The 243,793-nt window shown below is 47.6% G+C and overlaps 4 protein-coding genes and 1 long non-coding RNA gene across 46 annotated transcripts; 2 read left to right on the top strand and 3 right to left on the bottom strand.

Annotated features, from left to right (window-relative positions):
• Positions 1–400: 400 nt before the first annotated feature.
• Afap1l2 (actin filament associated protein 1-like 2) lies at positions 401–96,984 on the top strand. 10 transcript variants are annotated; one of them, XM_063282799.1, is made up of 21 exons: positions 401–832; positions 6,534–6,572; positions 60,176–60,304; positions 65,737–65,811; positions 66,999–67,096; positions 73,102–73,192; positions 76,426–76,509; positions 79,395–79,600; positions 81,220–81,399; positions 84,249–84,338; positions 85,733–85,817; positions 86,558–86,662; positions 88,800–89,011; positions 91,169–91,314; positions 92,047–92,179; positions 92,681–92,947; positions 93,032–93,212; positions 93,493–93,648; positions 94,740–94,933; positions 95,092–95,220; positions 95,919–96,984. In XM_063282799.1, exons 1-21 carry the CDS (start codon positions 817–819, stop codon positions 95,943–95,945), a joined length of 2,643 nt encoding a protein of 880 aa, XP_063138869.1. In that variant the 5' UTR covers positions 401–816; the 3' UTR covers positions 95,946–96,984. The 10 variants fall into 10 exon arrangements, with proteins under 10 accessions (XP_063138869.1, XP_008758802.1, XP_017444350.1 ...); XM_008760580.4 differs by having other exon boundaries at positions 6,529–6,582; XM_017588861.3 differs by having other exon boundaries at positions 402–832; positions 6,529–6,582; positions 92,068–92,179.
• A 317-nt stretch (positions 96,985–97,301) lies between these two features.
• Vwa2 (von Willebrand factor A domain containing 2) lies at positions 97,302–138,926 on the bottom strand. Its single transcript, XM_003749146.6, has 14 exons — positions 137,339–138,926; positions 131,035–131,096; positions 126,423–126,497; positions 124,430–124,563; positions 119,055–119,164; positions 111,345–111,536; positions 107,802–107,935; positions 107,065–107,197; positions 106,062–106,117; positions 104,104–104,211; positions 102,670–103,242; positions 99,992–100,543; positions 99,574–99,699; positions 97,302–98,772 (listed from the first exon to the last, which is right to left on the bottom strand). The coding sequence occupies exons 1-14, from the start codon at positions 137,353–137,355 to the stop codon at positions 98,666–98,668; spliced, it is 2,379 nt and encodes a 792-aa protein (XP_003749194.3). The 5' UTR covers positions 137,356–138,926; the 3' UTR covers positions 97,302–98,665.
• Positions 138,927–141,994: 3,068 nt separating this feature from the next.
• On the bottom strand, positions 141,995–189,494 carry Tdrd1 (tudor domain containing 1). Of its 16 annotated transcripts, XM_039103224.2 has the most exons (28): positions 189,138–189,494; positions 187,134–187,261; positions 186,461–186,761; positions 180,417–180,749; positions 177,372–177,427; positions 173,826–173,970; positions 172,567–172,672; positions 169,958–170,021; positions 168,983–169,090; positions 168,583–168,765; positions 168,006–168,149; positions 167,410–167,581; positions 166,395–166,481; positions 163,423–163,590; positions 163,201–163,308; positions 162,252–162,422; positions 160,840–161,082; positions 160,391–160,528; positions 157,335–157,445; positions 156,627–156,797; positions 153,502–153,774; positions 151,637–151,756; positions 150,255–150,371; positions 147,512–147,679; positions 146,080–146,307; positions 145,515–145,561; positions 145,346–145,438; positions 141,995–143,234 (listed from the first exon to the last, which is right to left on the bottom strand). In XM_039103224.2, exons 4-27 carry the CDS (start codon positions 180,718–180,720, stop codon positions 145,346–145,348), a joined length of 3,525 nt encoding a protein of 1,174 aa, XP_038959152.1. In that variant the 5' UTR covers positions 180,721–180,749; positions 186,461–186,761; positions 187,134–187,261; positions 189,138–189,494; the 3' UTR covers positions 141,995–143,234. The 16 variants fall into 16 exon arrangements, with proteins under 16 accessions (XP_038959152.1, XP_038959168.1, XP_038959137.1 ...); XM_039103240.2 differs by lacking the exons at positions 186,461–186,761; positions 187,134–187,261; positions 189,138–189,494 and adding exons at positions 182,442–182,504; positions 185,348–185,510 and having other exon boundaries at positions 147,512–147,610; XM_039103209.2 differs by lacking the exons at positions 186,461–186,761; positions 187,134–187,261; positions 189,138–189,494 and adding exons at positions 182,442–182,504; positions 185,348–185,509.
• Ccdc186 (coiled-coil domain containing 186) lies at positions 188,270–225,923 on the top strand. 18 transcript variants are annotated; one of them, XM_063268801.1, is made up of 18 exons: positions 189,550–189,683; positions 190,547–190,776; positions 197,704–198,413; positions 201,142–201,268; positions 202,192–202,320; positions 203,255–203,467; positions 204,343–204,462; positions 209,541–209,645; positions 210,440–210,538; positions 210,691–210,777; positions 211,508–211,650; positions 212,980–213,235; positions 214,366–214,555; positions 216,088–216,168; positions 217,607–217,817; positions 218,936–219,155; positions 219,836–219,959; positions 223,014–225,923. In XM_063268801.1, exons 3-17 carry the CDS (start codon positions 197,710–197,712, stop codon positions 219,917–219,919), a joined length of 2,769 nt encoding a protein of 922 aa, XP_063124871.1. In that variant the 5' UTR covers positions 189,550–189,683; positions 190,547–190,776; positions 197,704–197,709; the 3' UTR covers positions 219,920–219,959; positions 223,014–225,923. The 18 variants fall into 18 exon arrangements, 17 of the variants coding, with proteins under 17 accessions (XP_063124858.1, XP_038957379.1, NP_001414678.1 ...); XM_063268797.1 differs by having other exon boundaries at positions 190,547–190,819; XM_039101451.2 differs by lacking the exons at positions 189,550–189,683; positions 223,014–225,923 and adding an exon at positions 189,221–189,432 and having other exon boundaries at positions 219,836–221,620.
• An 11,506-nt stretch (positions 225,924–237,429) lies between these two features.
• LOC102547814 (uncharacterized) lies at positions 237,430–241,047 on the bottom strand. The gene is made up of 3 exons (XR_005499767.2): positions 240,216–241,047; positions 238,056–238,254; positions 237,430–237,763 (listed from the first exon to the last, which is right to left on the bottom strand). It is a non-coding gene; the product is annotated as an uncharacterized LOC102547814 (long non-coding RNA).
• Between the last annotated feature and the right edge of the window lie 2,746 nt (positions 241,048–243,793).

Raw genomic sequence — 243,793 nt, 5'->3', positions numbered from 1 at the left:
GGTGGAAATACCACCGAGTAGACAGACAGACTCATCTACCTCACGACAGGTGCCATCTTTCCCGGAAGACCAGGCTTGATGAGGAGACTCCAGACACTATAATCCTCCCCAGGAAAGCCTAGGCTACAGACGCCCATAAAATCTGGGATCAGGGAGCAGGCTGCAAGTAGGAGTCTTCCTGTGCTCTAAAGTGAGCGTGATCTACAGGTGCCAGGAAAGGTGGACTGAGAGCTGGTGGCCATCGGTGGCGAGGGCTAGACTTCTTAGTTGAAGTGCATCCGGGAGACCCCAGAATACGGGCGCACTGGCTTGAGTAGTCAAGCAGGAGGCGCTCTAGGCCCATCTCCACCTCTCAGTTGGCCCTCAGTCTCCTCCTCCCGGCATTGGGTTCGCAGTCCCAGTACTGGAGAAAACAGATCTTAGTGGAGACCTATGGGAGCTTGCTGGTCCCGGAGTCTCCCCCGGGCTTTAAGAACGTCCCAGGCTCTTTTTTCCTCCGCGGCCGCCCTCGGGCCGACTTGGAGGAAGTGATCTGCGTTCCGGGCGGGGAGCCCAGTGTGGGGTGCGCGAAGACCGGAGCGCCGACTGTCCTGACAAGCTGCGGAGATTCCTGGCGGGGTCCAGGACAGCTCGCCCGGGTGGAGTCAGGATCCGAGGACTAGGGGCGCGGCGGCCACTCCGGGAGGTCGGGAGGCGAGCGTGACCTCACTGGGAGGGGCCAGCGCGCAGCCAGGGCTCGGAGCCCAGCGCGGAGCCCTGCGCGGAGAACTCAGCGCGGAGCAGATAGCAGTGCCGAGAGCGCACACCGCGCCGGCGATGGAGCGCTACAAAGGTGAGGGCGCAGGGCGCACCTACTTGCTCCGGGTCTCCGGGATTCAGGTGACCAGCACGGACTGTCTACGCCCAAGGGACTTCAGCCCTAGAGAGGGCGACCGAGGCGCTACGGTGGGCTTTCTAGGCAAAGAATGCGATCCGTGCTGTTTGATATTCCTGGGCACCTAGGGCAGAGGTTTCTGCCTGGAGATCAAAGTGAGGCTTCTCACCTGTTGGAGAACCGAGGGTGTGTCCCGAGCCATCCGGTCACCCTCAGCTTTCCTCGGGGAAAAGATGTCTACTACCGCTGAGGGGGGCCAAAGTAAGGTCTCAACAGTAAGGAGCTGCTAGGGGCAAAGGGGCGAGTTGTAGGGTCCTTTCGAGGGATGCTACCATGTAGAGAGGTTTCTTGCAGATTCCCAGAAAAGCCTTGTCCGGTGGCAAGAAAAATCCCTAATCTGGTGGGGTGGCATGGTAGTCTGTTCTTGGCTCGGTCCGGCTCTCCCCCACTTTGTAGCCGTGCCTCCCCATGCCCTTTGCGGACCCTGCACTCCAAAGCTGCGTGGGGGTGTGGGTTAGCAGCCCAATGGGCTGCCCAGCAGGTGGAGCGCCTGTAGGCGTCCTGGCAGTTGAACGAGCTTGGATTTGGCTCTATCCAGGGATCTTGGCCAAACCATGGTGGGAGGGCCGGTCCGGATATGCCCGAAGGGTTTTGGAGCCTCGAGGCTGGAGTCCAGAAGCCTGGGATAGTAGGTCTTTTGAAAAGGGGGTTCAAGGTGCTGCCCCTGAAACGGATATTTCGGCGCGCCTCTACATGCTTCCTTCTGGGAAAAGCCTCTTGTACTCACTTCTTTTCAGGGATTGTCTAAGCTAAACCTGCGAGAGGAACTTCTGCTTCTGTATTTGTTTTCCCATGGGAGTGTGATTAAGGCGAACGCTCTGATTGCCAAGGAATCTCGCCCTCCCTCTATGGTTTCTTATTTATTTATGGAACTCACATAAGGGACTTGTGCAGACAGGCTTTAGTTCCCTAAAGTAGTAAGTCTTTCGACTTTTGCGTTTTTCTTCTCCTCAGGATCTTTAGCCACGAGTGACTCACCTGTAAATGCAAGGTCTAGGCACTGAAGTCAGCGGGGTGGGGGAGGGGTGCCAGAGGAAATCACTTCTGTTCCTTTCAGTGGCTAACCAGGTCTTATCTTAGTTCTGATGGAATCTGGTCAGTTTGTGAGGGGAAAGGCTGAAGTTGCCCTCATGCAATCTCAAACACTGGCAGCCACAGCACCTCTCTTGGTAGAAGGGGTAACATGTTGCTCCACCCTGGGCCTCCACACTGAAGGAGGGAATCTGGGACAAGGGAGGGGACGGATTGGGGCCTTGGGTGTCCCCTCACTGAAAATACAGACTCCAAGATCGCTTCAGCTCTTTGGATTGTGAAACTGAAGCAGAAGTTGCCCCCCCAAACTTCTTTGCCCAAGCAGCGAACTGGTTCAAGCTAGAGAACAGGCAGCAGGTAGGCTGCTGTGCACCCAGAGTTTGGGAGCAGGTGTTTTGGGTAAATAGTTTTTGAATTGGCTCGTGACAGGATGAAGTTTGCTCAGTTTATCTTTCTCTCCTGGGAGCTGATAATCTTCCTCTACCGGGATCCCAGCTAAACGAAGGGGACTTGGTTTCAGGTCAGGGTGCTTGTGTTTTGGAAAAGATGCATGCCTTGGAGATGAATGAGTGCATAGGCTTGAGAATCACCTGGATTGCAGAAGAGAATACACGTGGCCTTCTTCACTTCCACTCTGGGGAAACATGACTTCAAGTCTCACATGATGTCATGCTGTTAATATCTGCTAATTTTTTTCTGGGAAGAATGTATGTGTGTGGGGGGGGTGGAGGTTCCATTCTCTGTTCTCAGGAGAGGCAGATGAGTTGCGCCTTGGAAACTCATAGCCAATGCCAACTCTCTCATCTGTGTAAAAGCCCAGGGTTAGAGAACTTGCCTGGCATGTGCGAGAGCCTGGGTTTTAGTTTCAGTGCACACCCACCCCAATATTTTTAAGGTAGGACTGAATAGTTGCAGAATAAGTAGGTGTGGTGGTTTCAGTGGTAATGTTGAACAGGAAAACAAGATTTATCTAGGCTCTTGTAAAAATGACCAAAGAGAATTCTCATGGCGTCTGCCATAGTTTTAAACTTAAACACTTTGATATTTCCAATTTTAAGCTCTCTTCCCCTACATGGCTAGAGTTGCTCATTCTTCAGAGTCCAAGAGCACTGTCTCTGACTTGAAAGACTTAGAAAGCTACTATGGTGGGACAGCATGCCTTCTGTGCCCACGGCTTCCCTGTTATCCACTCTCAATCCTCCCCTTGGTAGGCCATGTTTTTAGCCTCTGGGAGTTGAAGGTTGGCTGAAACAGCTAGTACTGAAAACCAGCCAGACATTTCTCCCAGTCCTCTCCAACCCCCTTTGCTAGACCACCATGGCTTTCTCCATGAAAACCAAAAGGATGTGGGGAGTACATGAGGGTCCCTTCCCAGAGGGATGGAGTTCTGCTGAAAATTGCTATAAAGTGTTGGTAACGTTGTTACTATGCCTTGCATGTGAATATCTTTGGCATTGTATCAACAGTAAGACCACTACAAGTGTCCAGGATTCTGTGCCAAGTCCTACAGGGTGACTTGAAAAGATTCCCATCCTTGAGTGTTTATATATTTATGGCTCTCCTAAGAGCATCCCGTATCGCTGTGCATGCGCATGAGCCCATTGGCTGACCTCATCCCATGCAGTCAAGGATCCTGGTTCCTATTGCTCTCCCAGCTGGTGAGTGGGTCCAGCGCCAAGTGGCTGACCTACTGTCTCTGGATTACACTTGGAGCATCATGCTGAAGCTTCCTGAAGTTGCATCATGCTTGGATCCTAACTGGACTGGATGAAATATACAGACTTCATTTTAGATAGGTGACATGGGTAGATCCTTCTCCTGTAGCCTTTGGTTATTCATAAAGCCACTGCTTCCTTGGGTGGCTTTATGGTTTAGGAGGGGAGAGTGGTGAGATATTGTCCAGAAAACAACACGGTCAGGGAAGGAATCTTGTCGGGTTAAGAGCTGTGGTCAGGGAAGGTCTAAAAAAGAAAAGACAAATAATTTAGGGAAACAAAGCAGAGGGAAAACTTAATCATGTCCCTTTAGGAATTTTCTTTCTCCATGCCTAAGATCTCAGTCATTTACCTGTTGGTGTCTGACCCTGAGGCAGTGGACCTAACCTCAGCTGTCTGTGGAACCACATATGTGTGTGTCGCAGGAAGACAGGGATGTTCAGACCGACCGGACATTCCCATTTAAACATATAGAGTGCAGGTCAGGCACTGCAGTTTCCCAAGGTCTTTAGGTGACTATAATGTGATCTGAGTTTGAGAAGCACATTTACTTTAAAACAATGGAACATCAAAAAGGAAAACTAGAGGAGTAGACTGAGGCTGGGGGGATGACTCAGTTGGTAAGTGCTTGTCGTGCAAGCATGAGGACCTAAGTTCAAGACCCCAGCACCCGTGCAAAAAGCCAGATATGGCAGTATGTGCTGGCTAGCCAGTGTAGTGGGGTTGGCAAGGTCCAAATCCCCATGGACACATTTCTAATTTCCAAAACTATAAGGTGGAGAGCAATTGAAGAAGATTACCTGACAGCCTTTGGTTTGGTGTGTGCAAACATGAAGTCTGTTTCCTCCTCAGAAGAACCACTTTTAGGGGTGCCAAGGTCTGATGGTGCTCAAGTCCTTAAAGTGGTGTAGGATTTGAGTGTGGGGCACAATGTCTTCCCAACTGCTTTACCTCAGGTCTAGATGACAGTGTGTGCAGTTGTTGTATTGTAATGCTTATGGAACAATGGCAAAGAATTCAGCACACATTTAATGTCATTGCAACTTCTGCAGGCTGAACTTGATACTACACACCACCAGTAGCATAGCATTCCCTTACGTTACCCCCCATATTGTGGATCTACAGTTGGCTAACTCTTAAGGCTTCAGAACCTATGGCTGTGGAAGGCCAACCAGAATTCAAATACACATCCTCAACCTGAAGAAAACACAAGCAAGGACGGAGAGAACTTCTGTGCATGCTCTCTTGTCAAGTCCGCTGCATCTTGCGATACCTGCAGAAATCCGGTGCGATTCACTTTTGACTATTGTAGGCTTTGAACAGATGTGTGAGAGCGCTCTTCTCAAACAACTGCGGAGTCTCCGTGCTTCTCGAGCCCCAGAGCTCCGAGTTTGCTCATTGTGCTTGACCCTGGGCACGACTGACTTTGAAGTTCTTTGTGTGGGAAGCCTGGCAGCGAAATGGTTCAAAGCAGAAAAAAACATGGGAGAGGTCGAGTTGGCCTGCAGAAGAGCAGGAGCCAGGACTTCTGCTTTGGGCCCTTCCTCTCTCCTGATGGGGTGAAAGCTCTGGGAACTGGGCTGCTTCCAGCACAATTAAAGGGCCAGGCAGGGACAGGGAGCTTCAAAGCTGAGAAAGCAGTCGTCTCCAAACCCCTTTAATGACGGGAAATGCTCCTCCAAAGGAAATGCTCCCCTGTCCTTCAAGGGAGGGAGACTCCTCCCAAGTTAGGGAAAAGAGCACTTTGGCTGCCACCAGAGGGGAAGGGATAATGGCAGAAGACAGAAGCCCAGTAACCGAGAACCCACATGCCGTCCCTCCAGGGGCACTGAACTTTATAGGCCTCAGTTTCCCCACATACAAGACAGCTGTCATGTGTCCCTTCTGTGGCCTTTCAACCACTCGCCTTGGTCTTGGCTCACTTCTTCGTGGTCACTGAGGACTCTTCAGCTGGAGAATGTGTTTGGGAAGAGAGCAGGGTGTGGGGGGATGGGGCCGCCAGCAAAGGTCAGTTTAGGATTGCGATTCTTATAAATAAAACCGGTTTCCTGTGGAGAGATGGGGAGCCACAGACTTGGTGGGAACGAGAATGCTATCAAGTATGGAAGGAATTCATTTTTTGAAGGACTTGAATGTCATTATGTCTCCAAAGATTGTTAAGGCCAGTGCCAGGGTCTGAAATAGGAGATGAATCAGACCCGTTTGAGAGCCAGGGCAACTGAGGCCAAAGAGGGCAAGCAACCGTTCATAGGGTTGGCGACAGGATGTGGAGAGCTGGGTTTTTAAAAGGTGAATTCCTGCTGAAGAATCTATCTAGAAAAAAAAAATTCCTGGAAGTAATGTCCTAGTCTTGTCAGTGTCTTCATGTCAGGGAGGGGTTAGCTACTGAGTGAAACTCCCTCCTCCTCAGGACCCAGCCCTGTGTCTGCCTTCCAGAAGCCACCATAACTTCCCCAGTCCCTTACTACTTTAGGTAGGGGCATCATCAATACATGGCATGCAGTAGACATGCAACAATTGTCCTGAATTAATGTCACTCGGTCTTACAATTAGATCCAGATTTATCATCCATGCCAGGATATACTCTGTCAAGATAGTGGCTTTGTGTCTGCCTTCAGAGTGACCAGCCCTTGGCCCCTTACCAGGCATGCAGTCGGGACAAATGAACTGTCTCATGAGTACCCTGTAGGGAGCACATACTGCTTCGTGCCCTGCTTCTCAAGAGCAGACCTTGCTCACAAAGGAAACGAGGCAAAAACCTTTGAGCTCGGTTCTAGAAGTGAGGCAGGAAGAGCCCCCGGCTGCCCCCGGCTGCAGCATCTTGAGTGCTCTCTCTGTCTGTTCCAGCACAGGGCTGTTGCTGTCTGGTGGTGCAGAGAAGAATCCTGCAGGTCTCTGCTTGTGAGTATGAGCCTGTCTGTGCCCTCTGCAGCAGCTCACCTGGCCTCCAGGATCCCCTGGGTACAGACCTGGCTCAGCCTATGCTGTGGATGGAAGGGTTAGGGGGATACCATGGAGCCAGCCTCCAGCCTGGGCACACAGGGGCTGGAGCTTCTAATATACCTTTTGCTACTAACATGCTGTGCGACCTTGGGCAAGTCAATTAATCTCTCTGGGCCTTGTCTCTGTATGAGTAAGCTACTGGTCACTAACTCACTCCCGGGGACCCTGGCGGAATAACCCAGGAATCACTGGTAAATACTTTGCCAAGGGCGATGCTGAGTTTGGTCAGGGGGACAGATACCACCGTGACTGCGATGAGGTTCTGCCCTGGGGGTGTGTGTGTGTGAGTCCGCCATTGATTTAGGCTCTGGCTGTGTGCATCCTTTGGAAGGTTTCAGAGTTAGGAGTACTCAGGCAAAGTGCTTACTTCCCAAGGCACCATATGTCTCGTCTATGCCAGCTGGAAAGACAGACAGGACTTGCTGGCTTGGCCTTGACCCTGGTCCTTCTGATTCTCTCTGATAACTCAGTAAGTTTATGTAGGAACTTTGAGCCCTTTGCTGATGTGCTGTCCCTGGGGTTCTCATTCTCTCCCCATGTAACCTACAAATGAACCAAGCGCAAACTCCACCAATGGAATGTGTGGAGAGCAATGTGCAAACCTGGGTAAGGGGCTGGCCTCACCCTGCATGCATTGCTCAGGACAGGGGTGGACAGAGTAACACGGGGGCACCCAGTGTCAGAGGTCTCACTGGGACCTAAGTAGGGGCAGGGCAACAGAAGTTCTCTACCCCTCCCCTCCTTAAAGTCTCTGAGGTACTCCAGGCCAGCTGAGGGTCTGGTGGAGAGACTGGAGCTTACAGGGAATATCAGCCCCAGCAGACTGCAACAGAGCCTTCTGCTCAGGATTAAACCAAGGGAACAGAACTGGCTGTTAACTGGAGAGCGTATGCAGCTATGTCACCCAAGGAATCCCATGGGGCAATGGGGCAAGCTACCCTCGGAAGTGGCTTTCCCCGAGTCAAACAACCAGCCATTCTGGTTTGCCTGAGATTTCTTGGTCTTGCTTCCTGGAGGGAAGCTACCTCTCAGGAAACCCTGTATCCCTGGGAAAACTGAGGCAGGCTCACCCTCTTCTCAGACCTCAGCTCTGGCGGCCTCTCTGAATCATCCCGACAAAGGCGAGCCAGTGTTTAGTTTCTGTAGTTAGGTAATGAAAGGCTGAGACCGAAGTGGTTGTAACTGTCCTCTGATGGTTTGCAAGATGCTAAGAGAAAGGTGGCCTCTGGAGCCTACACATTCACTTTGCTCACACAGTCTTCTAGAAAAGGCCAGGCTGCCTACGGAGAAAGTGAATAAGTTCAGTGGGTACCAGTGATGTTCTGGGGATGAGGTGGTTCACCATAGGACAGGAAGTAATAGGCGTTACAGAATGGTAGAAATGGCTAACCTCTTTATGTGATTGAACAGCTCTGTATACCTTCCAGGGCAGGTTTGTTTTCCTCTGTGTATAAGTTATACCTTAGTAAAACTCCTTTTAGAAATACTCTGCAGGCCCTCGAGTGCCTTCACGTGTGGCCCACTGTCTTGTCTGTCTGTCTTGGCAGTGCATCCCTCTATGATGTTTTCTATTACTTTGCTCCAAATCAATTTTCTGCTTTTGTGAACAACGTCACACCGACGGCCCCTTGCAGACCGTGCTGATGCCTTGTGAGCCAGAGGCTACCCTGAACACATTGAGCCATTTCAGGCCTTCAGTCAGAACTGGGTCTTGGTTTGCTGCTGGAGCTAGAACAGAATTGGGGTTTGAAGTAAAAAAGACTCAACATTGACTGCATCCTAAGAGGTGGAGACTTCTAGAAAACATCGGATGGTGCAAATTTTCTTCTCATTAGGAAGTCAGCAGTCCTCCTAAATGCCAAACAGCAGGTGAGCCCAAGAGGACCCTGGGTAAGGAAGCCCTGGTCATCCACCCTTCATGCTCGGCTACTAGCCACATGTGGCTTCACCATGGTGACTTTGGCAATACGACTTTGCACTGAGAAGGCTATTGATTTGGAATGGCCTGTCCAGGCTGCACCATGGTCCAGTCTTTGTTGACTTTCTGGCATTGGTGGTTCTGCTGGCAAGTATTAGACCAGGATTTATTTGAAAGAAGAGGAAGCTATAGCATGGCAAAATAGCAGGACAGAGCCTTGGGATGCTGACCACAGCTCAGTCCCAGGTCATGTAAAGGATTTCGCCAGGCAGGGCATAGTCGTGTGATGCAGGGGAATCATATCTGGCTGTTTCCCTTTATAAATCAAGCATGTTGAATTGGTCTGGTTTTTTTGGGGGGGGGTGGATTTCATTGGTTCTACGCCCTAGCTGGCTGAGGCCAGTTTTTACACCTTCATTAAGTATAATGGGTTGGACATCCATGAGACATCTATCCAGAAGATCATGTGGACAAGATCATGTTCAACTGTGAGTAACACCGGGAATTTCACACGGTATCTCTTCTTCAACACTGGTGTGTTCAAACCACCAGACACCCCCCAAATGCAGTTCTGGTCCACCCGCTGGCCATTCTAGCAGACTTAGACAATAGAAGACAATATTCCTCCTTGACTTTGTTGTCCGGGTTGGGGTTGCCATGACACAGCAAAAGTTTTGGACCTGTTCCTGGTGAGACTTCCCTGGAAGCAGATCAGGTCTGGCTGGGCCTTGTTCCCTGAGAAAGATCAAGTTTTGGGAAGCCCTGGAGTCCATGTCTGGTTTGTACAAAACCTGGAGGGTTGCCATGTAGAAAGGGGTGCCTGGGAGAACACAGGCAAGGAGACTCCAGGTAGTGCTTCATCCGCCTGCAGGTTAGGGCCACACTCTCAGGGCTATCCGCTCACACTGACATCCTTTGGGTTTGGGGAACCGTCAGCCATCCTTCCTGGTAGACTAGCAAGCTGGCCTTTTGCCATTTCCTCCCATCTCACCCCCTTCGTGTCCCCCCACACCCCAGTCCTTATACAACGGGATTTATTCATGTTAACTGTATTCAAGTTCCAGATGGGGGCAGAGAAAGAGATTGGGTTGAATGAACTTATTGTTTGGAGGTCTCACTGGCTTCTTTTATTTAATACCCACAGTCCTAGAACATATTGAGCGGATTTACTGAATTTCAAATGCTGTCTTTTGGAAAGGGACCCTGCTAGAGCGCTCGGCATCCATGGCTGCAGGGCCAGGAAATGTTAGGTGGCAAAGCTTGCCTGGGGCATCTCCACTTCATCCTTATGGCCTCTGTTCTCCCCGAGGCAAACATTCTCAGTCAGAATCCCAGACTCTGCAAAGGAGACAGTCACTTTCCATCAGTCCTTTGCTCCTTTGCATTGTGAAGAGTTTTGTGGCATTCCTAAATGCTGTGTTTTGAGAGAGGGGAGGGGGAGGGGGAGAGGGAGAGGGAGGGGGAGAGGGAGAGGGAGAGGGAGAGGGAGAGGGAGAGGGAGAGGGAGAGGATGAACACAGGGTCTTCTGCTTAGCTGTTGTGTGTTAGTTTTTAACTGTCTACATGGCACAACCTAGTCACTTGGGTAGAGGTAACATCCATTGGGTTGTTTAGATCGAATTGGCCTGCAGCCATGTCTGTGTCTTTGTTAATGATTGACGGGCAAGGGCCCAGCCAATGGTGGACGGCACCATCCCTAGGTGTATGAACCTAGGCTGTGTAAAAAGTACAGCTGAGAATGGGCAGGTGAGGGAGACAGCATCTAGTGCTTCTCCGTGCTTCCTGCCCTGACACCTCTCAGTGATGAGCAGTGTGTACAAATAAGGGTTTAGGGTGCTCCAGGGGGGTCTGTTAGGGGAACGGAAGCCCAAACTGTCTTTGGCAGCTCCCCCTGTCTCTTCTCAACTTACATTTTCTTACTCTTCCCTGTGTACTGTCCCCTCACTTCCCTTCTCTTTTCTTTAAATAATTTTACTTAATAAATAATAATATAATAAATAAAAATAGACTTATTATTATTGAGAGAGAGGCAGAGGTAGAGAAACACACAGAGACACAGAGAGAAATAGAGACATATGAGGAGATGGGGTACACGCATGCCACAGTACATATATGGAGGTCAGAGGACAGCTTTGTGGATTTGGGTCTTTCCTTCCACCTCCGCATGTGTCCCGCCTGGGGATAGAACTTAGGTTCTCAGGCTTGCCCGGTGGGTACCTTTGCCTGACCCACCTGCGTGCGTGTTCTCTCTCTCTCTCTCTCTCTCTCTCTCTCTCTCTCTCTCTCTCTCTGTCTCTCTCTCTCTGTCTCTCTTTTTACCAGCTTTATTCAGAGATAGAACTTAAGTTCAGAGAGTGCATTTCCCTCTGAGCAGCTAAAACCAAAAAGACCCAGAGAAGAGGCAACTCTCTACCTTCTGTTCCCGAATCTCTGCTAACTACAGTTTCTCCTTTGGAGTAGCCATGGCTAGAGTTTCAGGCTTCTACAGAGAAAACTGGTAACCACAGGCAGAGGACCAGGGCTTAATCTCAGCATTTCCCTCTTGGGAAATGGAGGAGCAAAGGAAAAGACAGCAGCCTCTCAACTCTGGGAATATTCTACTTACTAACTGAACAAAACTCCATCTGGCTTACCATGGGTTAGTGCATCAAGACTAGCAGTGTCCTGTCTCTGCCCCTCCCTGCCCCTGCCCCTGCCCCTCCTTCCTCCTCCCCACTTTAGTAGCAGTGTGACTTGCAGGCCATAGCCCAGGGTAGGATTGCAGTCTCAGCCTGTGCACAGCCCCTCCTACCACCCCCACCCCCCAGTGAGTGTCAGAGGGGGGAGTGGGCACACGGCGGGGGAGGGGGAGCATGAGAACGCCGCATTGTTTGGATAAAAGTTCCAAACATGAAGGCTCAACAGAGACTAAAATAATTTTTCCCATTGACCTCCTGACTTCCTAGCAGGCAAGCGCCCATCTCTGTCACGTGATGCCGGTTTGGTGTGTGTAACTGTAAACACCACCAGGATCAGATCTCTGAGAGTTATGGGATCCAGGTGTCGCCTGGCTGCCGCCTAGCTGCCTCTCTTAAGAGAGGGGAAGCCGCTCTGCTCTCCGAGGGAGAATCTAAGCTGCTGCCTTGAAATGGAATCTTCCAGAAGCATCTCCTCTCCTTGCACAGCCCATGCTTACTTGCTGGTTTCACTGACATGTGAATGACGTCTAGTACTAGGTTCTGAGCATGTGGGGCTTGCTTCTCTGAGGCCAGGCAAGGTTGTGGAATACCTGTGCTCAAAGTGCAAGAAGGAGAAGGGAGTGGGAGCCCACTCTCTCTGCTGCAGCCCATGGGTCCAGCTAATTGGAGCAAGGGTGTGCGTCAGTCCTGTTCACCCTGATTCGAACATTGGTATCATGTAACAGTGGGCCTTTGTCCTAAAGAGGAAGCCCCAAGAATGCAGGTGGCCTTGGAGAAAGTTGATGACCTTCTTGTCCTTAGCAATAGGGCTGGGGTTGTTTCAGTGAAATGATGTACGGATTGGGTCGTCAACGGGTTTGGAGGGTGGAGAGATGTGGGGAGTCTAGCTGCCTCCTCCTCTCTTTGTGGACCTAAACCTTTACAGATATTAGGCATGGCGTGTGGGTGCGTGTGAGTGCATGGATATACATACGTGTTGGAAGAGGAGAGATGTCTTTGCCCCCTCCCCATTTTCTTGAGCCATCTATCTAATACTCTGAAAGCAGAAACTTGTTGACCAGAGGATGGTTTTCCTGGGGAGGGAAGGCTGAAGCGACTTGAAGGAGAGAGGGAGAGAATGCCGGGTGGCCTGGCTCTGATGTCTTCATCCTCTGCTGCTGGATGTCCACAGATGCATTTCTTCCCTGGTTGGAGAAAAAGCAAAGGCAGTTACATAGCTTGGAGCAGAACATTCTCTACACGTGACTTCTAAAAGATTGTCATAGAGCGTGACGATGGTTAGGATAGAGGAGGAGCCAGCCGGTGGGCTCAGAGTAAGATTGCATGGTGTCACTCACGACTTTATGCTGAACATTTCTTTTTTTTTTTTTTTTTTTTGTTCTTTTTTTCTGAGCTGGGGACCGAACCCAGGGCCTTGCGCTTCCTAGGTAAGCGCTCTACCACTGAGCTAAATCCCCAGCCCCTATGCTGAACATTTCTAACACAAGTACTTTTAGCAGTTGGGGAAGTGGCCGAGAACGAAAAGCACAAAGGAAATCCTTTGGTTTCTTTCAGAGTAGTCTAGACCTCCGTGAATGTCTCTTACCCCCAAGGGATCCACAGGAACCCTTGTTTTTCTCATATTTCTTGTCTATGGGTTTCTCAGAGACACAAACACTGTATTAATTATATTACATTATATTTAAATAACTTAATTATTATAACTAAGACAAACCCAGATTTCTTCAGGCACCTAACCATACTTCCTCCTGGGATATAGAAGATGCCTGTGGTAATTTTCCAAAGGAAAGCAGGGAGACGTTGGCCCCTGTCCTGCACTAAAGATATACTTGGCTTCTTTGATACGTGGAGCTCTTCCTGTGTGCCCAGCTTCTGCAGTCATTCCTGAGGCCACTCTGGGCTGTAGGCATACTAGACCCTGTGTAGCCATCTACGGTAGACTTTTGCAAGTGCTTGACTTGGGCTGAAATGTTCTTCCCTCGGGACTGTCGTCTGGCAAGCTCATTGACCAGAGTTCACTCAGTCTGGATGCCTTGACAGTTGCTCCTCCCAACAGGCATGTGTGCACACCCATGCCTCTTAGCCCTCAGTGTACCTTGTGCAGTGCTCAATGGCCGTAGCTGCTGTGCTCATGCTGTAATGAATGGACAGTTTACATATAACTCCGTGAGGGTTAAAGGTCTCATTCCTTCGGTCCCTAGCACCTTAGTGCCCCTGTCATGCTCAGAACATAGAATTTGGATGATGGAGAAACTCCTGTTGCCCTATATTTTCTTCAAGTTGAGTTTCATCGAAGTTAGAATTTCCATCACCTGCAGATACCCTGAGATGGTTGATAGACAGTTGGCAGAAAGGGAGGGGTATAGTTATAACATTGAAAACAGCAGTTCTCAACCGTGGGGCGTGACCCCTTTGGGGGTCGAATGACTCTTTCATAGCAGCCACATATCAGATACCCTGCATATCGGATATCAATATTATGATTTGTAACAGTAGCAAAAGCATATTTATGAAGTAGCAACAAAAAGAATTTCGTGGATGGGGATCACTACAACGTGGGGAACTGTATTACAGGGTCACAGGATTAGAAAGGTTGAGAACCACTGATCTAAACTTTCAAGGGATTGGCATTTAAGGTTTATAAGGCATTGCCACAAGACAGAGCATATGAATAGGAATTTACAGGTAGAGTGGCCACTGGCAACCTAACAAAGTATTTAAAGAGATGTTGAGATTCCTGTAGCCCTTGTTGACAACCCAGCCAGTACACTGCCCAGGAGGTTAACAGTTAAAAGCTACCCATGCCAAGTATTTGTAGGGAATGTCACCCCTCAGCCTTTAGGCCTGGCCGAAGGAGTGCCAGACCATGTAGTAAGACAGGAGAATATTCAGGCATGTCTTGGTTGCATTGAATATAATACACATTATATGACATAGAGATTACCAGCTCTACCAGGGGCAGAGTTGAGAATGATCTACCTAGCATTATCTGTTGCGGTCAGGAGTGAGAAACAGCCTCCCTGTGACTGAAGGGAGGGTCAGGAGAACTGGTGGGCACATGGGAAGGATTCTTTAGTAGCCAAGCCAATGGGTCAGGTGTCTGTGCGGCAACCTGGGTGGATCTTTAAGACTCGGTGCTGACTGAGGGCACAGACCTTTGGCAGTAGCATTTCTAGTCATTAAAAATGAAACAGTGCATGGCAAGCAGAACACATATCAAAAGTGCCTATTTGAAAGGGCACGGGGGCTGGGAAGAAGGGAAATTATATATCATAGTCTACCCATGCTACCAGAAGCTGACACGTAATTGTAACTCAAAGCAGACTTAGGCAGAGGAGGGCACCATGAGACACTGAAGCAGTGTGCTGTGAGAACAGGGGAAGAGGATCTTCTGCTCTGTGCCTGCCCCAGGAATTGGTGGCCTGTCCAAGGCCCTTTTCCCAGGAGGCTGTGAGAAGAGACCATTCTTCTACTAGGCCCTAAAGTTCACATATAGCTATCAGAGCTGTAGTGGAGGTAAGGGGGTTTCACCATCCCATGTCCTCACAGAGGGGAGGACAGTCCTGACAGTCCTTTTCTTATGCCTGGCATGGTCAGGCTGGCCTTTGATAGTTGTATATCTTTCTGTTGGAGCGGCCACCATGGATGCCTTTCTCTTAGTCATCTTTGGGTCTGTGTTACTAAGTACAGGTCATGGCCAACAGCCAACATCCAAATTCTGTCAGATTGATTCGGGCATTTCCAGCCCTTGACTGGACATAAGATCACTAGACAGTAATCCAGGGGCCCATTCTGCACCCTCCCGTCTGGCATACGTGAAATAGGCGTATTTAAATACTCCTATTCTGAGTCTGTCCAACCTGGAGAAAGTTGACTACTGATTTTTTTAAAAAAATGTTCCACAGTCTCTATTCCCACTTGAATTCAAAGTTGTTTTTCTGTGTATTCTTTTAACCCCTGAGATACAAAGGTATGTGTGTGCACAGGACCAGGACATGTGGTGCCTCATTTGCTATACCCAATGCTGTGCAGGAGGCAGAGCCTGCACACACTGGGGCTGTTAAATATAGGCAAAAGTTTATCTGCTGGCGTGTGGGATGGTTAGTGGACAGAAAAATTGACCTTCATTTCAAGCTGGGGACTAAAGCTCAGTGTTTCCAGGAAACAGGAGCTCCCCGAGGTTGACTTTGGTGGTTGTTTCCCCCTGTTCTCTCTCAGAGCTAAGGGTAGGTGATGTATAGTTCATTCTTCTAGCTCCACTGCCTGTGGCCCAGCACTGGCTGACAGTTCACCTCTGCTCTACATCTCTGGGCCTGGATGCTACACTCATAACCACATTTTCTGAATCCTCGAACAGCACAACAGTAAAGATCTTTTGCATGATTCTCCTAATCTTGTTTTCTGAAGTTCACATGTCCACCCCTCAAGGCCATACCTGGCCTTTCTGAGTCAGAGGACTTTCGATGTCATCACGACCTTACAGTAGTCTTTACACAGCTCCTTGCTTCCAAGTGTTTCCAAGTGTTCATGCAGTAGACACTCTGGGGCTTTGCTATGTAAAGCCTTGTTTGGGTCCTGCTGTGGTAGCCAGGCATGATGTAGGTGGATCTAAACCAGCCAGCAGTCCTACAGGAGAGGTTCAAACAGTGCTGTAGGTCAGGTGAGAGAAAGCAACCCCAGAGTACTTTGTTGGTGTTAACGTCAGCCAGTGTGGCCAGAGAGTCTCTAGGAGGTGACATTTGAGTTGGGACTTGAGTTGGAAGGAGAAGCTTTACAGAGAGGCCCAGGCAGAAGGATCAAGTCCAGAAGCTCAAGGCTGCCATGTATTAGAGTGGTGCATGTTAGAAGGAGAGGGAGCAGAGAGAACGTGGGCATTCTTGGGAGTTTGTGTCTCATTCTGAGAAACTTGGCAGAGTGAGATTTAGTTGTTGACACACCTACTGCCTCCTCCAAATGGCTAGGCCACCACTAGGTAGACTATTCTGAAATCACCCCACTGGGAAACCTCAAAAGAATACACTTTCATACTTTCCAAAGAAGTCATTTTATCAAGGGAGGTTGGAAGAGAGCTAGGAAGAGGCACAGTGGTTCCCGGGTCATTGTTCCCAAGGATCTTCCAAAGATGGTCCACATTCTTCCCACAAGGGTGAAGAGTGGTTACCTCTTTGACCCACCCCCCAACATCATCTTCCTGTTATTTCTTCTCTTTTTAAAAATATTTTTATGTATGTGAGTACACTGTCGCTGTCTCAGACACACCAGAAGAGGGCATCGGGTCCCCATTACAGATGGTTGTGAGCCACCATGTGGTGCTGGGAATTGAACTCAGGACCTCTGGAAGAGCAGTCAGTGCTCTAACCCCTGAGCCATCTCTCCAGCCCCCAATGTTTCTTCTTAAGCATCAGGTGTTTCTTCGCCTGCTGCTCAGTGTCTGGGGTCTGTATTTTGCTGTGGGAAAGAAAATGATGTTCAAAACAGTGGAGTTTGTGGGTTCACGTCAACATACTTCCTGTGAGTGCCGACTTGTAGGATGGGACAGTTACACTTTGAGCCTTAGCTTCTTTGTCAGGAAGGGACTGATGCTATGGGAGCTGTAAGAACTGAATGAGATTGATCTGTCTGTCTGTCTCTGTCTGTTTCTCTGTCTCTGTCTCTCTGTCTTTCTCTCTCTCTCTGTGTCTGTCTCTATCTCTGTCTCTCTGTGTCTCTCTGTCTCTGTCTCTGTCTCTCTGTCTCTCTCTCTGTGTGTTTGTGTGTGTCTTTCTCTGTCTCTTTTGTTTTTGAGGCAGGGTTTCTCTGTGTACCCTGGCTTTCCTAGAACTCTCTCTGTAGACCATGCTGGCTTTGAACTCGGAGATCCACCCACCTCTGTCTCTCAAGTTAGGGATTAAAAGCACGTGCCACCACAACCATCTTGGATTGAATAAGATTTTGTTGATAGAGAACATGGTTGTATGTTGAACTCCTGGGTTGAGCCCCTGAGTAGTAATGTTTGGTGGGTAGTAGGAAAACCAGACTGAGGACTGAGCCTGCTCTGGACTGCCGTGTTTATTCTGGCGCCTACAGTCTCTGCTCTCTGAAGTGCCACCCTTGAGCTATGGGTTGGGAGAGGATGCAAGCTCATCGCGAAGAGTTGGTTTTGAACCTGTTCATATGAAGGTTGTGTGTCTTTGTTGATCCTTATTGCTGCCTCTCAGTTTTCCCCATCACTGTTCAATACCTGATGAAAGAAACTATGTACAAAATTGTTTCAAAAAGAGAAAACACTGAACATAAATAATAAAGGGGACTCTTGTAGCCTTATAGGGCAGCGTGCATGCTAAGAGAAGTCTACGGAGCCATGGTGGCCATGGTAACCAAGGCCAGTCTGCTCCTGATACAGCCTCAGTAGCTATGGGTGGCGGCAAACTCTCCTAGTCACGGAGACCCAGGGGATGGTGGACTCTCTTTTTGAGGTTGGAAAGGGGCAGGGAGAGGGTCAGGTTAGTGGTGAGCATCTCATCCCTGCAGACAGCAGAGCATCCGTGCCAGCATGTACGACCATGCCAGCACGCCCACTGGAAGCCTGAGCGCCTTCACTTGGCATAGAGCAGAGAAGGGAAAAGTGCTTCACAATCACAAGAGCAGTGGCCATGGAGTGGGCACACTCATGGAACTTCAGACAGATCTTTGCTTGGGGACACTCTGTGTCAGGTGGTCATGCTTGATCAACCCCCAGCTCGTTTTCTTGGTGCAGCCATGGGTTGTCACTGGGCCTGGAGAACCAGTGTGCCTCCTGTCTGCAGGGGCAGGCTCAGTACTAGCTACTCCTACATGGAGCTGGCTTCCTGAGGACACAGTCACCTAGTTGCTCCCCAGCCACAGGACGAACCCTGACTATTAGCCTTGACTCTCATCCTTCTACTCCATGGCGATGCAGCCTTCTGACATTGAGCAAAGATAACCGATTTTAAGAGTATCAGTGTGTCTTATTTCGAACAACATCCCATCAAGGTCCTTCGTGAACATCTCAGGGAGTCTTCTTCCATGGGGTGACCAGGACCAGAGGCTTGACTGTAGCTGTCCTAAAGCCATTGCAGCACTGGAAGGCGTGCACAAGCCTTACTGCACACACCTGACAGCAAGCACAGTCTCTGACTCATCCCTCCCAACCCCCACCCCCAGTTTCTGTCTATTATCTTGGTTAATCCCTGGAGACTCCTGAGAGGTGGTGGGAAGATCTCAAAGTATTCCATAATACTCCTCCCCATTTCACAAGGTCTCTGTACCATACAGGGGTGGCTAGGCAGAGTTCCCATTGGGAAAGCATCTCGGAGCCTTTCATTGGCATTTTTGGCATCTCTTTGCTCAGGGCGACGTCTCCTGGAATGCGGGGCTGGCTGTCTGAACTCGGCTGAGCTAGGAATGTTAATAAAAGGCTTCCCCCGAACTTTTCTATCAGTTCTTTCATCTAATTCCAAGCCAGCAAAATCAGACCTGGGTGTAGGGTGGGGAGGGAAGGCAAGGGTCCAGCAGTTAACATTGCTGACTTTAGTGTGAGGACAAAGAGATTGGAGGCCAGAGACAATGTGAGTAAAAAGCTCACAGATAGCCCAGCAGCAACCGGACTCTAGCAGTCTGCTGCCTGGGCTAACCTGGTCAACCTTAGCATCACCATACTCCTTAGAAGGCTTCAAACCTTACTCACAGCTAGGGTTAGATTTGCCATTGTTGGGGTAGCAAGTCGTCGGTGGCCATGGTGCAGGCATGTTGGTGTTCCCTTTAGAATGAGGCAAGATGACCTTGTTTTGCTCAGCTGAACCTGGCCCAGTGAGAGAGTGATCCCCAGAGGATGTTCTTCATGCAGTGCCTGGATTTCAGGTGTCCTGTCTGTCAGCAAGCTCACCCAGATCCTTCTGTGTCTCCTGACAGGGAGCACGCTCCCAGTTATCTACCACATCTTCCTTTCTCCTAGAAGCCCGAGTAAAATCTGATCTCAGGGGCTAGACTCCGCACTTCACTACCTGCTGATAGGCGGGTGGGCTTCTGTTCCCAGTGCTTTACCGCTTCTAAAATGTGCATCAGCAGGGTGCCGGTCACACGTAAGTATTCACTTTGCCCTTTGCCACTTCTAGAAGTTTCTGCAAAGTTCTCCATGCGCCTCTTCTAGCCAGACTTGGAGCTTTTGTGGGGCCCTTCCGAGCATGGAGGCCCAGCCCTGCTGTGGGCACATGAAGGGGAGAAGGGAAGGCATGGTCTTTGACTGTGGTTGACACAGCTCACCAGTGGCAGTGGATTGGGTTGTTACCTAGGGTCCTTTCTTTGGGACAAGAGGTAGTTATGAAGTGGGGGCTGGTTTGTCCCTGGGACACCTCATGCAATACATGGTTAGTGAGTGGCCATGGACTCTGTCTTAGCTGGGGATGGTGAGCACCCCATCCCCACCCCCATGTTCACAGAATCTGGAAGAAACGGTGTTCCCACTTAGAAAATAGACGTCACCAAAGACAATGGGTAGCCACATGTCATCAGAGCCCAGTAGCTGTCTCTTCTTTGTTGGCAAGTGTCCAGGGTAGTGAATGTCCCTCGTCCTCGCTCACAGCTGGCCTAGATGGAGGAACAATGGTGCTTCTCAGAGAGCCCTCAGCAGACATTCCCAATGAAGTTGGTTCATCACTTGGAGCAGGACTGAGACCACAAACATGGGGCCATTGATTGAGCAAGGAAGGCTCAAGCAGCCACAGAGTGGCAAGGTCCCCGGAGTGTGGGGGCTGGCGAGGAGGCCCTAAATCCTTCCAGAACCTGCCCCACAGCATGAGGGCTAATCCTGGGGACATAGTTTCCAGGCCCTCCACATTCACCTGACCCTAGGTCTTGGAGGGTTTGTTCTTCCAGGGCAGCCCATGCTACCGGCAACTTGCATTGTGGTTGAGTGAAGGGGCAGGCACATTGGAACTGACAGACAGAACAGGCCTGGGCCCTGGCTCCCTCCCGTCCTCTTCCTTCTTCCTACAGCTTGGCCAGACGAGCAGGGGACTGAAGAAGACCAGAGCTGAGGGTTCCTCTAGCCTTCCACCTGTCCACAGCTGGAAGCAGGTATCCCAGCTAGGAGTGGCAGCCCTCAACCCTCAGGTTCTGCTTCCTTTCCCTCTAGGAAGGAAGCTCCTCTCCTGCCAGCCAGGGAAGAGAGTCCGATTTCCAAGCTGGCCGGGCCCAGCCAAAAAATTCCAGCTTCCATTCTCCTTTTCTTTCTGTTATTTTTTTTTTCTTTTTCTTCAGCTGGAGTTCCTTCAAATGTCTTAAAATAGTGTAAACAATATTTCAGAAAGCCCTGCCCTCCTTTGAAGAATTCGGAGTCGTAGTTTCAGCGTTTGTGTTTTTTATGCCATGCACATACCTCCCCACTGGGCTTTAAGCAAGTCTCATGCTTGTTACAGATTATGTGTGAACCACAGGAGCTTGCAGGCAGGAACACAAAATCCCTCACTTTCTACGCTCAGTGATGATGTGTCAAGGATACACTTAACCCTCCAGATACTTTCCTGGCTCTGTAATAATCCTAATGGTTGCTACATCCAACCCCTCTGTTCCTCCCCACCACCAACCCTGGCTGTCCCCCTCTCCTTCCCTTGGTGTCCCTTCCCCACCCTCTCCTCCCACCCCCATCCCCCTGCCCCAATCCCCCCCCCCCCCCGTGTCCTCTTCTCTTGCTGTCCCCTCCCCCAGCTCCTCTACTCTCACTCCCTCCCCCACTCCATCCTCTCCTTCCGCCCCATACCCTGCCCCCTCTCCCCCCTTATTCCCTCACACCCCACACACACACCCTACCCCATTTCTTTCTTCCCTCACTCTTCCCTTCTTTCCCTTTTCCTTCCACTCCTGTCTACTTTCTTTGGTATAAGGGTTTTAGAAAGTCAAAGGGTACAATAGAAATGAAGCCCCCAGGAGAACCCTGTTTATTCACGTCCCCTTGTCCCACCCAGTCTTTGAATATCGACATCCACCATGCCCAGGTCTCCCCTTTCCTCTAAGCTGGAGAGGCTGAGAATGTATCCTAGCTCCTCCCCCACAGAGCAGAGCAGTTGGGCTCCTCACATGGTTTCATTGCTTGATGACATTGTTAACATCTATTTTTGTGTGTGCTTAGAATTTGTACAGAATTGGCCAAATCGTTCTCATAGGAGGTTGGGAGTGAGCTGTCTTTTTGTGGGGAGAGGGGTGTCTCACTATGTTGTCCAAGCTAGTCTTGAATTGCCAGGATCTGGCCATCCTCTTGCCTCGGCCTTCTAAGTAGTTTGGACTACATATGTGTTTTGCCATATCTGGCTGGCTGTGTCTCTGTTTAGTCCCATTAGCTAGTGCCAGCTTCCTCAAACCTTCATTAGCAGAGAACCAGATTCTGTTACCCCCCTCCCTACCCCCAGACTGTCTATGCAGTGTCTTTGCAGGTTAAACTTGGGTTTCCTGTCACTCTTAGTGATATTGAACATCCTTTCCTATGTTTCGGTACATGGGTACATGTGTGCTTTCTCTGTTCATACATATTTATTCATTTATGTTTTGGCCAGATAATCTTGTGTTAGTGTGATTTTAAAAGTGCTAATTTTTCTTTATCCTGACTAGCTCCCAAATGAACGAGGCAGAGAGTATAAGATTTATTTAATCAAGCTTTATCGCACAATAACTGAGCAGTATTAATCTATTCTAATCCTCTAAACTAATCTGGCTACCTCCCAGCCAAAATCGCCGTGATCCTTGTATTTTAATATTGATTTGGCTCTCTCTGCTCCAGGTGTGTTCTCATGGAGTCTCCTTGACTCTCTCCTTAAGGCAAATTCCTTCTTCCCCCCTTTCTGTCCACATCCACTGGTTGGGATCAGAAGTCCAGCCCTATTCTCTCCTCTGCTCAGCCATTGGCTGATCAGCTTTTATTGACAAATCACAGAATAAATGGGGAGCAATGTTTACCCAACAGTGAGGCAGGAGATTAGAATGCTTAGTCTAGACTAAGACTGAGACTTAGACTAAGCATTGTAATGCCATGTCCTGATTGCAACCAGACACGGGGACAGAGAAACCAGCATTTGAATAATACAAGGATGATCTTTACACAGTGTACACAGTAACATTCTGCCTACATCTTGTATTTTATACTGAATTGTTTTTCTTTCAAAATTATTTTTGTAGAAATGTTTTATAGAAACTAAAGAACCCCTTTGGTCCTGCTCCATACCTCTGACTTTAAGTCTTGCTTTTTTACTTATTTTTTGTAAGGTCAACTTTTCCCTAATGTCTTAAAAATTAAGCGTATTTCCTTTTGTGCCTTTGGGATTTAATTACACTTAGAAAGTCTTCCTCTGCAGTGTGATGTTTAAAGTGCCCCATGTTTCCCTTTTCTTTAAAGAACAGGTTTATTGTTATCAGTCACACTTTATCATTTAAAGTGCTCAGGGGCCAGAGAGACCACACACTCCTGTTGGGAAGGACCTGAGTTCTGTTCCCAGAACCCATGTCAGGCAGCTCACAATTGCCTGTAGCTCCAGTTTCAAGGGATCTGCCACCTTCTTCTGGACCTTGTGGGCCTCTGTACTTACACGTGCAGAGACCTACACTGCACAAAACATTTAAAAACAAACCCTGCAAAGCCGTTACACTGTCAAATCTAGAACATTCTTATCTCTTCAAGAAGGAACCCTAAACCTTTTCATCTCGCCTCAACCCACCCTGCCTCTAAACAAGTAGATTTCCATGTATGACTAGGACCACACACTCAGGTGCATATACACCTGCACATACCAGCGCGCACACACAGAAAGAGAGGCAGAGAGAGACAGAGAGATAGAGAGGCAGAGAGAAACTAAAACAACAAATGCAGCTGAAAAGGAACCCTTCCCACCATGTCCCAGCAAGGGCTGTGATTTTAGCACGTGGTTTGCCAGCTCCAACATGGCTCCAGGGATGGATCTGACTCAGAAGGCAAGGAAATGAAGGAAAGACAGACACACAGAAAGCTGAGTTGGGGTGGATTGGGCTTTCTGATGGAGAAACTGCAGCATACAGGAAGCTCAGTATGTTTCCTATGAGCTAAACCAAAAGGTGAGGGTGTCGCTTACAGCTGAATGAGAAGGTGGCCTTATTCCATCCAGATAAACAAGCAGGCGGGGGTTTTAAATACAATTCACTAAGGAGGCAGGTGTAGCTTATCTTGGTGTGAGCAGTCTCTGAAGGGGAGCTGTCTTTACAACCTAAATATCGATGGAGGAGAAAGCTGTGGGGGACATTACTATCTGCACCCACTATCAGCATCCTCACACAGACCAGAGGAAGCCTTTGCTGTTTTCCCATGGGTCCAAGGCTATGGTCGTGGCATGTCAGTACCCGTACACTCGGCATGTCAGGTCTTGTACACAGTCTTCTCTCCCCACCTGTTTTCAACCTTCTCCAGATTCCATCCAGGAATACTGGAGTCAACCGGAAAAGGTAAACATAGTACGGGCACAATCTTCAGCAGCTGAGACAGAACTGGGTTCATTCCCCGTGTCTGGACCGAGCTAATGTTTGTTTTAGAAACATTCCTAGGATTGAAGTGAAGAGGAGTTGTCGGTGTCTGCCTCACGGCTTCCACGAAGACTGCATCTCCAGGTCTACTGTGAGCAGAGCGAGCCATTTGCACCTCTACTCTGCAGAACTTTCCCTGACTAGTGCTCCCTTTGCTGCTCTCCTGCTTGCCGAAGAGGCTCCCTGGCAGATGGGGGCCTGGCACACTGTCGCTAGCACGTGGGAAATCTCAGAAAACCCATGTTCCTGTTTCTCGAAAAGTGCCATGAAGACGTGTAGACAGAAAACATAGGCGAGCCCTGTGCAGAGTCCGAGAGGCACACAAAGGACTCTGTTTGACATGGATCCATCAACGCCATGACCCCTCTTAAGCCTCTCTGACCATTGGCCCTCATCCTTCCTCACGTGTCCCAAGCCCGGGGCTCATACCTGTCTTACTGAATTAAGATTGAGACACCCGGAGTAGCGATGCATCTTACAGAAGAGGACTGTAGGGCTCAGCTCAGCGTTCTTGCTGGGGAAACCATTTTCCACACCGAGGAAAAGCAGCAGCCCCATTCCATACCATGGCCGCTCTGCTAAGGACTTGGTTTTCTTAGCCAGATTGCTCAGAGGTGTGGAAGTTACACTCCCTTGATTAAATATGCACGTGTAATAAAATCTGAGCAACACATTCCGTCAAGGCAGGCAAGGAAGGCACAGGGCAGGAGCCGGAGGCTGGCTAGACATTCCATCATGGAGGGAAGGCAAGGAAGCAGGAGGGAGAGGCTGTCCCGTCACATTGTATTTGCCATCAGGAGGCAGAGTGAACAGGAAGTGGGGCAGGGCTTTAAAACTTCATAGGCCTCCAAGCAGTGACCCACTTCCACCAGCTAAGACTCCATCCTCAAGGTTCTTCAGTCGCTCAAACAGCAGCACCAGGTGAGAACCAAGTGTTCAAATGCACACAGCATGAAAGCCAGTGGGAAATACTTAACATTGGACTCACAACAGAGGTATTTTTGGGTTGGGGAACTCTGAGAGTAGGAAGGGGCAGGGTAGGTATGAGTTAGCAAACTGCAGGGGAGAGATGTTTGGTAGCTATGATATGGTATGACCTGGTCTCGGATGATACCTCCCGGTGATATTTGTAAACACCACGTTGAGTGCCCTTTAATCTTGCACCGTGTTGGGTAGGCAGGCGAAAGATCAGCCAAGCCCAGTCCACCGGGACCATCTTCTGGCCCCCAGCTCTGTGGGTGGTGACTTGCAGGGAGGCCTGAAGCTCCAACAGTTTCTTGATCTCTAGCTGGTTCTGCCTGGGTGGTCCATTATTCCTTCCCGGCTTTTCTGGTCTTCTGTGTTAAGCGCTTTCTATGCCTCGGATGGTGAGAATGCTCTCATGTGTGTTTTTAATTGAGTGTTGACAGTTCTGGATCTAACAAGTGTGCTGGCTGCCTTATCGGGATCTTCATCTGCAGTGTCCTGTCAGCCCCTGGGATGGTGTAGGCAGAAAACCCTCCTTTGTGGTTTTGAGTTAGGTAACCACTGAGGTCTGATTCCAGGGGGTAGCAAGGATCACAGAGGTTCTTTGCTTCTGAGGAACAGGGCTGAACGCCCTCTACCTTAGGTTAAGAAAAAAATGTGTTTACAGGATTGAATGACGAGGGACGCTAGTTCGATGCTACCCAATGCCACTTGCTTAGTAGCACCAGACTCCAGCCTCATTTCTCCCTTTCTGCTCTTCTAAGGCATTGCCTATAGACAGGGCTTCTTAGGCCTCTGTATTATACTTGACAGCCCTACCCTTCCTCCATCCGTGCTCAGCAGGATTTATTTAGCAACTGCATCAGCCATGAGGCTCCATGTATTTAGGCTGATGCATGAGCTGGTGCTGACAAAGCACTGAATAGGAATGGCCCTTCCCCTGGAGAGCCCAGGATCCCTGCAATAGAGTCAATGTGCTGGTTAGCCTCCCTTGAATGGGTAGCTTTGAGGTAGGCCGGAGAAAACCATACAACTGTCTATATCAAATTAAAAATTTTAAATACGTCTTAATAGTTACACTGGCAGGGAACTGAAATACAAAATCTTAAAATCACAGCCAACTTCCTTCTTGTCTCACAATAAGAGTTGGCAACCAATGGCCCACTGGCTAAGGATCTTCAGCTAACAATGTTTTGTCTTGTTTTTAACAAATAAACATTTGTAATTGATTTGATGATTGGGATACTAACTTTTAATTCCAACTTAGAAAAATGTTATGTTAAAAAAAAGAGTGTTCTATTCTTTCTACCATTGGGAAGGAGAGGTAGAAGGACTGTATGCTTAAGGCTAGCCTGAGGTTTTTGATGAGTTCCAGGCCAGTCTGGGATACATAGTAAATAGTAATACTCTGTTTCAAATAATAGTCATACCAAACACTGTACAGATAGATTGTAACATTTTTAATTTCGCTGGTAAGTCTGCAGAGGTTCATCTTACTGTGGTCCAGCCATGACTCCACAGTGCCCTGAGTGTTGCTTTACTTGCTCTGGAGTAGGGGACCAACCACTGCCTTCTCTGTAAAGCACAGGCCAGGTGGCAACTATGTTAGGATTTGTGGCCTTTCGGTGTCTAAGCAGCCATAGGTGCGGAAGCAAATGGGCAGTCCATGTTCCAATAAAACTTTATTTAGAGACAATGTAGCATCTTTATGTATACAATATACACGAAATATCATTCTCTTTATTTTTCCCACCATGCAACAACATTGTAAAAACAATTCACATGGCTACCTACCGAGGACCTCTCCTACCCCTAACCCCAGCCAATGCCTTTCATGACTATGTTAGCTCAGGCACTCTGGTGAACCTGAGGAATGTGTGGGTAATGCCTGGACTAGTGACAAATTCACCGCAGCCATCTTCCTTCCCTTAAGCCCAGCACTTGGGCCTCACTCCTGCCTCTCCCGCTCCACAGGCTTGGTTAGCTCCATCTGTCTAGGAAAGAGTTTCTTCAGGGCAGCATCATCCCTGGGCTCCTTCCAGCTCTTTCCAAGGAAAGACACTAAAACTGCTGCCTCCACCCAGACCCCACCCCCTTCTAGAATCATCCAACTCGGGTGAGTTCAGGACTCAGAAAGCTCCTGTGTAAATGCCAAGCAGTTAAGGCAGAATAAATCTAGGGCAAACGCTGCTGTTTCCAAAGCAGTGAGAATGGTTTCCTCCAAACCAGGTCTTCAGGCAGCTGCTGTTGTTTTAAGTCGGGGGCAGAGAGACTTGGAGATTCAGTAAGACCTTTTCTTGTTCAGCTGAGTGTCCAGGAAGACCCTCCAGGGAAGAGTGTAGAGCATATTAGGGACCCCGCTACCCTGCTGCCCCACTGCCCTGCTGCCTCACTGCCCCTGCCTTGTCTGTTCTTTGCCAGAAGCTTAGACAGCTGTGCTATTTGTCTCACTGAGAAAGTTTCCAGAAACAGATTTTCCCTTTCTGCCTGAATGACCACGTTTCAGAAATATCCAAAGATAATGCACAGGCACTTCCAATCTGCAGTCCAGCTATGATGTTTAGGGTCCCGTTGCCTGGGAGATTTGTGGGATGAGCGGGTTAAGGTCTACCGATAACACAGAGGCTTCCCAAGCCCAGACCACAGAAGCAACAGGGGAGGGAGGCTGGATCATCAAGGTAGGACCCTGTGTGAGACAGGTAATGGCTGGAGCTGTCCTGCTCCTGGGCACTGCACTCCTTGAGGTTAGGGGTCCAACAAACACTAAGCAGGCTGTAGTCTTGGGAACTTGGTGGTTGTCAACACATGCTGTCACTGTGCACCAGGCCTCAGGGGCAAGCTTACACTGGAGCTAGGAGTTGACTGGTAGGAAGCAATATTTAGCAAGTAACCATGACTTGTGAGGACTAGAGATGGCCAAGATAGAGACAAGGAAGTGTCTGTTAGTAAGCAAGTGAGTGAGTACCCAGGGTAAACATCAGAAAGCTAAGCAGTAAAGTGCTAAAATTAAATATGTTTTAAAGGATTTGGACATGGGTCAATGGGAAAAGTTCTTGCTACACAAATAGAATCTGAGCTTAGATCCTCACGACCCAGGCAAAGTTGGGTATAGCAGTGTATGGCTGTGACCCTAGTGCTGGGGGCTCTCACATTGGCCAGTCCAGGATCAATGAAGAGACCCTGTTGCAAGAAAATAAGTAAAGATGAAATTGAAGTGGAGAGAAAGAAAGTCAAGATGCCAGGAATAAATCTGTGTTCCACACAAATTCTTTCACACACAGGTACACACACACACACACACACACAAACACACACACACACACGCCATTTTAAAAAGGAGAAAAGAGGATTTCCCTCATTAATCTGAATTTCTTGTAAAATAAAATTTCCAAAATGATAACATATAATCATAATGATAGAATTCTCTAAGCAAAAAGTAATACCCTTTACTCAAAGGGTATTAGCAAGTAAAAGTAGCAGAGTGCTATGTATAGTGTGTGCCTATTTTTAGCAAGGGCTTTATCTGCATTTTTCTATTGTTATATATAGAATATCATGCATGAGAAATTACTGGAAATGTATATACAATCCAATAATAGGAGCTGCTAAGAAAGGGGTTAAAGGACTGGGGGGCTCTCAGTTGGAAGGGAAACTTTTCAATTGTCTGTATTTATTCTGCCACATCATTCATACATATATGCATGCATACATACATACATATATACATACATACATGAATACATACATACATATTTACATACTTACATGCATACTTACATATATACATACTTATATACATACATACATACATACATACTTACATACATATGTGCAAAATGTGTGTGTGTTTCCACCATGTACACACCTTCCATTTTCCCAACAAAACTTTAAATTCACAAACAGACAAAAACACACAAAAGAAGTCATTGTAAAAGTATTTGGCATCTTTTAAAGCTTCCGGAGCTGGCCTCTCTAGGCCTCTCTGGACGCTGAGATACGGAGAATAAAGCAAAAGAAAATACTAGATTATTTTACTCATAGCAACCCTCACCCCTCCCACCCCACCCAGCCCTGTGCCAGTCCCTTGACTGAACCATAAATTCTGATACAAACAATGGTGTGTCAGCCCAGGGCTGGGCTTCTGTTGACAGAAGGAAAATCTGGGAGCCTACTGGAATGTAGCATAATGCCCAAAGCTACTGTGTGAGAAGGGAGGGCTCCCAAGACAACCTCAGGGCCTGCCACAGTGACTGTGTAGAACCCCCCAGGGCAGGAGCCCCCCAGGGCAGGAGCCCCCCAGGGCAGGAGCATGCTGGCCACCTGGAGATTTTTTATAAACACAATTCTTACAGCATCAACCCTCCAGCCCAGAGAGAAACTTGGATTTGAAACAACCTGGTGGAGGGTCCTGCTGTTTCATCCAGGTGACAAAGTGAGGATCTATCATGTGGTCCTCACACACGATGATTTGCTGGGGAGATGTCCCCTGATAAAATATTACAGGGTTCATCCATACTGCCCACATACGGTTCCTACTTCTTAATTCACTAGGCTTATAAACTATGAAGAGATTTACACACACACACACACACACACACACACACACACACTCACACCTTCCCCTGATCCTGTACTGTTAACAAAATACAGTAAACAGAATTTTCCATAGCCTAAATTCTGACCTTGGTCCAGCACCTTTTCCCTGCTCGAGGCTGCGGAGGGCCCGTGACCTCCTGGCCTGCTATTTCTTTAGAATCAACCTTTGCATCCACCCACACCAGAGGCCTGCATCCTGAGACTTGCTGATCCTGCTGAACTGTATTTGTTCTTTCCAACGTGACTGCCAAGTCCTGTCTTTCTCGACCCCACTCACTTTCTCAGCACAAACCCATCTGACTCACTCCCTTCAGACCCAAGCATATCCACAACCAGACCGAGAAGAGCTCACAGCCTTGCTTAGCTGCTCGGGCCAGCCTGTGGGAAGACACAGGAGCATGTGCAATCCCGGCTTGTCCCTGCCAGCCAATGGCTAGGCATGTAGAAGAATCCTGCCCTGGGTGGTGCAGCAGGCACAGCAGATATCAACTTGTCTCAGGGAGGCATACATAGCATTCCTGCAGTCACCAGATACATTTCTCTGTTCAGTTGAGTTCCATATCATCTTGCTGCTTCCTTAGTCCCCATGTCCGGAGAAGGCATTTGGAGGAATCAGGGTTGTACTGAACTTTCAAATATGGAGCGGGGGGAAGGGGGCATTCCAGACCAAAAAAAAAAAAAATTAATGGCAAGGAAAGAATTCCTTTGCGGTTACTTCTATCTCAGTTGGGTGATCGCCCTTCCCCCCGCCAGTGGACCTAGGCAACCCCCTAGTGGACCTGGGTGACCTCCACAGTGGAATTGGGTGGTCCCCCTAGTGGAACTTGTGTGACCCCCTAGTGGACCAACATGGCCCCACAGTAGACCTGGATAATCCCTCGGTGGATCTGGGTGACTCCCACATTGGACCTGGGTGACCCCACAGTGGACCTGGTTGACCCTCTAGTGGACGTGCATGACCCCACAGAGGACCTGGGTGATCCCCAGTTATGGCCAACATAAACATCTAGAGATTCATTGAAGTATTTGTAAGTTATTGTAGTACTTATATATGCTATATTTTAAATAATACCTCAGCAAAGAAATAGGGGGCAGGTAAAACCTGAATGATAAGGGTTTGTGCCTACTGAAGCTCACTGGGTTCGTTCTGCTATTCTGCTTTGTGTGTATGAAGTTCTCTAATAAGGTCTTCTTATGCATCAGAATTGAAGGTTTTCATACCCAGAAAGGAAACTGTTGTCACAGGGACACCTACAGTCACCCCTTAGCATGTATCGTTTTTGTGAATGGTAGATTTTCTCTCTGTCCAATGTGTGACAATTTTGGCAGCACTGGCTACTGAGAGGCCCATTCTTCTTCGGGCAGGAGCTGGCCCTTTCTCCCCTAAGCTCTATGTGGCATAACTGACAAGGACAGCACACACTTAGATGCTCAGCATGATGACTTGATGCACATGTGTGTCATGATTAGCATAGCCAAGCATGTCAGTAATCACCACCTCACATAACTGATCCTGAGCATGTGTGTATGAAGGTCTGACAGTCTGAGTGTGTGTGTGTGTGTGTGTGTGTGTGAGCATGAGTATGTGAGTGATTATGTAACTGTGAGTGTGTAACTGTGAATGTGTAACCGTGAGTGTGTGAGAATGTGTAACTGTGAGTGTGTAAACATGTGAGTGTGTGAGCATGAGTATATGTGAGTGATTGTATAACTGTGTGTGAGTGTGCATGAGTGTATGTGTGAGTGAATGTGTAACTGTATGTGAGTGTGCATGAGTATATGTGTGACTGTGTGTGACTGTGTGTGAGTATGTAATGAAAGTATGAGTGTATGAGTGTATGCGTGAGTGAGTATATGTGAGTGTGAGTATGTGTGAGTGTTTGTGTGAAAGTGTGAGTATATGACTGTGTGGGTATGTGCGACTGAGTGTATGAGTGTGTGACTATGATTCTGTAAGTGTGTATATGAAAGTATGAGTGTACATATGAGTGTGTGTGTATGAATGAGTGTATATGAGTGTTAGTGTATGCATATGTATGAAAGTGAGTGTGTATATGTGTGAATGAGTGTATGTGAGTGTGATACTGAGAGTCGAAGTGAGTGTGTGTATGTGTTAGTGTATGCGTGTGTATGAAAGTGAGTGTGTGTGTGTGCGTGCATATGTGTGTAGTGAGAGCAACTGTGTCTAAGTATACAGTGTATGATGACTGTCCTCGATGCCCTAGAGATGGAACTACTGTGTTGTGAGCCACCCAACATGGGTGCTGGGAACTGAACTCTGGTCTTCTGCAAGAGTGGTACTCACTCTTAACCACTAAGCCATCTGTCTCCGGCTCCACTGGCCTATTTTATAACTGAAAGTTTGTCTCTTTGGCTACAAACCCATCTCTCCCAAACCCCACCTTTGTTAGACACCACCAAACTCTTCTCCTGTGGGTTCAGCCAAAGATCCTTCTCACAAGTGAAGTCCTGCAGTATTTGTCATCCAGTGTCAGGCTTAGGTGGCCGACATGTGTCTCCTGGGTCCCTCCATGCGGGTTCCTGGTTGATTGATCTCCCACTCTGTGTATGTGTGATATTTATATATGTATTTTTATGTGTGTATTTACCTGCTGTATGCTTGCTTACCTGCTATGCCAAGTAGGAAGCTGCTATACCAACTTACTCTTGGCTTTGTGCATTCTCGATCCTAGTGATTCATGCCGCTGCCTCTACTCCCTGTCTGTGCATGGTGTGTATTCGTGTCCTGGTACTGTCGATTATTCCACAGGTCCCACTGCAGCCTGACCTGCAAGGTTGGAAGGAGAAACCGGGTTTCTGTTTGTATTCAGCCTGCGTGCATTCCCACCACTGGCAGCTGCCTCTGTTGATGTTGCAACCCACAGTTAGAAAGGGGTGGAGAGTGGCCTTTTCTCCCACTCCCTCTGCCCGCCTCTGCCTTCTTGCCAAGGAGCCTGGGAAGCCTTTGGAATAACCTGAAATAAACTTGCAAGTTCAAGCAGAGCCCTCATTCCTCTCTCACGGCATTTAACCGTGATTCGCTGGGGGCTCTGTTCTAGCCTGGCCCCTGGCCTCTAGTTATGGGCTTCAGCTTCAGGGGATGGGCTCCTGATTGGTCAGTTTGTATTGCTTTGCAAACAACCCCTCTTCCATGTAGCTCTTGCCCACAACCACTTCCTGTCCGGCTAGTGTTAGGCCATTCCGGGTGGAGGTAGGGGAAGGGTGTGTCGTGGACAGCCAGCCCCTGGATGCACCTTCACCCCTGGCATTCTAGGGATAGGGTGTACTCCTGTGTTTGCCCTCTGCTGTAAGTTCTCTAAGGACACGAGGCTGGCCTGACTTGCATGTAAATCCGTGCGTGTCCATCTGTACACAGCTGATGAGTTCTGCCCTGGCATAGACAGGGTGTTCCCAGAAGGCCCTTTGTCTCCCCATTTGTCAGGGAGGCTCCTGTTACACAGAGAGACAGAGAGATGGGACGCTGCCCAGAGCTCTGCTTTCTTTTTGGCTCAGCCAGTAAGTGATGTGTGGGCTGTCACCTCCCACGCACTTGGGGTCTTACTCATGGGTGTGGTGTGGCCCGGCCATCTTGGTGGAGCAGCTTGGCCTTAACTAGCTATTAATATGGGAAAGCATTGGGGGAGCCTTGGTCTGCCTAATGAGGGGAATTCCTCTCACCACTTGGTATCAGGAAAAAGCCTATCACTCCCAAGGAACTGGTAGATAGCCATTTTTTCCCCTATCAGAGATGAATCATTCCCTCCCTTCCTACTTTCTTACTGGGATACCCTTCAAAAGTAGAGCTCGATCTCATTTTCTTTGTCCTTTTCTTGGTTTTGCTTCCCTGTCTCATTTTTAGCTATGCTGTAGGAAGGGTATACACTGGGTGCCAACCAGCGGCTGACCAGAGAGTGGGTGGGACAGACCTCCATTGGTCGTCTTTGCCCTTTGGCTGGGAGGGCTCTGCACAGTCCTACCTTCTGGCGCCTCTCGTTGATGTCCTCTTGACAGAGTCTCCACCAGGCTTGCCCGATACAGCCCAGGCCTGCCTCAGTTGTCTATTGTGCAAGCATTCAAGAATCTCCCCTTTTGCTGAGAACTAAGGCATGTGGGACTTTCCTACAATGAGTGAACGCGTCCCTTAAAAACACCTCCTGAGGACACACTGTCTCTCAGTCCTGAAGATATGATAACAAATTTATGATGAAAAAATATCTAGGTCAAGGGTGGTCAAGGATGGACTGCTCTTGACTGAGTAGTAATGGGGTCTGAACAGGCGAGCTGGGAAGATGTGCTGGAGGACTGTGAGTCTTTGGGGATCACAGCTGAGAATGGGGTCCAGTCCATCAGTGGCTACTGAAGACAGTAAAAAGCCCCACAGGATGGGCTATTGTTTCTCGGATGGGGCTCTGATACTGTTTGTACTCATAGGGGATCTCTATGCAGATTTGCGTTTTAGTTCCTCATCTTCCTAATGTGTCTAAGCTAACCCCTGATGTGTTCTGGATCTTCTGGTCGGTCACCTCATGAATGGGGTCCTAATGAATGCATCAGGCGTGCCACTGAATTGGTGCTGCCCTGCAGGTTAAACTGTTGGCAATGCTAGATTTCCTGGACAGACCACAAGGCTTGGGACGTCCTGGTCATGTGCTGGCTTCAGAGTGAAGGAGGACAAGATTCGTCCCAGGCGCTTGTACATGTGTTGTTTGTCTAGCACCAAACTGAGCGGTACTTGGAGAACTTGGCTGCTTTCTCTGCCAGACCGATCATGATTTAATGGATGTGCATGCTGACAGGAGAGAAGGGATTCCCTCCTATTGAAAACCCAAAGCACAGAAACCCTGATTCAGGCTGCTAGCCCTGTAAAAATATGTCTCGCTAAGACTTGTGGCCAGCATTAGTGGCTCCCCAGACAGCCTGTGCCAGAGAGTTGGGAACTCGAATCTGTGACTGAGTGGAACAATGGGAAACTTCAGACTGCCGGGTCAGCTTCCATTCACTATGTGTTACCACACATGCCTCCACTAACTCCAAACTCCACAGCTTTCTTGTTGGTCTCTGCTCTAAGTCATCATGATGTCTCATGGCCAAATAGATGGTTTTGCCTGGGGAGCCAAGGTTCTACCCATGTGCCTAGCTGTCTCTGCCTGACTCCTTCCTTGATCCTGGGGTCATGTTTTTGTTGTGCATCTGTCTGAAATACATGCACAGGCAACCCTCCTTCTCAGCTCTTCTCTTTCTATCTCTCGGAATGTTCTTTGGTCACTTTCCTTCATTCCAACAGTCATTCATTTTTCCTTCTCCCATAATCCCTCACCACACTCTCTTGTGCTAGAGAATACTGGTCATGTGACCTAACAGGAATGCTACAGAACAATGAGTCAACTCTTCCTCCTGGGTTATGGGTTCTTCAGTGGCGGGACTCAGTTTACTCTTCCTGATTTTTGGCTTCTTACAAAATGCCCTTCAAAATACCTATTTCTGTTCATCCGTCCATCTGTCCATCCGTCCATCTGTCCGTCCATCCATCCATCCATCCATCCATCCATCCATCCAACCAAGTTGGCATTGGAGAGCAGCCCTGTAGACTCAGCAACCTGAGTTGAGCTGAAGACGGACCCAAAGGATGGTTGATTCTAAGTTGTGTTTGGCTTTTCATCTCCCCTGTGCAGACTGAACTGCAACATGAGAGATACTTTCAGGTCCTGGCCTTAGAATGTGATTTAACTTTGGAAACAAAGTCTTTGCAAATGTATCTAAGATTGTGTCAGGCTGGATGGAGGGCCTTTTCCAGTGACTGGTATCTTTAGAAGACGAGAACAGTTTGGACACAGAAACATACAAGGAGAATATCCCAGGACAGCAGGCAGAGTCGAGTGGCCAGGCTAGAAGCCAAGGCATGCTAAGTATCATCAGTTACCATCAAGGACAGGCAGGGAAGGATCCTCCCCCAGTCTTCAGAGAGGACATGGCCCTGCTGTCATGCCTTTTTGAACTTGCAACCTGCAGCACTGGAAGAGAGTACATTTCTGTGTGTTAAGCTGCTTGCTCTGCCCCACTGTGGAGGCCTCTGGGTGAAACCCCAGTTTATATCAAGAGTGATGACCAGGCCCCTCCCCCAGCCAACCAGCAGCTAAGGGATAAATGTGTTTGTTTCCTCCCCCCCAACCCTCAGCTGTCACAGCTGTTCCTCTGCTGAGCTGGTAGTGAAGAAGCAGCCAGCCCTGGAGAATGTCTGCCTGGGAAAGGGACTGAGACAGTGATTGTAAGTGACAGTTTGGCTGTCCGCTCTGTGGCCTTTAGTTAGCCCACAGTGGCAGCTGCTTCTGAGGATGTCTTCATGATGTGTCAGCCACACTGCCAGAGCCTGTGGGGACAGGGCACTATCTGTAGTGTCCTGGCAGTCTGTTCTGTGTCACCTCAGCACTGTGCCCTTGCACAAGGCCTGTACTTCTTCAGACACCTCAGTTCCCACGTCTGTAGCATGGGTGCATCCCTGTCTTTCGTGCAGAGTTGTTTTGATGGTGAAGGGAATTCAGTGTGGGGATCCCGCCTGGCCATAGCAGGTTCTCCCATGACAGTTCTGTCCCTTCCGTGGTATGAACAGAACCCAGTGAATTCTGGGAAACAGAATGGATATTGAGCAAGGAGAGCAGGGAGCCTGGCCAGAGATCTGGGGTTTGATTTCAGCTCAGTTTGTAACCTCTGTACCTTTAGGAAAAGCCCAGTGCGTGGGGTCTTTTACTCTAAAATTAGATAGTGAACCTGTCTGGGGAACTGGTGCAGTTCAAGTATTTGCCATGCGAGCATGAAGGCTGGGGTTTGAGCCCCTAGAAGCCACATTAAAACCCACAGACACACATGCACGTGGTGGAGGCAGCACGTGTCTGCAGTCCCAGTGCGGGAGGTGAGCATTCCTGGACACTCTGACCAGCTAGTGCAGCACGGTCTCACTGACTGTGGGGTTCAGGGAGAGGCCTTGTCTCAGAAGACAGGGTTGGGGAGATGGCTCAGCGTGCATCAAGAGCACTGACTGCTCTTCCAGGGGTGCTAAATTCAATTCCCAGCAACCACATGGTAGCTCACAACCATCTGTAATGGGATCTGATGCCCTCTTCCGATGTGTCTGCAGACAGCCATAGTGTACTCACATACGTGACTTAAATGATTAAATCTTTAAAAAAAAATTAGAGGAAGCAGTGACTAAAGAAGACACAGTTATGTGACCTCTGGCCTCCACCGGTACACATGTGTGTGAATCCACACATGCACACACGCATACATGTACACACCTACAGACCTTACTACCCAGGCAAAATATTTGTTTGACTTTGAAACCAGCTTGGGCAACACAATGAGACCCCTTCCTTAGAAAGTAAAAACAGTTTATGGAGCACAGTATGTCATCGAGGGGTTCAGGGAGTTCTGGTTCTCGTGTACCAGTGGCACATGGGGCTATTACCCAGGCTACACTAACCATGGTATGGGAGACCGGGAAGCTTAAGGGCCTTAAAAAAGTATTGAGTTTCTTTCATGTATTGTTTTCTTTGAGACATGGTCTCTATGTAGTCCAGGCTGGCCTCAAACACACCACCTTGCTGCCTTAGCTTCCAGAGTGGTGGGTAGCCTTCGTCAGACCCACTCCTACCTTGGAATTTCTCAATCAGCATTGCTACCAAGCTTTGCTTCTCCCTGGCTCCCTCCCACAGAGTCGCTGTGTCCCCAGCTTGCTGCCCCGGGTCCAGAGCTGACTTCTGCAAGATGACCTGAATGTGTGGCAGGCTCAGTTCCTGCCGCTACCATGTGTGAGACAGAACCTGTTTGAGCAGGCGGGAGCCAGGTCCTCTGCAGGAGGCTCTGAGCAGCTGTCCTGTGACACCTGTTAGGTTCTCCTGGCCACACTTTCTTACTCTGTCTTCTACGAGAGCTATTAACAGTTACAGCAAAAATGGAGGACGGTGCCTAGCCAGGGTGTTTGGGACTCCTGGCTGATTTTAAGCACAATCAAATTGTTATAATGAGGTGGAAAAATAGACCCTTTCTAGCCAGGTTAGACTTAGAAAAGTTTGGTCCTTCCAGGGGCTCTTTGTATTTTCTTAAAGCTATGTGTTGATATTCTGTCCTTGTCCCATAAGTGTGGGGGCTGCATCCGTGTGTGTGTCAGTGTGTGTGTGTGTGTGTGTGTGTGTGTGTGTGTGTGTGTGTGTGTGTGTAGGCCAAGGTTGGTTTCCTGGGACCACAGTGGTTTAAAAAACAAAATGTATTCTTGCACAGTCCTGGAGACCAGAAGTTCAAAGTCTAGGAGTCAGCAAGGCCAGGCTCTTAGCTAAGGGGGGGGGGTGTTTTTTTCCCTCACCTCTCCCAGCTTTTGCAAGGGAGAGAGGGTTGCTATTTCCTGCTTCTACTTGGCTCTGACAGATTACTCCCATCTTTGAGGTCAGGAGTGGCCCATTCTCTGTATCCTGAGCTTCCGTCCTGCTCTCTTCTGAGGAGCCTAGGCCTTGGGCTTAGGACCTCACCATTCATCTGCAAAGACTCAGTTCCAAATAGGGCCACATTCCCAGTGCCAGCTGGAACTCGGACTAGCCATCTGAGCAGCGCAGCTGAGCTGACGATAGAGGAAATTGAGTGCAAAACAGCAGTTGGAGAATAATGCTTTGGGCGTGGTGGTTTTTGTAGCTTATCTCATTTAATCCTTGCCCAAGCCCTGTGAAGTAGATATGATCTCCCCACTCTCCTTTTCATGGGAAAACCAAGGTTCAGGTGACTGTGAAACCTGGTGCACACAGACTCCCCAACAGCCTTGTCTACTGTACTACACGGGGTCACCCTTTGCCATCAGAAAGAAAATTAAATGGGTTTGGGGAATGGCTCCGTTAGTAAAGTACTAGAGGACTTGAGTTCAATTCCTGAAACCCACAATTGGGAGGTGGAAGGTACGGGGAGGGAGGGAGAAGGAGAAGGAGAAGGAGGGAAACCTACATTTAAGAGGAACAGGGAGGGAGAGGGGAGAAAGCAGGGGAAGAGGAGGAAGAGGAGGAAGAGGAGAAGAAAGAGGAAGGGGAAGGGGAAGGAGAAAGGGAAGGGGAAGCAGCAGCAGCAGCAGCAGCAGCAGCATCTGGGCATGGTAGTACACATTGGCAGTCCCATTGCCAGGGTGGTGGAGACAGAAGGATTCCTGGAGCTTGCTTGGCAGCCAGCCTAGCTATTCTTGGCTTGCTCCAAGCAAAACGAGAGACCCTGCTTAAAAAACACACAGCAGATATTGTCCATGGTTGCATTGCTTTGTTCCACAAGCAAGAGAACTGACAGGCCATGTCGACGTGAACTTCAGGAGGACTGCATGCATTTTACGGAGTGACTAGATCTGACTTTTAACTCCAGACTAAGCAACCATAGGCATGAGTGAGTGAGGAACAAGTGGGCGTGAGAAGCCTGAGGTTGTGGTAAACTGAGACAACGCCATACTCATTATAGGACGGGGCTTCTTAGACGTCAGAGGGGTCGAGATGGCTCCATCACTCTCAGAGCTGCATTAGCATCGTCTCGGCCTCTCTGCCCCAATTTTATGTCACGTTGTCCCGAGTGAGTGCTGTCCCTAACCTTACAGTTCAATGTTTGGCTGAAGTTGTCTCTGGACCAGGAGCCTATCCTGAGGATCAGGTGTTGAGTCTGGCACTCTCTCTAGATTGTCTCACTGATATTACTAGATCAAGATTGGGTAACATGTCACACGGCTCTACAGAGCTCCACACCTCCTCAGACAGGACCTTGCCAGTATTTCCTGCCCACATTCCCTTCCTGACTCCTGGTCCCATGATATCAGCAGGAAAGTGAAGAGCTGTAGATGAGGTAGCCCTTTGTACCAATGCTTGTGCTTTGCTTGGTGGGAACGGCAGGAACAACGACTATCCCTACCTGCAGTTCTGAGACCTTCTGAGACTGTTTGGGTCTGTGAGAATGTAAGCTATACCTGTTGGCGGTCTTGGGAAAGAAAAGTACCTTCTTAGTCTTGCCGTGAAGAGACACCCTAACCACAGCAACTATGTGAAAGAAAGCATCTAATCGGGGCTGGCTTAAAGTTTCAGAGGTTTAGTCTACTATCATTATAGCAGGGGGCATGGCGGTGTGCAGGCAGACATGGTGCTGGAGGAGCTGAGAGCTCTCAGGGAGCAGGAAGAGACTCTGGGCTTGGAATGGGCTTTTTGAAACCTTAAAGCCCACTCCCAGTGACACACTTCCTCCAATAAGGCCACATCTCCTAGCCCTTTCTGGTGACCAAGTATTTAAATCTATGAGCCTATGGAGGCCACTCTTACTTAAATTACTACAAGTACTCAGGAACTCTTAGGTTTCAGGAGAGTAGTCCTAGCCATATAGATGTTTTTACCTTATTTATAAAAGCTCTTGCCTTGGTCAAGATTCCTCAGAGGTACAAGGCCATTAGGATAGCTATCTAGAGAGATCTCCATCTAGCAAGATTCCCCTGAGTTGAGGAAGGAACGGGTAAGGAATTGGCTTATGTGGTTATAGAAGCTATGAAATGCCAAAATCTGCAGCCAGCCAGTTGGAGACTCAGGTAGGACTTGCCAAGTGGTAAACAGTACAGTTCTGCTTGGAGTCCAGAGGCTTGAGAACCAGGAGAGCTGCTGCTCAAATGTCCAGAAACAAACAAACAAAATATTGTCTTCAAGACCTAAGAAGAACCAAATTGCCACTTTAGGGCCAAAGACAGGCAAAGATGAATGTCTTGGCTGGGATAGCGAGGCAGGAGTTAGTCTTAGTCGTTTGTTCAATTCTGATTTTCAGCAGGTTGGGGGAGGGTCAGTCCCACCAGAGAGGAAAGTCCCCTTTAGAAGTCCATTGATTCAAGTATTAATCTCATCCAGAAATGGTCACACAACACACCCAGAGTAGCAGTTGACCAAATGTCTGGGTACTCCACAGCTCAGTCAAGTTGATGTATACAATCAGCTGTCATAACTTGTGGGAAGTGTTCTTCGTTCTTAGCTAGCGAGGCTGCAGTGTCCGGCATGTGACATTACTCTCCTTGGAGGACCTATAACCAATTGAACAGGGTTGGAGACACCAGGGCAGAAATCTAAAAGAGGGCTTTAGCAATGGGGTGTTTTCTTTTGACATTCCATTGGCTTCCCTTGCTTCTGGCCCTGAACATGTTGGTATAATTTTTTAATAGTTGAGAAACAAGATGGGTAAGATAGTAATTATTGTGTGGTGAAAGCTGCCTGGGGTCCTTTGACCTGGCTTAACTAAGCAAGCCAAGATATCACTAATAGCCAGAGGGAAGCTCTCATTAAAAAACTGTGCCCTGGCCAGGCTTCACCTTTTCCTGACAGTTGTAACTTGCTGGATACACACTATTCCAAGAATGGCCAGACAGGGGGAGGGAAAGTGGCTTCACTTCCTGATGCCTACAGGAGTTGTTAGTGGTACAGTCTGTGGGGTCACTCAGCCTCCTCCCTGCCCACTACCCTTCCCAGTTGCTACATGGGGAAGCAGAGCTGTGCTTACACATGGACCCACAGACTACATTTAAGTGGTGAATTATTTTATTAGTGACCTTTAAAAAAGTTACTTTGTCTTTGTAATACCAAGAGCCATCTTAAAGCCCATAGAAAAGTGGTTACATTTTTGCAAAAGCCGGTAGAAAAGTACCTTTTTTTTTCAATTTGGCCATCCATGCTTAGCAAATAATCACCATGTAAGATTGTTGGCTAATTCACCAGGTATTTTAACAACCCGGGAACCGTAACGGCTGTGGTCTCCACATCTGTGCGACATTCTGTCTTTCTGTTTGTCTTTGTTGTTTTACTGTTCTCAGAGGGTTGGTTTCATCAGATGTAGTTAGGAGTTGGATTGAAACGGACCAGCAGGATTGCTCTGCATTTTCATTGCAGATCTAAGCAAATGGTGACCTTTAGATGCACCTGCACTTCTACTCACTATTTCAAATCATAGTGACTTACTGTATTCCCCATGTTACTCTTTATTACTGTATTTCCCATGTTACTCTTTACACACGAAGACATGACAAGGACAGCTGAGGATGCGGGGAATTCATGTCTGCTTTACTGGTTGTATGACTTTGGGAAAGTTACCTAACCTGGTCTCTTTCTTTATCTAAGGGATGAATATACATATATACATATATACATATATATACACATACATATATATTGTATATGCATGCATACATATATACATATATATACATATACACATATATACTTACTTACACACATATACATAGACCCAAACACACATACTACACATATATACAAACACACATACACATATTCATACATATACACATACATATATATACATACATACACATATATACATACAAACACATAGTACATATATATATAAACACACATACATGCACTCATACATACATACATGTTATATAATAAATATAGCCATAGGTATATTATAAACCTGATCCAAGCAAGATAACTGTGGTCCTTGTATGACTGATTACTATTATAGTTGCCTTATTTGTTTTAGTCCAGGCTGGACTTGAACTCCTTCTTACTCCCTCTACTTCCTGGGAAAAGGTATCCTGGCATATGCCACCATGCCTGGTGTGACCTTGTTATTAATCAAAGCAGTTGTGAGTTGATTCTCCTCTCTCTTTGGCTATCTTACGAGTCTTCCTGTTATTCATGTAGAATAGTGTCTTCATAGTCTCAGCAGGAGATTGTTCAATATAGATGTGTTGTGTGTTTGCTTATGACATGTCACGTTCAGAAGAAAGGCAAAAGTGTGTGCTTTTGTTCCTAGGTTCTGTGTTTTTGTTTTCCGTGATTCAGCTTTGGGCTGGTGTGATGGCTCAGTGGGTAAAGGCACTTGTGCCTAACAGATGTGAGTGCCACGCCCTTGTAAAGGTGGAAAGAGACAACTGACTCCACGGTTGTCTACTGATCTCTACCCACGCTCCATGACACATGCATGCACACATAGATCCACAGACACACAGGCACACACACACATGAATGCATGCACATATCCACTGACACACACACACACATGTACATATAAACACATGCACAGGCACACTGACATACACATATACACACATGTATGCATGCACATATGCACGTACACGGGCACTTAAACCCTCTGACACACACACACCCACACACACACAGGCACATGAACAGGCACAGGCACACATATATACATGTACACCTGCACATATGTACATGCACAGGCACACAGATCCACTGACATACACACATACATACACATGCATATATACACACACACAGACACAGGGACAGGCACCTGCACAGGCACACAGACCCACTGACATACATACATGCACACACACACCCCCACACACAAAGGGACACAGACCCACTGACACACACACACATGTACATATAAACACATGCACAGGCACACTGACATACACATACACACACATGTATGCATGCACATATGCACATACACGGGCACTTAAACCCTCTGACACACACACACACACACACGCACACACACAGGCACATGAACAGGCACAGGCACACATATACACATGTACACCTGCACATATGTACATGCACAGGCACACAGATCCACTGACACACACACATACATACACATGCATATATGCACACACACAGACACAGGGACAGGCACCTGCACAGGCACACAGACCCACTGACATACACACATGCGCACACACACACATACACACACACAAAGGGACACAGACCCACTGGCACACAGACACACCAGTAATAATTTTGAAAAGTAAAAAGAAGTTCAGCATCATTTCTAAGTAAGAAACCCTCAACAAAGCTGGGCTTCAGAACCATGATCGTCGTGGGGATGCCAACTCCAAAAGATGGACCCCTGTACTTTGGGTTTAAGGTAGAAATTTTAAAAACACGTAGAAGGTCAGGATTGAAGAGGCTTAGCACTATGCCCTGTTCCCCCATGGGAGAACAAGCTGTAGTTGGAAGGTCAGGGGAGCTGAAGAATAAGCCTCAAACCTGTCTTCAATTTCAAGTCCCCTATTTGAAAGGAAAGCACAAAGGCAGTATTACTGTATACTACTGTGTGATGTGCAGACAGAATTGCTACTTACCGTATAATACTGTGTGATGTGCAGACAGAATTACTGCTTACCGTATACCCCTGTGTGATATGCAGACAGAATCACTACTTTCCTTTTGTTGTTGTAAGATAGGGTTTCTCTGTGTAGCCCTGGCTGTCTTGTAACTTTCGCTGCAGACCAGACTGACCTTGAACTCAGAGATTTGCCTACTTCTGCCTCACGAGAGCTGGGATTAAAGGCATGTACCACCATAGCCTGACAATTTGTGTTCCTAATGAGGTTAGAAAGAAGCTGCATTGATTATTTCTTCATCCCTGTGATCAAATATGTCACAGAAGCAATTTAAGAAAGGGAAGGGGCGCTATCTAGGCTCACAGGTTAGTGGGTCCATCATGAAGTGGGTGGTATGGTGGTTGGGACAGTTCTCTCCTTGGTGCCAGGAATATGTAGTGTGGCTTGTTCGTATCTTGGCAGATGAGGAATCAGAAAGCTGAGGCTGGACCCAGGAGCCATATCCCCTTCAGTGTCCACCCTAGCTGTTGACTTGTGTTGGCAAGGTGGCAGTCCCAAGGTTCCACAACCTCCCCAAACAGTGCTACCTGCAGAAGATGAGGCACTCATACAGGAGCCTGCGAGGGACATTTTTATGTTCACAGAAGGGAACCCACAGAAGGATTTGCCTATTTGTCCTTGCTCATTCATTGTTGCGCATGTCTCTGGCAGAGAGTAGGTGTCCCACACATCTTTGAATGGACCACTGGCTATCCATCTGTCGCCTGAGAAACACTGCTGAACAACTTGTTAGGAAACGTGTTGAACAAGAAAGGGCTCGGGCTGGAGAGATGCTCCCCAGTTAAAAGCATGCGTGACTTCTTCACAGGATTAAAGTTCAGTTCCCAGAACTCATGTAGGACAGCTCACAACCTCGGGTGACTCCAGCTTCAGGAGAATCTGACACCTGTGGCCTCATGCGTGCATACACCCCCACCCCCACTCACACACAGACACGTAGGTAAAGCTGAGATAAATCTTGAAAAGGAAAGGGCTACATTTGGGAGTTCAGACAGGGAATATTAACTGCTGGCCACACTTTGGGACACTGGTACATCAAGGTCAAGGGGACAGTTTGGAGTGGGGCACCCGCGGGTGTCCCATTAAGCAGTGTGGTTACAGAACGGGAAAGGTGGCTGCTGACAGTTTCAGGGTGTTTGGGGCTGGAGGACACAGAGTTGCGTGACAAAGGGGCCACACAGAGGGAGGAGAAAAGTGTGTGGACAGGGAGATTTGAATGAAGAGTCATGTACAGCCATGGAGTGTTCCCCAGGGTGACACGTGCTGGGGGATCTGCGGTCGTATAATATCAGTTTCTTTTTGTTGAAACATGAAACAAAGAACTACGAACTAGCTTAAAACTCTGGCACCTTTAAGTTGATTGTTTGCAGGGCCTCGGGGGTTTCATCAAAATGACTCCAGGAAGAACTCTGCTCCTGTGCAGATGAACAAGGTGAAGGCCTGAATAAGAGTATCCCAGTGACCAAGTGTCTCAGTCAGGGTCCGTATCCCTGCCCAAAACACCATGACCAAGAAGCAAGCTGGAGAGGAGAGGGTTTATTCAGCTTACACTTCCACTTTGCTGCTCATCACCAAAGGAAGTCAGGACAGGAACTCACACAGCAGGAACCCGGAGGCAGGAGCTGATGCAGAGACCATGGAGGGGTGCTGCTTACTGGATTGCTTCCCCTGGCTTGCTCAGCTTGCTTTCTTATAGAACCCAGGACTACCAGCCCAGGGATGGCATGCACAATGGGCTGGGTCTTCCTCCCCTTGATCACTAATTGAGAAAATGCCTTACAGCTGGGTCTCATGGAGGCATTGCCTCAAGGGAGGCTCCATTCTCTGTGATAACTCCAGCTTGTGTCAAGTTGACACACAACACCGGCTGGTACACAGAGTAAGAGATAGTCTCTGTTCAGGCTGGCAGCTCTCAACCTTCCCAATGCTGTGGCCTTTTAATGCTGTTCCTCATGTTGCGGGCACCCCAACGATAACATTGTTTTCATTGTTCCTGCATCGCTGTAACATTGCTACTGTTCTGAGTTACGATGTAAACATCTGTGATTTCCTGTGGTCTTAGCTGGCCCCTGTGAAAGGGTTGTGTGGCCCCCGAAAGGTTCACAGCCCACAGATTGAGAAGCACTGGTCTAGGCCACGCTGTTCTGCTCCTTCCCACCTTGGTTGATCCTGACCATCACCTTGAAAAGCTCCCTCGAGGCCTCCTCACTGCCCCCAGGAGGTTTTTATTAAAGAATGAGTCTCTGGGATGAGGGAGGATCCAAGGTTAGCTTTAGAAAGCCTGTGAGCAGTGACTTAAGGATAGGAAATGGGAGTTAATTCTGCAAACTTCTACAACTCACTGTGCAACTTGGGGGAAAGCCCTCTATTTTGTGCACAGTGATTTATTTTCAAAAGGTGACACCCCCGCCCCCCGCACACACACCATGGGGTTCCTTCTAAGCTGGGAATTTTAAACATGTACAAGGCCCTGGGTTTAATCCCCAGCACAAATAACAACCATAAAATATTCTGTCTCTTGTGAAGGCTTTATACCAGTGCTGTCCTATAAAACCTAAAATCCCTAAACGTGCCTGTGTGCACAAACACGCACATGCAACTTCACACTGTACAGAAGAAGCTAAATCTATAAACCAGACACGGTTAATTGTCAGAATACGTTTAATCAATGCGTCACAAATGCCTTTATTTCAACATGTTAACAAAATTCCATCCTTTTTTTTCGAAATTCTTTCTTTTACAAGTGCAACAGATTTCAGTTCAGAATAGCAGCATCTCGTGTACTTAATCACTTCATGTAACAAGATGTACCTCTGCACGAGCCTTAGGTAAAAGCAAAGTTTATTTGAGTGGGGTTATTGGCAGGACCCTGCCCACAGCTCTGTAAATCCCCTACTCATGGCTCACAGCAACCCATGGGAAGGAGCTGAGCTGATGGCACAGGCTAGTCCATTGGCTGGGGCAAGTTTGCAGGTTCAAGGCTGGTGTGTGACACTTAGTGAGATCTTGTCTCAAAAAGAGGGGCTGGTGAGATGGCTTAGTGGATAAAGATGTTTGCCCCCAAGCCTGGGTGTATGGGTTCCATTCCCAATATCTACATGGTAGAAAGAAAATCAGTGTGGTCCTTTGATGGCCATACACCTGCATGCATACACATAGAATAAACTTCCAAAGCTGAATGTGTAAAACCCTTAGAAAAAAACTTAAGAAAAAGGAGGGGGCATAGCTTGGTGGCAGAGCACTTGTCTGTCTCATGAGCAAAGCCCTCCGTTCAGTTTCTAGTTCCCCAGAACTAAAGGCCGGTTCATAGTCATCCACAGTGAGAATGTGAGAGTCTTTAAAAGGCAGTTTTCCTGAAAGAAGGAAGAGACCCTCAGAAATCCTTCTGTTCTGGCTCGAATGCTAAGTGTCCCCCAAAGGCTCATGGCATTTTTGAAAACTGGCTCTGAAACTCACATTTCTCTCTTTGGAATGTAGGGGAACTTTTAAGGAGGGGAGCCTTGCCACAGGAAGCAAGTCCCGTGGAGGGAGGTTTTATAACCCAGCTGCACATCCTGTATACCCTTTGTGCATTCCCTGTAGCCCTTCAGACCATGAACCTAGATAATCCTTCCGACCTCCAGTTGCTTCTTGTTGGGTAACTCACACCCCCTCTCCAGGCCCACAGCCCCATTGGTTCCTGGAACCCCAGACTGAACAAAAGGGTTTTTTGCTTGTTTTCTTTTGGTTAGGCAAAGACAAATGGAGAGACAAATTCTTCTCTGAAATAATGAGGTAACTTTATCATTTGTTTATTTTATTTAGCACAATTATTTGTGTATTTTGCTGTAGGAATATTAATAAATTCAATTCCCGGACATTTCTCAGTCCCTGCTAGGGAAAGCTGTACCATAGAACATTTCTAAAATCCATGATCTTTGAGGGTTTCGAATAGTAATTTTCAAGCCTTTGTGTGGTAATTATGGTCAGTAATGTAGTTCATTTGTATTCTAGGATACATGCGTGCCTGTGTACACATGCACACACACATACACAGACATGCACACATACGCACATGCATATGCACAGGCACACATACATACACACATGTACATACATGTACACATGCACGCACGCACACATACGTACATACACACGCACACAGGCACACTCCTTTCTGGGAATCTTGTGCCTCACTGGATGGTGTGATTTCTCATGTCTAAGGAGGCTTCAGCATTCTCTGCAATTATCCTCACGGTATCTTCCCACCCTAGGTCTTGGTAACATTGTAGCCCCAGTTTCTTAAAATGTCCTCCTCTTGGATCTTTCTTCACACTGCTTATATTTGATTAATTTCGAATTCCCTTTGCCATGTAGCCTTTTGTTTGTTTGGGGGCTGCTAGGACTTGAACCCAGAATCACCGGCATGCTAAGTGCACGATTACCACTGGGCTCCACCCTCAGCCCCTCTGTCACCTGTTTTGAAAAGCAAATGTTCCCCAGTGTCCAGCAGGATCATATGGGTGGAATGAGGCAGGAAGGGCCTGCCGACCCTGAGCTGGGTGACCCTGGCAGAAATGGGTATTTCCTTTGGATTCAGATGTGTGTTTGATAATGCCTATCTCTCGGGATAGAGTAAGACTTCATCCGAAGACTGCCTGGCCCAGAGTCCAAGGTCAGAAATGTGCGGTGGTAGTTCGCTTTTGAAGGAAATCCAGTCTGGCTGAAACAAACGAAGGAGATGCCTATTTACACCTAGTGACAGAACAGAAGAACTCCTTTCAGGCATAGCTGAATCTCAGTGCCAAGACAATGCTGTCTGGACTCCCCAGGGTCTGCTTCTCTTTTAGGAAGGTTCTTCCTGAGATGGCCACAGAGGCCTGAAGCTGACCAAGAATACATGACTGTCTGATTTCTAGTAGCTTCCAAACTGACGCTCCTTGACTTGGCTCTGATCACATTTGCAACCAAAAGCTGATTGTTGGCTGCTGGAATGGGATACCCTGCTTGATTAGATCGAAAGTTCTGTGACTGCCTGTGGCATCAGTGGTGAAGACTCTGGTTCTACAGAAACCACATGTGTGGACAGTGGGCATGAGAGTTGATTCTCTTGTCAATATGAGGGGAATTCAAACTGCCTTGGGAAGACAGTACTGGCTGTGGTGATTTGGATAGGTATGACCCCCACAGACTCCTGTGTTTGAATGCTTGGCCACAGGAAGTGGCACTATTAGGAGGTGTTGGCCTTGTAAGAAGTTTGTCTCTATGTAGTAGGTTTTGAGGTTTCCTGTGTTCAGTCTCTGCCGGCTTCGTAAGATAGTCTCCTCCTGACTGCCTTCAGATCAAGATGTAGAGCTCAGCTCCTCCTCCAGCACGTGTCTGCCTGCACACTGCCATGCTTCCCACCGTGATGATAATGGACTCAACCTCTGACACTGTAAGCTGCCCTCAATTAAACGTTGTCCTTTATAAGAGTTGCGCTGGGCATGGTGACTCTTCACAGCAATGAAACCCTAAAGACACTGGTTATGAAGGGGGATTTTAGAATGGTTTGGTGGAACTAGGAACTCTCACCCTGAATGTGGGCAGTGCCAACCCTTGAGCTAGAGGCGTGGCCTGGGAAAAGTGAGCTGAGCACGGATTCATCTCTCTCTGCTCCTTGGCTCCGGATGCAATACCACCTGGTGCCATGATGGATGGTTCTCTAGACTGTGAGCAAAGAGTTACAACTGTTTCGTAAGTTGCTTTTGTATGATACTCTGTAACAGTCACAAAAGGGGTAACTAACACAGTGGGGGAGGGGCTTCCCGGAGGATGGCTCCTAACTGGTGTTTAGGTTTGTGGTAGTTCTAGGGATTGAACCCAGGGCCTTGTGCATATTTCCCTTCCCTTTCTCGCCCCAATGTCCCCCTTTTGCTTGTGGAGCTACGATCAAATCCAGAGCCATGCTCCTGCTGGGAGAGCACTCCACCAATGAGCTACATCCTTGTCCCCAAACTCAGCTGCAAATTAGTGTGAATGGATGCTGGGGAGATGCTTCCACTGCACAAAGTCATGGGCATTCCTTTCCCATCTGTGATGTGTATGGTGTCAAGCTTGCTCTTTAGTCAGGGAAGCATTGTTGGAGGCAGAGATGGCAGGAGCAGAGGCAGTCAGGGGGATGTGAGGAGAAGACAGAAGAGAACCCAGCAGCTTCCTAGGTTCCAGCCTGGTGTCAACTCTGATTCTCCTTACTGGTTTTTGAGGTCAGTTTAGGAGTTAAAGATTTATTCATATTTATTTTATGTGTGTGAGTGTTTGGCTGCCTGTGTGCATGTGTACTGTGTGCATGCCTAGCACTCACACGGCCAGAACATAGCGCCAGATTCCTCGGAACTTATCATATAGGCACTGGGAACCAAACCTAAGTCCTCTGCAAAATAATAATAATAATAATAATAATAATAATAATAATAATAATAATAATAATCAGTAAGAGCTCCAGCCACCTCTCCATCCCACTCCCTACCTCCAGTTTTAGTTTTAACCTGTCGAAACCTGTCCTGAGCAACAGGAAGCTTTGAAAATGTTTGTTTATCCTCACTACTGCAAGTTTCTGGGAAGGAGGCTTTCTGGGAGGGCTTAACCCAAAACCTTCTCCTACTGCCCTTATTGCCCTCTGCCAGGACAGTTTGGTAGTCCTGCAGTATCAAATGGGGGACATCACCAGACATTTTTTTGAAGCTATACTATTGAAATTATAACGTGTGTGTGTGTGTGTGTGTGTGTGTGTGTGTGTGTGTGTGTGTGTGTGTTTAAAGCAGTGTTGGGTTGGGGCTGAAGGATGAGATGACTCAGTGGAGGACCAGGGTTCCAAGCCCCTGTGTCAGGTCACTCACATCCATCCAAAACTCAGCTCCACAGGCTCCAACACCCTTTCCCATGGACACACACACATGCGTGAGTGCACACACACACACACACACACACATACACACACATGATAAGTACAATAAAGGAGTGTAGGGAGCGTTTTTATCTCATTGTATAGATGGAGTTAGGAGTTTTACCTCAGAGCTGACATGTGCCCTTTGACATACATGTCTGTGGGGCAATTTCCACTCCTCAGCTCCATCTTGTGATGGGCATTTCTCATCAACGCTATCTTACAAACATGGAGACCAAAGCACAGCAGGGTTAAGTCCTTCTAGACCAGGCACCCAGACGTTGAGGGGCTGGCTTCCAGGGCACTCTTCATGTGGGAGCAGGAGAGGCAGTCCAGTCCCCATGGCCCCTGCAGGTGAGGCAGCTCAGGGAGGGAGACGGGAGACCAGTGTCTCCGGTCTGGCCAACTCCGTGGTGGGCAGTTGGGTTTCTGGATCTGATCTTGATTTGGTAGTGGAGTTAGAAATAGCACGTGGCTCAGTGGCTTCAGGTTACTTTGGCTGGATCCTGGGGAAGGGCACTCAGTCAGGACTCTGTGGGCCTCTTTCCTTTCCCTCTCTTTGGCATGTGCCCTTTTCTCTAAGTCGCACGTTGAGTAAACCGGGACAGGCAGGACTTTACAGACCAAACAGAAAATGTAGTGGCCACTGAGGTTTTCTCTTCTCTCCGTGCACCCTGTGTTGAGGAACAGGGTGGGACAGAAGGAAGGAAGGACAGATCTCCCATAGCTCTTCTACCCAGGGATAACAACTCCTCTGATCATTTTCCAGCTCCGCTTGCACACAATATTCCCCCAACTTCACTGACACCCAGCCACTTTGTTCTGAGACTGAGGTGGACTTTTGTGTTTGGTCCTGTGGAGGGATTGCCCAGCCAAACCTCTGTGCCTTCCCTGCTCTCCAGCCCCTTCTCCCCCCTCCCAAAAAAAAAAAAAAACCCTCTGAAAGGCGCTGCTTGTCTGGTAGAGTGCATTGCAGGAATGTCCTCACTAGGGGATGAACAAAGGCCTTCTAGTCCCAAAGCCTCTTTGTCTGGGCCTGGACCCTGGAGGCCACACAGAGACCTGGAGTGTCCTGAGTTTGCTCTTGTGTGCCCTTGAGAGCCTGGAGAGTTTGACGAGGGGGTGTGGAGCTCTGCTTGTCCTGGTTTCCTCTATACCTTCTAGAAAGTCCTCTCAGGGTGCCATGTTAGGAGCAAGATGGCTTGTGTCTTTCCAAGCCACTGGCCACCAGGGCAGGCCCCTGCCTGTTCATTCCAGGTGATGATGGGAATTACGGCTGGAGACTGGAAAGTCTTTGTGTACACTACTGAACAAAACCCATCTAACCTCTTTTATTAGGAGGAGCTCGAGCGTGTGTGTGTGTGTGTGTGTGTGTGTGTGTGTGTGTGTGTGTGTACACGTACGCGCATGCACGCACGCAGGGGCATGCACGTGCGTGCAAGCCTGCCTTGCCTGCCTGCCTGCCTGCCTGGTGTTCAGTAGTTGCTCTCAGAAAGGCCTGTTTGGGCACAGTAGTGGAAGCCAACCCTGAACATATGTGGTCCCTGCCCATACAGAGCTTCCAGCGCCTCTCTATTTGTGGGGCAGATAGAAAAACAGTATGAGTTACCAGATAGCCTGTCCAGGTCAGGCTGGTTGGATGGGCACACTGCAAGGCGCAGTCCTTTCTGTCTCTGTGTGTTTGGTGTGGCGTCTTCAGTTGTTACCGTGTAAGTCCCTGCAGGGCCCAGTCTCTGGGGTTGGGGGTTCCAGCTGGCTTCTTGGCTGGGGTTGGGACTCTGCTCCTAAGGGAGGCCTATTCCATTTGAGAGGTCAGCTGTGAGCAACTCCAGTTGTTTTCTCCAGTACTGAGAGCCACGGCAAGCATCTGTCCCATGTCTTCCTCCCCCACGCCTGCTCAGCTAATCTGGGAACGCTGAGGGAGAGCCACAGGGAAAGTGTTTTCAGCAATGAGACCCAAAAGATAGGTGAGAAAAAAAACAGATCCTGCAAAAAAAATGATGGTCATGTGACCTTGGAAGGTCAGCCCAGGCGGGAGCAGAGCATTCACTGCTAGTAAAACCCTTCTCCCATCAGCCTCTCCTTGGGGCTGAGGTAAAGAATGACTTCTGGGGTATTTATGATGGGGTAAGCTACTTACACTTCTGCCCCAGTCCCTTAGGGTCCAAGCCCACCGAGGGGCCCTCTGAACCCCTGGGAGTCCTCATCGGCAGGAAGTAAGCTTCCCTTTGTCCAGCAGCAGAGAGAGCTGACTTGGGTGGTGTGTAAACACAGAAACATCTGTATTCCTTGCCTCCTATGTCCTTCTGTCCAAAAGGAAAGGGAAAAAAATATTTCCAAGTGCATACATCTGAGTCCATGTAGCAAGTGCGGATCTACAAACGTCTTCATGCAAATCAGATTTGAGTTGCGCAGTTTGAAGGGGCTGTGTATAAATATTTTTATGAAGTAGAAAGGCTGATCATTTATCTTTTAGTGAATTCATTTATTCCGTCCTACGGCCCCAGGTAACATTTAAAGTTCTTGAAGCCCCCAAGCTACCACCAGAGCAAGGAGGGTGCATCTCCGGAGGAGAGCCCCGGCGTTAGGAGGGTTTAAAGCCCCTCGTGCACTTGCCTTTGGCGTGAATGTCTCAGAGTGGCAAAGTCGCCAACCGTGCTTGAGGCAGGGAAGTCACTGAATGTCAACAGGGAGGTGTCTTCGAGACACCTGACACCCATGAAAAGGAATGCTACACGGCAAGGAAAAGGGCCAGACTTCTCAGCTTCCCTTGACTGAAGAGAAGCCTTCCTCTTCTGAGGAAATCTGCATTCTTTACTGAATGTGCAGCTCTGTGAGGGATGGACACGGAGCCAACCAGGTTCACATCAACCCTGGGTACCACATAGCACAGCCACATCTCCAGTATGACCTTGCGGATCATGGATGCCTCTTGTTAATTCGAGGGACTTGAGCTCTGAAGGTCAAGCAGTTCCCATGCCCTGGGCATAGTGAAAGGTTAACAACCTCTGAGACTCATTCTTGAGTGGTGGCTGCTGTGTGCAGTATCTTGACTGTGCTGGTGGCCACTGTCGCTAAGTTTGTTTGCCAAGCATGGTACAGTAATGGAGTGTGAGTTTTATCTGTATAAACTATCTCTGTGAAAAAAAAAAAAAGAAATAACACCCCCTCACCAGCAACGCATGGATGTGCAGAATGCAATAAATCCACAGAATGGAATTGTATTTTCCATAAGAAGAAAACGGTATTCATGCCTGCCACAACACGGAACCCGGAAGCCATAATGCTACATGGAAGAAGGCAGGCTGGAGACCACATGTTGCCTGGTCCTATTCATGCACTCATCCATCTAGGACAGGCCAGCCACAGAGATGGGAAGGGTTTAGTGTTGTGCTGGGGGGGGAGGGAGTGGGAAATGACTCCAGGGTGGGATTCTGGTGGGGGCGATAAAGTTACAGTCCTGGAATTATATGGTGAGAGTTAAATGACATGTTATACTTCAGACCAGAGATCTGTAAACTGTGAGATGTCAGGATGGTAATGGTGTATGTCTGTATGTTTGTGTATGTGTACATATGAGTGTGTGTATGTGTGTATGTACACTATATGGAAGCAAGTGTGTATATATATGTGTGTGTATGTGTGTATGTGTGTTTGTATATGTGTGTATGTATATGTGTATGTACACTATATGGAAGAAAGTGTGTATATGTGTTTGTGTGTATGTGAGTATATGTATGTGTGTGTACACTATATGGAAGGAAGTGGGTATGTATGTATATGTGTGTATGTGTATCTGTGTGTGTATGTGTGTATATACTTTATGGAAGGAAGTGTGTGTGTGTGTACATTATATGGAAGGAAGTGTGTATGTATGTGTGTGTATATGTGTGTGTGTGTACACTATATGGGAGGAAGTGTGTGAGTGTGTGTGTGTGTACATTATATGGAAGGAAGTATGTATGTATGTATATGTGTGTATGTGTGTATATACTATATGGAAGTGTGTGTGTATGTGTGTGTACACTATATGGAAGGAAATATTATGTATGTATGTATATATGTGTATATACTATATGGAAGGAAGTGTGTATGTATGTGTGTGTATATGTGTGTGTGTGTACACTATATGGGAGGAAGTGTGTGAGTGTGTGTATGTGTGTGTGTGTACACTATATGGAAGGAAGTATGTATGTATGTATATGTGTGTATGTGTGTATATGCTATATGGAAGGAAGTGTGTGTGTGTGAGTGTGTGTGTGTGTACACTATATGGAAGGAAGTGTGTGAGTGTGTGTGAGTGTGTGTGTGTGTACACTATATGGAAGGAAGTATGTATGTATGTATATGTGTGTATGTGTGTATATACTATATGGAAGGAAGTGTGTGAGTGTGTGTGTGTGTGTGAATGTGTGTGAGTGTGTGTGTGTGTGTACACTATATGGAAGGAAGTATGTATGTATGTATATGTGTGTATGTGTGTATATACTATATGGAAGGAAGTGTGTGAGTGTGTGTGAGTGTGTGTGTGTGTGTGTACACTATATGGAAGGAAGTATGTATGTATGTATATGTGTGTATGTGTGTATATACTATATGGGAGGAAGTGTGTGAGTGTGTGTGAGTGTGTGTGAGTGTGTGTGAGTGTGTGTGAGTGTGTGTGTGTGTGTACACTATATGGAAGGAGGAAAGGAACCCCACTTCCTGTTAATGGGCACACACACAGCAGGTTCATTCCTGGTACTTTTGAAGGAGCAGGTTATTTGGACTTTGGTTTCTCTTCTCAAGTGGGGTAGGGGTGTTTTCTGGGGACCCACCCTGCAAGCCTGAGGGCTCTTTGCGCACAGTGAGCCTGTGAGCTGTGTCATTTGTAGCCTCACAGCCACTTCCCTGTGACGCTGTTGCTTCTCATGGAATCCATCCCAGCGTTCCTGCTTCCCCTTGGCACCTAGCAATCATAGTCCTAAGGATGCTGCACCTGGTGGCGTGGTCTTGGGGATCTTCTGGGAGATGGCAAGAGAGTGCATGCACATCTTTCTGGAATATAGTTTTTATAGAGCGTAGGTCTGCTTAGTCTGGTGTTTGGAAGGAAAGTCGGACAGAATCCTGGCTCTTTGGCTAGTGCAGCTATATAAATAAAAGTGCGCCTGAGACTATAGGGGACCCATGAATCTCAGCTGGGGGCGTGGCATGCTGGGGACATCTTCACCACTGAACCCAGTGACTGCCGGCTGAGGACAGCGGGGGGGCGGGGAGGTTCTGAGGAGGAGGGCGATGAATCGGGCAGTTGCACAGTCTAGCTCTGCGTGGGCCTTGAAGTCCCAAACAAGAACCTTATTGATGACTTACCACGCCGAGCAGACAACCCTGAACTTTAACAGAGCCAAGATGGAAAGCCCACACAAGGGCCTACAGTTTCCAGAATGAACTATGTTCTTATATCCCCCCGCCCAGCCACCAAAGGACAAGGAAGACATCTAAGTGAAGACGTGGGGGATGCTGGGGGCGAAGGGAAATGTGGTGAGCAGGGTCCCCGAGCCTCAATGGAACAGCCACATTCCTCCGAGGGCTGGCCTGCCCTCTGAGCCCTGGAGGTTGAAGAATGTCACTGGGGTTGGCACAAATTGGAGCCTTGCCTCTGTTGATTGTTATTCCCAAGAGCTTGTTAGCTAGAGCCCCGAAAGACGTCTGGGGAGGAAGGCTGGCCTGGCCGCCTCTTGGGTCCTTGGCATCTTCTAGGTATCTGTGATCTTCATTCTCACCTTAATGAGACTTGGAATTGCCATAAAAACAGTCCTCTGTGTGCCTATCTGTGTGTCTCCAGAGCAGTTTAACTGGGTGAGGAAGACCCATGTTGAATGGCACCATCCAGTGGGCTGGGGCCCCAGGCGGAAGGAAAAAGAGGTGAGTGGAATACCACACTCACCTTTCTCTGCTTCCTTCCGTGCATGCCATGTGACCACAGGCCTGAAGTTCCTGCCGCCCTTGTCTTTCCTGCCATGACTATCCCCTCAAAGCAAACCCTTCCCTCCCTAAGTTGTGACATTTCCCCACAGTGATGTGAAACATAACTTATATAATGCCCAAATACACAAAGCCTGACTCTTGACCACAAGGGGCTTATGTCTGTCCTGACATGACTCAGGACAACTGGCTTGGACAGAAAGGAACCAGAGGAGCATGGGAAATGGAGCTGGAAAGAGAGGTGAGTGTAGCTGGTCACCTGTGGCTCCTTGGAGAGGACTCGAGCACATTGTGATGTGGATCCAGAAAAGAAGGGTAATGATGCATGCTGGTCCCCAGAGTCTCACACGGACCTTTAGGCTTGTTTCCTCAAGCTGTGTCTCTCTCAATGCTTATGCTCCCTGTAAATGTTCTAGAAAAACAAAAAAAGATGTCAGTGCTGTTCTCAGAGAAAGTAGGCACTGTTGTGTCCAGCCCACGAGCCTGCCAGGTCAGGAAACAGCCTCCAGCCCTCTGTCAGTAGGGAGAATATCCGCTGTTCGAAGGGCGCATTTACGCTGTCTGTAGGGCGCGTGTCCGCCGACTGTAGGGCTCATGTTCGCTGTTCGTAGGGCGCGTTTATACTGCGCATGTCCGCTGACTGTAGGGCGCATGTCTGCTGTCTCTGCCTTTTAGGCTTCTTGGCTCCTTCCCTGGTAGATTCTATATCTAAGAGAGTGATCTCCGAGTACCCTTGGCTCCACCTGTCACAGGCCTCCTCCAGCCTTCCTGGTCTGCTCTCTCTGAACTGCTGCTTGTTGACTATGACTACGGAAGCTGTGGCTCAGATCACCCATCACAGCTTGATGGAAATGCTGCCAGCCAACAGACTGCAGACAGCAAGGCCTTTGAAGCTGGACTTGCTGTCACTACTCTCTGGGGTTGCAATTGAGTCGGGTAAAAATCCAGCCTCAGAGCTCCATTCCCACGGCTGCACTTGCAAAGTAGCTGTGAGAACTGGAGGCTCTGAGGGTACGCCTGACAGCGTGGTGCCCGGCCATCCCGGTTAGGCCAACCACTCATCATTCCCATCTGTACTTGGGCAGTTGTCGCACTGGTCTCTCCACCCGTCTGTCCCTCCTCCCTGTCTTCTGAGTTTCTCATCTCCACTTTCTGGAAGAGCACTCTTGGGTGGCTCTGCTTGCCGCCTTTAGTTTTGGCCTCGGGGTTTGTGCTTCCTTTGAAGCCAGTTCCCCACCCAGCCCCATGCTCTGTGTGCCTGTGATACAAAGTTACTTGCCCAGTAAGCTCTGTGCTTGCTTCAGTGACCAATTTGTAACTTCTTCTCCCTGCTAACCCCTAGACCTTGCTCCCCTAGTCCCTGCTAACCCCGTCCTCTGGGTTCCTGGATATGGGGGCAATCCTACATTAATCTGGTTGTTCAATAGGTGTCCCTGTTGGTGCTGAGGACCCATCCGAATCACTTTTGTCTCCCCAGGGCCAGGCACACACGTTGTACACCCTTTGGCTTAGTTTGCATTTCTCCTGCGAGACATAAACAAAGACCGTTTTCCAGAAACCAGGCGGCTTTTGGGAAAGGCTGGGGGATGAGGAAGTGAGGACGTGTTTCCAGGGTCACCCGCTTTCCTCTCTGTGGGACTGAGGTGGCAGCAGAGGCCTGACCTCTTCGAGAGGTCCAGAAGTTCAGGGAAAACGCAGCCTAGACCCCAGTTCCCTGGCTAAGACCTTTCAGTTTCCTTGTCTGGTGGAGCCGGGTGCAAGGCCGGGAGGCCCCTTCATTCCTCCTCATCCTTGGTTTGTGCTGGCTTCTCCTCTGAGCTCATCGTCGTCCTCTCACAGATGTAAGTTTGTGAATAGCTGTTCAGAATGCAAAAGGCTCCCATCCCCCACCCCCGCCCCCATCCCCCGTGAAGGCCTCTCATTTCAGGCATCTGTTTGATTCCGTCTTTTCAAGCTCTCTGGGACCAGCACGCACCAACCCTGATTAGGTTCTAACTCCATAGCAGGCCAGGTTTGCCTGTGGACTGCCAGTATCCCCAGGTTATGAGGTTGGGCTAAAGGCATTCCTCGTCCACTCTATGCCATGAGAGAGCTGTCATTTTTGCCATCCCCCCTTCTGTTTAACTCCATCTTGACATTTCCAGGGCTGTCCCACCTTTGCCCATCCACCTAGGTCCTATGACACTGTCACTGTGAATGGGAATATTATTGTGACTTCCAACCTTAGGAAGCTGGGGACAGGAGCAAGGCAGAGGCTCCAGCAGAGAGGCCCCACTGACACTGAGGGTGAAGCCACGTCTAGCAACAAGGCTGCTGGATAGATGCTGGGTCCTTCCTCTACTGAGGCCTCCCATCCCATCCCTGTGGTGACGGCTCTAACTCCTCTAGCGTAGACATTTGACTGCCTGGAAGCCCCTGTCATCTCTGCACTGCCTTCTGCTGGCACGCCCAATGTACACTCTTGTCTGTCTGTCTGTCTGTCTGTCTGTCTGTCTGTCTGTCTCTCATTACTTGTAATCTATTGGTACGGCTATGGGTCTGATCAGCAATGTCAAAAAGACGGGGCAGTTGTGGCTGTTAAGAGGCTCAGCTTTCTGGCAACCTGACTCTTTTCCCAATCATTCCCTGACTCTCAGAGGGCATTGTTAACATGTGGCCCAAGCCAGATAAAGCCCAAACAAAGCAGTAGGACCCCACCCAACCCCCTCAAGCTCACAAAAACACCACTGAGTTCATGTGGAGTTGGTTTTCTACCACTGAGTGTGTGGCCTCTAAGCATGGCTAATACACCCAGTGGGACTCCATTACAGAAAACTACCTTTCCCTCTGCAGGCAGTTGTCAGTTGGAGATAGAGTCTTGGTTAGGGATGTGGGCTTGTGCTTGCTTTTCTCTCTTCCCACTGGGACTCTGTCTGGCTTGGACCAGGGCAGGCCCAGGAATGCTGCCCTCGTGCTGTGAGTGCCTGTGTGTATCAATCTTGTGTCAGGAAGACCCTTTTTCCTGGCGTCATCCATCTGGATCTTACAATCTTTCTGCCTCCTCTTGAGCATAGCTGAGCCCTGGTGGGGAGAGGTTTGAAGAAGGCACCCCATTTAGGACCAAGTGTTCCAAAGTCTCTCACTCTCTGCACACCGTCCAGTTGTGGGGCTCTGCGTGACCTCTCATCTACTGCAGGCAGAAGCTTCTCTGACAGTGGCTGACAGAGGCTCTGATCTATGGGAATAGTAGAATGTCGTTTGGAGTCATTTTATTACTGTGTTCCTTTAGCAGAACAAGAGTATTTGGTGTGATGGAAGGATTTTTTCCATCAGCTTTTTAAGTATCTATCTAAATGACTGAAAAAGACGAAGTTGTAAGACCAGTGTCCCTTGGAGAGAGAGAGTGATAAGCATTGCCCAGGCCACAGCTCAGCAGGCAGCAAAGGCCTTTGGGGGGTATTTTCTTTCCCTCGTTAACTCTGTGATGACATATATTGAAAATGAAGGTGATACCCTCAGAATATTGGGCCAGCCAGGCCACCATCACTCCTCTAGCCAATGGTAGTCCTGTGACTCCCTTTGAGGTTGTCTGTCTTAAATTCAAGGGTGTGTATTTCTCCCACCAAGACTCTGAAGCCAAGAACAACCTTCCCAAGCCAGCGTTTCTCCCAGGCCTCACAGGAGCCCCCTCCTCCTGGGACCACAGGTCCTCAGTGGGATGCTGCTGGATCTTCAGGGAAGCATTCACTGATCTCTCTCTCTCTCTCTCTCTCTCCTGTGTTCCTCTCTAGCCCTGGAGCAGCTGCTGACAGAGCTGGACGACTTCCTCAAGGTTCTAGACCAGGAGAACCTGAGCAGTGCAGCCGTGGTGAAGAAAAGCGGCTTGTCGGAGCTCCTGCGACTTTACACCAAGAGCAGCAGTAAGTGTGGGCCGGAGGGCCGGGGCCTCGGGTGGTCCAGCCTGAGCTTCCCTCTCATGGCACCGTGACACACTTCTGGAGCCCAGCCACATGAGAGCAAGGAACCGGCAAGGCTGGCTCTTCCCGAAGAGCTTCCCTCTGACGTGTTCTCACGCAGCCACCTCTGTGTCCGTCTGTGTCCTCCATTTTAGACCATGGGTCACCCTGGTAACCTCAGTTTTAGGCTCCATGTCCAAATAAAAAATGTGAGACCCTGGAGACTAGCATTTGGTATACAAAGCGGGGGGCACAGTTTAGGTCCTAACAGTGGTACCTGGTGAGCTGGCGTGGCAAGAAACCCTCTAAACACTTCACGTATCAGCTGGCAAGTGGGATTTTAAATGGAGTATGATCAAAGCCCTCTCCCTGTTGGTTGAAAGAGGAGAGACAGGCTCTGTTATGAGTGTCCAGGGCTTCCTTGTGTACTGGCCAAGGAGACCGTACCCGTATGAATTCTATGACCTTGAAGACAACCCTATACAGGTCCCACACAGGGAACTCAGCCCACAGAGTTTAAATAACTTGACTAGAATTATGTAGCTGAGGGGAGAAGAAGATATATATGCCTTTAAGATTGTTGATTATAAAATCATGGGTTCATAATTTTGTGGTAGAATTAACATACAATAAGGTACACAGACCATAAGTATGAAATCCAGTGACTTGATAATTATAAACAGCAGGGTGATCCTATCGAAAGCAAGATACTCCTGTCATCCAGAAAATTCTGTCTTATGGGCTGGGAAGGTGGTTCAATCAGGATGGTTCTTGCAGCACAAGCTTCTAGAGGCCTGAGACTGATCCCTGCACCCACAAAGCCAGACATGGCAGCACGCACCTGTATTTCCATGAGGAGGTGGAGACGGTCAGATTTCCACTGGGTGCCTGTCAAGAAAATTAGGTGGAGAAGCAACTGAAAACTATCCAGTCTTAACCTCTGGCCCCCCTCCCCATGTGTATCTGCCCAGGTGGGCTGATACTCACACACAAACACGGGCACACATGTGCACATGCACATGTAAATCAAAGAAGACTCACGCAAACACATGAACATCTGCAGCAAGAGGCCGAGAGCAATTAAGGACCGAGATTTCTAGTTGACCTCTGACCCCCACATGCATACGCCTATACACAGTGCTTTTTCTTTCTTTCTTTCTTTCTTTCTTTCTTTCTTTCTTTCTTTCTTTCTTTCTTTCTTTTTTTTTTTTTTTTTCGGAGCTGGGGACCGAACCCAGGGTCTTGTGCTTGCTAGGCAAGCGCTCTACCACTGAGCTAAATCCCCAACCCCCACAGTGCTTTTTCTTAAATGAGTCTTATCCTCTTTTCTGCAATGTCCTTCCCATCCCCACTCCAAGGCAGGCATTTCACTAGTTTCTCTCGCCTAAGACTGCTCTGGAATTGCGTGTAAATGCCATCACTCTGTGTATACTGTGACTTCCCTTGGAGACTCACGTAAGTCGTGGGTGTGTCTGTCTGTACCTTGTTCCTTTCATTCCTGGAGTATTTACTTGTTCCTCTCTGCTTAGGATGTTCTCGTGTTTCCGCTGCAAGGCTTGGCGTCTCCGTGAATACTCCTGTATAATTCTTTTGGACAGATGGTTTCCTCTCTAGCAAATTCAGAATTGCTTTTATAAGACAGCCCCCGTGAACTCCCGACAGCTGAGTGTAGTTGATGTTTATGTCAGGTGTTTGCTGTGTGGGGACATCAGAGGGCACGAGATCCATCTGCCACTTGGCAGGAGCGGCCACCATCCCTGCCAGGGAAGGGAAGTGTTTACCTGCTCCAACTGTCACAGTTCAGACAGCTCCCTGAATCTAGCCCGAATCTCACAGGCTACTTTTGGGGTCTCCCTTCCCTTCTTTGCCTCCAGTAGAATGTGTTTTCCCTGCAGAGCAGAGATGTGGTAAGTTGAAGTGTGTCTAGATGCCTGCAGGCCTTCCCTTTTGGAGGAACCGTGCTGGCTAGCCACTCCTTAACATCAAGTGCTTGCCTCTCCCCTCTCCTGGTCACTCTCCCATGGTTCCCAGGCTCCTCCTTGGTAGCTGTGTCTGCCAGACTGCACATCAAAGAAGCGCTGGTGGGAAACAGAGGGGATGTACACTACAAAGAGAGAAGGCTGGAAAGGAATGAGTCACCTTACAGAGAACTCATTGATGGAACCCTTCAAACAGCAGGATCCCATACCTTTAAAGATGTAACATTGTAATGTCTTATATAGACAGCCCCTGTGAGGAAGCCTGCTGTCACCCATCTGACCTGTGGCTCTTGGTGCCCGTGTACTGCAGGTGCCTTTCATTTGGGATCCCTTCGGGCTTAGCACGCTGCACAGTTCCCTGTGAGGTAACCTTTGCTCTCTCTGATGTTTCCTACTCACTCGTCCTCTGCTACAGGTCAGTGGTGGGGAGCTATTGGGATCTGGGTCTTGGGGATCTGGGGTACCTCCAGAGATTCCCCCCAAGACCTCTGATGGATGTGTTCATCCTATTGAAGCTGCTGACCATCTCTTGAAATTCTCAGGGGTAATACCATGTACATACATACATGCATGCATGCATACATACATGTATATATATACGAGAACTTGCGGTCCTCCCTGTACTGCTTAGACTACAAAGAATTAACACAGACGGTACTAACTGTGTCTTGGACAGTGTGAATGTGCACGGTGACTCAGGCTATGTCATTTAATCCTCATCTCAGTATTTGTGAGGGAGTTGGTGGTGTGGCGTTTACCAGTGAGGGAACCAGGGCTTGGCACGTCACTCGAGCAGAGAGGTCCCAAGTTGTGAGTGGCAGAGCCCAAGTAGGCAGATCTAACCATTGTAAACCCACCCCCCCATCCAGTTCTGTCACACTGGATTGAACTTGCCATCCTAGTTCGAATCCTAAGACATCCCTACCCGTTATAACATGTCTTCTCCTTGACCTCCCTGCCTCACCTTGTGTCCCTGCAGACTCAGCTCACTCTCCAGCCTCCCATGAAGGGGAGGTGGCTACTCCGCTCCCTCGAAGATAGACTGTGGTCCCCACATGTTGGGTGCAGCATGAGGGGCTGTGTATGCACGCATGTGTGGATTGCTTGTGTTTGCATGTGTGTGTGCACATGTGTGCATGTATGCGTGTTTATACGTGTGTATGCACATGTGTGTGCACCTATTGAGTGCTTTCATAATTTTCAAATGGAATCATCTACCTGGGTTTTCTGGGCTTTTAGTTTTGGCCGGAAGGCCTCTATGTTTGTGGCTGACAGCAGGACATGGTCTGACTGCTCTTCTAACAGAGACTTGGCAGCCTACTATGCCACAACTTCACCAGTGAGAAACACGCCTCCTGTTCCCCCAGTTTAAGACTCTGGGGCATTCCAGCCATTGCCCCTCTTGACAGGAGACACTTCGCGTGCTCTGCCAACTGTAGGCAAGATGTTCAGCCTTTCCTCCTACCCAGCCCCCAGGTCTGTGAGAAGTGCCAGTCTCTGCAGATGACAGGTCTCCTTGTCCCCTGTCAGAAGGCTTTTCAGTTATAGTGAATAATACAACCAATATTGCAATGCAATGCAATTGCAACCCCACAATCAAACAACAAATAAAATCAAAGACCAAAGACAGCATTACCATGAACTCCAAGTAAATTCCCACTTATACACTGGGACTTACCTGTAAGACAGTGGATGTGCTAGAAGGACGGATGGGGTGTTGTAAAATTGTCCTCCAGAATCAAGTTCAGCATGACTGTCTGTCTACAGTCTCTGGTAAGCCATTCACTTCTGCACAGTGCTGGGGAAGCGTCTGAACGTGAGATGGAGTGGCTTGCTTTGTCATTTCCGTACCTCCAGCCTCTGTGTTGCTTGCCTCTAATCGTTGTTAGCCATAGGCTAACTCACTTTTTCACATTTCCTAAATTGGAGTTTTGCTAGGGCAAGGCAAGCAGGCTTCCACCTTGATTGCTTTCCACCTGAGCAGATAGGACAACCGAGGCACAGAGGTCAGGTGCTCTTTTCAGAAGTCGCTGCTCATAGCGGAGCTTGACAGGACCGTCTCTCACCTCTCCCCGGCTGGTCCCTAAGTTGATCGACCCCTGTAGCATTATTTGAGATACCTGGGAGTGGGGCAGTGATGCTTACTGGTTCTGGCGTAGCCAGACACTGAGATAGCTCTGCAGAGGCTCACGACTGAGGGCCCATCCAGGCTCCTCTGGACTCTCTGGGTTCTCAGACTTCTTTTCAGGCCAGAGTCAGCAGTTTATGGCCATGGAAGGGGCTGGCTTTGAAAACTGGATCCTTTGGCAAAGGTTTGCATTGGATCTGTTGGCTCAGGAGCACTGTGTAACCACAGGAATTTACTGGCTATGTGCTGCTAGGAAATACGAATTACGGGCCACAGAGGGGCCATCAAGGGACTTTGAGAGAGGAGAAGCCATGGAGCATTTCCTAGGTTACCACCAAAGATGGGTATATGGAGGCTAAGAACCAGGCATGTAGCAGGAGGCTGTCTCCTCTGCCAGCCCCAACCAGAACAGTGACTCGACCTGTACACCAGTCGTTTAAAGGAGGGCATGGTTACATCACTACAAGTTTCGATCTTCGGGACAGAGTAAAGGCCTGGTGCTCCCCACTTCCTATGCCCAGCCTTCTTGTCCCGATGATTTGTTCACTCAGCCGCCCCTCCTCCCCCATTAACGGCTGACCTCCCATCTCCACCCTGGGCTTTGGGAGGCTTTCACCAGCTTTGGTGTGGTTTGCATTAATCTAGGCACTTTTGATTTTAACCCACTGTGACAATTCTCACCAGGATGAGAAAGGCCGATAGGAAGTAGTTCACAGTGCCAAGGGGATCCAGAGACATCTCTAGTTCGAGGAATGTGCTGTAGCTCTTTGAGGGGTAGATGCCCTTCCATTCGCCTATTCTGGTCCTGAAGCTGTCCTTCTGCAGCCTGCCCTCCTCCATCCCCCACCCCCAGGGTAGGAAAACCAGCAGCCAGCATCTTGCCATTTATACACTGGACATCTGCCACCTGTCCCTGGGATTAACTCTCTTATTCAGCTCGAAATCTCAAGTGTTCCCTTTTCATAATGAATTAATTTTATTTCACACATATGGGTGTTCTGCCTCTAAGTGTGTACGTATGTCACACACACGCCCGATGCCCGCAGACGCCAGAGGAGGGCAGCAGATCCCCGGGAACTGCAGTTCCTGGCAGTCGAGGGCTGTGTGTGGGTGCTGAGGATGGAACCCTGGTCCTCTGCATGAACTACAAGTGCTCTGGGTCACTGAGTCATCTCGCCAAGCCCTGCCAGGTGCCCCTTCCCCAGCCCTGAGCATGTGAAAGTGCCTTAGGTGGATATTGTCTCTTTCTGGAGGCACGTTACACACCTTTCCCATCTTTCCTTCTGCAGGTTCTGATGAGGAATATATTTACATGAACAAAGTGGCAGTCAACAAGGAACAGAACCCAGCATCTCCAGACAAAGGTATGGGGCCCTGAGAGCTGCTGGGCTGCCTGGCTCCAGTCCAAACCTCACCCGTCTTCCTCACCCCTCCCTGCCAGCTCTCAGACAGGCCCAGGGGTTATTTTTGGAACCCACGTTTTGGTTAATGGTATTTTGGGTTTATATATTTTTGGATGTTTCAATGGGGCCACCACCTTCTTGCCTATTGGTTGAGGAATCTGTCCCTAAAATCTCTTGGCTTTTCCCAGCATCATTGCAGGAAGAGGAAGTCATAATTCAGACGTTCCAGGGGGAGCTGATCCCACGCTTCCAGCCCTGCCTCTTTGGGTGAAAGTCTGCTTGGGAGGAGGGGAAAAAAAAATGTGGTGTCAGCAACTGTACTGTTGAAAGATGAGGCTCACAGGGTACTCTCAGGCAGCATGGATTCTTTCCTAGGAGGACTTGGGGCTTTGTCCTTGGAACCCTCTGCCTAAAATTCATTCTATTAAAACCTCTGTGTGTATCTGGCCCAGAATGTTAAGAACATTCAGCATCAGGGAGCCCCAAGAAAGTTTTCTCTAATCCCCAAACAGAAAGACTTAGAGAGAGATGGGAAGAGATTTTCCCCAAAGCCTCAGCTATGTCCTGAGAAAGGGTTGCCTTCGAGACACCAGCAATCCTGTGCTCTCTTGCTGGTAGAGCTGGAGAGACTTGGAAGTTGGTGGCCTATCATCTTTGGTGTGGTGTCCATGCTTCTTCTCCACTCTCCCCTTCCTCCTCCCCCAAGTCAGGAGCTGAGACACACATGTGGTGCCAGGGGCCACTCTGCCCAGGGTCTCTTGCCTTCTGGGTAAATGGTGGGAGGAAAGAACCACAATCACCGGGTCGGTGCCTTGTATGGCTCAATATAGTGACTGTCGAGCAGCTGAAGCTCTGTGGCTGGGCTGGTTTTTTTAAAAATGGGGGAGGTAGGGGAGGGCAGCAGAGCCTTCCAGAAACCCCATGTTGGTTACTTCTGAGGAATCCGCATAGGGCTGCCCACTGCTATGTCCTATTCCTGGATGAAAAACAAAACAACCTTGGCTTCAGGAATGGCCTGCCTGGGTAATTAACACCTGCTCAAATAGAGCATACAGAAGAGGGACCGGATGGAGAGCAGCAAGCAGACATTCCTCGGTATTGAGAACCCGCCTCTCCTCACCCAAGCCTTCTCCGCTTGCTGCCCACAGTTCCTGAGGAGAAGCAGGGTCCACTGACCAATGGGGAGCCCAGCCAGCACACCTCGGCCCCTCAGAAGAGCCTTCCAGACCTCCCTCCACCCAAGATGGTGAGTGTCAGGCTAGGATATTTGATCATTTCTATCTGCCTGTCTGCCTAGCCTCTGACCCATTTCTAGCACAGTCCATGTGCCGGACACAGGAAGAAGAAGTCATAACACAGGAAACCAGACCAGGACACTCCAGGTGCTAAGAGTAATAGGCCTGGGAGTCTTTCTCAAGTGCTTTTGTCAAGGGTCACCTTGACACCTAACACTGCAGGGCCATAAACAGTTCTGACCAGCAGTTCACGAGTCTGTGACCTTCCAAACAGGTGTGGTGGCTCATGGTTCAGGTCCCAGCACTCAAGAGGCTAAGGCAGGGGAATCATCAATGAGTTGGCCTGAGCTACATTGTAAGTTTCAGGTCAGCATGGCCAAACAGTGAGACGTTACTTCAAATACACAGAGTAAAGAAAGGAATTTGTACCCTACCGCACCTCACACTTGAAGCCCACCAGATGGTCACAGAAAGCTTAGAAATAGACTTCCTGTTTCCAGCATGGTCCCCAGGCTACACCTCCCACCCAACAGCAGGATGCAAAGCCTCCTCAGATTGGCTCTTCCCTCACTGCCCTTCTGCCCCTGGGGTTGGTTCTGCCTCAGAGTCTTTGTAATTTCGGAGCCACTGGCTTGCCCTCTTCTCTCAGAAGCTCTTAGAGTATCCTGACCTGGATGAGGAGGCCACTGTACTCCTGCTCTGCATCTCTTGAGCTGTCGTCCCTTGTCACTACTAACAGAGCTGTCTCATTGCCTATCCCCTCCGTCAGAAATAAGCTCCAAAGGACAAGAGTAGAACCTTTCACCGACCGCCTCATGCCTAGTAGTATACCAAGTAAGCCATATAGCGCTCACTTTGCAGACCAGGCTGGCCTCAAACTCAGAGATCCACTTGCCACCTGAGTGCTGGGATCCAAGGCTTGGCCACCACGCCCGGTTTGTTCCTCGGTGTTTAGGTGACAGCAACATTGGCATTTGTCTGACCAACTGGTCACGTTCAATAGGCCACATTTGCAAAGCACTGTCTGCACCACACCGGGCAACTTTTGGTGAGATGAGTCACAGTGTTTACACGTCAGGGTACATTAGGTTTCTCTTGCTGTGGTTAACACTGGGATGGAGAGCCACTCGGGGAGGAAAGAGTTTATTTCCACTCATAGTCCCAGGTCTGTCACAGCAGCTTCAAGCAGGGACCTAGAGGCAGGGACTTACTCGGAGGCCATGGACAGGAGTTGCTTACTGACTTTCTCCCCCTGGTTTGCTCAGAATTGCTCTCCTACATCATCTAGGGCCACATGCCCAAGGGTGGCACCTCCCACAGTGGCCCAGGCCCTCCCACATCAAGCACTAATCAAGAAAATTCCCTACATATGTGACCACAGCCACATCTTATGAAAACATTTTCTTAATCATGTTTTGCTTTTTTTTCTTTTTCTTTTCAGATAACTCTTGTGTCAGGTTGACAAAAATAAAAAAATTAAAAAACAATAATAAAATAAAAAAAAAATCCAGCCAGAACAATGTGGCAAAAGCCCATTGTTGTCTTAGTCTAGAAGTGACAGTGTCAAGACTTGATCCCAAATTCTTTTCCCCAAAAATAGGCTTCCTAGAAAGACCCAACATCACACCTACGAGGTTATATGAGGCTCAAGAAGGGTCTTAACCCCAGAATGGCTCTGAACCAGCCTCCAAGGTTTCTAGGGACAGCGGGAGTATACACCACCACTATGTGGATCACAGACGTAGTTCTTGAGTACCTGGGTCAGTGTCCCATGTTTGGAGTCCCCTTAGCTGACAGGTGAAGTCATTATTGGTGGACTGATCCTTCTTCTCTGGGTGTCCATGCAGTTCTGCTGATGGCCTCTTCCTGAACTTCTACCCAACTCCATACAAATGTGATCTTCTACCATCAAGGGACAGGTGACCTTGTCACCATCTCAGAACGTTGAGAGGCCTGGCCCAAGTGGACATCCAGGAGGCAGAGAGGCCGGGTGTAAGCACAGGCTTCTTGCTGGCTCTATAGCAGAGTGGGGAACCGTGCTCCTCCAAGCTCCTCCTCCCTTTGCTCTCACCCCAGTACTTTGGAGGTCTGGGAGAGACCCTTTCCTGGAGCTCTCCTATCCTGCTGTCACCAGCAGCAGCAGGTGGTTCTGGGTAGAGGGGAGCAACTGTGGTTCTCCGATAATTTCTCCCAGGCACTACTCCTCGTGATTTTGCTGGTGCAAAATGCCACCTGCCAGGGCAGATACTCCTGAGTCAACTTGAGGACGGACAGTATATTCCAACAGACAGAGAGCTTCCCTGGCACCGAGTCTTAACTCTTCTAGAAACCTGCATTTCATAAGCACAGTGTAGAGAGCCCAGAGTCCAGGCTTTGGTCATAGTTCTAAAGAATCCAGTCCAATGGACCTGGAAGCCTCGGGGACTCACGGCATTCCCCAGTGTGAAGACTTGAAGGGTCTCCGTATGAGCTGAAATGAGGAGAGAGGATGAGGTAGATATGGATCTCTCCTGCTCCTCCTTACTGCTCTTGTCTGCGAGGGGTCGGCTCAGACCAAGTCTGAGGGAAAGTTGGTACTTGAGATGGAGAAATGATCCGCCCAGGAATAGTTCAGTCTCAGGAGTCTTTCCGAGGCGTGGTAATTGCTCCAGGCCTGGGGACCATTCCAGCAGCACCAGCTGACATTACAGTGCAGGGCCCTCCCTCACCAGATGGACTTTCTTTGCTAGAAGGGTATGGCATGTCTAAGGCCTTCCAAAATTTTTCTAGGCACCCACTACTGCCCTCCAGTGATTCCAGATGTGGCGAGAGGAAGGGTGGTCTCTATTCCCAGGCCCTCTCCTTCCTGCCCACATGGCAATGCCCATGCTTGGGCCCCTCAGGCCTTCCTTCTCACTTTGCCCAAAGCAGTGAAAGTCTTAGTCTAATGTTCCCAGAGGAGCAGGGTCAGGTGGATCAGGAGGAGGAAACTCCTGAGGAGGAGTCATTGCTGCCTACACCTCCCAGGAAGACCACACGGCAGTTCCATCCAACCTTCCTCGGGCAGAGAATTCCCTCCTCCCTTTCCTGACTCCACATGATCAGGGCACTATGGGCAAACTTTTATCCAAATGCCGGGCCTATAATGCCTGTGTCTGGACCAGGATGGTGGTCCCTGTCCTGTGTTTGGGATGACTGTCAGCAGTGTCCATCCTCACTGTAGTCCCTACAGTCGGAACAGGTCCATCCAGCCGTGGAGTGCAGCCAGGGGTCCGGAGCAAACTTGTGGGTGTGGACAGTGACTCACAGCCTAAGTCTTTCCAGACTGCAGGCTGCACAGCCAGGTGCTGTGGTCACTGCAAGAGAAACAGATGTTCGCTGGCCACCGTACCATCTTGGCAAGGACCACCCCCACCCCACGCGCCTCTCGAGGCCCGACCGTGACATTAGCACTGATCTCAGTGGAGCTTCCCAGTGGGGAAGCAGCTGACATCCACGGTCAGTGCGGCCCCAGAATTTTCCACAGTGTGTTGTTCCCCAGGGAAGGTTGCATGACTGCCTCGGGTCATCTAGGTCCGTGGATCTTAGGTCTCATTGTAGGAACTGGTCCGCAAGAGCCCTCAGCCCTCGGGTCCACCCACCAGCCACCTACTTTGTTCCTTACCATTTGCTTCGCTTCCTTAGCATGCATGCCCAGTGGACCGTTTCTATACACTGCAACCCAAGAGTGAGTAGTTGAGATGAGACCCAAGGGACCACAGATTCTTAAATATTTGCTGGTTGGCCCTTTGGGGAACAATCAGAAATGTGGCGCTTGGTAAATCCTCTTCCTCTGATAGCTGGTTATTTCAGCGCTGAAATCAAATCTCCTGCATCTTTGATTAATGACTGGTGTCTTAGTTAGGCTTACTGTTACTGTGAAGAAACACTATGGCCAGAAAGCCAGCTGAAGAGGACAGATTTATTTGGCTTGTACTTCCCCATCACTGTCTGCCCCTGAAAGAAGCAAGGGCAGGAACTTAAACAGGGCAGGAACCTGAAGGCAGGAGCTGAAGCAGAGGCCGTGGAGGGGTGCTGCTTATGGGTCTGCTCACCGTGGCTTGTTCCATCTACTTCCTTCTAGAACCCAGAACCAACAGCCCAGGGAAAGCACCAGCACCGTGGGCTGGGGCCACCCCATCGATCACTAATTAAGAAAATGCCTTACAGCTGGGATCTTATGGAGGCCTCTTCTCAGCTGAGATTCCCTCCTCTCAGATAACTTTAGTTTGTGTCAAGCTGATGCAAAACCATTCGGTACAATCACAGTCTTCACATGTTGACGCTGGTGCTTAACACAGTGGTTCTTCCAATGCTGGTGCTTAACGCAGTGGTCCTTCCAATGCTGGTGCTTAATACAGTGGTCCTTCTAATGTTGGTGCTTAACACAGTAATTGTTCTGATGCTGGTGCTTAACACAGTGGTCCTTCCAATGCTGGTGCTTAACACAGTGGTCCTTCTAATGTTGGTGCTTAACAGAGTGATCCTTCCGATGCTGGTGCTTAACAGAGTGATCCTTCCGATGCTGGTGCTTTACAGAGTGATCCTTCCAATGCTGACACTTAACAGAGTGATCCTTCCAATACTGGCACTTAACAGAGTGGTCCTTCCAATGTTGGTGCTTAACACAGTGATCCTTCCAATGCTGGCGCTTAACAGAGTGGTCCTTCTTCCTTAGCCCTGAGACATTAGCATCTCTGTCCTTTGAAGTCTGATGATAAGTCACTGTGTCTGGGATTATAGGACATATGTGTGGGACTTTGACAGTTTTGTATTTTACTTTTTAGGCTGGTAAAAATGAACATTACTGAGCACTTCATGTTACCCAGCACAGTTTAATCCTCCATGTTTCCAAGTGACAGACATTTCCGCTTCTTTTTATTACTACAGCTTAGACAAGATGTCTTTGGGTTTAATTGCTGTGAACAGGCACCATGACCACAGCAACTCTTATAAAGGAAAACATTTAATTTGGGGCTGGCTTACAGTTTCAGTGTTCAGTCCATTACTGTCATGGCGGGGAACATGGCGGTATGCAGGCAGACATGGTGCTGGAGAGGGAGCTGAGAGTTCTACATCTTGATTTGTAGGCAACAGGAGACTGACACACTGGGCATAGCTTGAGCATATATGAGACCTCAAAGCCCGCCTCCACAGTGACATACTTCCTCCAACAAGGCCACACCTACTCTAGCAAGGCCACACCCACTCCAACAAGGCCACACCCCCTAATAGTACCACCTCTATGCGGTCAAACATGCTAGCACATAAGTCTGTGGGAACCCCTCTTTATTCAAACCACCACACGAGCCAACTGTCAAAGGTCACATGTCTTTTCAGGCTGCATGTCTGCCTTGCCCCTGGGGTGCTGGAGTGCTGTTGGCATTCTGCTTCGGAGGCAGAATGCAGTCTGTGATAGGGAGTCCTAGCCCATCTTCTTCTGGGTAAGAAACAGTGAGATCTATGGCGGATGTTGTGCCTCTCAATTTCCTGTGTACCCAGACACCACTGGAGACTGCAGGGAGTTGAGAACAGTGGTCTGAAGGTCTGAGGAATCCCTTTTGGTTCCGAGTGAGTGCCCAGAGTACAGAGAGGCTAGAAGAGAGAAGATCTTCTCTGGGAGATTAAGGCCTGGCTCTTTACAAGGAAGGCTTCCTTCTGGGTGATCCTTGATGAAGGAGACTGTCCTTGCTTGTCCAAACTATTTTATCTTACGGCATATGTGCATTGTGCTACCAGACAGAAGAACTGGTAAGGTGGAAGCAGGCTGAAAGCCCCAGGGAATCTCAGAATTGAGAATGGCAGATGTGGAGCAAACTCCCTGCCAAGCTCCACCTGTCCTGGAACACGTAGCCATGATGCCCTTCTGAGAGGACCATGACAACTGGTCACATAGCATAAAACCTGGAGGTCTCCCTCTCCCCTCATGAGAGGCTAACCCTAGTTGCTCCCAGTGCTCTCCATCTGAAGCTGTTGGCTTTGTCTGTTTGTGTTACAGATTCCAGAGAGGAAACAGCCTACCATTCCAAAGATTGAGTCTCCCGAGGGCTACTATGAAGAGGCTGAGCCATTTGACACATCCATCAACGGTATGTCCGAGACGCTGGGCCCAGAGGGTCTAACTGCTATGGCCCACAGGCTGCTGCTGACTCATGATCTGCTGACAGGCTCACCTTGGGCTCTTAAGCAGAGGCAGGCACAGTAACATGACCCGGGAAATGACCTCACTGAGAACTGGCCATACGGCATTCATCCTTTGGTCTACGTGAAGTGTCCAGACCTTGCCTGCCTGTGAGAAAGGGCGGGGGATGCCCACTGGGGTAGCTTCCTATATCCAGGCAGTTCCAGCCTCTTGCATGGGCTGTTGCTGCACTGAGCACAAGGAGGTGGCACAGGAGAAGTGTGCCAGCTAAGGGGCCTGTGTAATAGATGTGGAGGTCAGGCTGAGTCTGGGGGAAGCATTTGTGTTCTTTCTCTGGATTCAGTCACTGAACTCCCACCAGCAGGATGAGAACACTTGAATCCAACGGAGAGAGCCCAGAGCACAAAAAGATGAGATTATGTTTGGTGGTGGCTATTAGGGCTGAAACGGAACAGTGGTTCGACTTCCTGCAGAAAAGCAGGCATTCTGACACCGACACTGACCTCAGGATGTTGGGAGCTATGGGGAAGAGATCAAGCAGCTAACCACAGGGACAGAATTCTGGGCAGAGAGCAAAAGGGTTCTTTAGTCAGAGAGGAGTCCACTGTGGCAGGGCTGGGCGAGTCCAGGGGAGAGTGGACCGTATGGAAGGGATGCAGAGCCCAGGGGGGACTTTGGTTTATCCTTGGATGAGACTGTAAGCCTTTCTTTGCAATCAACTCACGACTGGCCTACCTTAGGTTTTTGGGCATATTGCAAATGAGATATCTAAGCTGAGCTGGATGCTAGAATCCCAGTCTTCTTGACCAGGCTCCTCCGCTTGCAGAAGCTGGCCTTTCATCACTATCATGAGAGACCTGAGACAACTAACTTCTGAGGTGAAAGGGTTCTTTAGGGCCACAGATTTAGGGGCTCTAGCTCAAGACGGGGCAGGCACATTGCTCTAGGCTGCACTGGGACCCGTAAGGGGCCTTATGCAACTTGATCACCTCAAAACCAACAAGCAAAGGCAGGATTGGGAAGGCTAAGGTCCTATGATCCCCTTTGAGGACACCCCAATACCAACAACCTCTTACAGGGCCTCAGTCTTTTATTGGGGTTTTCTTTTTAAGTGAGGAATCTGTTTGCTTTGATCTGTATGAGTGTTTTGCCTGTACATATGTTTGTGCCTAGTACCCAAGGAGGCCAAAAGAGGGTGCCAGAACCCCTGGAATTAGAGTTACAGGTAGCCGTGAGAAGCCTGTGGTGACCAGAACCAAACCCACGTCCTCTAAAATCAGCAAGTGTGGTTAACCGCCAAGCCATCTCTCCAGGCCCCCAAACTCTCAATGGTCCGTCCAGAGTGTCTCAATAATACCACGCTGGGGACAAGTCATCGATAAGTGTCCCCCAAGGGCAGCAACATCAAAACTAGCATCTCCTCAGCCTCTCCTTTGTAAGAATGTTTTGTGGTCACACAGAACTTTGCTAATGTCAAAGCTGAGGGTAGGTGCCTGGTGGTGGGGACAAACTTGACTGAATCAGGCAGGGCCGTGAAGACTTCTCCAACAACAGGACTGGAATGAGTTAGGACCTGGAGCTGTGACTTAGGGTTTTCTCTTTCTTATCTGCCTATGGAACCCCAGTCCCAGGAACTATGTGGGAGGTGAGGGCTGGTTAGGGCCGAGGATATTATCAGTGGTTGGCATTGTGGGCAGATGAGCTTCACCTCAGCCCACGGTGCCAATGAGGTGCTGGCGAGCCACAGCCAAGCTGTGGTTTCAGACCCAAGCCAACCAAGGGTGTGGCAATGCTGTCTGGGTGCATCCTGAAACAGTGACTCACTAGTGAGCACCTCTACATATCCTGAGCCCATCTCCTCTTGGGTGTGGCCCCAGCCAGCCAGGACCTGTCTCCTAAACACACAGGGGCAGACGCTTCAACTCCACACAAACAAGTGGTCAGAAACACCCAGCTCCTTGGTGTTCACCTCTTGTCTATGCAATCCTGCCTGACCGGGGGGTTCCCACTGTGTCAGTTCTGACTCACCAGGGGGTTGGGTGGCAGAGAAACAGGTTGCCTGCCCATCTCTCCTGCCATCACAAGGTCTAGGAACAACTTGGGAAGTTGGACATCTTTGTGACCCTTACCTGTGGGACCAGCCAAATAGTCCTCATTTCCTGCCTGCTGTCCCTACACCTGCTTGAGCAGGGTGACCTGGTCTCATCAAGAGGAAGGGTCAGCAAGGATCACTAGGTGTAAGGGTTGCTCTAGCTGGGTAGCCAACAGGATTGTGCTGGCTTTGTAGACAAGGCCAGCTGCTGGGACTCTGTCCTGCTTTATCAGTAATGTCCAGCACTATTCTGTCGAGGAGGATCCTCTCTCTAACTGAGCACACTGCAAGCTTGTGCTTGAGACATTACAGTCCCTCTGTTTGCCCAAGATATCTTCATCCTGATATGTCTTCATCCAGGGTCTTCATCCCGATGTGTCGTGCTAGGGGAAGACCAATTGCTGTAACACGTAATTCCTGAGCTTTGGTTTCTACTCAAACCAGCGTGGCATTTTCAGTCCTGTGTAACTTGGTACTTGGGCACCTCTAACCTTTGGCTCAGCCACCCTCCAGAACCTTAGCATCCTCTCTGCAAAGAGGGAGTAGAAAATGCCTGCCTGTTTCTTAAAAGCACTACCCAGACATGACACATGGCATTCTGCCCACACCCCTCGGTGAGGACTAGTGGTCACCCCTAGTGGTCATGTGAACAGATCCCATGAAGGACATCTTTGGCTTCTCCTGAGAAGTTCACACCTCAGAGGAGATGGCTGTAGCCTCTGGTGCAGCAGCTCTCAACCTTCCTAATGCTGCAGCCCTTTAATATACCTCATCATTTGTGGTGACCCCCTACCATAAAATTATTCTCATTGCCACCAAATAAATGTAATCTTGCAACTGTTATAAATCATAATGTAAATATCTATGTTTTCTGATGGTCTTAGGCAACCCCTGAGAAAGGGTCATTCAATCCCCAAAGGGGTCATGCCCCACAGATTGAGAATGGTGGGTAGCCACATATCACATCTGGGTCTTTGTATATGACTGTGCCTCTCTCTTCATCCTCTCCTTCCCTCCTCCCCTCCTCCCCCCAACCTCCCCTCCCCTTCCTCCTCCTCTGTCCATGCCTTTGAACATCAATCACACAGGTCATCATGGAGCACATCTCCCCAGTGGAGTCCCCAGATGGGCACAGTTGCCTGAAGGAGTCCTTTACGCCACGATCACCTTGGGTACTGCTTGTCTCTGAGTTGGGGTGCCAGTGGTTTCTTGCTTGTTACCTGTTCTGAGATGGGTGCATGCCCTCGGAGGCCGCTACCTTCTTCCTGTCCCTATGGCTGGTCCTGCACGTACATTGTCATATACTTTCCTGCCTGTGGGACCTGGAACCATGGGACAGGATCGGCTGCCATCCATTCCTCCTCTCTCCACACCCCTGCAAGCCAGCAATCTGTTTTAAGGAAATTCAACATAGGGGTTCTTAAGGATAAACACAGCAGTTTATATATTTGCCCTAAAAATTCCCAAGCTACTCCTGGTACTAGGATTAACTATTATGTCTCAGCTAGCTTCTGGCAACCTCATACCACCAGAGTTCCTTAGGAAACATGCAGGGACGTCTCAGAAGCACACACTGGGCACTAGGGACAGAGTCAGAGCATTCATACCTTGCTTTGCAGCCTCTCTTGGCTCAGTTTCTTCTTGTTCTCTAAGGAAGAGCCACAGTGGAGCTGGCCACTCTCCTCATTCTTCATTATAGCTGCTACAGTACTGACAGCTCGGGAAACTTAGCCTAAGCACCTGCCTAGCCACCAGAGTTCCTTTTGGCCTCATGGTCTATCTATATGCTTACTCACTGTTCCACCCCCTTGCCCTCTTCTTTTAGAGAGTTAACTAAGTTGCAAATTCGTTTTCAGGGCTTTAATTGATTGTGGGTATAAGAATACTTCCAAGTAGATACAATCATATTGACTTAGCCAGCCCCTGCTGCTGGCTACCAAATAACACTCCAATGGCTATGTTAATTTGTATATCGTTTCTTCTCCCTATGTTAAATCTTTACTTGTTTATTTTGGTGCTGGGATCTTGCCTAGGGTCTTCTGAGGGTTAGGCAGGAGCTCAATCTTTTCTTTTAATTTTTACACTTCTTTGAGACTAGGGGTAGATTGCCGGGAGACATGTTCATACCACAACACATTGGAGGTCCACCTCAGGCCTGGAAGCAAATGCCCTTACCCAGTGGGACACCTTGCTGGTCCTGTCTTCATCATTTGAAAGTTAGTTTCCTTGGATAACCTTCCAGGATTGGGATTACTGGATAAGAATTTAGCCATGATTTGTGACTCTTGAAACAACAGGCTGCCTGGCCCCTTTCTGAGAGGCTTGTGTGAGTTTCCTGTATTACAGCTACATAGGACCTTAGGATCCTCCTCTGGAAAGTGTCATTATTTTCTCTCTCTTTGTACTTTATATATCTATACCAAATATGTATTATGAATGGTGTATCCATTTGTTTTATATGTATTTGGTAAGGCAGGAAGATGAGTGCTATCATACTACTCTTAAAGAAAACTGGTGTGAAAATACTTAAGAATTGCTATTAACAATATTGAAACAAAGTAAATACATTTTGTTTGGCACCATGGCTAAAATAATGACCTAGGTAGCCCCATTCCACTTTCCTGTATTCTAATTCAATTGTAACTCTGTTTAACTACTCTGTTTGCAGCAACCCAAACTAAAAATATAAAACACACACCCACAAATTCATCTCTTGAAATGAATCATGGGATGGTAGGGGCTATTGTTCAGTCTGTCTCAGGGAAAGACCAGGAACAACTACATGGAGGGCTCAGGGAAGCAGCAACTGGGCATATTTTTCTAAGTAGAGGAGAGTGTCCAACAATAGGGGAACATTGAGCTTTGTCCATTGGGAATTCAGGCAGAATATCAAGATCACTAGATCTAGATAGGCGATGCCATTGGAATCCAGAATCACCTTTTTTTTTTCTCATAATACATTGTAAAGGATGACTAGATGGATGTGTTGATGTATAGATATTGGGTACATGAGTGGGCAGATGCATGGGTCCATGGATGCATGGGTCAGTGGATGTCTGCATGCACACATGGATGGATGCATGGGTCAGTGGATGTCTGCATGCACACATGGATGGATGCATGGGTCAGTGAATATATGCATACACACATGGATGGATGCATGGGTAGAAAGTAGACTGAGTTTTTAGCATGATTTTTATTGGCCTTAAACACAGCGATGAGGCTGGAGAAGAGGACCACACTTGCAGGACAGTAGGGATATGAACGAGACATGACAGAAGATGAAGTGTGCATTCAATCCCTCACAATTTGTACTGTGCTGAGCTGAGGGAGTCTTTAAGATATCGTGTAAAGCTGCCGCTGGCCCGTAGTAGGAGAAGCTGTGAGATAAAGCCCAGGGATGTTTCAAGGAGGGGAGGGGTCTGTAGCCTGGGGAACGAGTAGATTTGTTAAGGACTTTGACAAGGACCCAGGACATTGTTTTGTTATTCGTCTTCCTTTTGAGACAGGGTCTTACTGTATAGACCAAGATGGCCTGGAACTCACAGAGATCCACCTGCCTCTGCTTCCCCATTGCTGAGATTAAAGCTATACACTGCCATGTCCTAAACAAAAAAAGCAGCCGCTTTCAGGAAGACTGCCGTGGTTTATGTGGCCCTCTTTTTTTTCTTCCCCCTGAAGAGTCAGACCCCTCCTAGACCTAGGGCAGATGTAGACCAGGTCTGGAAGCTGGCATTTCCATTGGCCGAGGAGCCAGAGGCCCACAGGGCAAGGCTACAGCTCATCTGCAGGGTGGTTGCAGCTCACTGGGGTCATCTGGAGTCTATGAAGACAGTTTGGGCAGGGGAATGTGCTCTGTGGTCCGAGTCAGTGTCTGGAAAGTTTCTTCAAGAGGGATGGGGATGTAAAGCTATTGAGCTGTTTCAGGGATGGGAGGGCACGGGAGGCGGCAGCCTGGGGCTTCTAGCTGCTCTGCCTGCTGCCTTCTTCATGCTGCATGTGTGCAGATTGTCCTGCCCAGCTGGGCCCTGACTGACTGGGTGGATCTTCCTTGCAGAGGATGGAGAGGCTGTGAGCAGCTCCTATGAGTCCTACGACGAGGAGGAGAGCAGCAAAGGCAAGACAGCCCCCTACCAGTGGCCCTCGCCTGAGGCCAGCATTGAGCTGATGCGTGACGCCCGCATCTGTGCCTTCCTGTGGCGCAAGAAGTGGCTAGGCCAGTGGGCCAAGCAGCTCTGTGTGATCAGGGACACCAGGCTTTTGGTCAGTCCTCATCTTCTTCATTAGGGGTTGGGGGTTGGAGTGGGAGAGGGAAGTTGCTCCCTGGGAGGACATTTTTGATATTAGGAGAGTTTAACATTTCCCCAGCTTAAGATAATGCTCAAACTTTTGCATGCGTAGATGGATGTATTTTGTCTGGATCAGGAAGATACACTCTCATAGCAGGAAGGTTTCTATCCCCCACCCTATCCCTTTCATCCTGCTTGTTTTTAGGTGGAGACAGGGTGAGGCAGGGTCTGTCCACGCAGCCCAGACAGGCTTTGAACTTGTAACCCTCTTGCCTCAGTATCTCCAGTGCTGACATCACAGACGTGCCAACACATGGTCTCTGTGTCTTTCTTTTCCTGAGAGCTACATTCCCAGTGGCTTCCTCAGCTCAACTCCAGTGCCAGTTCTGGCTACTGCTTTGGTCTGAGCACGCTGAGAACTATTGGAATTGTCCCAAGAATTACAAAACTTAGAGCCACCTATTCTGAGTCAAAACCTACAGAGGAACCAGAGACTGGATTCTGACAATAGCTCCACTTCCCGATATTTTAAATTAAAATTCACAGTTTTCAATGAGGTGTGGTTGGTCAGCTGCTCCAGAGTATAGGGCAAGATGATTTGTCTCAGAGCTGTAGGCCAGGCTGGGCATCATAGCAGGACTTTATCTCAAAAACAGAACAAAAATTGACAGCTTTATGCCCTGGCCTAAAGTCTCATGTATTAGGTCTTTATAAACATCTTTCCTCTGGTCACAATATGTCCACCTCAGTCCAGATGTTGTTTTTGGGTGAGCTTGCCCTGCTGTTCATTTCACAACAAGAGATGGAAGGGCGATACCTCTTTTCTGATAGAGGACTTTGGTCCCTCCCTTTGAGTTCTATTGTCTGGTAAGACAGACCATAGCTTGGCTTTCCAACCCAGTGGATCTTCTTCTGGGAAGGCTAAGGCATGCAGAGAGGTAGAGAAATATAACAAACATGTGTCCTGCTATGGAGAAGTGAATTCTGTCTACAGGAGACAGAGAGGCACACGCCACTTACTCAGGTAACACATTCTGAGAAAGTGCCCTTAGGTGATGCTGTAGTTAGTGTCATAGTTTGTTCTTACACAAGCTAAGACAACCATGTCATTAAGGGATATAATCTTAGGAAGCCACTGTATATCATGGCAATCCATCATCGACCAGAACATCACTAAGTGGCACATGGTTGTATTCGAGGAGCCCCCTTCTCTGTCTGAGTCCAGAGCAATATAGAACTATTTGAATGATGCAAGTCCTGGAACATCCCTGGCAAAGTCAGAGACAAAGAGCTTGAAGGAGAAAGGGGGGGGGCATAGAGAGAGACAGAGAGACAGAGAGAGAGAGAGACAGAGAGAGACAGAGAGAGACAGAGAGAGACAGAGACAGAGAGACAGAGAGACAGAGAGACAGAGACAGAGTCAGGCTGAGACTGATGAAGATTGAAGCCCCGGGCGTGCTTAGAGTATCCAGCCTTATGATTCAGAGATAAGATCAGGCTCATGCAGGAGAGGGGGCATTTCAGTACCCAAGGGCCTCTCCTTTGCAGAATCTACCCTTGTACCCTGTCAAAGTAGCATCCTCTCTCTTCTAGTGCTACAAATCGTCCAAAGACCACAGTCCTCAGCTGGATGTGAACCTGCTGGGCAGCAGTGTCGTGCACAAGGAGAAACAAGTGCGGAAGAAAGAGCACAAGCTCAAGATCATGCCAATGAACGCCGACGTGATCGTGCTGGGCCTGCAGAGCAAGGACCAGGCTGAGCAGTGGCTTCGGGTAAGCAGGCTGGGCCGGACTGTCAGGTGCCAAGCCACTTCCTCCAGTGCTCAAGGGAAGGGCTCCCAGCTTCTTAAGGACCCCACAGGTGCCCAGGGCTTCTAGCACTCTGGGTATTGGCAATTGGTGTCATCGACCAGACACCACACTCTGCTGTTCTGTCTGATTTCGTGGAAGCCAGGCCTGTGCTGTATGTAGTTGAAATCTCTTTGCCATCTTCTTCTGAAGGGGTATCACATTCTTCCGTGATAAAGCTGATATCCGCTGCACCTGTGAAGTGCTTGTGAGAACATGGACTTTGGGCGTCGAGCAGATTCAACCCTGGGTATAGCTGGGCAGTGTTGACGAGCCTGTTTTATGAGACTGGAGATTAAGGCCCAGAGGACAGAGGACCTGGCAAATAGATTTAGGACTGTCTCCATGGCACTGGTCCCTGCCACTTGAGATGCAACTGAGCACCTCTGCTACTATGTAGTCTAGCTGTGATGAGGAAGACCTGGAGGGGCTCCTTGCCTAATTCAAGATGTAAAGCACCACAGGTCAAGAAAGTATACTGTCTGAAGCAAGAAAAGACTCCATTCAGCAAGGCCTCAAAGCCTCCTCTGTGATCCCAGGGAGAGCCAGAGCCACTCTCTCCCTCCTCCCCACCACTGCTCAACCATCGTGCCTACGATAGCTGTCTGTGACATTGTGCCTGCCACCCCCCCACCCTGGCTAAGCCTAACCATACTCATGAGCCTGTCAGAGAAGAGCCTGAAGGGTCCCCTTAAGACATGACTGGAAATGAGGGGTACTGTCCACCCCATATGCTGAATACCCCAGATCTGAAGTCGACAGGCTGTTTCTGTGAAGCCACTAAATGTTTTGAAAAGTTCGGCCAAGTCAGTCTCCTAGGAGGGCCTGAGCAGCACTTCAGCTCTTTCTGAAGAATTTTCAGATGGCTTATAGACTATCATATAGGACAGAAGGGTTCATTGTCCAGACAGATGTGCAGTTTGGAGGGTTCCTGATCGATATTTGACTGTGAAAAGTCAAGCCTGGCATGCATGCATGTATATAGGTATGCATATGTATGTATGTATGTATGATGTGTGTATATACATGTATGCATATATGTTATATGTGTGCACATGCATATGTATATATCATGCGTGTATATATGTGTATATATGAGCATGTATACTTACGTATATACAATGTGTATGTGTATGTGTATGCATGCATATGTGTAATACATGTATATATGTATATATGTATGCACATATATATACAATTTCATACACATATATATGATGTGATCTTAACTTAGTTTTTTTAATGCATGCAAAGTGCTAAGCACCAGGCCCAGTGCATGCCAACTATAGGACACTTAGGCAGCACTGAGGCCCACAGAATGCAAAGGGCTGGTCTGGGCCTGCAGCGTTGCTGGGACCCAGGGCTGAGCTGCTAGTTGAGCTCCTTTCTCTTGCTTGGCTTCCTCTCCCTTTTGGTTCCTGATATCTCTGCCCGTCCTCATGCTAAGTTCATACAGGGACTCACAGGAGTGCACATGTGCACACATGTTTACATACATGTGCCTGTATGCAGAGATGCACATGCTTACTGCTCCTATTTCTAGTTCCCACAACCATTCTGTCTGCTCAGACCCACCTACTCTTCTCCAGACCCTCATCCTCTCTCCCTGGCACCACAACTCTTGCTGGAGGTTCCAAAGACAAGAGTGCTATTCAGCAGACACCAGATCTGTGTCTAAGCTGCACAGAGGAGCCTTTTCCCCCCTGGTCAGATGAATGTAGAGGTAGCCCTGACTCAGAGAAGCTGCTCACCCCTGTAGCAGGGTTGGTCAGCTCCCTCCCCAAACAGGACCCCCATGTGTCTAAGCCAGTAAGAACAGGAATGAAGGCACCTGTCCTGAACAGGATTCTCCACACCGAGTCTTCACAGTCAGAGTTATAGTGACTGAGGATAGACTGAGGTCACACAGCTAGGCTTCAGATTTCCAGGGCCCGCCTCCTTCCTTCTAAGAAACGTTGCACATTCTTCATGAATCTGTGTCCCTAGCTGTGGGCAGGCTGGGAAGTGAGAAATACCTTGCTTCCCCTTCCTCAGAGCCATTCTTCCTGTTGTTCTTTATGTGCTCTGATTTCAAAGTTATTTCCACACACTGTTTCAGATAGAGAGTGAAAATGGGTATGTGAGTACACACACATACATGCGTGTACACACAGACAGACAGACAGACACACACACACACACATCTATCTGATCTATCTGTCTTCCCTCACTCTTTTCCTCCTCTGGGAATCCTCCAGGTGGCCCTGGGCTCAGAAGAGAGTTGTGTAGCTGCTTAGTGAGGTCAGAGCCATCCTTGACCTGAGTGTCCTCAGGCTAAGCACCAAATTCCAGTAAAACAGGTCCTTTCTATGAACAGTGAGATGGCCTATGGCTGGCGGCAGGTGGACAGCAAGTGAGCAGAGTTTGCAGCAGATCAAGCCTGCTTCCAAATGGTGTGGAGACTTCACAGTCCTGGGAAGTCAGGCAAGCATCCAGCAAGTATATGCTCACCACAGGACTTCATCCTTGCCCTCAAGGTGGCAGAACGGTGGCTCAAGGAACCCAGGGATGGCTGCTCTGTCATCTGTGGGCCTTGATGTAGAGGCCCCTACATACCCCCAAATTAGGGGGTTCCTGCAGGGAAGCAGAGAAATGGGCAACTGTGTCCTCGGAACACTCGCAGGCAGTGACTAGGGTACAGGCATTTCTGTCCTCAGAGGTCCCCTCTGCTGTGAGGCTGGGCAGCAAGGCTGTGCAAGGACCTGGCCTAGACTCACAGTGTTTCTTCGGTCCAGGTCATCCAGGAGGTGAGTGGCCTGCCTTCTGAAGGAGCCTCGGAGGGAAACCAGTACACACCAGATGCCCAGCGCCTGAACTGTCAGAAAGTAAGGCTCCCACTGCCCAGAGGGAGGGTCCAGTTCTGTACCTTCTTGGTAAAAATGGAAAGTATAAAATTGAAAGCCTCGTTCTTGTACCGCAGCCCAATTAATAAGAAACACACAACACTTGGGTAGCTAGGAAGTGAGCTTGGCAGGAAAATGGATGGAAGGCTCACAGACCTAACTGTTGTCTTGCTTAGGGGGGAAATGTTATTGAAACAAAACTCACTTTGCCCTGTGTTCTTTTTCATCTATAAACCTTCAGAGCACTGCAGTAGGGAGGGATTTCAAAAGACATTTGCATACAGTGTTTCACTTTCACATACATTGTATCGCTCCTAGTGATTCTGCTGGTCCCCTCCACTTTCCCCTTCCCTGCTACTTGTCACATACAAATTACTTTATGTATCTGTGTAAAACTGGGGAATCCATGCAGGGTTTGTCTTTATGAGTCTGACTTATGTTCTCCATGTGACAGCCACCAATCTTCCTGCATATGACATGATTTTGTTCTCTCTTCATGGCTGGATAAAACTCTATTGCGTTTGTACACCACAGTTTCTTCAGTCATCTGTTGATGGAGCCTAGGCCGATCTTGTGTCTCAGCCATACTCTGTATTCTTACGTAGAGTGAATTACTCTGTTTTCTTACACTGGAGATGTATTTTGCAAGGCTCCAGGAGTCCCCAGCCTCTAGGTGGAGCAATCCTGATGCCCATCTCCACTGATGGCTCCAGGGATCTTCCTGACCCAGAACTATGGGGGAGCTTTAGTTTTTAAGAATCTAGGATGCTGGACCTAGTATTGTCACCCATGGGTCACCCTTCCTAATTCCCAAATGTCAGCAGGCAGGAAGCCTGGAGCCTGGGCATGTGCACAGCAGGAACAGGGGCATGGTGTCTCATCTAGTGTCTCCAGCACTGACAAAGCAGAAGGAAGGACTCATAGAATGCTTAAGCAAGAAGGAAGGGAGGAGGGGAGCTCTTCTATTCTCTAGAAGGCTAAAGGCCGAGTGGCAACCCCCTCAGCCCAGCCACAGGTACTGAGGAGAGGTGATATCTTCAGGGTCTTGCCCATTGTTCAGCTGCCCACAGGAAGGAGATTGAGCTCCCGACCCACTGGGTGAGGACAAGGGTCCCTCCTGCAGGTGCAGCCTTCCATCAATCAGGGGCCCACTCTCACATCAGCTCCAACAGCCATTTGGAGCACTTGAAAGCAGGCTGGTAGGGGAGATACTCAGAGGATGGGGGAATGTGAATCTCAGGAGGGAGAGTGATGGTAGGTACCCCAGAGTCCCCTAAAAGAGAGCTTGGTTCTGACCGGTAGAGGTTTGCTTGGGTTTAGTTTTCCAGGTAACCACCCCAGCAGGCGATCCCTGTCTGTTTCTTTGTTGTCTGCAGCCAGACATAGCTGAGAAGTACATGTCAGCGTCGGAGTACGGGATCACCACTGATGGCCATCCTGAGATCCCAGAGACCAGAGACGGTAACCAGGCTATGGCCCTACACCTCATGATCGAGAGAACAATGCTATCCCAGGGTGTGAGACATGGCTGTCTGGCTCAACCCTAACTGTTTGGGGCGGGGGGAGGGTGGAGAGGTGACTCCAACATCACTTCCAACAGAGCAAAGAGAGAGAGAGGGCCAAACCAAAGTTGAGTTTTGCCACAGGCTGGGGAGGAAAGCATCCTTTCCTGGTCCTGTTTCAAATCTCTTTGCGGCCACATGGTTTATGAAGATTCCCAGTGTTCACCTACACTGAGATGCCTGTGTATCCCCATGAGTGTATGACTTTGGGAATAGCTAGCTGACTTGCTGACTTGGCCTGCCAATTCTCATGTGGAGGAAGATATATATATATATATATATATATATATATATATATATATATATGTGTGTGTGTGTGTGTGTGTGTGTGTGTGTGTGTGTGTGTGTGTGTGGTGTGTGTGTGCGTGTGCACCTGTACATGCATGTGTACCACCTATAGATGTATGTGCACCTATACACGTGTGCATACCTGTACATGCATGTGCACCACCTGTACATGCATGTGCACCACCTGTACATGCATGTGCACCACCTGTACATGCATATGCACCTATATATGTGCATACCCATACATGCATGTACACCTATACAAGTGTGTGCACATGAGTGCAGGTGGGGGAGGTGAGTCTACATGTGGGTAGTGTCCAACATTGACAGCTTTCTCTCTCATCTTGACAGTCAAGAAGAAATGTTCTGCTGGCCTCAAGCTGAGCAACCTTATGAACCTGGGCAGGAAGAAATCTACCTCACTGGAGCCCCCAGACAGATCCCTCGAGACATCCAGTAAGACCAAAAGCGACCACCAGGACCCTGGGCTGCTTCTTCACTCTGTTGGAGTGTCGAGCCCTAGGAAAGGCAGAGAGTCCTGTGGGTGAAGAGCACACAGAATTAGGGTTTGGGTTTGTCCCTGGTGTGGTTTGTTCTTGTGGTATGCTTTACCAGGTTCTACCCTGTCACAGTGTTGGGCCCATTGAGGAAGCGAGGGATAAGCGGTTGGTGTCAGTGTTCTCTTGAGCACAGTTTCCTCTGTGGTGTGGGCAGACAGTGTTCGAAGAGGTGGGTGGACGGCACAGCTCTGCACCTGAATACACGTGGAACCATCCTCATGGTTATTAGGATTCGGGGCATGGAGAACCTTTCTTACTCCATGACCAGAGGTGGCTTCATGGCCCTGGCCTTGGAGAGCAGATGGGAACTGAATAGGTACATGTGTTAGGGCTGGAGAAAAATCTCTGAGGCAGGGACAGGTGAGAACCAGGTAGGGGACAATAGGGCAGCAGGTTCTGAGGGTGGGTGTGAGTGCGGGTAGATTCTCGCAGGTCATCTCTCCTCTCACTCATACTTGAAGGAACCAAAGTCAAGAGCGAGACAGGCCCAGAAAATATCTTGGTATGAAGCGTCTTAATTCCAAGGCTGAAATTCCTGGCTGCGGTCCTCCCTGAGCCACGCCTGCTCACCTCTGGGATGTTTGCTCAATCCCACTCCCGGGCTCTCTCCTGAGCCTCTGGTTCTCCTGTTGCTCGAGGCAGGCAGGGTAGAAGACAAGGTTTTCCTTGGGAGCTTTCTGCTTCCCAGGCTGGGGAGTGGCCTATTTCCGCCTGTCACTGCAGCCACAGGAAGCACAGTATAAGACCTGGGAGTGAGTTCCCAGTGCACACTGGGATGTGACTGGGTTATTTATGGAACTGTTTGATCTTCGTGTGGAGTCTCTCCTTACTGAGGCTGTGACAGCAAGAACACAGGCACTTGGGGGCTTGGCTCTCACTTCATCTCATCTAAGTTTCTCTTGTCTCTGGGTTGTGATAGGCACAGTAGCATCTGTTTGGAGTTTGGCTTATCTCTTGACCCTTGACTTGATGTCTTTTCAATGGGGTGCAGAGGTGTTTGTGAGCCCTACTATCCACCCTGAGAGCAGCTCTGTATGGGGCTGACCAGCTCTGCATGGGCTGTCTACCCTGCTCTACTGTCCACTTACCTGGCTAGGGCTCAGAGATGCTGCCAATCACTTCGAATGGAGCAGACCTACTTCATAAGTCCGTGTATCTGAGAAGGCTAGGCTTGGAGGGGAGACAACCCATTGTGAATGGTTGTGCAGAAAGCCTAGGGGCCAGGGTTTGCTCATCTTTGTTGCCTGGGGACAAGGCTGCATTGGTGTACGGCAGCAGTTCGATAAACCGGGAGAAGCTGAACACATACATGTAACCATCCGTGAGTGAGGAAGAATGTACCCTGGCTATACCCTGGGGCTGTAGCTTCTGGGTGCTACAGGGGGAAATGGGGTCCCCAGTCAAAAGGCTAAAAGCTCCAGACCTATGTCCTGGAGAGGCACATGTGTCCAGCAGAGGAGGTCAGCACTGAAGCAGAGATTTGCAGTAGTCCTAGATGTTCTACCAGAAGGTAGACCGAGTCAGGCATGGGCGCACCTGCTCAGGAGGAAAGAGGAGGGTTGGACACTGTGGGCTACGTCTGGACAAAGTATCAGGAAGTGGAGAAAACCGAGGCAGCAGGTCTGACTCTAAAGACAGGAGATTTGACTTGAAACTAGAAGTAGGGTTGCCTGCTGGAACAGAGACCTGGAGGCGAGGTCTGGTAGAGAATGTGTGTATCCTGTGCAAATACTCACCAATCCCGGGCTAATGGAGGGCTAAGCCCACTTTCCTCAGGCCATACTTTTGCCAAGAACTGGGATAGCTGTCCCACCCTGCCCCAGAGCGCCAGGAAGAAAATAACGTACTCTGAGATTGACAGATGTCACCTCTGCGATGACATATGACAGGTTCCAAAATGGGTGACACCCAAAGAGACCCAGTGGTAGTGTATCCCCTTGACCCTGAAGAGTGTCCCTTGCTAGAGGAATTGTCCTCTTAGATGCATCTCACCTGTGGCCTCCTCCTCCTCCTGTCTGCATGACCTTCTACAGGCTACCTGAACGTGCTGGTGAACAGTCAGTGGAAGTCACGCTGGTGCTTTGTTAGAGACAGCCACCTGCACTTTTACCAGGACCGGAACCGGGGCAAGATGGCCCAGCAGCCCCTCAGCCTGGTGGGTTGTGATGTGCTTCCGGATCCCAGCCCTGACCACCTGTACTCCTTCCGTATCCTCCACAATGGCGAGGAGTTGGCCAAGCTTGAGGTACTGATGTGGAGCAAGAAGGAAGAGGACAGCAGGGGGTTGGAGGGGACAGTCTCAGCTATCAAGTGAAGTACTAGGGACCATGATCCCACTGGAAGAGGACCAGAGTAATGTAAATGTTACATTTACCTCCATCATCTTCAGTCATGTAAACAACTACGTCCATTCTGTTCGGACCTCGGCTTTGTTACAGGGGTGGGACCACAGGCTTCTTCCAATACAGGACAGTATAGGGAATACTTTTTTTTTTAAGCTCCCATGGTGCCAGAGCAAAGTTTGAACCTCAAAGGGGTGCTATTCACTTTGCATGCTACCAGCCATAAGAACCCAGAGGTCCTGTTGACAGAAATGAGGGCTGTCAGAATTTATCTGAGATCAGAGCTTGCTCTGTGATACAATTACATTTCGGCCTCTCCCTGCCCTTGGTTTCATGCACTGTTAAAGTTATAAAAACAAGAGATGACATAATACAAACTTGCAAGGAGCCTCACAGGCGGGGCCGAGGTCCTACAACACAAGTAAGCACTTGCCCATTAACTCTGTCCACTTAGGTCTTGATCCATGGGTCTTCCAAGTCTGCTTCAATGCTGCCCCCTGGTGGCTGAAACGTCCGTATCAACGGTGGGGCCTCACAGAGACTGGTTCACCCATTCATTTGCCCATTGGTCAGCATCTACTCCTTGGATGAGAGAGAAAACCAGTGCCTGTCCTCACAGCACTTATTTTCTAGTTTCGTGGTGTGGTGACATTTGGTTACTTACACAATTAGTTCTTTAGTTATAGTTTCAGGGAAGGACTAGGGCACTGTGAAGGTAACCCCGACTACCAGGAAGCTGCTGCACTTGCCCAGTGTAAGGGTGGTGGCCTAGAAGATGTCTTTGGAAATCAATGGGGAAAAGAAATCTGTCTTCTTCTTGCAACTCTGAAAAAAATTCCTGACAGAAAATAATTTGGAGGAGAAACTGCCTTGGCCTGCACCATTTGAAGGGATACAATCTATCCTAGAGAGGAAGGCAAGGCAACACAGTTTTGAGGCAGCTGGTCACATTGTATCCACAGTCAGGAAACAGATGAATGCAGGCCTCAGCCTGCGAGCTCCTTCCCACTCAGTGCAGGACCCTGGTCCGTGGGATTGTGCTACCCACACTCAGGCTGTTCTTCTCTTCATTTAAATCTATATGGACGCCTTTAATCCCAGCACTCAGGAGGCAGAGGCAGGAGGATCTCTATGAGTTCGAGGACAGCCTGGTCTACAGAGTAAGTTCCAGGACAGTCAGTACTACACAGCGAAACCTTGTCTCGAAAAAAATAAACAAAAAAACAAAACAAAACAAAACCAAAACATGTCCAGAGGTGTGTCTCTTAGGTACTTCCAAATCCAGTCAATTAGAAACTGAGGATGAATGTTGTACCAACCAAAAGTCATGTTCGGTTTGCAACTGCATCTTCAGAAGGATGGCAGGACTGAGCGACATGGGGCCAGACGGGTACTTAGTTTTGCTCATGAAAATAAGCCACGAAGACAATAGAAATGTTCGGTGTCTGCAGTTGATTGGGATGTACTATCTCCCTAGAAGGAAACATCAGATTTGCTGGGACCCAGTTAGTAAATTAGGACTTCTAGCTCCCGTATTAGGTCTTTCGGATTCCTCAGCTCTATTGATATCATAAAAATAAATCCAACTGTGGATATTTCTTAGGAAGTGCCTCAGCAGTCTCACATGCGTGGGTTAAGACGGGAAAGGGATAATTACTGTCCATGGAAGAGTCAACCTACAACGAACAGTTATTCAGTAACCAACACTTTTAGCACCTCCTAATCGATAACTCCTGATAATCCAAGGTTTTTACCTTGAGAACATAGTGACCAGCTTCTGGAAATTCATGTCTACAGTGGTGAATGATGTTCCCACCAATGTCTAGAGTGTTACTGACGTGTCATTATGGTGACATGAGAAGCTGTCCCTAAGGTACCAGGGTGTCACTGCTAGAAAATGCTATTTAGGTTCGCTTGGGGACACAGTGTGCTGATAAAACTGAGGGTGGCCTGCACAGGTCTCAGGCTTGATGACAGGGACAGGAGTGAGCTGTCCTGGCCTAGGGGGAGGCACTGGCCAGGATAGAACTCCTTTCTTATGACTCTGTATGTCCTTCTAGGCCAAGTCATCAGAGGAGATGGGTCACTGGCTAGGCCTCCTGCTCTCAGAGTCCGGCTCCAAGACAGACCCGGAAGAGCTCACCTATGACTATGTGGATGCTGAAAGGGTTTCCTGCATTGTCAGTGCAGCCAAAACCTCTCTCTTGTAAGTAAGAAGAGGCCTTCCCTCACTTGTCTTTTAATCCAGTCTTGCTTCTAGATCTGGTGATAGTAGGGCAGCATGCCCCCCGGGAACACAGGGTCAGTCGAGTCCTGCTTGGTCCTGCAGTAGGGAGGTGCAAAGCAGAGGCCCCAGAAGCTGTATGGCCCCGGCCTCAGGGAGACTCAGGGAAGAGCTAGCCCCAGGGTTTGTTACAATTAGATGCTCTCTAGCTCCCAAGCACAGAGTAGGTGCCTTTCCTGATTTCCCCTTGCCCGACTCCTCACTGGGTCTCCAGTGCACTCTGGGATATGCAGGGAGAGGTAGGCACTGTCACTTTATAGATGAGCAGACAGGCTCGGGAGGGAGTGTTTTGGACAAGGAGGTGCTGCCAGTCAGAAGCCAGCTTGGCACCTGAAACAGGGCCTGTTTCCTAATGTACACAATGGGGGTGCATCATCTCTGAGGTGCCCCAGAGGCACTGTGGGGGTGAAATGTCCTGGGACCCTGTTACTGGTGCTATAATGAAGGGGAAGATCCCTTGGAAGATGACTGGAGGAGTTCGAGGAGGGACTTGGCATAGGGAAGCTTGTTTTCTCTGGAGGGGAAATCTAGACCCAAGAGTTCTGAACAAAGGAAACAAGATGGCCTTGGCTGGGGGGAAATGGGCATTTATCTCAGGTCTGTGTAGCCTGGGGCTTTGATTCTGCACTCTTTGAGGCTGGTGGGTTTCTACAGGGACCCATATATGTCTTCCAGACTGATGCAGAGGAAGTTCTCGGAGCCCAACACATACATTGATGGCCTGCCCAGCCGGGACTGCCAGGAAGAGCTGTATGATGATGTGGAGATGTCAGAGCTGATGGCGGCGGTAAGCACGTGGATGGGGCACCGGCTGACCAGCCCTTCTCCTGCCAGACCTCTATCAAGAGGTTCAGACTGTCCCCAAGACAAGCAGTTCCCAGTCACCTACAGGATCGTCTTTTGTGCGAGGGGTCGTGTGTGACTTGGTTGTCTGCTCTGATCTTCAGTGCTGGGCATGGAGGGTAGCCTGAGGTGGGAGTACTGACACATTAGCCTTCCAAGTCTACGCTGGTAGCTGAGGTGGGCCAAGCATGCTGTTGGCAGGGCCCTGGTTCTGGAATGAAGGAGCTGTACTGGATTGTTAGTGTGTCTCCCCCAATCCTGACCGCCCTGTGGAAGTACTTGTCACTTCCCTCTAAACAGAATGCTATGTTCTGAGTCTTCTGCCACATCCAGGGCCCCACAGAGGGTTTCCCTGGAAGGGAAGGAGCCGCCTAGGAACTGCAGCATGAGAGGGCACAGGCCACCCCAGGTCCTGGCAGTAAATGCCCTTGACCTTTTCCTATAGGTGGAGCCTGCTGAGGAAGCCACCCTAGCTGGGGATGCCACCCCTGCTGTGGATGCCAACAGTGGCAGTGACTTAGACCGAGTATACCTGGATCTCACACCTGTCAAGTCCTTCCTGCATAATACCAGTGAGGTCCAGGTGCAGGCCTCTCTCCCAGCGGTGCCACATCTGGATGACGTAGCTGAGACCCTCACAGTAGACCCAAAGCCAGGCACCACCCCAGAGGAGCCCTGCACAGAGTCTCCAGGAGGCCAGGAGATGCAGCAGGTACAAACTATCCTACCAACAGGTACCCAGCCACCTGGCCAACCCTTGCAGTCATAGAGCAGTGTGTGGCTTCTCTTGGCACAGAGGCAGCCAGAGGGTCAAGAGCCTTCGGAGCCCATCGAGCCCACCCCGAGAGTCACCACGGTTAAGCTGCAGGCCGAGCAGCAGAGAATCTCCTTCCCAGCCAACTGCCCAGACACCATGGCTTCTGTCCCCATCAGTGCCAGCCCACCTGTGAAGGACAAGCTGAGGGTGACCAGTGCAGGTATAACCACTTTATAAGGCTCAACACTTTAGAAGTGGCGAGTCAGCCTGTTCCCCTTCTTCTTTGCACGAGAGGATGGGTTCACAGAGGTGAGGGAACCTGCCCCGGACCACCCCAACAACAAAAGTGAGGGCCACATTCCACCCCGGCATCACTGTGGGGCTGGCAGCCAGCATGGATGTTCTGCCTCCTCGACCCTGGGTCTAAGTCTAGGGTGAGGGCTTAGGTCCAGCTCCCATCCATTCCTGCTGATATAATCCGTTCCCTCCCTGGTCTGTAGAAATCAAACTTGGGAAGAACCGGACAGAGGCGGAAGTGAAGCGGTACACGGAGGAGAAGAGGAGGCTGGAGAGGAGTAAGGAGGAGATTCGAGGACACCTGGCTCAGCTCCGCAGGGAGAAGAGGGAGCTCAAGGAGACCCTGTTAAGATGCACAGGTAGGGGGCCAGGGTGGAGGACGGAACCTTGTCTCAACACACATGGGCTTCCAGGGGGAAGAACCTGGATTTGTCATATGCCTCTGGATCCCTTGGTTTGAGTCCCCTCACCCTTGAAAAGGATCCTTCTCTTTTGGTCCTGTCTGAGGTTATCTCTGCCTGGGTCGGAGGGCCAGCGTCCAGGTCACCAGGAGTTGGTTAGGTTGTTCCCAGGTTGACTCTCAGCCTAGGTTTGAGGTCTGGGTCAGCTGACTGATGTGCCAAGCCATGCCTAGGCTAAACACCCCTGCGGGGCACTCTTTAATTTCCAGCCTGTTGTCTTAAGTGCCTAAGATCAGAGACACTTGGAAAGAAGTCCAAGGCCTTCCAGGTGATTTTCCAGTCTCTGGTGGCTCCTGGGAGGTTGCCTAGCAACTTACCTTCGAGGCCTCTCAGGATTCCTTGACCTGGATCTCATTTGATATTTAAATCACAGAGTTGCACCAGCAAGCACAACCGGCCTGACAGGTTTGCAGACAAATGCAACAAGTTCCTGGGAAGCTTATGGTGACAGTTGAAGGACTGCCTTGGGGACGGAGTCTCTCCACGTTTTAGTTGTCAGGACAGAGTCCATTTGTCCGTCAGTGAACCCATCTAATGTGCACAGAGCAGTGGGTTTTTAATATATAGTCAACCAGCAGTTGCACTGGAGACTTTTCCATTCTTATGACAAAATACCATGACCAAGGCAACTTATAAAAGAAAGGATATAATGTAGGGCTCATAGTTCTGGAGGAGTTGAGTCTGTGACAGTCATGGTGGGGATGACAGCTGACTGGAGAGATAGCTGAGAGCTCACATGTTGAGACAGAACCACATAGCAAGAGAGAGCACTAACCAGCAAGGCCACACCTTCTCCAGCAAGGCCACACCTCCTAATCCTTCCTAAACAGTTCCACTATCTGGGGACCAAGCATTCAAACATACGAGCCAGTGGACATCATTCTCCTTCAGACTACCACATCATAATTCGTTTCTTGAACCCCCAAAGAAACCTGCCTGTACCCAGCATGACTCCCTGTCCTCTGCAGCAAGTTTGATCCTCTCTACAGATAAGGGAGTTGTGGCCAAGCTGGAGCAGGCATTGAAGAGAATAGATGAGGAATGCCGGCTGGAGGAGAGCAGGCGTGTGGACCTCGAGCTCAGCATCGTGGAGGTGAAGGACAACCTGAAGAAGGCAGAGGCTGGGCCTGTGACCCTGGGCACCACTGTGGATACCACCCACCTGGACAACATGAGCCCTCGTGTGAGTGCTGGGCTCTGGGGCTCCTCTGAGCTCTATACAGGGTCTCCTGGCACAGGTTGGGAGAAGTGGTAGATTATATATATATATATATATATATATATATATATATATATATATATATATATACAACTTTGACCCAGCCCTGTTCTCCTTCTCAGCCACAGCCCAAAGCTGCCACCCCCACCTCCACTCCAGACTCTACGCCAGTCAACTCTGCATCCGTGCTTAAGAACAGGCCTCTTTCCGTCATGGTCACAGGCAAAGGCACTGTTCTGCAGAAAGCGAAGGTAAGCGGCCCCTCTTCAGCTGCAGCTGGAGCTTTGTGGCTTTTGGCTCTGAGTGTGAGGCGTGCTCTCAGCAGAATGCTACCATGGCTCAGTCTTTACCACCCATTAAGCAGAAAAGTGCTTTATATTAATCAAGTGTTCTTCCCGACGACGAGCCCAAGGGCCACTCAGCAGTAGGTTCCAGGGACTGGCTGTGACTGAAATGTTTTCAACCCAAAAAGGTTTCTTCCATCAAAACCAAAGAAGCCAGGGACAAAAGGCTCAATAAAGTAAAAGCAGGGCCTGATCCCGTGACAGTTTTTACCCACCCCCCCAGGGCAAAAGGAGAAGCCCTGTTAATCCATAACTCACTGGTACAGTAAGAAACCTTTGAGGAATGACCCGCTGGCTTTGACAAATTCTGCTCTTTGTTCCCATCCTGTGTACATGCTGGAAAAAGTTGGACACCCACACCCTCACCAACGGTGAACTATTAAATCCATTTAATTGTATATAAGCCCCCTACTGCCTCACTCCTGCAGACATCACTAATCGATCACAGCATTCAGCTGTGCTCCTTCCAGGGGAATGACGCTCTAGCTCTGTTTGTAACTGCTTTGGAGCCATGGTTTTTCTTACCTTTTTCTACATCTATGAAGGAAGAGACAGAGGATAACTTTCTCCTTGGGGGGGCTGGGTCCTTTATGTCTGTACTGTAGGAATGGGAGAAGAAAGGAGCCAGTTAGGAAACAAGATTTGCCTAAAGACTCTTATAAGGTCATGGATCTTGCTGACAATCCTGCTCCGGTCAAGTCTTCCATAAAACAGCAGCAACTCTGAGGAAAGGTGAGTCTGTTTACAAGAAAGAGCAAGGGACGAGATGCTCGAAGCTTCGGTGACGGCCCTGTCCCCTCTTCAAGCCAAAGGGAACACAGCGGCGGCGGCATCGGTGGCGTCTCCGGAGACGAAACCTACTGGCTGTCCATGAGACGACATACTTCCCTTTTTCTTTCCTAAGATTTCATCCATCACTCAACTGCTTTATCAAGACTTTTTTTAGGTAGTGAAAAAATGGCCACATCGCTTTTGGTTATGAGGAGAATCTAAATTTCTGACCCCCCTCTCTCTTATCCCGTACTTGGCAGTGCTAAGGTTTAAATCATGCGTTGCCCCCATGTCTGTCCTCCATATTGGGGGGCGGGGCTCAACGTGGCCTTTGACGATCTTAAAAGAACATTAGAACCCTGGAATCAGTAGCAGAGGGACATACTGGGAACTGAGCTAAGGGACTGTCGCCCCCTAGGTCACTAAGGACCTCGCCCCAGTCCAGACAAACTTTCAAACTATGCTGTATTATATAGGAGGAAAAATCCTGTGTTTACAGACTCTGTCCTGTGGCCAGGCTGCTCTTAAGAAAAGAGTTAATTACCTCTTCATTACCACGTTAAAGGTGTTTTAAATTTCTGGTCCCCTTGCAAGGAAAACAGCCGTGAATTAGAGTAGCCTTTCTTGTCAGTCAGATTGGCAGCCAGTGCTGTCTTCACACACTGTCTCCCTGTGACAGCATTAACTTGTGTTGATACATTTCATCTGTTACCTGCCCCATCTCTGAGCAGTTGGAGCCAGTTACCTCACACTGGTTTCTGAAGGCTAAATGTTTTTACACGTATATTATTGTCTTTCTAATCCCAGGGCATTTTATTTTCTGTATCATAAACACTTGGTGACCTTTATCAAGTGGCGAGTTAGACTTTTTTTTTTTTTTTAAATAAAATGTTCATTGTATTTTGGGTTTCCCTTGTATTTTATGGGACGGCACGGGGCAAACATCTTATTTACACACTGAACTTCAAAATATACACTGTAAAAACTGTCAGAGCCACAGAGGGAAGCCTAGCAAGAGACCTTAAGGCTCCTTAATCCGGTAGCCTGAAAGAAAGTATCAATCGTATGATTGACAAGGTTCCACACACAGGCAGCAACTACAGAAGCTGATTTCATGCAGACGATTGACCTCTGGAGGTTAGCAGGCGCCTAAGCAGTTCTTGGGGAAAAGAACCACACCAGTTTGTAGAAGCCTGCATAGGCAACGACTAAGGAGATTTGGAACATAAATGTTTTATTTTATGTTTAAAAATCATCAAGACCAAATTCTGACTCCTTGAACCTGGTGCCGACAACCCCAAAGTAAAGTAGAATATAGCAGAATGACAAGAAAGCTGTTAAGTTCTGACGCAGAGAAGAGTTTACCAGAAGGTACTATGACAACAGCTGGGCAGAAGTTTGGGAAACCCTAGTGTTCCATGATAAAGTGAGCACTGCTTTGCGGTGACGTCTACAAATCGGTTCAATGATTGAAATGTAACAGTATGTCACATTCACATCCCAGTGTAAATGTGAAGGGGAAAAAATACTGCAAACCTGGAGTAGTGTCTCAGCCAGCCAGACTGGCGCACAGAACACGGACAGTTTACGGCACTGGCCGCACATGGGACGTGTCATTACCAGTGCTTCTCAGATGCTGTCCTGTAGCTCCCAGAGCTCTACAAATCACTTCTTCTGAAAACCCAGCTTCAAACAGCAGGGGGGTGGGGAACGGATGTGTTAGTGCTGCAGTTAAGTATCTAGTTTGCCAAGGATAGTCCAAAGAATCTGCGTTGCCAGGGGATACAAATAGTCCTGAGGGACAAATGACCAATCTGTCTTGAAACATTACCGACTGGGCACAAGACACATATTAAGACAGAACAGCATAGAAAGGTTTGAGAGCACACCTCCCGGGCACCCCTCACCCCTCACTTGCTGAGTTTGAGAAGTCTGCCCATCACTGCCACCACTAAGAGGAGGGCAGCCAACGTACTGCCACTCTCTCCCAAGTAAACTCTGAAAGGAAGCCCCTCTGGAGGGTGACTGCTCAGCGCCCAGACCAATCACACACACTGTTCCCACAATATGCCCCTCCCCTATGTACAAACTGGTTAGTTGGTCAGATGGCTGTCTGAGACCTTCCCAGGTCTCCCCTATTCATAGATCTGGTCACCAGAAAAAATAAAATCACAAATGGCACATAATCCCTTTTCAAACTAGATCCATAGGAGCTGTCTTTTGGAAAATGGAGAAGCCCACCTTTTGCACCAATCACCAGGTGGTGAGCTCTGACAGAAACCTTTTTCAACATCTGTCTAGTTAATCTGTGATGACCCTCATACGGGTCTTCAGATCTCTCCAGCCTGCCCCTTATCCTCAGGAAAAGTGACAAGGCAGCTTACCTTAACAAGGTACAAACAGATACAGGAGGTAAATACTGACACATCAGGCCTTTCCATCATCACCACAGTGAGTGACAGCTGCTACTGTCCTAAGCAGTGTCCCCTGTGGCAGAGGCTTATGGGCAAAACGGCTCTTAGAGCTAGAAGCAGATGCTCCAGGGCCCCCAGGAGATTTACTTGGCTGACGATAGGGCCTTTCAGACTCCAACATGCTTGGGAGCTTGCTGGGAGGGGGTTGGCTGTTGTCTTCCTGTAGGCTCTCGGCGGAAGCTGTGTGCCATGGGGGCATCTCCTCTCAAGACGCCTAGGAAAAAAATGAATTCTGATGGTGGCCGAGTCTTCGCTTCAGCTAGTAGCTACTTCATGTCCTTTTTACTCACAGCTCCATCCCCAAGTGAAAGGTGTCAGACTACAGGCTCCCATCCACCTGTCCCCACCTCCTCTTGGCCACTAGAAGCCGGTGTGTACCAAGGGCTGAGAAGCTATAACTCAAATTGTCTTGATTTCTAAGGAGGCCCCAGTCTGTTACTTGTGTCTCCTTAAAGCTACTTCCTCCCAAAGCCCTGGTAATTGCACTCCCCTCCAGCAGGCTTTTCTGCTCCCGTCACCATCACCGGAGATGCTCAAGAAAGAATGGCCACTAGCTGCCACAGTGTGTTTACCTACCCACATGTCTCTGGACCCACATCCTTTGACACCATCCCCCATACTCTGGATCTCTCCATGTTGCTAACTAAGGCCCCACCTCCCGGATGTCATGGTTGTCTTCAATGCACGTGACTCCTAATGTAACATTCTAACAGTATGAGTAGTAATAGTGTTACATAGTAACATTCTAATGCACGATACTGTTGCACTGCTCACTCTGTCTCCTCCTTAAAATGGAAACTTCATAAAGGCAGGCTTTCTCTTATCCATCAGCCCATATCTCCTACTCTAAACAAAACAGAAAACCAAACAAACAGCCTGTAAGCCCTTCCAAGTGTTTCATAGGGGAATGAATAAATGATTGAATGACTCGACCTGCCTCCTGCTGAGTCTGTAGAACTTGGCAGGACTAAGGAGACCACCCCCATCCATGCTTGAGCAGTAGGGATCCACTCACGGTTCTCACAGTGGGGGCCTTCCCAGCCACCCCAGCACTCGCATCGGTAACTGCCGTTCTTCAGGATACAGGTGCCTTCATTCATGCATGGGCTAGGTTTGCAGAGGCTGACTGGCCGCTTGGCTTCTGCAAAGGAGCATGTGCCCAGGTCTGGGTCAGATCCAAGCAAACTCAGCTCAATCATATAGTCTGTGGGGCTGGGTTAACACCCCAGTGTCTCCCGTGGTCCTGCAGCAACAGGTTGGCACATGAGCGGTAACACTGGAGACCTTTGTGGGATTATAGGGTTTAGCACATACGCTCACACCTGGCAAGTGGGGACTAGGGAGCTGTCTTCCTCACAACAACACGTGTAAAGGCTCGGGCAAAGGTCCTGTGTCAAGACAGCCCTAAGGGACATGTACTTACTCCCACTCACCTCTGCATAGCCACTCGATGAGCGTGTCCTGATGGTACCGCAGGTCTGTGTAAGCTGCCACATGGATCAGGTAGTCCCGTGGACCAGCAAGCCTCCTCACTGCCTCCTTGAGGACAGCTCCCACACTCATTACCAAGACTGAGATGCCATTGTCTCTCAGCTTCTGGGCAGGGACAGCTGCATCTTCTGCCCCACTGCCACCTGTGAGCATCACCACAGCCTTGGGGACACCGGGGCGGGCTCCCCTCTGGACCGTCATCACCTTGTCCTCAATGTGCAGCAAGGCTGTGCCAGCAGAGCCCACACCCCCTAGGTAGGGGGCCTGGCTCATGGCCCGCAGCACAGAAGCACGGGTGGGATGGGTGTCAAGTCCGAAAGCGGTCTGCACCTGGTTACCGTATACCACCAGGCCAACCTGTGTCACGTCAGGATTCACATCAAAGCGGAGGGTGCATTTCCTGATGAAGCTCTGCATTTGAGCAAAGTTCTCACCTCCCACTGAGGCAGAGGCATCCAACAGGAAGACCAGGTCTAGTGACTGTGCCTGGCAGCCTGGAGGAGAAGCAGAATAGGTCCCTTGTCTAGATCTGGCTGGTACAGCATGGCTGTTCTGTGCAAATGGCCACCCTGATGACATTCCCAGCCTCCTGCTAAGAATAGCCATTAGGGCTGGCCGTGCTGTACTCTCCATCAAAGGGAATGCATTTTTTAAGTTTGAAACTGTATACATTCTAACGTGAGCCGGTGGGAGCTGCTTGACCTCCGCCTCCCTCCCCCATCTTTTTTTTTTTTTTTCCTTGCTGGCTTAACTGGTGATCTTGGGCCTCAGCACTGAGGCCAGGAGATGATGAAGCCAAGCTTCCTGCTGGCCCGGGTCACTCACCTTTGGTCTTTGGAAGTGTCCAGCATATGGGATTTGGGGGGCCCTGACCACAGCAGGTGCATCGTGCAGTGCCTGCCCACTGTGCACAGGGCATCAAGCAGACTGATGCCCGCCATCTACGGAGTGGTGATTTATGACTTACGGGTAGGAAATGACCACAAATATAGAATAGAGTCAGCAACACAGTGGGAAAGCAGGGAGAGAAGGGGGAGGGGATAGAGGGACAGCAAGACAAGAAGTGACTGCGAAGGTGCTTGGAGAATCCCTGTGGAGGTGATGGTTCTGCTAGCTCTGGAGTAGGAGAGAGCTGAAGCTGACGGGCAGGCAGGGTGCCCCTAAGCTGGGAAGCATCTTCCTGTGTGGGAGCTGCCAAGACAGCAGCAGCCAGGCAGGAAGTTCTCAGAAGCTGGTGGAAGGGGCTCGGGTTTCTTTCAGATGCACAGAGAGCCACTGGGATGGTTTAAATATATAGTCAAAGGGTCTGGTGGTCTGATAATGTTAGCTTTTAGAAACCACACCAGACACAAGGAAAATAGAGAACCTGCCACAACCCCTGAGGAGACAGATCCACTAACTGTCCTGTGAGGGCCATTTCTACCACTAACTGTCCTGTGAGGGCCATTTCTGGCTTTGGGAACAAGATATCAGGTAAAAGCTAAGTAGTAATGTATCTATCATGTTCTGTTAAATGCAACAATGACCTATTCTAATGCCAGGAGTTGGATGGATATGGGAACCCTCTGCAATAGGCATGCCTTTCAATATATATATATATATATATATATATATATATGTATATATATGTGTGTGTATACACAAATATATATGTATATATAACAAATATATATGTATATATGTATATGTGCGTATGTATACACAAACAAATATATGTCTATGTCTATGTCTATATATACAAACAAATATATGTCTATGTCTATGTCTATATATACAAACAAATATATGTCTATGTCTATGTCTATATATACAAACAAATATATGTCTATGTCTATGTCTATATATACAAACAAATATATATGTATGTATGTATGTGTACACACACACACACACACACACACACACAACACAAACAAAATCATTTGCCATAGGAGACTGGCCTAGAGGACAGGACTCAAGGGACATGATGACCCGAAGCCTCTGGGAACAGTAACCGGCCTTGGAGGCTAAGTCCCATGTGAGGTTTCTTCCATTCAGCTCCCCAGGGAAGCACCGAAGTACCCTCTTAGGAATGTGTTCCAGCTCTGCCATCTCGGGTACCACAAGGCTTTTTGCATGGCCCTGCTTACTCCCACGGCTCCCATTTTTCCACTGACTACTGCTCACAAGATCAGCCTCATTGGTAAGGAGACAGAATGAAAGGGAGTGTTACAGCACACGCCAGGCAGATGGAGTAGGCATCATCTTATAAAATGTTCACTTTGGTTGTGTTCAAGTGTGCGGCACATGCATGTGTGCATGTGTGCATGTGTGTTCCATGGACACACTTCTAGTTAACCACCGAAGAGGTCAAGAAAACTGCTGTTCTCAAGCAGGCGTAAAAGACTCAGAACTCCTTAAGACTAACAATGATCAAGTATAATTAGTAACAGCATCTATAGTCAGAAGCACGCTCGGACATGACTTATCCAGTCCTCACAAGAAGCCCCCACAGAATTCTACACCCAGGCCCTGATTCTAGGTCCCACTGCAGAAAAGGATGGCTATGGGGCCAAGAAGACAGACAGACAGAAGGACCTGTTTGCTGACCGGCCAGCCCCAGGTTAGGCTGCACTCTTACCTGGCCGTGGTTGGCTACATAGCCTCCTCTGCAGCTCTGGGATTTGGCTGAACATGTCCCGAGGGTCTGTGTGGATGATCACATGCTTCCGGCTACCCGTGATCCTCTCCAGCTCTGCCCGCATGAGCTCATTTCCCATGCCCAGGAGTAGCAGCTCCCGGGCCCTCGCATGATCTGCTGGCCCAGCCACCTCATCTTGGGCGTGTGATTCAGTGAGCAGAACCACTACTCTGCGTGGCCTGTCCTGTCCTGTCCGGCTGGCACTCCCAAAGCCATGCTCTGTCACCTGCAGCAAGGCACTCCCGGTCAGAGTTGGGCCACCGCTGAAGGGAATGCTGTCAAGGATCCTGACCAGGTCTGGCACATGCTGGTACTCCCCAACAGGCACCGCCACCATTAGATCCCTGCTGTAACTGGCTACCCCAACACGGGCTCGGGAGTCCTCACTCAGCACGGCCTGCACAAAGCGCTTCACAAAGGCCTTGGCCTGACGGAAGCCCTCCGGAGTGGTGCCTGCAGAACTGTCCAGCAGGAAGAGGACATCGATCCTGCATTCCAGGCTCAGCTTCGGGGCTGTTGGGATCACAGTGATACACGCTGTCACCTAGGGCTGCTGTGGTGTTGCAGACCAATACCATTCAAGATGCCTTTAGACTACTTCAGACACAAGAAACCTCCCAGAAGATGCTGAAGCAAAGAGACTCGTGCCCCTGGGAGTAAGTGTCCAGGGCTCTCCACTCAGAGACTCAGACGCAGAATGTTTCTTGCCACCTCTGCTAAGGGACACAGTCCAAGTGCTCTTTATAAAGGAGCATGAGTTTGTTCTCCAACTTCATTTCCCACTGTACTTAGGTCCCTTGAGTCCTGAGCTGTCTCTGTCAGCCTCTAAGGTCATGGAAACATGGCCCTATATTTCTTCAGAAGCTTCCCTGTTCCGCTGATTACACATATAGCTATAATCACGGAGTCATTTTGATGTATAAGGTTTACTTCTCCTATATGGATTGCAAGGAGGGCACCAGCACATTTGTATAAATGACGTAAGTGTGCTGGGCACACACTAAGCACTTTACAGAACCTCGCATCTCTCCCCACGGGCTGAGGCTTATAGAACTCCACTGCACAGCTTTAAAATCAAAAGATGCCAGGTCTTCTTGCTCCTGTCTTTCCAGAAGGGAGGAAATGAGCCACAGATGTGCTCAGACACCAGGCAGCAGCTACCCGACAGCCCTGCCGGGTGCCGACATTTGGATTAATCACAGGGCACCTGAGGCTGCATCACAGGACAGAACAGTGGGCTACGGGGAAAGGAGGTGGGTTGAAATTTTACCAGTTGCTTTCTACTCAGCAGGTAGCAGGGGACGATGGGAGGGTAAAGCCAGGCCTTGCCTGCTTCCACTGAGTCAGTCTTGGGACTCCCAGGTATATACATACCACAGTTGACTTCCCCTCCGAATGCCAGTGGGCAGAGACAGTGGTACCTGTCCACACCTTCTGGAATGCACGTGCCTCCATTTTGGCATGGCTGGGAGTCACAGGGGCCTACCAGAGAGACACCCATTAAAAGCCGAGACGACAGGCACGGAGTGCAAAGTACCAGACTGAAGGTTGCCCCCCAACTTTCTGCTCACACCACCTAGTAGGAGAGCAGCCAAGCTGTCACAGCTAAGAAAGAACACCTAGAAGAGGGGCTCGGTGCAGTTGGAGGACCTTGGTAAGGTCCGTGCCAATTGGGTCAAGGGTAGGTCTACGCTGCTGTGCTTCCGCTGTGGTGCCAGGATCTGGGTATCATTATCCAAGGCGTCTGAGAAGGTCCAGAGGGGCCCAGGGTTGCCATAACAACTAACTTGTGTTTTACCTGGGTTTACTAAGGATGGCGATATCCTTAGCAACAAGGTGACTGCTTGGCTGTGGGATGAAGGGCCCCTTTCTTTGTTCAAGAACAACCTAGGGTTGCCTAAGTCTCCTGCCTCGTGGCACAGAGAGCCCAGTGATGAACACAGCCACCTCTGCCTCTGCGGGCCATCTTAATTCACCTTCCTAAGCTTCACTCTCCTCACACTTCTCCCACAATCAGTGGGAGACAAAATAGATGAATCCGTGAGACGTCCTGGCGTGGAGCAAACGCTCTGGAGAGACACCAAGACCTTTGCTTTTGAATGCGCAGTGCATACTCTGGGCGATGCCTCCTCAAGTCTGGCGGGAAGCACGGGAAAGCCAGCCTACCCCAAAGCCCCGCCTTTCTAAAGTGTCTGAGCGATGGCACCCTGTAGCCACGGATTGCTTGAGTTCCCTGCTCAGTAGCAACTATGAAAATGAAGCTTAAACCCCCAAAGTCACAGGGAGCAAAGGATCTTTGTGAGTTAGTGCAAACTTAAGGGACAGCTAGATGAGAGTGTCACCACTGGGACCGGGAAGTGTTTCTTCTTCAAAACAGTAGCATATTTATTAGTTGCAGCACTGGGATTGAAGGATAGACTGATCAGTGGTAGATACTAACCGCATTGAGTGAGCATCATGGGGAACTCTTGGGGGCTCAAGACGTACAGCCACAGAGGCCTTTATTGAGTATCTGCCATGGGGACAAGGCCACAAAGCAAGGTCCCACTTTATCCTCATGGAGACAGGAAGGGGGAGCTCCCTGAGCAGAAGTCGACTGGCCAGGGGAGAGCAGAGACTCAAGCTCAGGTCTTGGGGGCCATACTTTCTGAACAGCCATGGCCTCTGAGTCAGTTTCTCCTTCATACCAGGGACCAGTAAACATGCGGGCTTTGGCACTTGGAAAGGATGTGTCAAGGGGCTTGCCTGACCCAGGCTCGGAGTCCTCACTCCCTGCCTGGAAGTGCTCCTTAGCTCACTGTGGGTAGCAAACCCACAAGACGATGACGAATGCCACACAGGGGTGGTTTTTGTTTGTAGGTCAGTGGGGGTGGGTACTGGGGACCCTGGTGAATGGTGTTTAATGGTGCCGACATATCATCCTGCCTGGGATTCTATAGTGAAGTAATACCTAGAGGGTTCTCAGTAGGACCCCACCCATGAGGCCTTCCACAGTGGAGAGCGGGAGAGAGAGAATGTAGACCTCAGGCAAATGCTAGGGTGTCTCCCCAAGTTTAACGTTAGACATCGGTGAAGTTGCTGCTACTCCGTGTGTTTCCCACCGATGAAAAGCACATTGGCTAACGGGGTAATTCCAAAGCCACTATTCCATCCGAAGCAAAGCTACACCATTGAGCACATGAAGGGAAAGCACGGCAGGAACACACTCTTGACCAACGTCCACCCCTCTTGCCCTGGGGTGGCATCCCAACCCCACATCTGCTCAGTTCTATCAGTGTCCCGTCATAAACCAGCCTCAGAGAGATTTCGTGGGTCCGAGAGGCAAACCATACCTGGACAGATGGTTCTGTAGCAATTGGCGGGGTGAGTCTGGAACACTCTCTTCCAGCTACAATTCAAGGAAATGCAGTGGTAGGATAAGCGGAGGTTTCCGAGATCACAGCACTAAAGGCTCTTTTCCTGCTTGAGATGATCCTGACTTCATTTGTAGATGAAGGGGAAGTTTCAAGGGAACCAGAGCACTTCCCTCCCTCATCCAAAAAAAAAAGTAGTGATGGTGCACACTTTGCTCCCAGTTCGCAGGCGGCAGGAGCAGGCAGGTCTCTGAGTTCAAGGCCAGCCTGATCTACAGAGCAAGTTAGGACAGCCAGGGTTACAGAGAAACCATGTCTTGAAGAACGAGTAACAAAAATATTAGAAATTAATGTGTGCAAAATTCCCATCGGGCAAAAGAGTTATCATTGCTGCTGCCATTGCCACCGTCCTTACAGTGCAGGGACGGGGATTCTGGGAGTAGGCTCTGGGTCTGGACTCTGCTGTGACCAGGCACATTCCCTCCATCCCTGGTCTTCAGTGTCCTCTATATCAGAACACTCTGTTGCTCAACTTTTGTGGAGCTTGGATGATGAGGTAAACAGCTTAAATAACCACAGTGCCAGGCTGCCTCCAGCATCCCAGCCCTGTCCCTTCACCCTGCTGCTGCTTCTGTCTGTTATGGACCAGTGTCCTCAAAAAACCCCAAGCTCAAAGAGGATTTGACAACCATCATACTTGATGTTTTCTTGAATCCTCTCAGACACTAGCATTCTGCAGTAACACAAAAGTCACCATTTTTGGAACAACCATGTGTCAGGTGTCTCCCTCCATGATGCAGCCAAAGCAAACAGGTTTGGGATCCTCACTGCCAGACAGGAAGACCCATCCCCAGCCTCTTCTAGCTCCCACTGTTCTGTTACAAATTGTCCAGCCATGCACAGCACCAGAAATGCTAATCTCCCTGTAGCTTTAGAGCACTCAGGATCATGGGGACTCTGCCTGCAGATCCTGTGGACCAACCTGTAGAAGGGACAGGGCACAGCCAGCACAGTGTCCGCCTGCCTTGATCCTCTCCAGCACAAGGCATTGCTGGCGAGCTCTCTCATGGTCTCCAGCGTTCTCCGCTCACACGGGTAAGCTTCCACCCTGCAGTCTGTGTTAGAAAACACACACACACACACACACACACACACACACACACACACACACACACACACACACATCATAAGACAAGGGATGCTCTTTGCCTCAGCCCTCATTCCCCAGCGTGGCTGCCATGGGGACCTACTCTACCCCTAGCTGTAGACTCTGGCCTCTCTCAGGGTAGGGCACTGGTGTGAAGCCATGTCTGGATTTCCTCTGATCCAGGGTTCACTCACAGCACACGCAGGCACTCACTTTCTATCTGAGTGTCACTGTAGGTCTGGGGTGGACCGAGACAGGAGTCCTAAGCCCAAAGCCTCCCTGAGTTCCTCCACGCAGCCAAGGAAAAATGTGGTCTTGGTTCATCTCCTCAGCAGGGAAAAGAGCCCTACCAAGTCTAACTTGAAACCCCAGGCCTTTTCCTACAGACATAAGTTCAGAACTCCAGCTGGGAAACACTTCAGAGGAAGGAAACAGAACAGAGTACCCAAGTCAAGGCTGCCTGTCTCTCTTACCCACCCTTCCTGGGAGGCTCTTGCCTCAGGAGCCCTGTTTAGCCCATGCCCTAGATTGTCAGGTTCAAGGCCACTCCCCTGTAGGCTGGCCAGTCCTACCTGGATCAGCAGTGGTGCAGAGCAAGGAGCTGCTGAGGGTGCTGAGGAGGCCATTGGTGGCATCCTCCACTTGCTCGGCCAACAGCACATGCTGCTCCTTCGGCTCGCTGGCCAGCGTCAGCAGCTCATCCCACCTGGGGGGAAACGTCAAGAGCCTTGCCCTCTCTCCTCTGCCTGCCTACCTAGCTCCTGGGCCAGAGTGCCATTCCAACAGCTCTGTTCCAGGGACCCAGCTATCACTTCATAGCGACCTCATTGGTCCAGGTGAGAGTGAGAAGTAAACTCAGGAAGTTCTCAAGGAAGCTCAGCTACAGTCCACCCTGTGCTAAACTGCTCATCTTCAAACCCAGAGGCTCCTGGGCAAGACAAAGTATTAAGGAGTTCAACCGACTCTTCTAACTCACAGGCACAGCTGATAAGGAACCAACTCTGTAACTTCAGGAATTCGTTACATAGTTGCACACACAAATGTAGACATATATAACTTTCTAACGTTTTCTTCTGTTGACTAGTCCTTTCTATTTGCTTTTTAAGTTAAAGATTAATTGTTAGAAACAACCAGAAAGCAAAAGAGAGAGAAAGTTGTTTGAGATAAGAAAGAGGAAGCAAGGAAGGACAGCCAGTGACAGCAGATCTCTAAGATAGGAAGGAGCCCCAAGGCAACCAGAGCCATGAGGCTGGGGAGGAGAAACAGCCAGAATTCTCCAGTGCTCAGAGGGCATCACCATCAGTGCCCAGGACAAAATGGTATGTGGATGACCCTAAGTCATGAAGAAGAAATGGCACTGAGAAATCTTTGCATGATAAGGCAAATAAATGTTAAATTTCATTTTTTGTTTGTTTTAAGAGCCAGTGAGAGGCTCAGCAGGTCAGGGTGCTGGGTCAAGCCTGATGACGGGAGTTTGATTCCTGGGACCCACATGGTAGAACGGAAGAACAGACTCCCACAAGTTGTCCTCTGACCTCCATAGTGCACTGCTGCAAGCGTGTGTGCCCAAACCCTAATAAGGAGGAATAGTTTAAAAATGAATGAAGACAAGGCAGTCTGTGATGGGAAGAGAAGACACCAGATAGAAAGAGAAGGTCATCGAGCCCCAAACTCTCTAGCATTTAACTCTCCATCTTACTCGATTCCAGGTAGGCTAAACTTTCACCCAGTACCCAGTTATCCCTTGGCACACAGAAGGGGGCTTCTCAGACGTGGCCTGCCAGTCCCCTTCCACTCTTCCGGCCCAGCAACAGGCTTTCTCAAAAGCTGCCCAAGGAATTCAGGTGCTAACTAGAGTGCAGAAACATCACAAAGAGGCTCAGTCATCAGGAAAGGGGGGCAGAGAGGAATGAGCACACTTTGAGACATCATACTGGTCTCACTCTCTTTAGTCTCTCTGCCATGTTAGGAAACAGCACCACCATTCACTCTAGGGTTCAGGTCAAGGTCGTTCCTTCTCCACTCCCAGTCACATGTGACTCCACAGCCATTACCCTGCTCGACCTCCACCACACCCCTCATGACCAGCAGTGCCCCAGTATGCTCCACCACACCCCAGTGAGTCCCAGCCCCCACCCCTACCCCAGCCAGTGTGCCCAGCATGCACCAGCAGCTTAGTGCTTTAAACCTAACTGTCTCTGGTCTGAGTTGTTCTAAAGCTTGCTCCCTAGTGCCTCAGTCAGTGTGACCTCCTGAAGACACCATTTCTGCTGAAACCCCCAAGAGCTTTCCATTGTATTTAGAATAAATGCCAAAGCCTTCAGCAATATCCACACCACAGTTTAAAAACAGAATGTGTGTGTGTGTGTGTGTGTGTGTGTGTGTGGTGTGTTTGTGTGCTGTGTGGGTGGGTGGTGTAAGTATGTGTGCATGTGTGCATGTGTGTGTGCCTACACATATGAGGTATAAGTATGTATGTGTATATATATACATCTCTGTGTGTGTGTAGTGTGTGTGGTGTGCCATGTATGTGTATGTTGTGTGTGTGTGGTGTATGTATGTGTTTGTGTGTGTGTGTATATATGTGTGTGTGCCTACACACGTGAGGTATAAGCATGTGGATATATGTGGGTGTGGGTGTGGTGTGTTTGTGTGGTATGTGGGTGGGTGATGTATGTATGTGTGCATGTGTGTGTGTGTATGTGTATATGTGTGTTCCTACACCCGTGAGGTATAAGAATGTGTATGTATGTGTTTGTATGAAGTGTAAATGTGTGGTATACATGTGTGTGATGTGCTGTGTGTGTGTGTTGTGTGTGTGTGCGCGCGCGCGCACAGATGCCTGTTCTGAGGCCACAGGAAGATGTTAGATGTCTGGCCCTATCCCTCCATTTTGCTCTCCCAGACAGAGCTTGCTGAGCTGTTGCTAGGCTGATGGCTTGTGCTCCTACAGATCCTCCTGTCACTGTCCCTACAGCTCTGGGGTTACAGGTACAGGTCAAACATGGATTCTGAGGATCTAAGCCCAGGCCCTCACACTTGCGCAGCAAGCACTCTCATCCGGGGAGCCGTCTCCCTGGGACTCACAGCAGAGTTGGCCTCCCCGTGGCCACTCCATCTACCATATTTCCTGTGATTCAGCACCTTGCTTGTTTGGGCCCTTCTCCTATCTACAGCGAGCTACTCACAGCCTTAGAGTCTTTGCTGCTGCCTGCCATGTTTTTTCTTAAAAAATCCAGAGGACCTCCCTCAGCAGCCTCCCTTCTAACAGTTCCGGTCTCCCTGCTCCCATCAGCCCTTGCTTTGCCTTCTTCTTTGGTTCTATTTCCACCTGAAACCACACCTCCTACGTGGGCATCCATTCATTTACTATCTAGTCTTTCCCATGGGATAGATGGGCATCTGTAAGGTCTAGTCCAAGACTAGTGTCAGTGTGAGGAGGAAACCCATTCTAACAGAGAGAAAAGAATGATAAAACTAAAGAAAGTCCTAAATGGGGGCTTGATGGCCACCCAGAGTCATTTCACCTATAGTTACAAATAGAGACTCAAGGTCTAGAAGCCAAATCTGTTTTTAAGGCGGAGAGCATTTGGGGCATGTGAACCTCTCTTCTAGGAAGGCAGATTTGCTCAACCCCCAGCTGAGGGTGGCTGGGGGAGGATGGTGGATCTCGAAGGTGCCCCCGCCATTGTTGGCTGGGTGTACATGTGACTTAGGCTGATCAGAATTGGGCTGGCAGAAGCTGGAGACCCACCCGCCTCCCAGTATAGAGATGGATGGTGTGGCTGGGGTGCTGTCCATGACTCAGAAAACCAGGCTGAGAGGACAGCCCAGGGAGTGTGAGAGATCTGTGGTAGGACAGAAAGGAGCTGAGCAGTAAGTACTGAATTCCATGGCTCCTGCCTCCGAGGGGCGGGCGGCTCACACACGTGATGAAATGAGTCGACACCATCGATTTCTATTTTTGTCTAGTGAGTATGAGTTGATTTCTGGTGCTTTCAACCAAAGCTTCAGATAAGGCAGAGGGTAGCATGAAACTGGCTCTGTCAGGCCCTTCCAGTCACGTTAGCCCCACTGCCTGAAGCTGACTCGGAATGGCTGAGGCATTTACTTACCTGGGAAAACGGACCCCTACTGCAAACACAACGATACCCCTTTCTTTCAGCTGCTTAGCCGGCAGAGCCACGTGCCCCTGGGACTTGCCGTCTGTGATGATGATGAGGATCTGGGGCACAGAGCCATTTCTTCCTCCGGGGAGCCCTCTGAGCAGGTGTTTCAGGGCTAGGCCTGTCTCTGTGCGCCCACCTCTGAGGATAGGAGGAGAAACAAGGAAGTCACTGGGGGTGAAGTTGGGAAGGAGCCCAGAGGCAAATGGGTTGCTGGTGGTAGGGGACAGCAGTAACCCCTAGCCAAGGCTCAAAGGCACCTTTCTAGCATGCAAACCAAAAACAGGAGACTCACCAGGCTGACAACTGGCCGGAAAGAGTTATCATTACTATGGATTTGAGGTTAGTGAACAGTCAGCTTCTTGAGGCCAAACCTTTTAAGCTGGTGATAGTATATCCAACACGAGCAACTGTGAGGTAGATGCACACACACACACACATGCACACACGCACACACATACACATGCACACACACACACACACACACACACACACACACACACACGCATGCTATAATAAAGATAAATACACTGTCTTAGGGTTTCTATTCCTGAACAAGCGTCATGACCAAGAAGCAAGTTGGGGAGGAAAGGGTTTATTCAGCCTACACTTCCACATTGCTGCTCATCACCAAAGGAAGTCAGGACTGGAACTCAAGCAGGTCAGGAAGCAGAAGCTGATGCAGAGGCCATGGAGGGATGTTACTTACTGGATTGCTTCCCCTGGCTTGCTCAGCTTGCTCTCTTATAGAACCCAAGACCACCAGCCCAGGGACAGCACCACCCACAATGGGCTGGGTCCTCCCACCTGATCACTAGTTGAGAAAATGCCTTACAGCTGGGTCTCACAGAGGCATTTCCTCAACGGAGGCTCCTTTCTCTGTGATAACTTCAGCTTGTATCAGATTGACATATAAAACCAGCCAATATAGACACTGTATCTAAGACAGCATCTGCCTTCAGCTCAGGCCTCTGGAAGGAGTCTTCTGCTGTTCTTCTAAATGTTCTAACGTCCAACCAACTGGAAGCATGGATGCAGTCTACCCGTTCTCTCACTTGCTCATTCATTCTGTGCATGCGTGTGTGCATGTGTGTGCATGTGTGTGTGCATGTGTGTGTGCATGTGTGTATGTGAGTGTGCATGTGTGTGTGCATGTGTGTGTGCATGTATGTGTGTGCATGTGTGTATGTGAGTGTGCATGTGCATGCATGCATGATATTTGCCTTAACACTAAAGACTGCTACACCTCATGCAGACTCTCATAGGTCCCCTCCTCCCAGCAGCTATGTGGAAACCCAAGCTCATTTTATGGAAGGCCCCTGAGTCTGCCAAGTCTTCTGCACTTAGTGGAGAGGTGGAGAAAGATCGTGAGTGTTCGGCCTGGGGAGCCGTTATGGACAAGACCAGGAATATTCTCCACCTTCACTGCTCTCAATAGTGTGATCCGAGGTTAAGAGGGGTCCAGCTCCTGTAGGACTGAATGAGTGTGAATGACATCATGTGTGAGCGACATCAGGTGTCAACAACATCAGGGCTCGCTATCATCCAACGGGACACCATAAGGAGCTGAACTTGCAGGTGACCCTCAAGTTGGAGCAGACATAAAAATCTCTCAATTTTCATTGATTCTCAGAGCCCGGTGGTGTGAGTTGAGACTGACGAGTGTGTTAATGGGCTGGTTCTAAACCAGTTGTGCCCACTCCCATGAGCAGCAATTCTGGTGGAAGTGAGCTAGCACAGGACAGACTTTGAGAGGAATTGAGTAAGGAACCTCACAGTAAGTTAGGGGAAGTTGATCTGAACATTTGTAAAGGATAGGCAAGAAAAAAAAATCCTAGGTTCAACCCAGGTGTTTTCCTCTGAGAGAATGAGAAATAGCTAAACACAGCATGGTAGTTGCAATATCAGCTTATCAGAAGATCAACATAAAAAAGTTTCACGTGGATGTGCTTGCCAACTCACATGAAGTAAAAATAACCAAACACTTTGTAATTCCAAATGTTTTCAAAGCCATGTTTAAATGCTGGTGTGAGTTGAAAGCAGCTGAAGGCTTAGGGAGGCAGGAGAGACAGCTGAGTGGTTAAGAGCATGCACTATTCTTCCAGAGGACCCAAGTTCAGTTCCCAGCCCCTGGGAACCACCTGTAACTTCAGCTCTGAAGATTTGATGCCTACGTCCGACCTCTGAGGCTACCTGCATTTACATGCTTGATTACAAGAGACACACCAAGAGTCACAGGAGACCTGGGGCTGGGTTATTGTGCTGACATCCAAGAACCAGTCACCACATACATTCTGACTTTACATCTCCACTGGTACTATATTGGGAGACTTGACTGATACATCTAAAGTCCCTTCGAACACAGCAAGAAAGCAGTCATTAGGGTGGCTTCTGGAAAAGCTAGTGCAGTCCAGTGTGCAAAGCTTCTCTTCAGAGAAGGAAGAGCACAGGCAGGCCATCGCTGCCTCCCATGGGCCAGCGTTCCTCTGCCTCAGCGCACACAGTACACATAGCACATCTTCGTTGGTGATGTCCTCGCCGACCCCAAAATGAGGTCAACCAAGGGCTACTGCCCCCTTGCTCGGTTCACGGCCTCGTGGTCATGAGAAGATGCACACATGTTAAACACACCCCAAAGAAGAGCTGGACTTGTTTAGACAAAGGGGCTCCTTCATCCACCCCCCTGCAACCTCTTCTGGAATGTTTGCTTTTAATTTAATTTAAACTCCACCTTTTGGGATTTTGAAATTTTTCTTTCATTTAATATTTACTAATTTTTCTTTATTTATTTACTAATTTTTCTTTATTTATTTACTAATTTGGAATAGTGGCACTTTGAGTGCCATGATTTGCATGTGGGGGACAGAGGACATCTTGCAAGTGTTAGTTCTCTTCCTACCACCTGAGTCGGAATCAGGTCGTCAGGCATGGCAGGCAGTAAGTGCCTTTATGAGCTGGGCCATCGCACTGGCCTCTGGAATCCTTAATGTCTCTGATACCAGGTCATGAATCATCACATTCTCAATGGAAAAGGAGGCTCAACCAGTCATTTTACAGAGGTGGGAAGAGGAGGGGATGGTTGGCTGGGTGGAGCCCAGGCTACTACATACATGACACGTATGACATACATGATCTACACGAGACAGAACTGGACTAGACACTAGATAAATCTCTAGTGTGCCTCTGTGTAGCAATTCTTTGCAATTGGGTGAGTTTTGAAGATTAACCTTTTGAATTAACGCTACCCAAAAACTGTCATAATTTAAACCAGTCAGACAATTCTTTTTTTTTTTTTGCAAATGCATGCTCGAGTCTAAAGGATTTTATAACCTTTCAACTGATAATAATTCATAGGCTATGAGTTCACCCTTTAAAGTATCGGGTTGGTGATTTTAGCCCATTTGGTAGTATGACTATAACACTAAGTTCAAACCTTTTCATCACTTTAAAAGCCCTGAATCCATTGGCAAGCATCCTCGTCCTTAGGCCCATGACATCATGAATTACTAAAAGATGTCAGACATCGGCCTGTTCTAGATATTTCACAAAACAGAAGAAGGGCCAGCGAGATGACTTAGCAGGCAAAGGTATTTGGGGGCAAGCCTGGTGACTTGAGTTCAAACCCTGGGACCCATGTCCATGTGGAAGAAGAGAACTGAGTCCCAAGACTGCCCTCTGACCTCCACATCCATGCTGTGGAGCATGTGCTGTCCACCACGCCGAGTCATGCAAATGCCCACCAACAATAAAGAGAATCTATAGTAAATAAAAGACTGGGAACAGAGCTTGGTGGGAAACCATCTGTCTTCCTCTTCAAGGTTTGTTCCCTGGCACAATAAAAATAAATAAATAAATGAAGGAAGCTTTTACATGACTTTGTGATATGACTGTGATATATGACCTCATTCTATCGTGTGACGTGTTTCCATGCTTCATTCATGCTGCAGCGTGAACCAACATGCTGTTCCTTTTCACAGCGGAATACTGTTCAATTGTGTGGACATGCCACACTTTGTTTATCCAGTAACCAGTTTCACATCCTTGTTGCTTCCAGTTTGAAGGTGTTATAGATAGTATTGTTATGAAGGCCAGCATAGAAGTTTTTGTGCAGTATTCTTTCAATGAAGCATGCCTGGTTAAAACTAAACACATCATCCTAATATGTGGTTTCCCTTTCCTTTATAAGCCACTATTTTCCTATGGTGTCACCTCCCTCTCCTCTCTATCCAGAGACAGTTCTTCCCAACCCAAACCTCGAATCTGCCTCAGACAAATACCCCCAGACCCCCAGTTAGTCCTCTATCTCCTATCTTTGTCTCTTATTCCTGCTCACTGTCTCTCTGGGGCAAGTACATGTCCTTTGTGCTGAGAACCTGGTCCTGCGAGGTTCTGGTCCTTTCAAGCATAGCTCTTCAGAGCACACTGGGGTACTCTTTTCATTTATACTTTGCTTTTAGCGTGGCTTGCCCCTCTTCCTGATTGGGTGACCTAGGGCAGAAAAAGGGCTACAATAAACCATCTAAGAAAAATCAAGGTGGTTCCTAGGAGACCCTGAAGGTTCTGCTGTGCCCTCTGTGGGGCCTCCGGTGCCGGACAACACAGGTGAGTGACAGAGAGAGGGCTTTGACTGGTAAGGGACCTCAGGGCTCAGGACCATCACAAGAGAAACTGGTGGCATTGGTGGCTGGGACAAGAGACCTGAGCAGGACATCACTGGACTCTCTATCTAGGACAGGGACAGTAGAGAGCAGAGCACAGCCAGAGCTCAGAGTTGAAAAGTCAAACTCATTCTTCTATGAGAGCTGGTGGGAACAGGGTGTATGATGCATGTGTGCCTACATATACATGTATGTATACAGAGACACACACAAATTATAACACACACGAATGTGTCTGTATACATACATGTATGAGCAACTTTTCACAGAGGTTGATTTATAATTCTGTCATGACCTTACTACAGAGGGCCATGCAGGAGGAATGGCTTTAGAACTCATGGAATGTGGCCCATCGGTTACCACAGTCACTTGAGTGGGCCTCTGGGCTGCCCTGAGGACCACATGTCCCAAGGATGTCATGCTGTTGTGGACTCCTACTCTGCTTACTGCTCTCACATCCCTCTTAATCTAAGAATTCTATGAAAGCTCTAAGAGGCTTCCAACCCCTCACTGGGCAGCGCCTCTGGCACTCACAGTACTAGTGCTTGGTGTCCTCCAGGCATTGCTGCTGGAGCAGATTATGATTCTATCACCACCCTGGAGAAGAACTTAGAGATGTAGATCATCAACAATGACTCCACACTTAGTAAACATTTGGAAAATTAACATTGTTAGTGAAGCTAGGCTGAAGTGTTTTTGCTACTGGCTCTGATGTAGGAAAATCTTAGGGAACAACTTGAAGTTCAGAAAGGCACACTCTTATTAGTTAAGCTAGGGATCTTTATGGTCAGGGAACAAGAACAAAGGCAGAGCTGGCTGACATGTCTCACTGAGGCTGGACTGTGATGACTGATTTCTTACACCCACTTTTGCTCTCAGCTTCCTGATATGATTTAATAAGAACTGCAGATGAGTAGACACACATTCTAAGGATTTAAGGTAGATATGACTGTTTTTATATACAAGTTTAGATTTGTGATTCTTTAAAGATTCTTTTTTTTAAAGATTTATTTATTTTATGCATGGGAGTATACTATTATGGGCCACCATGTGGTTGCTGGGAGTTGAACTCAGGACCTCTGGAAGAGCAGCTGGTGTTCCTAACCACTGAGCCATCTCTCCAGCCCCCTATGATTCTTGCAAGATTACTTTTAAAGATTAATAATAAAGTAACTATTTCTTTCTTTGTAACCACAATTTGTTGCCTGCCAGTAAGAGAAACTGTGACAACTTCCTTGCTTGGTTACACTTTGTTAATGTATAACACTTTGCTTAGTTACAAAGGTACCCGAGTTTTGGGAATAATTTGTTTTCTTTACCTGTACTACTTGACCTTATTTTGTGTAGAGGTGCTGGGGAACACACTGTTTTTCACAGTCATTCACTAGTAGAAAACTAAAATGTAATCACATTGCAATTGTATACTGCTTGAAAGATTTAGTTGGGATCTACAGGCTGTGGAGGAAAGAATAAAGTGTGGATGCTTGGAACATTGTTCTTCCACCCCTCAACTGTGCGTATGCGTGTGTATGTGTAAGGTTTGTCTGTGTGTGTGTTGGAGCTTGCTCCATATGTCAATTGTGTGTATGGATGGATAGATGTGTGAACTGCTTGGAGCCTGCTTGCTGGAGCTTTGCTCTAACCACTGTATGTGTGAATGTGCATATGTCTGTCTGTAGTTCTGTATGTGTGTGTATCTATGGATACATGCATGTATGGATACATGTCCACTGTATGTGTGAATGTGCATATGTCTGTCTGTAGTTCTGTATGTGTGTGTATCTATGGATACATGCATGTATGGATACATGTATCTATGTGTGTATACCTGTGTGTATATATTTGTGTGTATAAAGTTATTGGATGCTGCCTTTTCTTTCATCCACTCTGTGTTTGTGTGTGTGTGTGTGTGTGTGTGTGTGAGTGAATTTTCTCTCTTTCTTTTGCTATCTGGACAGCCCCAAGGAGCTAAGAGTTCATAGCTTTTCCGAGGGGCACAGAGAATGCCAGTCCCAATAAATTAAGCTTTATTCTCTCAGGAAAAAAAAAAGTCTGTTGAGTAACTTCTCTAATCGCTGGCTGCCATTGGCCTATGTAGGTATCTGGATCTATCCTGTCAGCAGCTCTAACCCCCAACGGCTGCCTCAGTTTACCCACCATGTAGACACCAAAGCTAGTCACTGGCCCCTACCACATGCACACACTTATGCATTTCATATGCAGGTGAGCACATTATCAGCTCTCCACAATCTTACAGCATTCTCAGTAACAGAAGGGAAATTACTCTTTCAGAATGTAAATAGAATGTGGCTTGGAGAAGTGTGGTGAACCTCCCAACAGAGAGGTCTCCATGGATAGCTGAGGCTGGACTTCATGTCCCAACTGAGAGGTCTCCATGGATAGCTGAGGCTGGACTTAACAATCTTCCCATAACCTCACATGCTTCACCCTAGGCAAGACCGTCATAACCCTCTCTTCCATGTAACTGACAACTCCATATAATAGCAGCAAACTTTCGTAAACTAGTGTTTTAAATTCCCACCTGGGTGTCATCCTGTAATAATAAGGCACAGCCTTGAGAATCACCAGCTCTGCACAGCTGGGGCCTGAGGGGAGGAAGACCAAACCCTTCAAGGAAGCAGTTATAATGCAGTTACCCTCACTATGTGTGGTGACGTACACCTTTAATCCCAGCACTCAGGGAGGCAGAGGCAGATAGATCTCTGTGAGTTCAGGGGGAGTTCTGGGCTGGCCTGGTCTATACAATGAGACCCTGTTTCAAAGAAGAAAGAGGAGGAAGAGAAGAAAAGGAGGATAAGGGGAAGAGGAAAGAGAAGAAGAAAGAAGAAAGAGAAGGAGGAGGAGGAGAGGAAGAGGAGAAGGAAGGAAGAAATGAAGAAATGAAGGAAGGAAGGAAGGAAGGAAGGAAGGAAGGAAGGACGGACAAAGCAAGCGGGCAGCCAGCTTCAGAGTTTGCATGGCACACTCTCGCTATACTTACTTAAAAACCAACTTCTTGATGATCTCCTTCACTTCCTGTCGGGTTGAAAAGGCATCCAAAGGGAATTCCAGATGAGGAGTGGAACCAAACTGCAAGGCGCCCACTCTGACCTGTAGGAGGAGACAGGGCGGGAGGCCCCAGAGATTTCAGTCAAATCATGAACATTTCCCAGTAGAAAGATGGATATCTGTCTCCTGGCCACTCAGCGAATCCTGTGTGGCAGCTCTGGCCAGCCTCTCTGGAAACCTGGTTCTACAGAGCAGCTGGAGAATCTGGGAGGATACGGTCAAATATGGCTGTGCTCTGCCGGCATAGATAATCATCTTGAAGGGCTTGCCTCGGAAGTGCTTGCCTCAGAAGGCAGTCACCCATCTGGCAGCTGTCCCTGCTGGGGTGCCAGCAGCTTTAGAGGAGGCTCTGCTTGTGTCTCTCAAAGGCTTCCGGGCTCAAGTGCTGCTGTGTACAAACTCATGTGTCATATCACCTATCCATGGGGGTGGGTGCGATTGATGCCCACATGACTGGAGACAACAGTAAAGTATACAGAAGACACTGTGCAAGGCATATCCACCCGGGACAAGGAAAAGAAGCCTGGGTCACTGGACTTCTCTAAAGCACCGTTCTCTAATGCCTCCTCTGGGGTAGATGCAGACTGGTAGCAAAACGCTTTCAAATCCAGCAGAGGATTCCACAGAGGCTACTGCCTAACCTAACCACAGCCACCAAGCCCCTATACCTACCTCACTGATGACTCCTACCAAGCCAGAAAAAGGGCTAAGTCTCTAGACCAGTGAGTCAGACTGAGGGACAGTCAGCTCACAAAACACAGACAAGCAGTGGTGGAGCTGGAGGTTCAGGGACAGAAACGGAGAGCTGACAGATTGAGCTTGCTAACTGAGGAGGCTGTAGGAGAAAACCCAACGCATGACTTGCAAAACTAGAGCCAGGACACTGAGCACCCAGAATGATGACTCCCAACCAGCTCCTAATCCTCAGTTCTCTATAGCCCAGAGGTACCACACACTCAGTAGGCCAGCTTTGGCAAAGACTTCAAATGGGCAAAGACACTACTGGAGTCTCCAGTGCAATTCCTTAGCTGGCCTTGCGCTTGGAAGACAGTGACTTGATGCCCTTGGTCGACCAGATGGCTCCACAGATGGGAAGATGTTGGTAGCTAAAACCAGAAAGATATTGGGTGGCCATTTGAAGAAATGCATGCTGTGGGTCAGAGCCTTGGAGCAACTTTGAGAAGTCTAGCAGAAGGAAGAAGCCTGCCACGGTTTTCCTGGAAACTTCATGCCAGTGGGAAAGACTGACTGCTCAGCACGGTACCACGACAACCGGAAAGACCACCGCAAACTCTAGGAGACCCTGGGAATGGATTCAAGCTTCAAGGCTGAGTATCTCAACCAGGTACGTTCTGAAAGAACTCTTAGGCGAATTCCCTTCTCTACCAGGAACTCAACTCAACTTTACAGGCTGTGAAGTCTGATAAATCTGAGGGCTTGGAGCAAACTTCCACACAGTCACAGGTTAAGACAAAACAGAGAATTTACAACTCATGGAGGGAAGGGTTAGTTCTTCCATGTGTAAAAGGACAGCGAAACAACAGAAAATGGTTCAAAGGCATGATCAAAGATCCAAGAAGGGGACGCTAACGGTTCTTTAATGGAGGGACATTTGGCCTTAGGAAAATAAGACCATCAGCCCGTGAAGAAAAAGAGATGCAGTATTTACAAAGGGAACTGTTCTCCACCACTGTGGGTATGAATGTAAACTGGTGTCACATCTATGGAGGGCAGCATATGCATTAACAGCTAAAAATGCACAGGGAGATTATCCTACAGATATTCTTCCACACAGTAAAAGGGGCATTTATAAGGTCACGGTGTATTTGTAATAGCAACGGTCCATCAATAGCAGCTGGTAAGTAGTCCCGGTAAATCCTTGGGATGGTCTAATTATCTGTAATATCTATATATGCACATATATAGAGAAGAGATTTCCAAGATAATATGAGATAGAAAGACAAGAGACAGAGAGTAATGTGGAAACTGATGTTAACTTGTATAGAAAAGGAGAAAATAGAAGCACATCTTTATGCTGCCTGTGCTGGATAAAGTAGATCTGCATAAAGTGGATCTGCAAGGGTACTTGGTGGGTGGATCTAGTAATCAAACACGTAAGGGATCCAGTGATCAGTCAGAGAGGAGTGGGAGGGGGAATCCAGTGACCAGTCAGAGGTCGGGGGAGGGGAAAATCTGGTGAATAGGGAATGTATGGGTGCAGATTTTCTTCTCTGTCCTCCTTTTTATTGAACCATGTTAGGAAGTACTTGGTCAATGGGTGGGAGGAATTCTCTGGAGACCAGCAGCTGGGTCCACTTGCTTGGGTTAACCAGGAAGGACATGACTCAAACACAAGAGAATGGATAAGAAACAGCCCCAGTGAATGGCTAAGGCCTTTCATTTAATTGGTGGTTTGGGAGTAAAATCGTTGCCTTTTATCTACAGTTTACTGTGCGCAGAAGCAACCCCCCCACCCCCAGGTTTTGGTCTCAGGGGCTGTTAAAGCAGGAAATGAGTGTTTGTAAAGTTAAGAGGAAGACTTCAAACACTGCAGCCCACCTCAACAGCAGGCCATCCACAAACACTCTCAACTTAAAGCTACTTGGGGATGTCTTCCCGGAAACCAAAGGGATCAAAGTAAGCTTTGGATCAAATACAGCCAACAGAAAAGGTAGAAAAGCTGAAGCCACACAGCGAAGCCTCTGTGCAGAGTACCAGTGGTCAGTCAAGACCCCGGCTCTCCCAAGCACACACCATTTTTCCCGTTCCTCCAGGTTTTTGTGTGTGCGTGCTCGCGTATTTGTGCATGTGCGTGCATGCATATTTGTGTCTGCAAAAGCATGGAGATGTCAGAGGCCAACCTTGGGTGTTGCTTCTCCATTGGTGTTTCCCTGTGTTTCGAAACGGGTTCTCTTACTGGGACCTGGGGCTCACTGGTCAGGCTGGAGTGGATGGCCATGGGTCCCCGGGCATCTGCCTATTTCTACCTCATCAATACTGGGATTGCAAATGTGTAGCACCGTGTATGTACAGCTTTTTGTGTGGGTTTGGGGAACAGAGCTCAAGTCCTCCTGCACAAGGAACAAGCACATCTATCTGTTCTAGCGTCTAAAACACAACTCCTCCCAACTCTTGCTGAGAGGAAGTCTTTTCTAGGTTAAAACCAAGTCAATCTCTCCAAGTAGCCATGGCTCGCTCTCTTAAGATGGAGCCCATCTGCACTCTTTTACATGAATGCGTCCCTCATATAGAGAAGCTTCCAGGCTTCTCACTACTCCGGCTCTCTGTTACAGGCAGGCCTCTCACCAAGCCTTGGCTTCAGCCTGCTTCCTCTCTCCCTGCTCTGTTCTGTGTAAATAGCTACACTGCTTCCGGTCCTCACTGCCAGATATGCAGCTACATTGTAGCCAGGACCACTAGTGATGGGAGGGGGGAGGGGTTATTTTTAAAGTAGGCCTTATCTGGAAGAAGGAGGAGACCCAGCAGGTCTCTGCCCTGGTCTCTTTAGGCTGACACTGTGCTGACCACACACTCAGAACCTCTAAGCTGCTCCAGTCTGGACTGAAGGAACGACATCTCCATCTCTAGCGTGTCAGAGACTAGGCCTGGCTGCAGGCACTCCAGGACAATGTGCTCACACTTGCAAATGACACCCCTTCTCCAGACAACCTGGCCCCCCTAACAGGCCTCACTTGTTCCTAAATCCTCCAGTGTTTACAGGATTAAGCCAGGAATGCTGCCTTGGAAAGCTCCTTCCTTTCTCAGCCTGTGACTAGTCTCTAATTTAAATAATTATGGCTTCTTCTTCATTTTATTTTACTTGGGGGTGGGTTTACATGGTTGAAAATCCAGAAAGTGTATATGTGAGAGTGTGTGTGTGTGTGTGTGTGTCTGTCTGTCTGTCTGTGTGGTAGAGTGTGTATGTGAGTGAGTATGTGTGTGGGGGGGTGAGTGTGTGTGTATGTGTGTGCATGTGTGTGGGGTGAGTGTGTGAGTGTATGCGTGAGGGAATGTGTGAGTGAGTGTGTATGGGTGAGTGTGTGCGTATGTGTGTGCATGTGAGTGTGTATGTGAGTGTGTATGTGTGTGAGTGTGTATGTGTGTGAGTGTGTATGTATGTGAGTGTGTATACATACACTTTCTGGATTTGAACCCTATCCGATCATTCATAATTAAGGATGAATGGGAAGCCTAGTTGGTTTTTACCTGTCCCTACCAAAAGATTGCCTGAAATCTTTTCTGGTGACAAGAAACACCATAAGCAGTAACTTGTGGGTGGGAGTATTTAGGAGCGGACTGTCAGACTGTATGATCCTTGTAAACTGCTATGAGTTGGATGAGCTGGAGGACCTCATGGAAGTGGAAGCATTGGACATGCCTATGTCTCTGGTGCATGCGAACATTCACTTTTCACAGGCTTGCCCATGGAGGGTATCACCAAGCCTCCAGTGTTTCTGTTCTGCTGGAGACTGAAACAGCTATAGGCCTGGAGGTCTACTGCTGGATTAGAGAAGCTGAGGGCCCTGTATGGTTCTCTTCCAGAGGACGTATCCACACTCATTGTGCTGTTGGTTATTCAAAACTGTCCCCTTCAGAAACAAGAGCCCATCTCTGCTGTCTGTGAAACTTGAAGCCAGGAAGGACAAGACATGAAGGTACTCTCTGGTTTCACTCAGACAAGAGTAGATCTTTTCAAGTGGCCAGAGTGGATAGAGCTGGAATATTCTGGCCTGCTAAGTATGCGTTCTGTTTTCCAAGGAGCCAGGGATGAAATTCTAATTGAGAGGGAAGACAGACAGAGGGAATCCACCTCAACAGCAGACCACCCACAGAGCATCCATAAAGACTTAATTAAGCTGCTTTAAACACAATCTGTCTTTATAGTTGGAAACCAGATCCATGCTCATCCCTCTGCAGCCAAGAGCCTAGATGAAGTTGTCTTCTGCATTACTCTGATCAGGAAGGGGAGTGTCACGTGGCTTATGTCTGCCCATTTGGTGCCCTCTCCTAGGATTCTTCCATCTCCATAGGAAAGAAGTGTACCCTCTCCCAACCTCTACCTCACCTGTGGGGGAACTAACCGGAAAGACAATTCAGAACTACTCTGCTTCGTGGGAGGGCACACTGAGGAGGATGAGGGGCACACTTAGCTGCCTTGGCCTATCCCTGGCACCCCAGCATCAGTCCCACCTCGCTGCAATTTGCCCCTTAGTCCTCTGCATCCCACAGACGATGCATTCCTCCCTCTGCCCAAAGATGAGTTTCCGTCACTCGAAACGGCACCAGATGAGACGTGTTTACACTCACCCTGCCAGGACTGATGTCCAGGGCATCGCAGAGAGCAGTGGCAAAGCGCTTGGACCTCTCGAAGCTCCCTTTCCCAATGCTGTGAGAGCCATCTAACAGGAACAGGATGTCGACCGCGGCTGAGCACCATATCACTGGAGACAGGAGCAGATGGAGGTAATTGAACTAGGTTCTTTCTCGTTATAAAGACTGAGATAGGGCCTGCTTGTGAGCTCTTCAGACAGAGTACATGAGTCCTGCGAAGAGGGTCTTGGGCTCGCCATGGCCCCTGCCTTTGAGGGTTACTATCTCAATTGGGTACCCCACTGTGCAAGGCTGAGCAAGAATTCAAGTAGCAGCAGAGGCCACACCTTTCTTCTACTTCAGCACTGCCCGAGGTGCATCTGAGTCAGAGATTTTTACCACTGTAACAAAACACCATGACCAAAAGCAACACGAGGAGGAAAGGATCTATTTGGCTTACACTTCCACACCACAGTCCATCACTGAGGGCAGGGACTTAAGCAGAGCAGGAACCTGGAGGCAGGAGCTGATGAGGAGGCTACGAGGGTACGTGTGTGTGGTGCTGCTTACTGGCTTGTTCAGCCTGCTTTCTTGTACAACACAGGACAAGCAGGCCAGAGATGGTACACCCACAATCTAAAATCTAAAGTCACTGATTAGGAAAAAACCCTACAGGCTTGCCTATAGCCAGATCTTACAGAGGCATTTTCTCAGTCGGGCCCCCACCCCCCCCAAATGACTATGGCTTGTGTCGTGCTGACGGGAAACCAGCACAAGATGTATCTGACACACCCATCCAGATAATCCTTCTAGCTCCCCAAGGACTTTATTTCTTTGAATGTCTTCTTGAGACTTCCTACACCATACAATTCACCACTTCAGGTACATGATTAACATTTCTAGTTCACACACTGACAGAATCCACCATCACCTCCCTTGGTACAATATTTTCTACCAACTCAAGGAGAAAGTCTATCATCTAGCTCTCAACTCTAATCCTAAGAAGGTCTGTATTTTTGTGTATGTGTTTGTCTGTGTTCAGATGTGCAGGTGTGCACACCCATGTACACAGCTGTGTAGCACAGAGGCTGATGACAGGTACGTTCTTCTATTGTATTCTCCTTCAGTTTTTTGACACAGTGTCTCTCACTGCTTTCGGAGCTCGCAGGTTGACCAGTAAGCCTACAGGATTCTGTGATTTTTGGAGCTCACAGGTTGACCAGTAAGTCTACAGGATTCTGTGAGCACTGCCCAGTGCTAGGATCATAGTATCCTGTCACACCCTCTAAGCCACACCCTCAGCCTGAGATTTGTGTTTTCACTGCCAAGTGACAGAGAAGGAAATAGACACAGTGTGAGCCAGTAACTTTCCGATAACAAAATACCAGGGAGTGGTAGGGGCTGGTGGTGAATCCTGAACTCCCCTCTTACCTAGGAGAGTGGAGAGAAGAGGAACTAGGTTGGGCTTCTGGGAAAGCATTAGTTTGGCTTGGGCAGGTAGAAGGAGAAACATGGCAGGAAATATGTGTGGTTTGGTAGATGACAGGTGACAGAAAACCCTGAGGTTGGCTGAGAAATTTAGCAACAAAGGGGCTGCCGTGCTGACCTAAGGACCCACATGGAAAGAACACATCCCTCCAGTGCCCTTTGACCTCCATATGCACTCATGCACACAAGTGCGAGTGCGAGCACACACACACACACACACAAATAAATGAATGCAATATAAATTGAACTTAATGTTCCGTAGCAACAAGGCTGGTTTTTTTTTTTTTTTTTTTTTTTTTTTGTAGTTGCCTGTGGTTATCACTATTTTAACCAAGGAGAGTTGCTCAGCAGGACTTACAGGAAGGAATGAGTGTGGGGAATGACTGGGAAGGCCACGCCATGAGAGGCAGCAGTGGAAACTCCCAGGGAAGCATGGCCTCCCTGGGTCCGCTGCACAGAGGTCTCAACAGTCGAGTGTTTGGAGGAGGTAAGCTGAACTTACATTTGCTGGCCACTGCGATCTTTCCCGTGGTCTCCCGGCTCACATGCACTTCCTGAAGAGAGCTGGACAGGGAAACTGGAGGAGAAAACACCAGAAGCAATCATGACGTGGTAGGATGGGAGGTATCTTTACCTCAACACTATGTGTCCTAAGTGAACAGGAAACAAAGCAGAAGGTAGAAACGTACAGAAGTCTAATATTCTTCTCTCAAAAACCACCAGAGAGCCTTGGCTATAGCATGTAAGGCTGGGCTGTGCCTCATGCTAGAACACATGTGAACACTCGGCTCCCACCCCTTAGCCCCCAGTATTCCATGGATAGCATTTGACAATCTCTCCTCTTCTGTGAAGTAACTTTGTTATTTATATTTGAGCGTCTTGTGGCAGAAAGGGCTGTTGTTGCTATTGTTACTGTTGACTTATTAACACCAGACGGCTACGGAAACACTGTGGTCCTGAGGAGCTCTGTCCTTGATCATAACAATGTCCCCTCTGGAGACAGCCCTTAGCTGTGTGTCCAGGTATGTTCTTGCAAGGTCTTAATCTGCTGCAGGATCAAACATCACTGTCATAAAACTTAAAACTCACGAAGAGGCAAATCTGCAGAAAAGCATCTGGGCCCATGTTCGAAGGGGGTGCCAGCATGCTGACATGTAAGAACTTCGTGACTAAATTTAAAATGTAGATAGAACTGAGAAAGGATTGAATGGGGGGCTTCTCCCACAATGACGACTCTGTCAATTGACAAAAGGTTTGTAGAAAACAGTTTGGCCACATGAGTTAAGAATCATAAAGATGGTAATGTCCTGTAGTTTTATGACTGAAAATAAATCAAAGGGAAACACAGCTGTCATGGAACAGAGGTCATGGGAGGGAAATGTAGGTCAAGACCCTCTCTTTCAACAGTCTCTGTGGTAGAGGAGTACAAAGGCAGACAACAGACACACAAAAATATGTGGAGAAAATGTTGATACATTTACCGGTACGGTTAATATGATCAAGAGCTAAAATGTGTGAGGGTAGCGCCTTCACTGATAAGTTGATAATGGTATATCAGCAGTCAGGGATAATTTATAGACTCTGGGACTGAGTGTAGAGGGAAGTGACAGAAAGCCTGGGCCCAGTCGCGAGGCCACGAGGTCAATTCCTGGCACCCCAAATTTGAAAAAAAATTAGAAACGAACTTTGAAGGTGGGGATAACATACCAAAGGGGCCTCAGGATTGTTAGAAGGTGATGGCCTGAAAATAGGGAGGGGGGACACCCAGGGAGCCATTTTGCAAAGCCAGCTCCTTTTTGCAACTTCAAAGCGTGGGGATCTAGTGGGAGTGTACATGGAGCTGCTGCTGGACCAGTGTGAGACAATCCGTGGGGACACAGGCAGAGGAGGCAAGCAAGCAGAGCCTCGCCTCGCAGGGAGTGGACACAGAGGGCAGATGAAGCATCCTGACAGTGAGTAGCTTCTGAGATGTGACAAACTGGGGAGCTGATTGGTTGGTGGATGAGGAGTGGGGAGTAAACAGGTATGAGGGTTGGGGGAGAGGAATCTCATGGGGCTTTCAACTCCCAGGAAACTGATAAGACACACACTCAAAGGACATGCTGGGCATGGTCTGTTTCCCTTCCTCCGGGTGTCAGCAGACAGTCCCTGCTTCCTACCACTGTGCTGACCCAGCACTGACCTCCACAGTCCCAATTATGGGGGACCGGTTCTGGGGCAGGCTCTCTGCTTCACCGCACCGGAGACCCTCAAGGCCTGTCAACTCAGAGACTGCTGCAGCTCATCCCATAATCCCATGGGGACCTCAGCTCCCTAGAAACCGCCGAGCATAGGAATACGCCCTTCTTCTGTGTTCACGGACCTTCACTCCCCACTTGCATTCCGCAGGCACTAAAGTTTCCTGAAGTAAGTCTATGAGTTGTTGACGAAGGTCCCAGGAGCCAAAGACTCTTCACAACTACATGAAAAACTTAAAAGTACTGTTCAGGAACCCCAAACCTACCTCCCCCCTGAGACAGGAACACTGGGGAGATCCAGGACCAGGGGACCCTCGGGTCACTTTGCCCCCTGCATCCCGTGCTAAAGGGTTACAGCGAGTACCAGGATTTGGGCAGGCCTGTCTTTTGTCTGGGTGACTCCTCAATGCTTTCTGCAAGCCACTGTACAATGCAACAGAATAGAACAGAGTGACTGCTTTAGCTGCTTCTCATCAAGGTCTGCTGCTGTAGGTCGATGTCTTTATGCAGGCGAGGGCTGTGATTGGGTAGTGAAAAAGTAAGTCGTGAACGAAGGTTTTGTAAGTTGGGGGGAGGGGGAGGGGAGAAGATCCAAGATGGAGGCAGAGAAGGGCGACCCAGATCCATGTGGCCTTAAACGGCCACAGGTTGTTACAAATATTTCTTAAGGGATGGATTTTTATAGGGCAATTTATCTTATCTAGGTGGGCGGTTTTTATCATTATCAATTGGCTGTGAGTTTATTGTGTGGACGTTTTGTGGAGTGTAAATTTACTGAGATAAATTACTGAGATAAATCTGATTGATACATTATAAGCTTATTGAGTTTTGATTTTAACAGGTTACTGGGAGTTGTGACTATAACCACAGGGGGTGGTTGCAGGGAATATAAGCAGAGTCCAAGACAGGGAGCTACTGGGACCTCTAGAGTCTTGATTTTAGCCGGTTGCTGGGAATGTGAGCAGAGTTTGGCGTCAGAGAGCAAAGAGGGCAGCCACCGCTGGGACCAGAGAACAGCTAAAAGTAGCGTGGCGTGGTGCCCTGGAACTGCCATGGCTGAGATGACTTTACCCCACTAATGCCATGTGGTTGGACGATGACGGCTAGCGAGGGACTGTGGATATTTTTAATATTTACCACAACAGGTGCCTCTTTGAAAGACCTCCAGCCAAGGTTCCAGAACTCCATGGTCCTGGTGGGTGGGTGGGCAATGCTTATATACAGACAATACTGCAAACTGGGGGTGCAATCAAACACTCACCTATGGACAGGAGAGTCCAGGCTTGCACAGAGAGCTCCTGCAGTCCTGTCTCCCGAGAGGACCCGCAATGATGAGGTTAGACCAGGAGTCAGGAGGCCTGGCTGTCCCACTAACCGTGGGTTAGCGACACAACCTCTTTGTATCCCAGGGCCTCATCCATACAGAGTGTTGGATAGATCGAGTGTGAGAACATGTGGGACAAGGCCACAAAAGGGAAGCACTGACATACGACGGAGCAGAACTCAGGATGCGGATGCCGATCAGAAACCTGTTGAGGTCTAGCTCCTCAGCCAGGAAGATAGCAAGTGAGACCGTATACCTCTCCTAGGCTTGGAGACGGGATAAAATGCCCTCTACTTCCAGCCACCTGTTCTTGGGGGGACAAGGGGTGGGGGATGACCAAAGTTGACTCAGCAGACAGCAAACACCTGCTCTCTGAAACACAGCCTAGGGAAGATCACACTCCTAGAGGCTTCTGTCTGACACCTCAGTTTTGCAGAGGTGCACCCTAGGCTGGACTTGCACAACTAACCATCAGCGTACTTATTTCTGGGATGACTGTGGGAGGCACACTGGGTCCTCCATCACCTCTGTTCATCCTTCAAAGAGGTTAGAAGTTGGGGTTGGGGGCAAATCAGGAGGTTAACAGGAGGGAGCTGCAATTCTGTGTTTCAGTCTATGTCCAAGCAAGAGGAACACTTCAAGGAACAGCAGTGGGTAATCATCTACAGGGTCCTTCCCAGGGGAAACCAACAACTGTCCAAAACTCAAGGCTGCACCAGGTACTACAGGGCACAGTCTCTAGGGGGATGAATGGGGAAATGAAAATCTGGGAGCCCAGAGCAGCTGTGGAGGGCACTGAGGGATGGAGAGGAGTTTACTCGGTGACAGTGGCAGGAGAGGGAGCGGGTCACGTGATCTGGCACAGTGGCTCTCAGGATTCAGATCCTCTGGGAAGAGGAGAAAGTAAGGGTGCTGTGCAGAAGGAGGAGACTTGCCGGAGGACTCACAGGATGAGGTGGGACCTCTTAGAGAAGGTCACTTAGAAGCTTCAGGAAGGGGCAAAGCAGTGGCTGGACTTGATCGGATTTGTAGGGAAAAGGCTGCTGCTATGTGGAGAACAGCAAGGAGGGGCCCAGAGGACCCAAGGAACTGGAGAAGTGCAAGCAGAGAATGGGGCCTCGGGGAGGGAGGCTGCTCGGGAGTGGAGATGTAGATTCAAGAGACTACGCATTTAAAATCAGGGCTAGGGAGGTGGCTCTGTGGGCACCAGGCATGCTATGCCAGCATGAAGGCCTGAGCTTGGATCCCCAGCACGCACATGAAAGCTGGGAGCAGTGGTGTGTATCTGCAACCCCAGCACTGGTAGTAGAGACAGGACAAGCCCAGGGCCTCACTGCCAGCCTGCCTCGCAGAAAGAGTGAGTCAGGGGTCCAGCAAAAAAGTCTCGCCTCGAACACTGAAGTGGAGAGTGACTGAGGAGGAAGACATCTGACATCAGCTTCTGGCTTCGGGTGAGCAAATGCCTCCTCTTCTCCACACATGCAAAAGCCAGCGAGCGGGATTAGAAACAAACCAAGCCCTCAGAATTTACAGCCCACTGAAAGACACCTTACCTCTGGAGAACAGGAGAGTGTAGATGGCTGGTAGAAACAGATATGGAGGCATGTTGTTAGACCTACAGGTGGGGGGAAAAGAAAGCAGGCATTAGCAGAGAGCTCTGTGACCAGTCCCAGCACGCCTCTACAGATATACCCAGGAACAGGACACCAGAGGCCTCAGGATGATTACTACAGTCTGGAGAATCAAGCCCTCCTAAACCACGAAGGCATTTCCCAAAATCTAACTTTAATCAGCTATCTGACATAGTTCCTATTAGCATTTCTACCTCAAATCCCATCAAGGTCCTCCACAGCCTTTTGGAGATTTTCTGCCTAAAAGGTCCCCAGTCTCAGCCCTGCAAGGTCCCAACAGGCATATCATCCCTTTAAAGCCACTCCCTCCTCCAGAAACAATCTTTTGAGGTGAGGGCTGGAGTTGAACACTATCAGGAGACATTTCTCGGTTACTAAGATTGTCTGCAAAGAGGAGCAGCATGTCCTAGTTTGCTTTCCGATGCTGTGATGAAACACATGGCCAAGAGCAACTTGGGGAAGAAAGGGTTTATTCAGCTGCTGTCATTGAGGAAAGCTAGCAGGAATCTGGAGGTAGGAACAGGAGCAGAGGCCAAGATACTTACTGGCCTGCTCAGCTCCTTTTACATACAACCCTGGAAGGACCACCTGACAGGGGATGGCACCACCCACAGTAGGCTGGACCTCCCACACCAATCTCTAATCAGGGAAAATGCCCTCAAGCAGTTGTCCACAAGCCAATGTGACGGAGACATTTTCTCAACGAAGGCTCCTTCGTAAATAATTCTAACTCTGTCAGGTTAGCAGACACAGCCCTGCACACTCAGTGATGCCAGACCAAAAGTGCCAGGAGACCCCCCCAAGTGCTGGGGAGGCTGTTGGCCTGCTTAGAGGAGTCATGTGATTCCAGATCCTGGGTCACCAGCAAGGCAGACTCAGGACTTTCCTTCCTGTCAGCATGTAGTTTCCCTTACATCCTAGACTGGATGTGGGACAAGCCCCTGCCTGACACCGGGGGAATCAGATGGAGGAGGCAGTGTATGAGAGGGAGTGAGGGACTCAGGGAAGACTTCCTACTCCTTAGCTTTAAAGTGGTTTCTGGGTTTCCAGCCTCTGACCCCGGAATGTGCATGTGCAGAAGTCAGAGGCTCAAGCCTGTGCACATCAAAGGATGGTTCACAAAACCACATTCCCAGCTGTCTGTGTGGAAGGGGATGTGGGAGGATCCTGCTTCCAGGAGGGCAGGAAACACGGCCCCTCAACTTCTACCACAGGGCTACCCTAAGCAGCGGCACCTTTCCTTTTATCTGCCTCTGCTTGCCCAGGTGGGCGTTTTCAGTATCCTGCCTTCCTGCTCATTAAGACGAAATCCGTCTTGGCATTCTGCAAATAAATAGGAGTTGCCTGGAAAGTCACCGGTGCTAGCTTGACGCCATCTCTCCCTCCCGTCCCCTGTTTTCACACAGCCCACACCAAAACTGATTGTCTCAGTGATTTGCCAGATACCCAATGCTTAAGACTAGGGATGAAGACCTGTACTTCCTGCCTGCTACACAGGACGAGAGCCACACGCTCGATAGCTAACCCAGATTCTCACCTGCAGAGAATGGGAGGGACCTTCCAGGGGCATCTCTGTGTTTATATACTCAATGACTTTTTTTTTCATACCAAGATAATAGGACAGATTGCCGCTCGTGAACTGTTATTAAACATTCCGCAAAGTATCATTAGCCCTCCAGACTCTCCTAAACCAATGGCTACAAGTATCCAGTTTATTCTCATCTCGCTACATATCAAGATGTTCTTATGATATTAACTCGCTAATGCTCCGTGTCAAGAATTTAAGGGGATCTAACCGTCTTTCCCCAGCTGCCCTTGAACTCCTGGGCTCAAGTATGCTTCAAGAAGCTTTTTTTTTTTTTAAATAAGCACGAATTGTGCAGTAAAAACCAACAACCACTATTATCGAATAGACATTCATTATAGGCTGCCACCGGGCTCTACATAGTGCAGTCTTCTCCCATAACCCTCTAGGCCAGCCACTGAGAGTGTAACACCTTCATCACAGATGCTATATTACACAGCTGATGACTCGAGGAGAAGGTCAAGCAAGGGAGAGAGACTGGGACAGGAGACCCAATGGGGCATGGTGGCAGAAGTTTGGAATCCAGGAAAAGGCTATGAACTATGGGGAGGAACAGAGGAAGAGAATCCTGATGGTATCTTACACCCTGAATCCAGTCTCTGGCAGCTTTAACCAGCTCTTGCCTGCCTTTAGTTCCCATACTGGGGTGCAGGGTGAGGTGTCCAGGGCCCTGGACACTCCTGTTAGTGACCTGCAGGAGGAGGAGAGTGTTTGCAGGTCCGCCTCGCCAACCCCTTTCCATTACAGAACCCCTCGCCCACTGCTTCCTTTCCATTGCCTACGCATGGAACGTTATTCCGTGCTCCCAGGCAGCTGGCAGATGTGGGAGCTGTGCTCAGACCTTCCCGTCCAATTGCTACACCTTTGCGGCACCTGTGTCAGGTGACTGAGGTCTGTGGCTAAATCATTCCACTGTCCGCAGACTAAGAATTGCGTTCCTCAGACACAGCAAGGAACAAACGCCAATACAAGGCTGCTTTTTAAAGAACATCACTGTGGGTGAGGGTCGGGGGTGGCTTTGCAGGACTGCGCCCGTCTCTCTTCAGAGTGCGAGGAAAAGGGAGACTTCCACCTCATTAGAAAATAAAACCTCCACAAATATTAGAGTGCCCCTTGTACACTTTCCCCAATCTGCAGGATGGAAACCTGAGTCCTTTCTAACAGCCAATGTGTGAACAGGAAGACTGAAATCATAGGTAGTCTCCAGTCCGACCAGGATGTCTCTGCTGTGTTTTGCTATAACAATCGTCTTCCTTGTCTCTTATGTAATATATCTTGCTCAGGCCCAGAGACTCAAGACAAGGGAACATTTCTGCTAGTCTGATATGCCAGAGAATGCCCTTTGTCCTCCCCATCCTCTATTTCCTCCTCTTTCCCCTTCTCCCCCCTTCTCTGTCTGGTTGAAACAGGGCATTGCTATGTTGCTTAAGCTGGGCAGAAGCTGCAAACTATCCTCCTGCTTCAGCCTTCCGAGCAGCCGGAACTACAAACGTGAGTCACCTCACCCGGCCAGGGATACCAGTCTAAGGCTTCCTGGGGAAGGTCATGTTCTCCTTAAAGAAAGCCAGCAAACCTTCAGAACCCAGAAGTCTCACAGCCAGAACCGAGCGTGAAGGGGTGATAATGAATGTGGAGACCCTGGAAGACTGATTGGCCAATCACAGAGGCCCCCATTCATCCCACATCTGCTAAGGCATCTGTAGACAGCTTTGGGCTCCCTTGGCTGATGACTGTGTCTGCTCTCCAAGGCTCAGGACTCAGATGCTCTGCAGGGAGGAGCTGGAAACCCTGCAGAGCTTGGGGGATGGGGGATGGGGGACAACACATGGGGTACTGAGTCAGGAGTCGGGATTCCAGCCCAACTCTGCTTCAGGTAGGTGGGGGCTCTGCAAGCACTGACCTCCATGCTTCTGCTTTTTCGTCTATAGAATGGTTCAGATCTGGCTGATCTAATAGTGGGACGACATGAGAAAAACCTTGCGAAGATGAAGAAGTTCACTTTCTACACGATGGTAAGAGATCCCTATGCTAAACTCACTGATTTCACCCAGCAACATTCAGTCCTGGAGGGTTCGTGTTAGCACATCCACTTTCACAGAGGACGGAAGAGACTTAGAGACTGAGGTGGAACCTGAGGCCACACAGAACTAGCGAAGTGCACACCTGGAATCTAGCCCGGGTCCTCTCAGCCACGTCAATACAGGTGGATATCTAGGTGGATTAGAAGCAGGAAGAAGCCAGCAAGAGACCTGAGCATGAGCCTTTCTGGTAAATTCTTTCACTTCAGCCGCTCAGCTTTCTTCTCTCTATAATGGAGGTGACGCTGTCTACCTCTTTGCCTGAGAAAGGTTGGCAGGATGCCACAGAACTCCAGCACAAAGGCGACCCTTCCTGATTACAGATCGGGGGAACCTGGTTAAAGAGCAGTGACTAGCAACACCAGGAGGACTAGGGATAGCGACCCTAACTTGAGTAAGTCAGGAGGATGCACTGCTGGAGATGGGAAAGGCTAGGCCATACTGAAGACGAAAGGGCCAACTGAGGCAGAGCCTTCAAATGTATTCAGCTGTTCTAGAAGCAAGGTCCCAGACTCCCAGACGGAAAAACCTCAGACATGCCGAATCCTGCTGCACGGTCCCTCCAATGGCCCTGTGTAAATAACACAATGGGCATTCTAAAGCTGTCTTACTGTGGGGCAGGGGAAGGTTTTAATTAGCAGTTCTATCACAGCCCTCCTCTTGCAGAACACTGGCCCAAGCATACCCTCCATCAGAGCCACCCTGTCACCGGAACAGCTCTGATTACCCACAACACACCCTCGAGATGGAGCCTGCTGGTATCCATCACAGGAGGGAGAACCAAGGGGCCATCCTAGGATCTCAGCCTGTCCCTCCTGCGGCTCCCTGCCAGCTGTACGTGGCTCTACTCCGGCTGCACATGGTTAGGGTGCTGGAGTGGAAGCTTTATAGGAGGATGACTACCTACACAGCTATGGGGAGTTGCTGGGGCAAGACTCCGTTCTGTAAGCAAGTCCGATAACTCACTGGTTTGGACTCTGGAGGGTCAGACATTGGTACGTTACTATCTGGGATGGGGTGGATTTTGTTCATATTCACCCCAGGAAAAGCTCATACAAGGCCTCCACATTACAATCTTCCTTCTTTTTAGTTTTCGGGGTTGCCTGGTGCACACGCTTATAGCCGGCCCACTGTTCTGAAGCACTTCGTGACGCTGTTCTCATTCCCACTGACGTAAAGGTGGGACTTTTCTGTTATCCAAAGGCATTTGTTAAGCATTTGCCCTGACAGAAGAAGCCCATCCGAACGAAGATCATTTACTGTGTGATTTAATCGTGGCCTCTGGGAAACAAACCAGGGAGAGCAATCATTACCATGGGGCTAGGGAAGGGTGACATAAACAGGCCACGAGCAGATGGTCGTTTGGGGACAGTAGAAAACATTTGTCCAAGTATATAGAATGTGCTACCCCACATGTGAGTCCCCAACTGTGGGGTTTGAAGGCTCAGCACCTGTAACAAGTCCCATGAGGAGGGGTTGGTGCGGGGCGGGAGGTAGGAATATGCAGCCTTTGGACCGCTGCTCAGTTTCGCTGTAAACTTAAAGCTAAAAAGCTAGCCCTTGAGTTTTTCCATCCATTCAACCACAGAAACACCAGCCTGTGGCTGGCCTGTCCCACAGCCTGCTGAAGGCAGCCGTGGGGATAGACTGGTTTGACTTTTAGCTCCGGGTGGGTAGATCCAAACCAGATTTGATGAGATATACTTCCTTGATGGATTTTCAGACACGCTGGGGGTGATAGAGGAAGGAATCCTTCTGTGCCCCTGGCACACGGCCTCAGAATCAAGTCTAGGAAATTCCACACCCTGGAAGGGAGCTTTGAGCTAGCCATCCACTTCTCTGACTTGCCTTTGACGTTTTCCTGTTTCTTTCTCAATAAGATCATTTCGGAACAAAACAGACTTTGAGGTTTTAAGACCGAATCTATATGCATTCAGAGGGGTCTCGGGTTTATTTAATCAAGGAAGCTTATAGTGGGGTGCCCTACCACTAATGGTCATTCATTCTCCGCACTGAGAAGTCCAGGCTGACATAGGCAATGCTGCACGCAAACACAGCGGAGCACCATCCCTGCTTTCCCTCTGCCTAGTGCTCAGACTTTTAAGTCAGTTTTTCAATGTGCTGAGCCCCTCCCACTTTGTCTCAGCCCGCCACCGAGGGTCTGGTCCCCAGCAGGCTGGAAAAGGGCAGAGAGCCGGGCTGAGCCAGGTAATGTTTGCTGCGGAGAACTAGAAGTCAGCACATCTCTCCCACGCGTGATTTCTGCGAAAAGCAGAGCCCTTGCCTTGCTCTCAGGGCAGTGAACTGTTCTCGAGTTCTTCGGGAAATGACTTCTTTGAAAGGACGGGGCTGTCTGGCTAGGAAACCCGTGGAGATGCATTAGCACCTGAGTGCTCATAATGCGGAGTGAGGAGCGCGTTCCTAGAGCTTTTTTAAAAAACTACAGCCCATCTGCAGTGGCCAGGGAAGGGGTCCCCGCGACCGCGCCAGACAGCTCGGGTTTCACCATCCGCAGCGCCCGCCCCCTTCCCGGTCCCCTACATCCTGAGCCAGCACCCCTTACCTGGTGCGGCGCCGCATGCGTTCTCCGGGATGGTATCCTTCCGGGAGGGTATCCTTCCGGGAGGGTAGCTTAGGTGCGTGAGGACAAAGCGAACAAAGCCCGCGGCGCTCCTCTTGACTCGGCAGGTAGGGGCGCGGGCACGGGCACGGGCGCGGGCGCGGGCGCGGGCGCGGGGCTGGGGCTCCGCACTATCGCTTGCCCGCTTACTGGCAGGGGTGCGCCTCGCCCTGCCCCGCCTGTTGGAAGGTGAGGGGTTCCCACCCGCGGAGCGCGCAGCTGCTCTGCAGCGGCGCAGGCTGGGCTCTGTTCCCGGGGCGCAGCCACGTGGGGCACCTGTTGGTCTCTCCCAGCGGAGGCGGGCCAGACCGCTCGAATGCAGCCTGTGAGGATCCCTACGTTCAGCGTGAGGGCGGTGCAACCGCTGCTCCGGGGAACCGCGCCCGCCTCGACTCTCTTTCTACTGGGCGACCCGCAACCGCAGCACTGTAAACACTTCCGAGAGAGCGGGCCGCCACAAACGGTGCACTGTGGTCACAGAGCGCGTTGGCTATTCCGCAGGTTTTATCGATTCCACACCTGAGGAAATGTTGACTTTGGCCTCGTTTCGACTTGTCACGGTTTCTGCTTTTTGCCAACCAGCCTGTTAGTTCTTGCAGTTGGGTGATTATTGGGCAGCATTCTCCTTTTGACTTAGAGAGCGCCAGGTCACAAAACAAAACTGTGCTTTCTGGCAGGTACTCTGTGCACATAAACTCTCTTTTTCATACTTAATAAAAACTACATATTATGTGCTCATTGGAAAAGTTTAAAAAATAGAAAACAAGAGAAAACAAATAGAAAAGCCACAGGTACTCAGCTACGGAGCACTAGGAAAAAGCTTTCATTTCCTCCTACAAAACCTTGGTTCATTCCGTTGAAACTTGATTCACCTGTGTTGAACATCTGTGGTTTGGGCCACCACCGCTCTACCTGTTCACCCGTTGCTACTGCTCAATGCTAAGGCCTCAAGTGTAACACCGCGATCAAATGTCTTCCTGGGGCTGCCCAACTACATCTGGAAACAAAGTAATAAATTCCCTAGACTACAAGTAACATACAAGAATTACATTTTTCACACTTGTGTTTGTAGGTGCAGGTGTGTGCACCGGTTTTGTTCCTTTTTTCTTCTACCACAAGATTTTTGAATATTGAAATCACATTGGCAAGCTGCGGGGCAAGTGCCTTTGCCCGCTAGGCTATCTCCTTGACCAAGGTCTGGGTTTTTTGTTTGTTTTTAACATAACTATCTTCCGGGAAACTGATCTGTTCCCTATTTTCTGACTTTTCCCCAGTATCCCTGTAAATGTCAATCTGTCGGGTAAATACCCAATTTGTACTTTTACACATTCATTTTAAAATCTGTTGCATTTCATTCTGTAGTTCTCAGTTGGTTTCCAACTTCTGTCAAGAGAGCTTTCAGGGAAATGCACTCCTGGCAGCTTTTTTTTTTTTTTTTTTTTTTTGTTCTTTTTTTTTTTCAGGAGCTGGGGACCGAACCCAGGGCCTTGTGCTTCCTAGGCAAGCGCTCTACCACTGAGCTAAATCCCCAACCCCTCCTGGCAGCTTTGATGTTGCAAACTTCACTGGAGAGGAAAAATGGTTATTATATTTCTTTTTCTTCACTCAACTCTCCCTCCCATTAGCATTAACTGGAGCACCAAAAAGTGAACAGATGAGTTCCAAGCCGCTCCTAAGTGCAGCAGGTCACAGAGGGGACTTGGCTCCACCTCATACCGGCAGCTTTCAGAGAAATGAAAGGCACATGTGGAATTTCAAATGTTTTAGTTGTGTATATACAAAGGACAAAACCAAGCAAAGTCATCTTAAAATTAACCCACATCCCACATATTTCCACAGGCAATCAGTTCATACTGTACTAAGCCTTCAATGCAACAGTGTGCACAGTCAACAGTGGCACTCGTGGTGAGCGGCCTGTCTGCTACAGACAGCAGCCCTTAGGAAGGCACCTCTGATAGACACACACACACACCCCTAATTAGGCTTGCCATGGAAAAGTAGTTTCAACTCTGAGCATTCCTAACTTTAACCAGACTTTGGTTCCTTTGTGGATCCTCCTTCCACCCTCCCCCTCCCTCCCAACCCCCTAACACTAGGTAGTATAGAGGGGAGAAAACCCCTAAATAAAGTCAGGGGAAGGAACAGGGAGAACAGTGGAAGAACGGTAGCCAAAGGTCCGTTTTATCTGGGATTAAAATGAAAACTTATTGCCATAATAGTTCTGTGCTGTGTGAGGCAACCAAAAGTCTCGCCACACCTAACACTTTTCTTTACCTGATTGGAATGGCTTCACATTCACCTCATGACTAAACCCTCAACAGAATTGGGAATGTAGCACTTCACTTGCCTGTGTTCTATTCTACCACTCCAATCACTCCAGGGAAGCTGGTGCCATCTGGCGCAGAAATAACAGTTGCTGTGAACCTTTCACCAAAGTAGTAGGGACAATTAGAGGGTATGCGGAGTACAGTAGAGAGGTCACCCACCCAGCCAGAGGCTTTTGTCTCAGAAGCTCAGCAGCTATGGACAGTGCTTTCTCTTCAAAGATTCATGTGTTATGCTACAGGGAATTCCACAAAGCTCCAGCTGCCCCAGGAATCTGCCTTGGGTTTTTTGTTGTGCCCCCCCCCCCCCCCCCGCCCATGCTTGGTTACTAATAGAGAGTAACTGTTTTTTGTTTTTGTTTTTTCCAGGACACAAGGTTTCTCTGTAAAGCCCTGGATGTCCTGGAATTCCATCTGTAGACCAGGCTGTCCTCGAACTCAGATCCCCTTGCCTCTCTACCTTCTGAGTGCTGCGATGAAAGGTGTGTGCCACCACTGTGCAACTGAGTATAAAGCGCATGTTCACAAACTGCCCTGTAGTGTTTCTGCTGTGTGTGTATGTGTGTGTTCTAAGTTGAGATGAGAGCTTCAACCCTCTTGAGACGTGAATATGGTGGAATGACCAGAGCTCTGGAGTTGGCATTGTGGTGTCATGATTACTGACCCTCCAATGCCTCACCTCCATAATGAAAACATACTTGGGGAGGCAAAGTCAGGCACACTGCAGACCAGCAAAGATGAGCTTCCTCGTGCCAATGAGCAGCCACCAATGACACAGGGTAGTGTGACAGTGAAGAAAGGCTTAGGCATCATCCCCCGGTTCCACAGGGAGCCGTTCTGCCGCTAAGTTTTAAAACTTTGTGGTGGTAACAGTTGTTGACATTTAGTATAGGCTCCGCCCCACAGTTACCTGGCAACAGCCAGGTGCATCTGACTCACTATAAAAGGGGCTGCTTGTCCCCTCCTCTCTCTTGCTCCCTTCTCTTCTGGCTCTTGCTCCCTTACTCTGTTCCCCCTCCCCTTTCCCTCCTCCCTCCATGTAGTCATGGCTGGTCTCTACACCTCTTCTCTCTCTCTCTCTCTCTCTCTCTCTCTCTCTCTCTCTCCCCCCCCCCCACCCCCCCCATCTCTACTTCCCACCTCAACTCCTGTCTCCATGTCCTAAATAAACTCTAGTCCATACTATATTTGTATTGTGGCTGCTATTTCAGGGGGAAGGGATGCCTCAGCATGGGCCCACAGAGGCACCCCCTTCCACCTTCCCCAACACCATACCGCACCCCCACCCAACATATCCCTGACATCTTCCTTATCTTTTTATAAAACACAACACTGGTGCCGACACCTGGGATTTAGAAACTTGAAGATAGTCCTCACCCCTCTGGTGAGACCTTTCCAGGGAGGCCCCCCAGCCTGTCTAAGGTGTATGGCTGTCTCTACTTGAGACACATACCCATGTGAGATGATCCAGATAATGGAGACGGCCACACCGGAGCAGCTGAGTAGTGCTGAGGATGGCAGACTCAGACTTCTGCCTTCACAGAAACTCCCGACTGAGCTAAAAGCCACACTCCTGAAGACACCTGTGTGCGTGCATACAGCAGTTCTCTGTTTCTGCCCCTAAAGTCCCCACTACAACTTCATCATTACTGTTTCTTAGTCCCACCTCACTGGGTTGACCTGAAGCCCCAAGTCACACAGATTAGCTTCCTTTGGTTCAAGAGGACGTTCCCTGAAATCTTGACACTTATAAACCTCTGTCCAGGAAGTCACCTGTTGACAGACACATCACCTCGGGTTTTAGTGCACTCAGCTAAGGGGACCTAAAGCCCCAGATAGAACTGGTTCCCTTGGCCTGGTAAAACAATCGAGTTTATATGGATCATGTCAGGCACCCAGCTGGAGTTTAGGAATATCTGTGAATCAGAACATACAGCTGACATACTCAATGGGCGAGAAATAAAACTCAATGCTGTGCACACTGAGCCAAGTTGGAGACCTCTGCTCTGTACGCTGCCTGCGGGGGACTGGGTTCAGGTGACAATTCTCCAAGGATGAAATTCCAGTTAGCTTCCATTCAACTTCCCAGGGCCATGTGGAATCTGAAGCAATGTAATATGACTCAGGATTCTGGACTCTTCCAAAAGCTGTCTGGTTTCTCATGGTGCAAGGGTCATCCTTACCACACCACGGCAGCAGTCATGTAAGTGTTGTAGCATCTGTGGAAGGACAAGAGGGTCCCCAAAAGGCCAGCAGTAAACACAGAAGAGCAAGGTGAAGACAAGTGAGTTTACTGGATGAATCAGGACAAACTTAGCTGTTTGAGGCACATCAACATTCAAGCAACTGTTTACGTGAGAAGTCCTATTTAACAGAAGAGCTGACACACATTGCCAGTAAAAGGAAATGGAACAAACCCACCCACATCAATATCAGTGCTGGGGATGTTGTATTAAGTTGTCACAGTGCCGCACAGCACTGAAACCGTGGGACAATTGCCAGAGCGACTATGGGACTGTCAGGAAGGCACACACTGCTGCCCATGGCTAAGGTTGGGACAATCTGTGATCATGAACTATGACAAATGTGCTCTCCATTTTTAAATCGATATCTGGAGTTTGTGTTTGAGAAAATAGTGAATTATTTCTAGAGCTTAAGTCTGAATGACTACAGACTAGTGAGACAATCCCAGGAGGGCCTCTGAGGGCAGGGGCAGAAAGTGTCCTCCTAGTGCCAAGACTGAAGCTGTGATCGAAGATGAAAAGCCAAGCTGTCTCAGCACAGATGAGAGCAGCAGCACACATCCTTGGCCACAAGTCACAAAGGAAGCATGGCACCCAGAAGCAAAGAACCAATCAGATCCCAGCAGGGGACGAGGCGGCAGATGACCAAGAGCATCTCATTAGCAGAGGCCTGTGATGTTCAGACCATGCTGAAGCCCGCCCGCCCAGGGCAGCCACCCAGCCTTTCAAGGACAGCGAGATGCTAGAGCTGGGACTGTAGCTCAGAGGGAAAGCTTGCCTAACACACGGGAGGCTCTAGCTTCTATACTCAGTAGAGCAAATACACACACACACACACGCATACGCGCACTCATGCACGCACTCTTAGTAGAAGATACCTCATGTTCCTTCCTAGTCGTCTCATACATTTTTTGAATCTTGATGTTTGGTTTTGTTTGTAATGAGAAACTATCTATGTAGCCCATGCTGGCCTTGAACTTGAGGTCTTCTTGCCTCATTCTGCTCATGGCTGGGATTACAGGTGTGCACCACCACGCCTAGCTAGTACATGAACCTCTTATGCAAGATTCATGTATTTTGTGGAAAGAATCAGGGAGAGGGCAACAAACCCAACAGAACAAGGTAAGTAAGTAGGGGTGGTGAGGTCAAAGGTCACTAAGGAAAGGAGAGGAAGCAACAGTTCCAGCGAACAAACACAAGATACAATTCTTTCTCTAGTCTGGCTTTTGTGGTCTCCTTCTTCCCGAGTGTTTTTCCCCAGGGATGATGTTTCTGAAAGAGAAAATCAACCATCATTATGGTTTCCATATAAATCACTATGGTTCCTAATTTCAGTTTTAAGTACAAGCAAAACCAGACAGATTAACTAAAATTACATCAATTTCGATTACATCTGTCAGATAAAAAATAGTACCATAAGAGTGTTTAATTTTCATTGATACTGACATTATCAGAGTGAATTATATTCTCCACAAATATAAAATGCAGCTACTGGAGCTCTTTCCAAATATAAAAACAAATTTTATATTAACTTAATTACCCCTTGAAGAACCATGTTAGCATCTCTATTTAGGAAATTTATAGTGCAGTAACACCTTTGTTATATATATTGTAGATAGGATCTTATTAGACCAAGCTATCCTAACACCAAAGCTCACCTGCCTCAAACCCCCAAGATTGGCACTGCAGGCATACCTGACTGGTAACTATTAACTAAAACCAAACAACCCAGAAGTTATGAAGCCTTCTAATTTTGAACACATGTATCCGTAGGAAGATTAACTAATGTGACAAGAAATAGCCAGCTTTATTTTCCTCCCAAATGAGAGGAGAACGCCTGACCACCTGTTACCTCCTCAGCCCACGCCCTGCAGCCCAGGCACACACAGCAGCTAGGACAGCTCCTTACCTGGAGGCTGTAAGCTCCAGTTTGCAACAGGGGTGTGGTGTGTGTGTGGGGGGGTGCACTTTTGAGAGCTCACATGCACATTGTGAGCCTCTGCTTCCTCATCTAAGGAAAGACTGTTCTACTGCATGTGGGGGCGGGGGATACAAGTGTGTGTAGTCTATGGGGAGGGGCAAGGTGCACGAGTGTTGTGCCCACAGGTGTATGAGTCAGTGGACAGCCTCCCATGCCACCCCTCGAACTCTTTCCATCTGTTGTTTACTTTGAACCACGAGTCTCTCAGTGGCCTGGAACTGACAGCACAGGTTAGGCCAGCAGCTACTGAGATGCAGTCTCTGTTTCCCCAGCGCTGGGACTGCAGCAGCACCTTTCTCTGCACTTCTGCTTCAAGGATGCTGTGAAGACTGTGTGTGATGTGAGTGAGGCCCAGCCCAGTATAAAGTGCTGTGCTGTGTACTCAGACGGGGTGAAACCAGTGTGTGTTATGTTTTAAATCAAACTTCTAAGGGTCTCGGCCCTCTAATTTTCTAGAAACAACTGAAATACCAGTTTTATCTTAAGTTGTATGAGCACTCTCAGTATCTCTGAGGAAAGTTCAATGCACAAATCAATAGACATTGTACAGAGACGTTTAACAATGATTAATTAATTAGCTGGGCTAATTCCAGAAGCCTGTGTAACTGCAGGCTCTTCAGTCTATCTGGTTAAAATCATCATTATATTCAAGATCTTAAGCTCAAACCCACAAAACAGAAATCAATTGTGAAGATGTTAGATCATGACAGTGAGAACTACTGCTCTGCTCATGGTGTCAGCTTGGGGCTTCCTTAGGAACAAACACCACGGAGTGGGGTCGAACCCCAGGGAACCCCAGGGAGCTGCTGTGGTTGGCATCAAAGAGCCGGCTTTGCTGTGGGCCAACGCTGCATCAACCCTGAGGGGTGAGTAAGCAGGGCAATCTCATCTTGACCTTGACCAGGAGGTCCAGTTGGCTGCTGGGTATAGACTATTTTCTGATGGCCCTGCTCTTACAGGCGTCCCCCACAGTAAGATACAGTAGGGAACTACTGGGACGGGGCCCAGCACATACTCTCTGACCAGTGTCCTGGGTGACAGTATGCCTGCCTTCCACGCTCTTCTGTCCTTGCCCAGACTCAGTGCTAAACCTACTGTAGTCAGTGAGGCCCGACAAGGCTTCAAGTCTGCGCAGTCTGAGGCTATGCTTCAGCTCATGACCACCCACACACCGATAATGCGAGCAACTTCAAATTAAACAATAAGGAAGTGCCTCTTCCTTCACGTGTGCAGCCCCGAGTCAGGTGCATCAGGAATGAGGAGAAAAATCATCACAGCAAGAATATCACAGCAGACAATGGCAGGACATCCCCAAAGCACAGCCCCACGAGGCCCCAGATCTGTCCTGACAGCGAGGCTGCAGGCTTCTGCAAGCAATTGCAGGAGGGGAAACAAAACTTACTTAGCTTTGCAGCAGCTTTTTCATCTCTATAAATTTATTTTGGTTGGTTGGATTGTTTAAGAGGAAGAGGAGAATCTGTTCGTGTTTCTCAATCTGTGGATGAAAAGGAGACAGTATGACTACTCTCTCGGTGTGAGGAATGTGGCTTCACGTGGGGAGCTGCACCCACCTGTTTCTGTAACTCTGTGCAGCAGCAATCGGTGCTGTGCGGTGTTTCTAAAAGCATGAAAACAAACAAGACAGGCATTAGGTCATGTCAATGAGGAAACCAGAGGCCTCAGACCCCAGCCAGCTTGCACCTGTGTGCCGGTGTCTTGAGTGTCAGCTCCACAGGACAGCACCCACCCAGACATTAGCTGTGACTGGACTTTCACAGACCAGCACGCCCATCTAAAGATTAGATCTGTGATGTATGGGCCCCTTTTGGGTGAGGATGGGTCTGTCAAATACACTCTCTTGGGGTACCGGGAAGACTCAATCTCTAAAAAGCACAAAGTCTTCTCACTTTGTTCGGGATCAAAGAGAACTAGGTACGGGCAAAATTTGCAACTGTTCCAAAGCTCTCAGCCTTGACTCCCACAGCACCTCTGTCCCTGACCTTGGGTCAGGCTGAATTGCCACAGGAGTGCAGAGGAGGAGGAGGAGGAGTGGGGGTGGGGGCTGAAGACTTGAGGAGAGACAATCAGAAGAACTCAAGCAGTGGCCTCTGCTGTGTATTCCTCTTAAGAAGGTACCTTTAGTTGAAGCACTTTCCCTTTTAGATGAGAGGTTTTCTGCCAGGCCACACATCACCAGATTCTCAGCTATATTGATCATTCCATTTTCAGAACATTTTTCAACTGACACTGCATGGACATTCTTCGAGACTGCTTTCACAGAGAGAGCCACACTCTGGTTCAGCATGGCGTTCCTCAGCAGCTCCATCACTGGCTGCGAACTGCTTCCGTTCAGCTCCGTCAGCCCTGCAGAGGTTACACAGTAAGCTTTGCTCACAAGGCTTTCTCTTTAAGATTTCTTTACCTTATTTACTTTTGTGTGTATGAGTGTATGGCCTGCACATATGTGTGACACATGCCCATGGAAGTCAGATTTGGCTTCCCTGGAACTGAGTTACATACAGGTGGTTGCCAGCCACCATGTGGTGCTGCAGGGAATTAACCCAGGTCCTGTAAGAACCACCAGTGCGCTTAACCATCTCTTCAGTTGCGTGTCTCTCGTAGAAGACCACGTTTAAGTGAGCCGTCTACTGAGATGAATGAGCCCTATGCTAATTTGTTGGCTTGGCTGGCATCAGACAGGCTGTAAGGCACCAAGCACTCACCAAGGTTTAGGGCACAGAACAGACACAATCTTGCCTCTGTGCTCTGGTGGGAAAGCACAGTACAGAGGCCAAGCATGCTACAAGTCAGCACCTCTGAGAAAAGCTGGACAGGGTCACGTCAAACATGCTAATTTATGTGTTCTTTGAATATTCCAAATGAACAGGTGCGCCCAGTGAGGAAGCAGGAATGATCCTTGGACCACAGCCTGGCTTCTGCAGGAGCAGTGAGCTCACTGGTGATCCCAAGGCTTGCCACTGGAGCTGCACCAGAAGGGACAGAACAGTCTCCAAACCCTGACCCTCTGAAGACAGATGGAATGCAGTTTTCACAAGAATTAAAGTATAAAGGAAACAAATTTTCTCTGAACACTCTTGCTGAGAAGCTACTTAGAGGAAGTCGAGCTTAAGCATAATTTAGTGGGGCCCCACCTGACTACAGATAACCCTCAGGGCCCCACACGGCTACCCATAACCCCCACTTCAAGTATTGCACTTGGCGGCCTCTCCCTTTACCTGCAAGTGCTACGCGCTCATCCTCCCTCTCAGTAGCCAACTCTTCCTTTTCTTGAGCCACTTAGAAGGACGCCCCACACAGTACCAGAGTCCCTGAGGGGCCGCAGCCATGTGGCCCACTGTTAAAGCTCCCCTGAGACTCCTGCAGATCTATGTGAGCTGTGGCTTCCCAGTTCTGTGAAAAGGCCAGAGGGCCAGAGCCTGGAAACACCCAGCCCAGACCCAAAACACTGGTAACAATCTGATAGAAACCATTTGATTCAGACTTAGAGCTATGCAGTATAAAGTAAAACATGTGGTAGACACAATCTAGAGGTAACAGAACTGTGTACCCTCAAGTGAGCATCTAATGATGCGGAAGGGCAGCTGCAGGTGGCTGGCAGTGATGGGCTGCACTCTGGAAAAAGGCAGTCTTTCCACGTTTCCATAATCTGCATAGAGAACTTTCACATCAGAGTCTGACGCTTCCAGAACAATGGCCCGGTACCAGAAGTCATCATCTGAAAACAAAGGAATCTTAGTGCAGCAGGTACAGTCAGAGCCCTCCCTACTTGAGATGGTGCTGTCTACTGCACTTAAATCCACAGAGGTTTCCAGGTAAGAGTCCAGAGTTTCCTATAGTTCTTCCAAATCCCTCTGGAGACACTGAGGGTCCTGACTTTGTTTTTTAACTACAAAAACAAGGGAGCTGAGAGATCATGCAACTCTGGAGTCTGGAAGACAGAGGCACAAAAGGAAACCGCTGACAGCCAAGGGAGCTAGGAGAAGCTGAAGGTGAGGAGGGCAGACAGGATCACCGGGGCCTCGGAGGCTCCTGACAGGGAGAGAATAGGGCAGGGCAAAGGAAGCAGTTGCTCCGCTTTTACACACCACACCTAGTTTTAAATTCACCAAAGAGAACGGTGAACTTTCAGAAGTTCCTTCTCCAAATGCTATGGACGTGGGACTGACTATGAGGCGGAGGACACAGTTAAGCCAAATGTATTATTCCAGGCAGGAGACAGATACCACCCAGGAGAGCACTTGTAGATGTTGTCCAGCCACCAACAAAGCCGGATCAAGCCTGCACTGAAGGCCACAAGTGGGTAAGCTCTGCTGCACATAAACTTCCAAACAACTCTTGGGTACCCCATTGCAGTAATGTGGAAAGATGGTTCAAGATAGCCTCTCACACGACAGGGATGGCAAAGCAAACAAAACAGGACCTGCAGGGAGAAGATAATCACATCCAAAGGATGGCACAGATGTGGAGACAGGATATTCTGTCCTCAAAAACACGAAGGGGGGGCTGGGGATTTAGCTCAGTGGTAGAGCGCTTACCTAGGAAGCGCAAGGCCCTGGGTTCGGTCCCCAGCTCCGAAAAAAAAAAAAAAAAAAAAAAAAAAAACACGAAGGGGAACAACATTCAAACACAAATACACCCAAGAAATGAAAGAGCTAGCAAAGATAAAAGAAGACAGCAGAACTCCCTGCGGAGAGCTGGGAAAGCAGAGATGACCGCAAACACATTCTGCAGAGCCTGATCAAGCACGGGACACTCAGCAGCTCCTCAACAGAGAATGAAGAAAACGCACCATGAGTTTAGGGGAACCCTCCCCTACCCCACAACCTGAAGCACTCCCAGACTACAGCCTATTCATGGGTTGGGTCCAGCAGGATGTGGAAAGCCAGCCACTGTGTCAATTCCAAACAGCAAACAGGATGAAGAGGACACCGAGGTTCCACACAGCAAAGGGTTACATTCAAGTTTTGGAGAACCTGTCCATCTTTTGATGGGAAATACCAACAGCTAACAGACAATCCATGCTTTCAGAATGACTTTCAACCCCGCTCTGTATCCTGGAAAGCTGTAAACTCCCTGCCTAGGCTTTTACCCTCACATGCAATGCCTTTCCTTGGCTTCTAAGGGACACATGCAGTCTGATGTTGGAGGAGATTCAAAGAGCAGCAAGGTCAGCAAAAAGAAAGGAGGAACGGAGGTCAGCTACCTAAATAGAGTGGAAGGAAGTCAGCTGACACTGAGGCAGGGACCTGGGGACTGTTCAAACAGAACTCAGCATGAGGGTGAAGGACACACCGAGGGCAACCCAGGTTTGGAAGACAAGCGGTCTAGGCAATCAGCTAACTAACATGGGAACACGATGGTGTCCTTCCTCACAGCTCTCACCACCCTCAGAATGCCGATGTGGAGGACTGGGGACAGTGAGAACACACAGAACAACACTCTCAACAAAGAAGCCCAAAGGCAACAGAACTGGGAGCTGCATCACACCACAGGGGAGTGTCTGCAGTGTCTATGAGGCCTCACAGTGACAAAGGGGTCTTACACCCCAAGTCATGCCTTAACTTCCACTGTGATAAAGACACATCCAGATGTCACACAACAGTAAGACAAGATAGAATGACACCACTAAGCTGATAGAGAAGGTCTCTGAATAGGACATCCTTCTTCTGCCCTATTAACAGCCTGCCAGGCATCTGTGGACAAACTGTCTTTATGAGGCTTCCAAGATGTAGGTGGGTGGTTTTTAGAGTTGGAGAGCCCACGAAAGACTCCCCTACTTTAATCTTGGCTGTAATAAGAAGCGACCTGGGCACTCTGTTCTCGACCTGCTTGGCTGCCATTCTGACGATGACTCCACCAGCCCAGGGGACAGCAAGAACCACCCACACCCCACAGTGCTTCTGTGACCTTCCTCCAGCTCAGAAACGAACCAGGACATTTGTTCTCAGCAAGTGCTACTTATATTAGCAATGCGATGTGTTGACATGAAATGTTAAACAAGCCTGTCTCGAGACAATCTAACTCTCCTCTGGGCTACTCACATGCAGCTCCTTCAGTATGAAGGGCTGTGCGTGCACCAGGGCCCCATCAGAGGGAGCACCGGTGCATGAAGCGAACCATGAGTGTTTCTAGATTACAGCCTCACCTAACAATAGCCTACTGAGAATGGAAAGTAAATCACAGTTTGTCTTTCTCAGTTTGTCTAACCAAATTGAGGATACCAAACTCTACATCATCTCCATAAAGACAAGAACATTTCCCTGCAGTGTTTCACTTAAACAGAACATTACTTGTGTATTTAGCACAGCAGGCTTCTCCCGTCCGTGGTCTGTAGGGTGGCTGGCCTTTCTGAGCGTTACAGTGTTCTAACAATTCAGCTGTCAACACACACAGTTTTTCTTGATTTTCTGAAATAAAAGCAATTTTCAGTGTGAGAAAATTCCCAATAGTGACAGTATACAAGGAATCCCAAGTCCCAATCATGCCAAGAGCTGTCCATGTTAAAATACACATTGTGTTTTAACAACAGATAAACTACTGGTTGTCTTATGCTGCAAGATTTGAGCTAAGGGGTATGAGGAGCTGGGGGTGGGGGGCAGGGGCATTTCTTATGACGTGATTCTGCTAGTGTGCTCCCTCTATAAAAGTTACTATATTTTATTTGCTTTCATTTTACATTTATTTATAACAGGGAATACCATGTCACCCTGTGGAGGTGAGTGAGAGACACTCCAGGAGTGTCCTCTCTTCTTCCTGCACGTGGGCTCTGGGGAGGGAACTCGGGTGAGGAGGCCTGCTACCAGGAGCTGGGCCCCTCATCAGCCTTAAGTAGTTGTATTGTTTAGAAAGGGAAATGTTTCATACTGGAGCCCAGTTATGAAGAAAAGTGGCATTTAAGCTTGCTTTGGTAGTTTCTCTTGTTTAATGGAAGTTTACAGTCAAGCAACCTCTTAAGTTTCTATGAAGCCAACCTGTGGCACTGGAGGCTCAGCTGGGCACACTGGTAGTGTCTGCTCACATCTACTTTGGGGTATTTTAACAATGAAAGAATAACATGTCCTTCAAACTATCAGCTCAGGAATTACAGTAAATTTCCACTCTTAGACTTTCCTCCTGAAGTCAGATGAAGATTACCTCTGGTCTGTGAGTGAAAAGCTGACCCTCTGCACTGCAGCTGGAGTGAGAGAGAGCCTTCAGCTCACCTTCTGACGTCCAGCACATAAGAGCACACGGATAGTCATAAAGTGCTGCTGAGTACTGAGATCGAGAACTGTCACAAGCCAACCCATACCTCACCTAAACATAACCTATGGAGATGAAGAGCTGATAAAACCATGTTCATAACGGATTACTAAGACTATACTGGAAATAATTCTGGTTGGTACTTATGTAGTTGGAGGCTAGCTTAATAAATACAATTCAATATAGATAATATATTAAATAGAGAAGTTATGTAAAACTTAAGGGCATTTTTTGCTCTAGGACATTATAGATTACACTAAACCTAGGCTGCTGAGAAGGTGCTGGACACAGGGCATACATACCCTCTGTGTCTTCGGGGCTCCAGTTCTTAAGGACACCCCCTCCTTTCTGCACCCTCACTGCCCAGAGTTCCCCTGAGGACCTGCTATGCACTGTTCAGAAGCAGAGGCATGTGTCAGCGGCTCCTCACCTGGCATTTCACTGGGGATGGCATAAAACAAGGTTGGGCTTATGATTTCTAGTACATTTGCTGGTACAGTCTTGTTAACTGGCAACTCTATGGTCTTCCACTGCTCTGCAGGAGGGCTGGCTGAAAACACAGAAGGCATGGGGTCCATTAAATATACATTAAATTAAGTGCACATTCAATACACGCAGCTTACTCTTCTCCTCAGTACTGTGTGCATTCAATAAGTTTGCTCATCAATAGCTATCTGAGCTGTCTGTCTCACCAATCAACTTACTCAACTCAGAAAGAGTACATGTTACAGTCATTCAATAATGCACTCCTGCAGAATACTTCTAATAAGCCTTCAAATTATTAAAACTTTAAATGATACATATCTGTATGAGGCATACTTATCTAACAACTAAATCTAAAATGAATGTTTGTTCAAAACAATCCTCCTGTTCTGGAGAGGTTTACCTGAGGGGAGAAGGCCAGCTGGAGTGGAGGTGGTTCCATCCAATGAACTCTACAAAAAGCTACTCAAGAAACTGAGAGGGACCCCAGTCTTCACCTGTCTGCTTCCTGACTATGGAAACAGTGGCAGTCACCTCACACTCCTGCCTCTGTGCCTTCCCCAGCATGGTAACAATGCAGTCCTTCAAACTATGAGCTTTCTGTCAGATGTGAAAAGTATACCGCTCAGACCTCACATGCCTGTCAATCAGCAGAACAAGTACTGTGAAGAGACTTCACTAGTCACAGCACTCTACACTTTCAACAAAATCTTCCTCATAATTCTGAAGCCCATTATTTACAGAACTAGAAAACAATCCTAAAACATAGATGGATACACAAAAGACTCCAATAACCACAGCAGTTCTAAGTAGAGCGCAATGCTGGACATGCTTTAATTATTGCCATGCCTGGTGTCAAACCCCATACTTACAGCCCAGCACAGCACCAGTACAAAACAGACATGCAGACCAATGGGACAGAGGAGCCCAAACCAAACTGCAGTGCATGGAACCAATCTGACAAAAGTGTTAAAGCACAGAGTGGACACAGACAGACAGACAGCAGAGAGAGCTGGAGAGTCAAAGAGACAAAGTGAGATCCCTTCACCCTGCTGACCTCAACTCAAGAGCAAACATGGATCTTGAGATCTGAAAGTCTGAAACAGCTAGAGGAAAATAGGACACACCTTTCCCCCCCTAGGCAAGAGCTCAGTGGCACAAGGGCAGTCCTAAGTACTGACTGAAAAATGCCATTACATAAAACCAGCAGTCCTCTCTGCACAGAAAGGTCACCAACCAACAGAGGAAAGACTAGCACCAGCAGCCTCTCACATGCGCGCGCGCGCGCACACACACACACACACACACACACACACACACACACACACACACACACACTATCAGGAGAGGTCAGGTACGGTGGTGCACGCCTTTAATCCCAGCACTTGGAGGCAGAGGGAAGCAGATCTCTGAGTTTAAAGGCAGCCTGGTCTACATAGTAAATTCTGGAACAGCCAGGGCTACACACTGAGAGCCTGCCTAGAGCTCTTAACTATCTATACCCCAGTTCCAGGGCTTCTGACACCTCAGACATACATTCAGGAAAAATATTAATGAACATAAAAATAAATCATATATTTTACAGAAGGCAGGAAGGAAAGAATGTAAGAAGGCAGGCAGGCAGGCAGGCAGGCAGAGGAGAAGTGACTCTGGAAGGAGACCAGAGGCAGTCAGGAGGGATGAGGGATGGCAGCTGTAGGCAATGGTGTGTGGAAATCTCTATGAAACCCACTTGTGTGCTGTAACTAAAGCGTTAACGAGCCGAGCAAACCCTGGCGTGAACTTGAACTGCAGATGGTTTAAAGGCATCACCTTGCACGCTCTGGGAGTCGATCTGGTTATGTTTATTAGCAGGTCTGCTCATCAACTCGTCCTTCTGTGGTGAACCACACCTTAAGACCAGATGTTCTGTGATGAGAACGTCACTAATGATTTTGGGGTAGGGGGTGGAAAGATCGGTGAGTTCAACGCCCACCCCATTCTCCGTGATTTCCACAACTCTGGCTTGAAGTTTAAGCCCCACGACACATGCTTGAAATCTTGCTGTGGCTTCTTTTGTCCAATGCTTGTTTTTGGGCTGTATATCTGAGAAGTAAGAAAAGAACATTAGAGAAGAGCCTGTGTGTGAGAGGAGCTTATGCCGATGGTGGGCAGGACGGGGCCTTACCCTTAGCTTAGAAATTCTCAAGTTGCACACGATGTGCTCAAGAAAACCTTACATTTTGCAAAACCAAGTCACAGACACTGTGCCCGCTAACACACAACGTACACTTTCTGGGGCTCAAGCCAGCACTGTCCCAGGGACAGATCTGTATGCCTTTGCCGTCTTCGAGGAGCTTTTGCTTCTGCAGTCTTGTGAGTAACAAGCAGCCGCCAATGGCTGAAAGGACCTTTGCAGTGTCCTGTGCTTTGAGGCTACTTAGACTTGCTCCCTTTTATTGTGAAACAGGCTCTCACTTGCCCAGGCGCATCTTGAGCTCCTGGGTTAAGCCCCTGAGCAGTCTAGCCTGTGGGTCGGGGGTGGTACCTCTGGCTTTTCCTTTGTATCCTTTCTTTCAGGGTTTCCAACCATGAAAGTGCCCCTGAGACTCCCCATAGCACCTGCTAACAGAGGCAGAGGCTTACTCCAGAGTCTCTCATTGAAGACTGGAGTGCGGACTGTAAATCTGAACTTTTGGTTTGGTTTCATTTTGAGACAGGGTTTCTCTGTGTATCTCTGGCTAGCCTGGAACTCTCTGTATAGACCAGGCTAGCCTTGGACTCATATGGAGATCTGCTGCCTCTGCCTTCCGAATGCTAGAATTGAAGGCACGAATATGAACTTTTAAGACAAGTTTCTGCTTGTCTGGAACTTTGAAGCTGCTGGTCTGAGGGCCACATCTTAGAAGCACACTGGCATGGTGACTAGAATAATCTGGGATAAGCTGGCTCCACAGGTGAACCTGCTTGCCACCAAAGTCTGAGTGGTTGAATTTCATCTTTAGTTCTCAAAGTGGAAGGAGAGAACTGAATCCTAAAAGCTGTCCCTGCTGTCCTCTTACCATGAACATGCCATGCATGTGCCTGCATGAATGCATCATATATATGCACATGCACAAGTATGTGCACATACGTGTATGAACACGAGATAATATAGTTTTTAACAAGAACAGAGGCCTGAAGCATACCCATTGCACATTATTAAGAGGCGATGTGATGCCATGTGTCTCCTCACAGAACTGTCATGAAGATAGACAAAAACAAGACCTAGGAATACCTATGCTCCCCAACATGGGCACTGCTAAGAACCTGGGATCACTTTCCACAGAAATAGGGGGTCTTAAAGCTTAGGGTCTCATATGGACCAGGTTGCCTTAGGACTCCTGGGCTGAACAAGTTCTCCTGCGGAGTGCTGAGCAGCAACAGACGTTACTGTGCGTGGCTCTGGGCCAGGCTGCTGCCATGACTATGAAGGCAAATGGAAAAGAAACCTGTATACAACTCACACACTCTTAAATGTGTGCATGCGTGGGGACACGTGCTTGTAATCCCAGCAAGAAGGTCGCAAGGTTCCAGGTCTGACTACAGAGATTGGGTCTCAGCAAAACAAAGCAGCAAGAGCGTGCTCAAAGGGAGGGGTTATGTCACACTCTAGGCACACCGCCAAGCCCTGCTGGTCCTGTGTTTGTGTGACCTTCCTTCTCTCTTCTCCACATGGGGAAAAACAGCAGCACGCATTAAAGAACTTGCTAGCTCTCCCAGCAGCACCGTGCAGTGATGCTGTCCTCCCTTACATCACAGGCACTGGGGTGTGTGTAACACCTAACAACAGCAGGGTGACAGCAAAGGTTTGGGCATGACTCCAGTCCCAGCCTGGCCTAGTGCTGACCCTCAGAGCCACTCCTTTAAAAAAAAAATCAGTAAAATAAAAATTTATTTTTAATGTGATAAAACATCAAAAAGTAATTTAAAAAATTTAAAAATTTAAAAATTGTTAAAACATTTCTTTTTTTAGGTGTTTGCTTATTTTTTATTGGATTTTTTTATTTACATTTCAAATGTTATCCCCTTTCCCAGTTTCCTGTCCATAAACCCCCTATCCCATCCACCCCCCCCCTTTTTTTTTTAAGGAGCTGGGGACCGAACCCAGGACCTTGCGCTTCCTAGGCAAGCGCTCTACCACTGAGCTAAATCCCCAACCCCCCCCCTTCTTCTATGAGGGTGTTCCCCCACCCAACCACCCACCCCTTCCTGCCTCCCTGCTCTGACATCCCCTGCATTGGGGGTCCAGTCTTGGCAGGATCAAGGGCCTCTCCTCCCACTGGTGCCCAACAAGGCCGTCCTCTGCTCCATATGCAGCTGGAGCCCTGGGTCCCTCCATGTGTGCTCTTTGGATGGTGGTTTAGTCCTGGGAGCTCTGGTTGGTTCTGTTGTTCTTATGGGGTTGAAAGCCCCTTCAGCTCCTTCATCCTTTCTCTAACTCCTCCAATGGGACCCCGTTCTCAGTTCAATGGTTGGCTGCGAGCATTTGCCTCTTTATTTGTCATGCTCTGGCACTCTTCAGAGGGCTACTCACCATCCTGACATGGGTCATGTGACCAGCCATCCACTCCTGTAGGCCCTACTGGTTACGGTGTCAGTAACAGCCTGGGGATGAGTCCCTGCAGCTGGGCCTTGTGCCATTTCCAGGTTGCTTTAGACTAAGTAACTAGAAGTAAATGCCAGAATGCATGAGTATCTGGGGGTCTCAGAGTCCTGCAAAAACCTTTCCAAACAGCCTGAGTTTTCATTCCCAGAACTACAGAAGAGCAACTCCTTCACATCACGCTAAGTATTCTGGGCAAAATACTCGGTAAGTTCCTACCCTAGCTCAGTTGAAGGTTAAAACAAGTGCATTAGTAACTGAAGGGCTCACAATGGTGGCTTCCCAGGGTGGAGAGCCTGCTGCCAACACCTACCTACTAGCCAGCACTGCATCCCTTGGAACGGAAGTAGTAAGAACTGGGGGGCTATTGCGTGCAGTTGGTCTGTGGTAACCTCTTCAACATTGCCGTAGTCCACAAAGTGTACTTTGACGTTCCCACTTGGTAGGATCTCCTTGACCAGAGCCCGGTACCAGTTGCCGTCACCTAGAAGCAGCAGAGCTCTGACATTTCTCTTTCCTTCACACACAATGTTTTCTTAGAATAGACACTTTCTACATTAAAGGTGGTGATTTTTTTTCTCTTCTATAGATTACAACTTTTAGTTTTTCTTCAAAAATTCCTAGACTGAGAATTCCCAAGATTCATTTTAAGAAAAGTCCCCAAACTCCTTACAGCATTGCACCGTGACATCTGATAAAAGTCTCATTCATAATCTATGCAATAAACAACATGGAGGCGGCCGGGACACTCTCACTGCTCGGGGCCAGAGGCTTCGCTGTGACTTGGTCAAAGTCTTGTCAAAGCTGTCAGAAACGCCCCGTCCGCGGTGTGGGAGGACGGAGCCCCGACGCCGGAGCCCCAACACCAGCTCTCATCACCGGAAGGCTGCTCATGAAGAAGGCATCAGAGCAGTTCCTCTAATCTTGGTCATGAAAACGTGCTTAAATACAGGAAGAAGACAGACGCGAACCAGAACAAGGTCTGAGTGTGACACAGGGACTGACTCCACGTCTAACTCACCTGCAAAACAGGCACAGCAAGGCCGCCCTACCTCTGCCTTGAAGCCATTGGGCGGTTTTTGTGCACAGTAGTCTGCTAAGGACTTGTTCAAGTCATCGAGCTTCTTTAAGGCTGAAAACACAGCACACAGAACATAGACTGTTAAGATGAACATTAGCCACACGTCCCCTTTAGTGTCAGAGAACATCTCACCATGAAAATCTCAGCTATGCCCCCAACAGCTGCCAAGTACAACACCTGCTGCTCCTTTCTCAAGAATTACTAAGGCAGCACAAAATATTCAGTTCAATTCTGAGACATGGAAAACCAACGACTTCTTGGGCTTGGCAGTACCATCAGTATACCACCACGCGGTCTGAGCATAAACCTTGTACACACCCATGAAGTTAGCCCTGTCCTCAAAAGTAAATATAATTACTAAACGCAAAGTTTAGTTAATGTTCAGATGGAAGGTCTGTGGGCAAATCTGCAGCACAGCACAGTGAGAGGAGGGGAGGCAGTCTTGAACGGAAGACCTTCTACAACTGCCGGCAGCCAGCAGCAATCACCTAGCAGGGAACAGATGGCAATTCACAGAACCAGGACAGCAAGCCACTGAGGACAAACAACAAAGACACAAACGGCTTCGGCATCTACAGAAAAGGGACCCGAGCAGCTATCTAAGCCAGAGGCAAGTGAATACTTCTGGACTATGGCAAAGGCTGTCACAGAAATAACATTCTAATTTGGGAACACCTTCAGCTTTCAGATGAGCAAGGGCACGCTGCAGGAGATGAATGGAGTAAGCACACAGAGCTCTGCAAGTCTCTTGGTTAGCATCTCGGAGGACGAATGGACTCTCCAAGGCACTCACCTGCTGACCTATCACTGTCATTGTAGTCTGTCCCAAGATGTGCTTTCAGGGCTGGAGACGTGGCTCAGTGGTTAAGAATACCAGCTGCCCTAGCACAGGACCCAGAGTGAGTTCCCCGCACCCACACTGTAGCTCACAACCATCTCTAACTCCCGTTCTGTGAATCTGGCCCCCTCTTGTGGTCCACATAGGCACTACATGCATGTGGTGCACAGCATACAGGCAAATGGCCACGCAAGTTTCAAACCGGAATAGTAGAGTAAACTCAGATTGAGGACTATAATCTCTACCGACACCTGTTAAACTAAGTAAAACCACACAGATGACAGCGATGTAGACACAAAAGATAACAGCCCTGGGACAGCCAGTTACCCTGCACTGTATTTCAGGACGGGAAAATGGCACCAACTAGAAACCTAACAGCACCCAGTGCTGGTCCTCCAAGTTATCCACACCGGAGCTCAGTAAGGGACACACAGAACTCTCCACACCATCTATGCAATTACCAAGTGGATAAATTAAAAGCATATCAAGAAGGGAATTAAGGAAAATATGTGAACTGGTAATCCACGACGTTTAGGAAGCTCCAAAGTGTGAAAGCTATGCACACAGAATGAACGCCTCAGGCTGCTGCTGCTTCTGAAAAAGAACTGCAGACCATGAGGACGGGTGGGGCCTTGGTTCCCACTGAGCTGTTACCCTTAAATTCTGCACTGGATGCCTGGCAGTCACCTACACAAATAAGTAAAAGGGAAATGTAAAGTCTTGCTTCTTCGGTCTTTATTTATTTTTAAGTTATGTGTATGAGTGTTCTGCTTGCATGTACATATACCACACGAATGCCTGGTGCCAATGGAAGTCAGGAGAGGACGTCAAACTCCAATTCCCTGGACCTGGAGTTTCAGACGGCTGTGAGCTACAATGTGGATACTAAAAACCAGCCTGAGTCCTCTGCAGAAGCAGCAAGTGTCTAAAATGCCAAGCCATCGCCCCAGCAATTTGTTCTACATGACATAATAGTCCATCTCCCCGGTGACTCTAAATGAAGACATCATGCATCTCAGAACTTGAGAGTCAGACAAGGACTTAGATATCTAGTCGGACGTATTAATTTGGCAGAAAAATGGATCTAGAAAAGTTAAACTCCAAGGACTTAGATATCTAGCCGGACGTAGTAATTTGGCAGAAAAATGGATCTAGAAAAGTTAAACTCAATGGTTCTCATTCACTTTTACAGCTCAAATGAAACAGAAAACACAAAGTATGAGAATGTGAGACAAATAGAAATCTCAAAGTGACAGTTGTCACAATTGTGGGAAATGACTCAAGAGAAAATGTTGACTAGCACTGATGACTACAGAAACACATGGCGACTCAGCAGAAACACAATGACTCAGCAGAAACACAATGACTCAGCAGAAACACAATGACTCAGCAGAAACACAATGACTCAGCAGAAACACAATGACTCAGCAGAAACACAATGACTCAGCAGAAACACAATGACTCAGCAGAAACACAATGACTCAGCAGAAACACAATGACTCAGCAGAAACACAATGACTCAGCAGAAACACATGGCTGAGACAATGTAGAGAAGTAGACACTGCTGTGCACTTCCACCATGGAATATTATGCAACAACAACACAAGCTCCAAGGCCCTGTAACGATGTGAAGAAACAGTAACCAAAGCAAAGCTAACATAAATATTGTATAGTTGTGCTTTATCTGAGGTTCACAAACCAGGGACATCCAGCGCAGCAGGACCGCGCTTCCTTCTCAAGGAGAAGGCATGGTAAGGAGAGGAGAAGCACCGGAGCTTCCGGGATGCCAGCCAGCATTTTCTCTCCTTCCTGGTGAGCTGTCTACCAGGGCTGATCTGTGACAACCATTACACTGCACTGTTTTTATTGTTTAACTTATTCATTTTACATCCCACTCACTGTCCCCTCCCTGTCACCCCTACACTGCGCTCATTACAGCATTTGGTCTCTATGAATTTAACAGTCCATCAGATCGACAGACAGACTTAATTTTCAACAGTGATGTTAGCAACATGCCATGAAATCCAAAATGGCCACAAGACAGAATAACACAAACTACGAGCCATCGAGTCCTTCCGTGCCTGGCGGCTTACAAAGAGCACTTGTGCCACAAGGCAGCCATACACTCTCCAGAATTCGAGACGCAGAGCCAGCTTACCGTCGTCTTTGAGACAGTGGCAGTAGAACTCCCCAGGGCTGTGCATCATGCAGACCATCACGTCCACAGTCTCGTCAACGGTGAACTCGACCCACGTCCACTCCAGCACCTCCACTGCTCCTTCTACAGCCAAGGGAACTATGAAAGCAACAGAGGTTTTCACAAGGAAGATATGTGGTTTGGGCTGTGGAGGAGTCTGGGGCAGCTCAATTCCCTCCCACTGATACTCTGGTGTCTTTATAGGAAGGTGAGAAAAATCAGGACTGCAGTTAACCTTATCACCTGAGTGTCACATTCCTCACTGATCAAACGTCACTGATCACACACACCTGGAGGTACATTTATGTGACAGTTCAATTAGAAAGGCAGAAAGGCACCCAAACACCAGCTCCCGACACCCCGCCTACGCATGCACTCTTGGGTCCAGCCTGTGCTCTTGGCCTGCTTACCATTCGAGGCACGCGCACTGCTGCCTTTATCTGCCACTATGTCCTTTTCCTCGATGGCAAAGCCGGAGTCTAGCAGAGCTTTAGAAGCGCTGAGGTGAGGAGCCACCGATTTGTCTACGAGCTCCACCAGGGCCCTGGTCCCCTGCATGCCCACCACTCTCACGGTCACCATCCTGTTCTGCACAGCCTTCCTCATGACACAAATGGCTTCTGGAGTCCACATTCCTAAAGATGGCTTCACTCCTAACAAAGGATGTTAAAATAGTCCCTAAAACAAGCATTTACATATTCAACTTCATTTCCTCAAAGTTTCCTCAAAAACAAATCTATATCAAACACTGGCACCAAAATGTCTCATCTGAGAAGCAAGATTTTATAAACACAAAAAATAGCCAAATTAACAAAAGAAACCTTAATTCCATTGATAGAAAATGTCCAGAAAGCCAAATGTACAGAGAGAGAAAGATTAGCCATTACCTGGAATGGTTGACCTGTAAAACATACAGGAGATCTCCAGGGTATGATGGAAATCTCCTTAGACCGATGATGATTAGCATGCACAACCCACTTAAGTACTTAACAAACAAACAGCAAAAGAAAAAAATAAACCTACTGAATTCTACACCTAAAACAAGAACTACTACAGCTGAATTATAGCTCAATAAACTGATTGATCATAAAGGTATAAACAATCCAAGAAGAAATACTGGCTTTACATATTAATGTAAACTTTTGTGGGGCTGTTTTGTTTTTTTTTTCTTTAATACAAATCAATGTTGCCAATAATTCAAAGACATAGGCTAGAGTCAGTACAGAGACTAAACCTGAATGACCCCCCCCCACACACACACACACAGCCAAAAGAGAGAGAAAGCCCCAGCTTCACCCAGTGAAGGCAACGGTGAGATTTGGAGAAGACCACGGGGGTTGGGAGGTGCTACAGCAGTGTCTCTGAGGACGAGTGTGTGCGACAGGACAAACAAGTGAGCTCAATCCTTTCCCCAGAGCAGGAGGTAGGACGTCCCACAGATACAAGACAATACTAAAGCACCTCGGCCATGGAGAATGCACCCTAAGGAGGTTATTCTGCATACTGTAGTGCAATGCATCCCGGGGAAATCTGGGAGAGGACGTACATGCAGCAGCCCACGTAATTAAAGATCACCACGGTCAGCACTCAGACATGTCTGATACCAGCTAAGACCTGTGGTAATGGTGAGCCTATAAAGCTCACTGAAGACAATGTCCTGACCCAGGAAGGAAGGAGCCTGAGTCCTATGGACAAGGAAGGCACTCCACAGTGACCTCGGGGCTCTCACTGCTCCATCACACAGGTGTCTACACCACAAGCACACTCATTTTCATTCTCGGGTCTTATCATCTGAAGAATGGAGGACCACAGCAATTCATACCTGCCAGCACACAATTTAAAGCTTGCATCGGCAAATCCAACAACTTTGGAATTATGGGACAAAGTCTTTTCAAACTAAGAATTTCAAAGTTTCCATAATCGACATATCCAACCAGGACAGATTCTTCTGAAGCATAGGCCAGAACCGAGGCGCGGTACCATTGGTCATCCTCTGAAATGAGGAGGAGAAAGACGTCTCAGAAACAGCACGAGTGCTCCCCAACTGGAGAGGGCCGTGTGCACATCTGCCGCACTCCACACGTGTGCTCACCAAACACTACCAGAAACCTCACATTCCCAGAGCAGGACCACTGTGCTCAGCTTACAACTCGCTTTGCTCCCCCAACCCCCTGCAACTAAATACCTGATGAAGAGCTCAAAGGGAGAGAGACTGATTTTGTTTATGGTGTCAGGTTGGGGCATGGTGGGCCAGGGGCACAGCCACTCCCTGGTGTGAAACCCAATCAAGCTGACAATGAATGACTTACATGGACTCTAACCAAGGAGTGAATGTATTCACTGGTGGGTTCTGGGTTGCTGGCTCTTCAGTGGGCTAGTGGAGCTGCCCTTAAAGCAACAGTAACACAACTAGTCTTCTACAAAGTAAAACTTGTGGAGCGGCAGAGGTCATGCCTGGGCTGGGCCTCCAAGCCCCCTTGCTAATTCAAACAAAGCTCGTAAGAAAGGAGTGCAAGGTTCTACATAGAGCGCACACTAGTGTCCATGCTCATCTCCACATGATGGTAAGGGACCCACAGAAACCATACATGCAGGCTCTGGGTGCTAGCGCTCTGCCGGTACAGGAAGCATAAACCACATTGTTTTGGTCTGCTGTGATTGGACACGGTTAGTGTAATTAGTGCATGTTAACCCTCAAGGTCAAGTGGGGCTATTCAGTGTGAGTCAAATATGTGTGGCTTTACTCAACTGTATGTAAAAACCGTCCTCACCTGAGAACTGAGCACAACACATGTCCCCAATGGTTGGATAAAAGTCTGAGCGTGGAGTCACGTGGCTACAGTACTCACTGAGGGACTCCTGAAGCTCGGCGAGCTTGTCTGTGGACACAAAGCACAGCTTAGACACAGAAATGTGGTTTCTTGTTTTCGGGTGACACGGGAGTCTCATGGAACACTTTGTGGTGACACAATAAACTCAGAAAACTGACTTACGGCCACTCTGCAGCTGCTGACAAAAGAAGTCCTCTGGTGTCTGGATGTGGGCAACTACACCACAGAACTCGTCACCCACATTCAAAGTCAGCACTGTGGGGACCAGGGCATTTCTCTCTGCCCCGATCCTGTTCTCAGCTGTCAGTCTTCCAGTGTCCTCCGAAGTGCCTTGTCAGAAAATAAAAAGACCTTGGCAGCATGGGGGAAGGTGGAGGGGGGCATGGACGGACAAGACAGTACCACAGTAACAAAGAAACCAGGGAGCCTGAATTGTTTGAAGGTGCAAAGACCAAGTGGACGACAGCCGTCGTAGCAGCAGAGACTGTCTGCATCACCACAGAAGGAAAACCATAGCATAGCATAAACAAAATCAGATCCAACTACAGTGCCCTCTCAAAATACTCAGCCTCTAAGGAGCTTAGGAAAACACAATTTAGAGTTGATCCTATCAAAGAGACATGGAGCAGAGCCCACTTTACAGTGAAATGGAATCCTACAGAATGTCATTTGCTACAACAACATACTAAATTTAATTAAAATTACACTTAAAATGCATTTGTTAGTTCAAATGAGGAAAACGCTAACGTAAGTACCACGCGGCTCAGAGCTGGCAGAATCTGAAGGAGCAGGGGCTTTGAACACCACAAAAAATAGAACTCAGAACACAAGATAGCTCCGAGGAATGAAAGCAAAATGAGCCACTTTCTGTGTCCTCAAGTGTGGGAGTTTCAGGAGGAGACAAGACCTCATGCCATCAACTCTCAAGATTCTGCAAGACAGACAGTTCCCTCAAAGGCACTGTTTAGATAAAGCCCAAGGTCAGTTTCACTGTTTTAACTCAGACACACAGAGCAGCAGATGAGAGTTATGGAATTGATCTCACCACAGACTGGAGTGTTCTCTCACTCTAGGCTGACATGCAGGAAACCTACTGGATGGAATCTGAAGTGAGAGCAGGCGAGGAGGAGCTGATTATGCAATCGGCTCCTGAGAAGTCTCAAGTCCTGTCAGCAGATGATGTCAAGAGACAGGGAAGAGTGATAGGCACTGGAGGTCTTCTACAGGGAGAACAGAGGTGCCTGCCACAGTAGCGCCTGATATCAGTGAGAGACGGTATCTCCATTAGGGTTTCTACTGCTGTGAAGAGTACACCATGACCAGAGCAACTCTCCCTTATAAAGGATTTAATTAGTTTCACAAGGTCAGCCCCTTATCACCATCACGGGAAAATGGTGGCCCTTGAGATGCTGGGAAAGCAGAGAGCTACATCCTGACCTACAGGCAGAAAGAGAGGCCTGGTCCTGGCACAAGTTTTGAAGCCACCAGTCAGACACTTTCTCCAACAAGGTCACATCTCCTTATCCTTCTAATCCTTTCCAATAGAGCTGCTCCCTGGTGTCTAAGCACTCACATAGCTGAGCCTCTGCGGCCTTTCTCATTTCACGCCCCCCACAGGCAGGGGTCAAAGGTGTCTCAGCCAGGTCAAGGACAGCCAGACTGTGCAGGACAGTTATCAGTCATCCGTTCCTTTCTCTTCTCTGTCTTTAACAGGGTGTCACTCCGCATTTCCAGTCACTGCTGGCTTTGGATGTGGCCCACTCAGAAAAGCTCCGAGGCTCCTGAGACCTGCCCCGTCTCACATCCCACAGTCACTCCCTCCTGCACCTTTCCTCATGGTCACCTCAGTTTCAGTTTTTCAGACCCAGCCATGTCCTTTTAAACTGGTGCCTTTTGCAAATGTGTTCTTTATCTCTTAGGTCCCTTCAAGACTCCTTTATCCCACGTCTCAGCAGGGACCTTTGCAGGGGGTTTTCTCTACCCAACCCTTGCATAATCTTTCTGTGTGGACCACAGAACTCCATTCCACACAGTCTTTACACCTCCAGGGAGCCTTAGCAGAGTGGACAGAGCTCTCTGGGCCCTTCTGCTGCTTGCTGTGCAGTGCTACAATGCATCTGTGTTACTCAAGAGTGACTGCCTTACCCAGAAGCACTTACCCTCTGCTGCTCTTCTTAGCTTTCTTGTCACAACTTTTACTCTGTCATGTGCCCAGGTTTACCTCATTAATTTTCCTTACTCTGCACCATCAGCATTTATGGTCCTAAGCATGATGACTACTAGACTATTATTTGATTCTTCTGTAGGTGGTAGAGAAACACTCAACGTTTCCACAAGGATTTCAGTGTTAGGGACACCATGGGGACAAGCACCATAGGACCCAGGCTGGAGATAAAAGATAGCCACAGAAGGTTGTTCCCATTGTCCTAAATGTTCCTAAAGACATGGCGGTAAGGAAACATGGATGGAAGAAGGGAGGGAAGAAAAAGATAGAACCAAGTGTATTCTGGGGAAAGCGAAAAATGACTTGGCAACCAGGCGACCAAGTAAACAGGCGGAAGATGGGGCAAGAGGAGACAGTAGATCCGGGGCTGTCCAGCCTGTCTTTGGGAAGAATATTCATCAACCTGGTGTCACCTCTGTACCATGGACAAAAGACTGGGAGTCAGGTCTACATCCAAAGACCAGTGTAAGAGAGGAATACACCGTAAAGCAATGGAATGAAAAATGCTAGCGGTGGATCTAATTCCCTTGTTAGACTTGGTGTAAATGTGCATGCATACATCATTCACACCAGCTAACAAGTCAAAACCTACACTTAAACACTGTCCCACTCCAACTGAATTCCAGAGAACTCCTTGCTGGAGTAAACAGCCAGGCTGAGAATCAACCATGCAAAGGCCGTTTGCCCTGGAAAGCCCTCAAGCTAAAGAGTCCTGCTACTCAGTTGGATTAGGATTCATCTGCAAAACACAGAGGAGAGGAGAAGTCTGAGGTCACATACTGTGTTTCTAAACGAACTCTACCCTGTTTTCTGCAGTGGGCCTGACAATGCTGCCACCAATCCTTGCGGGGATGAGGAGCACGCTGCTGTCTAACTGCAGCCCCTGCCCAGCATGAGCCCGTATACTCACCTGGGTCCATACTTTGCTTCTTGGAGCTCGGCTCATCAGGTTTCACACCATATCCCATTTCCACAAGCACATGGTCCAGCTGTTTTCCTAAAAGGTGATTCAGAAAAACACATCTCCATTGAGACACTACGTAAAGCATCACAGGCAAAGAGAAAGAAAGAAACGAGTCACCCACGAGCGTCAGACATTATAAATCCTTGCACAGACTTTGCTTAGCAGGTCAATTGTTATGGGCAAAATAACACCCACAAAAGCAGTTTCTAAAATTCAACCAGAATTACCAGTCACTGGACCAGAAAGTTCACTAAAAAAGTCATCTTCAAAATTCCAAAGAATAGAAAAGTCGGTTATCTCCAAAGCGCACTTGAATTAACCAGTTTATCCAAAGAACTCTGTTAAAGGCACAGGACCACAGGCCTACACAGAGCAGCCATCTCTGACAGAAACTCACATCCCAAGGCTACAGTTGAAACATGAGATTCGCATGTCAACAAAACAAAAACAGATTCACACTAAACTCCAACAGACCAGCTCCTCTTCTACCAAGTGCCCAGGATAGCCCTTCTGTGAGAGGAAGGCATAGCGTCTTGGAAGCTGAGGCAGTGAGTAATGCCGTATAAGATAGTAAACTACAAAAGGACAGGATCCCTGACTGCATCTGCTCCTCAACTGAACACTAATGCCAATGCTATGCACATCTGTGAGGGCTGCTGCTGGAAATGCATGGGTCAACAGATCACAGACAGCCACTAGCTTCCTCTGTAAAGCTGCAGAACTCACAGGAGCCATTATGAGAACAGTATAAGGATAATAGCACAGTAGCCTCTTACTGTCCCACGTCTGGCCTTCTAAACCATCTGATCCCACAGTGTGGATGAATACCTAATTCAAGGCCCCATTTCATCACAATGGGAATGACACTACACAGAGTACTTGGTCCTATTCCATGGTTCTGTTGCTCCTCTGAGAAACAGATGGGAACTAAGGAGCGTGAAGACGACGACTCACATCTTACCTGAACTCTGCAGCACGACGTCGACAGCACAGGTGAGCCCCTCCTCCTCTGAGATGTCCACGACCTTGATAGAGCAGTACTGCTCGAACAGCAGAGCCTTGACAGCTACAACACAGTCTTCAGTCCACTCACCCGCAGCGGGGACGACTCCTGACACATAGCACTTTATGGCCTGAAAAGAATGGAAAATGAAAATTTTAATGATTTAAAGAGTTTTTAAAAGAATGTATTTCATGCTGAAAACAATCATCAAAAGCCATGAGTGTGAACCAGGCAGGGCATCTGTAGTGTGCTCACACTGACCTCTGATGCTTCTGCTGGCAAGGCTAACTCTTGGTACCCGAAGCCTCAGAAATAGATAAGAGATAAAAACTTTACCTTTACTGTGCATCAAGTCTGGCTTCTTTCCAATAGTATACAAATAAAGAAGTGACTGGTTTTATAGAGCCAAGTATGACATGCTGAAAAGCTACTTACTCACAGGAGATGCTACTTAATTAGAGAACAGGAGAGGCAGCTCCGGGGTGTTCATCCACAGACAGTGACCCAGGAGGAAAGCAGGGATGCTGACAGGAGTTCACAAGGAAGGGACTCACGGAAGGGGGAAACAGGCTGATACTTCTGCTTAGCTGGTGGATTCTGTCGACTGGGATGATCTCTTCATTTCCGTAGTCGATGTACAAGACATGTGCCTTCTTCTGCAGCACGTCCACGCCTTCTACTACGGCTCGGTTCCAGGTCTGCAAGGCAGATAGGCGGCACTCTGCTTTGAACACAACTTTCACAATCCTGGTCTAAGAAGCCATCAGCCAGCCTAGGTGGCAGGCAAACAAAGGTTCCTGCTTCCTCCAGAGGCACCCAAAAAGCCACCGCTGTTCTGATGAGAAATCCCTATGTGTCCCAGTCTGGACATCTTCAGAGGTATAGAACTCTGAAGTTACCCCAGCCCGGATGACAACTGTACCCTGCCTCGGCTGCGCACTGAAGAGCAACTCTGAAGGCCAGCAAGTGGTGTGACACAGCCGCCTGCTTAGGAGTGAGGCCGCAGAGCCTGGTGGGCCAGGGCAGGGAGGAGCATGCAGGGATGACCTGAGTCTGCCCCACGACAGCCGCTGCGGCGTTAATAGCTCCGTCGTCATGAGCATCCTATTAAACAATTCAGTGACTGGTTACCTGATCAACCGTGTACTTGGCAACACAGACTTCCCCCTTAACAGGAAGATATCCGTCTTCAGGCACCATATTTGCATATGTCTCTTTCAAACTTGCAGAGAGTTGGTTCATGTACTCTAAAACCTCTGAGGAATACAACTGGACATAAAAATGACCCGGGTGCTTGAATTCAGTAACTGTGCCCTTTCAAAGACAAGAAAATGAGAGAAAGAAAGAAAAAGAGAAAAAGCATAAGTTCCTTAAATTTTACACCTAAGATAGAGAAAAGCAGTGTGTAATTTTATAGTCTTTATTGACTTAGTCAGGCCTAGTCACACTGTGAACTCAATCAAGTACAACAAACCAAGAGTAAAACCCAGCGGTTCTCTTGATCTCTCTCCATGGAAAGCAAACCCAGTACCTTTATTTCCATGGATTTCCTCAGTTGGAGACTCCTCAGATCAGAAAACATTACTCTCTCTGCACCAGCTGTCATTTCTTTAGTAACTCCCAGGGGACAGGCAACCTGCTTGGAACAAGCACACACAGCTCTGACATAGCCTACTCCCACTGGCCTAGTGGCCACAAGGTCTCACTCTTACACACGAGTCACAAACCACAGAAGCTGGGAGGCTCTGAGACTCCTGAGAGCAACTCTCTGCAGGCAGGGGACACAACACGGGGTCCAAGTCAGGAATGTGGGCAGCAGGAACATAATCTCCTGGTAGTTACACAGATGAATCCATTCAACTTTCAAGAATTTTTGGTTTAGCTTTTGAGATATTCTCTCACCTTGCAATGGAGGCTAGCCTGAAGCTATGTAGCCTCAGCTAGCCTAGAACTCAACACTATCTACCTGGCTCAGCCTCTCAAATGCTGGGTTTGCAGGCACGAGTCACTCTACCTGGCTAAATTTAAATGTTTACCTGCTAGTGTTTTGTAAGAATAGATACTGTAGAGATATTTTTCAGTAGGAGGCACTATCAGCTACAGAAAGAGAAGAATTCTCTGTGAATGCAAGTTGGACGCAGTGGTATTATGAATGCTTTGCCCAAATGGTTACTTAGATGGAGGAGAGCTGACAGAAGCAACACCGGAGAGACAGGCCCAGGGCAGAGACCCACAGAGGGAGAGCCTGGGCTAGAGGGGCTGCAAGGCAAGGGCTAGGGAGTAGTCCACCTTACTTATACAGAAACATAGCTGGCTCAAGGACATTTTGGGGAAAGACTTGAAAGAAATAATTCCCCAAAGCCCCAAGCAGGCACCCTATGGCATCCCATCCCAACACTATGGAATTAATGGGGTTTTGCTTACTTTACACAGACATGATGTATTAGTTCAAAATATCTTTATACAGGACATTTAAAATTTACTAAAATGTCGAAGAATATCCTACCTCATTCTTCACGTCAATGGTCTTTGTTTCAAATGGTGACTTATTATCTTCAAGCTTATGCAGACTGTAATGAAACAAGTGATTATGATGCTCACAGTACGAAGAAACTGAGGAGAGGTCACACATCTCAATTTCTCTAAATTCTCAATCAATAAAATTTAGAAGGGAAAAAATGTGGAGATCAGTAGCCCTGACTTGTCCTGCCTCTCATTATGAAGGCCTAAAAAGCCCAGGTCTCACAGCTTCCCAGAGCGACCTAGGAGATGGTAAGAACTAGCAGGTGGTCTTCCTGACATGGCTCTGCTGGTCAACTAAAGTCTACAATGGATTTGCTTCTTGAGGCAAGGCTGAGAAGATTAAATCTGAGGAAAGATTGCTACTATTAATATGCTTTTCCTGTTATTATTAAATACATAATAATTACTAGGTATTGACTTACCCTTTTTAGCAGATTTCTGTAGACCTAAGAAAATGCACTATCTTGTAGTGATGCTATATAGACAAATAGGTAATAGTTCTATAGAATTCCTGATTTGTTTCAAATAATTTTAGGAAGAAAGTTTTTAGAAATAGTCTTAGTTGCTAGAAAGATGTAATAAAGTTAGAATCAAGAATAGAATGTGTTCACTCCTAATAGTAAGCAAATGCTGCATAAGAAGAAATACAAAATGCTTTCATAATCACACTAGCAAGAGAACTAGACTTGGGACAATTTTGTGATCCAGGAAAAACATTCAGGTCTAAGGATGAAGACACAGGTGTGCACTGTGATAGAGCCAGGCCATGTGAGACTGTTGCTTTGACCTTATGACGAGCTTATAGAATGAAACACTGCTTTGAACTTAATATCAGCATCCTTCTGCAACTCCCTTTTTGTGTAACATTTTATCTATGAGGTAATTTTCTAAAGAACTTTTTGTCTAAGAACGTATAAAAGACCAGAGAAAAGAAAGTTGTCAGTTGAATGGTTTGGCTTGGAGAGTTCTGCCCTATCTATCTATCTATCTATCTATCTATCTATCTATCTATCTATCCATCCATCCTCCATCCATCCATCCATCCATCCATCCTCCATCCATCCATCCATCCTCCATCCATCCATCCTCCATCCATCCATCCTCCATCCATCCAGACTCCATCCATCCTCCATCCATCCATCCATCCTCCATCCATCCATCCATCCATCCATCCATCCTCCATCCATCCATCCTCCATCCATCCATCCTCCATCCATCCAGACTCCATCCATCCAGACTCCATCCATCCATCCTCCATCCATCCATCCTCCATCCATCCATCCTCCATCCATCCATCCTCCATCCATCCATCCTCCATCCATCCATCCTCCATCCATCCAGACTCCATCCATCCAGACTCCATCCATCCAGACTCCATCCATCCATCCATCCTCCATCCATCCTCCATCCATCCATCCATCCATCCATCCATCCATGTGTCTGTTTGTCTCTATGTTTGTGTGTAGGTATTTATGTAGGTATGCAAGCATGCATGAATACTGGTGGAGTTAATTGTGACAGACAGTTGGGCCCAGCCAGAGTGTAGGTATATGAATGTGCATGCGTTTGTGCATATTTGTCTATATAAAGCATCTTAATTCTTTTCCTTTCCTTCCTCTCTGGTTCACCAGGGAAAGGAGCCCTGGCAGTCCGTCCTTTTACTCAATTCCCTGCTGTTAAACAGCACATGTCATTCACCAGATGTTAGCACTCTTTAAAGTACAAGTAATAAAGAGTTAAGTTTTTAGCACTTAATGAAGCTCAGAGCAGTAAGGAGTTAAGTTCTCAGCACAGAGCAGTAAGGAGTTAATTTCCCCTAGTGCTTATTTAAACCATAAAGAGTAAAATAAAATGCAGAATTCCAATGTTTAATAAAACACAGCATTAGAGAGAAAAGAAGCCAGTGTTTTTTAACCGTAGAATAATCAAGAAAGTCTTTAGAATCTGTTGGAAGTTATCAGCAAGCACTCAGTATAGCTAGAGAGCTAGAAGGCCAGAGACCATCAGTCTTTAAAGCCATGTCAGACTCTGTGTCCCACTTCAAGGCCATGCCAGGCTGGGCAGGCTCCCGGCAAGGATCCTTGTCTGTAAAATACAGTCCTTACATCCCATAGACAACTGTGTGTAAACTAGAAAATGCCATCAAATTGCGACATTTTTATTTCAAAGCTACACTTGCTGAGGCACTGGGAGAGCTACATCGTTTAATGTCCAGGACCACATCCCGGGCAACAAGTAGAGCACTATAAGATGCCAGTTATTAAAGATGTACTTGAGGGGATAAAGAGCTGGCTCAATGGTTAAGAGTACTTCTTGTCCTTGCAAAGGACCTGGGTTCGATTCCCAGCACCCGCATGGAGGCTCACCACTTCCTTTTGGTACCAGATACATGTGGTGCTCAGAAATCTAAAATGTAACATTACTTGTAGTCCTAAATCTTGCTATACATGACTAGTGCTTCTGACGTGCAAGCAGGCATAGCGGGGGTTGCAATACCGTGTATATAGCTTGGGCCTGCTTAAGTCACTATATCTCATTCATCAGAGCTACCCACATCCACCGTCCCCAAAGAGTGAAATCATCAGCGCTAACCTTTGCTGCACAGGTCTACAGATGGTGCTATGGGAAGACCAGTCTCTCCTCTGGCATGCTGTGGAGCAGTAATATGTCTGCTTGCACTGGGAACACCTCAGCGACCCTGCAGAGCACAGGCTGTCTCAGTCTGAGGCATTACAGAAGGGTGTAGTAATTTGGGCATTTTGGTTTCTTTAAAAACCACAGAAATATTACATCTTTTCTTTTCAATCCCAGGTGTGGGACATGGGCTGCTTCAGACTGTCCACAGCAACAGCTATGATTCTCCCTCATGCTCTGGCAGTGGCACGATTTTGCCAGCAGCGGAGAGTTGCGATTATGTGGCGTTTGGATCCTGGGGACTTTTTACAAGGTATATAGTAAGTGCTAGGGCCTTAGATAACCTGACAGTGAAGATCAAACCTTCCAAGGACCTTGACGCCCCTAATCAGCAGGAAGTCATCTCATCATAATGGTGCCCCTTCCCCTCTATCCTTCCTTCTAGCTAGCGCTAGGGGTTGGAAGGGTGGAAAGAATGGGGAAGGGTGGAAGGAAGAAGAACCCACAAAGTAGCAAAATCCAGCTACGGAGGGGGCTGACGAGATACCGTAGTGGTTACAGCACTGACTGCTTTTCCAGAGGACTGAGGGTTCCTCAGACCTTTGGCTCAGACACTATATGCAGATTGGGCAAAGGTTTTGGCAGCTCTGACTGCCAGAACCAAAAGCTACACACCTCTTACCAGGGACAAGCAAAACACGACATTCTATATGGCAAAGGCATACAGCCATCTGTTCATTTATGAAAGTAAATTGTGAAAATCTGATACAGTTACACGATGGCTACTATTTCTCAACCAACAGAAATAACTGGAACAGTACTGACAGATTAATCTGATAACCACTCGTAATGAAGCAAAATGCAAACGAGTGGGCCTACAGCTTTGTAATCCCTTAGTGACATGACTACCTCAGGGCTAGAATGATGGGGACCTTCTGAGGGGACAGAAACCTTCTCTGTCTTGGTAAGATGTGTGTCTGTGCCTTTCAGGACATGCTCTTTGTTTGAAAACCGTAAATGTAATAGGGGGTGAGACAGCAGGAACGACAGAAGCAGCCACCACCGTGCCACCACTCGGGTGAATTAACAGGGTGGTGACACCACCTAAGCCATTCACAGTTCCCTGAAACATGACATGGTTCATGCTCACTCCAATAAAATACCCCTCAGATGCTCAGAAAGATCGCCCTGTGGACGTTGAAGGCAAACCTGCTTACCGAACAGGCCACAGCGATGGCAGGTTGTGGACCGCAGGGGCGGTCCTAACGAGTTGAAGAGAGCTGGGTTATTTACGGACAAGGCATTCTCAAACAGCTTGTGAGATTTTTTTGATTTTTCAGGAGTCACAGCATTGCTGGGCTTCTATGAGACAAAGAACAGCAATATTAAACGCCTTCTGATACTCCATGGGGGCCGCCGCACTGTGAGACAGGGCAGGTGAGACTTTCCTTACTCCTCTCGAAGACAGTCCCAGCCCTAAACCTAGCACACAAAGCAGGCCTAAGGCAGCTCTGAAAGAAAGCAAAGAAGGCACCAACTCTACTCAGGCTCGTAAAACGATGCCACCCCCAATGGTGTGCACGTCACATAAAATTCACAGTAACCCTAGGAAAGCCATTCAGAGATACGTACCGTACCGATCAAACTGAAGTTGTGAGGTGCTCAAGTAACTCATGAGAATTGAGGGGAGGGCGAGTGGGAGTGGGAGGCATAGATGGCAGAGATGAGCGTTCAGTACAGTTAAACAGGGTGATGAGAGACCACGGAGATGTATCTTAGATGAGAAACTCAAGCAGTAGAAAGACAGAACATTAGTTCATAAATGTTAATTAACAGAGACCAGGGGTCAGCATATTGCTATCAGATAAAAGATTACAGAGGAAAGATAATTTCAGCAGAGGACATTACGTGGCCAGTCAATCTAACAAGACCTCACAGCCATAGGCATGTTTGCAGACAACAGCAGAGGTCCACATGTGAAGAAGAGAAAGGCGACCAGTGAGCACAGATGGGAGAGTCCTGTTCTCTCAACAACTAACATGACCTGACAGAGAAGACGCAGTGTCACAACTCAGCAGCACTGTGCAGCCACAGGCTCAGCAGGAACACACAATGGCCAGTATGGCCAGTGTACCAGGACACACACTGTGTTCAAGAGCCACACAGAGCACGGAGCTGTAAATCAAACCACAACTTCAAAGAGTTGAGGGCTGTGGCACAACTCAGAGGCATGTGTCCTCTGTTTAGCATCCATAGGAGCCGGGAGCTGAGAAAGGAGAGCTGGAACTGATCAGATGGCTCTCTGACCACGGTGAGTTCCAGCAGGAGTGGACAGTAAGCTCGTCACTCCCAACACTTGGAAACTCAAAAACACTCTTCTAAATAACACTCTTCTGAATAACATGTGGGTCTCAGAGGGCGAGTTAAGCCATACTGAACAAAAAATAAACAAAACACCTACACATCACAGCTTATGGGACACTTAAAGTTCTGGTAAGAGAAAGAGTTGCCCGTGAGCACAGGAGACAAGTGCCCAGGTCAATGACTTCTCTCTCGTCTTCCTTCTTCAAGTGAAATAAATAAATGGAGTACACCTGAACTACGCACCCTACAAACTTCACAAACCAGTCAAGAACAGACTCAGCTCTGCATACGTAAAGTCTGACTACAGAAGCAACACACACCAGTTCTTAAAGTTTATAAACAAATCCCAGCTTTAGAGCCCCCCCCCGCCCCCCGCAAAAAGAAATGTCAAAGGCCAGGATGTTTTCACCAAAGAATTCTTATCAAATGTCTCAACAATACAATAGTGGGTCTCCTTTTGAGGAAACAGAAGAGAACACTTATCCCATGACACATGGTGTTTACTTCAGAGATGCAAGGCTGCTGAGCTAATTAACATATTAGATAAACCCACCAAACAGACTACCATATCTGTCACTGTATCAATCAGTATAGCAAATAAATTTGATTCCTAGAACAAAGGACTTCAACAGAATGCACGCTAAGTTTAGAAAGCGCTACCATTTTTGCTTCTTAGCAATGAATTCAAGGACACACAGATGTAAGGAGAATCACTCAAAAAATAATTCTTAAGCATAAATCTAACAAATGACTTAACACAGAGGCTGAAAGCTGCAAAGTGACGAGATCAGAGACAACACACGGAGACACGGTTGTCTGTGGTCAGAAGACGACACAGAAGGTGCCTAACTCTAACATCAGGTGACAGATTTAGTGCAATCCATGCTGACATCAGAGCAATGTCTCCACGCAGATTCAGACAAGATTGTTCTAGTCAGTCTATCTTAAGGCAAGCAAACTACAATGGCTAGAATGATCAATCTTGAAAATCAAAATAAAGTGGAAGGAACCCAGGAAGGTTTCAGGACCTACTGGGCACTGATTGTGACTATGGTGCTGGTGAAGGACAGACAATGCGTGGAAAGCCATGAAGAAGCGAACACATCTGTGACATCTACAACTTTTTATGTATCCTCAACTGACTTGACTAGTTCCCAGACAACCTAGACAAGCTGACCTCCCACAAACAGCAGCCAGGGTAGCAGACCACCTGACCAAGAGACCTCAACTCAAGCTCCTTTGACAAAATAAACTCAAACAGATCAAATTATAAAAAACTCTGACATTTTTCTCAAAAAGACACATCTGAGTGATCTAGAGTAGCAAAGAGTTTGCAGTCTTAATTCCCAAGTCCAATGTGCACTCATGTGAAGATTCTGGCCAGCCAGCCAGCTCCTAAATGAAGCCTTTTGTTCTGCAAAATGCTGCCTTCAGAGCTGGGAGGTCTAGGTGCAGGCAGGGGCAAGGCCAGGCAAATCAGGCTTCACCAAACAAATGAACAAGCAGGACCTGGATTCTGAAGCTTACAAAGAACTTTCAAACCTTAACAGTTAAAACCTGAGTGAGGGCCAAGACTGGCTGTTCTTCCAGAGGTCCCAGGTTTAATTCTCAGCACCCACATGGCGGCAACTCACAACTGTAACTCAAGTCTTAGGTGATCTGACACCCTCACACAGACACGAATGGAGGCAAAACCAGACACATGAAGTAAAGTAAGTATATTACTTAAAAAACAAACAAACAAAAAACCTAAATGAAGTCAGCTGACAGTGATGCCTGCCTTTAATCCCAGAACTGAAGGCAGAGGCAAGCAAAACTCTGAGTCCAAGGCTAGCCTGGTCTACAGAGTGGGTTCCAGGACTCCCAGGGCTACAGAGAAGCCCTGTGTCTCAGAAAAACAAACCAAAACATAAAAAAGTTAAATGGCCCACCTAGAAAATGGACAAAAGACAAGTATTTCTCCAACTAATACTGCGTATCCCTGCCTCTTCATCTCATGACAAAGCATTCATATTTAACAATCGAGCCAGCCCAATCACCAAGGAATTGCTAAGAGAGAGAAACCTGCACTAGAATTCCCCTTAGAAAATGCTCTCAAAGTGACCAACTGTACAACTCAGCACATGTTAGCCACTGCCAGTGCTCAAGGAGGGGCAGAACCAACAGAGGTGGTCACAGAAAGGAAGGCCCTGTGAGGATGGCAATGTTCTAGGTCACATGACAACTGCTTGAATGGGAATCTACAGTTATCTAAAAAAAAAAAAAAAAAAAAAAAAAAGACATTGTCCTAAGAAAAGTTCTAGGTTAGAGAAATGACAAACTTGACCTTGACTGACCCTAACAGAACAGATGCCTCTTTAGTAGTACAGACAGTATCAGAATGCAGAAAAGAAACTTACAGTTTTTACTTGGTTAGGTGGTGAATTGTTTCCAAGACTTAATGATACTGGGTTTCCTGGGAGAGAGAAAACACAATTCCTATTAAATGCCAATTACTGCTTTCACTTCAGAAAACATAAAATAGCATCCCTCGGTGATGCCCAAACAGAATGCTAACCCCACAGCCTCCCAGCCACACTGTGAGTGAGTGAGTGGTGTTCCTCTCTCTGGTTGAGAGCAAGGATTTGCTAGGGTCACAGGTGGTCCATGCCGGTCATTTCTTGAACGGAAAACTTCACTGCAAACTTTTCTCCAGTCACAAAGTGGACAAGTTCATTCCTTTTGACTCTATTTTGCAGTTGTTAAATGAATGGCCTACTAAGTTAGATTCCCATGAGGTGACTTTAAAGTATCTAAGAGACTCCGGCCTCACAGACAGGAAAAGGAGCATCAAATGTTCTTCACAGATTAAGAGCACATTAAGAGTTAGTGCTAATACACAGAAGAATTAAACAGGGAAAGGAAAGGAAGAGGAGGGAGAGAGGGGAGGGGAGGGGAGCAGAGGAGAGGGGAAAAGAGGGAAAGAGAGGGCAGGAGAGGGGAGGACGGGGCAAGAAAAGGGACAGCTAACATTCAGGGCCATTTGAGGAGTTGTATAGGACCCTGTTACTGTAGAGGCTTCTTAAAATATATACATATAGTGAAAGAAATCTAAATGGAGTCACCAAAAATAACGAGGCAATGCCCCAACGTTCTCCCCCACGTGAAACCTCCGATGGAGAAGCAGCTACATCTGGCTGAGTCATTGCCAGAGACCCCATGGGAACCTCCAAACACCTCAGGGCACTGCCAAGGCTACTGACTGACTGACTGACTGACTGACGCTTGGCCCCGTTGCTTAAGACGACACTTACATATTCTTGAACACAGAGAACTTGAGGTGGTGCCACACTGCAGCACTCACCCCTACTGACTAGTCAGTGTTCATGGTACCAGAAGACACTGCACATTACCAGAGGGCAACGGTAACCAACAGCCCAGCCACAACCCTGACCGCTACACTAGCTACTTGACCTGTACTGATGCGAGTAGCACAGATGTATTGTGGGACTAACCCACCAACTCTTGGGAGTGGATCAAGGCCTACTCCATGAGCTAGGACCAATGGCTGACATTGCTTAGGTGGCCGAGAAGGCAAAAGGTCATGGACTTTGGGGAAATCAATACTGCGGTTCTGCTAAAGGAGCATGGCAGTAAAATGACTTAGTGACACTCTGCTCTGCTCATAGGCTAGTGCCTCACCAGCCACCATCAGAGTTGCCTCCAGCAGGAGGTGGGGACTAATACGAGCCACACTGTGGACAACCTGCAAGAGGGAGAGACTTGGAAACATTTGGTCCTAAATGAGGTGTCTCCATCAAACCCCTCCCCTCAGGGCTCAGACAGCTGTAAGGAAGAGGAGGTGGGAAGATTCTCAGAGTCTGTCACAGCAGGACTGGCACACATGGGCACTCAGAGACTGGGGCAGGAGGTACAGAACCTGCCAAAGTCCAAGCCAGATTCGGTCCCAGCACTGACAGGGAAGTGAACAGGATCTTCCATCCCTAACCAAGACTCCATCTCCACAACTGACACCCACTTACAAAGGAAATACCGATTTTCTCCAGTGGAGTCCGACTGACACTAAGAGCAGCCCCAAGCCAGGGAGTCCATGCCAACACCAAGCGAATTCTCCAGTGTGGCCTTGGGTTTTGTTTTATTTTGTTCTTTTGGTCTTACTAATCTTTTGCTTGCATATTATAGTTTTGGATTTGTGTTTTAAATTTTCTTTTTGTGCTTTTTCTTTTTTAAATTCTGAGTTGTTTGCCTGTTTGTGTTTGGAATAGATAGAAGAAAGGATGAGTGGGTTTGTGGGGCGAATCTGGAAGGAGGTGGAGAGGGGAAACCTATGTTCAGAATGCAGTAGATGAAAATAATTTATTTTTAATAAAATGTATATATTTCAAAAGTATTAATGCTAATACAGTGTAGAGCCCCAGACCATAACAATAACTTGCACAGCTACATTAGAACCACCATTTGGGTTCACATGCGAGTGGCCTGCTGCCCATCTGGACAACAGCTGCCGTGGGGTCAGCTGCACCGTGCACGAAGCACCTAAGCTTGGAGTGGCAGGCTCTTGTTCCTCGGACTCTAATTTATCTAAACATTTTTTTCACTGAGGGCAAAATATTTCCTGTTGCCCAAGCAGTGACAGACTCACTGTTAGGTTGTGAGAAAACACCGGGCAAAAGCTAAGTCAGAGGAGGCCTGGCCCCCATTTAGGCCAGAGCCTGTGGTTTCCAATACCTCAAGGGAAATTGGGAGAATCCTTTCTTCCTTGCAAAAATTACAAAAAGCTACTTCTACACAAGCACTAAGGTTTAACATGGAAATTTTACTGTTCCATTGAAGGTAGTTTTTTAATAAAACAGGCATATCTGGGTTTTGTTTATTAGTTTATGGCAATGGAAAAATTCAACAACCACTAGCCTAGGCTGGTGTGTGACCTGAGCTGTGAGGTAAGTTCACATATCCTTAGTTTTGACTTCTTAAGGGCCTCCTAGCATTCAAGGGTCACATTGAGGACTTGGGTTAACACAACATTAAAATATCACATCTCATACACCCAGAAGGTAAGTCCTACACCAGACCCTCTTCTCTTTAAAGAATCAGGGGAAAAAAGCAAATTATTTAAAAGCAAATCACATGAAATTATTAACATCATAACTATGTGGGCTGCTATGTACAAGGTAATTAATTGTAAGTCAACTTCAGAAATGCCATTAAAACCACCACACCCCGTCCTTTCTACATCCCAGGGGGGTTTCATCTGTGGTCGTTCCCCCTGTGAAATCTTTCCAGTGATTAACGAAGCCAAGGCCGTTACTTGGTTTTCTGTCTCAGTAATGACTGGGTGGGAGAACTCTCCTGCAGTCACGGCTGTTCGCTACCCCACTGTATTCTGTGTTAAGCGAAGTCAGAGTCCATGAGAATCAAGTGGGAAGAGAGCGGTTTCCACTCACCTGTTGGTAATGTCTTCCTGTCTCCTTTGGACCCACCTACTTCTCCATTGATACCAGCAGGGTTTGAAGAGACCACCGAATTGTCTTCCTGACTAGCCAAGTACTGTTTGTTTTGTTCACAAAGCAAAAAATTGTTCTTTTTATTTCCGTTCTCTGGGCTTTTCAGTCTGAAATTGGGATGGTTATGCTGTGGTACAGGACTTCTTAGAGAATCGTGGGGTGGAAGTTTGCTTTCCTTTTTCTCAAAATTAAATGGTTCTGCCATTTTACAAGTAGAGGCTTCCAAATTATTTCGTGGCATCATATTAGATGTAACTTAACATTCACTGACGTCTGAGAAGAGAAATATTTTTAAGAGGTGAATTTAACTGTGAAAGCAGACGAACTGTAAGCACAGGTGATCCCGTTCAAACATTACATATCAGATCATTCCTAGCAACGATTCCACGCAGACTTAACCCTGCTATCAAGACCTGGCCTACAATATACAAGTATTTCTTTACTCATAAGCATAAATCCCAAGTTTGGCAGCTTCATTTACAGCAACTCAGGAGCATGCGTTCTTGAGGTGCAGGGAGAAAAGACCTCTCACAACTCAAAGCGCGGCTTCTCAGGTAAAGCCAGCCTCTTCCTGGTGGGTATGACACAGTCTACTGCTTACATCAGAATGTCATTCTGCCTTCTATCTTACGCCATGGCAACTCTTCCCCCATCAGAACTACCCGCTTGCCCAGAGGCCCTGGCTCCTCCCTTGCCTGACATCCAAACCACCCTCCTCAATCCTCTCAGCTGACGCCGATTCTGTCTGGTCTGCTCAAGCATTCTGCTCTGACAGTCTCCAGCTGAACTTCATAAACTGGAAAAACATTTTTTGCGAGGCCCTGTGCACGTTTGCGAGGCCCTATGCACGTAGCTTCCTCTGAAAGGGAGTCTGACTTCAGCAAGCCTTCCGTGTTACAGCAGCTGCAGTGCCGGGAGCCACACTCGTCAGGATGCTGCTGGCTGAGACCACCTATGCCCTCAAAACCTTCCAAAGGAGAAGCCGAAAACTAAATGTCACTTAAGATGGTTTTGAACAAACAGCAGAAAAATGCTCCCCTTTTGTATCTAAAACACCTATTTTATTACTTGTTTTAAATTAGATAATGCTACAGTACAACCCTGACATTAATGAATTTGGATTAAAAAAAATCTGTCAACAGAACGTTTTCTGAACGCGAAGCATCCAAGACACTAATTCAGGTTCAGACATGCAGATGTGAAGCATTTCCAGGTGCCCGGCACCATTAGGATGAAGCAGTCTCCATCCTGAACGCACATGGTCCTCACTGTCAACACCTCGGCCTGGCAATGCCACAAACACTGCCCGGGACACCTCAGCCCAGACCCAAGGCTGTTGGTACCTTTCAGAATTTCTGATATTTTCTGCCTTTACAGATTCATAAATGACTTAGTTAAAACAGATTTCTAGTCTTTTCCTATCTTTATGTCTCTATATGACACTGGTAAATCTTTGAGCTATACTGTGTTAGAATACTTGATTTTGAAAATTGCTTTTTAAGCTACAAACTTGAGTTTCATAAAATATCTTAAATTTTGGCTGGAGTTTTAGGGATTTCTCAGCAGTTTCTGAATGGCTCTAAATATGCTTTTGCCTTTTTCTTATGTGTGGCTTAATTAGCATTGGCCACCATAAAGCCAAAGTATCAATCACCTCCTGAAAGTCAGGATAGTCTGTGTGAAATCTAAGTATTTAGGTATGACTTAGCTCCTTAAGTAAATTACACAAGCAAACCCACCTTATTAGCATGCGAATTTCCTTTAATATTTAATCACTATATAAAGTTTAAGCAACAGACAGAGAAGATTTAAGCTTAGAGGAAGGTCCTCCGTCCAAGGTAGCCTACTTCAGTTTGACTCACTCCACTACTCCATCCCACTCAGAAATTCCCACTGCAATACAAATGTGGATTTATATAATTTCATACTTTTATTTGGGGACTGTATTTAAAAAATAAAACTGACCTTTTTGCAACTCTTACTCATGTGTTGACCTGCAAACGCTCAGACATCCAGTGCTGCCTTCACCTGCAGGTGAAATGCCCAGTTCCTCGTGACTCCACCTTTTATTATCAGAGAGCCACATACATCATGACCTACAACCGAATATGACTGCAGATACATTCTGACGCAAGCGGGAGCCAGGACTCCCTGACTAGGTCGCTGCAGCGACATGTATGCTTAAGTGTTTAAGCCAGGGCAGCCGTGAGAGTTCAAAGGAAACGCCACCCATGCGACTTTCTATAAGGCATAGCTCCTGAGTCATTACACTTTCTGTTTCTATACATATTAACACATACATGCACTTATACTATCAGGACACCATCGCCTTTTAAAGCTGTATCTAACATTAAAGGCCACCAGTGAACAGAAAGGCACCATAGGTGCTGGAAATGGCTCATCAGGTTAGAAGAACTTGCTGCCAAACCCGATGGCCTGGTTTGATCCCCAGGACCTTTATGGTAGGAGAGAACTAAGTCATGCAAGCTGTCTTCTGGCCTCCACATGTCACAGGGCTGGCATGTACACACAGGAAAACTAACAGCAGCTGCAAGACAATTTATGCCACTTACATTTATCTCATGTCGGCCACCAACTCGTGAGTGGGTTTGTGTAGTGTAGTTCTGTGACTTACAGCTTATAGACTCCTGCATACATGAGTACGGAGAGTAGACAAATAGTTCTGAAGGTCATGGCATCTCCTGGTCTAACCACACCAATGACCTCCCTGTGGCACCTATTTTAAAAGCTATCATTTATTTTTATGCACACAGGTGTTTTACATGCACGCATGCACATCTGTGTGAGGGTGTCAGAAGTCCTGGAATGGGAATTACAGACAGGTGTGCGCTATGTGGGTGCTGTAAGAGCTGCCAGTGAAGTGCTTTTCATCTCTGGGCTGTTTCTCCAGCCCAGAATACACTATTCTTATAAGACACTGAATTAAAGGTGATGAATTAAAATGTAACAATCCCAGAATTCATAGAAATTATCTGCTGGTTTAGCTAACAGAGGAGATCTGAAGGCCCTCAAATTTCTTAAACAGAATTGAGAATCAATGTACAGTGGCTTGTGTTGAAATGTATAGAACTGTCAGTCAAAAGAAAAAGGTGAATTTAATGAAATAGTTTTTTTGACCCAAAGTGAGAAAGAGAGAGACTTTCATTTTGCGTGTATTCCTCTTGTGCTTTGAGTGCAGTGAGAAGTAAAGCTTCCCAAAGTAGACCCTGACTTTTTTTTTTTTTTTCTTTTTTTTTCGGAGCTGGGGACCGAACCCAGGGCCTTGCGCTTGCTAGGCAAGTGCTCTACCACTGAGCTAAATCCCCAACCCCAGACCCTGACTTTTTATTCTTTTTATTCACACAGGGAATATTTCCATCTTTGTGCCTTTTTACCCGGCTGGAGGTCTTTTTCCTCCAAGAGTTCAGAGCCTAGGACTCATAGAGAGGTTTTCCTGGTAAGGATTAGTGTTTACTCAGAAACCCAAGGCAGGGGCAATGCCTTTCTTTCTGGTGACTTTGTGCACTCCAGGAGGGCCATTTTACCCAAAAGGAAAGGGTGTCTTAGAGCTGTACAAGTCAATGAACGGTTCAGTAGGCCACAAGCCTGGCCAGAAATCAAGCCCAAGCCCCACCTTCCTCACTTAGCTACATTCTCCTTAAAACTGCTTCATTTTTTCTAGGATTCACTGACTATAAAATGCAGAAGCAGTAACTTCCTCCTTGATACTACCATGAGGATTAGACAAGGGATAGGATTTAAACCACCCAGGGAAATGGAAGCCACTTTCTATCATCCTCCTCCCTGCAAAACAACTCATTTGGGGGGACAAGGATGGACAGACAGTTGGGAACACAGACAGGGACGGACGGACACACGGACACACACACACACACACACACACACACACACACACACACACGGAAAAATCACTCTATCACAATACATACTCCCCAACCTCCCAACCTTTGTGTCATGAGGAACAAGTTTGCAAAATTTTATTTGCTGGCCGTGAATCTGTCACCCTTGCGCCTCTACCCTGAAGCTGCTTGGTGGTAAACCACCAGGCCCAGGAGGGGTTGCATTTTTAAGATAGATGTGGTCCCACGGTTAACGTACATTTCTTCATTTTTAAATGTTAAGTGACCAGTTAATAGGAAAACTTGCCACCTTCCATCCACCGTACCCGACTCGGTGCCAGCACCCTCTTGAGGTACCTAATTAGTCTATTCCCAGTCTGCCTAACTCCGGAGGCCTATACTTACTTACACCTGGGGCCTAGGAAAGCCAAGGGCCAAGAGTGAGTGACCCAGCAGATGTAAGGCACCTCACTTTATAAACCTGGTGACCCCCCGATTCTAAAGGAGGCAAGAGAGTTTATGGAAAGGATCTAGTGGCCAGTAACAGTTGTCACTCCATCTGTGACTTCAACCAAAGCACTGAATTCACACATACACTTTGACACTTTAAAAGTGCTGTTTCCAAACCGTGCACAGGGCCTCTGCTTGCTCACGCCCCAGTTCCAGGGCTCAGCTCCCAGGCACAATCCACCCACACCCACACCCACACCCACGGATCTAGGACGGTCCCAGGGTCTCTGTCCTTTCAGCCTGTCCCCACGTGCAACTCCTGTGACCGCCCAACGCCCGACTTAACGCCCGACCTCAACGTCCAGCTCTGGACTTCCGGCTCCTAACGATCCACGCCCGAGGCGATCTTGACACCGAGCTCCCGCGCCTTGGCGACCAGGCCGCCTGACCCAGAAAAAGGCGAAAGGGCGCTGGCCCTGATCGGTCTCTAAGGCTAATCACTCACGCCGGTGTTTGCCATACCCCGCAGCCCCGAAGTCCAAGAGCTTCACCCGTGCTCACCTCGCCTCGGACGCTCAAGGCTGCCGCGTGCTGTTGATCCCGCGCCTGCGCAGTCTGCTCCCACGTGCGCTCAGCTCCGCCCACGCGCCCAGTGCGGGCAGGTGCAGTGGCGCTGAGCCGATTGGGGCCGGTGGCGGCCCAGGCTCATCAACGCTTTACAGACTTTCTAGCTTTCTCTAGAAAAGTGTTCCGGGAGCCCCGGGGGCAGATTCCCAGAGGAAAGGCCAAGCTGAGAGTCACTGGAGTTGCTATTTTAGTTAGCTATGGGAGGGACTTCTGGTTTTCCAGTGTACTCCTCTGCGCCTCCTCCTATGGAAACTAAGCACACCAGAGCCAGGGTCCCACCAGTTACTTCTTGAATGTTTAGAAGCAATGTCCAGATTCGTGTCTTTATTTTTACATTTTCACTTATTTCGTGCCATGGCACATATGTGGAAGTCAGGAGACAACTTTTGGGAATCAGTTCCCTTGTTTTGAGATTGCATCTCGTTATGTAATCCCTGGCAGGCCTGTTATTTGGATGTTGACCCGGATATCCCTGAACACACCTGAGATACCTCTGTCATTTGCTTTGTTGACCAGGCTGGCTGTGATAACCTACCACCTGTCGTCTTCTCTGGGATGCCGGGGTTAAAGCCTTGGCCTACTGTTATGTCTCAAACCTGGGACAAATGGCTGAGGTGCCTATTTAATGTATCAAATTGGACCTGGCAGATAGGTTCTCCCAATATCCCTCAGTCCCTACCTGTTACAGGGTATGGCTGGCATGCCCCGCCCCCAATTCCTAAACTCCAGCCCAAGAGCTGAGCTACCCTTCCCCCCATCTGCCTTTCCCTTTGTAATCCGGCCCCATTGGTTATTCAGTCTTTTGTCTACCCTTTTGTCTCTCAGCTCTCCCCCTCCTGGTCTCCTCAGATGGCCCAGTCAGGGTCATGTTCACTCTGGACTCTCCTACATGTCTCTGTCTCTGCTCTCGTATCTGTAATAAACCTTCTACTACAGCATGCCTAGGAACAGTCATGTACTTCCTTTTTTCCTTTTTCTTTTTTTCATTCAGCTACCATGCCTGGCATTGCCTTTTACATTCTTAATAACTTTTAGAATACTTTTTACCTTTATAGAATAAAGAGAGCTCTCATGATGAAGTCATAATCAGTTTCTCCTTAACGAACATGTCCAAGACCACTATTATTAACTGAAGCCCACGATTTATTCGAACTCCTGCCCTGCTTCTATGCATCTTCTGAGCCTCAATCCAGCCTTGTGTTTGGTTGTCTCTCCATGGCTGTGGCAGTTTATCCTGATTGGCAGCTTCCAGCAGCACTGGTGGGTCATTGGGAGTGTACCCGATGACGCTGAAGTTTGTCTGATGCACTCACTCCTGATGAGAGTGGAGTATGAGCTGTTCCGAAGACTACAGAGGCAAAGTCACATTTTTATTGCATGCTATGGTCTGATACGCTTTACAGACATGATTTAGGATAACGAATAACAGGTTTCATCACGTGACTGACGTTGATTACATTTCTGCCCTGCAAAGTTTCCCCCTCACCCCAAGGACTGAGTTCCTGGCCCTGCCCATGCTAAGGCAAACGTTGCCTCACTGACTTCTTCAGGAAAAAAAAAAATCTCCAATTTATTTTGATATTTCTAAATCCAAATGTAAGATTGCTCTAACTTTAATTTTTCAAAACCTATTTTTAATGATGGTTCTTAAACACTAACCTTCTTTGTAGCCCACCACCCACCAGAGGTAATGGAAGAGAAAGGATATGGGGAATTGGACCTGTTTAAAAAGGTTCTTTGGAGCGAATCCCAACTGGGTTGTATGGAAATCCGAAGTTCAGTTCACAGGTCAGCAGCAGCAGCTAGATCTACCCGCAAACACTTCATGGATACACCAGCAATCCAGTTCTGTAGTTGGGATAGCAAACAGGAATCAGCAGCAGGGGCGCTACCTAGCAGAGATAGCCAGGCCTCACTCAGCCTTGGCTTCAAGCAGAACATCCTTTCTCCTGTGTCTGCTTCAGTGAAACATCCCTTCATGAGTCTGCCTTAGCCTTTCACGCCTGTGTCTACTTTAAAGAAACACTCCTTCACGTGTTCATCCCAACAAAACATCATCCGACAAAACTGACTTTCCAAAGAACCCTTAGAGTTTCCACTTTAGATTGCAACATTTCAATCTCATCTCTTTGGTTTTAGACCAGTATTTCTTTTCTCTTATGATTAAAAAATTAGTTTCCCAGACATACTTAATACATTTTATTACCAGTTATAAGTTCTGAAAGACATTTCAGGAATAATGCTAGGGTTACTTCTAACAATAGGAGCCTATAAACGACTCAGTGTTTCTGTCCTTCCAGTCCTTTTGTAACAACATATCTTACTGGTAATGTTTAATTAAAGTCAAACCATTCTTTTCCCCAAAACAAGAAAGCCCATGTATGTATATATGTATGTATGTATGTATGTATGTATGTATGCATTTATAAAAAGGGTCTCCTGGAGGTTAAGCTCTAAGTGGTTCCTATTTGCACCTCCCAAATGTCTGGATAACAGGTGTAAGCCACTACTCCTGGCTCAACCCATAATTAGGGCCTCAGTGCTGTGAAGAAACACCATGACTAAGGCAACTCTTATAAAGCAAACATTTAGTCGAGCCTGGTTTACAGGTTCAGAGGTTTAGTCATTACCATCATGCTGGGGAGCACAGCAGTGTGCAGGCAGACATGGGGTTGAGAGAGAAAGCAGAGAGTTCTACACCTTGATTCCAAGGCAGCAAGGAGGAGACCGCCTGTCTCACAGTGGGCGTGGCTAAAGCTTTTCTATGAGCCCTCAAAACCTGCCTGCACAATGACATATCTCATCCAACAAGGCCACACCTCCTAATTGTGCCACTTCCTATAGGCCAAGCATTCAAACACAGGAGCCTATTCAAAGCACTATGGCACCTTAATTGTAAAATGTGCTGTAATTACATTACCATAATTTGAAGAGGGAGGCCATGTTTTCTGATTAAAAAAGACGGAGGGTAAGTAATATACCACGTTGAAGTTTTTCCTCCTCAGTGATTATGAAAGTAGTGTTAACAGTAATATGTTTTTTGATTTACAAACTTGCCATTAAAGATGAGTCTTTTATCCCTTTATGTCTATACCGTTCAAAACGTCAAAACATCTTTTTTTTCTGAACAGAAGTGGTTTGCAAAATCTCCAAACTAAAACTGCTCACCTTCCCTACCTCCCCTAAGTGGGTTTAGTCACTATAATATACACCCTTCTTACAACCAGATGGGATACCCAGCCCCCGGAGCGGGGGTGGGAGGGCTTAGAACCTCTTCATGAGCGCATCAACAGCTTACTAGTAAACGGGTGCCACTTGCAGACTTCAGGGCAAGGATATTATGGAAACCCTGCAGAGCTCTACTAGGGATGAATGCTTGAATGCTCACATCCGCCGCTCCTCTGGACTTGGCTCACCCCATGGCCAGTGCAAAGTTTGCACCATCAGAACGGGGAAGCCATAATCTCAAGTTTTCTTTTATTACTTTATGCCACTGACTGACTCATTAGATGACCGGCCAAAGGGTGAGGAAGAAAGATATAGCAACTTCCTACCGACAGAAAGCACAGGCTTGGGGCGGGAAAGGGAAAGAGTGACCTAACTGGACAAGGGCCAGTAAGTCAGCCTGCCACAGCCTCCTTGGGAGTAGAGGTGGCGCCGAGACGCTGGGCGGGGCCTCTAGAAACCGCCGCGTCCGGAGGCGGTGCCTCGAAACCAAGCCCACCTCCAGGTACTTAGCGTCACGCGGTCTGCGTCGCACTGATTGGCTCCCTCAAGGAGCCCCGCCCTCTCAGCTGTAGCCGCGCCGGCTTCGGCGTCGCCGCCATCTTTGTTGATGTGTCAGCTCCGCGGGGGTTTTAGGGGTAAACCTCGGCTGAGAGCCAGGAATCGGCTGTGGTCTCCGCGAGTGACTTCCTCACCCACTCCGCGTCCGCTAGACGCTGCCATGGATTCGCCGGCTCCGGAGCCGGAGCTTCATCGGCCTCGCTAGGGTGCGGCCCGGGACGGGGCGACGGACGGTGAGTAGCCGAGGGGCGTCCGGGACGGGCGCCGGGGGCTCGGCGGGCGTCGGTCTGCGCGCGTGGACGTGACGGGGTGCTAGCTCCGAGAGGTACGCGACTCCACGCGTGGACGTGACGATGCTGGCGGAGCCCTCGGGGGCTGTGCCTGGAGCGCGGCCGCTCCCCCGCTGCACCTGCGCGGGATCTCCGGGGATGCGGTTAGCAGCGTCTGGCTTTTCCAAAGATACCAATGTATTTCATGAATCTTGGTAGGGCAGTCAATTCGGATTTATTTGTCTCCTTCTACGTATTCTCAAAGTAGCAATCCCAGGGAAACAGCCGAGGTACCGATGGCTCAGCTAACAATTTGTAACTTGTTAAATATCCACATCTTGATTTTTACTTAGAGAAGAGACTCGGGTTTCTCTTTAGAGAAGAGACCCAGAACACCTGAGCTTGAGTCCTGTGGCTTCCGTTTGTTAGAGTCAGAAAAGAGTATAGTAAAAATATGACATCGGTTTATCAGACCCTGTGTCACATTCCTTTGATGCTCAGACTTTTCTTCTGAAGTGATACACAGGATGCTTGTCTGAGGAAAATGTGAAACAAATCAGTATGACAGCGTTTCAAAGGTGCCCGTGTAGCCACCCAAAGGAAAATCAGTCTGTTAAGTGTCAGGTTTATTAGTGTGGATGTGGTCTCTCCAACTGTAACTACACCTTTGTATTTGTAGTGTAGATATTGTGAGGGAGATTAAGGACCCGGAAACAAGTGATATTGAAACTGCTATCGTATGTATGAAGTACACCGAGTACAGACACTTTGTTAATTAATGGTTACACAAATGAAACAACAGAAATGGTTGGCCTACATCTTTTATTGTTCCTTTTTGGTCTTTACTTGTTCAGGAAAGATTTTGGGAAGGCCGTAATCTTGTTCTGTTACCCATGCCTTCTCCTTTGTAACGTCTAAGTAAATATAATTTTGGAAGACTACCAGAAGATGCACGGACTGTGTTTAATTTTTTAAAGGCTTTTTCTAATTCAAAATAATAAAAACTTAAGGTGTTTGTTTGTTTTAAGAACAGGTTCCATGGGGTAGGGTTGACATTTCTGAGTCTGATTTTTTGCAGATTGAAAGGCTGTGTGATAGAAGAGGAACCACTCATAAACCTTTAGTTCCTTCACATGGGATCCAAAGAGTTCTCCATTGATGCTGTGCAGTGCGGCATGCTGCTGGCTTAGCACGTTCAGCTCTGAAAGCCCGTTTATAGTTATGTGGTGACTAATAAACAGAACACTCAACCAGTGATGGTTGGAAGCACAAGCAGCCCTACTGAGAAAGCTCTTTTCCATTTGAAAGGTATTAGCATTCTACTCTGGCATACAAAAGTTATTCAACTCAGGTAAAGAAAGAATAGTTAACTTCAAATTCTGGTTGGTTGGTTTGTTTTTTCATTAATAAAACTAAGGTTTTTCTTATAATTTTTGTCTTTAAACATCTAAGGTCAAATTTTGATTTTGCTCATGAATTTCACTTCACTTATAATATTCAGTTTTTATTTTTTATTTTAGAAGCAGCAATAGGATAGATAATTTAGACCTACAGTTTAGATGCTACTATAATCTTACACCATTTCAAACTTATTTGATCTTGCTTAACAGAGAGTTTGTTTGCCCTAAGAGTAAACTATTGGGTAAAGGGGCAGTGGACACCAAGAGCCCAAACAAGCCCTAGGCTAATGCTACAGTCATGAGTGTACTTCTCAAAGCTTAAGCTGATCCACTGTAGGGTAAGGTAGTAAGTGCTAAATAATTGTTGTTTTTAATACACCAAATCTTACCAAATTTGCCAAATTCAGGCAGAAGTCTAAATCTTTAAGTAAATAAAGAAATTCTATTTAATTGAGACCATTTTTCTTATATTTGGTTTTCAGATTTTTGTTTTAAGATTTATTTTATATATCAATAGACTGTCCTCTCTTCAGACACACCAGAAGAGGGCATCAGATCCCATTACAGATGGTTGTGAGCCACCATGTGGTTGCTGGGAATTGAACTTGGGACCTCTGCAAGAGCAGTCAGTGTTTTTAACCTCTGAGCCATCTCTCCAGCCCAGTTTTCAGATTTTTTTTTCCTTAAGAACAGTTAAAAATACTTACACTTTCTTAGACTTCATTGCAGCTAATGTACAAGTAGCTTTAAGTTAGAATTTTATATTAATTTTATGCCTTAATATTTTAAAGACCATTTTAGAGTCAAAGTACCCAAACTATGGTTGCCTGTTTGCCCTTTACAAAGGTGAGAGTGTTACTGCTGCAAGATGCGTCAGCTGTCCAGCACCTTGCTGAAGTTAAGTAGGAAAGGCCCCAGAAGACAGAAGCCAGCCTGTTGTTGGCTCTGTGTAAGGAATAGAGAGCTGAGGAAACTCAGGTGTTTGCCTGCTGAAGCTCCAGTCTTCCTTCTTGGAGAACGAATTCTAGAAATCTTTGAAACAACCGTCTCCTAAAAGTAAAATTGATCCACGTAAATTCACCTTCTAGGAAACCGAAGGGTCAGTTCTTTGCATCAGGGAAACAGGACTGATGTACCTTACACAGGTGCTCTTGGCTTTCACTACTTCCTTATTTTAATTTAAAAGCTTAATCTAGCAAAGAGTGTCAAAATTTACTATTTAGGGATTATGAGGAGATGATTAGATGCTTTTTAATTTTTTACTTTTGACTTGAAATGTCATACCAGAATTTTGCTAGACTAATAGGAAAAGTAAGTTATTTTAGTTGTGTTAACTTTCAAACTGTTTTGGGGAAATATGCAAAACTGTCTTAAAGTACTTATATTTTCTTACAAAGGACAGGAAGCCATTTTATTGAAGAAATGTTCTCCCAGGTCTAGGTTGCATATGTTAATGCATATTAACTTAAGAAGTAAGTATACAACTAGACTTATCGGGGGATGGAGTGTTGCATAATTTAAAAATTATAAAAAGTATCAGAACTAAGATTATTCAACTGGATTTAAAGCAAGCTGTTATCTTGAAATGCGGTTGCTTTCTAATGCTGCATCGGGAAGGATTCTCACTTGTAGTCTCAGCATTTCACAGCAGCAAAGATTTAACAGGCTCAGTATTACTGAGGTCTGCCCCCGAGGGTGCCTGTTTTATTTCACACCATGTTCCCAACACCTACAATAGTGTCGGTGCGGAAGAGCTGCCCCATGGATATCTGGCAGTGAACACTTTGGACTTTACTTTTGAGCTGGTTCCTTTGCATGCTGCTTATTTGATGACCTGTCACCAATTGTCTGTAGATTGAATTTATTTCTATTTATCGTGTTGTGAGCCAGCCCATGGTTTTGTTCTTATAGTCTAATTATGGGAAACTGGAAATAGTACTGAAAGCTGTTGTGTTTTTCAGTTAAGTAGTTCTGTGTGGAATAACTTTGTAGCAATAGGAGCGTTCACTACGGAATGAAAGAGGTATTGGAATAATGTTGGCATGATGCCTTTTTGCTGATTACCTATAGCTGTTGTGCTGCAGGCCTGATGTGTGTGTGAGTCAGGCCTGTGCTACTGTGTTAGAGACAGAAGGAAGGGCTTCCTGTACAGGGACAGCAAGTGATTGAGAGGAATTTCGTGATAGTAAATCTTTTCCTCATAAATAAGTTATTACAAAATCAGAGTAGCAGTGTATGTAGTAATCAATAAGCATACTTCAGTGTGTCTCTGTGACTGTGAAGTTGGCCTGTACCAGCACTCAAAACGGACTTGCAGCCCTTCCCTAGGTTTACTGTTTTCCCCTTTTGTAGCCTACTTTTAGTAGGCTGTCTAGTCCTCCATAAATTTCATAATAGCATTCCTTCTTTAAAAAAAAAAAACCCAATACTTGGACAGTATCCAAATTGCTGTGCATCAGCGCCGCTAACTGGGGATGCCTGGAGGGGACTCAGCTGACTCTCGTCCCTAGTTAATGGTGAACAGATGAGCTTCTCATGAGATCGGTTGGTTTCTGTCTGCAGTTCTTACATACTCCTGGGTGTTGCCCTTGCTACATATGCAGCACAGTCCCTCCGTGACATTCTTCCTTTGGTCTCCGGTCAGTATTCACTGGGGCACCAACAAACAACTGTGCAGCCTTACTGGTTCTCAGATGCCAGTTTGTACACTGACCTTTCCACAGGTCAGGGCATAGCGAGAGACACTCTGTAAGTTATTTGGCTTTTAAGTATCGTCTTTAATTGATCAGATACACAAAACAAACTCTAAGCTTGGGTTAATAGCTTGTTTTGTTTGGTTTCTTTGTTACCTCGCTGAAGCTGCTGTAGAATGTACAATACATTTGCTGTTCTGTGCTGTCTGTACACTAACTGTCTCCTTACAGCCTGCCCACTAAATGCTGTCCACCCCAGATCATTTCATAGTTAGGTCTATCTGGTTATTGCCGTTATTGTCTGATGTTAAAGAAGTTTCAGTTCTGAGTAAATTTCCTTGTTCAAGAACAGGTGACTTGCCTCCTCAGAAGGGTGGGGAAAGGCTGGGTCTGCTCAGTGAGGTTAGGAGTGCTTTCCAGTGACAGACTGCCCTCATGCTTGTAATAGGGATGGTTTGGAGAAAGTGTGGCAGTAAAATGAAGTCCTCACCCATACTCTTCCTTTCCTTCCAGTAGACTGGAAAAACAGGGTTAAGTCTGTGCACTTGGCCTCTGTACAGTGAGTGTACGTGGTGGAGCAAGACATTGCAGTAGAGCAGCAGTGTTCTATGAATGTGGAAGCTTACATAACTGTCTCACTCAGGAATCCCAGGGATTTCATTAAGTAACAGCAAAAATCGTCTCTCTGTGTGTGCGTGTATGTGTGTGTGTAGGGGGGAGGGAGAGCCTAGATCTCCCTGAAGAAAACTTGAAGCTCTTACTTAGCCCTTAGCTGCTTGATGTAACAGTGTCTGCCTACTCTTCCTCCCAAGAGAGACAGCCTTGTCTCTTTTTCTCTGGCTAGCCTCTGTAGCATGAAGACAGGATTTCATTACCTGAAACTTTAAAGAAGGGGGAGGCCAGTCTGGGTGCAGGACTTCAGCTGGCCGTTTGATGACTGAAGGGGAGCTAAGTGTGTGGAATGCATAGCAACAGTGTCAAAGCGTCCTACCCTGCACACTTGCCCTCTTACGGTGGAAGGCTTACTTTACAGGGAGTTCCTGGTCCTATATACTTCATCACTTCTGAGTCCGGTGATTTGTCACTTGCCTTAGCAACCCTGTCCCCACCCCTAGGACTGTTACAAACAATCTGCCCTTCTGTTAACTACTTTGCCCTCTGATTTGAGATTACCAAAAGAGAACTGTGTGAGATCAAGAAGCTAAGTATTTATTCCAGGTGTGAGATGAGGCCAAGGCTGGGTGACAGGGAGGGATAGTGTCGGAAAGCAAGAGAACGGTTGTTTAAGAGGTTACGAAAGCAAAGGGACTAAGCCCATGATCCTGTGGATGGGGCACTCAGGCACATCATTAGAGGCAGGCTTGAGGGTTAGCCAGCATGAGTTGAAGACTTTGGAGAAAGCTCCACTGAGAACAGCTATTTTCAGGCAGACCACAATATAGCACAGGTGTATTATAGTTCCATGTCTGTAACTCAGGGTGCAGGACTGGAAACTCATCCAGGCATCAGCTCTGAGTTACTGCTCAGCTCAGCTAACTGGGCAACTGCTGTGAAGGGAGAAAGAGGTGAGAGTGAGCCCTGGGGTCCGAGGAAGCTGAGTGAAAGGACGTGTTTTTCTGTTGACAAGTCATGGCACACAAATAAGACTCTTAAAGTTGTTGATTACATTTCTTTTTACTTAACGGAATGCTGGAGGGTCACAATGCCTTTGTCTTCTGTTCTCTTCTGAAGGCATTCCTTATCTGTACCAGTGTGTATTCGTCTGCTGTGAGTTCAGCTTCATTTGGTAGAGCATCAGCTAGCCATGTTTAAAGCCACTGCAGGTTTCCACTTGTAAGATTTTAACCTTAGCAGCAGCATAGTATATCTTACGTTTACTGTATATCATATTACGTGTGGTATCTTTAAAAAGAGTCAGTTTGAGTGAGCTGTTTTTTGTATATCATATCACATGTTATATTTTTAAAGAAAATTACTTTGAGCTAGTTTGTAGGTTGCTTTGAGGCTAGTGTACCTGTCTGAGATTCATCTTTTTATTCCAAGATTTTGGAATAAATTACTCAGATTTTCAAGTGTTTGCTGCATTTATTTGTCTGGTCTAAAGTCTTTAATATCAATACCAGCTTGCTTATGAAGCATATACAGCATGGTGGTGTTGATTTGTGTCACTTGGAGGTAGGTAATACATAATTAAGTGATTAGAGCCTGAGTTCTGTGTCTGTAGGAACCATTGTCTCCACAGGTGGTCCAAAGGAACAGCATGTATGACAGACAAGATGGCCTTTTCTTCCTTAAAGTTGACTCCTTTCTACCATTCTATAATAATGTTCTTTAACCACTAGCCTTATTTATCTTATGCAGATTTTAGGTCAGCAAGTATTTGAGAACTCAGTAGGTACTGGGATTCATACTGTAAAATGTTTTACAAGCCCTAGACTTACTGTAATTCACCTTGACAAACTCCCTCCTCCTCCTCAGTGCTGAGGGGTCCATGCAGCCAGTCGTCTCTTCTGTTTCAGTAACCCTGACCGTCACCTTCCTCAAAGCTTGAAGTGAGCTTGTGTTTTCCAGTTGTAAAATGTAATCTTTTTTCCCATGCGTATACGTCATAACAATTCTTTCATTGATGCCGCTCATCTGCCCAGTTGCAGTCTCACCCCATGTCTGAGAACTCATCTGCCTGCACCCCTGAAGCTTGACCAAAGCCACAGGTGCTCTTTCATGAAACCACTCTGCTTTTTGTTTTCAAGACAGCGTTTCTCTGTGCAGCTCCGACCATTCTGGAACTCGCTGTGTAGATCAAGCTGGCCTTGAACTCAGAGATCCACCTGCCTCTGCCTCTGCCTCTGCCTCTGCCTCTGCCTCTGCCTCTGCCTCTGCCTCTGCGCCTCTGCGCCTCTGCGCCTCTGCGCCTCTGCGCCTCTGCGCCTCTGCGCCTCTGCGCCTCTGCGCCTCTGCGCCTCTGCGCCTCTGCGCCTCTGCGCCTCTGCGCCTCTGCGCCTCTGCGCCTCTGCGCCTCTGCGCCTCTGCGCCTCTGCGCCTCTGCGCCTCTGCGCCTCTGCGCCTCTGCGCCTCTGCGCCTCTGCGCCTCTGCGCCTCTGCGCCTCTGCGCCTCTGCGCCTCTGCGCCTCTGCGCCTCTCTGCCTCTCTGCCTCTCTGCCTCTCTGCCTCTCTGCCTCTCTGCCTCTGCCTCCTGAGTATTGCCATCAAAGGTGTGCACTACCACTGCCTGACTAGAATTTTTTTTTATTAAATTTTATTTTTAATTATATGTGTATGTCAGAGTTAGGGTTGTGCGTATGAGACCAGTTCCAGAGGAAGCCAAAAGAGGGCATCAGTTCCTCTGGAACTATAAGCACAGGTTGCTGTGAACCACCCAACAAGGGTGCTGGGAGCTGAACTTGAGTCCTTCATTAGAACAGTATGCACTCTTAACTGCTGTACCATCTCTCCAGCTCCTGGTAGGAGATTTTGTATTCTGTATGTCAGGGAATAATTTGAAGTTGACTAATTTTCCATAAAGACGATAGAGGAAGAATCTTTGTAAGTAATATAAAAAGGTATTCTTACCTAGTCACATAAAATGTTGTTCTTACTGACCTCGACAGTAGATAAGGCTCTGTTTGATTACACTAAAGAGAATGCTTACTTAGAAATATGTTGGGGAACTTCCCAGGTCCCTGTCAGGGGAAAGCTGCTCCTGTCACAGGTCAGCCTCAACTCGGTCTGCGCTCAAGCAGGTCTCTTTTCTAAGTTTATTTCTCGGTGGGCTTTGTCATCACTCACTGACGTGTCCTCTTGCTCTGAGGCCGCTGCCTTATGCTTTCTCTGCCGTCCTTTTGCCCATCTCCTTAAAGGACTTCAGTAGAGTGCCCCCTCAGAACTAGAGGCCATTCTCCTTTCTGATCTTCCCATCACATGTTCTGCCCCTTAACTAGTGAGGCCAGCTGGCCCATGACAGCAAAGAGGGAGACTGTGGTGGCCCCACTGGTTGTGTCTACTCTGGGTAGGCTGTTCTCTGTTTTCTGTAGGGGAGGCCCTTAGTAGAGGAATTGTGCATGGGACACTTCATGGGCATGTCATAGAATGTGTGCAAAAGTGTGAAGGGTCTTAGTGTAATTTTTTTTAATTTGATTTCATAGATGTAAATGAAGATCAGGAGCAGATTTGAAGAAATGCAAAGTGAATTGGTAGCAGTCAGCATGTCAGAGACGGAACACATAGCCTCCATTTCTTCTGATGCAACCACTGGGACAACATCCGAGTTGAAGGACGACTCACGCATCTCAGTTTCTGGTGATGAAAGCAGCAGATTAGAAACGGGATCTGAACTACTGTCACTGAACCCTGACAGAGTTTTATGTCAGACTACTGAACAGTGTAGTCAGAATGAGGTGCAGGAGGATGATGTGCAGGAAGGCCGTACTCCAGACTGTGGCAGTGCTGAGCATTCATGTGCTGAGACAGACACATGCCCAGAACATTCTGAGCAAATGGATGACTGTCCTGGCGGAAACTTCGCAAAACCAGTGTCCCACACCAGTGAGCCAGGACACATGGTAACACAGAGACTGGCAGAGTTCAAGTCATCTGCACCCACAGAAGCTGGTGATCCAAAGACCACCTCAGCAAGCCTCTATGATACAGACTGCACCAGGAAACTCATTTCAAAGATAAAGACTGTTTCAGCATCGGACGATTTGTTGGGAGAAATAGAATCTGAGCTCTTATCTGCTGAGTTGGCAGAGGAGCACCAAGTACCCAATGGAGTGAACAAGGGCGAGCACGCCTTAGCCCTGTTCGAGAAGTGCGTGCACAGCAGGTACCTGCAGCAGGAGCTCACTATTCAACAGTAAGTACTGCTGTGGGCACCGTCCCCCTCTGCGGGCCAGCTCCCAGGAGGACCCTGCTGTCTGCTTTGGTTTCAGAATGCAGCCATTCAGAGTTGGTCTGTTTCCCCAGATAACTGAGCAGCTTCTGTGCTGTGGCTTACCATCGTAAAACAGTAGTAACTAGTGTAAGTTCATTAGGGAGCCATTCACGTTTTTCATTTTTGAAACAAGGTATGTCAAAGTAAATTCAAAGGAAAATTAGACGTCATGAAATTTAAGTTCAACAGCTTACAATTTAGAGAACAGAGGGGTTAGTAGAGCACATTCTGCTTTTAAATATCTATTTGTTGAGTGTTCCGATGAGTTTGAGTTCCTTCCACCTGTTTCTAATAGGATTGGTTCTAATATCTTTATTGTAAATTTTATTGTAAAGTGATACATAAGTTTGGGCCCCCTGTTACAATCTGTTAAGATAATACACAGTATCTCTCACTAAGTTACACACTTTTAAACTATGTTGTTCCTTCTCTTTTCATTTTAATTAATGAAGTGTGAGAGTAGAAAAGGGAGGCCCAGGGCCAGGAGAGGGTGATAGGATCAGACCACCTCCACGTGCTGTGTGATAGGCAGCCGCCTTTCCTCGCTTGTTTTCCTCCCTAGTCTGTTAACTCCATGGATGTCCCAAAGCGGCTCAGTCTTCATTGCTTTTCCCAGTGAACTTCAGTCTGCTGGTATTCATTTTCTTTTTTTTTTACTTTAAATTTAAGCTTTTTTAAATTTAAATTTTCTAGGAAAAAAAAAGACTACTATGATATGAGGGGGTATGCACATGTACAAGTCAGAGGGAGCTTTGGGGAGACAGTTCCCCTGTCTACCTTTGTATGGGTTCTGGGGATCACATGCCTGTGAAAGTCCAGTGCCTTCTCAAGAGCACCTCTGCTCCCTTCGATCCTAACTGGGAATGAATACTGCTGACTCCCTGATACACTGCCTTCAGCTCTCGGACATCTGTGCTTCCGGCCCTTCTAGGCTTGGGGTAACTTCTTTACTCCCCTGAAGTCCGGACTTACTCTGATCACCCTCACCCACCCACACACAGTGATTATTTCTGAAGCCCTTATCTACTTTCCTTAGATCCTAACAGTTTATACAGCACTTTAAGATGCATGCATTTAATAATCCCATATGCTATTAATTATGAGACTGGCACATGTTAACTCATGGGATCTTATTGCAACATTTACTTCTCTCACTCATCCTGAAGTATGTGAGGTACCTGAGGCACACTAAGAAACTTGTTCCAGGTCAGATGCAAATAGCTACAAAGCTGAGCTTCTGACTTTGGCTTCAAAAGTTTTATCAGTTGTTACCGGAAATCGTCTGGCTGCAAGTTGTTGGATTTAACTAAAAAGTATTAGGAGTGAAAACAAGCCAGCTCTTTGTCCACTCAGCAGAGGGAGCAGCAGGCAGTAGAGTAGGAGGGAGTCAGCAGCAGCCTGGAACTTGCGGAGTCAGCTCTGAGTCAATGCTGTCATTGACTCAATGCTTGGCACTACTCTTGTGGATATGAAGGCGTCATCTAAGTGTTTATTGATAACCTGCATTGATCTTTTGTTTTATATATAGTACTTTTAATTTCAAATAAAACACTTGTTGATTCAGGTAAGCAACTAGATGTTTTTCTTAACCTTTGCTTCCATTTAATTTTTTATGAAGAACACTAAGTTTCAGTTCCTTTTATTGAAAATTTTATAAATGCATCTTTTCCCAGATGGTTTTATATTCATTCCCATTTGCTGAGTTTTGTTTGTTTTTTTCCTGGCACGGTTGTATATATTGTCATTGTGAAATGATTCTACAATCAAGCCAGTGTTTATCCTCTCATATAGTTAGTCATAACCCTTAAGATACGCCCTGCAAGTTTCCTGTTCAAAATACCATCTCCCCCTCCCTCCTCTGCGTCTGTCTTGCTCTATACCCTGCTCTCCCCTTCCCTTTCCTTCATTCTTTGCCTCGCCCCCTCTTTCTTCTTTTTTTTATCCTCTTCCTTTCTTTTATCCTTCTTTTGTCTAGAGGAGCTTAAACATGCTAGGTATGTACGCTGCTATGCCCCAGCCCGATCACAGCCCAATCACCACTGTGCTGTGCATTAAATCCCCCCCGAATTTGTCCAAACTTAGAAATTTGTATCCTCTTGATCCAATCTCCTCTGTCTACTTTCTGGATCACTCCACTCTTTATTCTGTTATCTCATAAATCAGAAGTATCGTTCAGTGGCCCAACTTACACTAAACTCTTAAGAACAGTTGTCTGTGTGGAATGTGTACAAACCTTCTGAGAATAATAACAAAGAATACCAAAGAAACAAGTTAAAGCTATGGGTGTGGCACAGTGATAAGGTACCTGCCTAATGCGACTAATTGACCAGAGAATTTTTAATCTGGTGTATAAATCAACAGAGTGTAAGTACCTAGGCTTGTAACGAATCTGGCTACTCTTACCCTCCCTCTCATCTACTTGCTTCTCTTCTAGTGACAGACAGGCTTAGAGGCAGTTTACCCTCAAACACACTCAGTTACTCGATGGTGAGGACATGCTCAGAGAAGGCATCAATCATTAGGTGTGGGAAGTTCTTATCCAGTCTGGTACTTTATTCTAAGAAGATTACTTGAGAGTATTGATCACAGGTGTCTACATCTAATCTGTAGATAGATAATATTTCGTATCTTATTTCCCTTTTATATTTAGGTTAATTAAAGAAAATAAGAATCATCAGGAACTTATCTTAAACATTTGTTCAGAAAAAGACAATTTAAGAGAAGAACTGAAAAAAAGGACAGAAACAGAGAAGCTACATATGAACACAATTAAACAGGTAAAAAACAAAAGGCTTCCAAAACCATACTTAAATTTATAAACTCCTGAAAAACGCAAAGCATGTAGTAAAGAAAAGATTTCAACTGCAGGCCACCGCTTCATGTTTAGCTTGTTGGAATGATTCTAAATTATGTCATATAAATTATGATCTGCTTAACTGTCCCAAATATAGCACATTTTCTGCCCAAATAATGAAAAGGCTTGATTTAAGTTTTTAACCAATTAAGGGAAGAAGTAGTTAATAGAAACACCTCAACTTTCTGTCTGGCTTTGGGACACTTTCTCACTTGTGGTTTTAGCATGGCTTCTTCCCAGGGTTTGGTGAGTTCACTGTGAAGGTCATGTCAGGGCATCTGCACTTCCTTTCTAATGGTGTCTTTTCTGCATGGAGGCACAGGTAAGTGCTTAGGTTGGTGACAAAGCAAAAACTGCTCTTGCTTTTTCTGAGCTGCTTTCCTTCTGTGGACAGGGCATACATGTCCTGTCCTTATGTGGCAGAGCTCAGCACTGATGTGTTCTGAGAAGTGTATCTTGGGCCTTTCCTCCTTTGTGTGCTGTGAGACAGTAGGGACGCAGTCTTGGGCCGACAGCCCATCTAGAAAGCTGCTAATGAAAACATCAAACAGCTGTGGAGGAGAATAGGTTAAACCAAGTTTTCATTTTCTTGTGTTTCCCTATGTATTTATTGCTCTTTTACATATTTGGAAAAAGACCGAGCTGTCATATGCAGTAGATAACTGTGATTTTTGTGTGCTTTAGGTCTAGCACACGTAAGTGAAACTTAAAAGGGTAAAAAACTTGTGAGGGACCTGAGGAGAATTGTCTGTATCTTACAGTCTTGCATTGTGTGTATTAATCAAAGTATCATTGGTCTTTCTGGGGCAGCTATAAAATATAACCTGGGAATCATTCTTTTTACAGTTAGAATTAAGAATAGAGGAGCTGAATAAAGAAGTTAAAGCTTCCAAAGATCAGCTGGTAGCACAGGATGTTACAGCTAAAAATGCCATTCAGCAAATCCATAAAGAGATGGCCCAGCGGATGGACCAGGTATTTCCTGTCACTATTAATTTGATAATTTGGTGCTTCTTGTTTATTAGACTCTAACAGTTGGGTGATGGCATCGCTGGCATTTATATAAAAACTTTTAAAGGAAGTTGAGGGCTGGAAGAATGACTCAACTGTGAAGATGCTCATTGGTCTCCCAGAAGTTCACAAGACTCCCAACCACCTGTCACTCCAGTGCCAGGGCTCTGATGCCCTCTTGTGGCTTTAAGAGCATTGGCATTGCATGTGCTCCTGACAGACACATACACATAAACTAAAAAGAAATCTCTATAAAAACAATGCTAAGGCAGCAATACATAAGTTTAAGTATATCCTAAGTCTACAAAAAAAAAGTTAAATTAAGGAATAATTAAGGAATGAGTCATCTCTTCACCTGTGTCTCCAGTTTCTTTATATCTTTCCTTATTTCATAGCTGACATTTTGTGACATCACATATACATGTACTAGTGACTCATGAATGTGTATGAGTTTTTACCAGCCCCTTTTGTGTTGCTACAACAAAATACTTGAGTCTAGATACTGTTACAAAAAAGAAGCATATCTATGATAGTTCTAGAAGTCCAAGAGTAGGACTCTCTGCTAGAGAGAGACCCCTGGTGACCCGGAAGCCAGAATTCACTCTTCCAAGCTTCTGCCTACTGATTCTGACAGCTGACCCTTGCAAGTGTGAGGTTAAAGAAGTTTGTCAACATGGACCATGATCCTGGGGCCTAGAATGGCACAGAAACCTGCAAGAAAGCAGATATAGAGAAGGGAGGGTGTTTCATAGAAACCACAGCAAGCAAAGTAAAGAGTAAGAAAGGGCTGGAGTACAGCACAAGATAAATCCTAACACCCAGGGAGTAGTATTCGTTTGTTTGTGTTTGCATTTGAAAATAAGTTTTCATTAATGCCAGGTAATGTTTTCTTTCCAAGGCCAATAAGAAATGTGACGAGGCCCGCCAGGAAAAGGAGGCGATGGTAATGAAGTATGTGAGAGGCGAGAAGGAGGCTCTAGACCTTCGAAAGGAAAAAGAAACCCTTGAGAGGAAACTTAGAGATGCAAGTAAGGAATTGGAGAAAAACACTAACAAAATTAAGCAGCTGTCTCAGGAGAAAGGGCGGCTGCAGCAACTCTATGAATCGAAGGTATAACTGTGCCTGATTTGAAGGTCACGCCTTTGCTTTTCCTTAGTCCCACAGTGGTGTAGAACTTAAGCATTCAGACAGGACGAGCTCTCACTAGCTTACTCAGGTGGCTTTGGGTGTGTCAGTCCTCCCTGCAGCTAGAGAGGTTTGCTGGGGGAAAGGGAAGTATTGACAAGTGTTATTAGTTACATTGTCTTAATCCTTTTTTAAAACTTTCTTTTAGAGTCTACTGGAAAAATTAGTTTATGTCTGTAAAAATTATGTTTTGCTAAGATAGGTCCTCATCAGTGTCAGTTGTGAGTAGCTTTACATCAGAAGTATAATTTGGCTAGAGCCTATTTTGGTTTTTTATGTAATACATATTCCCCCTGCAATGTGAGAGATTGGATGTAGGGCTTTGTACAGGCTGGTAGCGTCTCCTCTCCTGAGCGGGATTCCAGGCCATAGTGCAGCACAGTTCACCAGAAAGCACAGTTGGTATTTGTCTTATGGAAAACATTTCTTCTAGAGTGGCCCTGGAAGGCTGACTGACTGAAGCGGGAGCTCTTGAGAGCACTTGCTGTTACCTGTGTAGAAATGCTGTTACTGTCCTCAGGGATTGTAGCAGACCAGTTCAGCACCTTACTGCCCTCAGTTATGCAGAATCAGGGTGTGTTTGTCTTGCACTGTACCCACTGGCTAGTCTAAGTAATAATTCTCTTCCTGCCTATTGATTTGAGTTGGGGCTTTATTACTCTCTTATTATTTGAGCCTTAAGTCAGCTTTATGGTCCCTGGGCCGTCGTAGACCTGCTCTGGAATGGTTGTGTTACTGCACAGGGGACAGACAAGGTGCACAGTTGATTATTTAAGTGAAAAATGACGATGTCTTTTTAGGAAGGCGAAACAACCAGACTCGCCAGAGAAACTGAGAAATTAAAGGAGGAGATGAACTCTCACATCATTAAAGTAAAGTGGGCGCAAAACAAGTTAAAAGCTGAAGTGGACTCACACAAGGTGAGTGTGGCTGTGCTGTGGGGTAGCGGGGAGGGTGAGAGCAAGTCGGCTGCCAGTGAGGCGGGCTCCTGCCGCCGTCGTCTGCATCAGCATCAGAAAGACTTCTGGCGTGGCTTAGAATGTTAAGTTTATAATCCATAGCTTATTGTGGAATACTTAAAATTCAAGGGAAGGAAAAATATTTAATATGTGCTATTGGAATTAAAGTGAAAAAATTAAAGTGTCAATTATGTTGATTCCCATAATTAGAAAATGCTTGTTCATATTTAAATATAATTAATATTAATAGCTTATCTGTTTTTATAAACTTGCTACTGAAAAGCTCTCAGGGAGAACTTTCCCTCGGGATGGAGACCCTCTAACTCCAAAGACCAGACCGAGACACCACAGGATGCAATCAGCAAGAGGATTTGGTTTATTGTCGGGATACACAGGCACAGGCACCTGCGGGCGCTTCAGTCACTCGGGGGACTGGCGCGCCCCACGGAACCAAGGATGGGCTTTTATAGGATTTTGGGGAGCAGAAGCAAGCATACAGAAGCAGATGCATGGTTACAGGGATATAATTAGTGGATTCTAATATGGCAAGGGTTTAGCCCGGGGGCAAGTTTCCTAGCTACCTTCCAGAAACATAACGGCTGACTCGGCCCCCCAAGGGTTCAGCCCGGGGGCAAGTTTCTTAGCTACCTTCTTGGAACATAACGGCTGACTCGGCCCCCCACCAGGGTGTGGGACCTCTCCCGGGGCTTTTCTCATTGTCAGGTGCTCAACGGCAGTCCTCCTGTTGCCAGGCCTTCAACCAAACACATCCTGCTTGGCAGCCGCTGTGTACTCAGTGTTCTAACCTTTCCCTGAACCAGTCATCTTAAGTACAGCCTTGCAAAATGGCGTTACTGCTGTTAAGCTGGGGTCTTTCACTACTATGCTAACAAAAATTGTGTATGTACATGATACCCGTGTTAGATGTTGAACCAGGGCTCTCTGGCATGCTGGTCAGTCACCGTAATCACCTGCTGGGCTGCTTGCTGCAGACACCATCTTACCTTAGAATTAATATCATGAAGTGCACTTGCGACGTCCAAGGCTGGGGAGACGGCTCAGCCTTTAAATGCTAGTCACCACCAAAAATGATGATGTTGGATAACAGATAGCATAATTTAAACCCGGATAGAGCTGGTTTTGGAGAAATAAGTTAGCAGATGAGAGATGGATGGTAAAAATCAACTTGAATGTGACCCAAATAGAAGGGTGGTGCTATGGACTAGTGTGTCACTTTCTAGGGTTTCTAAACTGGGCTTAATGATACAGTGTGAAACATAGTTCCAGGATGCCTTCTGAGAGATTGGTTCCCAAGTCAGTTAGGTTGTTGTCAGTTGCCTTTGGATGTTTGTATGTTGGTGTCAGGGAACTGTAGGTAGTCTGTGTTGAGTGGTCAAAGGTAGGTCAGCAGCATGGTCTGCTTCCAGTACTCAAGATCCATCACTGAGTGAGGAACTACAAAGAACTCCCAGAAAGCAGTGGGGCATCCCACCTCAGCTTCTCAAGAGTTCTCTATACTCAGAGTTACACAGTGAGGAGTTAAAAATTGAAACCCATAAAGAATAATTTCTAACTGCCTGAATTGCTTTAAATTCGGAGCAGAGCACTCAGTCGTTTCTGCTGCCTGGCACACACTAGAGCACTAGAACCTCTGAGTGTGGTCTGTGTTGCATGTGTTGTTCTGCTCAGTTGCCTGAAGCCTGGGCCTGTGCATCCTACAGTCACGGTGGCTCCTGCTAGTGCCGCCCGCAGTTTGCCGCCCTCAGTCACACATGGCTCGTCAGCTTCCTTAGCTAGGATTTAGAGCCAACCTGATGGCAGCGCTGCCACTTCAGCCACTTAGTAAGCTGCTGTCTGTCTGATCCAGTCATATCCTTCCACCCTAGACTAGCACCCCCTCAAAAATACAGAAATTGAAAATAAAACAAAACCGCATGTACACACAAAGGGGAAAAACAGTAAAAATACGTGAAGGTTTTCAGACTTGAGACAAAGACAGCATAGAATAGTGAACTCTAAGTGAAGCGAAACAAAACAGATCAGTGCTGGATTCTGGCTGCAGCACTCGATGAGGAACAACACTAAACCTAGCAGTCTTCCTGGATTGAGGACGTACAGTTCAAAGTATGGAGAAGAGGAGGGCAGCATTCCAGAAGTACAAAAGGAATAGAGCCCAACCTCTGGAGCTCACACAGGACTCACTGTTAATACCGACCAGAGTGCAGTAAATTATGTGCTAAATAAATTAATATAAATATTTAAATGATTTTAAAAACTTTGCTTAAGAATGCATTTCATCGTGTTTAGCATCCAATGAAAAATTACCAGTGTGCAAAGAAGTAGGAAAATGCAGTCTATAAAACAAAGGAGTGACTCAGTATAGAATCTCTACAGACATAAAGACAGGTTTGACTCAGATAGAGGAGACATGGAATGTATCTAAAATTAATAAGGATACAGTGTTCTTAATGCAAAAGGTATTGTGCAGAATTAACAGAAGATGAAATACTGCAGAAGACAAAATTATTGAGTTAAATAGTTGGAGACAGGCTGGGATTATAACTCAGTTGATAAGAGTTGAGAATGCATGAAGCCTGGATTCGATTTCCATATGACCCCAGCACTTAGATAGTGTTCAAGGTTACCTGAGCCTCATAGCAAGTTTGAGGCTAGCCTAGGCTGCATAAAGCTCTTTCTCAAAACAAACAACAACAAATTAGCAATAACAAACTTCATGCATGTAATTCCCAAATAGATAACTTAGTAGACCATGAGATACTGATGTCCTTTATACCTGACACCTAGTGTAACATGAGACGCCTGTGTTCAACTCTATACCTGATGTCTTCAATAATTTACAGCAGCTTAAGATAAGCTAACAAAGTGTTCTTCCTCCACCACCTCCCTATCTGGATAAATGACAACCCAGTCTTACTTTCAGGACAAAATGCTTGGGTTCAACCTTGTCTCTCGCTCAGCATATCCAGCTCTCTCTCATCTTGCACTTTTCGAGCTTGTGCACACTGAAGCTGCTTAGCCTTCCCGCCTGCTCTCCCATGCTTGGTCGTCGCTTCATTTCTGTTCCTCAGCATCTGTCCCTAATGTCATAAGCGTCCATGCCTTTACTTGTGTGCTTCGTTTGTTTGTTTACCTCGAGCAGCAGGCTGTCAGCTTCTTGAGAGTAGAGATTTGTGTTTGCTTCCACCACTCTTTCCTTCGAGGGTAGAACAGTGCCTAGAAAGGCTGCAGAGATGCTTCAGTGGGTCAGGGTGCTTATTGTGCAAATGAGAACCTGAGGGCAAACTTCCAAAATCCCATGTCCAAACAGGGGCACTTGTGTGTGTCTTACGTACGTGCATGTGTGCATGTGTGTTATGTGTGTGTGTTGTGTGTGTTGAGATGGGGGCTTATACAGGAGAATCACCAGAAGCTTGTAGGCTGGCTAGTCTGGTGCTTGCATCTGCAACAAGGTAGAAGGTGTGGACTGACAGCTGAGGTCCTCCTGTCAGCTCTGCACATGTGCACACTGGCATACTAGATTTCATAGAGAGGAGCAGTGTCTGCAAGTGCTCAGCTGATAGGCAGAAGCTATGCAGTAAGCATCCTTAACCTGACACGATGGGATTGTGTTTTCAGTTACTCAGATGTGCAGTGTTATCTGGCACACAGGAATCTCGCTTGCTGGATTTAGGGCGTTGGAGCAGACTAGAACCAGGTCATTTGTGTCTTAGCTACAGTCGTGAGGATGGAGAACCACAGTTGTCTAAGATTACCTAGTCTAAGATTCAGGTTATTGCGTTATTATATTTTAAGTGATACTGGCCACTGACTATCAAAGACCAGTGCCTCAAGGTAGATAGGTGCTTAATTATGTGATGTTAATTGTTAAATTGGCATATGAAGTAGTGTGTGAAGCCTAGGTGCAGGGCAGGTGTTGACGAGAGAAAGGCTAAGCTGTGCAAGTCTAAGAACAAGAGAGAGATGTAGAGGGAGTGGGACACTGAGCTACCCAGAGCAGAGACCTCTTCCGGACAGCAGAGCAGAGGCTGGCGCCTGGGTCTCCACGTGGCAGCAGGAGTCAGTCATTACTTTTCGCATTGCTGTGCCAAAAAGGAAGGAGGGTCTTTTTGACCCATGGCCCTGCATTATAGCAGGAAAGGCAGGACCACCAGTTTGAGGGCCTTCATCATATTGTATCTGCAGTCAAGAAGCTGGGGGAGAGATCTGGGGGAGAGCAGGAAGCAAGCAAGGAGTAAGGAAGATAGAATATACAAAAGAAAGTGTGGATGTTTTCAGTGGGATTCAGGGCCAAGGGACATTTGAAGAGTTGGGCAGTCAGGACTAGAACAGGTGAGAAAAAATTAGAATGAAAGAAAAAAGCAGCGGGTTTCGATGAGGGTAATTCCTAAAAATCCTGTATGAAGAATTGCCATTTCAGCAGTCTCCAAACAGAGGTTGTGTTAATAGCATCGTTCAATCAGAAGGGAGCTACAAATGGATATCAGCCACTACCAGAGATTCTCTGGGGTGTGCAAAGAACCATTGGAAGACTCTGCTTTTCTTATCGCTGGAGTCATTTGGAGGACTCTGGGGAAGACTGTTGATTAACTTAAAGTCGGTCAGTCTCACTGTTAGCCATTTTCCCTGTCAGAAACAAGCAGACTGTTAGGCTCCTGCTTAGTCCCCAGTCTAGTGCTACAGCAGTATCTTAGTTAGGGTTTCCATTGCTGTGAAGAGACACTATGACCACAGCAGTTCTCAGAAAGGAAAACGTTTAATCGGGGACTGCATCAGAGGTTTAGTCCACAGTTGTCATGGTGGGAAGCATGGCAGAGTGCAGACAGACATGGTGCTGGTAAGGACTGAGCGTACACTTGTGTCCTTGGGTATCAGGAAGGGTGAGCTTTGAAACCTCAAAGCCTGCCCACAAGGATTCACCTCCCCATGAGTGTTACTGAGCCCCCACAAGCGAGGAACTTCTTGGTTCTCATGTCCTCCATCTTACTGTGGCTGATGTTGTGTCTGTCACGTCACTGCAGGAGACCAAAGATAAACTCAAAGAAACAACCACAAAACTAACCCAGGCGAAGGAAGAAGCTGAGCAGATCCGGCAGAACTGTCAGGATATGATAAAGACATATCAGGTACGCATGCTGTGATATAGATCAGCTATCAGAACTGTTTCCGTACGCCTTCCAGATCTGCCAGGTTGGAAGTGAACATGCATTTCTTAAGCAGTTAGTTAAAATGCAGGTTAGTTCCTGGGTTGAAGCACTGGCAATTCAAGGTGGGGAGGTGGCGGAGCAAGCTTGAGGACCTGAGCACCTCAGACAAAGCTGACTGTGGCCATGTGAACCCTAACCTCAGTATTGTCAGGGTGAGGAGAGGTGTGGCAGGCAGGGGCTCCATGCAGCTCACTGGCCAGCGTCCATCAGTTCAGATTATATGATCTCCTGTCTCAAAAATAAAGTGGAGAGCGAAGAGGCTTGGTGTTACCTCTGGCCTCCATGGCACACAGGTGTGCACATACATGCACACCACATGACTTTTTTGTTGTTGTTGTTGTTTTTTTAAGAGACATGGACCTTTATATTTTGTACATTTTCAAATATCAGATACCAAAACTGAGTATTTACCTCTAAACACCAAGATAATATAACCCTGGCCCGGGACCTATACCACTCTTAGTCCTGACAATAAAGCCTGATGGTCAGCACCACGCATCACACATACACACGTATGCACACGTATCAGAGACTTTCCCATCAAAAAGCGGTAGAAAACACTGGGCTACGTTTTACGCTCAGAGTTCACTGTTCTGTTTCTGACCAGTTAACAGTTAAAGTCCTTCAGTGCTTTCCCCAGTTTCACTTTTTATTAAACTTGAGGGCAAAGCTTTGTTTGGTTTCAAAGTAAACTTTTCATTGTTTTCCATTAGGAATCCGAAGAAATTAAGTCCAATGAGCTTGATGCAAAGCTCAGAGTCACAAAAGGAGAACTTGAAAAACAAATGCAAGAGAAATCCGACCAGCTGGAGGTGAGGCCTTTAGTTCCTCCACATGCCGCACTCTACAATAAACGGTGATTGGCTGGGCTGTGATGCAGGAGGAGGAGTGGAGCACGTGTGCCGTCCACACCTAAGGGAAACAGGCTCCCGGGCTGTGCTCTGAGGGTCTGTGTCTCTTCCAGATGCATCATGCCAAGATAAAGGAGCTAGAAGATCTGAAGAGGACGTTTAAGGAGGGCATGGATGAGCTACGCACACTGAGAACAAAGGTAAAAGCAGCTGCTCGGTCCTAACTCCAGGGGACGGCCACTCTGAGCTTACTCTGCTGCTTAAGGTGTTCACAAGCAATAATTAGAAATCTTTCAAAATAAAGGAACTTAGGAACAGAATAGCATTTTCTTAGCCATGCGCTGGCTGACTCTTGTTGAGCTGAAGGATATTAGTCACTGGAAGTGCTTGCCATGCGTCCCTGTCCATGGCACATGTCAGTGTCTGTACCTTATATCTGCGCTTTGGAGCTGAAGACAGCAGAGCAGTTGGCAGGATGTGTGGACCTCACAGCACCCACCCCTATGTTGGCATAAAACTCCCTTTAAGACTGAAAACACTTCTTCTGGCTGTATTTAATAGTAATTTCTAACAATGTTAGTGAATTCTGTGGTTATGATCTGTGGTCAGAGTAATCCCCTCGCTGTCCCCACATGTCTGTCATTTACCTAGAAGTAGGGTTTTTGCAGGCACAGTGAGTTGAAACGACAGCACAGTACCCAGTGAGTACTCTGTCTGCCCTGTTCTCCCTCGGGTGTCCATTGCAGGGTGGGAAGTTGTTCTTGCTCAGGTAAGGAGACAGGAAGTTGGTGAAACCAAGCAGCTTCCTGTCTTCTTCACAGCGGCTCTACTGCAGCTGTTGCCTCAGGTTACCGATGTGTCCGCCCTGTTGAGGTTATTCATGTGGAACACAGTGGTGTGTGCTTGAGCTTGACTGTGATCATTTCACAGACGAAGTGTCTGGAAGATGAACGTCTAAGAACCGAAGATGAGCTGTCAAAGTACCGGGAAATCATCAACCGGCAGAAAGCCGAGATCCAGAATGTATGGGACAAGGTGAAGGCCGCACAGCAGTTACAGGAACAGCTTTACAGGTAAGCGATGAACAGAGGCTTCCACATGCTGCCTCAAGATGGCGTCCCTGAGTGCCACGCTGAGTCACACGGGAGCCATTTTTACAGTTCTTCTAGTTAACTGATCCTCAGTTTGTGGCTTTGAACTTTGTATTGTCATGGCATCTAAAAGTTAAATCAAAGTTTATATTTCATAGACACCGACAGGAACCATTTGTAAATGGGATGCATTTAGTTCATCTGTTCCCCGGCTTCATACTCTCTCTTCTAAGAGGGAAGCCTGAATTATGCACCTAGATCTTTAACTTTGTGTGTGTGCCTGAGGTCAGAAGTGGATGTCATTCCTTGATGTCCCAGACATCATTTAAACTTGGTTCACGACATCCTCTAGCAGAGCCTGGCAGAGTTGATTCCTATTGACCTGAGTGTTGCTAAAGAAAGGTTTCTCCCCTCCCTCCCTCACCATCACCATCCCCAGTAGGGATACCAGTGACCAGCCATGTCTCTTCTGGGTTGTACTGCTTTCTCTCTCCTAACATGATTAATTACGTTATTCAAGCTGCTGGCTTCCACAACCATTCTTTTCTGTCATTGTGCAAGAAATGCTTCTACTCTGAATTGGATTATTCTCTCCACTTCTGCTGTGGGTCCAAAGCCTTGTTCCTCTTAGCTTTCTTGATTATTCCTTTATCTCTTGTCCTTTATAAGGTTTTTTTTTTAAATTTGTGTGTATGAAAGTTTGCCTGCCTGTGTGTGTGTGCACAACATGCATGGATGGTACCTGTGGAGGCCAGAACAGAGAGTGAGATCTCTGAAACTAGTTACAGACAGTTGTGAGCCACCACATGGGTGCTAGAAACCAAACCTGGGTGCTCTGAGTGAGCAGGCAGTGCTCTTAACCCCTGAGCCACCTCTCCAGACCTTGTGAATGGAAGGCCTTTTAGAACACAGGCACACTGATCCATTGAGTTGTGTCTGTTTGCACAGTGCAGGGACAAAGTACAACTGAGGCGAAAAAGAATGCCAACAATGGGCTGCAAGCATAGCTTAGAGCCTGACCTGTTTGCTACCTGCCCTTGTGTGGGATGGCAGTCACTTCTGAACTCTGGCCTCCTGCCTGCTCACTCACTGTCTCTGAGAGAGCTGGGCCCTGCTGCTGCGTTAGCCTTTCTCACTCACTGTCACAGCTCTTCCTATAACATGAAGCCGACATGATGACGTGATGTCCGAATGGGTGAATGATTACATGGTCTTCTGTAAAGCATTCTGAAATGAAAATTCCCACACTATTAATGTAATGCTCTTTAGTAGCTTACTTAAGTTTTCTTAAGTATAAACTTTGTTTTTTAGTGGTAAACAAGAAATTGAACATTTGAAGGAAGAAATGGAAAGCCTTAATTCTTTGATTAACGACCTACAAAAGGACATTGAAGGCAGCAGGAAAAGGGAGTCTGAGCTCCTGCTTTTCACAGAAAAGCTCACTAGTAAGAATGCACAGCTGCAGTCTGAGGCCAGCTCGCTGCAGGCACAGGTGGATAGCCTCTCCTGCAGCGAAAGTCAGCTGCAGAGCCAGTGCGAACACATGAAGCAGACCAATGGTGACCTGGTGAGCATAAGTACACATCTCGTTCCTCCTCCCCTCCTCCTCCCCCTCCTCCTCCTCCTCTTCCTTCCCCTCCTTCCACCTCCTCCCTCTTCTTTCTTCCCCCCTCCCCTCCTCTGCTTCCCGTCCCTTTGTCTCCTTCCTTCTCCTTATTTCTTCCTCCTCCCCTTCCTCCTTCCTTCCTTCCTTCCTTCCTTCCTTTCCTCCTCTTCCTCCTCTTCCTCCTTTTCCTCCTCTTCCTCCTCTTCCTCCTCTTCCTCCTCCTCTTCCTTTTTATGGGCATTTTGCTTACATGTGTGTCTGTGCACCACATATGACGAGTGCAGACGCCAGTAGAGGGCATGGTAACCTTGTCCCTGGAAGAGCAGCCAGCGTTCTTAACTCCAGTCCTCACATTTACTTCCTAGACCAACAGAGCAAGATTGAATTTCTCTAGTATTATCAAAGTATAAGTGATGATTCTTTTAGTGATGTCTGGTCCTTTTAAATTGTAAAAAAAAAAATTTGTTTTCTGTTTAATGGATATAATTTATATAATAGAATTTTTCTAAATGGATAAACAATATTACACTTTGGAAAAATAAGGAACCATGATTTCTGTCATTCCTGACTGGAATCACCTTTTAAGGTTGGTCTTTCTTTTTTCTTTCCTTTCCTCCCCTTTCCTTTCTTTTCAATAGTTTAAAATGGTTTAATATTCCTGAATAATAAAAGTATCCTCTCGTTGTCCATAAAATAATTTGAGAAGTGGGGCACGTGGGGTTGGAGCGCAAGCCTCAGCATTGAATGCATAGGCAAGTGGGTCTCTGATAGTTCAAGGATGGTTTGCATAGTTCCCAGGCCAGCCAGGAATACGGTGAGACCTTGTCCCCACCCCCCTAAAATTCCAAAAATTCATAGACTCCCATTGCAGCCGTATCCCACACAGAACATCACACTCGTGATGTTCCCTGTCCTGCTTGCCGCTGGGTGAAGATGGTGAGCAGGAGCTCACCAGCACAGCCTACTAAGTAAGGGCACTCACAGAAGACTCTTCTCCCTTACTATACTGTAAAGCTGTTAAACTGAGCAAGAACTAACATTTAAAAAGAAATCACTTTTTTTTTTTTTACTTTATCACTCTTACAATTCAGGAGAGCAGGTTGCTCAAAGAGGAGGAACTTCGAAAAGAAGAAGTGCAGAGTCTGCAAGCCGAGCTTTCCGCTGTGCAGACGGAAGCCAGAGCCTTGAGCACCCAGGTGGAAGAGCTGAAAGATGAGTTAGTAACACAGAGGCGCAAGCACGCCTCTAACGTCAAGGACCTCAGCAAACAGCTTCAGCAAGGTACCGGTGTCTTGCTTGTTGGTTCCCAGCGCATGTCTGTGTCTGGGCGCTGGTGCTGAGATTCGCAGTCTGTCTCTGCGCTCCCACATCCAGGCTGTAGGGTTGCTTGTTCTCCTTGAGGCAGAGCTTGCTCACTTCACACACCGGGTGTTCTGCCTTAGGAGTAAAGCAATGGGCCTCTGTGCCCAGCCGTACGTTCAGTATCCACAGACTCACTCACTAAGATTGCTCAGCTTGCAGTCCTGTGAGTCTACGTTCCGTGCTAAAGCCTGCTTACCCAGAAAGCCACAGAGTGAGCGGCCAGTCGGAGGCTCTTAAGCCTTTTACATTGTATTCTGCTACCTGCAAAAGTTGTATAAGTGCTTTTTTCTTTTTTTCCTACAATTCATGGAGTTTTATATTTAAAATATAAATTATTTTATAAGTTTTAGAGAACATGAGAAAGATCTGCCTTTAAATTGTAATCTAAAAAGCACTTCTAATGATCTCTGAAGTGATTGATTTCCAAACGCTCGCTGATCACTGCATCTTGAGAAAGATCTCAGCAGTACTGTGAACCACCAAACAGCCTAGCCGCCACAGCCGTTACTCCTAGAATCCTGAGTCCCATTTCTCAGTGAATTCCTGTAATCACAGCAGGAGGATCAGAGTCATCCTCAGCTACATAGTGGGTTCAAACCCATCCGATCACATCTGGCCCTTTCTTTAAAAACAACAAAACCCCAAGCTGTCAAGTGTGGCGGTGCATCCCTTCATCCCTTTACCTGGGAGATAGAAATGGGAAGATCTCTGGCTTCAAGCTCAGCCTGGTCTATATAGTGAGTTCCTGGAAAGCTGAGACCCTGTCTTGAAAAAGAAGAAAACAAAACAACCAAAACCACAAATTCAGAATGGCTTTTCAGTGTCTGCCATATGCTAGGGTGAAAAAGACACACAGCAGCCTTGTATCTGTGTGCCCTGCTCTGTGTTTAAAATAGGAAGAAGTGTATAAGGTGAGGCCGGGGGTTACTTAACGTGACTGGAGTTAGGTAAAGATGGAGTTTTATGAGTGCAGGTGTCTACAGCACTTGCATGTCTACTGTTCAGACTGCAGAGGAGGGCGTCAGATCCTCTGGAACCGGACTTACAGATGGTTGTGAGCCACCATGTGGCTGCTGGGATTCCCTGGGTCTTCTGGAACAGCAGTCAGTGCTCCATCTCTCCAGCCCTGTTTTTACACCTAACTGAAGGCAAGTCTAGGAGAGATTTCTGAAACAGAGGGATCTCCATGTCTGCAGCTTCAAGAGCTGAAGTCCGTGACAGTAAGCAGGCAGTGCAGCTGTCGGTCGTCTTTGATTCTTACATCGTCTCTACATTCCCAAATGTCATTTTATGTGAATGGCATGTCTCCTGTTCTAAAGTGTATAGCAAGGACCGTTGTCTTGTGGTCCGTGCCAGTTTTGCCCAGGTGACTTAGCAATTAATATCAGATGGCATGGGTAAACATCGTTAAAACTGTCACTAGTCGTTGACTTTTTTTTTTTTTTTAACAGCTCGGAGAAAGTTAGACCAGACTGAGAATGGAAACTACGACAAAGATGTGAGCAGCATGGGAAGTCGTTCCAGTTCATCAGGTAAAGAGCTTGGTCGGCAGTGACTTTGTATTTTAGAAAGTATTTATATGCTTCCATTCATTTTGAGGCTTAAAAACAGAAGATGCACAGAGTTATTTTGTAGAAAATGTACCTTATTAAATATTTACATTCTGCTTTTTGCCAAAGCTCCTGGTTTCACGTGAACTGTGTGAGACTCCCACCATTTTTTACCTTTATCCTCTTTTCACCTCAGAAGTGTAGATTTGTGTCTGACCCATGGAGTTCCTGCATGTAGACTCCCTTCCCTATTTTAACATCTGAATGATGAGATGCCATCCTCATGTAGCGTCAGGTGCACATCCACAGCTCTCCTGTGGGATCTGATTGGTTCCAAAGCACTCAGTGCATACCAGAGTCCTCTGTAAGGTGCTATAGTGTCTGTATGCTCTGCAGTCCTCCTGCAGACTTCATTGTCTCTAGGTCACTCACAGTGCCTAATACCATGTTAAACTCTTTAAACCCCTCGTTTAGGGCATTAGAATCTGTACATGTTTAGCATAGGCACTGTTTTTTAAAAAAGCATGGGCAGTCTGGGGATGGCTGAATCTGTGTGCTGGGATCTCACATACATGGAGGGGACAGTTATGTATCTGTGTTCATTCTTTCTCTGTCTGTCTGTCTCTGCCTCTCTCGTCTTTCACTTTCTGTTTGAGTAGCTGCACTGTGCTAATCTGGAAATCGTGTTAGGGACAAAGCAGCCGTGGCATTTACTGTAGTAATGAAACATGTTAACAGAAGCTCACCCTGTGTCTTAGGTCCCTGCTAAAACCATTTTATTTGGAGTGTTCAGTTTGGGCTGGGATATTATGTTTTTCAAGTACAGCATACAGTTGAGAAGGCCTAATCTGTAGGGTGAGGAGGTTCAGATGTTGCTCTCACAGGTACTGGGAGAAAACTAACATTTACAACGTCTGGTTGTGGAGGGGTGGGGGTTGGGGGACAAGACACACATGCTTTGTTGACTTGCATCTGAATGAGGATAACACTCCTGTGAGGGAAGCTTAGGCACTGAGGGTAAGATACTGTCCACACTCACACTGTTGGATAGCGACTACTAAGTGCAGTAGGGTTTGAGTGGGCGCCCATGCGCTCCCTCCGCTCCCCTCCCCTCTTTTCACTCTCCTCTCTCTCGAGTGTCCTCTCCTCCTTCCCCTCAATGTTATCATTTACTTCTAAAATTACTGTAGGCTTGCTATTCCTTTTTTATTTTTTAAGATGTTTCTCTCTTGTCACTTCATTATCTTGTTCCTGTGTAATGTAACAGACACTCCTTACTACTGCTGTCTTTAGACAAGAATGGTGGCCACGCGCAGCCCCTTCTGTGTTCTCACCCATATTGGGCAGTATTACTAGAATGCACGAGATGGGGTGAGGGAGACCTAGGCCACATGCGCTGAGCTTGGTCTTCTCTTGTTAGGGTCACTTAATGCTCGAAGCAGTGCTGAAGACCGATCTCCAGAGAACACCAGCTCCTCGGTGGCTGTGGACAACTTCCCAGAAGTGGACAAGGCCATGCTGATTGACAGGATAGTGAGGCTGCAGAAAGCGCATGCCCGGAAGAATGAGAAGATAGAGTTCATGGAGGACCACATCAAACAGCTGGTTGAAGAAATAAGAAAAAAAACCAAGTATGTATTGCTGTGGTAGCATGAGCTGTGTCAGAGGACTGCCATTTGCATGGCTTCGGAGGTTGATGAAGAGCCCATCTTTTCCATGGGGTCCGTCATGGTGTCCAGGCTGGCTTTGCGTCCCTGGGCTCGGCTCCAGTGGTCTTCTGCATCAGCTTCTTGTGTAGCTGGGACGGCAGTGCTGTGCCTGCTTAATAATTCTTACAGCGTCCAGACCTCCATGTTTGTGGACCCCTGTTGTATTCTAGCTTTGGAGACACAGATGGAAGAAACCAAGGCTCTCCTTTAAGGTAGAACATCAGGAGAGAGAGTGAGTGAGCGAGAGAGAGTAGAGGGTAGTGCCTTTGCTTCTTAACATACTAACTTTGGATTTAAAAATTGTACTTAACTTTTAAAAGTGAATGACTTTAAAATATATATGGAGTTTTGAGAGTTTTTTCCCTACTGATTAAAGGGGTAATAATCAAGTTCATCTTGGTAGAAGACACTCTAATGTCTTGGGATTAGCTCCTCAGTTCCTTAAGCCACTAGGCAGCAGAGTATATTCTCTGGATTTTCAGATTAGTTACTGAATCTTCCAAGAGCAGCCCTTCCCTGTGAGAGGCAGGCCCAGCCCAGCTCCAAACACCACAGCTTGACTGACCCACAATTCTCCTGGGCCTTGTTCCTCTCCCAGATGCTACGCTTGCTTGCTTAAGTAAAAGTTGTCTTAATATTTTAAGTCTTCTGCTAACCCTCTTAAACAGTTATTTTGAAATACTTTTAGACCTATAGAAAATTCTGCTTGTAGATTTTAAAAGAAAGGGCAAAATAGAGTTCAGTAGTAGTTTAGTAGAAAATATTAACAGAAATCAAACCAATAAAAGTAATAACTAAAATATTTACATACATTTATGGAAAGAAACAGAAAAGGCTGTGTTTAACTTCTTCAAATACTATTATTCAACAAAGAAGGGACAGACTAAGAGACAATCATACGGAAAAGGCTATACTGACTTAGTTACTGGCCTAACCAGGGTAGAGTTATGCTGATCATCTTTATGCTTGAGGTTCATTGCTTCCTACACACTGCAGTGTTTTTATTCTGCAAGCACACAGAGTATCATTTTGTTTTGCAGAATAATTCAGAGTTACGTTTTACGAGAAGAATCAGGCACACTTTCTTCAGAAGCATCTGATTTTAACAAAGTGCATTTGAGTAGACGCGGTGGCATCATGGCGTCCTTGTACACATCCCATCCCGCTGATAGTGGGCTAACACTGGAGCTCTCTTTGGAAATCAACCGAAAATTACAGGCTGTTTTGGAAGATACATTGCTAAAAAATATTACTTTGAAGGTATTTGTGTTTCTTATTCATTTACCACTCCCTCAGTAACCAGGGCAGGATGGTGCCTCTTCCTAAGTCTCACCTAGTGTCAGGCCATGGCACCCAGCGATAAAGTCAGCTTAGTTACTGGACAGACAGACACCGAGGTGAAGGAACAGCTTGCTTCACAGTGGATGGCTCTTGCAGAATGATTATACTTCATTACAGCTCTGTAATATTGCAACATTTAAGTATATTTTGTGGCTTTTTTTTTCCCCAGCAGTTGTCTAACCCAAGTTTTCTGTCTTTGCGATGCATGGATTTGATAACTAGTAATAGATTTAAAAATAGTTTTAAACCAAAGTAATCATCATGCACTAAAACTTACTACAGCTGCGATAAAAAGATGACAACTTGGGGCCAGCCGTGGTGCCTCACACATTTAATCCCCACTTAGGCAGAACTCCTGTTCTGTGCGTTTGAAGCCAGCCTTGTCTGTGTACATAGTGAGTTCCAGGACTACATAGAGAGAGCCTGTTTCAGAAAAGAATTATAACTTTGAAATGGACAGGCCTATTTCACTCAAACATCTGTGTCTAGATTATGTCAGAACCAAGAATAATCACTCAGTTTCACAGTTTAGTAGGCACAAGTAGTTCAAAAGGTATTTACTTAGTACTTCTGTTTTCTCTTTCCCCCACTTATTAAAGGAAAACCTGCAAACACTTGGAACAGAAATAGAACGCCTTATTAAACACCAGCATGAACTGGAGCAGAGGACGAAGAAGGCCTAACACAAAGTTCTTGCCTAGTAGACAAACAAGCCACAGAGCAGTAGGTGCCACTGCCCAGTGTCCTGAAACCGTCCCTGCTTTCTGTCAACTAATCAAAAATTGGTTTTCTTCCCTGTGTAGAGGTGCCCTTTTATGAATGGCTGTGAGGTGTGTGTGCCTGAGCTCACTGAGCTCAGCAAAGGTCATTTCTCTGCGGTGCAGTCAGATGCCTTGTCACTGACTCAGAATGGAATCTGCTTATTGTCCCAAAGTGCTACACATTAGTTACAAGGGTTAAAAGCCTTACCACAGTCTCTACCGTAGTGACATCAACCTTTGAAAAGTATTCCTGAAAAGAGGGAGGTGTTCATCCAACTGCTCATTATTTCTGCAAAATGAAAAGAAACCTAGAGGAATTATAAAGCTTTTCAGTTTTGATCTGGGCACAGTGATCACCCCTGTAGTCCTAGCTACTTCGAAGGCTAAAGAGGATCTCTTGAGCTCATGGGTTCAAAGTCAGCCTGGAAACATCTTAAAACCCCATTGTAGTTAGCTCCAGTCACAGAGTAGCCTTGGGCTGTGGTAGAAGGGCACTTCAGTCAGTTCTGAGTTTACCGACAGCTGGCAGGAGAGCTGGCTGTAGGGAATTAGCTCTGGCCAGGCACTGTGTCAGGTTTCCTTACCTGACGTAGGTATATTTTTCACATTTGAGTTACTAGTTGAAATTTTAAAATCTTAAGTTATGTAAACTATGATTTTAAACAATATGTAGACTTAAGTTTCTCCTGTGAATTTGTTATGTTTTAAAGTGTGAAATGAATCCAGTCAGTCAGTGAAATGAACAGATAAATGAGGACTTGAAACTGAGATGCTTTATGACATACATGCCTTAGTTCTACTGACACTGTGTACGGAAGTGCAGAGGGCTGGGGCCGAAGCTTATGTGTGCTCATCACGTGAGGAGACGCTCAGTTTCCTCACATGCTGTTTCTGTATGTTATTTACCACAGTTGTCTTCAGCCAACTGGACTTTGGAACTGAATTGTGTATTTTGATGGATGTTTACAGTGTTTAAGATGTACATTTAAATATTGCCAATTGTAGTATCGACACTTCTGTCATTGCAGATTTTCTCAGTTGGTAACATCTCACTTCCCAGAACCTAAAACACCCCATTCTCTGGGACTCTGTTCATATTCAGTAAGCTTCTATTGGTGATTTTTGGGTTGGTTTTTGGATTTTTGGTTTTTTTCCCTCTTAAGGAACTTGAGCTATGGGATCTTTGGGAACTCTAAAGAGTTGTCTGTGCTCTGGCTGGGCATGGTAGCACATGCCCATAATCCCAACACTCCGGAGGTGCAGGCTCATTACAGACCAGCCTCAAGTACACAGCGAGTTGGAGACGCCTCGGAAGCCTGTACTGTAATAGAACTGTGCGGGCTCTAAAGATTACAATCATGACGTCAGCGCCCTTTTAATGTGTTTTAACATTTCCTCAAATCAACATTGATTATAAATGTAATTTACTAAATACTAGATGTCAGTATAATGTCTTTTTGTGAATATTATCTGTTATTATCTGAAAAGTATCCTTAGCTTCAGTGTGAAAATGCATTTAATGTTGTTTTATTTTTAAGATAGTTGTAAAAAGTATTAGTCATAATGTCTTGCTCTTTTATTATTAATAATTTATTAGAATAAAAAATAAGAGGGTAAGTGCAATAAGTTCTGAGTTACTTTCCCGTGTCGTCCTAGACGTACTCGGAGCTCTGGAAAGGTCTACATAGCATAGGCAGCACGGCTCCCTCCTGTTCCTCAGCCACAGTGATGCATGAGCTATAGCAATTGGGCTTTAATTCCAAGACCTGACACGCATAGTGGAGGCCAAGTAGTGATCACTGCTCGTGTCCACAGCGTTCTGTACCTACGGACTAATGTACACACGGGATAGGATGGACAGGCTAGTGCTAGTGTTTGTACCACCATGTACTTAGAGAACTTAGTAATGAAATAACTTAAAAATATAATTACTAAAAGCCATGCTGTGATCATTCCTACTGTCCTTCCATATTTATGAAGCTTAAAAAGCCAGAGAAGTTTTATTTTCTTTTTCATTAGGTATCTCCTGTGTTCTTCCATATATGGTCAAGACTGAGCAAAAGAACGTATAAGAAATATGTGTGCCCAAGAGAACCTCTACTGACTTATAATAAGCTGCTAGGGTAGATTTATTTCTGAGGTTCTTCTGCTCATAGAATATGTAGAGGAGAGACCTGAGACCACATCATTGTTAGTTACAATTGTAAATGACTATTTTGGTTATCTAATAATATTTTGGTATCCTTGGGCAAGAAATTGGTGTGTGTGTGTGTGCGTGCGTGTACTTTCCTGGTTTTCATCTGAAAGTGAGTGCTTGTGACTCCTTTTTCCCATACCACTTGAGATTTTGAGTCTATTAAAACAGCTTCAAGGACTGAACATGGTGAGTTTGGACACAATGAACAGTTGGTGGTGGTTTGGTTTGGTTTCTTCATAACCATTTAAACCGACTCGATCAGGCTGCACAGGTCGATTGTTCATTTAAGAAATTCATTTGCCTAATAAACACTTCACCAGGCACCCTATAGGTGTCTGTCATGGTTGTCACTGTCCAGTCCCTTGGGACTTGTGGTCTCATGATAACAGCAGGGCCAGACTTGAGGCCTCACTCTCGGGCTAGCCTTCGTTACTGGGCTAAGAATGCTGATCGCTTGCACAGGTAGATGAGCCATGCGCCTCAGCCTGAGAGAGGGCGTTCCTTCCCATGGTGCTCTGCGCATCTCCTGACTTGGAAGGGGAAAATCTGAAAACATAAGAAGACATTAGACTTTTAGCACTTAGTAACCACCTGGCTGGTGCCTGGTCCATGTTCCCGAAATGAGTCCGGTCCTGTCAGGCAGCCTTCTGAAGCCTCAGAAACTATTAATATTGTTAATGTGAAACATAGCGCCCTGGTAAGGATATTTTTATAAATAATGACATTCATGCTTTGGGACTATTGACTCTACTAATCTCTTTATCAAGAATTTTCCAGTTCCTTTTCATACTGATATTGTTAATTCTTAACACCATTCAGTGGCACTGGTGACTGAAAATTGTCAAAGGTGAACAAGACAAGTAATTGAGAAGACAAGAACTGAGCTACATACCAAAATGTCTGTTACCTCTTCACTGGGCTCCTGAGATGCATGTGACTGTCCTTCATGACTGCCGTTATCTTCCCTCCCAAGTGCATAGGTGTCTGCGGTGTATAGGGAACCCTGGGTCACACTGTGCTTTCCGTAGATACTGATACTCTGTGTAAAGCGACGCTGTCCGGCGAGTCTGTGTACATTCTGTACTTATTAAATAAGCAGTGCCTCTTTACCAAGTCGAATCTGGATGGCGTCTGTAGTGGCCACTCTGCACTGCCCGTTAGCAAGACTCTTCCACACTGAGTGTAGTCTTTAAACTGTAGTCTTTAAAATAATCAGTCTGCTTCCCCATGTGTCTTTATCAAAACCAGCAAACATGACTGCCAGATTTGACTTGGAACTTAAACTACAGATAGTGGAGCTGGACGTTGGTCTCACAGACTAGAAAGTGTCTCACTAGGGCTGGAAACCTTGTGGTGCGATGCCTTCCGATGTTTCGTGGCTGCGAACCTCAAGTCCCCACAGTCTCCAGCTTCGTTAACTGTAAAGAATCGCTCGTGTGCTAGAATGGGGTTAGTGTCCCCAGGTCACCATGCAGCCCTAGTTAACAGCACTGGGTTACTTCGCATCTCTAAATCTCCCTTCACTTCTACTATGCCCATCACATAAGCCATTGATTCTTGGGAAAGTTCCCCTGAAATTCACACCTATAAAGTGCAGGTGATGACAGCAAAGGGAGCGTCCACGAGTCCTCATAGTTGCCTGCCAGGAAACCGGGGGTAGTGCTCAGATGTGCTGCTCCTGCTGGCCAGCCATCAACTGACTCTGGAGCCCCTGCGTATCATTTCAGTGTAGTTTGTCTTTAGTAAGTAATGAACACCCTAAGGACAGGAAATGTAGCTTTGTTGGCTGGTCACCTGCATAGGATAAACCCAGTGGCCAAGTCCCATGTTGCCCTGAGAATCCTTTCTGTCACTCGGTTGCCCATGCTAAGCAAGCATTTCTTTGGAATTGGAACTAGCTTGTTCCTCAGTTTGGAGTTTGGTGTGAATATGGCCAGAGTGAAGGTTTGAATGGGAGAACTCTGCTAAGAGTTACTAAACGTCAGCATCTCTAACTGGGACTCAAGTCATACTTGACAGAGCGAGCACTTAAGGACTAACTGCAGCTATTTAAAATAGGGTTTTTAAAGGCATGTCCTCGCCTAAAAATAACACCTTTCAAAAACACATGGCTAAATGCCTTCCAGGTGCCACGGCAAGCAAAAAGGCCGAAGTCCCCGTGCCCTCTGAGAGCTGGATGATCCAGTTTCAAAACTGTAGTGCAAAAGGCCATTCTCCAGTGTGTGCTCATCCTAAGAGCCTGCGTAACTGCAGAGTGCACGTGCTGCCCGCAGCTCTGAACAGCCTACCTCAGTTAGACACGACTCCTGCTTCAGAACACTTAGATACAGCCAGAAAAACACACTTGACTCTTCTCTCCCCGGTCCCTCAACAGAGGTACGCCCAAAGCAGAAGCTGCAACCATCTATCCAGTGCCTGCCTTCTCCATTTTCTTCCTCCTGTTTAAATAGGCTTTTACTTACCATGTCAGTCAAATGAGAAAAGGGAAAGGGAAAAGGACCTTTAAAGTCCTTTTCACGCTCCTTGTAACCGTTTCCTCAGTATTATGACTTGAAGCAAACACTACCAAGACTCCAGTGTTGAATTCAGGCTTGGTGGATCCAGCCACTGACAGCCACAGGATCCTGAAGAATTTGACCTAGTCAGTGGCTCGATACGTTAGTGGGCTTGTAATTTAATAGCATCGTGATGTGGTGAGACGGAGTAAGAACTGGCCGGAAGCAGGCCACTCCCTGCTCCAGGCCCCATAGCAATGAAGGCAGCTCATTCTGGGCTGAGGCCTTGGGAACAGCTAAAATAAGTCTTCAAACTGCACAATAAAATACTAACCAACATGGACGGATTTGAGCTTCCATGGGAGTGCTTCCATTCAGATCCCGGGGGCTGCACGCAGCTAGAAGAAAGACTAGCGGCCTTGAACTCATAGGACTCTCAGGAAAAGTGAAGGGGGAGACTCATGGGTAGTGATAAGTATCCTGGTGGCTGAGCAGTTCCCTGTATCTGTTTTGAAAACAGGATTGTAGATCTGTCTCTTCCAAGGGCGTGGCTGCTTGGGGAGGAAAGAGAATGTTTGAATGGTTGCTCTGGTTCTCTTAGTCTGTTATGTAATTTAAAGGTGACACTAGCAGTACTGGTATTTGAATTGTGGGACTTGCACAGGCAAGCTGCCACACCACAAAACTGTATTCCTGGCCCTCTTTGTCCTTACCTGAGTCTCACCGAGCTGCCTAAGCTGACTTTGAATCAACCTACAGTCCCAGGAGCCTTGAACTCACTGCCCAGCCTACTCTACCAGGGCTTGACCTAAGGTTGCCCATAGGAAAAGTTCTTTAAAGCCACATTAAGAAATTGGGGTACTCTGCATCTGATTTTTCCCAAGTCAGCCCTGTTTTTCAGAGATTTATTAACAAAAAAAAATGAGGCTTAGAATATTAATCCGGTTTCTGAGAATTCGAAGTGGGAATAGTCCTGGTTTAGAGATGCTCAGGCCAAGGTCAAGTGCAAGTGAGGTCTGTGGGCCAGGACTCCAGGTCCTCCTGTAACTGCTAGTTCTGGGTATTTCTTCTCAGTATAAGAAAGACACCTACGACATGGATGCAGATCTTCCTGGAGTTGCTATTGTGTGTTTTATTGTAGTTTACTCAATACCGTGTTTACACAGCAAAATAGCACTTGGGGCTATTCTGGTCAGAGATTAAACACAGCTGGCTGTACAGCTTTTGTTTGTAAGAACGTTTTGTTTTTCCTTTGTGGAGATAAGGAACACAGTTACATTTAGAAGACAAACTGGAGAGGGACTGGGATGCCCTAAGCAACTGCTGTGAATGAGGCTCAACCCACCCGGGAGACAAAAGGACACTAAGGCTTTCCCAGGGATTCCTGAATCTGCCTTCTCTCCAAGTTACAGGTTCCACCCCCCAGTAAGTTAAAGACCTTTAGATCGTTCCCTCTCCCCCTTCCCCAAACTGCAGCCAGGGGAAAAGGAAGAGGAAACCATTGATTTGGTTGCCTGTTGAACTCAGTAGAGGTTTGGAGGAGGGAGGCGGTGAAGGAGTGGAGCAGTCTGGACATGGGCGGGTGCCCCTTCAGCTTTGCCGTGGGTGCGCTTGTGTCCTGCTCTATCCTGACGTGACACTCAACTGCTTTCCTGCCCCCATCTCCAGCCAAGGCCATCAGAGAACACAGAGAAATGCCCCAGTCTTGGAAGAGCCTACCTTGCCCCTACCGTGGCCCCTTACACGAGTCTCGTCTCTCTGGGTTTTGGTTTTCTCTCTGCAGATAGAGGATGCCCTGGCTTGCCTAGCAGAGAGAGCAGCTCCTCGGCTGTGGAGAGACTGTGGGAAAGAGCTCAGAACTGTGAGGTGGGCGTCTGACTAAGCTAAATCTGGAAAACAAAGATGTGATTTGTTAAGGTGATGCACATGCGCTCTCCCAAACCTGTTGCTTTGATGGCATAACCTCTCTGTAAAGAAACAAACCAAGCACCATGTCAGTACCTCCACGGAGGTCTGCAGTGAAAAGGCTGTGTGGGAAGCGCACTAAGCCAGCAGGTTTCCCCTGAGGAATGGTGGATTTGTGTTTCACTTTATAATCTGCCCACAAAACTACTTCACAGGGTGCTTACACTCCCTCTGGCTTAGGCTTTCCTTCTGAGGCTCATGCAGCAAGTACATAAGATGAGGAGAAGGGGGAACCATGTGCATCCTTACCTACCCCTCAAAAGATCCCATTCAATGTTCTGATTCCCCTGGAAGACACAAGACTGGAAGGGAGTGTGAGAAGGCAGTGACTGGAAAGGAACAGCCTCCTCTCACATTTGCCGGCCAGCTCTGCACTCAGACCCTTAGCACCGACAGCAACTGTGTTCATGGGGGCCACAGCCAGCTAGATCTCTAAACACACTGGAAGAATATAAGTACCCGGTGTACTTCCTCCTTCCCAACTCCTATCCCATGTTCCAGGCATGTGACCGCAAGGGAAGTGGCCAGATGGCTGGAGTTCCTTTTCTAATCTCTGAGGATTTTATACACTGTTTTAATCATACACACCCGCCTCCTGATTCCTCCCAATCTGCCCTCTTCCCTACCCACCCAACTTCAGGTCCAGTTACCTACCACCCATCAAGACCAATTTATAATAGGTATATTCTTGGATGTCTGGCCTTCTGGGGCATGATTGGCTATCCAGTGGCAATGCTCTTAAAATGGAGTGTCCCTCTCTCCCAGCACCTCTTAGTTCCCAGGAGCTCCCTGGCTAGGGGTAGAACTTCCTGTCCAGCTGCCCTCTGCATTGCTGGGATTTGGTCTGGTGTGCGTTTGCACAGGGCAGTGCAGTCTTGCAGAGTTGATGACATGGAGTGTGGAGGGAGCGTTAGGAGTGATGGTTGACTAGACACACCTCGGTCCCAAGGTGATGGCATCTTTTTCCCGTTACCAGTCTTCAGCATGTTCAGCAAGAGATGCATATGAATGGAAGGAACCTTCAGGAGTTAACTAGGAGGCTGTACCGGCCTTGAATATCACATGCACCCACCAGGAAAACTGACTCCATGCGATATCTTACGTGAAAGTCTCAACCGTCCTAAAGTATGGACGACCCATCAGTTATTAGGATTTAATTTCAGGGCAACTTTAAAATTGCTTAAGAGGTTATTTTGAAATGATTTCCTCCAAATAGAAGGCTTTGTTCTAAATTTAACTGACAAGCTAATTAGCATTCTCTGTCAAACAGAATGCTTCCAGTTGCTTTCAGTTGCTAACAGCAGTACCAAGGAGTCGAAGCTGGAAATGCCTGGTGCTTTCCACAGCTTGAGTGACATGTAGTGGACAGTGCGGACGAGGAAAGACACTACATCAGTTAACATGAGGAGACAGCAAAAGGACCTGGTCTGCGAGGACAGCCCGGGTGTGGGAGGCTTCAGAGGACACAGCTAGCAGATCCAAACTTCTCACGAGCATCACCAGAATCCTTGAACTAAGGGTTTTCTCAAAGACCGTGAGGGAAAAATGAAAGGCAGTTTAGCTTATCCCAGAGGTCACTGGAGATCTGTTGAGAGGAACTAGTCTCAGAGAAAAGGCAAAGCAACAGCAAGAGTGCTTTTGGACATCTGGGGAACTGTCAATGACTCCATTATCGCACAGGGAGAGCCTTGGGTGAGATCAGAATTTCACTGCTTTGGGCCACGTGGTGTGTAGCTTTCCTCCCAATGGAAACATCCCCACCTGGAAGGAAACTCAACAGACTCCGGGAAGAAAAGCAACAAACCCTGACAAGTCACAGGAAACTCTTGAAACTTACAGGATTGCAAGGTCCCTTCCTAAGGTTGCACACAATAATAGTTGCTGGCTGGGAGCTCAGCTGTGGGCAAGGTATGTCAAGGGCTCCCCAAGCCCTCTCCCATACTGAAGTGGGCTTTGTGGTGAAGCACTGTGGACTCACCCATGTTTCTAAGTAACTACAGTAAACCCACTGGCTCTCTAAGCTAAACCTGGGTGCAGTAGTTTCTTTGGTCTAGCCTCAGTACCATGCCTGGAACGAACAGATGTTCTCACCATTCCACTAGCAGGCACACACGTGTGACCACACTAGCTCCTGACAATCTAGGAGCACTTTCACTGTCATGTGTCGGGACATACGTAAGGGCAGAGGCTGTGTTTTCTCCCAGCTGCATTAATCTACTGCCATAACCATGAAAATGTCCTGTGCCTGTGCCAAACGGGTGCTACTTTCCATGATTTGTATTAACTCATTTGATGTTCACAAACAAACTCAGCTTAGGGATGGGCAAGCCAAGCAAAGTTCTGCAAAGTTCCTGAGGTCACTGTAATCAGGTGACTAGCCACAGAGTCAGAGTTTGAGCCCAGGCTGGCTAACTTAAGACTTGGTCACAATGACACCCATGGCTGACGTCAGGCTGCTCAGCCCTGACAGGGCATAAAGAGAGCATGCATTCTCCACTTACAATGGTTGTGATAAAGCCACTGTTCTCTTAAGCACCATTTGTTGAAACAGTCACAAGACCAAATTACACAGTGCCAAAGGAAACTATGAGCGTAGGGACAGTTACCACAGTGGATCGCCCTGTGGTCATGATTTCCTGGGTAGTTGAGATTAGTTTGTACAGCACACGGTAGAGCTTACTCTGCAGGTCATTGCAGAAGGTCATGCAGTGTCCCCACTATTGTAAAATACAAAAGTGTCACATGTTTCTTGTCAGTTTTTCAGCAAGCAGGTTATGGGAGTGGACAGTGGCTCCTGGAATGACCAGTCATGTCCTGGCCCTTTGATATAGGCCACATTTAAGCCGAAAGAAGAGCTTAGATGTGTGTATTACAAACAGAAAAAAACAAAAAAAAAACAAAAAAAAAACCACTGTCCTGAAGGGTCTTTTAAATATAGTTTTTAATCTTATGAATATATTGTTATACTTGTAGAAATTTTGTTTCCTATAAAGTTCCCTTAGAAATTTAACAAGACTTCCAAAGATATATAAAATGTTTTTATAGTTGAAGCCAATGTGAAGTCAGCTTCCTTGTTCATTGAATGGGAAAGAGTTTCTCATGTTTAGTCCATTACCTATTCTAAAATAAAGACGCTACCTTTACAGGCAAGATCTGCGTGAGGGTGGGCCTGCCAATACTCTGTCATGGAAGGAGGGGGCTCATGATGCCACACCCACCCTGAGAGAGATTGACAAGGGAGGAGACTGTTTTGTTAATGCAGCCTCTGGTAAGGTCTCCTGCACTTGTAAGGGACCCCAGTGGAACTCAACAGGTGACATACAAAGCCCCAAACATAGAACACGTACGTCTGGTTGGGAGTAGAGTAGAAGAGAAGGCAAGGATCTGCATGGACACAGTTGAAATGCATCATGCACATGTATGAATATATCATAAAAGAGCCCTTTACTAGGTAACAATACATGCAATAAACAGAAGGCGATACTGTCCGTGTAGGCCCAGGATTTCAAGGTCAAGTATAGTTGGTGACTTTCTGACATTTTTTTCTAACCCAAGTAGTTGGTATGAGTTAAATGTCTGTGAAAGTTGCATAAACGGTATAAAGTAATATTTAAGTAGAAAAATGATTTGCAGGTGTAACCAATTACTGCCTAACTGTCCCATGAAGAGAGGAAGTTGCAGAAAGCCTTTAAGCAACCTGAGGAGATGTGAGCATACAGTTCTGTCACCCATCCCTCTCAGTGGTGTTAACTTCAGCCATTCTCTAGTAAGACACACTTTCCTTAAGTGAAAAGAATGTAAAATGACCTAAGAGGCAGGCTGGGGCAAAGCCAGGTTTGTCTTTGAAACCCAGAGTGGCTTTAAGAAACAGAAATCGTGGGATCCATTTAACCAAAACAGTAGATGGTTCTACGGCTCCACCGCTCTCCAGCTCTGTGACTGTGCAACCCTGCGGCTCTACGCACACTGGACGCTCTGTAAACAGGGGTATGTCTTTATGCTATTGTTTTTACCGTGGGACTCTGCTTACTTCTGTGTTGGGGGAGTGTGTCAGAAGACTTTTCCACTGTTTACTAATGGGCTTGATTGTATTCAAGAGCTCTGTGTTTGACTCAGGGCTTGGCACTTCTGCTACACCAGTTACCGCTAACAGACCCATTCACAGAGCCATTCTGGGAACTCTTTTTTTTTTTTTTTTTTTTTTTTTGGTTCTTTTTTTCGGAGCTGGGGACCGAACCCAGGGCCTTGTGCTTCCTAGGTAAGTGCTCTACCACTGAGCTAAATCCCCAGCCCCCATTCTGGGAACTCTTAACCAACATGTTTTGTTGGTCAGAATATGCGCTTAAGTCCCGTGCGTAAGTCAATCCTGGCTTTCCCTCCAGTGCTGAGACTTCTTGGCCTTATGAAATTTGCAATAAGCCTGGGTATCTCAGGGTGTTTTGTTTAAGATTTAAAAAACATTGCACGTGGTGTGTGTGTGTGTGTGTGTGTGTGTGTGTGTGTGTGTGTGTGTGTGTGTTTGTCCATATGAGTGTATGCCACATGTGCCATAGAAGCCGGAATTAGGCATGAGACCTCTTGGAACTGCAGTTGCATGTGGTTTCGAGCCACCAGACATGAGTGCTGGGAACTGGATTGGTGACCTCTGGAAGGCAGCAAGTGCTCTTAGCTGCCAAGCCATCTCTCAGGCCCCATCACAGTATTTTAAATTCCTTAATAATTTAATATGTGGGTCTGGAGAGATGGCTCAGTGGTTAAGAGCACTGACTGCTCTTCTACAGGTCCCAAGTTCAATTCCCAGCAACCACATGGTGGCTCACAACCATCTGTAATGGGATCTAATGCCCTCTTCTGGTGTGTCTGAAGACAGCTAGTGTACTCATATACATAAAATAGTAAATCTTTTAAAAATAATTTCATATGTAGATACAATATATCTTGATCATATCAATCACAACTCCTCCCTTCTGCTGCTTCTGGATGGCCCCAACACACATCTCAGTACATTTACGTCCTCCTTTCCTCCTTTTCTCTCTCCTTTTCCTCCTCCTCCTCTTCTAGTAACCCACTAGATCCAGCAAGTGCTGCTTAAGTGCACATGTGACTACACTTGCTCCAAAAGAAAAGTGACAACTCCTTCCCAGCAGCTGTCGTTAGCTCCTCAACTGGGCACAGAGATTCATGAACCCACCCGCAACCCATGCTGGAATTACTGCCCACTTGATCTTCTGAAGGTCTTCTGCAGGTGACCATGACTTCTGTGGGTGCACGAGTACAGTAGTCACGCCATTTCCAGAACAGCATTTCCCAGCACTCCTCCCTGTCTTCTAGATTATCTCTTCTTCCCTTTCCTTGGTGTTCATTATTCTTGTGGAGGTGATACACTGTCCCTGTCCCCTTGTGGAGGTGACACACTGTCTCCTTGTGGAGGTGATACGCTGTTCCCTTGTGGAGGTGACACACTGTCCCCTTGTGGAGGTGACACACTGTCCCCTTGTGGGGGTGATACACTGTCCCATTTCCATCTCAGCACTCAATGTTTTGAACAGTTTTGAGTCTCTGCATTGACTGCTGCCCACTGCAAAACGGAGCTTCTCTGACCAAAGTTGAGAGCAGCACCAATCTATGGGTCTAACCATAAATATTAGGAAGACAGTTTGACAGCATATTCATTTAATAAAGCAGTATAGTGGGGCCCCATGGCCCCTATGGCTTATGACCACCCCAGCCATGAGGCGCTCTTGGGATTAAGGACCCTTGCACTGTGCAGCCAGTTTATGTGGCTTCTGGTGATCCAAACTCAGGTCCTCATACTTACATGGCAAACATTTCTGCCGACCTTCCCTGCATCACATCCCTATTTTAAATGTTTATTCTTTTGCAGTGGTGAGGATCAAATCCAGGGCCTTAGTCATACTGGTGCTCTGGCACTGAGAACCAGCCCCAGCCCAAGACTGGACTTGGAAGCAATTGGACCACCTGAAAAATTTGATAAGTTAATTAAAATTCCACTGGTGGAATATGAACTTGCAATGGGAAGGAGGTGGTGTCCAAATGGTTAAGAACTGTATTCTAGCCTGTGCCTAAGTCCCGTTCTGTCCTTGGTTTGACCTTGTGTCATTCTCCTTGTGCGCAGAAGATGGTGATAGGAGACACATTCTGAGGAGTTATCTGAGGATCATTACTGTGTCATCTGGATGAGACAAGAGCGTAAAGAACCTCAGACCCAATCTCGTGGTGCTCAATAAACGTGGGCTATGGCCAACGCAGAGTTCAAAGCACCAGAGTGGAACAGGGCTCTCAGAGGCTGGAGGACAGCACAAGGCTTCAGGCAGGATAAAAGGCTATAGTCAGGAGACTACTATGATGTACACAGTTTGGAGAGCAAGACTCAGAGGAGACCCAGCATGGAGCCTTGTTTCCAGGGGTAGAGATTGCAGACATGTTTACATCTATGTATGGCTTCTGTGCTATGAAGCATACTTCTAAGAGGAAACAAGTTATCGCTTGTCATAGATTACCAGCCCACATCTCCACGGTAAGTGGCCAGCCAGCATCATGGCAGACCCAAAGCCAGTTCTGGTGAGTGGGCCTTTCTCTGACGGACCTATTGAGATAGATTATTAATTTGCAAGCACCCACAGTTGCCATTGACGATATTTGGAGGTCAAAAGACCACTTGTGGGAGTAGACAGATGCGCTCCCTCTACCATGTGGAGTAGACAGGCGCTCTCCCTCTACCATGTGGAGTAGACAGGCGCTCTCCCTCTACCATGTGGACTAGACAGGCGCTCTCCCTCTACCATGTGGACTAGACAGGCGCTCTCCCTCTACCATGTGGACTAGACAGGCGCTCTCCCTCTACCATGTGGACTAGACAGGCGCTCTCCCTCTACCATGTGGACTAGACAGGCGCTCTCCCTCTACCATGTGGAGTAGACAGGCGCTCTCCCTCTACCATGTGGAGTAGACAGGCGCTCTCCCTCTACCATGTGGACTAGACAGGTGCTCTCCCTCTACCATGTGGACTAGACAGGCGCTCTCCCTCTACCATGTGGACTAGACAGGCGCTCTCCGTCTACCATGTGGACTAGACAGGTGTGCTCCCTCTACCATGTGGAGTAGACAGGCGCTCTCCCTCTACCATGTGGACTAGACAGGCACTCTCCCTCTACCATGTGGAGTAGACAGGCGCTCTCCCTCTACCATGTGGAGTAGACAGGCGCTCTCCCTCTACCATGTGGAGTAGACAGGCACTCTCCCTCTACCATGTGGAGTAGACAGGCGCTCTCCCTCTACCATGTGGACTAGACAGGCGCTCTCCCTCTACCATGTGGAGTAGACAAGCGCTCTCCGTCTACCATGTGGACTAGACAGGTGCGCTCCCTCTACCATGTGGAGTAGACAGGCGCTCTCCCTCTACCATGTGGAGTAGACAGGTGTGCTCCTTCGATCATGTGGCTCCAGGGCTCAAACTCAGGCATCCAGGCTCCGTAAGAAGTGCCCTCACTTCCTGAACAGTCTCACTGACTCTTAGGATGGCTGATTTAAAAAACTCAACCTGAATGAAAGAAATAAAACTCTAGGCACTCTGCCGGGGTGTGGGAGCCCCTAGAAGTTTCTCTGAGAGGGAAGTATAGGCCAGCGCCACTAGATGGCAGAGGAATGTTATCCACCAGCCCCATGTCACCAGTCAACCCTGGGAGTATCTCTCTTCAGGCTTATCAACCTGGCTGTCTTCAGGATCCTCAGGTATCTGAAATGTGAGCTGTGCTCCTTGCCTTCCAGAGTCAGGTGACCGACAGACAGCCTTTAGAGCGGTCAGTCCTAGCTGCAGGCCACCAACCCAAAACAGCACATTGTGAGTGTGGCTTCATATTGACAACTCTAACCGAGAAAACACTGAGAGCTTCCCGACTTTTGAGAAGTTGATTTCCTACTCTTGAGGAGAGACATTTGGAAGAAAGGACATGTTGTGGGCACTTTGCCTGAACCACCGTGATGTCATCTTCCTGCCACACTGGCCAGACCCACATCTCAACCTCCCGACTCCAAGACCAGCAAGCAACTGTACTTCTCTCTCAATCTGTAATCTCTTAGTCTCAGAAATCATTCTTTTGGAATATTAAACAGAGTTGCTGGTGCTCCAAAATTTGAGACGATAGTTTGAATTGAATCTGGATGATGTTATTAAAGGGCTCTACCTTTTGTTTTCTGGAAGATGAGCCTAGCTGGAAAAGGTGGTATTATTATTATTATTTATTATTATTTTATTATTTAACATGTAAACTCAGGAGCAGCTGTCTCCTGTCCAGGAAGAGTTCAAGATGGGAATGGTCAAGCAGTCTGTAAACAGCTGTTTTAATGACCTGTTACAACCAGCAGAACCAGCCAGGAGAGAAAGGTGTGGTCTGGTCCGCAAAGGACTCATAAACGTTAAGACAATGTGAAGGAACACTTCAAGGCAGGCGGCAGGCATTGGCTTCTCACGCTATGCCTAAGGAACCATTCTGTCTGGGCATGCACTATGGGCATGCACTACGTTCTCACCCTCTAACATAACAACCAATGCCCATCCACCCAGCCTCTCTGTGAATGAGAGTCGCTTGAACGAAGGGCGCTTTCTTGCAAATGACCTGCTTGACCTACTTCTTGGTTTGGTGGGGGAAGGTGAGAAACAAACCCAACTTTGGGGTGGATAGCTTCCTGTTAAGCCAACAAGATTGTCATTCCATTTCAAAGAAACCCTACCTCCTCTCCGGTGGGAGCTGGGCGCCCCTTCTCTGGCTTCCTCGAAAGGGCTGCTGGAGCAGTCGGCGGATCAAAGGACACCAGCGAGGGAGCACAGAGTGGCCAAGGGCGGCTCTGTAGCTGCACTGAGCTCAAAGACGGGGAGGTGCCGCACCCTCACTGCGGAGCCTCTCATCCCTTTGTCCTGGTGTCTCTGAAGGGCTTTGAAAGGTGCCATCCAAGTGGCAAGCTGGGAACAGGTCCCCTTTGGAGCGAGCAGCCAGCCACTTCTTTCTGTCAGCAGCCCACCACACCCTCTCCCCTGCCCCTGGCTTTGATTCCTGCGGAGTGGCCCACTGCCCGGCCCTCCTTTTTCCTTCAGGATGCTACACTTCACCTGGCTTTGAAGACTTTCCAGGAGCAGACCTCTTCCTGGGCGACTGCTGGCTTCCAGGTGCCTCCCTTCTGCGACCCCCCTCAGGTGGGCTGAGTCAGAAGAAAGCAGCCCTGGTTTGCTCCCTTTCTTCCAGATGCGTTGCTGGCCTGAATCTGGGGGACTCTTCCTCAGGAAGCTGTCCCCATGCGTGTATGGCTGGAAACGTTGCTGGAGCTTTGATGATAAGTCTAGTGGGGTGGGGTTCAAAAGGCAGTTCACTTGATGGTAGCGTGCTTTCTGAGCACACTTACTTGTCAAGGCCCTTGATTCCATTGCCAACGCCACCATCACCTCCCTAAGACACAGCTAGAGACTTGGAGCAAATGGAAAACACAAGTACTCTGCTGTGGGACGCCGGGAGCCGGAGCAGTTCTCCTGTGGAAATCATGAAAATGGGATTTAGCTCAGTGGTAGAGTGCTTACCTAGGAAGCGCAAGGCCCTGGGTTCGGTCCCCAGCTCCGGAAAAAAAAGAACCAAAAAAAAAAAAAAAAAGATTCCCACAACTCCAGGGTCACCGTGCCATAGTCCTGGCAAGGGTCCAACTCTACCGCTTGGCATGGAGATCACAGATTGGAAATTGGCTTTTATTGGTATATTGGGACGATTGCCAAGTGTATGCGTTTGTTGATATGGATCCAATGATCTTCCTGAAGGCTACAAAGATGTCAATAAGAAGATGCCACCCAGACTTCTCATGAATCCAACCCGTTTTCTAAATGAATGAGCAAGAACGTGAGTCCTCAGAACCCTTAGCTTTTGGACCTAGGGACAGGCAGGATGCAATGTCATTATGTCTGGTAGACCTTAAGCAGGACAGAGCCCGGCTCCAGAACCCGAAAGGGAGCATGCTGTTGAGTCTGTGAGTATGGACTATGTCACTGTCACTTTCAACAGTTACTATCTTAGCCAGATAGCTAGATGTCCGCCTGCTGGGAAAGTCAGCCTTCACTCCCTGCCCCTACCTCACTCCCAGGAAGGACAAATGTAGCTACAGCCCTGTAGGCAGAGAGGGGACGATGGGGCCCATATACAGGGGATCCTCAGCCACCCATTCTGGGGCCACTCTGTGCCAGAGGAAGTCTTGTTCCTTGTGGTTTGAGAACATTCCTCCCGGGGTTAAGCCCAGTTTGGAGCCTCCAACCCAAGGCAAGGAGGAAAGAGAGAAATGGGTTCCTCATGTAAAACTCTGCTCACATCCGAGTTTCAGTTCCGTGTCCCAATGCAAAGCAAAAGACCACAGACTGGAGTCACCAAGAGGCAGTGGACAGAGCAACATCAGAGCCTGGCTCCCAGGGTAGGGAGGGTGCTGGGGGTGTAAGTGTGCTGGCCAGAAGGCTGTTCTCACTGGCCTTGGCTCTGTCAGAATATAGCAGGTTGTTTGTTTATTACCTTGTCATTCTCCTTCCGGTGCTGAGACACTGGACACTGGACAAACCAGGACAGATAAACAGCTTTCCTTAGCGTTCCCATGGATGGACTACGCGGAACAGGGCAGCAGCCCTGGACCGCCTTCCCCCGTGCGTAGAGACATTTTGCTATAAATACGATTCAAACAGCGTGGCAGTCAGTGAGAGCCACTGCACATCGCCAGCTACGCGGCAGAACTGGTTTCCATATGTAAAATATTTTATTCCATAAGGGATTTACAAGGTGTAAGACTTGAGAACTGATGTTCACTCTGGCTCTCGCTAAGCGTGAGACCTTGGGGAAGTTTCAGAACCTGGGAATCCGTAGTAGTCCGCATGGCAGCCATGATAAAATACCGAGGATCAGGTGGCTTAAAATAGAGTTTTCTTCCCGTACTGAAAACCAAGACTTGTGGACAAAAGGGTGGGGAGAGGTTGGCTTCTTCTGGGCCTGCCTCCCTCTTGTCTTTGCAGGAATCTCTCGCTGTGTGATCATGTGATCTTGCCTGGGTGTTTGTATTTGTGCTCTAATCTCTCTGTATAAAGACACCAGTCAGATTGGATTAGAGCTCACCCCAGTGACCCCATTTTCATGTAATTACTTCTTTTAAGGCACCTTCTCTAACACTGCCCCCAGTCTAAGGTTCGTATCCTGGGGGTTTGGGAAGGACATGATTCAGTTTCCTCTCTGGTAAAATTGGAGTCAAACTTGTTCTCTCTCTCTTTTTGAGATGCAAATGAGATCAAGTCAGAAAAGAAACCTTGGAGGGTTCCAAGTGCAATAAATAAAGGCAAGCCGTCGCTCTATAGGTAGGACGGAGAACTTACGACAGTGTGCCTTGCGGGTGGGTTGGGGGTCCGTGAACATCTGTGTCTCTCTGCATGCCTAACCCGTGGAGACCAAGCTCCCTTTGGACGGGTACATCTTCGAAGATACAGCTGAACACCATGTCTTCTTGGGAATTGGAGCCTCGAGAAGTAACAGTAGTCCTTGTGTCTGTCCATTCTCACCAATTACATACATACTCTGTTAGAAATGCAAACAGAAGTGGGACGGCTGCAGTCCATAGGGATCTGGGTGGGAAGGGGACTTCCCTCCGGCTGCTGTGACTTGCTGGGAGCCTCGTTGAGCATAGTCTTGCCCTCAGCAGCTTTTACCTAACCCTTCCTCAGTCACCTAACCCTTCCTCAGGACCTGGACACTCGGAGGTCAGCCTGGGTCTGGGACTGAGGCCGCATAATCTTAAAAACCAAGGCAAGGGCAGAATTCAGGTTCTGCCGTCTTAGATGACCAGTACGGGAGAGCTGACCCAGCGAGGTCATTCTAGATTCTATGAAAACCAAGAGCCAATGGTGTTTGAGCCATAAGGATTTACATGTGAAATGCAATGGTGCCTTTTCCCACCCAGATTCCTGAGGACTGCAGCTGACCCACTTCCGTTCGCATTTTCTATCACAGAGTATGTGATTGGTGAGGATGGACAGACACGAGGAGTAGTGTTATTTCTCAATAACACTGTAATAATAAATGCTTAGAAGACTTGAAAATATCTAAAAGACTTTTAAGGCTGTTCACACTTGTTTTTTGATAGAGAGAGAAACATTAGTAGTTTTTATTACAGAGTTTTCCCCTCTGGTCAAGTGTTGGAGCTCCAATCCAGGGCCTTGTGCATACTAGGCTGGTGCTGTACCACTGAGCTATACCTCCTGCCCATATGTTTCTATGAAGTACTGAAGAGTTAGTTCACAAAAGGCCAGTATACCATCCCAAGATGGCTGTGGGCTTTGGTCCTAGAGTCCTCTCAGATTCATGGATTCTTGAGTCCATTTAATGGTCTAATGTTTGCATATAACCCAACCCCCCGTGTACTTGTAATTATCTCCAGATTGCGTGTAATAATTAATTCCGTATACACACTATGCAAATCGTTGCTGAAATGCATTGGTTAAGGACTAGCGAAAGGGAGAGATCTGCATGTTCAATGAAGGCAAACTAGAAATCTGTACCTTTTTTTTAAAACCCCAACTGAGTTGTGTCTATAGATGCAGAAGGCTGAATGCATGGTCACATGGCTCTCTTACACATTCTGAAAGGTTCCAAGTTGAGTGAGAAACAAAATGCCTAGTGCCCTCTTGCCACACCCATGGGGACCTCTCCCTGTTAGCCCCTAGTTCATGTGACTCAGTGAAGAAATGGTGAGAAGTACCACTCTGCCCTCCTGGGACATCCGAAGCGAAGAAGAAACACCTCGACTGCTTTCTGGTGCCAGGCTGCGAGTGTAAAGTCTTATCGAATGAAAAAGGACAAGATATGAGAAGTCTGCAGCCATTAGAACAAAACAAAAAACAGAAAGCCAGAAAACCAAAACTGGGCAATAAGAAGGCACAGTGGGTAAAATCAGGCACTACCACACCTGAAAACCTGACTTCAGTCTCCAGAACTCACAGGGCAAAAGGAAGGAATTAACTCCGCCAATTGTCCTCCAATTGCACACATGTATGCATGCTTGTACACACACACACACACACACACACACACACATACACACGAGAGAGAGGGAGAGAGAGAGAGAATAATTTTAAAAGGGGGAAATGCTAAATATTAAACATTTAAAACTTCGATGGAGGGAGAAAAGCAAGAGAGTCCAGCTTGTCACATGAAGAAAAATGAGAACAGTGCAAAAGGAAACCAGGAGGAAAAGAGCAGGGCCACGAGGAACCTTGGCCACCTAACTTAACTCCTTAACTTGAAGCTCCAGGCTGTTGTGGCAGCGGAAGTCTTTGTCACTTGGACTTCAGTCTTGTTTTATTCCCAAATCAGAACTGGAAATAGGAATTATGAAGCCAAAAATATCAAACAGCCTTAGACTCTTGGTTAAAAACATCCGTGGCAACACACGACTAAGCTTCCCTCCCCCACGCCTGACATTTGATTATAAGAGGAAAACCGCAAGCCAAACCCAGCCAACAACTTTATAATTAACTCACAGGCCCTCCTTCAGTCGTGGGCTCACTAGTGGTTTTTAGGTCTCAGACATGATGTCGGATGTTACTTAGTAGCGACACAGGACGTAACAAAACCACTTTGTTACTGAATAGCAGCCGGGTTCCATCTCAATTACTCAACATGGAGTTTCCAGGCACAAGGGAATCATTTGCATGTGATTTGTTTACATAAATTAGGGACAACATTATATGTTTATGTTACATGGAGTTCTTAACAGCAAAGAACAAGAGTCCAATCTAACCCACTGAGGAAGGAATAGGCATGTATTAGAGAATATCAAGCAACTCCCAGAATCCTCCAAAGGTTGAAGCTGGGGCAAAAAGTAACAAATCCTAGTCGGTCATAGCTGTTCTCTGGATACCCTCTGCCTTCATCTTTGGTGGCTACTGCAGCTCACCCTAAGGCCCTTCTTCCCACTGGGTACGTGATGGATTCTCTATAACCTGCTTGTGGTGGCCACCTGCCTGTCAACACGTCCCCAGACTCTAACCAGGCTCTGTTCACTTTGAGGTTTGAGCTCCCAGCCTAATGCCTGTTGCTTTTGCCTAGGCTGAAGTTGTTGGGTTCACAGCGGTATCCACTCCATCTTGACTAGTGTTTAAGTGGGCATCCAGACCACACAGACAGAACCCCCTGGGATTCATGTATTTATTCCCAGTTCTGCCATGGGCTTCAAAGGCAACTCCGATTCTTTGCCTGGTAGATCAAACTCATGCACGTCTCTAGGGAGGACAGTGTAGCCTAAACTTACAGTAAGAAGGAAAACTCTCACAGACACATCACAGAAGTCATACACATACACGTATGAAAGTCTACGCACAGGCATTTCCAGCAGCAGCCATCAGTCCTAATTTTATGCCCAACAGTCACCTTGGGAGAGCCTGGGACAGGAAGGGCCCACATTCTTCTCTGTCGCTTGGGCCTGTAGGCACACCTGACCATGGATATAAGAATTCTTTCATCTTTCTGCCCCTTCTCATCTTCTTCTGCTGGGTGGAGGGCAGTGCAGGGGTCGGGTCTTCCGATCCCATGTGCGTAACTTGTCATTCTTCATGTGTTTATGGCCCAAGGCCAGATACTGAATATTGTGATGGTTTGTATATGAGCAGCCCAGGGAGTGGCACTATTAGAAGGTGTGGCCCTGTTGGAGTAGGTGTGTCACTGGAAGTGGGTTTTAATACCCAAAATACTGCCTGGAAGTCAGTATCTGCTAACAGCCTTCAGATAAGATGTAGAACTCTCAGCCCTGCCTGCACCATGCCTGTCTGGATGCTGCCATGCTCCTGCCTTGATGATGATGGACTGAACCTCTGAACCTGTAAGCCAGCCCCAATTAAATGTTGTTCTTATTAAGAGCTTGCCTTGGGGTTGGGGATTTAGCTCAGTGGTAGAGCACTTGCCTAGCAAGGGCAAGGCCCTGGGTTCGGTCCCCAGCTCCGGGAAAACAAAACAAAACAAAACAAAACAAAACATGAAAGAGTTTGCCTTGGTCACGGTGTCTGTTCACAGTAGTAAAACATAAGAACTATGAAGTGTGTCAGATGACCAGCTTGAGAATTACTACGCCTCCCTTCCACTCTGCTGTTAATAGGAAAGAAAGAAATTTTGAACTTCTCGCAGGTGAGGTACCAGGTTCTGTGTCCTGGCTGCCTGGCCTTCTCTGGGTTTAGTCCAGTGGTTCTCAACCTCCCTAAGGCAGTAACCCTTTAATTCAGTTCCTCATGTTGTGGTGACCCCACACATAAAATTATTTTAGTTGCTACTTCATAACTGTAGTGTCTATAGCTTAGGGGTTGAGGGAGAGGGAAGGTGGTGGAGGCCTGAGGCTGGCTGATTGGAAAGACCTGAGGGCTGAAGTGGTAAAGACCTGTTTCAGCCAGAAGGTACTACCCTGGACAGTGGCATGTCCTTCGAGAGGGCTGGTTGCCTGGAAACCAGGAAAGAAGAGACCACTGGTACTTAAGGCCAAGACAGGTACCACTGAGACCCACTCTAGCATGCAAGGGGGAACAAGCTCCCGTTCTCTCCTCAGCAGCACTAGAAGTACCTGGGCTCGGGAGCAAGTAGAGGTCACTTCTGAGGGAAACATAGCAACCACAGGATTGCGGAAGTGGAGGAGAAGGAGGAGGAGGAAGAAGAGGAAGAGGAAGGGGAGGAGAACAGGAGTGCTTGCCCAAGCACGTGGGGATGGGAGGTGAGCCACTGAGCGTCACCACCAGACTGAAAGTGATGTTTAGGACATAGCTTCCTCCAGGGTTTCCTCCATACCCTGAGAGGAGGTGTTGCTTAAGAGAGAAGAACTTATTTCTCCCTGGACCCCACCCCACCCCACTTACCCCCAGATCCAAGGATATAATGGTTGTTCTTAATTGTCAACCTAAAGGAACTTAGAACCACTCAGGAGATATATCTGTGGGTGTGTTTGAGAGGAAGCTTCTAGAGAAAACTCGTTTGGACAGGAGACCAACCACAGAGTGGCACCTTCCAATGAGTGGACTGAGGAGGCGGCCTTGGCCCCTGCCTGCCTCTACTTTCTCCCAAGCAGTCACATCTGTGTCTGCTGCCGCCACCGCCGCCATCCTCTGCTGGCCTTATGCTCCAGTTCTTCAGCTTTCCAGCATGGTCCGAAGGTCAGCAGCTCTCCAAGAAATGCCTCTGGCCACTAGATAGGGGCTTCTGAGGCAGCCAGCTTCCTGCACTGAGTATCTACTGGGTTCTCAACCTCCCCGGTGTGCAGGCAGCCATTGCTGGACTCAACCGTCATCCCTTGCTTCACTTGGGAGTGGTGTTGCTAGGTCAGTGGAGCTAGTTTCTGTTGAGCCTTCGCCCAATATCTGTGGCTGGTAACTGTTCCAGTCTCAGACTCCATTTACCCCAATGTCCTTCCCTTAGGACACCGTATTATTGCAGAATGGCTCCGATGTCCCCCGATTCTCCACTAATACTCTCTCTAGTCCGGGGTCCGCTCCAGATACCATCTTGCTGACCTCTAGTTGTCATGTCTACTCTGAACAATGGCATTAGCTTAGCCTCCCCCTCTTTTTATAAATGGCTCATTTTGCCTTATCTACAGTGATCTTGAAGAATGTCCCCCTACCTTAGGATTGTCAAGATTTTTCTCACAATCAGAGGGGTCACTATAGGATCTGGGGGGGATAACGAAGGGGGAAGAACCTTCTTACTGGACAACCCATAGGACATCATCGTGTGTCAGCCTTCCTCCTTGGTTAAGGGTTTCTCCAGGGTAAAGAGTTACTTTTCCTTTCTGTTTGCTAGTCTTTATAAGCACCCCAATCCTTTGAAATTTGCAGTAGGAGAATGACGAAACCCAAAGCGTGAGGAGGCAACGGTATCTGTGACCGGTGCAGGGGTGAAGGTTTTCCTGCAGCCCTGCGAGGAGAACAGAAGTGGTAGCTCTAATGGTAGGAATTTCAGGATGGGTGACAGTTGGTTGTGGGCGTGTGAGCTGGTGTGAGAAACGTAAGCAGCCTTTCCATCCCTCTACTCACACAGTGCCCTGCTCCTCCTATATATAGGGTGAGACCACGGAGTATACTGT

Source organism: Rattus norvegicus, chromosome 1 (assembly GCF_036323735.1).
Source record: "Rattus norvegicus strain BN/NHsdMcwi chromosome 1, GRCr8, whole genome shotgun sequence".
Classification (NCBI taxonomy): Eukaryota; Metazoa; Chordata; class Mammalia; order Rodentia; family Muridae; genus Rattus; species Rattus norvegicus.
The sequence above is the reverse complement of the archived record's forward strand: the minus strand, read 5'-3'. Positions and strand labels throughout refer to the sequence as shown.

Bases quoted from the DNA above. Each gene is read 5' to 3' on its own strand.
- Afap1l2 (XM_008760580.4), top strand. The intron at 86,663-88,799 runs GTAAGACCAAAA...GACCTTCTACAG, and splicing joins CAGATCCCTCGAGACATCCA to GCTACCTGAACGTGCTGGTG. The intron at 89,012-91,168 runs GTACTGATGTGG...ATGTCCTTCTAG, and splicing joins AGGAGTTGGCCAAGCTTGAG to GCCAAGTCATCAGAGGAGAT.
- Vwa2 (XM_003749146.6), bottom strand. The intron at 107,198-107,801 runs GTAGGACTGGCC...TTTCTAACACAG, and splicing joins CTGCACCACTGCTGATCCAG to ACTGCAGGGTGGAAGCTTAC. The intron at 98,773-99,573 runs GTGAGTGGATCC...TTTTTTTCCTAG, and splicing joins AGGCCCCCACTGTGAGAACC to GCGTCTTGAGAGGAGATGCC.
- Tdrd1 (XM_039103224.2), bottom strand. From the start codon at position 180,720: ATGATGCCACGAAATAATTTGGAAGCCTCTACTTGTAAAATGGCAGAA. The intron at 153,775-156,626 runs GTAGGTGTTGGC...CTTACTTCTCAG, and splicing joins GATGCAGTGCTGGCTAGTAG to ATATACAGCCCAAAAACAAG. The intron at 145,439-145,514 runs GTGGGTGCAGCT...TTTCATCCACAG, and splicing joins GCACAGAGTTACAGAAACAG to ATTGAGAAACACGAACAGAT.
- Ccdc186 (XM_039101450.2), top strand. From the start codon at position 197,710: ATGAAGATCAGGAGCAGATTTGAAGAAATGCAAAGTGAATTGGTAGCA. The intron at 204,463-209,540 runs GTGAGTGTGGCT...ACGTCACTGCAG, and splicing joins CTGAAGTGGACTCACACAAG to GAGACCAAAGATAAACTCAA. The intron at 209,646-210,439 runs GTACGCATGCTG...GTTTTCCATTAG, and splicing joins ATATGATAAAGACATATCAG to GAATCCGAAGAAATTAAGTC.